The 288358-nt window shown below is 36.9% G+C and overlaps 1 protein-coding gene and 1 long non-coding RNA gene across 3 annotated transcripts; both read right to left on the bottom strand.

Annotated features, from left to right (window-relative positions):
* Positions 1 to 90523: 90523 nt before the first annotated feature.
* Positions 90524 to 95616, bottom strand: LOC132081912 (uncharacterized). Its single transcript, XR_009419756.1, has 3 exons — positions 95354 to 95616; positions 93718 to 93779; positions 90524 to 91652 (listed from the first exon to the last, which is right to left on the bottom strand). It is a non-coding gene; the product is annotated as an uncharacterized LOC132081912 (long non-coding RNA).
* Positions 95617 to 100415: 4799 nt separating this feature from the next.
* On the bottom strand, positions 100416 to 254260 carry CDH12 (cadherin 12). Of its 2 annotated transcripts, XM_059469163.1 has the most exons (11): positions 254023 to 254260; positions 222275 to 222569; positions 175560 to 175679; positions 169646 to 169813; positions 150767 to 150954; positions 140178 to 140431; positions 116919 to 117055; positions 110143 to 110264; positions 109404 to 109521; positions 104850 to 105101; positions 100416 to 101336 (listed from the first exon to the last, which is right to left on the bottom strand). In XM_059469163.1, the coding sequence occupies exons 1-11, from the start codon at positions 254251 to 254253 to the stop codon at positions 100840 to 100842; spliced, it is 2382 nt and encodes a 793-aa protein (XP_059325146.1). In that variant the 5' UTR covers positions 254254 to 254260; the 3' UTR covers positions 100416 to 100839. The 2 variants fall into 2 exon arrangements, with proteins under 2 accessions (XP_059325146.1, XP_059325154.1); XM_059469171.1 differs by lacking the exon at positions 175560 to 175679.
* Positions 254261 to 288358: the final 34098 nt, after the last annotated feature.

Raw genomic sequence — 288358 nt, 5'->3', positions numbered from 1 at the left:
TAAATACCAGCTTTAATACCATATAGGTTATTGATTTTTTTTTCCCTTTGAGTCTGTGAATAAGCATACAGATTTTATTTAACACACTTCTTGCTGATTGAAGTTCCTTTGGATGCTGATAATATCCTCAGGCTTTCCTGCTCTCTTTAGTCTAATTATAATTGTGACTTTGGACTTCATTTAGTGGGAAGATATTCTCATATGTTCAGTAGACATGTATTTGGAGAAGGTTAAAAAAAGGTATTTCACTGGCTTTTTAGAACTAAATCTCTATTTAACAAGTACCTTAGACTCTGCCCCATCTTTGTTTGTTACTTTTTACTTCTGTATTCCTAAATATCTGATGAATTCTCCTAGACATAACCACATTCAAAACATTGAAATAATCTGATTTCTAATCTCCTATTATTGTGTCCACACGTAGCTGATGGAATTAATGAAATACTGTTTTAATCAAGGTGTGCAACATGTCCCTAGCCTAAAGCTGGGTCAGTGGTACCTCCACAATAGAAATCCTTTGTTTCAGTGTAGGGCAGTGAGCTCATTTTGCAAAATATTTCCCCTTTGGGAATTTGAATACCTAGTACATTGAGAACAGTTTGTGGTTACATTAAAACACTTTATAAGGTTAGAACAGCCTTCATTCTCTTTCCCTTTTGCAATAATAAGTGGATATTACTGAGAGTTGTTTATTGTCTTATCTCTGCCAATATGGCAGTTTAGTATTTATTGTTCCCATATTTCAGAGTAAGAAAGAGAACAAGTATAAAACAGTTATGACAACCTTGTTTGCTTACCTAAGAGCCAAAATTTTATCGCTGCTCTAAGCAGTAGACATAACCTTTACACAGGCTAATTAGTTTAAATTCCTTCATCTTTTTTCTCCCACCTATACTTTTACACAGCAGAAATTTTTTATTGCTGTAGCTTGAGATAATTCTGGTTTTACACAAAGTAGCTGCAGTGAATTAGTTTTCCCTTAAGCTTTGACTGTATTTCTGCACAGAAAGTCAGTGGGAGGCTAATGACTTTAAGAGAGCCATTGTTGTGTACATGTTATTTAGCTGAATTAATCTTACTTAAATGTTGGGAAATGTTACTTACTTTAATGTGGTTCTATTTTTGTAGGCAGACTCTTACGGATCAGAGAAGATAACTTAAAATGATAATGATAGTTTCCAGAAGTAGTGCTTCCTTCTGCAGGATGTTTTCCCTATGTTAGGAACCTTGAAAAACAACCTTCTTATCATTAAGATTGCCAGTCCTTCCTTCAATAATTTTATAAATAAGAACATTCAGGGAAATCAAATCAATGTGAATTTAATTCTTACAAATTACTTAAACTGCATTAAACCAGCACATTGCTGTTTCTATTTAAAATATACTAAATTTACTTTAGACAGAAATGTAAATCCAGATGGGGTATTTTTATGCTTGAACTCCTATACAAGTATTTACCTGAATTAATAATTTGGATTTAAAATTTTACAAGAAGTTCATAATGTCTCTTTGTCCATAAGGATATCATCTACGCTTGCAATCAAGTATAGATGATCAGCTCATGACACTTTTTTAAGAAATTACCTTCCTATACTTAGTTCCTTCATAACAATTTTCTTCAGGGAATGTTTTCACAGTGGAAACAAAGTGAATATTAAATTTGTTTTTTTAATAACGCCTTTTTTTTTAATTGCTTCCATCCAGTGTTATGTTTCACAAACTAGAATAAGTTTGATATTAACACTATTCATGCACACGTCAACATGCATGTTAACAGCCTGATACATATACTAATATAAGAAAAGCATGACCTATTTTCTAGTGATATTTAAAAGAATGAAGATTGACTTGTACAATGGTTTGCCTCTGGAGAAAGTATAAAGGGAAATGTAATCAATCCCCATAAATCACTCCCATTTTACCCTTTTTAAGGCAATAGCACAATCCTTTCAGTCCCTGCTTTGTGGGATTTATTGAAGGATATAATGATTTGAACTGAAGCAACACTGATAATACTGATGATTTTCATTGACTTACTAGTAAATATGATATTTTAGTTGTTTTTTTTCTAGTGACTAGCAGGGATGAGAAAAAAACTGAAAACTGAGGCTGAGCACAGAAAAGGTAATAGTGGTACTTGGTGTAACCTAGGGCAGAGGGTAGGAAGACTCCTAAGAGGAATCTGGACAGGCTGGATAGATGGACCAAGGCCAAGGGTGTAAGGTTCAATGAGGCCACGGGCTGGGTCCTGCACCTGGGTGGCAACAACCCCACACAATACTACGGGCTGGGAACAGAGTGGTTGGAAAGGTACCTGTGGTATCAACCTTTGGGGCAAGCTGCCCAGGGAAGTGGTTGAGTCACCACCCACATGATATTTAAAGGATGGAACAGGTTTCAGTAGGGAACTTCGTAGTATTATTAGGCTTATGGCTGGACTTAAGGACCTTAAGTGTTTTTCTCCTCTAAATTACTCTATGATTCCATAGATAAGCAAAGGTGTTTTAATTTATGTAATGACTTTTAAGACTGTCAACTATCTTCATCATTAAAGATTAAAAAAGAATTGTGAGATTGTTTGTCCTCAGGGAGAGGTGGGGGTCAGGAATTTTTTATTACTTATATTTTTTCAAAAACCACAGACTTTCAAGATTTGTAAGTTTATGTTCTACATGCTGTATTACTTACAAAATAATTCAGTCTCACCAGTGTCTGTTACACTGAGAAATGTTGTGGCTCAGGACCTGATCTCTCTGAAAAAATTTGATTTCAAACATACATTTGACAGTGGTGGAATTCTTGGTAGTTCTCTTAATGACCCTTATTCTTAAATAAGAAAAAGTTCTGATTTTAAACCTATGAAAAATACATAAATATTAAGTAAAAACACATTTTTGAAAAATGTCACCATGCCCTTAAAAAATGTCAAATCTTTTTAAACAACTGCATGACATTTGGTTCCTCCCTGGGAGGGGTGAGGAGTAGGAGATCAAAATTATACAGGGAAGAATTTGGATGTACGACAGTGATCATATTCATGCGCTGTTTTTTACCTGCAGAAGTAGTTTTCACTTCCTGCTATTTTTTTTCTTATTGTTATTTACATATTCATAAAAAAAAAATCAGATTGAGCCAGAAACTGTATTCTGCCTGTTAAAATCTTTGACATTATCAAATTGCATAAATCTTTAGATATCCATATGTCAGGAGATAAAAAGTGATGATCTAGTTCTTTTTGTAAGAAACTTTAAAAAAACTTGAAATCAGTATGTCGTCAGTATGTGCAATACCTTTTAACTGTTAACAAAAACCAATCTGTCAAACTGTATTTTGTTAGTTTTCTGGGAAATGAGTTTTGATGATCTATAGCTTGAGGCTCCTAATTTTAAATGGAACAATAGATAGTATCATATACTGTATCAATTTTCTGAGCACACTAAAGTACAAAGTTTTACATAGTTTGGATTTTTTTTTTTTTTTTTCAGTTCTTCAACACAGGCTCTGCTATGCAGGCACTTTCTGTTCTGTATGAAAAACGGAGGAAACATATGGATCACTCAGAATAATTAAGAAGATTCACAGATTGATTGATTATATATTTTACAAATCTTGAAAATCAATAGTTAGAAAAAAAATGTTAAAATAGTTACACACAGTAATGGACTAGTTGTTTTCCATAGCCTTGTTCCTAGATTTCTCTAAGACAATGAATCAAGAAAATCATAGGCAAATTTGCTCATTCTTGTGTCAGTCAGTAACACAAAATTCCTTTTCCTAGTTCTCCTTTATTTTTCTTTTCTACATAAGAAATCTTATAAAGATGTCTGGGGGTTCTGCATAGCTCAGATTACATTAGTAAAAACTCAGTCCCTAAAATCCTTTTGTACATATTCTTTTTTAAGTGTAGATAATTCTAATCTGTGGAGAGAATGGAAATTCCTGTGCCCCACTTAAACAACAGCTTTTCTATTATGGAACATGTCATTATAGAGCTATAATTCTGATTAAAAAATTTATATAACTATCTACCACAAAGTTTGGCAGGCAAATACTGAAAATCTTGTATAAGATTTTTTAAGTCATGCTATCAGCATTCACTTATTTCAAGAAAAGCTTCCTGCGCGAGGGCGTACGTGGCCCTAAGTCTGGCTAGCTGAAAGGGAGACGGCCGACACCCTCACCGCATCTGAGGCCAGCCCCCCTTGGCGTCGCGGCCTTGGGCTGGGCTGGATCGCGGACTTGGATTACTTGCGCTGGACGAGACGAAATGAGGGAGCGACCACTCACTGGGGGTTAACGTCGGTTTATTGAAGGACGCTGGTAGCAGCAATGGCAACCAACAGGCGGAAAGGACCCCAGCAAATGGCCCCGAACTGGGGGAGAGGCAAGGTTTTAAAGGGAAGGGGTGGAGAAGGGAGGGAAGCCCAGCTAACCAATGGGGGAACATAAAGGGAGGTACTTAACATAACTGACACATGAACATATCCAATAAACACAAAGTAAAGGAGGAGCCCCGGGACACCAGCCAACCACAACCCCCAGAGAGAAGAAGGTTCTCGAAAGCTGGGAGGAGTGGGGGGTGATTGACTGGGCCCAGGGAGGAGGAAAAACTTACTTATAAGGCAGAATATGGGAGGGGAAGTTATATAACTTAAGCGATTGACAACTGAGGGAGAAGGGGTAACCATAGCAACATAACTGTAAGAGGAGCTGTGGCGGGAAAACTGGAGGGGGAAGAACCATTTTACAAAGAACAGGGGAGAACAATACACAAAATAGGGGAGTAAAACAAGAAATTTAAAAACACACTGCAACATCTCCCCGTTTCTTAACAAATAAAAGAAAAGGAACAGGAAGTCCATAAAACTTAATATTTGGAATCTCGCGGCTGGTCCAGCCAGGCCTCACCTTCTTCAAACTGGGATCAAGCTGCCCATGGACGGTCAAAGGGCGGTGTGACTGACCCCTCCACATCCGCAGCTTCTTCGGCCTCCGAGGAGGGGTCTTCTAGCTCGACAGGTTCTTCCGACGGGACTGCCGCACGATTAACCGTTGGCGAGGCAACTTTGGCCATCAGTCTCAGGACCAGAACGTGGATCAACATAATAAAAACTAAAAGTATTATTAAACTTAAAACAGCTTTACATATGGATTCAAATATGGAACTGGCCCACCCGCTAAGGCCCCAACCCTTAAAAATGTCCCCCAGCCAATCCAGGGTTGGGAGCCAGCAATGTCGCAGCAGGGGCCATGGGGGAGACGTAACTGAAACAAAAGAAAACAGTAAAAGTATAAAGAATTCACAAAGATGGCTCTTCCCCAAACAGCCACTTCAAAAGAAAGGTACGAGGAGAAGGAGCTGGATCTGGAGAGGAATGGGATGAAATGTGATCCAGCAGGTCTAGGGGTGGAGGAGAAGAAGGCGGAGAGGGCTCTTCAGCCACAGAAGGGAGACCTGGAGAGAGGGGTGGTGCTCGGTGGAAAGGCCTTCTCCGCCGCCGCCAACACGCCTGCCGGACCTGTGGTATCGCCTCCTGCTTTGTCCTCTGCTTCGAGACAAAGGGCCTGACCCACTTAGACGGAACCCACCGGGGGCCTGAAGGAGTGGACACACAAGCGTATCCCCTCCCCCAGGTCACCAGGTCAAAAGGGCCCTCTGTCCGCCAGGTCTCTGGATCCTTTACAAGAACCGGGGGCCTGGCTTTAGGCTGCAGCTGCTGGTGTTGGACCACTGGAGGATTTTTGCTTTCAAAAGAGCAATTTAAAAAGTTGAGGGTATACAATGCTCTTGACAGCCGGACGTGGGGGGTCTCCACCTTCATCGCCGGTTGTTGGCGGGACAGGATCTTCTTTAGGCTCTGGTGGGCCCTTTCCACCATGGCTTGACCTGTCGGGGAATAGGGGATGCCAGTCTTATGAACTATTCCCCATTGCTGCAGGAAGCTCCGCAGCTCCTTGGAAGTATACGCAGGGCCATTATCTGTTTTTAGGGCCCTAGGGATGCCCAAGACAGTGAATGCCTGAAGCAGATGCCTCTGAACATCCACTGCCTTTTCTCCCGTGTGGGCAGAAGTATAGATAGCCCCGGAGAAGGTATCCACTGAGACATGGACGTAACACAATCGACCAAAAGATGGGATATGTGTCACGTCCATCTGCCACACCTTGCTGCTCACCAGACCTCGGGGATTGGCTCCCGAGGCCACGGTGGGCATTTGATGTTGTTAGCACTGGGGACATGTGGCCACTATTGCCCTGGCCTGATCCTGTGTAAGATTGAATTGACGAACCAGGCCAGGCGCGTCCTGATGGAAGAGTTGGTGGCTGATCTTAGCCTGGCCGAACACGTCTGGGAGAGGGCCCTGCGTCACGGCAGCCGCGGCCAGGGAATCGGCACGACGGTTACCTTCCGCAATGAACCCAGGCAGGTCAGTATGTGATCTCACATGCATGACCAAAAAGGGATGCTCGCGGTGGGAGACCAATTCAACGAGCCTGTTAAGTAAATCAAACAACTTTTTGTTTGAGACCTCTTGAAGAACTGCAGATTCAGCTCTGGACACTACACCAGCGACATACGCAGAATCTGTTACCAAATTAAAAGGTCCTGGGAATCTCTGGAATGCCCTGACAACTGCGTGCAACTCAGCAACTTGTGGAGAACCCTCCACAACAGCAACATCAGTCTCCCACTGCTGAGTCTGAGGATCCTTCCAAGTCATTACTGACTTGTGAGATGCTCCAGACGCGTCTGTGAACACTGTCATGGCATCCAGTGGCTCCCTGCTTTAAACCTTTTTCAGAGATAATTTAAACTCCGAATTAAATAATTTGTGGGCTGGCCGATCTACTGCGATGCGCCCAGTGTAGCTGTCAAGTGCAAACTGAAGATATTCATTAGTTTGCAGCAGTTCCTCAAAGGTCCTTAATTACAATTGGCCGATTTTAATTTAATTGGAATATGGATTCATGCGAAATCACACCCTGCCATCTCCCTGATCCTCAATCTTGCTTTGAAGATCAGTTCGGCTACCAACTCTTGTGGCCGTGTCATTCTTTTGGACCGATGATGGCTGAGGAACAACCACTCTATAATTAAGAGGGGGTCACCCAGGCCTTGGTCCTTAAGACTGCTGTCCCATTGGTGTATTATGCCATGGAGGTGTGGCAACTTTCCCAGTATTATAAATTTGAAGGGCAGGCCCGGATGGTATCGGTAGGCCTGCCTGGCCGAAATAGCTTTTTGTATCTTCTCCAAGGCTACCCGTGCCTCTGGGGTGAGAGCCCTAGGGGAACTCAGCCCCTCTCCCCCTTTCAACAAATTGAAAAAGGGGGGCTAGGTCCTCAGTTGAAATGCCCAGCCAGGGTCTCACCCAATTTAAAGACCCACACAGTTGATGGACATCCGCTAGGGTCTGGACTTTCGTCCTAATAGCCAATTTTTGCGGAACAATGGTCCGCTTTGTGATTTCGAGGCCCAGGTATTTCCAAGGTGGCATCCGCTGAATCTTGCCCTGCTGGAGCTTGAACCCTGCAGCAACCAATGCATTGGTTGTCAGGTCAAGCTCATGGGCAAGTAGACCGTGGTCGGGTGCACACATGAGGATGTCGTCCATGTAATGGTGGATAATGACGGCATCCCCGAGGGCTGTACGTATGGGTGACAGCAGCGAAGCGACGTACCATTGGCAGATCACAGGGCTGTTCTTCATGCCCTGAGGAAGGACTCGCCAATGGTAGCGCTTGGCTGGGGACTCACGGTTGATGGATGGAACCGTGAATGCAAAGCGCGGGACATCGTCTGGGTGAAGGGGAATTTGGAAGAAGCAATCTTTAATATCTATTACAGTCAGATTCCAATTTTGGGGTTGCATTGCAGGGGAGGGCATCCCTGGCTGAAGAGACCCCATTTCAACAATTAAATCATTAATTTGCCTGAGGTCGGTCAGAAGCCGCCACTTATCCTTGTTGGGTTTCTTGATGACAAACACTGGGGAGTTCCAAGGTGACATGGTCTCCACCAGGTTGCCTTTTTGCAGCTGCTCCTGAACGAGCTCGTTGAGCGCCCTTAATTTTTGTTTGTTAAGTGGCCACTGCAAGACCTGTACTGGTTTATCTGACAGCCAATTCAGCTTCCAGGTCTGGTGCTCATCAGTGGCCACTGCCCGAAAAACCTGGGGAGCCTTTGGGAGGTCAATTCTGGCTCCCCACTGGGCTAGAAGATCTCTTCCCCAAAGAGGCTCGGTGTAACCTAAAACGAACGTGCGTATAGAAGCCAATTGCCCGTCGGGCCCCTGAATTTGTACGATGCTCTTAGATTGATTGGCCAATTGAAGGCCCCCAACACCCGAGATCATACCTGCAGCGCTTTGCAAGCCCCAATGTGATGGCCACTCCCGAGAGGGAATGATCGTCACATCTGCCCCCGTGTCCAGTAGACCCCTTACAATCCTCTTGTCCCCGCCCAACAAAAGTTGACATGTCAGGCGGGGTTTCTCCCTCCCTACCAGCTGCGCCCAGGCCACCGTTGGAGGTGATGACTTCTCTTCAGGTCCTTCCCAGTGATCTTCACCAGGAACTGGAATGGCCTGGGCGATGACCTGTACCTTAGGCAGGAAAAGTGGGGGTCGGACACAGTACAGCCCTACCGCGAAACGGTCCCGGTCGGTAGTTACCAAACCCAGTGTAAATGTCTCGCGGTGTGTGCTTAGTGTCCCCGACGACGGTCCACCTGCAACGTCCGAGTTTCCTCCAGCGACCTGGATGTTGCAAGTCGACAGACACCAGCTGAAGATCACTATTTGGGAGATGAATGTCCCTAGTGAGCTGCAGCCTGTAGGGGGAAGAAGAGGACATGGTGTTAAGCGCAGGTGTGGGCTGGATACCACAGGTAAAAGGCATCACATCTGATAAATAGGTCAAGTCCGGTAAGGCGTGCGACGGCTCTCCCTCTTCTCCTCCCTCCCCGCCGAATGTTGAAAGGCCCACCGCACTTCTGTCAGCACACAGGGAGGGGCTGCGCTCAGGGCCTAGTTTTTTGAGCCCTTACTTTCTTCCTTCTCCCGCTTCCTCCTATACTCGAGGTAATCGAGTCGCATAGGGCATTGGAGCATCCAATGCCCTATTTTGCCACATAGGTGGCAGGGGTGGGTGACCGCGGATCTTCTGCCGGACCCTGGTGTTGATGGTCTGGCGACGGGGGCAGCTTCAGCTTCATAAAATTCAGGCTCAGGGCATTCGGCAAAGGCTACTGATGCTCTTTTTGGACGCGATGGTAAAGGAACCCTACTAACAACGGCCTCTATCATCGCCTCCACCGCGGCCGGGGACTCCGAGGGAGAGTTTTGATGGCCTTCCTGCACTCAGAGTTGGCGTTGGTGTATGCCATCTTTCTGAGCATGCTCTCCCTCTCATTGTCCTCGGACACTTGTGCCTCCATGTAATGGTAGAGGCGCTCGATAAAGGCCATGTAGGGCTCCTGCGCCCCTTGCCGAATTTCGTCATCTTCCCACTGAGATGTCACGACAGCTAGCTTATAGAAAGCTCGCTCAGCCGCCCTGGCGGCCTCCACTAGCTGCTGTGGGAATAAAGCCTTGGCCTGAGCTGCCCCATTTGCCCACTGCCCCTCACCCACCAGATGGTCTTGAGAAATCACCAGACCATCCGCGTCGTGAGATGTTGAAGGACTCCCCCAAAGAACTGGGAGAACCTCCAAGATCTCCCTCCTCCATTCTGCCACCCAGACCCTAAACTCCATAGGTCCAGTGAGGCTGGAGAAGAGGACCCTCAGGTCAGCGGGCACCAGATCTCCCTGCGCAAGGGCATTACGGAGTAACCCCTGGAAGTACTCGGACTCCTGGGAGTAATCCTTCTGCGCCTTGCACAGTTCCTTGATCCGGGCCTGTGCAAACGGCACCCATTGGGCCTGGGAGCTCCCCTCTCCGCTCAGGTGGTATGTGACCGGAGCGGCTTCCAATATAGGTGCCTGCCCCGGCTTCCAGTCATCCACCCCCCCACCCCCCCACCCCCCCCCGGCACACAAAGCGTGGGAACCAGAAGGGGGAGCATGGGAACCGGAAAAGGAGGAGGTTGAGGCGGGGTCTGGCAGAGAGGTGGGACAAGGGCGTGGGCGCGGCACACCACCCCACTCCGCCCCCTGGGTGATGTTCGGAGGAGGAGCAATATACAAAGGAGGAGCAGGGGAGGAGTCAATAGGAGGCGGAACTGTAGGTGGGGTGAAAGGAGGAGTCTTGGGAAGAGCCAAGGGCGGAGAAAAGGGTGGGGAAGAGGGAGGAGCCGAGGGAGGGGCAACAGGAACCGCAGGAGGAGCAACAGGAGGAGGGGTTGGGTCAGGGGGAAAGAAGGGGTTGGCACTGGGCCGGAAAGGGTTGGGGGAAGGAGAAAGAACCCTGGCAGGTATGACCGCATGGTCGCCGCCATTTTGGGCTCCCTGGGAGCCATTTTGAGAACCGTCAATAAACCGTACAACCTTAGGATGCGCAACTGGGGACATGGGGGCTGGGACAGAGGGTGTGGAAAGAGAAGGAGCCTGGCCAGGGCTCCTCGAAGGGGGAGGCTGAGCAGGTCGAGGAGGAGCAGGGGCAAAATGGACCCCCTGCCTCTTGTCAGCCTTTAAAATCCCCCTCGAGGCCTCCTGCATGTGGGATAAACAAGAACTAGAACTGGAGGGGCTTTTCTTCGGCTCCCCTGATGGGCGGAGTGTGGCATGCACTCTGCCCGCCCAATATGCCACGGTGGCCAACTTAGTTTCCCCGGAGTTAATGGCTTCATTTAATTTGGCTACAACGGCTGCCCAAAACCGTGGCTGTTTTGCAAGTTCTGGGGAAACTTCGGGGAACTTCAAAAAGACCCATTTAACTAAAACTTTCAGCTCCTGCTTGGGGGCCTGATACCCACCCTGAAGCAGGGAGCCTTTAACAACATAGTAAACTTCCTTTTGGGATTTTCCCAAGCCTGCACCCATAGCGCCTTCTGTGGCAGGAACTGCTGCAAACAGAAGGGGGAAAATCCACAGATAGAAACAACCACCCGTCCAGAAATAAAGCAAACTAAAACACCAAACCGCACACCGCCAGCCCCTGCTCCCTTCCCTGTCCCCAAGTCTGGGGGTTCAGGCGGAAAGAAAGAGGAAAATTGGGAGGTGAGTACAGGCCCCAAGTCTGGGGAAACCGGCCCTCACAGGGAAGGAAAAAACAAAAAATGCAAGGGAGTGAGGACTGCATCCAAGTTGGGTGTGCAGCCCTCAAGGGAAAAAGGTAAGGAGTAGGTCCCCAGAACAGGGCATGTACTCTAAGGGAAAATTTAAGAAGGCAGGGGAGAAGCCCGGAGAGTCCCCAGGTCGGGGCCCGGACTTACCAATCCGACGATGGCAGCAACAAAAACTGGAAGGTGGCCTTCATCCCTGGAGTCTTCGTCCTGGGGTGCTGAGGTTGTGACTCCAATCCCCGGGGAGCGCTACCCCTATAACGGGGCCTGCTACCACCCGAGGTAGTGTAGCGTCCAAAGGAAACTGTAAATCCAAATCCGCGGGGTCCGGTCAGCAGTCAAATGTCCACTTCTCAGGCCCCACATTGGGCGCCACACGGCGTGAGGGCGTACGTGGCCCTAAGTCCGGCTAGCTGTAAGGGAGACGGCCAACACCCTCACCGCATCTGAGGCCAGCCCCCCTTGGCATCGCGGCCTTGGGCTGGGCTGGATCGCGGACTTGGATTACTTGCGCTGGATGAGATGAAATGAGGGAGTGACCACTCACTGGGGGTTAACGTCGGTTTATTGAAGGACGCTGCTAGCAGCAATAGCAACCAACAGGTGGAAAGGACCCCAGCAAATGGCCCCGAACTGGGGGAGAGGCAAGGTTTTAAAGGGAAGGGGTGGAGAAGGGAGGGAAGCCCAGCTAACCAATGGGGGAACATAAAGGGAGGTACTTAACATAACTGACACATGAACATATCCAATAAACACAAAGTAAAGGAGGGGCCCCGGGACCCCAGCCAACCACAACCCCCAGAGAGAAGAAGGTTCTCAAAAGCTGGGAGGAGTGGGGGGTGATTGACTGGGCCCGGGGAGGAGGAAAAACTTACTTATTAGGCAGAATATGGGAGGGGAAGTTATATAACTTAAGCGATTGACAACTGAGGGAGAAGGGGTAACCATAGCAACATAACTGTAAGAGGAGCTGTGGCGGGAAAACTGGAGGGGGAAGAACCATTTTACAAAGAACAGGGGGGAACAATACACAAAATAGGGGAGCGAAACAAGAAATTTAAAAACACACTGCAACAGCTTCCATTCAGGAAATACTCAGGAAATACCTTCTTATTCAGTATTTTTGTGACCTGCAGGAATGGATTTGAGCTGTAACCTTCTCAGACTAAAAATAGCATGATTTTTACCACGTCCTTTACTGCTGCTTAGTGCTGACCAGCAGCAAACTGATAAAACTAAAGTCAGTTTTTGACAGTGTCATCTTACAAGGAACAGATGTTTCTGCTTCTGTAGGGATTTTGATTCATAGAAAACATGAAAGTTTTTGTCTTTGACCTCATTGGTATGGAGTGCTTTTAAAATTTTGACCTATCTGAAAATGTAAGTAATTCGACTTGCTGCTAATAATAGCTAGTTCTTGTTTCAACTTAGTGCATTAGGAGCTTAACAGTGTTTCACAAAAATCTAACTCTTTTTTTCTTTCTAGGATGTGTTTTGGAAGCCTTGCTAGACCAATTACTTATGAGAGTGACTGTAATTACAGGAATGAACTAATATGTCCAAGTACAATCAATATTAATTCCATTGGAAATAATGTGGATTTATAACCTCCTTCAAAAAGTAAAAATCTGAATTGCAACTTTGGCAATCATATTTAGTCGGTAAGAAGTAGTTACCTACTAAGACTCTTATTATGTTAATTTATACTTTTAATTTAAAACCCTCAATATATTTTTAAAATACTGTGGGGGGTTTTGTGAATGAGAAAAAAAAGTCCGCAGTTTATGAGTCTCATTTGTGAAAAATATTATTTTCTTTTGGAATAGTTTTGACTAATTTATGTAGTCCTGAACATAATTTTTAGCAAGAACAAACATGTACCTTATTATCCAGTATAGAAATGCCCTGTCCATTGTGCGATGATAAATTATCATTTGCTGATCATTGTAAGAACGACAAATGTTTAATGACCCGGAGAGATGAACTGAGCTCTCAGTAAGTAATCATTCTCACTAAGTAGCAAATATAAGTGTGAAATGAATGATGAAAACACATAGACGAAGTGGTGACGTATTTCTTTGAAAGATTGGTTTAGACCTCTAGCACGGGCCAAATTAGGAATGACTTTTAGAACCACCACAAATGAGTAAAATTCTAATGGAATCAACTAAACAATCACTTAATAATATGAGATTTTGTTTTCAATCTTTCTAATAATGTGTCAAGTATTTAAATATTCATATAAAATATTAACTTTCCTTTGAAATTACTAAAACCTTCTACCATTATGCACTAATGCAGAAGGCCTAGCTGTATTTTACTGAGGGTTAGGTATCACATTTTATTGAGCCCTTAAAATTTTATTGGAACATATTCTTCAAGATCTATTAAAACTAGAATTTATTATTACTCTTTATTGCCAATCCCACACTGAAATGTCTTAGAGGGGTTACTACAACTTACCTTTGTGTAATAAGCTATTTAATGGTCTCACCTTTCAGTATGCATATTTGGAAGCAGTAATACATCTGAAAGGCAGTTTGATACAAATTAACTTTGCCAGTGGATCAAAGTAGGTAGGTACCTTGCTTGCTCACATATCACCTCTGTGCAATCAGTCCATAATTCACCAGTAGTTTTTCCTTACTTAGCAGCAACGGAAACGAAAAGGCTAAAAGTGCTGAGGTAAAGGAAAAGTTAGACTTACACAAACCATAAAATCTGAAATTCTTTCCAAATCCTTCCTGAAGGAGTATTTGTGCTTTCTGCAGTGAATTTTATTCCAAGGCTTGAGAAATCCACTATATTGTCAGTGGCTATAATATCTGCTCAGCAATCCACATAGTATAAATTAAATCTTTTAATCATCAGGCAGCTGATGTTCTTCCTATTTATAATTAAGTAGCCTTGAATGAAGCTATGGGAATTACAAACAAAGCAAAATAAACCAAACCCACAAGAGACTTGGCAGGTATTTTGAAAGTGGCTCCCAGCCAGACAGGCACCTACCTATATCCTTGCACAAGTGTCTCTTTTGCCTTGCCAAATTTCTCACATTTCCTGCTGACCTGTTCCTCCAGGTTGATTAGATATGTATGAACAGTACCTCTTCACTCTAGCGTCACTGACCAGCTTCCTTGCATTTGATGTCGTCTGTAATCTTTGAGAGTGAGCTCTGACAATTTCTCCAAGGGACTGACAAAAATGTTAATTAGGTGTGGTCCTGCAATATTGCTCTCATTAGCCAGTAAAAACATACTCTGAGAACTGAATGTGAGGTCTTAATTCCAGCACATCCACCCTAGCCATTTCCTTCTGCTGGTGCCACAATCTGGGTTCCACCAACAGGCCTTCCTTGCCCTGACCAGCCTCACTGGGGTCTCTTCCCAGGTGTCTTCTGCCAGGTCCAGGAGCTCTGTTTGGGCTCAGGCTTGTCAGGCTGGGACACCCCATCACACCTTGTGCGGAGTTGTTGTTGTCCCTGTGTTCAGTCTTAAATTCTGCTCTCTCTGAGCAAACCCTCTGGTTTGCTGAGCCCTGGTTTGATCAGCCCTGACTCATCCCCTCATCCTGCCTGGGATTGCCATCCAGGGGATTGCCAGCCCCAGCCCAGCCCTGCTTGGGTCCTGCTGGGCTGCACCCTGTTAGGGACAGCCTGGCTTGTGCTGTCAGCATCTGCTGCTCCTGCTCTACAGCCCTGGAGGAGCAGCCTCAGTGCTGATATTTGGTACATGGCTTGTTTAATCATTTCACAGTGCAAACATACCTGCCTGTCCAACCAGGCATTTGTTACAGAATACACAGGGTCTTGGTTCACTAAGCCTTCCATAGTTCCAACCAAATTCTCCTCCAGCCTCTGAAGGATGTCAGTGTAGGGAAGGGATAGGTACATGGAGAATTCTAGCCTTTTTATGGTAGAATAGGATAAGAATAAATAAGAATAAAAGGAAACTTCAGCCTTGCCATAATAAAAATTGCTTTCTCTTGGATAAAAGAAACATCTCTTACATAATAGTATTCTCATTTTCAGTTTACATCATATTAGTGTTTCTACTGATGCATTTACTGCTAACACTACAAAAAATCTAAGACTGATAGATTATTAAAAATTCAGAAATTATCTTTAAAATTTTTCATTTTCTGCCCTAAGATGTGTTTCATGCTCTTTCTTGTTTTGAGCAAACCTGTAGGAAGAAAAGAGAAGAAAACTAATCTACTTTTGCCCAAATTTTTCTGTACTGTCAACTCACTATCTTCTGAAAAAAATGCATAAATGGAAGTATAGAAAATTATTATTGTAAATGGGATCATTGCATTCACTTTTTCCAAGAGTTTTGATAGTTCTGCCACTTATAAAATGTTTATTTATATGTAGCATGGTCTGAATGAAATGGTTTCGTCTCCTGAAGCAAAGTAATTTTCTGCATGACCAGCAGTAATGTAATGTGGGAGATTTTAATAAGGGACAATTATTTTTAAAATTAAACTTTAAACAGAATGCACATTGTAATAATATAGCAGGGAAGTGCTCAAGATTACCGCACTGCTTTTAAAATTGTTAACACTGAAATGCACTCTTTTATGATTCAGAGCAGCACAGAGCTTCCAGAATTAAAAAGATATTTCCACTTTTCCCATCCTTGTTTCTTGCATCATCAAAACCTTTCTAAACCTTAAATACAAAAAGAACAAATTACAACATTCAAAGAGAGAAATCTAAACATTGTTGGATTTTTGTTTGTTTTTTTTTTTTTTGTTTTTGTCTTTGCTTTGAGGGGTTTTGGTAAAAAACATACAGTGTTAATAGAGTAAACATCAGGGAACAAAATGTTCAAGTTAGGAGCTGTCATGTTCCACTCAACTTTTTATTTAAGTACATTGATGACAATCTCCAAATATATGATCAAAGCCTCATTTTACACCCAGTAACAAGACAATGTTGACAACATATTCAAACATTCTGCTGAGATCTTAGTCTTGCCATACACACCTTCCCAAATGTTGGAAAATTTATGAGGTTTGTAGAATGTGAGAATGGCACAAATACACTACACTTAACGTTAGGACTCTAGTGATGATCTCTATCCATCTGTGGGTCTTCAACCAGTGCTATCAAAGTTTCTCTTATTTTGTATAGTCAGTAAGGCTAAAAATGTGCCCTGTGAGTTTTTATTAGAAGTGAGAAAACCTGAAAAATTTCATGTTTTCTGATTTAGTGAGCTTGTTCCAATGAATGAGTCTGCTGCAATGCAACCTTCTCTCTTTCAGTTATTTTATACTGGGTAACTTTTGACTTATAAAGGAAATTCTGTAAAGAGGACACATATAGCTAAAGAGAAGCAAGCAATTACACATTGGCTATTCATAGAGCAGATCATCATCGACTAATGAGTTCTTCAGCTCTGCCTGGTTAATATGCCCATTAGTATGCTCATGATGAGCCTTTGTTGGCCCATCAGTCTCAGATCAGGAAGAACTGGCCTGTGTTGCTTCCTGGAATGGACCAGTGTTCAATGTCAATCAATGCTTGGCTGTGTAGTTTCACTGTTTCAGTTTTTGTTTTACTAACTATTGTCTGCTCTTTCATACCTGTAGTTCTCCTCCTGAATCTCTCAGCTGTTACTCATCTCTGTTTTACTTTTCTTACATTCCATGACTCCAGGTTATGCAATTTCTTATATGTTATTTTTCAAAGCCTAAGAGTTTTGGCGGTAAACCTGACCCAAGGTTTTGCAACTTGCTATGTCAAACATACACACAGGATTGAAAATAGTTGAACTGCTGAGCTAATGGATGGAGATGCAGGGAGGAAAAACCCCAATAAAATAACATGTGTAACAATTTTTTTTTTGTTGTTCTATTCTCAAAAAGTAGCTAAAATGAAATGGTTACAAAAATTCAGCATATGGCAAAAAACTTGATGCAGGTCAAGCATTAATTTCTAGAAACCTAGCATGTAATTAACACCCCTGTCAGGCAGTCCTAATCGATGGTGCTAGAAATAATTAAGGTCTACTTTGGGATTCGCCTCATGATGCATGTTTCCATTTGATTCAGATCTGTGTGACAGCTGCCAGATTGGTCAGTACATTAGCAATTTGGCTGGGAGCATTGCCATGTGCAAGGTCCTACTGCGTTAGCAGAAGCTCCAGAGTTCTGGGGCCAGTGACAAGTTTTTTTTTGGTACAGATTTCATACTGGGAAGAAAGCTAAAAAATCCACTTCTCTAAGCACTGATTAACTTAAGGACAGTATTTTTTATTGATTCCATGCTACCTTGAGCTTGTAAATGTGGAACTTGTCCACCTTTTATAAGGGTGCTGATTATCCGTTCTAATATTCAGAGTAACTGAATATAAAATAATAAAACTTAACTTTGGATTTGTGAACAGTTATATTGGACAGAAAAATATTTTACAGAACAGAGAGAGTCAGATCCTGAAAAATTCTCTTAGAGCTCAAGGACACTGCCATGAGGAAACTCAGTTAAAATTTTGGAGATATGATTTTAAGATACAAGTTGATTGGCCAGATTTTAAAATAGGAAACTAATACTTTGTTAAGGCTCTATTAGTTTCTTAGGGATAACTATTTCTGTCTTAATAATTTTACATTATTTTCTTTTACTTTCAGTGGGGGAAAAAGGAATTTTAGGGAAAAATAAAATATCTGAGCCATATTTCAAATTTCAAAGCATACTTGACAAATAAGAATGTACTCAACAGGAATTTGTTGTACAAAAAGTAGAAAAAAACTTCCACATGATTTTGGTAACACTGATGTTAATTTGAGGTAGAGAAATTAGTCAGTGAATATGTTTTTACAGAAGACTTTGCAAAAACAAATAGAGTGAGTTACCCAACCAGGATATGAGAATGTCCAGGTCTTCAGACAGATGCAGATTGATTTAAAAAATAGTCTTGTATGTGTTAGGTTGGCAGTGTTTTCCAGAAAACTAATTTCTATGAAATGAACACATTTCTAAAGCCCAAGTAATCTTTTTCATTTGTTTTTTTTTTTTTTTGGTGTTGTTGTTTTTTAAGTAATTAGGTCATTAAATATCATGCAAGATCTTTAAAAATAATTTTTCAGAGTTTCCTCATTAAATTAGTTATTGACAAGGACGGATATATTACCTTGCGTAATTGTTTCTAAATCAGACCTTACACCATGGAAAATACTGTCAATTAATTGTCTCATGTTGTGTTGCAAATAGTTAAGAAAAAAAAAATACTTTCCCTGCCCCAAATTAATGCATTTTTTAATGAAGTTGTCAGCTTCAATTAGCTTTGAGAGAGACTCAAAGATAGAAATGCTGAAAAATTTGTAGAGTATATGTACTTATCTCTCAATAATTTTTTTTTTTAATAAAATTGAAAGATAAAATCTCTCAGTGTCTTTTACATCTGACATATGAAGCATGAAACCTGAACTGGATTTTATGCTTACAATGAGACTGCATTTGAAATATTATCAGGATTTTAAATTGAACTTTTATTCCCTGTTCTAGATTGAATGATGGCAATATGGATTAAAACTAGCATGTTTTTCTGACAAAAATCTATGCTAGCATGTAAAAGGAAGACTTAAAAAAAATATTTCTCTTATGGTTGCCAGATCATGTTAAGTAAAGTGAAAGAATTTCAGATTAGCAATCTTTTCTGACATAGAACATCTGGAATTTTCTGTTGAGGACTTCCAAAACATTTCAGAAAAGACCAAGAAAAATTGGAAGAGTGGAGAAGTGTTTGTTAGGAAACAATTTAAATTAAATTACAAAAGTGGAGGTTAGATCTCCTAAGATTAGACTTTTATGTTATTTAAAGAGTGCAGAGGTAAAGGATCCAAAGAATAACAGCTGTGGTACTATGAGGTGAGTAAGAAATTAAAGTAAGTATATCAGGTAAGAAATTAGAGAGATTGAAATTTAGACTAAGTTCAAGAAAAAAAGGTAGTTAATTTGCCAATAAAAAAATATGTGAGTGTCAAATATTTCTGGAACAAAGTAATGAAATTACCTGAAGGGAGACTTTAAACTGTAGTAATTTAGATACACATAAATGTCTTCTAGGAAAGCAAAGTGTGGCACTAGCAGAGGCAATAGCACATGATTTTTTTTTCTCTTTTTGGTGTGTCTAGAACAAAAGAATAATAGAGTTTTTTATATTGCTGAGGAAATACATCAATATTCAAAGTATTACAGCTTCACACCATTACTGTTTTACAATAAATTGTTAGCTATATTGGTAAAGAGAAAGTTGTTGAAAATCTTACATTTCATTGGAAAGAGTAAGATTTTTTTCACTTTATTTTTCCATGGGGTGCAGTCCTTCAAGTACAAGCAGCTGTGTCATGGGCTCCGTTTTCCATGGGCCTCCCACAGGGTGAGATGTCTTCTCTCAGGCATCCATCGGCTCTGGTCTAGGTATCCTCCAAGGGCTTCAGGTGCATCTCTGCTTCCCTCATGAAACTCCATGGGCTGCAGGGGCACAGCTGTTTCACTGTGGTCTGCACCATGGGCTGCAGGGGAATCTCAGTTCTGGCACCTGGAGCACCTCCTGCCCCTCCTTCTGCACTGACCTTGGTGTCTGCAGACCTGTCCTTCTCACATATTCTCACTGCTTTCTCTGGCTGTAATTGCAACTGTGAAACAATTCCTTGGGGTTTTTTTCTTCCTTCTTAAATATATTATTACAGAGTTACTAGATTTTCTAATTGGCCCAGCCTTGGCCAGTGGCATGCCCGTCGTTGGAGCTGCCAGGGTCTGGCTTTGCTGTGCATGGAGGAAGCTCCCAGCAGCTTCTTATAGAAGCCACCCCTGTAGTTCCCCCTCTGCTCTCAAAGCTTGCCCATGCAAACCCGATAGACAGACATAAGACATGTTATTTTTACATTTACTTGTTGGAGATTAAATTATAAAAACATGCTGTGCAAAGTCTAATAGCCTTTTGAGTGGCTTTGTCACCGAGATTTCTTATAAATTTTGTTATTATTCAGATAAATCTTTGTAAATACATTTTTTTTTTTACTCCTTTAGCAGTCTCATGATCACAGTGTTAGGGAAGAAGTATGTTGGATAAGTTCCTCTTCCAGAATTTAAAACACCAGCAAAAAACAGGGAACAGCACTTTCATGCAGCCATACTGAACAAAGAAACAGATAATTTATTTCATGTCCACAAGTTCTATACAGAGTAAAAGCCCATTTGAAATTGTAATGGAAGTATTAGTACCTAAATGATAACTTGCAGAAGAAATACATAGAAAGAAAATGGGGAAGTCACTTAGTAAGTGTCAAAACTATAATTTGCTCCTTCCTCTTGATACACTGCCCATAGTTTATCTACTCCACTGCTCTTATGCAGTAAAAAGAACAGAAGTTCATGGCGTAACAGATTAATGACATGTTTGTAGCAATATGAACGAGAAGGTTAGGAAATTTACATTACTGTGAGCTACAAGATGGATTAATGTAATTTCTGTTTACAGCCTCACATTTAATTCATCAGTTTTTCCAGGAGAAAATTCATTACTGGTATCATGCTTCGAGAGAGTTTTGGAGTACGGTTATATTAGTAGTGTATAACTAGAGACATTTGTTATAAATACAGAGTTTATATCCATAAAATGTTGAACAGTTTCCTAATGGAATATAACTTTTCTTTGATAACAGGGTGAAACAGTGTCAGTTTTTTGTCTAGGTCTTGGAATATAAATGAAACAAAAGCATGAAAGTAAAGGTGATAAAAATTGTAGAGCTCTAAAACTGCATTTTATTTACTTCATCATTTTATTATCTCTACCTTTATTGTTTTTCTGAAACTTTGTTTGAATTTTCTCTTTTTTAATCTTCCCAAAATATAAAATTAAATAAAATTAAAAATAGACAAAAATTGAAAAAATTTTTTTTTGCAGGGTACAACAGGATAGTCATGACGCACTGCTGATACTTAGCCATATTATAATACCTAATTTAGAAGAGGATTTAAGAAGAAATTTAAATACTATGTTGAATAGGAATGGATTTCATGTATGTGTGTCACTGTTATTTTTATCTTTTCTTTTTTTAGTGTATTAGACCTGATACCATTTCTTCAAGGATTTTTACAATCAGTATGATTATTTTCTCTTTTTTTGATGAAAAACACCTGGAATAAGGGAAAAGCTGCAGTTCTGTACTGTAAAAACTAATTTTTCTTAATATTCAAATCCAGTTAAAAATGCAGAGAAGAAGAATTTGCATTTCTGTAAAAGATAGGAAGCAAAGTAACCTACCTGTGATGAGAACTAGCTCTGTTCTTGGCTGCTTGCTTTCCATTTGTGTCTGCCTCCCAAGTCACCGCCCTGTGGCAAGCCCTGCTATAGTAGCTGGCTCTATAAACCAGCTCTGCCAGTTTAAGACATTTTATACAAATATATCATCTGCAGTCAGGAGTATTTGATAATTTTTATGCTGTTAGAAAATTGAATGGTTAAACAAATATAAAATATATAATACAAGACAGACAAGGCAAAAAGTTCAAAGATGGTATTTCACCAGAAATTAATAAATTGGTTATTGGAGCTTTTCTCCTTTGTTCCCAGGGGATTTTAAGACAACAGCAGAAGCCGGAATTTGTGATGGGTTTGGGAAAATGAAGACTCTAGGCAACATTTAATTCATTTTGTTATTTCTCCAAGCATTGAGCAGGCAAAAGAAAATACTTACACTGTATTGCCAAGATCTTGAGGTATTACAGCAATGTGTATTTCTTGTTTGTTAGTAAATTATTAGTACCTTATAATTTACTTACAGTTTGCTTATATATGGGTATAGGAAACCAGAGATCTGAATGCCACTGAGTGTAGCTCTCACGTACCCTTTCAAAGATGTGTATTTTGTGTCCCTTCCTCTCATTAAAATGATGGGTTCACATAGTTACTTTTGGTATGCAGAAGCATCTGGAAAGAACTGGAAAAAGGAACAGGAGTATTGTTATTAACAAAAAGCCTAAATGGACATTAATGTTGTAGTGTATTTTTTACTGGATAAAAATACTGAAGAATTTTCTTCTAAGATTATCTTAAATAAAAACTGTACAAAAATATTTTGGATGATTGTGTCTTATATGTTCACAATGCTTTTTTTCTCTTGTTCCCTTTCATGTGTTACTAAAATGAACAAGCTAACAAAACCACAAAACCACTGTAAGTATCCAGGTCTTTTAAAAATCTGATCTTTTATATAAACTAAGTCAAGAGTTTGATTTTGTTCACTTTTTATTGCATATTTCTGACAAAAATGGGAGTTGTACAATCTAATATATAAGACTGTTAAGTCTTGGCAGAGAGACTGCTTATAAGAATTTAATAAAAATGACAGCCTTGTATCATTGTAGAGGTTTTAGATATTTTCTTCCTGCCTATTTGCTTTCAAAAGGAAGACAGTAGGGTTCAACAAAGCTCCTGGCAAAGGTGTGGTACTTCTACATCACCTCTTCCTCTGAGAGAGTTACCAACAGTCAAAGAGGAAGCAAAGCACAAGGATCAGAGAGGTGGGGGCTGCGGGATTGGGTGAAGGGACAGAATTTTGTACCCTTTTTAAGTTATACATGGTTGACTATGCATTCTGGGATTGTGATTTTAGTACAGCAAAAGTAACACTGTGCATGTCTACAAAGGGAGCTGATATTGGTCATTGCCCATGTTGGAGAGCATTGTGGTGCTATCTTTGAGGTGAAGTCAGAAGGTAAGGAGCGATGATGTATCCCTATCCTTTGCTTTTTTAATCAGCCCATTTTGAAGAGACAGGAAGCACTGGGAAAGATCAGGGGATCCCTCTGGCACGACTATTGTAAACTCATTTTAAACTTCCTTCTGTCACTATATTTCAGTGTAGAGAACCTAAGGCTAATCATTGAACAAATGTCAACCTACCAGAGTAAATTTAGTATAGACAGCTTTGAAATCTTTCATGTGATTGTAGTAATCTACATCCTAAGGATACAAATTCTAAGACAACTTCCAGTTACTTGTCCTTATTCCTAATGTCAGCATGATTCTTCCACCCTCATTTGGGAACATTCTAGTAACAAAAATATCTAGGATTTGTAATACTTCCAGACAAGGATATACATTTTCCCTAGTTTCCTTTACAGAGGTAATTTCCATCCTTTTTGCATACTCTCTGGGCATTTTTTATTATTTTATCTCAGTGTTTTAATTTTAAGTTTCAAAGATAAGGGACTGGCAGCCACACAATAAAACAATTATACTCCAGTTTAAAACTATGCATACTCATTTAAGTCCTGCAATTTCTGCTATTGATCTGCTGTTGGGTTTCAGATGTTTATTCCCTCTGCTAGGGAATAAAATTTTCAAGATAATTTGTGACCACCTGGTATTAGTAAGCTCTGTTTAGAACATCAACATCACATGGCAGCATGCAAAACAAATATTTTGCCAACAGTTTCTGACCTTTAAATAGCAGCTTATCTCAATGTGGCCCTTTGTAGTTATCCAACAAGCTATTATCCGATTTATAGAATAGAATAAGATAGTGATTAGCTGAGAGTTTAGATTCTTGTATGAACCCTAATTAAGCATCTGGGTTTAGTCCTTCCATAAAATTATGGTGATGTAAGAAACATTGTATTGAGTTAATCCAATATGTTTCCTCACATTGTCACATAAGGGGGTCAGAGTGGAGACCCAGCAACTGCAAGAGTTTAGCATTCCATTGTTTGTTTTTTTTCTAACTTCCCAATTGGTGGTAGAATTTAAACACTGTACTTATTGCCAGGGATCTAGAAATTTTTGTAAAATCATCTGGCATTTGGCCACATCAAGATAGAATTTTGAGCAAGTTACTTCAGTGTGTATGGTGTTTATCTTGACTTAGAGTAGGCTAGAAAAACACAGCAAGAAACTGATCAACATGAAGTGGTATGAGCGGGCTATGGACAATTTTTGGTAGGTGGTCAGATACCCCATCAGTCATGTCTTTTCTTTATTCACAAGTATTCAGTAATCAAAAAAATCTTTTTTCTTACCTTCTTTTCAAGCTAAGGATCATAACTGCAATATTCAAAACATAGGACATTACTAATATGAATTTATGCACATTACAGTTTTGAATTTATACCTTTTCTAGTAACTTATATAATTCTAATTACGGTTTTTGACTGCAGTTGAACTTCATTTGATAATCTTAGTTCCTAATATATGGTAATATGGAAATGTTCTCTCTTGAATCTGTAGTTTCCTTCCTTGGATGTGGGAAAGGCTAAGGAATGTGAGCCCATTCAGTCTCCCTCCCCTTCTCCTCAGCCTTTTTGGACATCCTCTTGAGCACTGATGACAAGCAGTCTGATAATATTTTGAAGTTATTTGCAGTGATTTACATCTCTACCCCTTGAACAATGACAATTAACAAAAGTTAAAATACAGATAACCTTTTTCCCTTGATAGGAATCACCAAAATAAATAGTGCTGGAAGGAAGGAAGTGGCAGAAGGAAGGAAGTGGCGGAAGGAAGGAAGTGGCGGAAGGAAGTGGCGGAAGGAAGTGGCGGAAGGAAGTGGCGGAAGGAAGTGGCGGAAGGAAGGAAGGAAGTGGCGGAAGGAAGGAAGTGGCGGAAGGAAGTGGCGGAAGGAAGTGGCGGAAGGAAGTGGCTGAAGGAAGGAAGGAAGGAAGGAAGGAAGGAAGGAAGGAAGGAAGTGGCGGAAGGAAGTGGCGGAAGGAAGTGGCGGAAGGAAGTGGCGGAAGGAAGGAAGTGGCAGAAGGAAGGAAGGAAGGAAGTGGCGGAAGGAAGGAAGGAAGGAAGTGGCGGAAGGAAGGAAGTGGCGGAAGGAAGGAAGTGGCGGAAGGAAGGAAGGAAGTGGCGGAAGGAAGGAAGGAAGTGGCGGAAGGAAGGAAGGAAGTGGCGGAAGGAAGTGGCGGAAGGAAGTGGCGGAAGGAAGTGGCGGAAGGAAGTGGCGGAAGGAAGTGGCGGAAGGAAGGAAGTGGCGGAAGGAAGTGGCGGAAGGAAGTGGCGGAAGGAAGTGGCGGAAGGAAGGAAGGAAGGAAGGAAGGAAGGAAGGAAGGAAGGAATGAAGGAAGGAAGGAAGGAAGGAAGGAAGGAAGGAAGGAAGGAAGGAAGGAAGGAAGGAAGGAAGGAAGGAAGGAAGGAAGGAAGGAAGGAAGTGGCGGAAGGAAGGAAGTGGCGGAAGGAAGGAAGGAAGTGGCGGAAGGAAGGAAGTGGCGGAAGGAAGTGGCGGAAGGAAGTGGCGGAAGGAAGTGGCGGAAGGAAGGAAGGAAGGAAGGAAGGAAGTGGCGGAAGGAAGTGGCGGAAGGAAGTGGCGGAAGGAAGTGGCGGAAGGAAGTGGCGGAAGGAAGGAAGTGGCGGAAGGAAGGAAGTGGCGGAAGGAAGGAAGTGGCGGAAGGAAGGAAGGAAGTGGCGGAAGGAAGGAAGGAAGTGGCGGAAGGAAGTGGCGGAAGGAAGTGGCGGAAGGAAGTGGCGGAAGGAAGTGGCGGAAGGAAGTGGCGGAAGGAAGTGGCGGAAGGAAGGAAGGAAGTGGCGGAAGGAAGGAAGGAAGGAAGGAAGGAAGGAAGGAAGGAAGGAAGGAAGGAAGGAAGGAAGGAAGGAAGGAAGTGGCGGAAGGAAGGAAGTGGCGGAAGGAAGGAAGGAAGTGGCGGAAGGAAGGAAGTGGCGGAAGGAAGTGGCGGAAGGAAGTGGCGGAAGGAAGTGGCGGAAGGAAGGAAGGAAGGAAGGAAGGAAGTGGCGGAAGGAAGTGGCGGAAGGAAGTGGCGGAAGGAAGTGGCGGAAGGAAGTGGCGGAAGGAAGGAAGTGGCGGAAGGAAGGAAGTGGCGGAAGGAAGGAAGTGGCGGAAGGAAGGAAGGAAGTGGCGGAAGGAAGGAAGGAAGTGGCGGAAGGAAGTGGCGGAAGGAAGTGGCGGAAGGAAGTGGCGGAAGGAAGTGGCGGAAGGAAGTGGCGGAAGGAAGGAAGTGGCGGAAGGAAGTGGCGGAAGGAAGTGGCGGAAGGAAGTGGCGGAAGGAAGTGGCGGAAGGAAGTGGCGGAAGGAAGGAAGGAAGTGGCGGAAGGAAGGAAGGAAGGAAGGAAGGAAGGAAGGAAGGAAGGAAGGAAGGAAGGAAGGAAGGAAGGAAGGAAGGAAGGAAGGAAGGAAGGAAGGAAGGAAGGAAGGAAGGAAGGAAGGAAGGAAGGAAGGAAGGAAGGAAGGAAGGAAGGAAGGAAGGAGACAAAGATGAGCTAAATTTTAATTATAAGCTGCATAACAATCTGTAGATGGAGCATGATTTCTTGAATTTGTTTAAAAGGCCATAGTGTTGCTAGACTTCAAACATCATCTGCAGAGATTTTGTAAAAAGAGATGCCTTTTGGATGGATTGCTGTGTTGCTTATCTCTGTGTGTGCTGACTTCTCAAAAGAATTGGTAGATAGCTCAGACAGCCTTTCCCTTTATAAAGGCTCCTCTCATTATTCTCCCCCATATTTCCATTATACTTTATCTTTTATAACTTCTTAGAAATGAAAGTCATACTGCAGAGAAACTCAATCCTCTTTTTCATTTGCTAACCATTTACATAACAGAATCCACTTATTTTTCTTCATAGAGAGCTAATGTTATAGGCTTGTCTACATTAGGAAAATAGGTCATATTTTGAAAAAGCTAAATTATTAATGCTTCAAATAGCATGAAAATCAGAAGGAAATATGGTAATGAAATCTTGATATGTTTTAATACCAGGAGAAACTAAAGCAAACTCAGCTTAAAGGCATAATATCACTGGACTGAAAATTGTTATAAAACATGAGAACAAATTAAAAAAATAGTATTTGAGAAGTCAGGAGATGAAGACAAAAAAATTTCAATTGCAAGAAAATTCTGAAAAATAATAATGCAGGAAAATGTTAGTAATTTGAGCATTTGTGTTTGCAGGATTTGTGCATATTTCTCTCTTAAAAACATAGTAGCAGAGCAGCAAAAGTCCCCAGATTTGTGACCTCCCGGAGAAGGTGGTATGGGGATTCATTATAGCATAATACGCAAAGAACAGCAAAATCAGTGTGTTTATCAGTCTCTAAGCAAGCTCCATTGCTGCCTAGATTAATGCATGCCATGCCGCTGGATCCAGCTGCTCAGGCATGAACAGTCATGCTCATGGGAAAATAGCAATAGGAGAAACAGCCTTTCATAGAGTTTTCTTCCTATGAGGGTCACTTCATGACAGCAGCATAATCTGTTACAAGGCAGTTTTGAAAAGGGGAAATGAAAAAAAAAGAAAAAGAAAAAAGTAGGCAACTTAAAGTGTTGAATCTTTGCAATTGGACTGGAGTCTGGGATACTGTATGCAGTATCCCAGAGAAAGACAAAAACAGAAAGCAGGCACTTGGCACTGCTAATAGCTGGTGTTGGGGCTGTGACTCCACCAGGAGGCTGTAATAGGCAGCAATGGTAGATAGTTTTTATGCATGGAATGGACAGTAGATGATGATAAAATAAAAATGCAATTCAGAGGCTTATGGGTGTGGGCTGATAGAAAGAACATGTGGGCACATGGTGAAACTGCATGTAAAGATCTTTGAGAAAATAAATGATCAATTGTCAACTACTGGCCACTAAACACATGCAATGCTGAACTGGGAAAACTGGTTTCAGAACTAACAAAGGAAACACAGAATAGCTATTTAGCATATGTAAAACATGTCATATACATTAAGTTCAGATATAACACAGAATTGCAGACCAGTAGAACTAAAACCAGGCACAGTGCATGTTCCGGAGTACATAAAATTAGTCCATAGGATGCAGAGGGAATAATATTTGCTATCAATTTACCAAATTTGCCAATTATTACAAGGGGAAAACAGCTTCATTCACTTAGATTAGTCTTATACTAGAATCAAAGCTATTGATATATTTATTATGGATTTGTGTTAACCATCTCTCTTTGATTTATCCATTTGGGATTAATATATGTTGTACAACAGACAAGGTAGAATCCTAAGCATTTATAAATTGTTGATAATCATCTCTCTGCAACTGAATGCCCAAAATTATAAACATGCTTGGGCACAGTCTGAATACTAGCTGCTCATGGCTTCCTATGGGGAGGTCATCCTCTTTAGCAAGGGCAGAAGTTTATAGTGCCAGCAAGGATGGGCACTGCCGTTCCTATTCTAGGGTATCTACCTCTCTTTTGTTACAAAAATCTCGTTTCTTCTGTATTTCTTCGGTGAACTTTTCATTTATTTCCAAAATATGGTAGAATTTTCCTATTTACCATTTACACTGGCTGATGTTTTTCTTGCCATTAACACCTCCAGAATCACTTGGTTCCCAGCCATGATATTTAATGCGATCAGCTTTGGGCAGGCACGCTGCTGAGCTTCGTGTATTTGATCTGTATGCACATACTGTGTACACTTGTTCTAATCCTGGCCAGGTTGCTTTCAGTCTATTTGCCAACAGTGGGCTGTATGAGCATGCCCACACCAGTGAAGAATTCAGATTATTGACAATTGACCACAGTAATACCCACATCTGTTCTTGAGGAGTGTAAGGTTGGGGACCATAACAACAGGGAAAGTTGGATACAGTGAAATCCATATATAGGAGAATTCTAGTCTTGTTGTTGAGAAAAATAGTTTGAAAATTTGATTATTTTCTTGTAAAGTTAACAAGTATCTTTCTTAATATATTGATCATTTATTAGTTTAATATTTTAATTAGAGTATCAATACATTTACATGTAAAGTGTGTTTTTTATCCCACTTAGATTGCATGGAGGGTCTGATATGGTACTTCTACCTGTAGATTTAATTTACATGAATCACAAGGCCGACAGCTCTTTAAGATACATTGACCAATATATTTACAAAAAATACACACACAAAAAAAAAATTGAAACAATATTCTTGAACTGCTGCCTACAATATACATATCATCTCCCTTGAATGAATTCACTTCCAGAAGACTAGACAATAGAAAAAATTATACTGATTTTCATAGAAGACTTCAGGAGTGATGAGTTAAGCAGACAAAAAATTAATTGAAAAAGATATTGGTGCTGACATCGCGGGAATCAGAAACAGTTAGCAATTTGCCCAGGGACTTAGAGAGAATGACAAAGTGGATGTGAAAGAGGGTCACACCTGTCTAATGCAGGGGATACGTGCCATTTCATGGCCTCTGGAGTCTGGCAGTGAGAGATTGCAACCACTGACTCATGGATCACTGACTCAGGAAACCCACCAGCTCAAAAAGGAGAGAAAGATTGATCATCTGGCCTAATTAGTATGAGATGCAAAAAATTATTTAACAAATAGAGGGTGACATACTAATTTTAAGAGAACTAAGTAACTTGTAGCCAACAAACTGGTGTGGGGTTTTTTGGTTGTTTTTTTTTTTTTTTGGGGGGGGGTTTTGTGTTCTAAAATGTATCAATAGTGTTAACTTTTGAGAATCTGTGTGTTTAATTTCTGGAAAAGCTTCCACCTTTTACCCTGTTCAGAATCAACAATGTAGCCTATCTAAATTAGGCGCCCTGCCCATGTTTAGAGTCCCTAAATTGGCAACAGCGCCACACTAAACTCAAAGGTATTAAGCAGGCACAGAACATCTGTGAGTTTTGGGTGATGATGTGTAATTTCACTAAAAATGCTAGTTTGACAACAGTACGGTTATATAAATAACGGATTAGAATTTTTTTTTCATATTTTGGTTTTTTTCCTCAGTACAGGTACATGTTAACCTCTTAAGTGCTATTCTCTGATGAGTGTGTGTGTAAGGGGGAGGAGAAATCACTAAACATTTCATCCTATACTGGGGCTAAAATACATTCCTGACAATCATATACAACTCAAATCTCAAAACAGTAACTTGAGTTGCGTATTTTAGCAAGTTCGTTCTATTCTAAGTGTATTTCTTAACCCTAAGTCCATTGTCAGGGTAGAGGACCAAATGATCTTGAAAAGTTATTCAGAGGAGGAAAGAAAAACATCCTAATGATAATTTTATTTGGGCTCTCTAATTGCTATTTGGCAGCCTTTAATTGATTCTGCTTCTGCTTCATGGACAACCGACAGGGACTTTTGAGAGATTTCAGGGTGTCATAAAGCAGCCTATGCCTTATCCAAACAGTACCTATTGTGTGAGGAATTTGCAGATACACAACACCTCTCACTCTTGACATTTATCATCTCTGCCCTTCTTTGAGAGTTGTTGCATTGGCATATTTACATCTTTTTATTGGTACAGTATCCCTTTTCTAGTAGACATAATGAATCAAAGACCTTGCATTTGCAACCACACCTGTGTAGGTCTTTGTTAGCAGAAGAATGAACTCCATAGGCTTGGATTTTCCCTGCTCCCAGAAGGTTTTGTTTGTTTGCAGTGCAGCCCTGTCCAGCTTAGGAATTATGTTGTTGCCATTGCTGGTAAGAGGCTTGGTGCCAGTTATACTGATCACGTCAGCCTTCGGACCTGCCAGGCTTTACCTGGGATTGGCCTGTTCATGGACCTGTTTCAGCTTGTTTAGCTGTAACACCAGCTGTGCAATGGTCAGGCAACTACTGCCTCTCTTGGTGTGATATTTTGTTTAACCTTGTACTGCTGCGTGAAATAACAGTAATTGCTATTACACGTTGGCAACTACTAGGCCACAATAACAAGTAATTTTTCTGCATAAAATAATTAAAAATATATAGCCTAAGAACAAAATGCAGAGTATAGGTATACAGCTATGGGGTGACAGCAGAAGCCTACAATGTACAGGTGAGAGTGATAGGCACAGGGCTACAAAAAACTGGTAAATGCCCAGCAGTTGTTCAGCAGCAGAATGTTGCCTTGGAAGATGGGCAAAACCAGTTTTAGGGATAAAAAAGTGAAGAAAGGGCAAGTAAACAACATAAGCAACACAGACTTTAGTAAATCTGAGTGCATTGGGGAGTTGCAAACCATTGGGAGGAAAAACAGTAAGGTAGATCACATTAATATATTTAAAATGATGCAAAACATGACAAAGAAGAAACCCTTAGCTTTGTGTCTGTGCTGCAGAAGGACTTGCTCTTGAAAATGCTTTGAGTGTAACAAACTGATGTGAATTCATGCAAATCAGAAAGTAATTCAGATGCAACAAGTGAGTAACCATATTTGAGCTTTGCACATAAAGTAGGATGCTGTTTTGTACAGCAGACACTGAATTAAAAAGCCCCAATTTTATGCTACAGCATTAGTGGTCTTCTTTTATTATTATTATTTTCTTTTTATAGATTCTGACAGCACAAAGTATTCTATCAGAAGTTGGTAGCAGATTTAAAACAGACTGGATAGTAAAAATCACATGAGGAATGGAAAAAATTTGTTGCTTTTCCAAGTTTTATGTCTATCCTAACTTTTGCCTCCTTGAAATACTGGGAATAAATACCAGTTGAAGTCGACTATGCAGATTTTCACATTGTCATTCTGGTTTCAATCATGATTCCATGGTTAAGGGAGAAAAAATCCAGACATTTCACCCACAGATAGTACAAAAAGTAGTTCAATAAAACAAAATTGGTTTGAATAACAATAGAACACTTTATTTTTACATATGTAAATGTTTGGATTTGTAATGTTTAGAGTTTAAAGTACTTTCTTCAGCAAAATTTTCTGTGCAGGTTTTATTAATTTCATAGAATTAACCCTGAACTTTACAAATTTCATGGAGGCAGTTATTTCAAATTCCCCAGATGATTCAAATCCTAACAATTTCATAAAGGCTGTATGCACTTACTCCACTATGTGCTGTGTACAGCATGCATGTGTTAATTCAAGTTTACACATGGCTCACAGGAGTACTAGAAAAAACATTTTACAGGGATGTGTTTGGAAATTTCTATTTTCTGTGAACAGAGAATGCTATTCCTTAGAGCAGAGTCCATGGCATATGAATTTTCTGTATGAGAAATAGAAGCACTAAGGCTTCTGGTAGTTTAGATGGTCTCACAGGCCAGTACTTATGGGACCATGGGGTTTGAATTAATGTATTGAGATGAGCAAGATTGTTTACTATCACAAAGTCTTTACCATTATCTGTTCAGTCTTTTTGTATGATTTTAGTGACAGCTTCGAGAATTGCTTGTCTATGCTACAAAATTATTTTTTTAGATTTGTGTTTCAAAGTTGCAATTTGTTCTTTAGCAAGGCAGCTGAACTAGTCCTCTGTCCTTACATAGTTCTAGTACGAATGCTCAGTCTTCACTAAATTTTGCTTATATACTAAAGGATACAGTTTTTAGGCACAGCACTGTTAATTGAGAATTTGGATGAAGATACTTAATGCTAAATTATGTATTAAAACCGCTAAAATTGGAATGATTTCATAAGTGTTTGCCCAATGCTTCTTTAGATACAGACTCTTACTACAATGCACTAGACTCTCTTCTGCACCTAAATGGAGCTAGAGCTTTTTAAGAAGAATAAATAATAAAGGATAAAATTAAAAAGTCTAGAATAAAATTAGTGATTCAGGTCAGCAGAAAAAATCCCAAATGAACACTGTCATGTCCTAATAGACATATATGCTTATTTTGTTTCTGTAAAACCAGATATAGAAGATGGTCAGGGGAATATATAATTAGCCAACTGCATCCTGTTTGCTGTGTGTGGTAAGATTGGCAGTCACCAACCCTGGTGCTTCACACCAGCAGGGGATTTTTTTTCCTTTTTTTTTTTCATTTTGCCTAGGCTCCTAAATTGTAATCCTTGTCAAAATGAAAGCAAAAAAATGGTTTTTTTTTCTTTTATTTATTGTTTTGCATGTTTCCTTTTTTTAATGCTCTGGTCTTTTTAATAACTTTATTCTATTAAAAAGAAGAACTGAATGTCCCTTAAGGGAATCAAAGCCATGATTTTGGTATTATCAGCACCATGCTCTGACCAACTGGGCTAATTTCAGGGTCACACTATGAACTATGTTTAAAAATTCAAACCAAATTCTTTGCATTTTAGCAGGTGTATTCATTAATAAATTCTAGTCTTTTAAGATGAAAAATTCCAAAACAATTTTGCACAATGCTATGGCATATTGTTAATATATCATTAAGGTGTTATGTTTTGTAAACTTAAAGAATAAATAATTTTAAGATTAAATATTTGTACAGGGATCAAGATCTCAGCATTTTCACAGGAGAAAATCACAATTTTTCGTACAAAGGAATGAAATCTAGACCAATTTTGAGTAAGTCTTCACACACATTTTTTTCCCAATATGTTTTGGGGGATTGGAGTGGTTGGGATCACAATGTTTCTTGTGAAGTATTTTTAGCATATTGATGTGTTTTGAAGTTCTGTGATAGCATTTATAAGTATTAACTATGGAATAATCTTATATTTATTAAGAGATATTTGTTCCTAACATGTTCATGGCATTTCAGAATGGTGATCTACATATTCAAATGTATTCCTATGATAATATTGATAATATATTCAAATAATTTATATTTTCTTTTTCATATATCTCTTGAAACTTTTGCTAACCACAGTGGTATATGCTTACACAGTTGGTTATGGGAAGTTATGATTTTAAAAGGCATCAGCACAATGGTCCTCTTAGATGAATCTGGATGTAACCTTCTAGAAATAAAAATGCTTTTAAAATTAAATATTCACTGGCCTTGGTGTCTTGGGAACATTTCTCAGGTACTGGATGGGATCTGAGCAAGTGCTTTAATTGCAATTTAGGAGAGTTCCATGGAGCCTGAAGTTAAAAATTCAAGAGGAAACACTTAAAATAAATCTACATGTAGATTATATGCTTAATAGAGTCTTTATGTGATTGTGACTTTGTTTTTTATCTCAATTTTGTGTGACAAAATTGATTGGCCAGTTGCAGTTGACCAGCAGAACTGTGATATTACACTGTTGCTCCCTCTTAGAGCCCTTCTCAACAACAGTGGAGTAAGAGGTTGCTCTGCCTGGGACTCAGCAGCCAGTTTCTACCAATATTAGAAATGAGCACCTGAAAAGAGGACTGATTTCACTCCATTCCTTTGATGCACACATATTTTTGATTATTACACTGCTAGTCCCTAAACAGAAATATTTGCTCATATATATGGGATAAGGCATTTAGAAAAAAAGGAAGCTGATACCTGTTGAATCTGTGAATGGAAAACTCAACCATTTTTAAAGAAAATAGGGAGCACTAATGCTATAGTATGCATGGTCCACATTAAATAGGGTTGGATTTATTGTTTTTTATTCCTGGCTGAGTAGGAAATATCTCTGCCTTTCCTGTGTTCCAGCACAGTGTGCTATGATCTCCTGCAGACTGCAAAGCTTGCTACTTCAATGAAACGTTATTGTAAATTTTATTCTGTAAATTACCCTGAAAAAGTATAAAATTAATACAAGTGACACCTACGAGAGAAAAATCTAAGAAGTTTTAAAGCTTTAGCAGGAAAGGATAAAATATAACTTTGTTTTAAAGAACTGAGAAAAGTTTTTGAGAGGTTTTTTGTATGAGTAAAAATGTGAACTTTTTGGGAGAACCACATAGAATGCGCCTGGAGAAAATGGGTAAAGAAGGATATGTAATATTAATAGTTATCCAAGAGCACTTTGTGATGATTTCTTTTTGATAATTCATCGCAAGCACTGTGTCAATAGTGCTGTGTGCTCATCCATGAAGTACTAAAAGCTTTGTAGTTGTGGCAAGGATAAATTCCCATATGTAAAAATGATCAATGAAGGAAGAATTACTTTGCATTACTGAAAGAATGTTAAGATTCTGAACATAACATTTTAAAAGCATCTGTCTCAGCTTCAAATTGCAAGTTCTATCTCTGGTAGTCAAGGGTATTACAAGCACCAACTTGCTTTATAAACTTACTCTTGGATACCTATCCTCTATTTCTTTTTTCAGTCTGTAGTATCTGATAAAAAAACAAATCACTTTTTCTTGAAGAAGTATATTTAGTTCAGGGAATAATGGAATTTCTGGCTTAGCAATCTCTCAGAATTTTGGGTGAGTTTTCAACTTTCCCTAATTTGGAATACTGAGGAACTAGAGATTCAAGCACCTGAAGGCCAAGTCTTACAAGACATTACCTATTAAGTTATAGAACTAAATGATGCAGCTTAGTCTTCAGTGAAAACTATTAAACTATTCTTAGAGCAGCTTTGATCTGCCAGACTGTGGAAGCTCTTACCTAGTGGCAAATCCTGACACTTGAATATGTCACTGACTGTAGGCTGAATGCTTTGCAAGTGTGTGGCATTTAAAAGGAAAATCAAGAAGGTAGACTTCCAGTAAAAGATGTGTTAACGTAGTTAGTATTGCTACAGAAAACACTCTGGTTTTGAGACTCTACATTTTCTGCTGAAACCCTAAATATGACAATCCTGAATTGGTTCATCAGGAAAAATTCATGTAACCATATGAAACCTCAATATGTAAAATATTTGATTTTGGCTGAAAAAGCAATGAAACAACCAAACTCTCTATCATGACTGTATTACTGTAGATTTTTAAAATATTTCTTATTATCAAAGAATCTGGTTTTCACTGCATAGCCTGAGGTCCTGGTGCCCCACTCATCCTTACTGCATAAGGCACCTTAAATTACTCTTTTCCTTCATCCTCTAAATTTTGTGTTGAACAGTGTTAATAGTTCTCTGAAGGAAGCATGTCAGACTTATAAACCTCATTCCCAGAAATGACTGAGATCACTGAAAAGATGTTCCCTTAGCCACAGGTGGGCTAAATTGGCCTAGCAGTTACTTTGTAGAGCCTTTAAAGTGTATGTGGCATCTTTGTGGAGTAATAATTTTGTGCTGAAGTGTCCCCAAAATATTCTAATTTTTCCTATTTACTACAATGATATCTGTAAAATGTGAAATTGCAATCATCAGGGAATTACATCCTCTGTAACGACTGGAAGCAGCAAAATTTTTTCACTTCAGAAACCTTTCAGATCAGCAGAAAATCTAGATTACACAAAAGGTGTTAGAAGGCAACGGTGACCTTTTTGTATCATACAAAAGGCAAATAGAATATTTCAATGAGCACTCAAATAAATTTCTTGCAATGTTTCAGCTACAGTGAGCCAATAATGCAATACAGCAGAAAATGAGCTTATATATGTTGCTGTGAATATATGCTTTTATTATTCCCCTTATGTTATGCCCTTGGGGTTATTTTATGTTCAGGAGTTTTCAATGCAGACATTACTTAAAATTCATCTCTTAAATTATAATGTCACTTACCCTCTGTCCAATAAATCTGACTTAATCATGGGATAAAGCCTGCATCTCTTGCCTGGGATTACTAATAATAGCTCTTCCTTAAAGTAATGCTGGAGTGGTTAAAGAATCTATTTTGATTATTATGCACATGTGCTGTAAGAATAAAAGCTGCTGTTTTTCAAGCATTTGTGTTCCATAACAGATAATGAGATGGCTTCTTGAAGCTAGGGATTACAAGGCATAGAAGTGCCAGCAGTCATTAACTGGAAGAGAGTTCATTATCTCCAACTGAAGAAAATCAAAATGGTTAATATACATCTTATACATCATTAAATTGGCCTTTGGGGGTGTGTGGTGGATGGAGTGACACACTTCATTCTTAAGAGATAGCAATATGTTCATTGATAGAAACCAGCAATTTAACAAATTTTGATAGTAAATAGTACAGTGCTTGAGCAACATTTGATAACAAGGCACTCTTGACTATTTACTGCACAGAGAACCGGGTCAGACAAAACTGTCAAAGAAACCCTCCCACAGAGTTCTGAGTTTCAGAAAGGACATCCTTATGTTCTTAACTCTTCCTAAGAGTGGAGTTTAGGTGCAGCTGGATCCAGATTTAGTCCCAAACTTGGTCAGTGCTTTATGTGTAATGTATTATATACGCACAATAAATCATACTTGTCAGCAAAGATTTCAATATGAATTAAACGCCAAGGATCTGCTGTGTTAAGGAATATTTCATTCTAAAGAAGTAACCTTGAGAAGCTTCTCTACCCAAGGGGAGATCCTGGCACATAGCCCACTGCCATGCAGGAGACCTCAGCAGGCCCTGGGCTGTCCAGTATTTATAAGATAAAACAATTGACTTAAAGTCATATTTGCATACTGACTATAGATGTTAATTTCTTCCAAACTTAGCTTGAGTCAAATCATTGACCAGGGCTGCTGTTAGGTACTTGTGTTGCTGACATTAGCTCTTGGCTCTTGAGTTGTTATCTGTCTCCTCCAAATGCACAATGAGAGCTACAGCCAAAAGGATCAGACACATCCATGGTAGCCACTGGAACTGGTGGTTAACATTTAGGTAGACTTATCAGCAATAAAGCTCAGGTTGGGATCGTGGCATGTGGAGTGGAGAGCAAAGCATCACAGGATGTATGGCACCAGTGGATATTTCTGAAGTGCTTTTGTTATAAGAGAAACTTGTCCTAGCATGAGTATTACAGATCTTTATCTTTCTTTGCCTCTTATGACTTCCATTTTCTATGGATTTTAAGATTTATTAGAGAGGAGACAACAAAAGCAAGTTTGGTGAAGAGGAGCTCCTAACAAAATTAAGTCATAATCTTTAAAAGTTGTTCACTAACACGAACATAAAGAATTATATAAATGTTTTAATGTGTCAGCATTTTAATCTTGTGCTGCTTTAGTAGCTGGAAGTCATCCTGGTTTGCCTGGTTTAAGGAAAAGTTGAAGACAATTTCACTTTTATAGTCTTGCTCACTAACGTTTCTTCCACAAGCACAGTGAGTAGGAATGCTGAAAGAGGACTCAGAACTGAAAATAAAGAGGATAATATTTCCTTTAATAGCTCATATTCTTGAGAAAAGTATTTATTACTTCACTGTGAAATATGTTAGTGTGTGAAGAGAAATAATATGCTGGTGTTCTCAACTAAGCTGGCCTTGTTAGGATTTTTATGAGCAAGTTCTGCTAGTGTTCAGTCTGTAAGATTAACTTAAAATATATCATAATGCTAAAGGAAATTCAATTTACTAAATAGTGCATAATTTGCATTTTTGATGCTTACTAATAAATGGATGTATTATGCCAATTTTCTCTCTAACATTGAGGTTTACTGAGCTATTGTAACATCTGGTTTCTGGTAAACAAAGGAAATTTTCATTTGCTCTGTTTATCTCATTATGCCAGAAAGTTCCCACATAAAATTGTTATGGGTTGTTTTTTAGGATTTTTTATTGCATTCCTTTGTTGATATCCATAGATAACTTTTTCCTATAGTCCTTCAATACACCCTTAAATGTCTTATCCTTGCCAAACATATGTCCCTGTCACTATCTGTGTGCTCTTTAACTGAAGCATAATTTCATGCAAACTGATGTTGTGTTCTGTGTTGCCACTGGAACTTCAGTCCAGATAGAACCACAGAATTATGGAGGTTGGAAAAGACCCTGAAGATTGCCAAGTCCAACCATTAACCCAATACTGTCAAGTGCACCACTAAATCATGTCCTCCCTGAAATCTACATTTACCCATCTCATAAATACCTTCAGGAATGGTGACTCCTCCAGTTCCCTGGGCAAGACACTCTAATGTTTGGCAGCCCTTCCAGTAAAGTAGTTTTTTTCCCAATATCCAGTCCAAACCTTCCCTGGTAAAACGGGAGGCCTTTGCCTCTTGTCCTATCTCTTTTCATTTGGGAGACAAGACTGACCCTTACCGTGGTGGTCAATACTTTTCCTGCCTCAGAAAGGGATATGGTTGGGCACTTTTTCTTTGAGAGAGTGCTGCTCACTTATGTTCAGCTTAGAGTCCACCAGGATCCCCAAGTTCTGTTCTGCGCTTCAGCTTTCCAGACAACCAGCCTGTAGCTTATTCTGGCACAAGGGGTTACACCTTACCAGGTACAGGTCTTAGCTCTTTCCCTAGCTGAACTTCATGAGGTTCCTGTCACCCATTTTCTCCAGGTTCAAGATACCTCCTGGATAGCAGCACAACACTCATCCCAGACATCTGAAAACTTGCTGAGTGTTTGCTCTGTCCCATCAGGATCATAAATAAAGGTGTTCAACAGAATTGGACCCCATATTCTGGGGTACATCTCTAGTTTCTTGTGATTTATAAAACTGTGGTTCTGTCTGTTGTATGACAGCACTGTTATTCCGGAGTTTTACCCTTTTTAAGTCATAAGTCTTAGGAGCAAGTTGCTTAATATGAAATAGGTCCTCCTCTGCTTGGTGTCTGAAATTTTGGAAAAAATATGGCATGTGAAAAAAGGATGGGCTTTCAAGATTATTTTTTATAGCAGTTGTTGCTAACAGCTAATTGATCATTATGCATGCTTTTCAGTTGATTTTTTGACATCCCTTTAGAGAAATTATCAGAGATGACTATTGTCTGCATTTAGTATACTCCACCTGAAATGCAGGTCTTTAATATTCAAAACTGATGTAGGGATGTCTATTTCTGTGAATGATGAAATATGATAAATGTAAAACAATTCTGTGTGTAGGTAGAATATGTATACTTCACATATAACTAGAGAAAAAAATAGTATCACTTAGAAGACTTTGATATGCTACCACTTAAATACTTTGCACACCTTACAGAGAAAAACTCTGCTGTCTGAGAGGTATTCTGATAAAAAATCATGTTTCTACTGAAATGAATACACTTTGAAAAACATGTCAAGTTTTATTATATGTGGTTATCAACCCATGTACTTTAAATCTAAAACACAAATTCAAAATGGAATGTTGATTTGAATTTTGATATGAGAATATAAACCTTCAAAAGATGAGGAGGATTTTATTTAATCATAGTGAGTGTTCAAAATATGAGAAATCATAATTTTAAACTGTTAAAATAGGGATGAGCCCATAGAAATTCTTAAACTGTAAGATTTTGCTCTTATCTACCACTACTAAACAAGTTTCTTTTTTTACTGTTGGAACTCTGTATGCATGAAAACATGTCTTATGATTAGGTTTATTGCCTTAGAGAAAAAAAAATAGTATTGGGTTCAGCAGCTGTAATCAAATGCTTTCTTCAAATACTTTCAAATTTCTCACATGTGTACGCATGTGTGTATGGGTGTGTGTGTGTGTATGTGAGAGAGATAATGTTGCTTAGTATTTGGACCTAGAGAAAATTATTTGAGATTTTGTGAATTGCAACATTTCTTTCCTTTTAACTTCAACTCCCTTGAAATGTGCTGGAAAATGCTGCCACAAGACTTTCAAGTGAAAAAAATCTGAATTTTTTTCCAAAAAGTAGAAGTATTCTTATCCAGGTGTGGGTTACCAATTATGTAAATGACAAGGTACTAGATATTAAGTTAAGCAAGTAGCTTTTTCTCCAGAGCTTTGTAATAAGCACCTATTGCTCTTAAAATAAGTCTGAAACCAATATTTCACAAAATATTGTGCCTTGTTTTAATCTCTGAATACAATAAATAATGACATTCATAACGCAGAAGTACCTGATACTCTGAAGAAAGATTTAATCAAATTATATATACCCTTGAGTAATATCACAGCAATCCCTTCAATAAAGATAACCTCTGTTTTTGTATCAGAGTATAAGCTTCCATGGGGCTGTGTAATTCATTCACTAAACTGCATTTTGTATTGAGAGCAACCTGAGGGATCAAATGGATTATTCAGTTGTCTGAGGTTTTCTTTTTATTCTAGATAAATGCTAAGCCAATCTGCTTCCAAAATGTGAAGTAACTCCACACTGAGGGTAATTAGAAACTCTCTAGAAACTTGGAGAGGTGCCTTTTGCTGTTGGGCTGCTTGAGCCTATATTAATGATCCTGGGCTGGTGGAACTGTATAAGGTGTGTAAGATTATACAGAAATAATATATAATTTTTTTATGTAAACAGCCCATTTGCCTGCTTTTATTTCTGCCTTAGCTGATTTTGCATTGCAATTTCTTTAATAAGTCTAAGTGATAAATCTTCCTTTTGCCTGTAGGAAGGCAATAGGTAGCCTTAGCCATAGAAGTTCCGGTTAAAAGGTTTAGAAACTTCTGTTTCTGTTTTTCTGGCTCTTACAACAGTAGATTCTCCTAACTATTCACAAAAACAAACAAACAAACCCACCCCAGTAGTTATGAGTACATTTTCTTCCCATGGGAAGAAAGGGCACTTAGTTTATATGCCTAACGCCTTGCCAATGCAAGGAAAGGTGAACCAAAGTGCAGTTTTAACACACATCTGTTCTCTCGGTGTTTTCATATTGAGTACATCATTTTCACACTTTGCATTTTGTTTTCTATTTATCCCTTTAAAGGATGGGAGATTAGTTAATTCAGGAAGCTTAAGTTCAGCCACACACTGTTCACATTCTTAAATGTTGTTATTGTTGTTGTTAAGTACTTGACTTCTCTGTAAAAGCAGTAATGTGTTCTGCTTAAATTCTATTACAACTCCTAGAGCAAGCCCTTTTCTGTAAGTTCAGAAGCTCTTTTTTTCTTTTTGTAAATGGAGGTTTCTTCAGGGTATGCATTTTATAGACATGAAAGGAGACCCGTAGAGCACTGACTGTCAGCTTTATGAATATTTTTTCAGAACACTGGTTTCATTAAACTATTACCAAAGTAGGGAAGAGTTTTTTTTTGGTTTCCCCCTGTAGCTCTGAAATTAATTTTATAAATCCTAGATGAAATACATAGAATGCTCCTAATCTTCATTGTGAAGTTCTTCACAGGTACAGTAACAGCTTACCCTCTGGAGCATTTGCACAAGGCATGAAAGCCCAAAATCATGCCCTTGGTTTGCTTCATCTGCATCAAAGTTTAGCTTAGTCTTTTCACATTCCTAGCGGTTAGACAAACCTTCTGTGCATTGGTTCTTCTATACTGTATTGTGCGGGGAGGCCTTGAAAGATACTTTTTGAAGCTTATACTATTGCATTTGTAGGTGTCTGGCTACATCATAGTCCCTCCTCCCTGTTTATGTTTGTTACACTCATTGGATGGTGAATGAATTTTATATATTTTTCCACTGTCCTTGGAGAAACTTATTGGATGTGTCTCAATCTGTTTGTATCTAATTTAGATATGTGGCCTTTTAAACAACTAATATTTTCTTGTCAGCATGGTGAAAAGCTTCCATGCTATATGACATAAACTGATAGATCTTCTGCCCTACATGTTCTCCTCTAGTATGAATAATCTGTTTTCTGAGCATTTGAATGTGTTAGACATCATACAGAACATTTGGAAAAAAAGAACAAAGTGAAGTGTCATTACATTTTTTCCAAATGGCTCACTGTGCTTTCTGTCTTCTTGGAACAGTACGCTAACAAACTGATTTATGATTGTAGTTTATTGAAAATCCTAATTTCAATGAGTCATTTCAAAAGTCCTTGCAAAAGTCAGGAAGCCCGAGACATCAATCATTATAACTTTGTAAATCATTAAATTTCATTTTATTCAGGGAAATCAGGGATTTTCTGTACTGCAGATCTTTGCCCCACATTATGTTTAATAATATTCCTCTGCATATTTTCCTTCTCCTACAGATTTTATCATTTCAACAACTGCAAATCCTTAAGAGAAAAGGTTTTATTTATTGGAGACCAAAGAATTTAAATAATTTGCTTATAATTACAAAGTGTAAAAGAGATTTATTTTGAGTCTTCTTCTTGACTAACTGTCATTTTCCAATCACTGTCAGTACTTTCAGTAGAAATCAAAGGGCTTGGACTTTATAGCACATGAGAACATGGATTTTTAACATTAGTATTAATCGTGTGTCTAAAAGTTAAAGACAGAACAGATGACGCAAAAAAATAAACAAGGCAAGCAATTCTGGGATGTACAAAGTCCTGACATGACTTAAAAGGATGTCAGAGCAAACCAGATTTTTGTTCTGTCAATGGTGTTAAAGTTAATCCTAACTGTTCATTTCAAGCTGTCTGCTCACCCTATGACAGCTATTTTAACAGAAGATCTGGGAGTCTGAAATTATTCATGTGTTAGTGACTGTGGAACTTAATACCAAGATGTGAATAAAAAATACTTAATAGTTGGATCACAGTTCTTTTTCACTTTTACTTTGCCCATGTAGTAATACATGATCTATTAATAAACATGAATATATTCCAGTGTAATGATAATAACAAAGATATATGTGCTGATTAAATCAGTTTGTCTTCCTTAAGTAATACTGATATACGCTTTGTTTCCTACTGTAAATTTTAATTAAGGTGGAAGGAAGGCTGGATGAAGAAGATAAAATATTGGAGTTGAGAGCCAGAATTGAAGGAGAACTGGAATACGGTGATAAACAAAATGATGCGCACATGAGGCAGGAATATTTTAATAGATATTATGAAGTACACAGCACACAGATTGAGGTGATACAGTCAAATGATTTAGCATACCTGGCACATATATCTGGAAGAAAATGGCTCTAACAGGGAAGAGGTATGAAAAAAGAAGTAAAAATTGAGACATTTAGAAACATGGAGTCTGTCTTTGCTCTCTTGACTGAAGAGAGAGTCGTTTGAGTTTTACTCCTCAGAGACCTGATTTAGCTGTTTTATAGGCATGAAGTTATGAGTAGTTGCACCAACCAAGGATGTAAAAAAAGTACATTGGACTTCCTGAATTGACTAATTTTAAGTATAATTCTTGAAACTCTTGAAAGTGAACTCAGATTTCATTGTTTAGGTTTTTAAAAATTAATAAAATAAGGAATATCAAATTATACGATGTTGCAGAAGTGCTGGCTACAACAGGATGAAAATATTACTTTTCAAAGACCAAAATAAATAAAAGTGAATAGAAAGCTGATACAGATAGGATTTTTTTCTAGATGTCTCCCTGAAATAAGTACAAATTACCTGAAAGAAATAATTAAAACACTTAATTGAATACAAGAGGAAAATAAAAGGATATCTTGCCAAAAGTTTCTAAGGTCAGGAACCTTAGTTTCTAAGGTCAGGAATGTGGCTGCACGTGTCCAATTTCACTTGCTAGTCAAGATGCAAATAAATGAACATAGTTAAGTGCAACTTCTGTGGGTTTGACTAACTTGTGTGATGGTGCACTGCAACTGTAAGTGGAAATTACAATTTATTGATGAATGTTGTGTTTTCAGATTTTTTGTCTCTATTCTTCAGTGTTTCAATATCACATTCTAATGCTAATTAGATAAGGAAAAATGCATGGTACCCGAACGTACATTATTATGCACCAATGCTGGAAGAGGTCAATTGAAAGTAATTAATAAATACATAAATACCTTGTTTACAAAGAACCTAAATGTATGCTTAGCAGATTTCTGTAGAAACTATCTGGAAAGGCAGTTACTACACTAAGAATCAGAAACAATTTTTTTAGAAACTAGCAATCTGTTGCAGTTTTTTTGACTCATGTGGTCATGTCCCTTTGTATATCAGCTGGAGTACAACCAGTTTTACAAGTTTCAGTCTGTTGTTAAATGCTTTATGACCATTGAAACACCTTTGTGATGTGCCGAATGCATCCAACTGTAACACAAGTGTCATAATAAAGGGACTTGAACTCTTGACTCTTTCCCAGAAGACCAAACTGCCAGTGAAAAAAGTAAGCAGGGTTGTCTTTTTGTGTGTGTGGTGTGTGGATCTGTTTTGTTGGGTTTTTTTCTTGCACATTTATTGACTGGGTATGGTGTTGACCCTGGGAATACAATCAAAAATCGTTTAATCTTTCTAAAAATCTATTCTACAATGCATTTCAGCTCAGTTACACTTTCCTGAATGATAAATTAAAAACACTGTGGAGTTCTAAACAAGCTGAAAGCTCCCCCTGCTGTTTCAGAGCATTAGGAGATGACTCATCCCTTTGCATTTTTTATTTAAAAGAAAAGACGAGATCAAATGCTTAAAACGAGCTAATGGTCAAAAAATGTTTACTTCAGTGATGACATTTTCAGCTGATGAAAGGCAGAAGATAATATGTATGCATTAGTATTAAATTGCTAAGAAGAATCATTACAGATAGAAAGAAGCTCTTTTAGTTAAACTAAATGAGGAAAAATGTTAACTCCAAAATCCTTTTTTTTAATTGCACCACTACTTAATATAGGAAGAAATATTCAAGGTATTTGAAAAAATTATTGTTAAGGTTATGCATATGTTTTGGTTAAGGTCAATTAACAATCTCTGAAGATTACACTTTTGGGAATATTGGGTAGTTCATTGTAGCAATATTGTATTTTATAAATGGTGCTTGAATACAATCACAGTTATACCTGTCTTCACTAGTGCGTTGAAGAAAAACATCTACATATCTGGGATAGATGCCTTTCTACCATTCTGCATATGAACAGTGTGCTCCTATTAACCATAAAATCCAAAAATCAGTTGGTGGAGGGATAGGTAAAACTGAGGGATAGGTAAAACTCATGTTTTTGAGCATATTTTGATTTAAGGAGAGTACCAACAATATTTTGCAATACAATATGCAAAAAGTATGCTGTGCTTGGATAAGGTTGCAAATTACACTTGTGCAGTACAACATAAACCAGAGAGATTGCATTGATGAGAATGAGAGGAAACCACCTGAATTGCATGCAGACAGAAGAAACAAAGTGGATCTTTAATTCTTTTTCTAGTGGCTGTATTGTACTTCTGATGTCTTTCACAGGGGGAATAGCATCACAATTCTCACTTTTCCTGTTTTTTATTCTCCTTGAAATGCTGATCACACATCACTGTCTTGATATGTGTCAGCCAAACATGTAACAGGATATTCAGGTCTATTTTGTTCTCAGGTTGTGTCATCTACAGCAATCTGGGCTTGTCTTTCTGGTTGACCATGCCTGGTTGCCAGACATCCACACAGCCATGCTCTCATTCCCCATCCTCACTAGGAGAGAGGGAGTAAACAGGGTGGAAAATCTTCTGGGTCAAGACAAAGACAGGCAGATCCATTAGTGTCACAAACAGTGACAGCAAAACTGACTCCACTTGTGCAAGATCAATTTCATTTATTGCCCATTGAAAATAAGAATAAGATTGTGAGAAACAGAGACAAACCTCCCCACACAAATACTTTCCCTTTATCTGTCAATTTTACTTTCAAAGATCACCTTCACCTTGAACCTTCATTCCCAATTTCTCCACTTCCTTTCCTCCAAGGTGTTCCTGGGAATGGGGGTCTGTGGTCACAGCTTTCTGTTGCTCCTTTCTCCTCCCACTTTACCCAGCTCCAGTGGGATACCTTTCCAGAGGCTGCAATAGTTCAGGATAAACTTGCTCCAGTGCAGGTTTTCCCCAGTCTGCAGTCTTTCAGGAAATGTTCCCCATCTCTGGTGTTGAGCCTTCCCACGAACCGCAGGGCCGGCCCAGGCGGGCCGGGCTCTCTCGCAGGCCGCAGGGCCATCCCTGCCGGGTCTCTCCTGCCCCCGGCCCTGCTCCCGCTGTCCCCTCGGGGCTCGCAGGGCTGTTTCTCGCTCGCTTCCCCTGGCTCAGCCCCGGCTGCCGGGCGGCGTTTTGCCCTCCCTTGCCCAGGCTTTCCCCGGGGCTCAGGGGCTCAGCCGTGCCCTGCACTGGGGCCGGCCTGGGCAGAAGATGAGTTTCAGTGTGCACACCATGCCTCTGGTCAGCCACCCCAGTGATGTCCCCTTCCAACCTCCTGTGTATCCCCAGCTACTCACTTCGAGCAGGTGAGGAAGTGCAAGCACAGCTCAGCAATAGCTGGATATGTTACCTGCAGCCTATTGACAACAAATGCAGAGTGCAGAGATTGCTGCGAAGAAAGTCAGCCCCAGAATTCCATCCCTTCAGCCCAGTCATAGAATCATAGAATGATTTATGTTGGAAGGCGCCTTAAGGACCGTCCAGTTCCACCCCATCCTGCAATCAGCAGCCACATCTTCAATTACATCAGGTTGCTCAGAACTCCGTCCAACCCAGCCTTGTACATATCCAGGGATTGGGCATTGACCATCCCTCTGGAAAATCTGTTCCAGCATTTCAACATCCTCATCATAAAAAAATTTTCATTCTTATACCTTATCTACATCTATCTTCCCTCAGTTTCAAGCCATTACCTTCTGTCCTATTGCAACAAACCCTGCTCAGAAGTTTGTCCCCATCTTTTTTGTAGGGCTCCTTCAAGAACTGAAAGGCCACATTGAGGTCTCCCTGGAGCCTTTTCTTTCTCCAGGCTAAACAACCCCATCTCTCCCAGCCTGTGCTCAAATAAGAGGCGCTCCAGCCCTCTGATCATTTTTGTGGCCCTCATCTGAACCCTCTCCAGAAGTTTCATGTCTCCTTGTGTTAAGGGCCTCGTAACTGGGCACACTGCTCTACGTGGGATCTCACCAGAGTGGAGTGGAGGGGAGAATCACTTCCTTCCACCCTCTGGCCACTCTTCTGAGATGTGTATGGTTGGCTTTCTGGGAGCAAGAACACCTCAGGCTCATGTTCTGCCTTTCATTCACCAGCACCCCTAAGCCCTTCTCATCCAGTCCATTTTGTATTCAACCGTTTAAGTTCCAAGTATTCTGTTGCTTATAATTCCCTCTTGACCTAGGATTATAGAACATTACCTATTGTGACACTATCAGATTTCTCAAGGAAAGTGTGAAAAATTTAGAGTTTCTAATATCAGTTCTGGTTATACACATTTCCTATCTTTGGAATTTTTTTTTCCTTCAACGGTCCTGATCTGCTGTTTCTTCAAGTTTCTATTTAAATCACAGAAGAAATCTAGTTTAATTCTGTCAGGATTATTTTTAATAGCTCTTTGATTTTCAATTCCTTCTTTTTAACTTTCTCCTCTTACAAGGTTAAGGGGTTGTGAAGTTCTTACCTCCCTTTGTTTGAATTCTGAGTGTTCCCCTTGTCAGAGATACTGCACAGAATCTTTCATAACATTGAATAAAAATTAAGTGTCTTTAAAAATCTTATTGCTTTTACTCAAAATATTCTCTATTGTTTTAAGAAAGAATCTCAAATCTCTTCATAATCTTGCATACAAGAAAATTTCATTTGGCTTAATTGACTTAACTAATAAAACTGCTTCATATTTAAGCTTGTCTAATATTTGATGCAGGATTCACTGATGAATAATGTAGTCTAGCCCTCTCTGAGGTACGGTTCTTTCTCAAGAATATTGTGGTACTGTGGTTTTCTAATGTTTCTCTCATCTGAAGGGGTCAGTTAAAATATAAACTGATATAGAATTCCAAATTACTCTTTTTTCTCTGTTGTTTGAGATCTCTACTTGAGTTTCTTAACTGCAGTCTGTGAGTTTTCGTACACCAAGTCTATTATGAGGGGTTTTATTTCTGCTGTTATGTATAACAGTAGTAGATGAAAGGTCTGTTTTACATAAGAGTTTATAAAAATATGAATGGCTTATGTTGGCAAGTGTTCATTATCCCAAATAGAGGCTGTACAATAAATCCCCTTTATTTATGTTTTAACATTACCCTGATCATCACTGCATCTGACTACTTCATGCTTATTACATTAATTTATTCACCAAAACATACAAAGAGTGAAGCTATTACCATAAAATTAGAATCAGAAGATTCTTCAGTTTGGAAAATATCTTTAAGATCGCCCTTAAGTCCAACCATTGACTCAGCGCTGTCAGTCCAAAACTAAACTACGTCTTAAAGTGCTACATCCACATGTATTTTAAGTACCTGCAGGAATGGTGACTCAACCACTTCCCTTGACAACACTTTCAATGAAGGTGTGAAACTATTATAGACAGGAATGAAGTCAAGTATCAGGGAGAAGTTTAGAGGGAATAATTGAAAATATAGTCAGATGTAGACTGAGTAGAGCTAAGCAGCTCATTATTGTTTCAAAAGGTCAGGGTTGGATTTTCCTGTTTCCATATGAAGACTGACTTGTACGCTGCCCTTGCTCCCTTCTAAGAGCACCTTCTATTTTCTTCAAAGAAAAATCATACAAAAATGCTTAAAAAAGAAATATAAGCTAAAACTCAAGGTTCTGCGTTTAGATAGTTAGGAAGTGTTCTTAAAAGCTGACAGTGTGGGGGGTGCTAACTGGTTAAGAGAGAGCCCTCAGACTGTGGCTCGTGTGATTTAATAGGAAAACTGACTGAACCAAAGCTGAGATCTATCAGCCAGCTCAGGATAACGAAAACTAAGACCATGTTAGTATAGCTAAAAATCAAACTATTCAGATAGCAGACTGTTAGTAAATTTTGCCTGCAAGTGATTGATGTCATAAGTCTTGTAAATTCTCACTAAAAAATATAACATTTTATTTCCAGTAGGATTCCTGCAAGAACCTAGCAGAATATGTTATTCTTTTCTGTACAAACTAGAAGATGGATGGAAGGAAAAATTATTTCTAGATCTTATTTATTTTTCACAACATTTGAGGTTAAATTCATTTTGGCAGCTTTACCATTTACTTGGTATGGTCATCGGTTTCTGCCTCTTTTATTCTTGCAGCTTTTGCATTTATATATGAATATATATATTTATACATATTTATATATGTATTTTTATATGAACAGAGATGAAAAAAGGACAAATCAGAGTTAATCTTTTGATGGATTTGCAAGGAAAGAAGAATGAAACATTCTACCTTTCATCATAAAAAAATAAAGCTCCAGAAACATTGTGACATGACAAATACTTATTTAAAGCTATTAAAATATACCAGTTAAAGCTCCTGCTTCTGGCATGTTGATCAAAAGAGTGAAAGAGAAAAAATTGATCCATCATATCACCATTAGTTCTTTTACAGAAATAATCAGTGCAAGGTAAACACAGCAAATACTGCCTGATTGTTGCAGGGCTCTGCAAGTGTTCCTCAGGGGTGAAGAGATAGACGAGAATCTTGGCTTCATGATCAGAAGGCTGGATTTATTAATTTATGATATATAATACATTATGACTATACTAAAAGGAATAAAGAGAAAAGTTCACAAGCTGCTATGCCCAGAATAGAATAGGAATCCAAAAACAAGGGAGCTCTCTGTGAATCTGTCCCAGAGACCTTGGTCCTGTGATTGGCCCTTAATTGTAAACATGGAACATGGGCCAGTCACAGGGGCACCTGTTGCATTTCACAGCAGCAGATAACAATTGTTTACATTCTTCTTCTGGGGTCTCAGCTTCCCAGAAGAGGGAAAATCCTAAAGAAAGGATTTTTATGAAAATATGTCAGTGACACCTGATGGACTTCTAATAAAAAAAAAATCATGTCCATAAAGTTCCCAAAATCTATGAAGGATTGACAAGAAAATGATGCAAATATCTAAGATTTCAGCGGATGAAAACCAGCATTAAACCTAACTGACTATAAGTAGATATTTCCAGTTTCAGTGTTTTGGTATGAGTACTTACATAATTATTTATTGTTTGCCAAGGACTACTGAGTGTAATTTCAGACACAATAAATCAAATATTTTTCTTTTTTTCCCCCAAATATCTTATTCAGGATTTGTATAGTACATTATGATTTATGCATTAAGGCATTAAGTTTTGGAGGAAGGCCTGGCTCTTTTTGTAGTTGTGAATAAAAATGTGCAACTACATTGTTAGAGATGCAGCTTGGTCTGAAGGGAGATAAAATATTACATTATTTGAGAATCTGCCACTGAACTGCTTTGAATGATTTTTTTTTGCTATGAGTGTGGACAATGTCACTATGTCATTGTCATAATTGATATTACATCAGAAAAAGACTTGTTTCTTTTCTGTTTCAGAGTATTAAACTGCTATGCACCATTTCAACACATAGTGAGAATCAGTTCCTATTGCTAATGTATTATGTTGAAATTTGGGAGGCCTAGGTCTTATTGCTGACTGATCACGCTTTTATAAAATATAATTCATTTTTTTGTTTGTTTTCTGAGGTGTAGTAAACTTTATAAATAATAAAATATGACTATAATTCTGTTTCCACGGATTATAACCAAATTTATTTGTCAGTCATTGCTTTTCTTATTCCATCTATGCATGCTTAAAATGTGCCTGAACAAACTTTTATACTAATTCTTGAAAGTATACTGATCCTAAAAATTCTCCATACTGTAATATGGCCTTAGAAATAAAAAACGTAACTTTTTTTAGGGCTCCTGAACTCCCAGCATTAGCAAACTTTGCAATGGCTCCAGTGACTCTCATATTGCAGCATGTTTTCACCAACCTTATCTGTGTATACTGGAGGATGGAAAAAAACAAGACAAGCACCTCTATCTAAACAGATGTATTTTCAGTTTATATGTTTGGACAGGTGGTTGTGGCTATGACAGAGTGATTATTAAGTCAGTGCTTTTGTTCATAAAAGCAATATTTTCTCAGAAGAAGAGTATGTTTAATGACTGTATTTTCAAATTTCTTATTACTAAAGAAGGATTACTGATCTGATACTGCTAGAGGAATTTTGGCTGTCATCCACTGACATGAAACTGAGATATTTTCCAAGGCCTTAGGTGAGGTCCCCACCAACTCAGTGCATGTAAAAATGTTTCTTTATAGTGGCATTTGAAAGGTATCTTTCTCCTCTTCTGATGCCTGTGATATCAACTCATAATCTAGCTCACATTTATCATCTAAGGCCTGTATCTTCTACCCAATTAATTGCCCTTTAGACATGTTGAAATAGTGTGAGGAGGAGTATCTATGCTTCTTGAAGTTTTCAATGCCCATTACTTAGATGTTGACCTTTGCTGGACAAGTGGTGCTAACAAAGCTCTGCTATTGCTTCCCCTCCTCAACTGGACAGGCAAAGAACCATACTAAAAAAAAACTGCTTTGCTGGAAGACCTCTTTGATTATGTGAAAAATCTATACAAAACAAAAGTTTTCAGGAGATTAGAGTTGGTCAATTTTTCTTGCCAAGATTTAAACCAAAATATTATTTTGAGTAAAATAAAGTTTTTTAGAAATTTTAATCCTTTTTGAAAACATGGTTTTTTTTCTTTTTCCTTCTACTTTCTACTTCTATTTTTGAGTACTTCAAACTTTTTTATTCCACTGGAAAATTTTGGCATTGATCAAATTGCTGTTTACACGGTCAGCATTTGGGCAACTTTCTCTTAATATTGAAGCATTTTCAAATGAGATTTCCATCTGTTAGAACTCATTGGAAAAATACATAAGTGGGTAGATATAGAGTTTAAAATGTATGGTGTGGAGCTTGATCCTTCTCCATGCAAGTTTGAGTCTATGCCATCCTAGGACTGGCAGCAGACTGTGATGGTTATTTAGCTGAATGTTTTCATTAGATCTGACAGTCTCTTCAGATGTAACATGGTGTGTTCAGTTAAGTGCATATTTTGATAGGGATGAATGGTACTGCTAACCTGAATAGCTCTGCTGATTTTTCATGGTTTTGTTTTAGAGAGAGGTAATGAATAACAGTCTCCTAGCCGAGGAAAGCAATTGCTTTTGGACATTTATAAAAAATCACTTGGAGAGATGAGAGTTAGATTCCAGGGATGAGAGTACCAAAAAATAACTTCACTTATAGCTTATCAACATCTCACTATTGACTTGCTGCTTTTTCAAAAAAGCAGTGAAGTAAATCAGTCATTCAAAACTCCTCATAGTTTCTAGATATTTGTGTGAGGATGGAAAATTGTTTGAAGTATGTGCATATGCATTGGAGGACTGGACTGTTCTCAAGTGGATTCAGTAAATTTTAAAGGTTTGGTAGGAAGTGAGCAGAAAAAAAAAGGGTTATTGAGGCCCTAGAATTAAATACAGAAGGTTATATTTTAGCAGAAGTCAAAGATAGCTATGTTAATCACCAAAAATATTTAGAACATGAAACCTCTCTTTCCATCTTTCTTTCACCTTCCCAGCAAGTGACAATTGTTCATGATCTCCAGGTTATCCAAGCAGTTAGGCTTGTTTTATGCCAAACAAAAGCATTCTTAGCTCTTAGCAAGCACTTGTGAGGAGTTATGTAAAAAAAATCTGTGGTAGCTGTGAAAAAATCCCTCATTGCAACTGCAGCTGTGAAGCTGATAATGTACTTCTATAATACAGTACTTAATCTGTTTTACACATGGAGCTTTCAGGACAGTATTTATAAGACTTTGAATTAGTCACCTGAAGCTTCATCAGCTCTTCATGTCCTAAAGACAAATGCTATGCTGGTGGGCTCTTTTCTAAATGTTCTATTCTTGCACAACTCACTGTAGATGCAAAGCTGGGATATGTACCTTCATTTATATTTAAATAGCCTGTTATTGATTTCTTGTTCTTACCTTCCTTCTGGCTTCACAAGACAAGCAAAAAGTGAGATGACTTTGCTCTTTCAATGATCACATAGCTCCTCTGATGCAACATTTCCATTATGCTGAACTGGTGTCTGCGTTCTCACTTCTCGTGTTCTAGCAGGGGCATCACACTGTGTAGTGCAATGAAAACACCACACTTACACAATTTTAGTATTAAGATCTGTGGTTTTTAAAATGCAACAGAGAGTTTTTTTACTAGTCTAAATTTTGGATTTGTTTTTTTTGTTCTAGGAATAAATGAATATTGCCTAATGAAGGCAAGAACTGTTTCTTGCATGACATGACTATGATTCTGCATGATATAAACAAGCTTATTTCTGCAACACAGTTTGTTAAAGGGAAATGTGTAACTAAAAATTCTGAAAACTAGGGCACAGTAATGAAAAATCTTCACAGCTGCAAAATACTAGATTTGAATAAGCACACAAAAAATTCGAATATGTACAGTTTTACTCATTGTCATGTTTTCTTAAAATTTATCCTTTTGATTGTAAGGCTACACGTTTACATCTGATGTAATGTCTAGTGAACTGATTTTTGGTCAATCTTCAATCCTAATGCACAGTGTTGTAAAACCCTGAAGACTCAGTGATAAATGGAAATAATTTGGCACTGATAGCATTATCATAATTCAGAAATTGTTCAACAGAGAGATATTAATGTTCTGTATGTATAGGGGAAACAGTTCCCGTGGTTTTGTGCCACAGAGTGAATGTATGTACAGTGGCATTAAAACTGTTGCTTTTTAATAGGTTTTAATCATTGCCAATGAGTGTCCTAGGGTGACATTATGATGCTTGTATTCCCATTCGTGTGTTCTGTTTCTGCTGGATTATGTTCTGTGCCTTCAAGACTGGCTCTGAAGAGTGAAAGTTTTGTTTTGCTTTTGCTATCAGCCGCTCCCCCACAGCTGGCGGGACACAGAGATGGGGCCCTACATAACGATGCTTCTGCTTTTTGCTTGGCTTTTTGCTTTGCTCTTGCTCTTGCTTCTGCTTTGCTTCTGCTTTGCTCTTGATTTTTGCTTCTGCTCATTAGTTAGTTTAGCTAAGCAGTCCAAATGTTTCCTGGACTGTTTCTTCTTTCCCTTTTTTGGACCTACTTGAGCCTGCTCCGGACTGGGACCTGGGAGCACTGAGAGTTTGCACCTTGTGGCTGCAGCAGCTGCCCCAGTGCCAGAGAGATTGATAACAGAGCGGCCACCCCCAAGAAAGACTTTCTGAATTTGTCATCTTTTTCAGAGCAGTGAAAAGTGGTGTCATGCAGTATTGTTCATTCTGTGTGCTGGGGGGTGCTGTGCCTGTTAAATAAACAGGCTTTCTTTCCGCTCATCTCCGAGGAAAGCTTCCCAAACTGGTTGTGGGGAGAGGCTGTGTGGGTTTGCTTTCTGGAGGGGCCCCCCTTTGGAGGTTTTCTCCCAAATCTACCCTAAACCAGGACAATGAGTTATACAGCAATTGCTAATTCAAAATTGCTAATTGCTAGTTGACAAGAACAAAAAAACCCAACAAATACATTAACAGCAAAACCTCCCCTCCAAAAAAAAGAAAAGAAAAATGAAAAGTTGTGTAATATAAATAAAATTTAGCATCAGTTTTCAGTTTCCTTCACCATCTTTTATTTAAATTTATTTTCTATCTGTATGACTTGTTTTGTATTCTGTAAACTTTTAGTTTGTATCCCCTGGGCACCATTTTATCTTTTGTTTGTTGTCTGATTTTCCAGCAGATCTCATGCCAGGGTCATGCTTTGTCATTTGCATCTCATCTCTGTTGCACTGACACTTGTGTTACGCAGTTCATTTTAAAGTCCAGGTGTTGCAGTCATCCAGGTTGACTCTTTAGATAAATCTCACATAAAATGTCTTTTAACATTTGCAAAAAGAGATTTGTGTTTTTGCAGATGAACAAAAAGGTTTAGTTTTTCTGGTTGTCACTAAATCACACTATCTTGTTCTATCTTCAAGGATACAGTCTTCTAGAGAATCAAAACAGAAAGCAGGAGTATTTGTAACTATACTGTGAGCTCATAACTCTTTGTTAGTTAGCTGATCCTGCATTGTGCATAAATAAGTTCTGTGGAAGACAAAATCATCTTGTTAACATTTTAGATTAAGGTTCAAGGACCACATAAAATGGATCAAGGCAAGTCTATGCAGAAAATGATCATTTTGATGAGATGTTGATGGACTCTCTGGAAACAAATACAATATATGCTTAGTTATATTATTATCATAATCAAGATCACAAAAAAAATAAAATTCCCTTTACAATTGGGATACACAGACCGAGTAATTTTGCATATTTAAACATTTATTCATTTTTTTGGAATTATCCTACATATTAGACTTTATTGTTGTACAGATTTATTTCTGTTGGGATACAGAATACCCATGTATTTTCTATTAATAGAATTAATTTCATAATAAATTATATATCAAGTATAAATTTATGTAAGGTCTGAATTATTTTTTAGTTTTGTGATCTCAGTTTAAAAGAATCTAATGATTAAAATAGCACCTTTATTAATTACCACTCATATTCTATTGACTTAAAAGGAATTATAAGTCCACAAGCATTCTATTTACATAAGTAGTATTGTCTAGTATTTTTGAGTAATTTTCCTCAAAATAAAAACTAAAAATTCTTTTATAATTTTTCTAGTTATGAGGAGCATTTACTTAACATAGTATTCATGTCAACACTCACTATTTTTTTCTTAATATTTTCTTAAATGCTATATTTACTTATCTTAGCTTTCTTCTATAGGCATCCTTATGGCCTTGTGTGATTTTCAAACATACTATAAAACAGATTCTGTTCTTAACCTCAATAATCTTGTGTTCTAGAAAAGGAGGATGTAATACATAATTTGAACCACATTCATTTTATAGAAGCAACAAAAACTTGAAGGCTGCGTTAATTTACTGAAAAGAAAATTAAAGCTGTAGGCAAATAATTAACATTTATTTAGTTAGTAAAAATGTAGACAGTCATGCATTAAGGTCTATAACACTGACATATATTGAAAATAATTTTGCAAAGAAATCCTATGTCACATTCCCATAATGGCAACTAGTACCTATGGAGGACATTCTACATACTTCTGAAAGTGTGAAATTTAACTATTTTGAGTTTGATCCACCAAAAAAAGCAACTTTTTAACTTTAAGTATGCAAGTACTATTCTGAGGCATCCCTAGATCTGAAGAAAAGCCATTATTTTAAATGTTATTTTTGGTTCAAGATTAGAGAGATTACCTTGTGGATGCTTTCTTAAAAAAATAATAACAGCAGACAAAAAATACAAAACACACACACACACTTGCCTCCCAAACATTTCAAGACCTAGAATCTTCTTTTCCATAGTTATGTGAACTCCATTCTCAAGTAAGTTAGATACCAGTTTCAGTTAGTTGGGCTCAGAACGGCTTTTCACAAACTTAATCTGCTTTGAACAGAATTTAACCTGAGACATATTCCTGGGATTCCATGCAGAATCATAGAAAAAGATAAAATCAAAATCACAGATAACTGAAAAACCCTTTTGCAGAACAGTCAATTGATAGCTAAGTACTGAAGTCTATGCTTCAGGTACTTAGCATTTACAGCGTCCTTGCTGTGGTGTCACGTCATTACCTTACCGTCAGGCCCTTCAGCCACCCCTGTCATCTCTGCTGGATTCTGTGAATAATTTTAGCACAAAGTAGACACATATGGGGGAGAGACTACAGCAGTAATCTAGAAATCCAAGTGGGTTATGGGAGTAGCATGAGAACTTTCCTTTTAAAGCTTGGCTTTCTGTGTGACAGCATTTATGCAAGCTGATGAGTCTTTCATAACTTAGATGAGTATTCTAACTACAGGACTCCACATTTTGGAGTAAAAGAAAATGGTTTGGGCTTTTTTCTGCACAAAGTTGACAAACTTTTGTTCAAGTGTATGTTGATATCTCAGTTAGTTAGAGGAGGGGTAATCTTTTTCTAATCTAGCCTTAAAATATAAATAGGACAGTGGGGAGCGGAAGTAGAACACTGAAACAGCAAAAGGCCTAAAACATTGTTAAAGTGTAGTTTTCTGTAAAGCTTCAGTTCTCGATCATTCCGATGGGTGCTGCTCCACTGTTTGTGTTGCTACCTTCTTTTAGGGCTTTAAGTTCTTCATCACTTCTGTTGATATTTGCTGCTTGCTTTCACAACTTGACCAGTTCTTCTTCCTTTGGGATTATCCAGTTCAGAAGAGGATCTCCTGATTTTGGTTTATAGGTCACATATGTCAAGACATATGTTCAGAACATATTGTCAGGACACTCTACATATCTCCTGGATATATGTGCTCAACACTAATGTGCTTCCAGCAAACATTAGGATGACAGAAGTCCTGGTTGAACATCTGGGCTCGATGTGACTCATGAATAACATGATTTGTTTCAAAAAACTTTCATAGGAATAATTTAAGGTTTTCCACAATTATTACTTTCCAGGTATTACATATCTATTAGGCTATCAAAGCATATTTTTCAATTCTTTCTTTTTAATTCATACATAGTGTAGTAGCTGTGCCCTAAGTGACCTTCTGACCACAATTAATATCCTGAATAAAGGAAGTAATGATAGCTGTTTAATTATTCATTCAATTCAGTTTATTATGAATCATTCTAAAAATCTTAGCAAGACCTGCAAGATTTCAGCTGAAAGTATATTAACTGACTGTAACTGTTAGACTAGTGAGCTTAAACAATGAACATTATAAAAGATAACTAGTAATTATTTCATACTTTAGCTATTCTAAGTCTGAGTGATCTGCACTATTTTCAGTATAGATTTCTTTCTGCAAAGTTTTTTAAAAATAATTGTGGATCAAATGGCACAGAAAAATAATCTTATTTTTGGTTTATGTCAGATATTTGATTGTTTGGGTGGAATTTACTATGGCATTCTTCTGTACAACTTTCAAGATCAGAAGAAGCTACACTTATGTCCATTTTAATAACCCATGAGCAATGGTCTCAAATAAAGAAGTAATTTTGCATTGCATCTGATCCAAAAAGCATAATTTCAGTTTGGTAATAATTTAAAGTGATGCATACGCTACCAAAATATTTTAGTGATGAGCCCTTGCTTCAATTTGGCTAATTAGCTAATTATAAATAAGCTAATTTAAAGTTTTCCCTCCAATTCAGAATATCCAATGGTTCTGTGATATTTCTTCGTTTGCTCATACAAAGGGTTTGATTTCAGGTTAATTCTTTGTCAGATATATATCTGTTTGCCTGCATTCTGCTGCTTTCTACTTTGAGTGATGACTGTTTTTACTGAAATGATAATTCATACAGTGTTGCTTAACTTATTAAAAGTGAGAGGTAGTTGGGAATTTTCTCCTTTAGTTCTTTTGAAATTTAGCTCTTAGCCATACCAATTCTTAAGTAAACATACTTGAGTTGACTCCAAGTTACTCCGTTTGCACCTGCAGTGCAACAAAGTTGCTGGGTTATACCATATTATTGATTTCTGCTAAAGAGTCTCTCAGAGATTGGGAGGTCTGTTTCAGACTGCTGCCATTGCAATTTGGAAAAAAAAAAGATATTTTAATTTCTATTATAGCTTATTATGGTATGAAAAGATTACATAAGCTACATGAGAATTTTGTGAAATAATTTCTGTATGAGAGAGTACTGAATGACTTTGGATGAATCTATGAGTCAAAATATTCCTAGTATTTTTCAGGGTCATAATGATTTTAATTTACTCATAGTGTTACCTAAATGGAGGTCTCTCTGTTCTTCCAGTCAATCTCTATATCACATTCATATTCATAATTAGAGCCACTGTACAAGAGTAGTGCAAAGATTGATGAACCATCCCATAATCTGAAGGATGGAAGAAAAAAATTCAACTATCTGCTTCACAATTTCTGATCAGAGAAAACTTAATTACAGGTTATATTTATCCCCATTATTCACTAGATGAAAGGAACTATCAGTCACACACAGGAATATGCAAGTGTGAAATATTGTAAATCATATTGTCATTTACAAATAAATATTTTTGTGAAAAAGTACAATAACTGTAAATTTAGATACTTCAGTATTGAAATATTTCTTTTATCACAGAAAAAACCTGCAGAATCATAGAAAAAAGATAAAATCTTTTCCTTTTGATCTTTCTAAATCTGCCATTAAAATATTTTCTAATAGATATATATTTTGAATGATCATGCTTAAACCTATTAAGTTTTTCAAAATTCTTGAAACCCATACATTATTTAACATCAATAACATTGTCCTTTTCGTGCAGTAGAAAGAGAAGTACATGAGCAGCAGCTCATGATCTTCCATGTAATGCACCTTATCAGGGAGGCAGAGAAACCACACAAATTACCAAGAATAGTATGAGCAAACCCACAGCAGAGCTGGAAACATAGCTTTCGTCTCTGCAGGCTCAACTTGTGTGATTCTACAAATATATGGAGGATGTGCTGTTCATTCGTATAACTCCTCAGTCAGCAATACCACCTCTAACATCCCAGCCAAGTGTTGTAATAAAATGTGATTTCCTGCAGTAACGTGAGGATCCTGTTCTATACTCAGTACTCCTTTCATGTGGTGCATTTTATTTATACAACAAATATCTTTTAGAACTGTGGATAAGCAATATGCACTGACCTAGAGTATAATTATTCTAAACAAGATATGAAGGTTCTACACACACATCAGTGTAGGGATGCATGGCTGTATCATGCTGTCCTTCACTAATATATATTCAGTGGTTTTTTTCCTAGTTTATACTTTTCCCTGTCAGCTGAAAGGATACTCCAGGGTTTTTCACAATCCTTATTCTATACTATCACTACCAGGGGATTGAATCTGGCCTTATACCTTAGATGAGAAGGATGCTCATTTGCTACTTTGTTCACATAAAGCAGACTTCCTATAAACACAGTTATTCACAATAAAATGTCAAATCTGACTGATTCAGTCTCTCATAAGAAACAGAAAATATCTAAAGCAATTAGACACCTCCAAATGAAGTAAAAAATATTTTTTGCACAAATTCCTTTATTTGTCCAACATATAAATCTTAGCCTCTGGCCCTCTGTCGTGCTGCAATAGAACTAAGTCTGAGTGGGTTATCTGCTATGGTAAAATACACTGTTGCTATTGCTTTTATAACAGAGCTATGACTCTTACAGATCAGTACTACAGTATTAACAATTTACTGAAATGCATTAGTAACTTAGTGCAATCTGGACAGTAGATTTACTGTGCAATTGCAGTCGTGTAAATACAAAACTAACTCCCAAACTAATCACATGCTGAATGACACAAGGACTATCAATCCCTAGACAAAATATATCCAAAGTGCTGGTGTTACAAAGTTTTGTCTTAGTGACTAGTTTATCACTCCTGGAATATTTTTTTCCTAAACAAACAAGATTGATGCATCTACTTTAGTAGTATTTGAGACTAAAACTGTTGACGGTGCTGTACTACAGTGCAAGGACATTACCACCATTTATGCTATATTTGGAGTGGTACAAGTCTCTCTGGGTTCATCCTTTTGCTTTTAGGCTAGTAGGAGGAAGATTAACTGAGGCCAGACAAATCTAGACTCTTTTGGAGTATAATATACAGCTCACTTAAGGCAATGAATTAGAAAAAAATATCTTTGTCTTCTCCATTTTGAAGCAGATATGACTGAGATGTGAGGCTCTTTATCTAAAATTCAGCAGAAAGAAGACGATACTGTGAATTCATGAAAGTAGATTAAATACTGATAGTGATTGTAATGTAAAGCTGTATTTCTATTTTTGGGAGAAATAAAGCTATGTCCTCTGCATTTTTTTTTAACTGCTTTACAGAGATTTTGTCTAGATGCTGGTTATTATCTATAAAAAATGGAGATAGACTGGGGTTTTGTCATCTTCTAAATTGAAAGACTTCCATGAAAATTTAGATGTGATACCTTTCCCAGAAAACAGAAGCATGTGAGTTGAGTGATCTGCTCAAGGCATGAAAGTGCATCCATGTGTTTGATCCTGGAAAAGATGTTTCCGCAGCGTGTTGTATAACAGACTCTCTCCATCTTTGTGCCATAAAATTCAGTTTGCTGCTTTTGCAGAAAGAAGATATATACACCATTACACAAATTTATCAGTCTGCATTTTACAAATTCAGTCCTAGTCCTCATCCTATATTCCCTGAAGAGAATCTTTTGGAATCTCTCACTTTGGGTTGTTGAGCTATGTGTACATATTCAGATTTAGTCTGCTTTGTGCCTGTGTTACTGCTGTTTTGCTTGGTACTGTCATTTATGTACTCACAAAAGATGGACAAGCCTTCCAGAGAGAAGGAATGGCTTTTACTAGAGGCAACTAATGAGATGTTGGAATAAAAATTAGGAAAAATCTGTGTATGCATTCATTCTTCAGATTTTCAGAGGGTATATCTACTCTGTAAACAGGTACCTGGAAATTCTCTACACTTATTTATCCATTTCCAGGACACAGCTGAAATATGTTGTGGCATCTTTCTGGACTTATTTTTTTCTCCTCCTAAACATCTCATTTCTGAGACATACCAGTCTGCCAATGTTTATCAGTGTTCCAGTCCTTTTTTCATTATTGATGCTTCACAATTTTTTGGGGTCCTATTCAAGTGTCAGGATATTTGGGCTTTTTTTTTTATTAAGGCATTCTCTCATGTCAAATCATATGTGACCTGTGATTAGCAGGTCATACTGGTGCTCATGTAAGAACAGTTGGTTCACTTTGGTCTTTCATGTTTCACTGTTACTTTCTCTCTGATAAAAAGAGAAAAACTATTGTTCACACAGCATTCCAAAGAATCTGCGAGTACATGGTGCTGAGCCTGAGCTAATTTATCTTGAGACAGACTTACTAACTCCCCCTGCCCTGGCTAATGGAAATGTTCTGTATTCTGGGTTCAAAGCAGTGCTGTGAACTCTGTGCTCATCCCTGAGACATAGCTCGAAGTGTCTGTGATATTCTTTGGTGGCCCATATAGACATGGGTCCGTAGTCAATCTTCAGGAGACCTGATTTGGAAATAAATACAGAAATTATTCTAATTATCAAACAGTCTTAAAACATGTACCAGTATCATAAGATAAATGAAGCCACTTCCTGGCACCAGCATTCTTTGCATTTCTAGAAGCAGTACATCTGCAAACAGCCTGAGATTAAACTCAAGAGAAGCAAAGGCAACAGAGTGGTAAAAACAACACCTTTGACAAGCTGTCAGGTTATTTTCCTCTGTAAGAGTATGAAGTTTACATCAGTTTATGCCAGAAGGTGCAACCTTTTTGTCAGTGTTTTGCAGCATGAGTTTCATTTCATTGATACCAAGTTCATTTTTTTGGAAACAACTACATAGGTGTCAGTAGGATACTGGCTGTCAGAGATTTTTTGGCTTTGTTTTTGGTTTTTGGTTTTCCCCAGATTAAAGCAGCATGTTTTTAACCATACTCTCTTGATTATTCAAGCCTGTGTTCATGCCCACTATAAAATTAGGCCCTCTAAGTAATTCAGAATAATATGCTGATTATTATAATATACTTAAACTTATTATGCTGCACAAAGAAAGGACACTATCTCGGAATAACTTTGAAATGTCAGAGAACAAAATGTAATTAAAATTAAAACTTAGAAATGAAATGGAATATTGATCCACTTCATATTAGATCAATACAGTCAATGTTCATCAAAAATGCTTTTTCTTCACTTAAACACAGTGTTCTAAAACTCCTGCAGATGTTCCTGGTCTGAATAATTGCTAAAATATTCACTATATATTGTCTTTCAATTTTTTATAAAACCTAATTATCAAGAAACCATTTGGAAACCATTTTAATATTTTCCCCTAAGCAGAGAGGAAATAAGAGTTTTAAAATTTAGAGTTTTTTACTTTTTCTGAATGAGGGAGGTACTGTTGCACCTTTTATCAGGATTAGTCTTCCATGTTTTTTCTTCCTTTTAGCATTGGAGAAGTTTGGAAACAGAGTAGAAAAAAAATCAGCACAGAAAAAGAAAAGATTTTTTACTCTTTCTGGAAAACATGGGGAGGTTAATATGAAAAGAACAGCAAAAAGACCAAAAATAAAACAAAACACCAAGAGTTGATTTTGAGGCATTCAGAAATGGAGAGGAAAAAAGATGACAAAGATGACACACTGAATTCCATAACAAGCCTCTTTCTTTTAATTTTCCACCTGATTTTGGTCTAACCAGTTTCCCATTATAAGCACTATTTATGTGTCAATGTCATAAGTATAGCAGAAGCAAAATCTGAGGGAAAAACTAACAAAACCTTATCTGGCTTGGTTTTGTTTATGTCTGTTATTATGCAACTCTCTTTTGCTATGACCAGAAAGGATAAGATTAAAACATTTTCAAATTTTTAGCAAGAAATTAGGGACAGAAATATTAGAATGTAATATATTTTCTTATCTCTATTATGGTAGAGAGTTTGAATGAGTATGGCTCACCTTTTGCAGTACTTTATCCTTCCCACATTACAATAAGGACCAATTACTACCTGAGATGTGGTGTAAAGGGGTAAGATCCAATGAAACACAAAAGTGAACAGGGAAATCCCAGAGATCTGAAAAGCAGGAAAGTGACATGTCAGAAACTGAGATCTTGGTCTAAAAACTGACCATAACTCATTCACTATAGAAGTCAGATGACCTCCTCACGATCAATCAATTTTAAGGTCGTGCAGGGAATTTTTTCCAGTAGCAGGCACTGAGACCTGATCTGTCCCTATCCAACATACCCAAGAAAAGGTTTTTCCTATTTTGTTCTTTTCCTTCTCTCATTTTTCTACCAGCTCAAGCTGTCCAGTTCTCTTTTGCTTTGCAAAGCAGTTGTGAGCATTTATCTCTTGTTCTTCTTTCCATTATCTCCACATTTTCCTAAAGTTTTAACTGTAAATTAAGATTATGTAGTTGTGTCAGAAATTTCTTACAAGAGCTCTAATATACTGCATAAGATTTAAATGGACATAATAATGTTCAAAACATTAGTTATTTGCTGCTGGCAAATAACTCTTTCCTTCACAAAATAGGGGTGCCTCTTTTATAAGATTTGCATCTCCAGCTGCAGCAGGTTATACCCAGGAACACATAGTGCTACACTTTTACTTTTCAGGTCTGCTGAATTTATCACTGGCAAACTAAAAGAATTTATAATCCTTTTCTTCAGTAAATTGCACTATTTGTGAATTTGTAATTGTGAATGAGACCAGACTTACAGTGTAACCCACTATATTCACCTGGGGTCCTACTGAACACAACCAAAGTTGTAATTCCAAATTGGTTCCAATTGGAAATTAAGCCCAGCCACATTCAGCACATCTAATCTCTGAGGACCAGATGGAACACAAGGGGGGTTTATTTTCTTCTAAATTTCTAGAATCTTAATGCAACAATTTTCCACTTAACCGAATAATTTTTTTGAAAACCCACTAAAACAACAACACTGACAACAACAACAACAACAAAAGTTAAGAGAATTTTTTAAAATTTAAATTTAAATATTTTTCCATTGATGAAAGGAAACCAGAAGACAAGGATAGATGGAAAATTGTATTTATTACTTAAAAGAAGCATTGAGTTTAATATCCTATTAAGACTCCAATGTGATTTGCTCTTTGTAAAACTTAGAAGGGAAATAAAAAGTGGGAAAGATCTAATGCCCCTTTTGATGGGGGTAGTTAACCATTGAAGTGGTTTTAAAAGGTCATATTTTACTACGGTCACTAAAACATAGTATTTACGTTAAAGGCTCTTATTATTGAGATCCTCAGAGAGATAATTTTGGACACAAAAATAAAGATATTTAAGTTTCTCTAACACCTACAATCCTTTAATTTTATTCACAACAATTAAACTTGCAGTCTCTTTAAGTCTCACAGTTGAAGGATCATATTATTGATTTTTCTTTACTTTCTGTTCAGTGAGAAAGTCTTTGTAACTTGATTTATTGGTAAGATTTCCATGATTCCCAGGCTTGAAAGTAAGTAGCAATTAATTGTCTTCCCTTAGTGTCTCTCTAGAGGTGACACTAGAGTGGTAGTTTAGTCATTGACTTCCTCAGGATTTGGAGGTTAGGATTTTAAATCTTAGATTAACCTTGCTCAAAAGATAGGAATTTTCAAAGGTATAATCGGTGTGATCCTGAGATGTACTGCAGTTTTTCTTCAAGCATATTTTAATTCTGATTTTAGTTGCAAAGATAGCTTCTGATTGCTCTAGTATGATACTTAAATTATTGTTAACTCTCCAGTAATGCAGGCACAGGAACACTACAAACTACAGGCAAAATAAAGCCTTAAACTCATCCTGACATTAAAGAAAAACTTTGTGGAGTAGTGAAGAGAATAACTGAAAGCACTATGATTAAAAAAAAAGAATCCTCTGATTCATTGTCTGAACAACTTGATTAGCTAATAGCTTAGTAGCATCTTGTGAAGTTTATCTTTAATTGTTGGTTACAGATTAGCATGGCAATGGTATCTTCCAGACTTACAGATTTTTTGTATAAATTGCATCATTCTTTTCAATGTTGCTGCATACAGAGCAACAGTTCCCTGTAAAAAAGTAGCAGAAGTATCTGATAGACTAGCATAGTCGGGAGAATTATATTTAAATGCTACTCAGTATCCTTGGCGAATATCCATTAGTTGTTGAAACAAACCTCTACCAAAAAACCAAGCTATTGTATCATAGTATATCAAGGAATTGGTAACCAGTTTGACTAGTTGATATTCACAAGCAGGTTCTCTTGGAAACTGAGGAATTTTCTTGCTCTGAGTGTGAGGAATTTGATGAGGTTACTTAACACATTCTGGTATTGTACCCTGCATAAGCTTAATTACTATTTCTTTGAATTTTACAACGAAAGACAAATTTTTATAATGATGCATTATATTAAGGAAGGAAATGATTTGGAAAAGTAAGGTACTTTCTCACAAAACTTTTTGTCCTTACATTTTTGAGAGAACGCTACCCTCATCATTTGGAGAAAGTTCGTTAATGCTGACATTTCCTGTCAAGACTTTTTAAATCAGTTTGTAAATATTAATATCCTTTTAAATTAAAATGGAGGAAGAAATTTTAAATGTATAAAAGATATCCACATCAGTTTCAGACTTATCAGAATCTCTAAAAATAGGGCAGAAAGGTGTGTTCCTATGGGAGCAATGTAGAGCCTCAGCTGCCACTTGAGATGCCCACACAAATCATGACTTGACCTCTACAAATCAGATGCATGCCTTCCTTTTTATAACCATAATTGTCATTTTGTAGTTAACTTTACGCTTAACCTCTGGTATATCCTGTCACTTATTTTGCTGGGAAGGTGGAATGTAAATTTTGAAATGTGAATCAGCATAATGGAAAGTTGCTCAAAGTATTGCATTTATACTCTGCAATTGCATTCTTAGAGTTTTACTGACCTTGGGGAATGCAAGTAAAAATCATTTCCACAAAAATTGAACATGTATTTTCTAGGAACCTGTAGATAAACCTTATGAGCCTTTGAGAACTTATTAGATGGGCACAGCTTTCTCATTTTTGAGCTTTATCATCTAGCTAAAGCACTTTGAAGTAGTTTTACAGATTTGTGTAGCGGAAAAAAGTCAATTACAGCCTTGAATTTATTACCATTTAGAAACTGATACATTGCCAGACAAATTAGGAGACCACCAAATTAGTATTGCAAAGCCAGAAATGCTCAGCAAATACGTGTGTCTAAATTTATTCCATTGGTTTCCATTGCTTTTTACATGTTTTTTACAACTTATGAGGATTAAAAAATAGATAATAACTAATAGCTGCTGAAATTTACATTGTCATGGGGAAACTACTCAGTTTTCCATAAGTAGCAGAATATACTTTTAATATTTTGGTAAGCATATGTGGCAGAACTGATAAACTGATAAACAGAGTCATATGAGGGATTTGCCTGGTACACTGATGCTAAACTTATCCTCAGAAAAGGTGTTACATCTGCGAAAAACAGAGCATTGCAGTTCTGCACAGATCTAATACTTTGGGGTCCAGAGCCAAGGCCTAGTATTGCCCCGTAATTTCAATGGACCCATGTACTGGGTTTGTGTGGTCAGGTTTGAGTAGCAGAGGGGCTACAGGGGTGGCTCTGTGAGAAGGTGCTGGAAACTTCCTCTTGTCTGACAGGGCCAATACCAGCCTGCTCCAGGATGGACCCACCACTGGCCAAGGCCGAGCCCGTGGGAAGTAATGGTGGCGATGCTGGGATAGTATGTTTTAGAATAGGACAAAAACTGTGCAAGTGATGCCAGAGGAGTAAAAATATGTGGGATAAATAACTCCACAGATATCAATGGCAGTGGAAGAGGATGGGTAAGAGGTGCTTCAGGCAGCAGAGCTGAGATTCTCCTGCAGCCTTTGGAGGAAATGAGGCAGCTGTGCCCCTGCAGCTAATGGAGGTCCCTGGGAGCAGAGATCCACCTGCAGCCTGCGGAAGATGCCAAGCCAGAAAAGGTGGATGCTCAAAGAAAACTGTGACCATGTATGAATACCCATTAAATCAGGCTCCTGGCAGGATCTATGGACTCACGGAGACAGGAGCCCATGCTGAAGCAGGTTTTAAAGCAGGACTTGTGATCCGGTGGGGTGTCCATACGAGACTACACCATGCCTGAAGGTCTGTGTCCTTGGAAGGGACCAACACTGCTGTAGTTTGTGGAAAACTTTAGCACACAGGAAGAACTCACATGGGAGAAGTTCATGGAACACTCTCCCACTGTGGATACCCCAAGCTGGAACAGGGGAAGAGTTCTCTCCCTCTAAGCAGGAAAGAGTGGCAGAGACAATGTATGATGACCGGACCAAAACTTGCTGTGCCTCTGTGGGAGAGAAGGTAGAAAATCAGAGAATATAGTTAAATCTGGGAAGAAAGGACGTATGAGGAGAAGGCATTTTAAAATTTTGATTTTATTTTGCATTATCCTACTCTGATTTGATTGGTTATAAATTTCATTCATTTCCCCAAATCAAGTCTATGTTACCTATGGCAGTAATTGGTGAGTGATCTTGCCCTGTCCTTATCTCAGCCCATAGGTCTGTTGTTATACTTTTTCTTGTCTGTCTAGCTGATGAAGAGAGTAATAAAACACTTTTGGTGGACATCTGATGTCCAGCCAGGATCAGCAACCTTCACAAAACTGAAAATTGTATGGCACTGCTGCTTTTATTCCCAAAAGAGTATAAATTAAATTTTGAATTTGTACATATATGGAAATAATCCTAACGATAAGATAAAAAACCACCAAGTGTATCAACAAAACTGAACTTCTTTCATCAAGAGAATCCTCAGTTAATGGGTGGAAACAAGTTTGGTTTGATAATCGGCTTGTTCTCACTTGCTTTTGAAGTCTCAGGTTCCTAATTAGCAGCTCACAGCATGCTTCCCATGTGCAATGACTGAGAAAAACAAGGGCCTCCTCATCCACTGATGAGAATTTGTATTTTTTATTTCTTCTCTGTTACAGGTATTTACACTTTATTTCATGTTATTGAGCCTGAAAGATTAATTCCTTTAAAGATTTTTCTAAATGGTATTTTCCATTCTGATTCATTATCTTGCCTAGGAAATCAAAACCAAAAACAATTTCTACTCATTAATTTCTCAGAGTGAGAAAATGGTGGCTTCTTTGAAGTCAGGGAAATATTCTATTTAAGTTTGATAACTGAAGGGTTGTTCTAGTTCCAATGCAGGATGAATAATATGAAGTGGTTGTTTACAAGTGGAAAAGTACCATGAAGTTTAAAACAAACAGAACCCAGACTTAGGGTATATTATAGTGCCAGATGCTGCTGTGGAATGAGAAGGCATAACAGCAGAGTTACCTCCAGCTATTTGAACAGATAAATTCCAGATTTACTGGCAGTACTGTCAGCTGGATGTGACTTTGGGTTCCTGCTTTAATATGTGTCCTTGACAACAAGACCTTCTAAAGTACTCTGATAAGGGATTTTTGACTTAACATATATTTGCATGCTTGGGGAGCCTATAATAACATTACAAAACCCATCATCTTCACTTTTAAATTCTATGGTGTTTATATTTTCGGTAAAATTCACTTTGCAGTTTTCTGGCAAAAATGAAAAGTAGGATATCACAGTGGAGGTATAACTGAAAAGAACTTGATTCTGTATTGAAATAATATTTATAATATTATTAAATATAGTTTATTTTTTGAATAATAAAATTTTTTAATCCTTTTGCTTAAATAGTGGAATGAGTATTAACTACTTGAAATCTTTTCTACTCGTGTCTCATGACATGTCCTAGGAAGCCCTTAGAGAGTCACAAGTCTTGCTTGTGATCCACAGTTCATCCATCATGATTTCAAAAATGCTGCTCTTTACTAAAATATGAATTTTATGAAATTATCAGTGTTAAAACTGTAAAATTTATAAAACTTGTCTTCCTTTCACATTTTATTCTGCAGAACCACATTTGTACAAACATACCAGCAAGAATCAGAGATCTCAGAGAAAAATAACCAAAAAGTATACAGATACACTTCTTACCAATAGTCTACTTAGACCAACGGATGGGCGAGAGAGATCATAAGCCCTGAAACAAATGAAGATACATGGATGAGAGAAATGTGAGTTTAGTGCTGTAATGAAACGCATTCAAAGATTCTTGCTGTATTAGCCATGAGAAAACAGTGTGAAAAGTGGCTTAGTGGAACCCCTGGAAATGTCAGTTGTTAATAAAAGGGTCTGCAACATTAGCACTCTCTTTCAAAATATCAAAACCTGTAGCCCTTACATCAGCTGGTACCAAGCCTTGGTACCATTTTACTGCACCAGATAAGCCCATTCTCTTGAATTGAAAAGATTACCTAATTACATTGAAGTACTTATCTTTTATAATAAATGATTGAAAAAATTGCTTGCGTCATTTCTTCTTTCTGTGCCTTACAAAAAATGGCTGAGTTTTTCATAGCTTTTCTGAATGCCAGAAAAGTTTCTTCTTGTTCTTGTTTTTGTGTTCATCAGAGAACAAAAGAGATGCATGAGACTTTGGTTGCCTGTCAGCATATTATCCTCTTCCTGCCTCTTTTCTATTTTATTTCTTTCTTATGGAAGGTTGCCAAAGATGTTCAGTATTGTTTCCACTTATTCTTGTGTTTTCAGCAGATTTAAACAAAAGAAAACATAGAGTAAGTGGGAAATTACATATAATACCTGGATGAGAAAACTACAAGTGCCTTTATGCCATTTCATAAAAATTACCAGAGAGAACTTCAGTTGTAGTGCTCAGAAAGACTAGCTCAGACACTTAAAATTGTCACAATTGTTTGAAGATAACAATTATACAGCTGTTTACAGAATATACCTTGTGTACCAGTCTCTTATGATTCTATTGTGCTATTCTTCCATAGAATCTCCACAAATGATAAATGATAGTACAATAAAATAGAGTTCTGTTTAATGTAAGAAACAAAGGGTTGGAAGAGAAAAAAAGACATTTTTGTAGAGCCTTAAAAAGCAGGAGATAAATTTATTTTTAGGTTTCCCAAGATAGATTTGTATGTACAGAATTTCAGTGATGGCTAGATCTTGTTCTAATATACAGGCAAATATATTTCCATGAGTGAAATTAGAGTTCCAAGGTTTCCCACCCAATTTTCTGTGCTTTTTTACATATAGTGCAAAGAAGTACTGTAAAATACCTTTATACAGTTCAGTCATGATTTGCTCATAGTGAAGCTAGATTCTTTCAAACTGTGAATTTTTTTGCAGCATACATATAAAACAATGTAGACTAAAACCCTGTTAGTGATACTCATTGATGTTATAAACATTATATTGAGAGTAGAATAAAGTTACGTGAAGTTTGTCAGTTATATTGGGTCTGGGAAGGCAGCAAGAAAACAAGATGTACAAAGCTGTCAAGCTGTCAAGAGAATGAAGTCAGGCTCTTCTTGGTGGTGCCAAGCAATAAGACACAAGGCAATGGGCAGAAACTGATGCACAGAAATTTCCTCCTGGCGATGAGGAAGAATTTCTTTATTGTGTGTGTGAGCAAGCACTGGATCAGATTGCCCAGAGAGTTTGTGGACCCTCCTTCACCGGAGTTATTTAAGAACCATCTGGACAAAATCCTGTGCCATGTGCTCTAGGATCACCCTGGTGGAGCAGGTAGATTGGACCAGATGACCCACTGTGATTCCATTCAAACTGGCCCATACAGTGATTCTGATTTTGTGAGAAATAGATCAAAGTCTCAGGTAACAGTAGATCATGTTTGCCAGAATTTTTATGGCATCTCTGTCCTGGAGATACTGAAAACTTGCTTGGACAAAAAATTTGGAAAACCTGCTGTAGCTGACCCTGCTTGAGCAGCAGCATTTGACTAGGTTATCTCAAGAAGTCCCTTTCACCCTAAATTGTTCTGCAATTTTGTGTAAATAAATACCAACATATATTAATTATTTTTATAAATTTGTTATATCAAGTACAACATTGATTTGTACTGTCAGAACTGTGGACAACCCTTAAAAAAAAAAAAAATAGTCCTGCCAGGAACAATTAAGACAAAGTTGTGAAATCATATGACACAACTATGCGTCATACATTCTAAAAAATGTTTTTCCCTTTCTAATAGTGTGCCACTAGATTTTTGTTATTAGGAATTTGTAACCATTCATTTTGTTTCATTACAATGTTTGTAGTCTTTCATTATAATTTGCATTGTCTACTTCAGTGTGTTCTGTGGAACAAAACCTTTCCGTGTTGTAATCAAACAATTTGTGTCCACAGTTACAAATGATGGATCAGACTGATGTTTCCAAATATCATTTCTGATTGCATATTTTTCCTGCAGAATCTTATTGGTCTTTTTTCTCTTGACATTTGCATACTCTGCCTTTGGGAAGGCACACTTTTTTTTCTCTTCTCCATACAGTTGTTCCTACTAGGACAAATAAAGGTCAATGGATACTGGGAGATTAGGTTATTTATATTGCTTACTGCCTTCTGAGTTCTCTACCACAGAAAACAAGCTGAATCACTAATACAGTGTGTGCTGCAGAATGAGATTACACTTCTGCGTTTTTGTACTGTACTTTGAATATGGTAATTGTTTATTCATATTATAAATACATTTTTATTAAGATAAATCTCACAAAGGTTTTCTCCAGTTGCACAAGCTGAAAGTCCTAAGAGAAAGTTTTTCTACGCAATTTGCACTTGCTTCCAAGAAAATACAAACAGTGCATTTTTGGCAAAAAGTGAATTCCAGGTGCAGTTCCATAAAGTTAATTTGGGGCAAATTCATTTGAGAACAACAAATTTTGGATGCCTGGTGGATGACCAGTTTATGTTTATGTGATGACTGACAAGAGAAAGATGGAAAATTAATTTCTGGCAGGAACAAAATGCAGGTTGCAAACATTTAATAGAGCATCTTTTAATTATTAGAGTGAGGAGGATGTGTAGAAGTGAATTCCTGCCTAAGAAACTCTGTATGGCGCCAGGAAATTGTCCTGTTGGCAGAAGCAAACTAGAGCATTTATTATGTATGCTCTAGTTTGGATAGTATGGTCAAAGCTTTCATTTTGCATGAGAAAACAAAGTTAAAGACTCATAGTTGTGATTTTAAATACTCAAGGGGTTTTTGTTTTGCTTCTTTTTCAATACAAACTGACATTAGGTGAGAAAAGAAGGCAGAATCTGTGTAGTCTTAATTGTGATGTAAAACTAGTTTACAGATGTAAAATAACTTTGAAGCTGCATTCTTATTTCAAATAGCATCATGTTTTTATTGTGATAGGATAATTTGGCTTTACATAGTTAAGAGAGAAAGAGTATTTTTCACCCCATTACTAGTCTCCATTGCTTTTTTTTTTTTTTTCTGTTCTTAGGAGCTGTTTTCATGTGGAGTGCAACTACTGTTTTCATAAAACAACATTGTACTTTTAATAACAGTCATTTAGACAGATTCATACTTCTTGCTGTGCACAAATGGCTCCACAGTGTCACTTCAGGACAGCATATACTGCGGGCTGCGTGGAATCACATCCTCCTTTATGGAGCAGAAAAGGCTTTATGTCTGTAGGGATTTGTTTAGTCTCACCAGAATCATTAGTCAATTTACAGAAAAGAGGAAGAGCCTGGGCCCAGTATCCTGCTGGTACATCATTTTGGAATTACTGGGCAAACTAAGAAAAGAGTATCTGCGCAATGGTGTTATTTATTGAAACTAAGGCTGGAAGATACTTTTTTAGGTGAGCTTTGTGGATAAGTACAATTTAGCCTAAAGAAGGGGGTTTTGATCTCCTCCAGAGAGAAAAAAAATATTCTGAGCTGAAAATTTGTTGAGGTGATGAGGTCAATATTAAAGTATGCTCTCAAATCCTAAGTAGCCATGCATTTCACCCACATGTTTGGAAGGGCTAAGATAAGGATAACTATCCATTTAAATCAGAGGTTCAAATCCTGACACAGTGGGAGAGGCAGAAACTAGATTTCTCAACTATCAATATAAAAGTGAGAAATAAATTGAATAGAAAAATACAAATATATTTTAAACTTTTTCATAGGGAATTAGTAAATCCTTTGGTGAAAGGGAGAAATGTGGGGGTTTTTTGTTGTTTGTTTTCAAAGATGCATTATATTAAAAAAAAAAGCATTCACCTAAAAAACTCATTGCAACCATTCTCAAGATCAGATTGTATTATTACTTTTCGAAACAGAGTGTCTAGAAATGCATGGATGTTTGCCAAGTGGTCACCCACTTGGATTGCTTTCATACAGTGGAAGAGTAAAAGTAAATGTGTAAATTCCCTTGTTCTTCTGATAAAAATGCTGTCTTCTATTTTCAGCAGATGTAGCAACTCATGCACTGTGTTACAGGACAATGCTAAAATCTCTTTACTCAGGAATGGAAACATAAATAACACTTGAGGATAGTGTGCAGTATTGGATAACTTGGTGACAATTTTAAACATAGAAGAAGTGGTGAAGTATATTTGACAAAATTTGCTCGGATGGACTTTCTGCTTTTTTCTCTCACAGTATTCTTTCACTACTCTCTGGTTGAGTTTCTAATGATTTAATAAGTAGATTGATTTTAATCTTTCGCCTCCTGAAATAGGACAGTTCTTACCAGGTATTCTTCTTGAAAAGTCAATGGAATTAGACAAACTCATAGCAAGGCAAAACAAGCTCTTTTGTTTCTTCTTTCATTTAGAAATGAAATTTGCAAGGAACTTATAAATGTTCTAACAAGAAAGTCTTCTGGTATTTTCTGAGACCCCTGTCTGAGGGAGGAATGAATGAATCTGATTCCATGTTCTTAGAAGGCTAATTTATTATTTTATTATCTATATTATATAAAAGAATGCTATACTAAACTATACTAAAGAATAGAGAACGGATACAGACAAAAGACTAAAAAGATAATAATGAAAAACTCGTGACTCTCACCAGAGTCCCAGCACAGCTGGACGGTGATTGGTCATTAAGTGAAAGCAATTCACATGAAACCAATGAAACATGCACCTGTTGGTAAACAATGTCCAAACACATTCCAAAGCAGCAAAACACATGGGAAGCAAATGAGATAATATTGTTTTTCTTTTTCTCTGAGGCTTCTCAGCTTCCCAGGAGAAGAATTCTGGGCAAAGGGATTTTTCAGAATATGTGATGGTGACAAATTCTCTTCTTAGCTGAGAAATATTTATGAAAAGTCTTCTTCAGGCAATGAGCTCTCACTGCAATATGCACCAATGAGGATGAGGAAACGAAACTGAAGGTATATTTGGTTAAGCTCAATAGACAAACAATAGACAAATCATTGTATGCCCAGAAGGCTTGGGATGGAGAGTACTCAGAGGAAAAAAAACCAAAAACCCACTACTTATAGTGATTCAAAGCAGCACTAGTTTTAAAGCCACCACTGAATACATTGTTTGGCATGACCTAGACCTACCTATTGTGTTCTTTATTGCTTCTTGTGCAGGCAGATGTGGTAGTTACCTCCCCATTTGTCTGCTTTCAGTTTGAAAGGCCCACTGGTTTGTGGGGGATCATTGGTGGTGCTTTCCCTTGCTTTTCCTTGCTTCCTGGAAGAGCCAAGTGGAAGGGAAGTGCTAAGCACAAGAAGGGGGTCTACCCTTTCTAACTTACTGGATGAGACTTATGTAACACTTTAGAAGACAGCCCTGCAAATAGAACCCCTGCAAATACTGGTGAATGTTGTACAAGACAAAATGCTAGAACATTTCTTGCTGGGATGTGACTTCTACACTAACTTTTATATTATGCTTTAAACACAAATACCAAAAATTGACCTCGCTGTCATAGCCAATTATGTGAACAGGGTTCAGGATTCACCACAGGCCAGAGTACAAGTCTGTAGCTAGAGTACAAATGTATTATAGACTTTATAAAGTACAATCTTTGATTACTTTATAGAAAAGATCCTGTACAATGATCCTTCAGTTCTTCAGTTCTCAGAAAACTGTATAGTTCAGTTATGAGAATTTAAACGTTTCAAAGCCATTTTTTCCCTTTGATTTATACACTTTTTAGAAAACCTTTAATGGTGCAACATTTGCTAATGTTGCACACCTAGTGTGCAAAAAATATTAATGGCTATAAAAAATTCTTGTACTTAGAGCTCTTAAAGTGCTACACACTCAAATGTGGCTTGGGGAAAAAGAAGGGTTGAAAGCTGACGGGAGAAAAACAGAAAGTCATAAACCTGCTGAATTTGAGACAGAATATATTTATAACTTCACAAATTATTGTTCAGTGCATCTTTCTTCCCTCAGCTATTTTATGGATAGATTATCCCTTTTCTATTTATCTTCTTTTTCTTCCACAATACTTTTGTCTTTTGGACTTTGCATTCTTATATAGATCCTGCATACAGACCTGCTTCTTCATTCTATTTCTGGCTGCAGATTTGGTGCACTGATACAACAGCTGTTCAGAAAGCTGCCTTTAACAGGATGGTGGAAGAAGGGTGAGATGCTCTGACTGCATGCCTGTGCATGCAGTCATTCACTTGTGGCAACTTTAATGGGAATAATTATGGAGTACCATACTAAATAAACAAAAACAAAAATAAAAGAAAAACCCCGAAGGTTATGGAATTGATTTGCTTTACTTGCCTTTACATCCCAAGATTTGGATCTGGGATAAAGTTCACTCCTTGAGTTATGGCCTGGCTCACTGAGCAATCTGTGATGAGGACAGGGAGAAGAATGATGGGAAGAAGTAAAAGATCAGAGTGAGTTTCTGTATGTGTGTGAAACCCCAAAATGCTTCAATTTGATGTTTCAACTTCCTGTTTCAAGTCTCACCCCAAGATCTGGTTACATCAAAAATAAACAAACAAAACCCAATAACTGAAATAAGCAATGCTCCCCCCCACAAAAGGCCCAACAAGAAGAAAACAAAACAAAATTTTCTATTTTTAGCTCCAATGGACAGTGTTTACTTTGACTGAGAATTATGATTTGAGGGGATAAGATGAATATAAATAAGAAATCCTTTCTTTTTATGGGTCTTAAATACTAACATTTTTTCATTATTTTTGGTGACATATCCACACAATCAGACATATCCACACAATCAGTTATTTGCGCAGCTTTACCTTCCAAAATAATTTTATAATCTTAACGCTAGAGGCTCTTTCTTCCTTAATAGCCGTGTAGTTAAGAAAGTTGCATAATTTATTGTAGATATAAATCAACGTAGCTACATTGCTTAGTTTTGAAGGAATTAAAAGTATAATCTGATGAAACTGTCTTGAGTACTGCGGCCTTCAGATGAGATGCAGAGCATGTGAGGGAAAGGTTCTGGGTTTTGGTCAGAAGCAGTGTTTTATTACATTATGCTTAATGAGACCGTAAAACATAAAACTGGTTTTGGTAGCAATGATAAAATAAAAAGGTGGCATCTGGAATTTAACTTGCAAGTTCTTTATGTAATAAAGACACAGACTGGCTTGGTTATGAAGTACTGCACAAAGCTAGCCAGATAGTTGTATGTATCATTGTCTGGCAGCAAAGTGATATTTCAGAATGAGAGTGTGCCATATACTCTTTTCTGCTAAATAATCTATAAAAATATTAAAGGTGATTTTGTTTGTAATGTCAGAACAGTAGTTTTCATAGCAAATTGTGTCACATAAATGAAGTATTCAGATTGAAGTCAGTCATGAGGGAAAGACTTGTTTGGCTTCAGGCTGTCATTGCTATTATTGTTGAAACTATAAATTGTTATGAAACTACATAAATTTGTATGGACACAAAATCTTGGTATTTCAGTTGGCAGTTTTATCCACCTTAGAAATGGTATTGAAAATTGTTGCCTTAAGACAATTTCTGCATAGAGTCATCTCATCATGTAACTCTTACTGCTTTAACATTTTTGGATGGGAATAAAAAAAATAATAATTTTTCACAGAGGCAGTCTAGAAAACAGCTTATAGAGAACCAATGTGTCTCCATTGTCCACTTGTTGCATCATAACTTGGAGTGCAGTCTGGTGCTGAATTTGCACTAGTAAAGAGTAAGTGGCTCTGTTTTCCCCAATTCGTCTCCAGATGTATCCACATATCCAGAGGTGGCCTGCCTACTGTCTCGTCCCCATACATGATCTCTCAAGCAATTAGAATAATGCTCCAAAGTGACAGATACACTGATCTGACATTTTTACTTTCTCCTGTACTTTCTGTTGTGTCCCGGGAGAATGAGAAAAAGCAGTTTTCTTGCTTGTATTTTTCTAGTTTTAAATACCCCTTTCCAGACATCATCTATCTTCAGGACAAAATGATGACAGAAGCCTTAAGTTAACAAATGCCTCATTGGAGTATTGTCAGAATTGAGGGGTTTTTTGGTGGTTTTTAAAGGCAATAAAATAGAAACTGAGTAATTGTCATGAGGTGATTCATGAATGCTGTATTTAAGGAGAACATTTCCCTTAAATGGGTGCAGATCTTTGCCAAGATAGAGTGTATTTTCTGCATAATATCTCGTATGGGATTCTGTTTTGGATTTGTGCTGGAAACAGTGTGCTTCATGCCTGGCACAGGCATGTTCTCATTATTGCTGAGCAGGGATTACACAACACCAAGTCCTTTTCTGCCCATCACACCACCCCGCCAGCGAGGAGGCTGGGGGTGCACAAGGAGCTGAGAGGGCACACAGTGGGGACAGCTGATCTCATCTGACAAAAGGATATTTCAGGTCATATGGCATCCTTCTCAGCATATAAACATAGGGGAACAAAGAAGGAAAGAGAGGCCTTTGAAGTGATGGACTTTCTCTTCCCAAGTCACTGTTACACAGGATGGGGCCCTGCCCTCCTGAGGAGGGCTGAACACCTGCCTTCCCGTGGGAAACAGTGGATTAATTCCCTGTTTTTCTCTGTTTGTGTGTGCAGCTTTTGCTTTCCCTGTTAAAAGGCGAGAAAAAAACTCCTGAGAAAACCCAGGAGTTTTCTCTCTTTTACCTTTTCAGTTCGGTCTCCCATCCCACCAGGTCAGAGTGAGCAAACAGCAGTGTGAGGATTAGTTTCCAGCTGGGAGTGCACAAGGAGAGTAGGAAACAGAATGACCTTTTCCATCCATTACTGATATGTGTTTCTTTCATTTCCATGGTTTGTGAAAGGAAATGTATGCAGGGTTTCATTTCCCACTGTAGCTGGTGCAAACCCTGCTCCTCACCATAGGATGTCTGCAGGGACACTTGTTCTTCTCCACAATTCCCACAGTGTCTTGAAGGAGTAATCTGCTACTCAGTTAAGTTTCTAGTCTAAAATATTTCACATAACTTCAGCACATGTATTGTTTACTAACTCCTAGTTAGATCTGTTTGAGATACTGGGGGAAGGTCCCTTTGCCCTCCCCTGCCAGATTCCTTTACATGTTTTGGTTATCCTAGAATATATTTGCTGAAACCAAATTTTTGACAATTCTCAATTCAGTTTTCAGTTGGAAACCATTGTTTTCAAATAGTTTAAAAAGTTGACTTTGTCATTAAATTTATGTTTTACCTTCTCCCTAAATAAGAATTTTTGTTTAGAAAATGTAATTTATCTGTAATATATTGTTGAAAATTCAGTAACCTAAATGAAGCATATAAAAGTTTTCAGGTTTCTTTCCTGAATGAATTATTATTGATGTCAAACAACTCTTATAAAATTTTAAATTATTCCAACCAATTTAAGAGGAGAATAATTTTCAGAGCTGTCAGAGAACAGGGAAGTTTTCTTTCCTCTTGTTTTACTCGGTTAAAAATCTGTGCCAAATTCTGTCTTAAGAATTATGAAAACTAAAGCAGGCAGTAAGTGCCAAGATAACTATGTTTGAGCAGAATCATTACCTTTTTCAATTAATTGTTTAGATGAAGGTTCTGTAAATGTGAAAGTCGTGTTGAGTTTACATTTTTCTCCCTTCAGGTTTGCTGAATGTCTTGGTGTGACGTTCTTTGTTATTCATCACCTTATCAAGTGAAGTTTACCATATTATTGCTGGGACAAAGCTGATAAATCCCTAAAGGAATAACAGTGCATCCCACCTGTCAAATCAATAACTGCAGATGAAGGTTAGCTGGTAAATGGTATTAGGCCTTCTGTTATGGGGCTGTGTATCTACACACCTCTAAGATGTTATTTTTCTCAGCATCTTTCCCTCAGGAAGTCTGTTTATTCTGGCAGATGTGAATGACTCCTGCTTCTTCTATCAAAATAAATTGAGAATAACTGAGTGCTGCATTCTTCAGCTTAAATACATTGCCTTGGGTTATGAGTTGAACAAACATCCAATTACGTTTCTCTGATGTTTTAATAGTAAAATGAATAATTATTGGTTTAAATGTTGACTACAACAAAATGAAAACTTTCTTTGTGGATAGAACTTTACATCTACACATATCAGAATTTTTATCTTTTATTTTGTCAGATAACTGGAGTTCTTGCTTAAAGGTCAGTTCTCTGAAGTAATGGGATAGTTTACTTGGGACTACCACCTTTTACAGTGCTTTATTAGAAGCAGTATAAGACATTCACTAAGGACTTTGCATCCTTGTAAAATGCCCTTAGTGATATGTTTGAAAATTGCTAATAGGAGTCTGAGGACAAGGGAGAAAAAAGTACCTGTCATTCTTCAGGCTTGCCATCAAGTGGCATGGTCCCTGTCATAAGGTTGAATATCCCCAAAAGCTGGCTTTATCAGCTGTCAGATATCTCCACAGGCTCTTCAAACAGATTGTAAAAACGTGAGAAAGGCCTACATACGTACTCTTTATTTATAGTCCCCAAACACTTACCCTGGGGAAAGGTAAGACACTGCTTTGTAAAATTCTCCAAAAATGTAATTCAGAATGGGAGATCTTGAAAAGATTGTCCTGAACCTAGACTGGGAGCTGACTCATGAGGAAAGGTGGCATGAAGAGGAGAGAGTAGAAAGTAGCAGCTAAAGATGCTTTCGTTTAATTTTTTGCCTGTAGTTCTCAGATAAATAAATAATAAAGCACAACTTAGTAATGGTAGGAACACTCCAAAATCATATTTTTCCTTCAATAACCTAAAAAAAATATCAATGGAGCCACTTTAAATAATTTCTAAGCTGCTGCTGTAGGACAGAGTAAGCAAATGCCTGGATGCCTCTCCTTAAATCAAAGGTTCTACCTTGCTGATTTTTTTCCTTTTTTTCTTTTCTTCCTTTTTTTTTTTTTTAATTATAATGGTTATTTAGTTACATCATCAAAGACCTAATATTGCTAGTACTACCTACATGCCTCTCAGGCACCTCTACAAGCACTTAATGAAACTGTACCAGAGAATGTACATCGCCCAGTCTCCGTTACTTCACTATAAACCAAGAAATGGGTTTCTATCTAAAATATACAGGTAATTTCCATATGCAGATTAAACCAACAAATGAGCCTTAAACTCAGCTAAAGGAACATCTTACCTTCCACATTCATCTTACATTTCCTCTCAAATATATTGTGACTGTGATTAACTACTGCTGAATTGTTTCTGAAAGTTGAAACACTTTCACCTTTTCCTCTACTGATGTTCACATTTTAAATTCATAACACTTATTAAAAGTATGTTAAAGGAATTGAAAATAATGCAGATTTTTTTAATCTATTTCTCACTGCTAACATTTTTCTGGTAAAGATCTACATATTTAAGTGAGTAATTGTATAGACACGTGATTGAGTTAACACTTAATGAAGAGAAAAAAGGTTTATCTAATTAATGAGCTTAGACAAATGAAATACAAACTACAAGCAAAAGTATATCCTCTTTCCCATTCTTGTAAAAATGCTGAAAGCCGAAGCTCTCTTTCTTAGACAAACTGCAATGTAACTACATTTTGTAACTGTAGCCTTGTGTCTTTCTTCAGAAGAATATTTAAAATCGGTAGCTTTGTAATCTGCTTTTGAAAATGTTTGTTTTTTGGCAGTAGGTAGAAATATGAGATTATGAAAGCTTTCCTAGACTGGTATATTTTGTTATAACTGTGCAGTAAATATGCCAGCCTAGATTAAGCCCATCAGACATATGTTATATTCTTTCCTGGATTCATCAAAACAAGCATTTTATGTTTTTTCAATGTGTAAATACACATCTACTTTTTGCTTTCATGTAGAGCCAAATAGCCTGTTGATGTTGTAGGAATCCTGCTTTTAAAAATAAGTATTTCAGTTGATTGAAAATGTAAATTTTTGCTTGCTTGCCTTAAAAATTTATCTCAAAAATCTGGGGGAAAAAAGGCTGTTTATATGAATGTTGACTGCCTGCAGGAAAGGCAGAGAGTAATTAATTTGTGATTAACCATTCCAAAAAATAATTTTAATACAGATGCTATTTTTCTTAAATTGGACAATACTTATTTTCATTCCACATTTTTATTTGTCTAAAGAATTGATTTTATAACTTTTATTGAAAAATAGGGATGGATGATCAGGAAAAGGTAAGGAGAAATAGATTTCAAAAATATACTTCCACTAAAGAAGGGCAGTTTCTCTTTGTTTCATTTCAAAAGGTAAGCACTTCCTAAAAATTAATGCATTTTTCCTCCTTCCTCTGAAGTAGGATGGTGTTATTTTTCTCAGTTTGAAAGGAGAAAAAGTCTCTGAGAGATTTTCTTTATAGACTAGATTGTCTGTATTTCATGGTTACTGCTGTAGAACTGAGGCTGTCTGATGGGCTCTCATGGTGGTGGGCTCTGTGCATATTCATTCTAGTAAATGAAAAATAATTAAAAGTACTCTGAGCACTAGTGGGAATATTTCTATCACACATATGAGGAAATTGCAGCAGACAGAAAATTTAGGAGAGATTAAGGCAATTGACATTTCTTTTAGGTGTTGCTATTTTGGTACTAATAAATCTTTGAAAATATTCCCAGAAATGTAGAATTATTCCACTTAATTTAAAATAATGAACTGTGACACTTAAGATAACCACCTATTCACTTTCCCACCATAATCAATGAAAATAGCTGGACTAAAATGAAGTTGCATTAGTAACTGGAGTATTCCAACACTTCAGAATAGGAAAGAAGACCAAATCATCCTGAGAAGCAGAACATAGAGGAAAGCATTATGTGTAATTAAATACATCCCTTTACTCACACGTCCATTTTCTTTTCTATGCTTTTAAATCTACAGGTCATTATTCTTTATTCATCATTTGGACATACTGATGATCTCGTTTTCTACTGAGAAACACTTTTATTGCAGATTGACTAATTTCTGAGATAGGGAATGAAACTGTTCTTTAACAAGAAGGAGAAAAAGATAGAAATACTTAAATGAATGCAGTTTTATAACATATCTACCATAGTTCTTTTACAATTTTTAAGTACTTCCTACGGTGCAGCAAATAGAATATTCTCTTTCTTTCACACATAGTAGTTTCTGATGATGCAGAAGACATGGACCCATTGATAATTGCTTGCAGAATGATGAAAACTCCAGCTGGTTTGTTCAACTGGATTCTTTCTGCCTAGAGTGTTCAAAAAAAAAATCTTTGTGTTTCAATTCAGGCTGGTAATCCTTATAGTTCCATGTCCTTCATGTTAAAACAGGCAGCAGGAGAGATTTTCTAACACAGTGAAATCTGTCAAAAGCTCCTCTTCCACAGGGAGCTGCTGATTGCTGGTCTATTGTGCATAGTCTCACAGTAGTCAGTGGGACTTCTTAAATAGAACCAAACTTATCAGTAGGGTAAATGGAAAACAATTAAAATTTGTGAGAGTTGAGAAAGGTCATTTTGATCTATGTTTGCCATCCATTCATGGCCTCAGTCCAGTACAGACAAATTCCTGCCTTTAACAACAGGACTTTGTCTCGGAGAACTGAAGAGATTACTGATATGCCTAAGAAGTTTGTGTGAAAGCACTTTACAAAATCAAGCCAAAATGGAAGTTTTCAAAAGCTTTTTTTCTTTTCTCTTATAAATCATTATTGTTTCAGTAGGAGCAGCCAAAGGCAGCCATCTCTATCCTTCTCAGTACCAACTATTGACACATATTATTAGCAGCTACATAAAACGGCCCAGTTGGAAGTCAGAGGTGGAGAAGGTTATATCTGCATGGTAATTTGAGTTCCTGTTAGAAAGTACAAAAAACCTTGCATTGATACATGCATTGACTTTTCATTGCTTCCCAGATAAATTCTTACACAGCGTTCTTTAGCTCAAATCCATAATGAGTCAAAACAAATAACATTCTCATGGATTTTGGCCAGAGCAGAGGGTGCTCAAAGAAAGCTCATGAACATCTACAAAATCCCATATGGACAGCAGACACCATGTTGCTGCAAAGTTTTACATTTACAAAAATCTTTTGATTGTGATTTTAGGGATTTTTTAAAAATCCATCAAAAACTGCTTAGACTAGATGCTTTGTTTATTCACAATAGGAAAAATTACAGAGCAAGTAACATTGGATGGTTTTTCCTTGCTGCTTTTCAAGAAGCAGTGAGAAAATATTTGGCAGTGACTCACTGCTAGTTTAAGTTCTATTGTATATACAAATCTTTAAGGTGCAAGGTAAATAATATAAGGTTGTTTATTAAAAACTATCAATATTGCTAATGTAAATATTTTAATTCTTTCTCTTGTAATTTCTTCATATTCATATTTCTTTAGTAGGAGCTTTGATGTAATTCAATTTTCCAGTGCAAACATATACAGAATACACAGAATTTTAACTGTTTCTACGCCCATTTCACAGAACTTAATAAATGCTATTCTTTTCAGCATTACATAGTAATGATTTGAGGACATTTTGAATGTCTTCACATATTGATTCATTAAGCTTATACAATATTTTTTTAAACATCCAAAACCATTCATTTAAATAGCAAAAAAGTGAAAGAGGGGGCTAACTGGGAGAGACAGACTGTTTGAAATCACTTTATAGACAGTATCTCTGTAAAATAATTTCTTCCTATATTTTTTGTTTTCCTTCCCTTTCAAATCAAACATTTTGCCCTTTTCCAAATTAACAAAAGTTTCCCTTTGTATTTAGAAAACATAATATTGGAAAGTTCCTGCTATTCAGAACAAAGAATTAAGAGACCTGTCCATCAATTGCATTGTCATTTTTAAGTAGAAGTCTGTGGTCTCTATGTCTGTATAGAAAACCAGTTCTAACTCAAAGAACTGTGGTGGTTGTAACTCTAAACTGAATTGTGTGCTTTAAGTAATTGTGGTGATTTTAGCCTGGATGGACACCAAGAACCCTCAAAGCCATTCTATCACTCCCTTCCCTAGCTGGAAAGGGGAGAGAGAAGAATTGAGAGAGATTATTCACCAATTGCAGTAAGGGGCAAAAGAGACTCGATTTGAAGAGAGACTTGATTGGAAAATTATTTAGTTTATTATCAATCAAACCAGTGCAGGAATGAGAAATAAACCTAAAACTTAAAAAATTCCCCTCTCCCTTCTTCCCAGGGTTAACTTCATTCCTGAATTCTGTGCTTTGCCTCCCACAGAGGGGCAGGGGGACAGGGAATGATGACTGTGGTCAGTCCATCACATGTTCTCTCTGCTGCTGCTTCCTTCTCAGGGGGAGGGACTCCTCACTCTTCACCTGTTCCAGCCTGGGGTCCTTCCCAAGGCTGGAATTCAGAATGGGAGATCTTCCCAAGGGCTTCAGATCTTCATGAACTGCCCTAGCAGGGGTTCCTTTCCATGAGGTGCAGTTCTTCATGAACAGCCTGCTCCAGTGCACGTCCCCCACAGGGCCACAACTCCTGTCAGCAAATCTGCTGCACTACAGGCTCTCCTCTCCCCTGGGTCACAGCTCCTACCAGGAGCCTGCTCCAGCACAGGCTTCCCACCGCATCACTGCCTCCCTCAGACATCCATCTGCTCCGGCATGGGGTCCTCCATGGGCTGCAGATGGATCTCTGTTCCCCCATGGGCTGCAGAGGAATCTCTGCTTTAGTGCCCGGAGCAGGTCTTCCACCTCTGTCTTCACTGACCTTGTGTCTGCAAGGCTGTTCCTCTCAGGTGCTCTCACGCCTCCCTGGCTGCTGTTGCAGCTGTGCAGCAACACGTTCCCTTCTTGAATACACTTTCCCAGAGGTGCTGTCACCAATGCTCATGGGCTCAGCCCTGGCCATCAGTGGGTCTGCCTCAGACCCAGTGGCCATTGCCTCAGTCAGGAATGGGGATGTTTCTAGCGGCTTCTCATTGAAACTACAACTGGACCGCCCTCACTACCAAAACCTGTCCCTGCAAACCCACTAAGTGTTCAGTTAAATTTGGCTCATATGTAAGTCATCACAAGTCTTGCTGACTTGGAATGTTCAACGCTTTTTCTTAGCTGAATCCAGTTTATTGCTCTTAATAAATTTGCAAGCACTTAACAAGAGAAGCATTACACTAAATACAGGAACTGTGGAGAGCCATTGTTGGGTATTTGCTACTAATTTATGCTTTTGAGATGCACAAAGCCCTCTACTGTGTCAATATTCATCAGACTGTGTTGTTCTGGTGGATTCAAGCTTTTCCTCACAGTCAGTGGTACTCCTGAAAAGAGATCCAAGCTCATTGATTTCGGTTAGCTAGTATTTGATTGCCAGATCTTTTTATTCTTGTTTCTGTGAAGTTTTGGGCAAGCTGAAACAATTTATTATAGAAGGAGCTATTATCTCTGAAGCTAGTGTATAATAATCTATGTATATTTATATATATTTATATGTGTTATATCTATATATATATATATGCAGTGAGTGCCATTTTTATATCCATTTCTTAATGCACATAAGAAAATTTTGTTAGTAGCAATCAGCTTTACAACTTGAGATTTAATTGACAACATCCAATGCTATTTTTATGAAATAAAAAGCACATAAAAAAATGAAACGAAAACTCACTAAAAAATAAACATGCATGCTATACTATGGAAATAGGTCTTAACAAATATTAATAAGGACTCAAATAGGAATCTCCAATACTACCTGGGATAATTTGTTTCTTTATGTGCATATACTGTTTCTAAGTGCAGCTCCATCCCATCGGATGCTGCAGATTTTGGATGTACTGTAGCAAAGGTACACTTACCCGGTGTGAACACAGTGAGGCCCCTTTTCCTGCCTTGGGAGGACTCCTAAGGCTCGGAGCCACATGAGGGCAGCAAAGACCCAGACTCCAAGGGAGGGTTGTGTGAGCCATCGACAGAAGTGAAAATGCCGCAGTGGCTTCTTTATTCTCCTCCTTCCTTTTGCTTTTCCCAGATAAATTTTAAGAAGATCATAACAGTGATGGTAGAAAGTCCATCGCTGCAGTCCTTTAGAAATCACTGGCCAGAGTTGATGGCACTCTCCTGCCATGAGGAAAGTTCAACGGCTTTCAGTGGGAGCTCCCAGCATTACTTTGGAATCCCAAAGCAGATTTATGTAGCCTGTTTTCTTCACACTATGGATGAGAGGAACTGTGTCATAGTTCTGAGACAAAACTATTCTCCTTTGTTCCTAAGGTATGGAATATGGAAAGTTTTCCTCTGGTGCACTGCTTTAGTAATATTTTTTCTTTTGAGTACTCTTTCTTCTTTTGACCCACTTTGCTGTTCATTTTCACAGCTACTTTTTTTGTCACATAGATTGCAAAACATCTGAATACCCTGGTTCTTATAATTGTTTCAATGCTTTATAAATTCACACATTTATGGAAACTTTAGGTAATCTGAGCCAAGAGAATCCCCCACTATCTATTGCCTTGTCAGTACAATCTTAGCCGAAATTAGAGGAGTATACATTTCATATTTCTGTATTTTTACTTTCTATTGTTCTACTTAAAACAATTAACAAAGAATGAACTTTAACAGCAATAGAAATTCATAGAAATCAGATTAATAAGCATGTGTGGCCTGCAGTCCTATTAGTTTGAACTAAACAGAGTATTTCATAACTACACACAACGAAATGAGTCACAATTTCTGTCAAAATTGGAAAATGGAAAACTTTTGTTACAAATTAAGATAGTAAAACCTACCAGCTCTATGGTTTGATATGGCACTCAGCAGTTGTCAACCAGGATAGTTCCATTTTCTGAAATCTTAGTGCTGATCCTATTTCACATAGGCAAAGAAACAGATCAAGTGGTTACCCTCTTATTTAATGGTTACCCTGATAGATTACTATTCCATTTTTATGCTGATAGAGAAGTTGATCATTGCTTTTTTTATTTTTCTAAATGTTAGTATAAGTTACCAAATGACTGTGACACTGATGCTCAAAAGCGCAAGTAGAGCAGAATGACAGGCATTCTGCTGCAGTATCCTTCCCCTAACCATAAAATCCCAGCTCCCACTGATCAGAACCAGAATCCAGTCTTTCAGACAGAGAGCAGTTTGAGGTTTTGCTTACACTACTGTTTCCTTGCACATGCTGGGGTACTTTAGAAAGTTCTTCTCAGATGTTCTGTTGAGTGAAGGAATCAAGTCCTTGCAGCAAAGTACTCCTTTTGTGCTTACTGTAAGTATGTGTCATAAAACATCTCTAACTGCATCCCACCATTTTTCTGGGGAAAGGACTGCATATCTGCCACACTGCATTACAAGCACAGGCATACATCTACCTGTTCCAAGACAGAAAGGCTGCTGGATTATCAGCAGCTAGTGTTTTTCAGATGTGTATTTGTGTTCTGCTCCAGGGAAGTCCTCTTCAGCAGTTTTTCAGTACCACTGAAACACCTGTAAACATTCTTCCTCTAAGACAGAGCCTATCAAGCAAGGGGAGGGAGGCAAAGGCTAGAGCACAGCTGGAACAATTAGAGCAGAAGGGGATCTCAATGCATGTGAGTAGTTGTAGCATGGGTGGAGTACACCACAAAATGATGGTAAGAAGAATATTGATTGTACATCAAGATTCATAAGGGTTGCAGGACTATTGTGAGTGCTTCAGCAAATTGTTGCCAAAAATGTGAGTTAGTGGACAGGCAAGAAATAAATGACATGTTTTGGGCTCTGGAGGGTATATCTGAGAGAGCATGATTTTGTAATACCCTCTAAATGATCAGGAGTACCAGAAGAGAGGTAATCCTACTAACACTTCAGAACAGATCAATATAATAGTAATTCAGAAGAGATGTGGCCACCTCTTCTAGAACTGATGACATATCACTGTCCATAGATCACAAGAACTTTGGTATCCAAATGATTCATTGTCCAATTTTCTGTAAAAGTGGAAATAATTCTGGTAAGGAGACTTAGTGAAATAGGTTAGTGAAATAAGCTAGAGCTAAGGTCAGAACATGAAACTAACTCCAGCTGTATATTAATGCTGCACCTGTGTTTATTTTCCAACCTGTTTGTATGCCACTACCATAATTTCTTAGCCGTATAACATTCTTCAGTCAGTCATGCTGACTCAGCCAGTCAGGCATTGTAGGATGGAAAATGTTGTGCCTGACTCCGGTGAAAATATTTAGTGTCACATTCCTCTGTGGTGCTAACAGAGGCTGTAAACCAGAAAAGGCTATGAAGTCTACAAATTCCTTCTCAATATTTTTAACTTCATTTTCAGAGGTTTTTTCCAATACAGAACTGTTGATTGTGCAGCAAACTGAGTAATCTCAATCTGTGTCTCTATACTGGAATCATTCATCCTGTTAGAGTTGCCAGATTGATGATGAACTCATTTTCTTAAGTTCCTTCATATGCTTAGAAATCAATGTATTAAATATATTAATAATTTAAAAAATTACTTTCACTGTTTATAATACTTATTGAAAATGGTGAACATTTGGTTTTATACTTAGTAGTTTAGAATTAATTTGATAAAATATTATTTAAAATAACTTGATGACTGTGTAGAAGTAAAAGCATCAACAAAACATTCAAATACAACTTAAAAAATAAAATTAGATACAGCCACATCCAAATACATAAATTATTTCTTGTGTAGTAAAAGTATCAGCCTAGTGAACTGTAAAGTGCAAAAAAAAATTTTCAATGTAGGAAATCTGGGGTTAGAAAATGGGTGTTATTGTTTGGTTAAAAAATACTCTTTAAAATTTTCATCACACTTTTTTCTTTTTAATGGGATTTTTTGGAAAGAAGTAGACTGTTAAAAAAAAGTTACTGTCAATTTTGTTCCTATTTAGCTGTACCTCCTTTGTTTCAGTGTCTTCTCTACTATTTGTTCTGTGTATCATACTAAAACTTTCTGAAATGCTTTAAAGCCATAGTTGAGGAAGTTTCATGTATTAAACTCATTTCCTGTTGAAAATGTATTTCCTGTTCTAGTGCTTAGAGTTGCCAAACTAATCTATTACACTTCTATAAAATTTTTAAATGAAATTTAATGAATAAAAAATAATAACTAACATAATAAAATATACATGTTTTCAGTGAAAACTTGTTCCATACACCAGAACACACTTTTCAACTCATAATAGCCATTATTTTAATTTACAAGTCTTGTGTCACTGCAATTCAGGATTATTTCCATTAGAGTTCAAGGTGTTACAGTACTGTAAAAAAAACAAGACATCCAATCTCAAATATTCAAAACACGTTATCTGGCCAAAAATATATTAAAAAATCATTAAGTTTTATTGTTTAAAAATGTTTGAATCTTTAAGTAGTTATGTAGAATATCCATATGTCCCATCAGATAGAGTGAAAATAGTGTTCTAATATCTCATTAAAATTGCTTACTCTTTTTATGTAGATTTTTCATGGATATACCTTTTGTTCTAAATTTTACTTCTCAAGATCTTGGTATCTGAGCATAGCAGGAGAAAGGCAGGAGAGTTTCCTCTGCATATTTTTAACAATTATTATGTGCATTAGTCTCTTTTACAAGTTTTTTCTCGTTTCACAAGTAGAACAAAGCTCTTCAGTTACATTAAATATTGCAGATTCAGCAAGTGCAGAACAGACAAAAAGAAGAGCTGTTGCACACTCAGAAAAACTTTTCTACTTTCTATTAATGGATAGTTCCAGAAAGCAACTCTAAGCCAGAGAAAATTCAACTTGATACTTCAAGATTAGCTGTGTCTAGGTGAACCAGAGCAGCCAATGTATGAGACCAAAACTGAGCAGGAACGAGAATGTACCTGGCCAGATCTTTCTGTGATACAAAATCAGCCAGAAGCAACTTTATAACACCGTTTTGCATATTAGAAATTGAGCATGCCTTATTGCAGTTCATTTACCAGTCTGGGGATTCTTTCCCCAACTGAGTGCCCCAGCATCAGCTGAATGGAGTTTTTATCATGCACACCTGATTACATATTCATTATTCACGCCCTCTTACTTGATGTATATGTATTAATTTATTGTACATAGTCGCACTCCTTGTCAGAAGTCCTTGTGTGGTCTGCTGGAGTCTTCTTTGGTGATCTTTAGTGTCTGGCATCATAATATTTGAGGTGGTCATTCACTGACCCCAGTCCTTGAGTAAGATCAATGCTGTTGTTTTGTATGACTCCTGCTATGTCAGCCTTGCAGAGCTGAGCTGGCATCCTGTTTCCTTCAGTTTCATCCTTTATCTGCTTTCCCAAGCCTGTGCTGTTCTGTTTTACTGTCCTTATCAACTGGAGCATTTTCAGTCCCAGTCCTAAGAAACATCCAAAGGCCAGCCAGTACTTATTCATGGTTAATTGAGTCCAATCCTCTTATAGAAGAGACAGTTCAATCTTCATGATGAAGGAAGAAAATTCCTGGAAGAAATACTATGAATGAAATGTCATTATTTCTCCACACAGGGAAGAATAGTTTGCCAGGGATTTGAGATTTTACAGGGCAAGTATTAGCTGTGAGAGAAGAATCCAGAGGGAACAGTGCCTTGCTTGTGAGCCTAACTTTTCCTACGGAGGATGGAGGTTATGTTTTATGGGCTTGACCTGCTAAATTATCTACTCCTTTGCACACAAAGTTTATATTGTTTCAGCAGATAGTGACCTGAATACACTATGAGAGAAGCAAGATACTTTACTTGCTGCAATCTTTGTAGTGCTTTAAAATTGGGCTCTTCAATTTTGTGTGCATACTTTAACTGTTGAGCTACTGCATGGGAGAGAACGGAGTTTTTTGTCATTGGCAAGTTTAGTTTTTTCATCTGTTTTGATTGATTTCTGCAAGTGACTTTTGCAGCCTTGCCACACCAAGGCTGTGGCAAATAGGATTGCAACTGACAATTTAGAAAAGGGAGAGTTTCGTCCTGCCTTTCAGCAGAATGTAGATATGTTACCATTGTCACTGATTTTCTACCCTGCCTGAAAATTCTTCACAGAAAACTTACCCTGGTTATAAAGAAAGCCTATGGACAATTTCTCATCTGAGAACCTGGCACAATCTTAGAGGGAAAAATACTCTGCAGGGCATGTTTTCAATTGTGTATAAATGAAGTCATATATACTATGTAGGTGTCTGTGAGAAGTTTCAGATTAGTTGTTCTTCACCACCCCTTTGGAGGCTGTGCTGAGTCTAGCTGGGATGGAGTTAGCTTTCCTCATAGCAAGCCTTTGCACCTGAGAGCAAGGCAGCACTGATAAACACAAATCTTCTGGCTATTGCTGAACAGACAAGGTTTTACTTTCCCCACTTTGCACTGATAAACACAAATCTTCTGGCTATTGCTGAACAGACAAGGTTTTACTTTCCCCACTCTGCCACTCCAGTGAGGAGGCCTGGGGATGCACAAGATTTTGGGAGGAGACACAGACCAGATTACTCCAGCTGGCCAAAGGGATATTACATACCATATGGTGTTGTGCTCAGCAATAAAGCTGGAGGGAAGATATTTCTTGGAGGCAGTCCTTGTTTCTGCACTGCCTGAGCATTGGTGTCCATGTAGGGGGAGGAGATGTGTTCATTACTTGGTCTTGGTATGTGGGTTTTTTCATGCTTTTCTCTTTCCTTCACTTTTTAAACTGTCTTTAACTTGTTTCATGAGTTATCTGACTTTCTCTGCCTATTCTGTCCCCAAACCCATTGGGGAGGGGAGTGAGTGAGTGGCTATATGGTGCTTAGGTACTGACTGGGGCTAATCCTTCACAGGATTTTTGTGTAGAGAAAAAATAAGATGCATGATGGAGCCTGGTCAGCTCAGAGACTTCAAACAAAAGGGAGAGAACAATTTTGGTTTGCAACATCATTTTGATCCATGTTACGCTGTTTTATTTAATCCTGCGATGCTATGTGTAAATGCATGCATGGTCTCTGAACTACAGAAGAGCAGTGGAGGCCATTTTATAAGGAAAGTGTTGTGCCTTACAGTCCCTTGAAGATCATTTCAATGTGAAGAATAGTCCCACTTAGATTTTCCCACATATTTAAATTTTCTCTGCTGCTGAGTGTTTTAAATGGGGATCTCACTCTGCTCATGGCAACAGTTTTCTAGAGCAATTACCCAAAGGAGTTGTCAAGTCAAGACACTGTTTCATTAAATCTGAGCCATGAGAGACCATGCTCCTCTCCATAACCATCAAGAAAGAACTCAAGCACTGCTTTCAGCTTGGGTAACAAAGCACTATCTACAGATAGGCAGCAATTCAGACATCAGTATCTTGTCTTTTAACATCTCTGGTCAGCAAATTGCTTCATTAAATCGTTTTTCTGATGTTACTTACTGTAGTCCTTTGCTACATATCATATTAAGCAATTTCAATCATATCTTTTGGATCAAGCAAAAAATCCCTAATGTATGTGATATAAAATTTTAATTTAAATAAACAGAATTTCAATCATAAAAATTAGTCCTAGAAAGAAAAATGTAGCACTTACCAACTGTGGGACAGCATTCCTAGAAGCAATAATTATTCATTGGTGAGTTAAATTCTTCAAACCTGAAAAAGATGAACTGAATTTTTGTCCTCAAATTTCACCTTTTATGAAATGAAGATTAATATCTTGCTTTACTGTATTTGAAGCATTTCTGGTTCATTTGTCACTGACAAATTCTCCTTCATTTCATAGAATATATTTTTCTTAATTTAAGACTAAAAACACAATTGAGCTAAGAAATGTTAGCTTCTTATTTATAGATACAAAAGGACACTAAATAGAAATAGCCATAAAAAAAGGAGGACATAACAACTCTAGAGTCTTTCATCTCCTACTCTTTGTGTCTCCATCCCTTAACAGAGAGGATTTGTTTTTACATACTGAGGTAGAACAGGAGAAAATCCTCTACAGGTTTTGTTATTGCAGTTAGTTTTTTTCTTTTTCACACTCATTGTCTGATTTTTGTCTATGTAAGTTGGAAGAACATTATTTTGATGTTTGTTCATTCTGAAACATCTTATGCAAACCCAAACTACAGTTCTACACCTGTCCTCCTGCATCCTATACTTTTTCGTCAGATCCTTCTAGTGTGAAGCTTCAGCTGTAGTCATTTATGCAGCAAGACACACAACTGGGAACATAATGAATACACAGGGGGATAAAGATGCAATTTCAAAGTAACCCAACCAACCTAAAGCAGCAGGGGCTGAAGGCAATGGGAGCATTTGAATAATATTAAATGTATCCTCTGACCTCACTTACTGCTCTGACAAAATGAACTCCAAGGACAAAATTAAAAATATAACTATTTACTGCAGTCATATGACCAAATAATATAAGACAAGCTTTCAAGGCATATTTATTTGTGACCCCTCTTAATTTGATTACATTTCCTCACCATACACCTTTTTGTGTATGCTTCTTGAATTGTCCTTTTTTATGGAGGCATACAGTAGAAAAACATACATTTGAGTGTAAATGCAGAGTATTCAACATTTGAAATCAATAAATCACTTCTAACATTACAACACATAGCAGAAGAGCAGTAGTCTGCCTTCTAGAATAGTGGACTAATACTGGCTCCATTTCTAGTCAGTCACTTCATTTTCCTCTCTCTTTTTCTTGGAACACAGGGATGTATTCAAGACAGCTAACAAATGAAACACATGCAAAAGAGGACATGTATTGTAGAGGTTATCTTCTTTATGCAGCAATGTGGGGTTTTTTTGTGGTTTTTTTTTTTTTTTTTTTTTTTTAATATAGACTAAGCCAAACTGTGTCATCAGCCCTAACAGCAGTGTTAGTGTCCCTGTTAAAGACAGAAAAGGGTAAGGTCTATGTAAGGTGTGCAGTATTGAAGGAAATACATAAATTACAATGGTTAAAATCTGAGGGAAATAACAAAATATACATGCATATAAGCATATGGTATGTAATAAATAGAAAAAAACTTTTTATCTATGTGATCTGGAAAATTAGAACTGAAGGAATGTTGATATGAAGATCAAGTAAATTTACAATAAAATCATAATAGGAAAATAAGTTAGTCAAACTTGGGTAGTAAACTTTACCCAGCACTGGCAGAAGCTGAGATCCCCACAAAACACCAAGAAACCAACCATGTTATATGACTTACCAGATGCCATTCAAGAAGACACTCAGCCAGATATGATTCCTGTGTATTAAGTAACCCACAAACTATCAGTTTTTCAGGATTTTTGTCCAGCCTCTTTTTCAACCTGTCTAAACTCTGAGCCTCCATGACTCTCTCAGCTAGTCATTACATGAAGAATCACATCTGTTTTTTTTTTTAATTTCACCCTTACATCTACTTGTTTCATGTGGTACCCCTCACATCTTGTACTGGAAATTGCAGTAAGTAATTTATCCCTCTCCGCCCTATCCTCATTGCTAGTAACTGTACAGATTGCTACTCTATTTCTTCACTCCTGCCTCAGCTGTCTCACTGAAACAAATCATAGTTACTGTGGGTGGAGCTTTGAGAAACCTGATCTAGTGGGAGGTGTCCCTGCCCATGTCAGGGGGCTGGAACTAAGATCTTTATGGTCCCTTTCCAACACCAACCATTGTGTCATTCTATGTTCTACTCTGCTTATGTAGTTAGGCACCAAGTGCTATTGAGCTTACTCGAGCTGAGGAGTCCAAGTGTGATTTTATCACAAGTCACAAAATGGATGAGGCTGGAAGATACCTCTGGAGATTATCTAGTCCAGCCTTCCTGCCTATAGCAGGGTCAATTACAGCAGGTCTCTCAGGAAAAAATCCAGTTGGGTTTTGAAGAAGATCTCCAAGGCTGGATACCTGAAAACTTCTCTGAGCAACATGATCAACTGTTTAACCGCCTGACAATAAAAGCAACCTCTTTCTCGCATTTTAATGGAATTTCATGCATTTCAATTTAAGTTCATTAACACTTGTCCTGTCACTGGGCACCACTAGGAACACCTTGCTCCACCTTGTTTACTTCCATCCGTCAGGTATTTATACACATTGACAAGATTTCCCTGAGTCCTGGGAAGCAACTTAATTGGAAAAACAGGCATGAAAGTAAGATTAAAAAAAAAAAATTACCTGAGAATTTTAGTTGAAAAATAAAGTTGAATAAAAGAAGCCTATTAATTAAATAAATAGGTTAAAAAACATTCCAAAGTCCCACCAAAAAGCTCCAGGTAATTTTCTTAGTTTTGCTCAATATAGCAATGGCTGCTGGTCTTCTGACTACTTATCTGATACTTGATTTAAATAAGAACAGAAAAGGATTCAGGTTATTATAGATTTTCCATTACAAAAAGGTTGTGAATGAGTGTAATATAAAATTTGATTTTCATTCACACTTAAATGTCACCTCAGTAGGGTTGTTATTGGGGGTCATTTCATTATTTGCTTTCATTAACTTTTTCAAAGCTCAAATATGTTTTTATACACACAGGATTTGAATGTCTATGCTAACAGCATTCATAATAATAAAAGTAATAATATAACTGCAAAAACAGTACAACCCCAAATCTCAACAAGTAAAATACAGTCACTAATGTATTATTATATGCCTTTAACCCAGCAAATTATTACCTTTTATTCCCGTATTCACTCAGTAGAGATCTGTTATTCCATAGCAACACAGTCTTAACTCTCATATCAATAATGGAGGTAAACCTAGTATGAATATATCATCTGCAGAACCAAATTTTTAGCAGTATCAAATAAGGATATGGAAATCTTATTGTCAAGGCAAGAATATTTTGAAGGCAATCTCTAGAACAATATTATTAGTAAACTATTGAGTCATTTATTGGTCTTTGCTTTATAATGAATTCCTTTTCCAAAACCTAGAGTAAATCTGCACTATATGTGATTGTATTTCTAACAGTGAAATTTAACCAATATATAAGATAAGTAAAAATAATTAAAGCATAAAATATTCAACCATATCTTTGTGCAGGAGACATAATCTACTGCCATTGCTTTCCCAATCCTTGTTCTTTGACTCAGTCATTTCTGCAGATTTGTGTTACAAGAATAGCAGTAATTTCAGATTTGTGTGGTAGAGGTCTTAAACCCAAATATTAATAATCTTTTATATTCTGACTCCACAGAGAAATTGTATGAACTTCCCTAAGTATTGACATTTTCAGTTTTCTTGAGAGGGCAGGGAAGATTTTTTTTCCTTCTTCCCTGAAATTCCTTTCAGATGTTGTGTTACACATTTGTCTTCAATTTTGTACATCTATGATTTAAGTTTAATAGTTGGCTTTCCTTAGATACTTCCACTCTTAGCTGAATGCTTTATTTCAGCACCAATAGTGTATGTCATCAATATTTGACCTAAAAAATGGATTTTTTTTGTGCCAGTGAAGTATTTCAATTACTTCATATGCAGAAAGTGTTTTACAGAATGTTGTGATTTGCAGGGGATGCACTGTTGGGACATATGAGACGATGTTAAATGTTTATGCACTAGTACCCTATTTTTGGAAATTAAAACAAAAATATTCTCTGAATTCTGTGCCTTTTATACATTTTCTTAGCTTCTTGACACTCTGATAGTTTTTGCGGTTTTGACGGAAAGAGAGACATCCACTTCAACATCTTGACTCTGCAAGGTATGTTTTAAGACATAGTGTGTAAAACCAGAAGAAATTAACTAATACAATTTACACGTGCAGTGGGGCTCCCTAATTCTACTGACTTCATATCATCTCTGATGCCTTGACATATTTTAATTCCTGTAAATTTCATGTTTCTTTAATTATAATTAAAAAAATAAGATGTTAAAAACCTGACGAATATCTTCTAGAAAGGGAGTGAAAGAACATGGTATTAAACACAAATTTCCTCAATCCTAGGTTATGAATAAATGAAAAGCAATTAATTTAATTAGTTCTACAGAATTGCTTATGAAAAATACCCCTAGTATGCTAAAAGTGTTTGATCACTCTTCAAAAATGTTCTTCAAATATTTTAATTATTTATTTTAAAGGCACTCTTGTAAGTAATTACATTTTTTTTCTAAAATCTTCCTGGATGTGTATTAAGTATGTGATGGCAACATCTCAGCTACAAATAGCTAAATGTAAAAAATATTCACTTGATATTAAATTTTGGTATTGATTTAACATACAGCCACTCACTGTCACGTACAGATTGTGTGTAGCAGCATGTTGAAGATTATGTTTTCTGTCTACCCATTTTGGAAGTCAGGCTCACATATAGACTGTCCAACTTAGAGACAAATGCATGCCTATTCAAGATAACTAATGTTCAGCCAGTATGAGCTACAAATACAGAGAATTTCCTCACGACCGAACATGCCTCATGGTGTCAAAAAAGTCAAACACTGCCCTCACTTGTGGTGATTTTTCTAGTGAAAGGCATGCAAAGGACAAACACAGTTGCTAAGAGCAGGGCTTGGCTACAGTTTGGCTACAGATGTGCATTTTCAGACTGCACATCTGGAAATGATCAGAGTCAAAGGTATCTTTTAGTTGTGACAACAGGGTAGGAAGCATTGCCATGCACATGCTACATGAGGAAGCTTTGCTCATTAGTTGTGACTCTTGTATGAATCAAGTCTCAGTTGTGAGTAGTAGAAAATATAAATATTTCTTCTTTTATCCAGTGTTCTGTTTTAGGCCCATTGTGCAGTATCAAGTTGGTTTTGATATACTGTCAAGATGTGTGAAAATTTAAAACAATCTTCAACATGAAAACTTCTGTGCTGTCAAATGAGCTCCATCACTTCCTCTGCTTTCCTGACCCGTAAGGAGAGAGCTTTTATTGATTTAGTCTGTCTTTAGGAAATGCAGGATAACTTTCCTGAAACAATAAAACCCACGTTTCCTTGTTGCCACTGGCTGTGTCTCTTCCTCAGCACACTGCTGGTAGAAGCTATGCCAATTGTGCTTTTGATGCAGCCCTGTCCAATTGTACTGAATGATCCAAAACTCATCTATAATGTGTTTCCAAGTCTTATTGAGAGATTAAGTTATATAATGTTGAAATACATTTACTTTTCCCCCAGAGGGTAAAGGGAAACTTACGCACATTAATATCAGGTGTGTGAGCTAAGTATATCTGATAGTTATTAATTCTTTAGCTGTACAAGAGGTAAGCTATAGATCTGAGGTGAACAAAAGACTTCTGGTTCAAGAGAGACTCAGGCTGACCTTGGCAGTGCCATTAATCATGAGTAGAGCTCAAACAGATTGTATAGCACTGCAGAGAGTGCTTTTTTTGGGAGGAGAATAAAAGGATATATGCACTTTGGGAGCCATAAACCATTGTCTTACAAAAAGTCTATGCCTTAGATCATCAGAAAAAAGTTACATAAAATAGTTTTGCAAGACATTTTCCAGGACATAATGCCTTGTGCATATCTGAACTTCTGCCATCTGCACAGCTACATTTAGGCATGCGTATGTACATAAAGAGTAAACAAAAGTGCTGGTTTATATATTTATTCTGCTTCTGTTTAAATTTTGTCAAGAACAAAATTAAGAAAATGTCCAACCTCAAAAGTTTTTCTCAAATGTTTCCTGTGAGTGTGGCAGTGAAATATGGAAATATGCTGAACTGTAGCAGATCATCAATGGAAAAATAGCTATATTTATAATATATATGCTTATGGTGACTACAAAGTAACAATCTAAATGCAAAGAAGAGTGGTGTGGAGTTATTTACATGTATTTCTTTAGTGATACTTATAATGGAAGAGGTGTCTTTGTACTGAAAATACAGTAATAATCTTTAAAAACCCTCTCCATTTTTATGTTCTAATAATAGTCTCATTTCAAAAGAAGCGGGGAGACAAGGGAAATTTCCTTCACATCAAGGAATAGCTGCTTTCATCCTTTTATTATTTTGGAAAAATGTAGTATTCGTATGAACATTTTAAATATTCACCGATGTAAGTTAAGATCTTTTCCTTTTTAATTTGGGCTTTACATCTTCAAAGTGAGCAATAGCATTTTAAATTTAAATTCTCAGTGAAACTTTGGAAGAGGAAATATGATGTCTTAACATATTGTTTTTTTAAAAAAAAAAACAACAAACGTAACCCCCAAACACAATGTACACACCCCCCTCCTCCCCCACAGTTCTAGTCATTAGATACTCCAGGAAGTGATCTCCGTTTTTTTCTAAAAGAAGTCAGCATGTTGCTATTGCTTCTTGTCTTAAAGTTCATGTTTGATTTACCATTCAGTTTTGTAACACCATCACAGCAGACAGCTTACCACTTAAATGATAAAAGTTTCAATAGGCACTTTAGTGGAATTACGAAAAAGCTACCACTCTTCCACCATGATGCCAGAAAGCTACCTTCTTTCTAAGTCAGGTCAGTAAACTGCACCTTGTAGGCCTGAGCTTGTCTCAGTGTAATTCCAGAGTAACAAAATAACAACAACAAAAACCTGTGTATATTACAGGATTTATCATTCTTTCTCAAATCAAACCAAAGCTGACGGTATGATAAATGTAGTAACTTGCTGGAAACAATTTCTGTCTTTTATAATCAAAGTAATTGTGTCTTATATAAAGCTTAGGTTTATCTTCTAATTTTGCTGTTGGTTTGCTTTTCTTTTTGTTTCACTGTTGTAGTTGTACTTAAGTGACTTTGTCAGGGTTATAACTTTCTTCTCCAAACATATCTGCCAAGATCTTAAAGCGAGGTCCCCAATCACTCAGATAGTCATAATCCTGATCTGCCTCTGTTGTGAGTGAGTCTATAGAGCTGAGAGACTCTGCAACAGATCCATTTCCTTCATAAGCATACGTTGCCAAGGAGTCATAAGGGGGTGCAGATGGATCTACATCATTTTCCTGCAGCCTTTGATTAATGAAATCTCTTATGTCTGTGTTATCTTCTGCTGGTGGTCTGTGGCGCGTAAAACGCAAGGTGTCTGGTTTTATGTCCCTGCGCATTTTATTATCTTCAATCACTTTGGGATTCCTCAGGGCACCAATGTCAAAAGCCTGGGTGTCCTCTTCTCCACCTCCTTCATCATCATAATGGATAACATTATCTCTGATGTCTTCTTTAGAGGTCATCAGGGTGTCTTTCTTCTTCTGCCTCCGTAGTGCTACATACAGTACTACAATAACTGTAATGAGAGACAACTGAAGTTAAGACATGCAGAGAAATAATTTGATAGTCTGACGACACATCATTATATCTTTCTTTGAAAGCCACAAGCAATCAAAGGGACTTTTGTCCTTAGAAAAGAGCAGTGCTTAGCAGTGCTGTAGCCAATGAAAAATTATATGCTCTTTGACATACGAATCTAACTTTCCTAAGTGATTGCTGTACTGGAGGAATTGCTGGAGGAAGCATCAAATAAGTTTCCTGCTGGCCTGCTCTACAAACTAATTGAATTGAAAAGGACTTCAGGTTTTTAGTTCAGAGAGACATTTAAAAATATTTTAAAAAAATATTTTGCATAGAAAAATAAAGAAAAGAACCCTAAATTTACACTTTGAAGAAAAGAATAAAAAACTAAACCAAAACCCCAACCCAAAGAGTATTACAGAAAAAAGAAATTGAATTTTGAATAATAAATAATTTGAATAATTTCAAATTTTGAATTTTTGGAACACAGAAAAAAAATCCTACTGTATCTTTTTATACAGTACACTTCAGCTCTTCAGGGATCTGCTTCAAAAAATTACTTGTTATAACGTTCTGGGAAGAAGAAAGGTCTAGGACAGCTGGTTGGTTTTCAAGTATCATGTCCTCCAAACTCAATAATGATCCAAACTGAGGAGCAGAAGATCAAGAAAAGGCAGCAGAAAGCCTGCATTGATGAATAAGAAGCTCTTATTTAAACTCAGTGATAAAAAAGAGGCATCTAAGAGTTGAAAACAGCGACAGGTGAGCCAGGAGGAATATGCAGTGCTAGTCTGAACACACAGGAATGAGGTAAGGAAAGACAAAGCCCACATGGTGCTGTCTCAGGAGGGACACAAAAGGCAGCAAGAAGGGCTAGTACAAGTAAGACAGAAAGAAAGGGTAGAAAGGTAAAGGTGGGCCCATTGCTGAATGGGGCAGAGGAGCTGTTGCCAAATGACATGGAAAAGGCCAACCCAGCCAGAAACTTCTTTGACTGTCTTTTTTCTGTAAAGTTCTCCTTCAGTAATTTCATGTCTCTGAGACCAGAAGGAAGAAAGAAGACCTAATCCTTGGTGGAAGAGGATCAGGTCAGAAAATACTTGAACAAACTGGAAGCACAAGAGCATGGGATATGGTGAGATACAGATATGAATGATGAGGAAGGTGGCTGCTATCGTTGTGAGGCTATTTGTGATAATTTCTGAAAGGTCATGGTGACTGGGAAAGGTTTCTGACAACTGCAGCAAGTGTCACTCCTGTCTTCAAGTAGGGCAAGTAGAATGAGTTAAGGAACTAGAGCAGCCACTCTCACCTTGATTTTTAGGAAAATTATGGAGAAAATAATTCTGGAAACTAAGAAGGGGCATAAGAGTAACAGGGACGGATTTATGAAGATGAAATTGTGCTTAACTCACTTGATAGCCTTCTACAATAAGGTGACTGGTTGATGAAGGGAGAAAAGTGCAGTAATATTATCCTAACTCTAGCAAAGCTTTTGATATTGTCTTTCATAACAATCTTCTCAGAAAACCTGAAAGTGAGGACTATCCAAGCAGATGGTGAGGTGGATTGCAAAGCTGCCAAACTGCCAGACTGTAAAGGTTGTGAACAATATTTCAAAGACCAGATTGAGGCCAGTCTCTAGTAAAGTAGCACAAGATTTGGTACTGGGACTACTTTTGTTTGATACTTTCATAAATAGCCTGGATGGTGGGATTGAGTGCACCCTCAGCAAATTTTCAGGCAATAAAAAAGAGTAGTTTTGCCACTGTTCAAAGGGATCTCATCAGGCTGAGGGAGTGGGCCAAAAGGAACTCAATGATGTTCAACAAATAGAAATTCCAAGTCCCACACACAGAGAGGAGTAATTGCTTACTGAAGATGCTGTTGGCCAACTGACCAGAAAGCAGCTTGATGGATGAGGCCCTGCAATCCTGGTGGACAACAAGCTCACCATGAGCCATGAACATGCCCTTCTATCAAAGAAGATCAACAGCATTTGGGACTGCATTAGGAGAAACACTGCTAGCAGGTCTAGTGAGATGGTCATTGCCCTCTGCTCACCTCTGCTTATGCAGGGTTGGAGTTCCGGGCCCAGTTCTGGGCTCCTCACTAAAAGATGGACATGGACTCCCTGAAGTGAGGCCAATGTAGGCCCACAAAGATGACTAAGGGATGGGACCATCTGCCACACAAGCAGAGACTAAGAGAGCCAGGTCTGCTCCTTTTGGAGAAGGCACAGAGGGATCTTACCAATGTGCATAAATACCTGATGGATGGAAGTAAACAGAGCCGGGCTTTTCTGAGGGGTGTCCTGTCACAGGAGAAGAGGCAATGGGCACAAAATGAAATGTGGAAAAGTCCATTAAAATGTTAGAAATAAAAGGTTTCTTTATCACCAGGATGTCAAGCAGTAGAATATGTTGCACAGAGATGTTGTGGGGTATTCACCCTGCTCTAACTGGAATTGTGTCAAAGGAGACAGCATTCTTCTTGCTTCAAAATACTCACATAAGTTATTTGGTTTACTTAGTTTTTGGTTTTGTTTTAAATTCTTCAGAATGAGTATATTTCTGAATTTAATTGCTACTCCATGGGAAGAGTGACCATTGGCCATTCTTGTTCTGATTTGAAATAATATTTTTTCTCACAACATTACTTTTTGACACAGAGCAGAAATCCTGACTTATACCCACTATTACTCAGAAGCTATTTATGCAACCCTGAGTCTTTAGTAATTTACTTAAGTGGCACCTACATCATCCAAATGTAATGAGATATTCACATGTTATATATTCTGTGTCAGGATCTATTTTTGGGTATACATTAGACTATCATGTGACCTTGGAAGCCATTAGTATCAAAACAAGGCATAGGCCAACATCTGTAAGACTGAGTCTGATTTCTGAAGCCCACATGGTGCCTGTATAAGCTTTAAAGTTGATTTTATTTCATTAGCAGTTACTTCAGGCTATATTCCAAGTAAGATGCACTTTGGATAGGCTGTTTATAAGACAGTACGTAAATATAAGTTAGAACAAATAATAACGCCACCTTATGAAATCAATGCCTGCCTAAAATCAAAAAGCTTCCTGTGAAGCTTTAAATAGATGTGGCCAGTAACAGTCTGTTACAATTGCTTTCTCCTCTTCCATTTCTTCATTCTCTTTTTGCTTAAGTGAGCATGAAGAATTAAATAAAAGCTCTTACTATGTTCTTACTGCTGTTACTGTCAGTAGGACTTGTCTACCTCAGTAATAATCTAAAAAATGGATCTTTTAATAAAGATATTGAAAATAATTTCAGAGAAAAAATTATGATTTGGGTTCCTCTGAAAACTAATGTAATAAGTGATATAGCATGGATTAGCAGATTCATGGTCATGAGCAGTGTTTTGGGGTATTCTAGAAATAAACTGCTGCACATTTTCTATGGCTTTTGTTAAAAACTAGGGGAAGCTAGTGAATAATCATAGTAAAGCACTTTGCAGGGTTTCATGAGAACTAACCTAGAAGTATAACAATACACAACAAGATTGCAATCAAAGCTCCTGTGCTGAGGCCGACTGGTAAGAAGATTGCTTCCACATTGCAGGACTGGATGGTGCCATCAGAATCACATCTGCAAACACGGATGGTCAGAGTGTTTGTGCTGCTCTGGACAGGGTAACTGCTGTCTTCAATTACTATCGGAAGAAAGTACAGCTCTTGCTGCCTTCTGCTGTAGCCATTTCTCCTGGTTTCAATCCCAGCTGTGTTGTCTGTAAAACATGACAGTCATTAGCAGGGTTTTATTGTGTACTTCACTCCATATTTTAGCCTATATCACCTTCAGTAATAAGCTGGTATTTCATATTTGAACCTTGGTGAATTACAAGCATTACATAATTGCCTTGCTTTGCCATTACAGAAGGCATTGTATTCTGACCGGTACAGTTATTTTTTTCAGAGCCTGAAACAATTTTCCTTTTCTTGTAAACCTTTTAAGAGCTGAAATTTCAAAGAAGACAAAAATAATTTAAAAAACCCCAAACAAAACATTAAAAGCATGCTTCTGAAGACTTTTCAGTTTTTTCACCTGATCTCCTTATATTCTAAGCCTGTGGTCCAAAGGATTTTGATTTGGTATGAATTTAGAATCATGTCTGAGTCAACTTAATTTCCCTAAAAATACAAAAAAATACACCTGGACATTATGCAATCATTTTAGCCTTCCTTCCGCATTAAAAATAACTAGAGAAATTAACTGAGTACTAAAAATTCAGTACAGTTTCCATCAATTAATCCACTTCTAGACTTTGTTGTTGCTTCACAGTCAGTTATTGATGCTTTTCTGAATCAAAGTAGCAAGCAATTGATGTAAAGATGAATATATATACATTAAAAACAAAACTAAAATTAATTTGACAGGGAATTAATGAGATGACAGAACTAAATGAAAGTAAACTGCTGCAATTACCATTTTTCCATCTCACATATATTTTTAATTACATTTTTTACAAGATGTCACATGATGGTTTTCATGCCTCAGAGGTTTGATACAAGGTAAAAGGATTAAGGGTGCTGAATTTCACGCTCAAATACTGGTATGGAGTTCTAATTAAGGACAATTAGACGGAACCCTAAATGTCCAAAATTAGATATGTTATGATTAGATGCCATTGAGAAGGTGCATAGATTAAAAAAATACTTCAGACACCTCCTTTTCATCAAACTCAAACATGGACAGGTCAAGTTCAGTTACACTTAGTTTTGAAAAGGAAAAAATATCTCAGAATAGTTTGAATCAAACCAGCTTCCATCTTCAGCTTTTTATTTCTCTCTATAATCACTTGCACTGTATAAAAAGTTAAGGAACTAATTTGAAGACATTCAGTTAAATCTTATTTCTATTATTTTTTCCATATTTCTATGATTAGAATTATTCATATTCTTTTATTTTTTCTTCTAATTGAAACACTGAAGATCACTTTAAAAGCTTACAATGCAACTAAATTATTTTCCATCCTCCTTTGAGAAGAATCAATCAGATAAACCTCTTATCTCCTTGGTTTTGAACAGTTTTTGTTGCTCTTTTATGACCCCTTTCAATTGTTCATAGTTCTTTTGAAAATATGGACACAGGTAAGTGTTTGAACTCTACACAGGAGAGTCTAGAAAAGCTGAGATAGCTTCTGGTTCTTCAATCTGTTGGCAATAAATTAATTTATAGGCTATGTGTGAGAAAAGGAAATTCTGTCTGTCACATGAGCAATGGAGTGTACTCCACATGGAAGCTGCCCTCCAGAGAGCAGAGTGAGGCCAGCAAAGCAAAGCATTTGCACTCCCTTTGGAAGAGCTCCAGCTCTGCCAGGGCATCACTTCTATTAACAATTAACACAGTGGATTGGTCTCAGTGCTGCTGAAAGGCAACCTTGAGCTTCTGTCTCACTCCACAACTCATTTAGTTATATTCTGAAGTTCGGGGCCTGGCTTCTCTTGGGTGCAGCACAGGAATAGCTGCTGAAGCTACACCTGCTGAGGTATCAGAACACCCATGATTTTCAGTTGTATAGAATAACACAGGGATTAGTGCTTCTTGGTATATTTAAAAATTTTAAATTCCACCTTTACTTGTAAAAGCACTAATTGTACTACAGTGAACAACACTGTGTCCTCAAAAAATGGAAAAAAATTGCTTTCACAATGTACCTGCTTGTTACTAACATAATTTCTAACTTAAAAGAAAATGGAATTTGTCTTTAAAAGGTTTCTCCAGTGAAAATAAGGTTGTGTTACTACACCTCTAAATTGTGCACAGAACAGACCATTCTCCACCTTTTTTGGCCAACAAAAGGCAGATGAAATTGCAAGACAGGACTTTTGTTTGGACAGATTTTTTCCTAATATCTTTGCTAATCATCAATAATGAAAAAAAAAGGTTTTTATGGCTTTTTTTTTTGTTCCTTACATTGTAACAAATTGCATACTTCTTTTTTATTTTTCTTTTTGTTTTTAAGTGTTAAGAAATGCTTTTAAAATTTTATATCTTGTGGTTTCCACTTTATCAGAATATTGCATTTGATTTTATACAGTAATGAAACTTCATTAACAGATTACTGAGATCCAAATCATTTCAGTGTCAACATTACTGGTTTAAACAGGGAAATTTAATTATCTAATAATATTTGAACAATTTCCTCACCAACCTCACACACTTTTTACAAAAGCTCTAATTATCGTATAGACTTACTAAGTTTAAAAATTATTTTGATGAATTAAATCTGTTAAAATTACCTGAGAAGACTTCTTTTTAAAGCAGAAGTTCGTAATTATTATTTTAAAAAACAAAAAAAAAAAAACCATAATCCTTGTTGAAGTTAAAGGATATTTGAAGAAACAGAGATGAAAAAAAAATAAGTTAAAGCTCTTACTTTAAAGAAATATTTATAAAAAAAATAAATTAAAGGTATTTAGAAATACATAGTATTTATGTTCTAAGACTATATAATTGTGAAGATTCTACCCATATGGGCCTTAAAATATGTTCCAGAGCAAAGTAATGCCCTAATCTTCCAAGAACAGAAGTAAGGGAACCTGGATCTGTTGTAAAGTCCTCCTTCATATTCATTGAGCTCTCTGTCTCAAGAAAACTGTTTGAATGCCATTTGATAAAATGCGTTAGATCTACATAGTTTTGGTTTTATAAGATACTATTATTCATGTCTACAATATTATGAATGGTTTCACTATATTCTCTATTTAAGAAACCTTAAGGGAAGTTCTTGGCTCACCAGTTCAGTCTTTTTAACTACCTATGACACGCAAAGATAAAAGTCACTATTTAGTTTCAGAATAAACCATTTTCATTGTATCAGCCTCATAGGAGAGCTATACATAAAGAGAAAAGAGGCACAGTTTGTTTTTTCAAATTTATTTTTTCCTGAAGTTTCTTCAGGGTTAATAGTGGTTACCTTATGTAGTTGGCTTTAGTTTTCTATTACATAACAATGTCAATAATGCATGGCTTCAAAAGTTATGTGGACCATATACATAATTTAAATACATTTTTAAAAGGTTGAAAAAAAGGCCTTCATAATTATTTCAATTGGTGTATTATTCATTTCTAGCACTTTTAAGGGCTTGGGTCACTTAATTCACAAGAAAGGAACCTTTACCTTATGACCTATGTAACCTCAAATTTAAATTGAAAACAGCAATTAAAAAATTAAGAATTATGTAATTTTTTAGATAGTGATATTTATAACCTGCACAGTCAAATGTTTTTGAACTTTGTTGAATAACTTTAGATGTTCTTTTTTTGAAGTGCAATTTAAATTTAAAGATCATCTAATAGCTTAAATACTTCTTTTTTTCTTATTTGATTAAATTAGTTAGTGATGAAAATTTGCTACAATTTTGGTTTAGCTGTGTCTGTTCACAAGACTACATCCTTGAAGATCCTTACAGTAGAAAGAAAAAAATTGTGGTTTTTTTTTTTTTTTTTGTCATCTAACAAAAGAGTTCAAGTTAAAAAGTAGGAAAAAGGATATTCAGTTATGACAAAAATTTGAAGAAAAATCAGGGATGTCAGTCGTACAAATTTACAAGTTTTTAAGGATGGTGTACCTCAGCAGCTCTGTAGATATTTAGAACTCACTCTTCTGCGGGATTACATATCCTCAAGAAAGCACAATATCTGGGTACTTTGAAAATGGTTAGCAAAATCATAGTATTTAAACAAGACAGCAATAGTGCCTTGTTTAAAGGTATACCTTCATTGGCATATGGATTCTTCCTGAGATACTGAATGATAAAAGGAAGAAACTAAAACAGGTAGCAGTGTTTTTGAAGGCCTGTAGGGAAATCTCAGCCTTTGGTGTTCTGACAATTCCTGCCCCTAAAAATAAGAAAAGGTGCAAGACCTGAATTTATATTAATATAAATCCCAGATAGTTTAGCAATTAGAAATGTCAAAGAAAAATGTTAGGTTCTGCAGACACAACTGTAATTGAAAGTAAACATATTTGTCATTGTAACTACAGTCTGCTGCTCTGAAAGAGAGTTATGGGTAACCAACTTACTTCTGTAGTCATGGACTGTGAAGTTTGGTTTGTTGGAAGCCTCAGATGACAGTTTGAAGGAAAACCTTTGCCCAGCTGGTGACAAATCTTTATCTGCTGCAGTGATGGTCTGTATCACCTGAAACCAGATTAATTCAGAATCAGTTCACTCTTCTAAAAGAAGCAGTTTTGTAGAAGTGCAAAGTGAAAATCAAACAAAAGTGTTGAAAGTGAGATCTTGTTGGATTACTGTCATTCCTTTAAAACACTGCACAATGGAGGCAAGAAGTCTGAATTCTATAACCACCAGAGAACTCAGAAGGTCTTGCTTTGACATATCTGATAAAAATCAGAAACATTTACTGTATATTCACAGTATTTATTATTTATTGTTTATAATAAAATGCTGGTGATGGCTTTTGGTAGAATGGTTATGCTTCACTTCATCTGCTACTACTCCTGTCACAGTTACAACCCTTTAAAATCCCTTTGGAAAAGGGATTCTTTCTCCTCTCATAGCTATTAAATGCACAATAAAGGGAGGCTCAGGCCCATACAATTGGAGAAATTTAAAAAAAAAATAGACTGCAAATTGACCATAAAAGTCAAGAAACAGAATTCCAATATGTATTTCCAACACAGACATTTTGTTTGTAGAAGAATTCTGCCCATGATATAATTTTTAAACCCAGAAATTTCTACTTCTATAAATAATAAGGAAAGGAAAAGCAAAAGAGTAAGCATCACAAATTTGAAATACCTGTCCTGGCTTGGCATTTTCACATACAGATGTCTCATAGGGAACTGAAATTTCAGGAGGAAACTCGTTGACATCCAAAACATTTATTATAACATTGACTTTGCTGGTTAATAGTGGGTTACCTATAAATAATTTTAGAAGAAAAACATTACATTTGTTGTCATCACCAGTCTCATAAACTGACATAAACTTGTGATCTCAGTACTCTGGCTCCCAAAAGCCCTTGACTTCCATTTATTTCTGATTTGAACTAAGAAAACAGAACCAAACTTCTTATCAATTTGTACCAGAATTTGATCCATTACTCTTCATGGGTTAAGGAATCAGTTAGGGTGATTATGTTTAGAGCATAAATGGAAAAAAAGTGAAGTTGTACCTGTTATTAAGCATGCAAATTTTTCTCAGATCACTTTTCATTAAGCCTGTGGAAAACACTTCCAATGATTAAAGCTGAATTCTGTTTTCCACAACTAAATGCAGAAAATCACTATTTATTGCCTAGCCATTTTTCAACTCTTCAAGATATTAAGGAGGAAAGCAGAGCATACCAATTTAAAAGACAAATAAGAGAGAAAGATATGAAAAAAGAAAATCTTGCTGCCAGCCAGAGTCAGTGTTAAATTTAGCAGTGGAACACTCACAGCTAGCATTCAAATATTTGGACATGTCATGAAAGGTATTTCTTTAACTGCAAAAGTGTTTGCAGGCAGCAAATACTTTTGTGCAAAAGAAATGTTAAACAAAAGTACACACCACATTTCTTTCCACTGTCCTTCCTCTATAGATAATTTTCATCAGTCACTCGATGCATTTTATAAACAAGTTTACTTGCAAGTGCAATGTCTGGCAAAACAGAGACCCTAGTACAATACAAAGCACATCATGTTCTCTTTTAATTTATGCTGAGACCTCCTGCAAAATAGCAAATATGTGAAAAATAGTATAACTGGTGAGTCAAAAGTATGATTATTTTATCCTTTTCCACTTAAGATGAGTGGCAGAAACAGTTAACTATGGAAAAAATCTATGCTATAAATGAGGTTGTTGTAGGACTGACAACGTGAGATCATGTTCTAGTACAAGAGGAGCTGTCTTGAATCTTCAGGAATAATTCATAGAATCATAGAATGGCTTGGGTGGGAAGGAACTTTAAAGATCATCTAGTTCCAAGCCCCCTGCCACAAGCAGAGACACCTTCCGCTAGACCAGATTGCTCAAGCTCTCTTCCAACTTAGTCTTGAACACTTCCAGGGAAGGGGCACCCACAACTTATTCCTCAACCCATGTGCCAGTGGCTCAGCACCCTCACTGTAGCAAATTTCTACCTCATATCCAATCCAAATCCACTCTCTTTCAGTTTGAAGCCATTTCCCCTCGTCCTGTCACTACATGCTGCTGTCAAAACTCCAGCTTTCTTGTAGGCTCCCTTCAGGTACTGGAAGGACACAATTAGGTCACCCCAGAGTGTGCTCTTCTCCAGGATGTAAAAGCTCAATTGTCTCAGCCTGTATTCATAGGAGACGTGCTCCAACCCTCTGATCATCTTTATGGCTCTCAATGGACCTTTCAAACTATTTGTATTGGGCACTTGCTTTGCAACTTGTATCATCCTTGGCATTTCATTTGTTTATCACTAACACAGCAAAGGGCAAAGTCTCTTCACATTGTCACTGTAAAAAACAAAAAAAATTGCATGCTTTCTTCCTTATTCTTAGGAACTACTAAATGCAGTAGTAGTTTCAGGGGGCCTCGGTTAAAACCAAAGGTATTCCCCAGTTATTTCCTAGTTACACAGGACTAGCTGCAAGATGAACTTTTTTTTTACCTATTTAGAAGAAGTAGTTAAACCCACCAATCTATAAACACATCTTGGAACCTAGAAGATGACAAAAATGCACTACCCAGATCACACATTTGTAGTCCCTATTTAATAGAGAAATATTTAATATTTATTAGAGAAAATATATAATGACCTCTCTTTGAATTCTTGTTCATTTTCAATTCAGCATCATCCCTCCGTGCAGAATGTCTCTGTGGAGGAGTGAATTGTGCAGTACATTTAAAGACAGAGTTTGGTCTAGCAACTAGGAATTGTGCACTCATTTTTTAGGTGCCTGAAGAACTGGAAGAAATCTAGATCACTTGTTCACATTTGAATTGATTCCTTTGTATAATGGGAAATTTTAAAAAAAATTAAGAAGTTATTTTATTCAGTAGAGGGCAAGACCTCTATAGAGAGATCAGAAAACCCCTGAACAGGTCAAATTCACACAGCTACTGAGAGAAACAATTTGACCTAAAACTTCCCTCCTAGCAGTGCTCACTGAAAAGGACTCAGCAACCCACATGGAGTAACTCAGGCTTTGCTTTAGATGTTTTTGTGTGTCTGTGTTCATTTTAAGGTGCAACACTGATAAAAGGGGGTTCAGGACATATTCTTCAAACAGATTAGAGATCATACATTGCCACCAAAATACAGGCATAGGTATCCATTTCCTTTTATAAATATGTTCACTGTGCCTTTCCAATAAAATTTTTGAATGTATTTAAAATTTATGCATCATGTACATGAAAATATCAGATGGTTTTGATAATTTCTGTTAGATATGTCAGTTTCTTTAGGAAGTTTTTAGGTCATATTTTTGTAAAGTAGCTTGTATAAATTACTTTTTTCTACCTTTTGCAACAATTTAGGTAGTATGTGACCTATATTTTTCAAATTAACAAAAGGATTTGATGTTTTTCCCCCCTCAAAATCACAACAGGATAGCATGCTCTGGAAATATACGTGAATATGAGTATACTTTTTACATTTATTTCTCACTGATGGTATCTGATTTATTCTCTCTCGTTCCTTGAAGGATATATTGGAGGCAAAAATCTTCTAAGTATTCCAGTAAACTAGAATTTTACCTTGCACAAATGGTGTGGAAAAGGCAGATAGGAGAGTAAACAGAATTACCAGAGCCTAAGATGAACCTATTTCAAGTTTTCATTCTGTTTACATGATTTTTTCTCTGGTTTGCACTGTCATCACTTTAACTACTTGTATATATAAATGAAGACTGCAAGAAGATTGTGTACAGCTTTGAATTCATATGCAATACCAAAGACCTGTAATACTTGATGTGAGCAAGCATGAAGAATTGCATTTAAAATACTACTTTGCAGACTTGACCTCCATTTTCTCTGCTTTTTGGTTGATGTTTCGCTCAAATTCAAGTCTTCATGAACCCTGTGAACACAATTGTGACGTACATACTGGTATCACTGAGTCACTAAAAACATCTGCTTATGCCTTTTAAACCCAGATTGCACAGATGAAAAGAGAAAATGGGTAAAACATGAACCTAGAAATTAAGAAACTGATTTCATGTTTCAATTCTTCCTGTAAGATACAGGAAAATTTATTAGCTTCATTAATTTCTTTTAGCAACTTAATTAATTAGTTGACTTTATTTTCCCTTATTTTTCCTGTCTGTAAAACAATGACCATCCTGCTTCCTTTTTTTGCTTGATTACCATCATTTGTCAGCATCTTAATGGTTCAAAGCCATTACAGCAGTAGAAAACATGTAACATTCTTTGAATAATGAACTTGTGAAAATCCAAAGTATCTGAGAAAATAGATACTGACTATTGAGGAGAAGTTCAGATTCTTTAATCCCAGTTATGGTACGCAGGAGAAGATCAACTCCATCTTGTGATTTAGGGTGAGATTTCTTTAACATTCTAAAAATTTGGAACTAGGCATAGCTGAGTTAGGAAGATGGTTTGGACAGGAAGGATTATTACTTCATTTTTATCCTTACATTATGCCTTGAGGATAGGAAAGCAGAAGTAAGTTCTTATGCATTTTATCCATCTCCTCTTTTGTAAAATGGAGAAAAAACACTTCTATACTAGGTAATTAGGCAGCATATGGAGGAATTTTGAAAACTGGACTGTGGTTTTTTATGCCAGTATGCTCTTATGGCAGCTCTTGGTACAGTTTTGGCCCACAGCAACCAGTGATCTTGTGGACAATTCACATGTATGTGCTGAGAATTAGTAAGGGCAGGGAGTGCTCTTAAAGGATCCCTTTACATGTGGGGACTCTGGAAGGTAAGAAGGCGTAGAAATAAGCTACTTCATGCCAGCTGGCCTTTGTCCTTGAAATGAATGACAGTCATGTTTAATTTCTTAGTTTGGATAAGTTCTGTGGCATCAAAAAATGTTCAGAAACAGCAACCATGCAGACTACTAGGGTATTGATTTTTTCAAATTATTAAGAAACAAAACAACAAGCTAAAATGAAATATAGTCATGTAATGAAAAAAAGCACAAAGGAATTGGGAAGTGAAATGGGGGAAAAAAATGTGAGTCTGAAACATCCTCCACCTGCTCAACCACTTTGTCCTATACAAAACCTGAACTTTGTATCTATGAACGGGTTAGGGATGTTCTACATTCAGCTGCCTTCTCAGCATGCCTGCAGAACTATCATCCATCTTCTAGTTAAAAACATTTCCATTTAGGGACAATTCAAGAAAAGTTAGTTTACAGAATGACCATTAGGATGTGCCTAAAAAGTGTGGGAGGTGTTGTTGTTGCTATTCTCTCACAATGAGAAAACAAAATTTTAGCAATTACATTTTTAAAATAACTTAATCTGTTACTAGCTATGAGTCTACTTATTTATTCTTATTTTATAAAGACATATTTTATATATATATATATATATATATATATACACATATATATGCACACATATGTCCTTATACAGAGATAAAGAGATAAAGTCACCAGGAAAATACGAAAATACTTCAATAACAATACTGTCTGTTCTTTTCTGAAGAAAGTTTATGCAGCTAATTTCAATACTGGGCTACTTTTTAAAATAGTCATGTATGTATCAAGGCACTTCTCAGTGTGTTTTTCCTGTGATAAGGGATGACAGTTTTAGTTTCTATGTCAGCACTGGACAACAAATTTTATATCAATATTTCTTCAAATATAGCAATTTTCCTTCAATCTTTTTCATTTTTTTTCTCTCTAACAATTATATTTTGCTTTTGTGCAGTGTGTCATCCCTCAATCCTCCACCCTTATTTCTACGCTCTTAGTCAGACAATTGCACATAATGTTTTGACAGTTACTATAGCCTGAATCCTCCCAAATTTTGCCAGTTACTAGTATAGTAGAGATATGGCAATTGTTACCATTATAGATAATGGTCAATATATAAAGATTTTGGGATATGCTGCAATAAAGCACAGATATGTTTTAGTGGCAGATTCTTAGTATAGCAATTGATAAAACTTGGGATATCAAAATATATACTATTTGCTACAGCTCTGCATAAATGTCATAGTATTATATATATGTGTCCATGGACAAATAAATTTCAGGGTTTTAGACATCTTTAGTTACTATTGGGAATAATAAACAGATTTAAATTAAGTTTATGAAAACTGTTTCCCTTGCTGCAGGAAAAAAAATTTATAAATCTCAAATGTCCTTTGCCCACTACTAAGCCTAAATAGTTGAGCTTTACTGAAACATAGACAATGATGAGACCTTCTTTCTGCATCTGCCTGCCTTTCAGTTTCTCTGGAAACAAATTACAGTTTTGCTGGTTTTTCTGTGAGCATATACCTGCACGTATATCTCCATGGACTCAACCACTTCTGACAGCTTAGGCTTCTCTGTTAGTGTCTTTTCCATCTAGGGATAAAATTCAATCGTTCATTTGACCGGTGCTCTCTTTATATTTTCAGGTTCCCAGGAGTGAGCCCATCGTTCTTTTTGAGATAACTACAACTGAGATTTCAGGGGGTTTTTTATCTGAAATAATATTTACCATCTCTGCTTCCCAAATCTCCTGTCCTACTTCTAGTTAGTAGCATGTATTAACTTTTGAAGACTCAGCCAAACAATACATTGAGGAAAACATGCTATTTTCTACAGAAACTTGCCTTTTCTGACACATAAACAACATAGAATGAATAAGAAATACAGCATGACCCTCTTCTACAGCATATTGATGTCAACAGAAAGAATTCTGTGTCCTTTGCACAACTGCTAAGTGACCAAAAGATTTGTATTCAAAGCATGAGATACACCCATGAGAGTTAGAGTTTGACAAGAAAATGAATGAGAAATGCCACACACATGGATAGCAATGAAGAAAGTTGCAGGCACATAATATAGTGGAAGAAATGACTTAGTAAAAAAAAGGCTATGGAGAAGACATAAAGACAAGAAATGAAATTATCCCACCGAAATCACACAGGAAAAGAAAAGAAGGGGTTAGGCATAAAATTTTGGGCAGAGAGAAGAGATAAGAGCAGAGATGCAGCACACAGATTTAGGGCATTAAATCTTGATTTAATTTTAGTGTACTTTTTATCTGAGTATAAAATGACTCTTTAAATTTTTCTGCCTTCAAAAAACACATTGACAGACCTGTTATTTGACTAACTTAATTTCATATGAAGTGACTGAGAAAATCAAAAATCAGAACTGGAAGGCACCCATACAGCTCCATGATGACAAAATATTTTTCAGCTTCTAAGGGAACTGTGGTTACCTGAGATCTGCTAGCAAAACCTTACTAAACAGGGCTGATTGAACTTCACAATTATCCTAATGTGTCTGGGAAAATGATATTCATTGAACCTTCTTAAATAAACACTTAGCAAATCAAGTAGTCTTCACTTTATATTTATACCTGAGCATTATATTCTGAGAAAAATACCATATTAGCATATTAATTCAGTTTGTGTCATACTTACTAACTTTACTTGCAATTATAGACAAATTGTATTGTGCTGTGCTTTCTCTGTCCAGTAATTCATTAGTAGCAATGGTTCCTTCAGTGGCATCTATTGTAAAGTAGCTGTCCACATCATTCTTCCAATCCATGAAGTATCTGTATGTGAAAAATATTAAAGAAAGTAGATGCAAATGTGCAAAGATTACTCATTTATCATAGCAGCAGTGCACCTGCCTCAAGTTTTGTTATTTTTCTCTTCGCAGCTATTACCATCCTTGCAGGAAGAAGACAATAAAGAATGATTTGTTTATTTCTTTTTTTGCTGGGTTCGAATGCTCAAGGGGAAATGGGATATAATAAAAGGTTTAGTACTCCTGGTGTTCAGATTATTTGAAAACCTTGAAGTCCCAAGAAGTTGATGCGCATCTTCTGTGACCCTGACTACTTATATCAGCCACTTTGGAAGCACTATACAGGCTAAGAGGGAAAAAGAGAAAAACTATGTGACATAGGGCTTGAGGTGATGAATGGTGATGAAGACTGTGCCAGATCTGGTCTCTTTGCATCCATTTTTAGCTGCAGTGGGCTGGACATAGCCTCACAAAGAGGTGTCCCAAAGGATTTTGTCAGAGTAACAGCAAGGGAGATGGAGAAGAGTATGTTTATTCCCCCACATATATAGGATCAATAAATAGCACTTTGCCTTTGTGAAGAATAGGCACATTTCACTGGACCTGTGTGGAACAGGGAAATACCATTGTTTTGCTTTATTTTGTTTTGTTTTCCTGTGCCCTTATTTGTCAAGAAGTAGGAACATAGAACAGATTTAAAACTAGAAATGTTTACTTATTTCTTATTTTCTCTAGTGAGGAATAAAAAGCAGAGATCTACCTGGTAATACAGCTGCTTAAAAGCAATGTGATAACTATCCCAAACCCATTTCCCTTAGATGCTAATTAATTTGAAAGTCTATTTTAACATTTGATGCTACTGTTTGTAGTCATAACAGAATAATATTTTTTCTGATGCAATTGCCTCCAGCTACTAATTTCCTTTCCATTGTTAGTCTCTTCATACCTTTATAGTGTTTCTCAAAAACTAGGCATGATTAAATTGAGAAAGCCATTTGTGAGCAGTAGGCAATAAGAACAAAATGGCACTCAACAAGTACATTCAGAAGATTATAAAGCCTAGAGAACCACTCCTATGGCACATAATTTCATGTAAACCAGTGAGAATAGGAATAAATCTGCTTTTTCCATCTCTAATTAGAGTTATTTATGTATTTAATATAAAGGGAACGGAATAAGCACTATATTTACTTCTGTAGAAGGAACTAATGGTAGAAAGGCATATATGTCATATTCACAAAGAAAATATTTCCACTTGATACTAAGAATGCCAATAACTCTGGAAGACTTGAAGAGTAAAAAAGCCACAAAGAAGGTGATATGCTCATTTGGAGACATTTTGTTCAAAATCACAATAAAATTCCTATCTGTCGATGAAAAAGGTTATTTCATCAATTGACAGGCATAATTACCAGTTTACAGCTTTAATTAAAAAGCCTCAGAAATGGTTTGCTAAAGGCAGCATGTATCCTTTAACACAGTTGAACAGTCACGTTTTCTTGAATAGGATATTATTATCTACAAATATTGCAATTTCAATCTCTTTGTTCAAAATTTGCTTGACATTAAAATTATGAAAAATATATAAACCATTTATTAGAAATATCATTATCCTAAGATGCTCTCTCAGGAACAGCAAAATAACTCTGTCAGGCTTTGCATGTTTAATAAATTATAATTTCTTCCAAAATTAAATATGCAGCAACACACAAATAAATGAGTTAAAAGCATGAGAAAGTAACTTTTCCTTTATTTCCCCTTACGAAGATTAACATTGTCTGAGTACCCTGCACATTGCAGCATGAGCCAGGGGAAAAAATACAGCCTTAATTCAAAGCACCATGTAGGGGATGGCCTCCTTCACTGGGGGCTTTGAAAGTACAGAGAACATACTAGGTATGAACACAGTTGTGTTTGAAGGGAAGTTCAGGCATGAATATTTGCAGGATCAGAGTCTGATACTCTGTCTGGAAGCATTCACACAGGTGGTAACTTCATGCACAGGCCCAGTGTGCCTATTCCTGAGCATAGGTACCAACAGCATCAAACCCACAGTAGGCACTGCAGGGATAGCATTACTCCTGCTGGTACTTCTGGCAGAATTCCTCATGGCTTCCATGGAAGTGGGAATTGAATTAAATCAGGCTGTTGTTTCAGCTGCTCTCATTTTAATAGTCTACATATCCAATTAGACTACCAAAGGGAGAGGTATAGGAAGAATTGTTGGAGATATACTGTCTAAAAGAGATAAATAAACAGGAAAACCCGCAAACAAGCATCCATTCTTCCTCCTTTTATTCATTCTCCATGTATAGTACCCAAAAAAACGTACCTAGCAGAAAATCCTCTCACAAGCAGATCTTCTGGACATAGAACTTCTCCCAGGTATATCAGTAAGTCTATAAAGTTTAAGAAAAGTGGGATGGGACCCCACCTATCTGGTCTGAAATGGAAATTTTTTGGGACACTCCAAGGGGAGGTTACTTTTGACAAAAACGTAGTTTTGAAGAAAATGTAGTTTCCTTTTATAGGCAGAAATTTCTCTTTCACACACTGATGCTCAGCATGTGATGTTTTTCTAAACAGGACAGCAACACCTAATCTCTTCCTAAGGCCAACTGCATAGCCTGAGCTCTGTCCTTAACATGGAAGAGATGTTTTGAAGAAGAGAAGAAATGGAAAAAATATCTCCAACCAGAAAATCAGTAACTTTCCAGAGATGAACCCAGATATCTAGGACATAAAGCCTGAAATTTCTTGTGAGATTGGGATACGCAGAGGAACACTGTTGAAATACTGCTATTAGGACAGCTGTCTAGATCTTCCAGTCATGGTCTAGCAGTTTGAAGCAACTGAGGTTGGTTTATTTGACTGCTCAGAGTCCCTGCAAGACAGACCATGGATAAATGCACTAATCCTAAAAGGCATTTCCTTCCTTGAAAAGTTAGGGAGAACTTGTTGATATAGGACAAAGCAGAATTATTTTTCAGATGTCCCTGTACAGCCCTGCCTGGCAGCTCTCAGTACCAGACATTGATATCATTCATATTCACTGTCAGTGAAGAAATTTTGACATATATGTTTCGCTGAATACTCTTTCCAGCAGAGAAGTATATTCCAGATTATATTGTTGAAGGGAATGTGTGGACAGGTATATCTTTGCTAACACTGTCTGGGTTTTCTCAAGAATAGCTGCATTTGGACATCATGTAGGACAGAAGAGATAGAATGAAAATATTCAGTTTATAAACTTACAAGATTCAAGCCTAAAAAACTCACCCAGATTCCACGAAACCTTCTTAGGACCACCAATCACCCTGGCTAGACAGTGATGCTGCATGTCCCTTAGGAGCTCCCACAGAACACTCCCATGGAAGAGGGCTCACCTCCATTCAAAGAGAGGAGACAACAAGGAAGGCTGAATTGATTTCTCCTGCAGCACAGAAGGTGGTAGTGCTTGATGGAGTGCTATTGAATAGATGAGTGACAGCAGGTCATCCTTGTGAGGATAACAGCGACTCTGAGCCATCAAGCAGACAACTGCAGTGCCTTCAGACTGTTATGCCATGAATAAAAGAACTGGACAGCTGTCCTGGGCTGCTGGAGAAACCCATGTGACAACTTGCTCTGAAGGGATGGGAGGTGGCAGGATGCCAAGGAGGCTGTGAAGCTTAGGACTCGGGATGTAATTTTTGGTCTTAAAAACGTGGAGGGGAAGATTTCTCCTGCCTATCATGGAAAATGTTCTTGATATTATGGTCATGTAATTTAAACCAGGAAATGAGCAAGGTCAGACATCTAAAAGTGTGTGTGCTTTAGAGGAAAAGAAAACTGCTTTAAAGCTATGCTGGGAGGATTAAAGCCAAATGCCAGAGGTAAAACTCAAGGATTGACCTTAAAGAGTGCTTGAAGCACAGACAATAGATAAAGTGGAAGATAAAAATATAAGATCAGCACAACCAAATTTAGGCATTTGAGGGTTATAGGCTTCTGATCAGTGTGCCTTTGTGCTCAATAAACATTTCCTTAAAAAAATCCTTTTTTTTTTTTTTTTTTTTTTTTTTTTTAGTTTGAGAGGGAGAAATAACCAGGTGATAGAAGAGCTTTGCAAAAATAACTTTAATTTGTCTCAACTCACCCTTTGCTGATGTGGACCACATTGCATACTCTAGTACCTAGTGACTTAGACTGCAAGCTATTTTTAAGAAAAATATTGCAAAGACAGGTATGGGGTGAAATAAAAATTTACTGTAATGTGATAGATTACTATTTGTGTATATGACCTTAAATTGTTTAAAAGGCATTCACTTTAAGTTTGACTTCAAGTCAAGCCTGAAAGAATTTAAAAAGCTAGAGAATGAAATGTGTTGAAGGATACAAGCTATGTGACCTCCAAAATCCCATCTTGCCACTAAAATTTACTTCCTGCAATTCTAAATCCATTCACTGAGTTATCATTGTGTAAAACTCAAACAAATCTTGTTATCATATTTACATGCATAAATATGAGAAACTCTAAAAGAACTTTATTGCTCTTCTCAAATGTAAGTGCTAAACTCTTCAGCAGATTACTGGAAGTATCTTCCAGTCCAGGTAACACAAAGGAGGGATTTCAATGATTTTGCTAGAAGTGCAATCAAGAATTTTCAAAATGAGTCCCCAGCGTAAAAATATTGAATCAAATACTCCAGCATAAGCTTTTCCAATTGCTGAGCACCTTTTTTTTATTGGAAAAAAAAAGGTACAAAAGTCCATCAGTCCCTGCTCTCAGAGTCCCAGCCACCCATTGAGCAAAGGTTGCTGGAGGAGTCAGATATTCTGTGTGAGCTCCTGCATCACAAGGGCACAGACGCTCATCAGCTGCAAGAATTCATCAGCACGGTCTGCCAAGCATTCGTCTGCTCTGGAAACTCTCAACAACGACAGATTTCTGCTTGTTGCTGTAACCCATGCATGCCTAAGGAAGTCATTGCGTTCAAACAGGTCTAAATATATTTAACAAAACATTTTATTTTCTTATGCTAAATGATACAGTCATCTGAGTATTTATGACTAAATAGGATTGTGAAATTACCAGTCTTTCTCAGGGCTACAGCACTTGACTCAGAATTATATTAATTTAGTTTCTTTTCCATATTTCCTTTTGACTTTAAATTACCCTAGACTTAGTTTCTTGTGGTTTTCTATTAACTTGAAAATGTTGTTTCACACAGTGTTACAGGAGCAGAAATGCTAAAGAATCTTTTTTCTCCTCTGTAATATGGTAGTATGAAGTAAAATGTCATGTACTGCTTGCTCGACAGTAGCAGGCAGGTTTGCATATTATTCATGTTGTCCTGCACTAATACAATTGCAATACAATTGCAATAATTTACACTGCCCTTTACACTATACAACCCAATAGCTGTTTTGTTGTAGGCATGCATACTATTATATATGTAAAATATTAGATATTTTAAAAAAGTGCTTGTTATAAAAAAGTACTTGTTATATAAAACTAGTTATATACTTACTTGCTATATACTTACAAAGACCCTGTTAATATAAAATATTCTAAGAAATAAATTTCTTAGTATAATGAAAATAGATAGGACTTCTCTTTTGCAGAACTCCCAGTTTTAATACTCTGGGTTTAATATTGTGATATTCTGCTTGAAGGAAGTAAATGCAATCAAATTTACTTATTTTCACATAAAACCATCATCTGATATATTCACACCTGTCTTGAGTTGGTTCTTACGTAGCAGATGCTGTTCCACTAGGTTGTGGGGTATTATTTTTGTTTATATGTTTTAAATAATTTATTAAGCCATCTCCCTTAATGGCAGCAGAAATTTTCTGTACCTTTGCAGAATATCTTCAGAACACTGTTGAGGCATTAGAGATCAAAGCAAAGGAAAATTTGACTGGTCTGCTGTCAGATCATATCCCTTCATCATTTCCCTTCAGTAATCTTATGGATACCAAGTAGATCACAGAAGAAATCCCATACCCATGCCAATACATAACAGTGTCAAATACGTTGGTTTTGTTTTTTTTTCTTTTTAGAAGGAATACTAGAAATGGAGGATAAAAGGATAAATAATAATAAACAAGCAAACAAACAAACAAAAAGTCATCAATGGAGAAAACCCAGTTCTATCTGAAGTGTGGAATCAGCAGTCACAAAAGGCTTCTGCTGCTGTTCCAGGTTAAGTAGCTATGTCCTATCCTGACCTCCCTTCCTGCTTTGAATCAGCATTATCCTGGTGTTCTCTCAAATGCAATTTCCTTTTCAAACAAAAAGGGAGAGTTCGTAAAAATGTATTTTGGTTTCAGCTGCTTTGTGACCTAACTAGTGTCACAAATGGGTCCTTGCTCAGCTGTGCTTGCAGAACTTATGTAAAAAACCACCTGAGGTGTGATGCTAAGTTTGCATAATAAAATGCAACCAAAAAATAAGCAGCCAATGTAGTTGGTTGACTTTACTGTCATATAATAACACAAAACCAACAAGGGGAGCATACACTGAACATTTTCAGAGGCATTACTTTGTTCCAGGGTTTCAAAAACTAGAGATGCCTGTGTGTTTGATGCTGTAGAAGTGGCAGAATTGTCTTTATAGAACATCACACTTGACACACCTAAAAAAATGCACCCTCAAGTTTACTGACATACTAAAATATTTCTGTCAGTTTAACTATGTTTTTCATTCAGCATTTCACACAAAAAGCCATAATCCTACATGATTTTGCAGAGATTTTCAAATGTACAATACACTGAGGGAAAGCTTTTGTGATAGTCCAGGCTGAGTGCTTTTGAAGATGCCGGTGCAGTAATGTATCTAGTCTTTTAGGAAGGATAGTTTGCATTAGTTAAAATATTTTGGCTTAAAAACCAGAGAATTCTGGAATTAGTTTGACAGAAGCCTAAATAAGTTCTGTCTTTGTATCCCCTTCCAAAGGAGTTCAGCAGTGTAATTTCTCAGAATGCTGTCCTGTGATCTGTACTTCAGCCTTCCCACAATGAGTGTTGTCTACAGCCCATGAGGTGGTGGTGATGTTAAGAGAAGGACAAAGAGATTGTTACACCCTGGGTAAAGGTATGAAAGCTTCCTGTCATTGTTCCATGCTTATCATTTGCATGTCTTTCATGTAACACTTGATCTCCCACAAGAAAAAAAAAAACAGTTTGAGTCTTTGGAATATTACTTGACTGGGTTCACAGTCCTTATACATGGCTCCCTACTTCTGTGATTTTAATCAGGAGGTAGAAGGTTTAGTGATGTTAGGAGTCATTATCTTACTTAGTCTGGAATGAGTAGCATCACCGCAAATAAATTACATTTTTCTCCTTTGGAGAAGATTAACCATTATGCCAAATTAATTGACAGGAAAGCAGTGGCTGCAGACAGCCAAACTAATGATGGGTCAGAGTGAAGCGAAGGAAGCTGTTAAACTTTTCATAAGCCTTATAAATCTTACATAGGAATTTTAGTAAAACATGGTAGGTAATATAGGAATTAAAATGTGCAGCAGTTCTGTTATCAACCCTTTCAAACTGGCAATTCTGCCTGTCTACAACTTCCTGTGATTTCTCTTCCTTCTGCCTTTAAAAGGTTTTGTTCATTTGCTTATCTGACCCTCCAGTCAGCTCCACTGTCTGCTCTGCATTTCTCATTACCAGCTGAGTATCTTATCAAAAGCTGTTGTCATTGGGAAAATGCATTGTTTTCATTCAGTCTCAACATCATTTTTCCTGCTTCATTGAGCAGGCAGAACTGCAAGACAGCCAGGCAGAGGGAAAGCTTTGTCCTGCAATTTAATTAAGTCTCAGTTTTTGGACTGTGAGCAGCAGTAGAAGGCATGTTGGACTTAACACCCTCACTCTTGGCTTAGCAGTCAATCCTGCTACTGTGGGAAAGCAGTAGAGCACTTTCTATACCAGTACCACACATTATAGACCCTGAACACCATTTCACCCCGATTTTGAAAGGTGTGCATTTGCCCTTTGCCCTGCTGCCCATGGTCTGTTCTGTCCCCTTTCATCCAGCCCATAGCAGGAGAACCCACACCCTGCATCCACCAAGGGACCCAGGCACCAGGGGGCACATCTCATGCTTGGTGAAGAAGACAAGGGCTCTTGCTTGGCTGGTTTTAGGTGTGGAAAGAGCATGCTGGAATGAGCGTCTGGATGCATATGAGTATCTCTACTAATGGACAGAGTGAGTATAGAAAGATGGAGCAAGTAAACCTGAATGAATACCTCCAACCCTTAAGAAAGTTGAGAGGGTTAAAGCAGATGCTGTGACTCCATCAGATAGTCAGCCTCAGTAGACACCTAAGCTTTATTTTGCACTTGGGTGCATCTGACATAAACCCAAAAGGATAAGACAGAGGTGATTCCCAGGCTGCTGTTCCCATGCCTGGCCTGGAATGCTTTGTCTTCTGATAAAGTGCTAAGGCATTAAATATCATAAATACAATAAAGGAGAGCTGGCCCACTGGCATATATCCAATATAAATAATCTTTGATTGTTTTCTTTTGCATCATGTAAATACATAAACATTAGCTCTGTTCTATATCTTTGGGAGCCAAAAACTGAACAAATATCTTATATTTTTATCCATTTAAAAAGCTGAAGTAAAATGCTGATGCTGAGATAATAAAAGGAAAAGCAAATAAAATAACCATGCTGACTCTAGAGAAAACTGCAGCACACAGTAAAAGATTTATTGCTTGCTTAGATCATCACTTGGGACTCAGATTTTCAGCTGGATCTGCAAGGGGAAACAGTGAAATCAAGAACTGGAGGCTTCTTTGTGCTTCTTTGAAGCCGATTTGGTGAAGTGCTTATAAAATAAGAGATTATTCAGAACAGCTCTGATGCTGCAGAGCTGCTGCATTTTCCTCTTTCATTTCTCCTCCCCAAGCTTCTGATGTATCAAGGAATGCAGAATCTACAGAGGTCAGTATAAGTATGAAGTAACCTTTTCAAAGGTTTTATAAATTTCATGAGGACGCCAGGCAAAAGTTGCTGGATAAGCATCTCCTCCTTGTTCCCATTTGCATGCTGATGGTCTGACCTGAGCAACATCAGGTTTCATCATTTACTTCTAAAATTGGTTCCTCTCTCCTCCTATTGGGGCTCAATTTCTGTACTGTGTTTCCTTCACAATATTTTCCGATTTATTTTCTAAAATAATCTGTTGCTATAGCTCTGTATTCTTACTATTTCAATGAATGCTGACAGCAGTTTTTTAGCCATCATAGATGATTCTCTGCCTTTATTTTCCACAGATTCTATTCCAGCTTATTAAAGATGGATGTCGCAGCATCAGAGAAGGGTGGAGGTTGGACCTTTAGAGGTCATCTGGTCCAAGCCATCTGTTCAAGCAGGGACACCAAGAGCCATTCACCCAGGACCAACTCCAACAGTTTTTGGGTATTTTTTTAATATTTCCACAGACACTCCACCACCTTCTTGAGGAATCTGTGTCAGTGCTTGGTCAACCTCACAGCAAGAAGTGTTTCCTGTTCCTGATATTCAGAGGAAACCTGTGCTTCACTTTGTGCCCACTGCCTCTTTTCCTGCCCCTGGACACCACTGAGAAGTTGCCTCCATCCTCTTTTCACCCTCCTTTCAGATGCTCCTATGTGCACTATGTGTTTTTATAACTGTTAAGACCCTCTCGAGACTTCTCTTCCCTGAATTGAACACTCCCAGCTCTCTCAGCCTTTCCTCACAGAAAGAATAGTCCAGTTCCTTCATCACCTTCTTTTGCTGGATTCCCTGCAGTATGTCCCTGTCTTTCTTGCACTGAGAAGCCCAGAATTAGGAGACAGTAAAAGTAGAAATATCTGAGATCTGTTTGTATCTACAGTCAGAATATGACTGAAACTTCAAAACACAGAGATCTCAAGAAGTCTAAAACTCTCAAACACCCCGTTGTTTAAGCTTTATTACTTAAACTGCAAACAATATATAAAGTGCAAAATATATAAGAAACTCTCTATGCAATAACTATTTAAACATAATAATAAACCTTAAGTATTTTAGGAGAGGAAAGTATAGTCAATGCTTACAAACAGACCTAAAGGAAAAATTCAGAAGGAAAAGACTTGGAATCTGACCAGGCTTCAGTTATCCTTGTAGATGAAAGCCCTTAAATGAAAAATACTGGGAAGCTTATTTCTTATTCTATACTAATGAGGTAGCTTCATGGTCGACTTGGTGTACCAAAGTGCAGATTACCAACTAACACACTTCCCTGTAGCACATAGGTTTTTCTTAGACATAGTTTTTATTCCTTAGCCCTCATAATTCTCTTTCAAGCCCTGAGAGGTTCACCAATTGAGGTGATTTGATAATGGCTGTAGCCATTAAAGCTCTGTTTTATTCTCACAATTGCTTTCTAGAATCCTTGAGAAATCTGTTCCTGAAGAAATTTGAAATAACAGTTCTTGATGAAAAACCAGGAAGACTATTATTTGAGGTAAAATTACAGTTTGTGCCTCTGGGATAAGAACTGGCTTTTCAAAATCACATCACCAGGTGGTACAAGTGCTGTGAAAGAAATCAGAAACTATTATGAACTATTATGATCATATTGTTCCTTTCCCTTCACTTTGGCTACTTAGCTGTTCTCAATTAATTGAAAAGCTTTCCTTGCTAAGTTGTTCTTTCCCTTGAATCTGAATGCATACTTCTTTATTTTCAGCATCCACTTCTTTCACAAACAGGCCATTGAGAGCTGTAGTCCATAAACTTCTTGGGTCTACACATCTATTTCAGTTCAGTCTCCTGAGTGACATTTTATAGCGTAATATGACTGCATATGCCAACAGAAGATCACTTGCTGTTTTTCACAAGTTTCAGTAAGTTGATGAATGACTGCCTGTAAATAAAGGTTACTGGCCTCTCTCAATTTTAGACTTTGTTTTCAGTTGCTTTTGACTTGCTGGACTTAGGAAGTAATATTTCACACTTCAAGTGCATCCAGGAGTTGATCTATGAAAATTTATACAAGTCAAATGAATCCAACCAGTCCTTTATGCGGCAAAGTCTGATTTTTCACAAGCACAGTCTTTCTGACTTGTGCCAAAAAGTACTTACCTTTGCTCCGTGTTCCTGCCAGTCTCGAGAAAATCCACACAGATCAAAATGTCAGTCTGCATGTGTCCCAAAATTGCAAAGAAGGATTTTTAACGCACAACTCCATCTGCTTCCAGTGAACCTGCTGCAGCATCACAGAGGGCTAATGAGTGACTACATTTACCTTCCCTACTGATCATGTGTGATCACTGCAGCCTTGAGTAGATAGACTTAAGATTAAGGTTAAGACAAATTCACACCTTTTTGGTAGTTTCTTCTCGTAGTAGCTCCAAGCCAATCACTGAATCAAGGTACCACAGACCCTGAATTGATACAACTGAGCCACATACAACTGATACCAGTTGAGCTGTGATAATTGTCTGCATGCACCTAATACGTCGCAAATGTAAAATAAAATGTAATAATTTAAACTACCATGAAGAGGATTGACACAATAATTTGTTATTCACACTTTGTTTCAGGTGTAGAGACTGTGCTGCTAGAAATCAGTTCCTTTTGATGAACAATTTTTACACAGAAGATAAAGACTTTTTCTGCCTTCTGTTTCAAGAGAAGTCACTTTTTTGTGCAGTTCCTTAAAACAACCCTGTTGCTGGGGAGGAAGACAGGTCATTCAAACCTAGAGAATGACAGAGCAGTACATGGAACCATAGGGGAAAATCTTACAGGAAAAGGGCGGTGGAGCAAAGGATGTGATTGCTTGAGTTCATGAAGTTTGGGATCTAGAAAACAGAACAAAGGAAGAGTCAGAAAGTGGGGAGCAGTGGGATCCAGAAGTAGGAGTTAATTGCCCTATATCATACCCAGCATTGCTGGAAGGTAGGTAGATGGAGATCTTGTTGATTTATGGTAGCTTGGTGTTCAGTGAGCCAAATGAGAATGGGAAGGAGAGAATAGTGAGGAAAGAGCAGATTTGTCTGCTAAATGTGGCATTGGAGCCCCTGGGTGAGCAAGGATAGGTTGGATTCCATCTACACAGGGACTCTCAGCCAATGTTATCCAGATCTAAATGCAGATGTAGCACTGGCCAGAGAGCTGGATGGGGCTAAGGCCACCACCAATCACAGCTCCTATAAAAGGAGCTGGAGGAATAAGCTGGAGGCTGTTTGTCACATGGAACTTTGGTGTGTGTGTGAGTATTGTTTCTGTCTCCAACAACTGACCTCATGGAACACATGGATAATAAACACAGTATGTGTTGGTATACCACACAGGTGTGGGGGGGTGGTAAGGAGGGGCTGGGGTCCCTCCCTTTTGCCAAGAAAACTGGGGTAAAACCCCTACAAGAGAATGGTAGGGAGACGTGTGTGGTAGCGTAGTGCTGTGGGAGTGGTACCAGTTGAACCTTCCAGTTGAACCTTGTGGTGCCAGCCACATGGCACAGCCAACTCACAGCAGCAAAAGGCAGGCCACTCTCTCAGTGGGTTCAGCAAGACACCAGCAGCCCCAGCGCCAGCATCCCAAACAGTGACCCAAAAGCTCCAGAGCCCAACACAGCACTCTGAAGAAACCCCAACTGTGCTGAAAATTGCCACTCCGGGGGGGAAAGGAGGTACTCCTGGGAAACCTTCTCCTACACTGCTCAGGGCATGGGAAAAGCCCCTGCAGGGGGCCCAACAGGCCTGTGGCCATCTGGAGCAGCCCACCCCTCTCATCACCATGGAAATGCCAGGTCTGCCCCCTCCTGAGACCTAGTGAGCTTGCTCCAAAGAAACACATGGAAATGCCAGGTCTGCTCCCTCCAGAGACCTAATGAGCTTGCTCCAAAGAAACACCTTTGCTGAGTATAGCCATGTCTCCAGGAAGTATGGTTCCATCCCGATTCAGCCTCTGATGGCTGTGACAGTGTTCACAGGGGTCCAAGGAAGGGGGAAGAGATGAGGATCTGACTCCATGCTTCAGAAGGCTTGATTTATTATTTTATTATATATATTACATTAAAACTATACTAAAAGAATAGAAGAAAGGATTTCATTAGAAGGCTAGCTAAGAATGAAGAACAAAGGCTTGTGCCTTGGACAGAGAGTCTGAGCCAGCTGGGCTGTGATTGGCCATTAATTTGAAACAACCCTTATGAGACCAGTCACAGACCCACCTGTTGCATTCCACAGCAGCAGATAATGATTGTTTACATTTTGTTCCTGAGGCCTCTCAGCTTCTCAGGAGGAAAAATCCTAAGGAAAGGATTTTTTAGAAAATATCATGGCCACAGATGGCCGTGCCTGCTTGCTGTTGCCCTACAGGGGAGAGCCCTAATGAAACACCACTAGCACAAAGGTGCCAGGTCCTAGACCCTGCTACAGCCTCTCTGAACCTTTCTCTGCAGAGGTGTGGCAGCAAAAGTAGTGAGGGAGAGACACAAAAATCTGCAAAAGACGCCTACCAAGGTCTTTCATACTACATACTTTCTACATACTCTAATAAGCTGATAATAAAAGAGAAGGTCGAGCTAGTTTAATAGCTCCTTGCTCAAAAGGGAAGACTGCAACATCTACATATGTTAAGGTTAAACTGATGCATAAAACATATGGCAAAGTGATTTCACTTTTGCTATTTCTGTTTTGTAATACTAAAGATTATGTGTGTTTATAGTTTTAAATGGGTTTGTTTGTAACGAGAGGGCAAATAGTGACATTTGTCTGTGTGTGTATTAGTTATAATTGTTTATAAGTTTTAAAGACATTTGTTTATATAAGCACTTAATTATAGTTCTTTATAGTTTTTTTATAATATCATAATTTAGCTAGAGTTAAACAACAAAGCCAACTATTCTGTGGGATATAACTGAGAGATTACTTTTAAAGATGTGATGGGGAAGCCCATCCAGTCTAGTCACAGCTCTGGCCAAGCTGTGGCCTTAACTGGCGAGAAAGGTGTTCCATCAGACCCTTCCAGGCTAAGTCATAGCCCTGGCCAGGCTATGGCTTTGTCTGGCAGGGAAAGTTATCAAAACCAGGTATTTCTGTGCAAGCTAAATTGGCTTTGCAAAAGCTTTACTTTGAGATAAATATGGAGGCTTCTGGAAGAAGCCCTCCAAGTCCTCATTGGGAGAAAGAGACCCCTCAGCAATGGCAGACCCTGGGTGATGGTAAAGCACGTAAGCAATTGTAAGTTTCACCTTATTGATTTTGTTCTAAGGTATATGCTGTACTCCTATTATGGTTATTAGAACTAAGAAAAGGGGAAAAGAGGGGTGGATATACACTCGTCTCAAAGGTCTTAAGTATTCTCATATTCTCATGTTTTTCTCATGTTTTTCAATAAAAATCATAGCATGACCTGGCAAGCCAGGGGCTCATCAGAGGAAAGAGATTGTCAATAGGGAGGCAGTCAGTCCATCAACTTACTCAAGCTCCAGGAGGCAAATATTTAGAGAACATCAGTGGCAGAAATATGTATGGTTATCATTGAAATGGTTTTGAGTTGAATTATTATTGTTTGTAGTGTTAAGTTGTAATTTTGTAACTTTTAGGCATTAAGCTTGTGGCATGCTAACCTAAAAAGATTGCAATGCTAATAGTTTTAGTTGACAGCTTCCGGATGGGAGCATCACAGCTCAAATGATACACAAGGTACTCCACTGCCTGTTGAGTGAAAAAGCCTTATTCAAGTAGGCTCATTAATTACATTTTTTACTATAACTGAAAGGGTGAGTTGTGCCATTGGAGTCCCTGGGTGAGCAAGGATAGGTTGGATTCAATCTACACAGCGGCTCTCTGCCAATGTCATCCAGTTCTAAATGCAGATGTGTCACTGGCCAGAGAGCTGGATGGGCTAAGCCTTCAACCAATCACATGTGTAATTGAGCTCCTATAAAAGGAGCTGGAGGAATAAACTGGAGGCTCTTTGTCACATGGAGCTTTGGTGCGTTGTCCCTGTCTCCAACCACTGACCCCATGAAGCATGTTGATAACATATTTGCTAAAGACATTCCTTGGGATTCAGAGAAAATGTTGGAGGGAAATGGTTTCCGTAGTTTTCAAAAGAAGATAAAGTAGCTGAACAAAGTTAAATAAACACATCAAGACACTGAGATCAAAAAAGGTATCTGTCCTCAGCAGAAGAAAAGAAGAGGATAGAGCAGCACTCCCATGAAGCTGATGGGAGATGGTTCAGCAGTAAAAATACAGAAACCAGCCATGGGAGAAAGAAAGACTGTGGAGTAGGAGACTACTATTAGAGCATAAGAGATATAAGAAAACACTGGGCTAGTAGGAGGACAGAAAACCATATCAAGACATCTGCAGCAGAAAATGAGAAGTTGTTCTGCAGGATTTTAATTAAATAGTTTGGATAAATTAGAACTTGGACTAGAGGTTTTGAAAGTGGGGTGTGCAAAAGATGGAATATAGCTAAAATTGCAACAGAAACTGACAGGAGGCAACAGAGCAAGAAGTGTGCAGAACAACCAGAGCGGCTGAAAAGGAACCAAAATTCATGAGTGTCAACATCTATCTGTACAAAACTGACTTGCTTCTCTCCAGCATGATACCATACGCAGAAAAATGGCTGTCACTTAATCTGTTAATAAATGAAGACACTTGAGGTGCTGGAACTAGATATCCCAGATTTTCTATATATGTATGAAACTGTAAGATACATTTTAATGTCACACGGTAGGACTTTTCTTTTTGAAGAATAAGTAAATTCAAAAAATGCAAGCACAAAAAGGTTGGAAGAATTATGGGACTGAAAATTCAAACTCTTACATACTTTATTTCATCTTGTTGGTGCTTGTACATTAAGGTATGGTGTTCTAGGATTCTGGAAGAAATCTTTATTTTCTTGATCTTAACATGACAAAGTATTTTTTCTGGGAAAGCAGAAACTATTCATAAAAGTGTATGGATTATTGTGAACTAGTTCAGAAAAAAAAAAAAAAAAGGGTTTTCCTTTGAAAGCAAATGCAGGGAATACAGTCTTATCCCTGAGATACTGAGGACAAGATTGACCTATGGATAGTACACATGACTTCTTACTTTAAAATTGCAGTTTCATGACTCTGGACTTGGTCAAGAAAACGCACAGTCCCCATAGCTTTCCTGCTTTGAGTGGTTCTTTTGGTTCATAAGGCAAAACTCCTGAGTCAAGCAGAGAAGACCTGAAGGACAGTGTTTTGGCACAGAATATGAAACCCATTGTTAATTAGAGTTGTCTGGGATTCACATCAGGGACAATAATCCTCTTATACTTCATGCTGGATGATCATCTTCATGGAAATCTGACAACTTCAGACGTGTCAGTGCAAAGTTGTTGAACTTCTCACACGCTGTTAGACAGAGCTCACTAGGAGGTACTGCACGTAATTCAGTCTTGCCCTCCATTTCTGCTTTCTTGTTATTTTGACAGCTTTGTCTATAACATTCATGCAGTATGGACACATAAAACAGCGACTTTTAGGAAGTCCTAAAACCCCTTGTTCCAGAAGTACAAGGATCTTTACCAAAAGCTTGTATAGTTACAAATTACACACCTTGCAAAATATTACAGCACAGCAGCATTTTTTCCTCCCAGTCATCTTCAAACTGTCATAAACTAGAGGAGTCTGAGAAGAAAATGAGATCAGAGTTGTTTTTGCAAGTGTTTTGGGATTTTTAATGGCCAAAATGTACATAGGTCTTCATATTAACATGTTTCTTGAAGCACTATGGATGAAATGGGAATAGACAAACAGATCACTTGAGACACATAAGCTCCAGATTTAACACAGTTTGAAAATTAGGTGCACTGGGGTAATGTTCCAAAACAGCTGCAAAGCCAGTCACCCTTGCAGGTGTTGAATACCTGCAGCTCTTTTTCTCCTTGTGCTGAATTTCCTGTTCATTTCTAAGTGTATGCTCTGTGCCCTTGCACTCCAACATCTCTAGCAAATACCTTTCTACAAAACAAATCTTTTAAGTTTTCTTACTTGTCTAAAATTTTGATACCAGTAACAGAAGAAAAGAGAAAAATAATATAACCTTCGCCATTTTCAATGTCCTCCAGCAAAATATTTTCTTTAACAGCTGAATCCGGTTTTCATCCTTAGTCGTTATCTCCCCCTTCCTGATGTGTCTAACATAGCAGATATAAAATTTTTGTCTGATAACATGGATTTAGTTGCTGGAACAAATATTGTTTCTTTTCATGTGAGCTGCTCTAGCTTGCATTGCTCTCTGGAGTTTTGCCTTCTGTTGCATGCAGTGCAGATTTTATCCCAGTCTTTATTGTTTGACAGAATGTTGACTATTTCTTTTTTCTGTTACGGACTTCTTAATGGGCAAACAATTCCAGTAAAACATTTCACTGAAAATGAATGAATCTGTGGAGAAACTACAACTAGTAGTTGTAGTACTACCAGTACTATCTGGTACTTTCTATGGCTGTGTCTTCAAAGAGCATGACTTGCTTTTCCCCATTTGTTTAGAGTGCATATTTACTCAGAAGTTTCTGGGACTTTTTTGCAATATGATGAAATTTATGAAGTCGTTCTTTAGATCTATGATTTCATCTAGATTTTAAGCAGCTTACAGAGGTTAAGATAAAAAAGGATACAATAAGATACAATAAGGTTATTGGTTAAGATACAACAAGGACTTGCAAACACATTTAGCACCTTCAAACTCACACTTTTCTAAATTATGATCTTGTTTTGTTGTTGTTTGTTTTCTTGTTTTTCATTTACAGCATATAAAACTTACAGAATATTGAATACTTATACATTGTTGTATTGGGTCTGGTTGAGATGGAATTCATTTTCCAATAGCAGACTTCACAGCGTTGTGCTCTGCATTGGTACCTGGAAAGGTGTTGATAACACACCAGTGTTTTGTCTGCTGTTGAACAGCTCTGGTACACCATCCACTCAGTGTCTCCAACATTTCCCAAGATCCTGGGAGGGGACACAACTACGCCACCTAAATTAACAAAAGGGATAGACCACACCATATGACATCAGCCCAGATATAAAAGCTAAGGAAAGGAGGAGCAAAGGAGGGCATTTGTCATTGTAAATATGTTTGCCTTCCAGAGAAACTACTATGTGCGTTGAAATCCTGTGTCCTGGGAAGTGGCTTAACATCCCTTGCTGATGGGAAGTAAAGAATAAACCTTTCTTTTTTCTCTTCACTTATGCATGCACAAAGCTCCATTCTTACTTTAGTAAATTGCCTTATTGAGTTGTTTTCCATCCTATTTTCTCTCCCCGTCCAGCTGGAAGGGGAGTGATAAAGTGGCTTGGTGGGCATGTGGCATGTCTCCAAGGTCAACCCACCACAGTCCTTTTTAGTGCCCACGGAGAGACACAAAGGCAGTTCTATCTCTCTCTCTCTCTGACTGTCTGATTGTCTGTCTGTCTATCTATCTGTCTATCTATCTGTCTATCTATCTATCTATCTATCTATCTATCTATCTATCTATCCATATTGCATGCTATAGTAAGAGGAGCTATCTAGTAGCAAGCTCCTTTGTGGGACATGGGGTTTGTCAGCTGTGCTCCTTATCTCTCTGTTTTGCTGAGTTTGCTGGGAATGTGTTAACACAAGCAATAGCTCTGTGCTTTGCCCTGACATGGTAGCCTGGTTATGCAGGGGGAGCTATCTTCTGTGGATGATGAGGAAATACATCTCCCTCTCCCTGCCCAAAATTGATGTGAATGACTTTATAATACAGGCTCCCATGGACATTGCTCATCCTTATTTAAGCTGCTTAATACTGTTAATAGTATTAAGGAATACTACTGGCGCACTATGGGATTTGTGGAATCTGATGTCATCCTGGTGTTAGAGAAAACAAACTTTAAGTATGGAGACATTGAAATGTGCCCTGAGGCATCCAGTTCCTGGGTGGTAGGGTGTGTGGAAGAATTTGGGCAGGTTCCTAGGGTGGTTATTACCTCCAGTTGCCTGTGACTTTCCACCTGAACATGTGCCCAGCCCTGGCAAACTGACCCATCAGTGATGGAAGGGTGCCTTGCCCACCCCAGTGAAAGCCAGCAGCTGCCTGCCCTGTGCTGGGGCTGGACCTGTGCGTGCCGTGCCACTGTTCAGTCCTCACAGAGGTCTGTAGTTGAGGCAGGAACCCAAACTGCATTTGAGGACACTGTGGCTGACACAGGCCCTCAAACCACAGCAACTACAGTACCTGCACCAGTAGTGAAAACAAAATAACAGATGAGGGAAGCTACAGGTCCATATAACTGATAAGAAAGGTAGGAAGAGGAAAAGAAGGAGGAGGAGAAGGAGGACAATCAGGAGAGGAGAGGTCAGATGAAAAAGCTGGTCATTCAAGAAAAAAATTTGAACGAGTGAGGCAGATCAAATAGGAACCTGAAGTTACCTGTTCCTTGACCTCATCAGAACTTTGAGACTTGTGGAAAGACTACAGTCGCCAGCCAGGTGATGCTGGGATAACAAGGCTGACAGTCAACAATTAGAAGGTCATGAGGCCACAACAGCAAAAATCCCTTGCTAGAGATGGGGAAATTGAAGGAGGAATTGGAAAAGAAGGAGCAATTTGCAGTGTCTAGAGATGGCCTCTCGAAAGCATGAGGGCATGAAGTCCATTTAAGGAAGACCTTGTGAATTCGCCAGGAAGGTGGATCACTGCAGATGAAGGTATCCAGTACTTGAGAGAATTAGAAGTCCTGGAAGTGCTTTGTAGTACAGTAAAAAGTGATAATGTCCTTGTCTAGGTTTAGGGACAAAATTTAGGATAAAATGCCCCGGAATGAGCATTTTCTCTAAAGAAAAGGACTTTGATAATCCTGCTTGCCAATGAGAGAAATAAATCCTAGTGGGTCAAAGTGAAAAAAAATCCAAAACAGTTTATTAACAAAGGAAAAAACCAAAAGAGTGCCTGCAAGGCACAGAAAAGGACTGAATAAATGCTAGATACTGAAATTTCAAAAACTTGACCCCAACCCCCCACCAGAGAGCATAGTCATGAAGCCAAGATGGTATCAGGGAAAGGGAGGAACAGGAATTAGCGTATCTACTCGGGTAGAATAGACTGGAATCTTTCTGATGTTATTCTCTTTCTTGCAGAAGGAGAAGCTGGTGAGTTTAAGTGTCCTTTCTGCTGTTAGTTTAGCTGCTTTGAGGTCTCAAGTCTGGGGAGGCCTCCCCACCAGCTCCCCACGTGGGCCAGAAAAAAAAGAAAAAAAAAGGAAAAAAGAGGGAAAAAAAGCAGAAAGAGTTCAAGGAAAAAAAAAAAAGCAAATTAAGAAAAACCCCAGCTGTTACTGGGCATAAGCAGACAATTATGAAATAAAGAATCACCACAAGACAGTCCCTAAAGATCCAGAGGATGCCCTTTGCACAATGACTATATGGAGGAAGGTGGCTCAAAGTGCCCAAGAAGCACCATCATATAACAAGTTGTCCCAAAACAAAAGAGGCCATGCTCTATTTACTGCTGGATCTTTCTGCATGGTAGGAAACCACTGGAGGTGGAAAGCTGCTGTGTGGAGTCCTACACAATGACTGCTGTGGGAAGAGAGCCTCTTTGCAGAAGTGAAAGCCATCCAACTAGCCCTAGAGATTTCTGAATAAGAAACAAGGCCTGTATTCTATCTCTGCACTGACTCCTGGATGGTGTTCAATGTCCTGAGGTGGTGGCTGCAGCAATGGAAGAAGACTAACTGGCAACACAGGGGCAAACCCATCTGGGCTGCTGTATTGGGGCAGGAAATTGCTGCACAGGTAGAAGATATGACCCTGAACGTAAGTCACATAGATGCACAGGTGCCCAAAAGTCACACCACTCAACAACACCAGAACATTCTGGGACATAGTTCATGTTTTTCTGTGGGCATGAACCAGCTGAATCCACTCAAAAACCTGACCCTGGGAAGACTTACGCAGCTTGTTGGTGTAAGGGGTCACCAGGAAGAGCATAAAATGTAGGGGTATTAACTTAATGTATCAATGTAGATGGGCATTTGGACACTTAAGTAGTGAGTTCAGGGCTAAACAACATAAGTGTGGATGTTATAAAATGGCTTAGGATTCAATATTCCAGTGAACACAGCACATGGACAAACCATCGAGAGACAATTATTTTTCTTGTGTTGTTGCAAATACAGAATGAGTAAAAAGCACTTGAGTCTCCTAGGAGCATTTGTGAGACAAAAAAATCTCACTGAAGAGTGGTTATACATCCAAATGATTCCACTGTCATATGAAAAACTGCTCAACAATGTGATAAAAAGCTTTCTATCTGGTTGCAAGAGAGTATGGTTTTCAACAGAATTTTGACATCACTGGGGCTATTTTCATAGGCTACCACCAGGGAAAAAGGTTCAGATTTGAGTCTTTGTTAGTAAAGGTTTTGATCCTTTGTCAGAGAAGGAATGTGTCACAGAATTATAGACAAATGCATTTCTATATTTTTAAAAAATGAAGATTATATTAAAAAAGTGAAAAAAACAACAATAGTAATAGTTTTAGGCAAAAATTAACAGTGACTTGACAAAGCAGGAGCTAAACAGTCACTGTTATATGTTAAATTTTTGCATATGATTACAACTAACATGCTTATTGTATGTTTTGAGAATATAAGTACTGCGCCAAAATACACATAATTATTAAACATGGATTTAAAAAGTCCAAATTCAATTTGTAATCAAATATGCATGAAAATGCATGCACTCGGTAGACACTAGTGGCATTTCCTGTTCTGTCAAAGTCCCATTTGATAAACATTAATATTTAAAGACTGATGACATGCACTATGTCTTTAATATTTCTCATGAAAATCTTGGGATAAAAATGTTTCCTGCAGTCAGGTAGGCCCAGCACAAATTGGTACTGGAAGTATGTGTTAACAACTGCCTACATCTTAGACTGTGTCTAAGCTTTAAGGAGCTTCCTTATGACTCTGGTTCACTTTAATCTTTTTAATGTGGCTGTAAATAGGCTCTCAAAATCAATATATTACATTTGTATACCAGATTCCCCCTCCTTTTTATATCATTGAAATAAACTATAGCAATAAATGAGAGGCTTGCCTGGCAGGGGTTCCTTGTGCTGAACACAGCCATGCTGGTCACAATCATGTCCCCATAGCCTCAGCCAAGACACGTGATGATTGTATATGAGAACATTTGTTCTTTGCAAGAGGTAGGGAGTAAGTGGTGAAAGGGGCAGTTCTGTCACCCATTGGGCTCTAACTCATACAGACATAGCAAGTAAAACAAACTTTCTCATTACTGTACTTTGGAGATATATTTGTGGAAGACCCAGTGTAGAGGACCAGACCTAAGCACATTTGGTCTCAAACTTTCTGAGCTTTGCTACAGGAAAGGTGTGATCAGAGGAGAGGATCCTGCAGAGGTGGGGCTGAGCTGTTCTCACCCAACTTCCTGCTGCACCTTGAGGCTCATTCACAGCTTCCACCTGCCAACTCATTCCGTGCAGAAATGCTGGCTGTGCATGTGCCAACAAAACAGTGTGAAAAATCTCCTTTACATAAGAGGTGTGGACCAGGTTAACTATAAAAGTCAGGGATTGGACCCCCTCAGTCTCTCTGGAGGTGTGTTGTGGCATCCTCCAGCACAGTTTAAGGAGCTTGTTGTGGGAGTTGAGAACATATTGAATTGTATTGTTCAAAATTAAGGGTCACCACTCTTGTGGAAGAACATTTAAGAATTTAAGGGCTTGTTAGACAACACCTTGTGAATCAAAGTGATGGTACAATAATAGCATGAGAGTTCCCTGACATGTGTTTTTGTTCAGACTGAAAGAGAATTTACAGCAAATATCACATCCTCTACCAGTGGGTTGTGACACCCAGGCACCATGCTGTTCCTTAGTCTTAGCACAGCATCTCTAAAGTCATGTTAGTGTGTGGTAACTTACATGATCAGTATGATAAGAAGCTGTGAGCACTTTATGATAATTCACCCAAACGAGCGCCTCCTTCCAATATTTTGTTCAGAGCATCAGTTACCTGTTACAGTGACAGACTAGGTATATTTTATAACTTCATACTAAATTCTTTGCCAGTGCATGCACCCAACTGTCAGCAACACTTTGGGTTGTCAGAGTTACTAAAAGAGGAAAAGCTCTCTTACCTAACTGAGCTGCTGCCAGCATCAAGGTCTTGTGCTGTCACTGCACCTATAATGGTCCCCACGGGTGTATCCTCATAGACTTCCATCGTGTACATGGGCTTGCTGAACACTGGAGGCTCATCCATGTCCAACACATTTATCTTCACAGTGGCAGTATCTTTGAATGGACCCACTGAGTGAAATCGATGGTCAAGATGGAGATTGGAGGCCTCCACCTTAAAGGTGTATGCCTTCTTTGTTTCAAAGTCTAATGGCTGTAGAAAGAACAGAAGCAAAACATTAGATTTGACTAAAAATTAGGCATTGCAAAATCACTTTGGTTGGATTAATCTGACAAAACTTAAGATGCCTTTTGTGTAAAATTCATCTCCTGAGCTAATCAATCATTAAAGTTTGTTTTGCAGTTCATCTTATGCTAAGGTGAATTTTGAAATAGGCCAGATGAATCACAGTCAGGAAATTACTGCTTCTCTACTTCAAAAAAATCAGGATGACTGGCGTGGATGTAAACAGTTACGGTGTAGATGTCTGAAGTTAAATGAGTGAGATTCATCTCTTGCAAATGAGCTGAGTGAAGGTTAGTCAGAGATTTGCATTTGCAGCTCCCATGCACCGGCAATCAGCTGTCTCTAGTGGATCCAGCTCCTTAAGTAGAAGATTTCCTGTTTTTTTTTAGCAGGAAAGGCTTTCAGAAGACCATGACAGTGATGAAGATGAGCCCAAATGAAAACTCTGATATATACTAATGAGTCAAACCAAATTTCAGGTACAACTTGGAATGTAAATTCTAATTTGATCTGAAAGAAGTTTTCTTGTAAAATGTCGATCATAGCAGTGAACTGCTATTCATGTCATATGTTTGATCTGCATGTACTTTGCTGTCTCTAGTGGATCCAGCTCCTTAAGTAGAAGATTTCCTGGGTTTTTTAGCAGGAAAGGCTTTCAGAAACCATGACAGTGATGAAGATGAGCTCAAATGAAAACTCTGATATATACTAATGAGTCAAACCAAACTTCAGGTACAACTTGGAATGTGAATTCTAATTTGATCTGAAAGAAGTTTTCTTGTAAAATGTCGATCGTAGCAGTGAACTGCTATTCATGCCATATGTTTGATCTGCATGTACTTTGCAAAATGCAGACTTTGGCTCTGTCTTATGATCCTAGGTGTAATTCATAAGGTCTTGAAGATGACACAGCAGATTTTGTGTAGTTATGTGGGGTTTTGACAGAATGCATCCTGCAAAATAAGGTTGTTTTGATGTGGGTTTCTGTCAAGGCATATCAATTTAGTGCCTTTGCTTCTAGAAAAGTAATCATCTCAAAACCCTCAATACAATCTTATTTAGTTGAAAAGATGCAGAAGCTTCATTTTCATTTAAAGGGTTTATCTGCATTGGCTTTCATGTTGTTTTTAAGCTTTCTAACAAAGCCTTTTCCTGATGTCTGGGTAACACTGGCACCTAGTGGTTTCTGTCTATAATTGTTAAGCTGGAAATTTGCTATCAGGAATGAACAAAAAAAGAATACGTTCACATGTGTATGAACAAGAATATTTCAATGTCTGGTTTTTTTTCCCCCAGTGTTTTCAGACAGTTGTCACAGCCAGGATAGATTTAAATTCTTCAGTTTTCTGTCCTTGTCACAACAGGACATAATTGGCAAGATGACTTGTGTAAATTGAAATAGCTCCACTAAAATCAATTGAGTTACCTTGACTTGCATTAGCTGAGACATAGTGATTATAAATCCTTATAAAAGACTTTGTCATTTAAATAGACTAGATGCTAAGTCTTTTTTTTTTTTTTCTTTGAGCTGGGGACTTAAAATTATCCATATAAATTTTAATGCCATAGAAATAATCACACTTGAAAGTAATTCACTACCAAACACAACCATCCTCCTACAGACAAAATTACCAAAAAAGCCAGTATGTGCTGTACCTTTGTGTCTGGACTGACAGAAAGAAGAAGAAACTGATCCTGAGAAGAAACAGACAAAATTAAGTCTGGTAGATCTCATGTCCCAGTTGTGAAATCCTAAGATGTTGCCTTCACTAAAAACAGACAAGTTGGTCCATTATCCAAATTGCTGCCACAAATATTTTCATTTTCTATACTACTCGTACACACCTGTTATGCATTGCCAAAATAATTTTACCCAAAAAAACCAAAAAAAACCAAGACAACTCTTCTGCAAATATTTATATCAATTGGTAACACATTTTAAAAAAACATAATAAAAGAAGAAATATGAAGTTTAAGGACTTAGTCTGGCGAAGAAAAAGTCAGGGGTTAAAGTAGAGATAAATGATTAAGACAAAGAAACTAAGAAATATAAGCTCCCACATAGGTAGTAATTCTGGGTAATACCTTGTAGGTATCTTTCATACCACCAAAATTGCATTAAAACTTTTCAGATTGGCTCCTGTAGTGCATCAGTATATTTGCAAAGAGAATTATTAATGGAAAGAGCCATAATTCATGCAGTCTTTGCAGGCTGTCTTTCACCAAATTACTTTTCAAACACTTATACCAGATCATGGTGCATGGCCAGTGCCCAGTCACAGCATTTCATGATGCAAGGGGAGCAGAAAGCAGGAAGATTTCAAACAGTTCTGTCCATTGGTATGTTCAGACTGGCATATTCCACTGCACAGATACCCAGGGAGCAGGAAAAGGCTGCATTATTTTTCTACCCCCAGCATTATGGGGAAATAGTAATGTATATTTTGAAAAAGACAGTGTGGTCCCACAGTGTGATCCCAAGAAGGGTAATGTTTTTCCACTGTAATCTCAGAGGAACTCATCCTCTCTTTCGGTCTTTTTATGGGTCTGATGATAAATATAGTTAGAGTTTATGCAGCCAGTGCAAAGCACAGATGGCAGTCAAAATAAGAAGAGACAGGCTGGAAGTGATGAGCCATCATGAGAGAAGGAAATCAGTGACAGACTCCCACAAAATAGCAGAAATTGACCTTTTGCCTAAGTGAGGCTAAACCACAGCTGAAATATATGGAGAATTGGGAAATGCTGCAAGTGGTAAACCTAGAACTTAAATAGAAAAATACTTTATACGACACATACCACGTAACAAGAGTACAGATTTATTGTCTTGTGTGTATGGGGATTGCATGCTACAATCTCCTGATCAGTTCTGGTTTTCCCATATTTGAACAGTTAAGTCATATAGATAGCATTGACAGTTTAAGATTTCGGCATTTCTCTGAATTGTCAAGAGTCTGCCTGAAAACAGTAGAATGGAATGTCTGCTTAGGTCTCAGGCAAAACTTTTTGGATTTTTTTGATTTTTGGTTTAAAAAACATTTTATATTATTTTTAATTTTTAGTAGATATCACTAAAATCTGTCAAGTTAATGAGTGGTCCACACAATATTGTACCAGTTTTTGTTACTAAACCAAAAAACAAAGACCAAACAAACCCAACAAACAAACAAAAAACCAACCCCATCACTGTGTCTTGCTGTTATATAATAGCTGTCTCAGAGCGCTCAGTTCCACTTTTATTTTCAATCTGGAATGCTGCTAAGGAAACAAACACAGTAGAATGCTTGCATTATACAAAAAACTCCAAACCAGTCCTATAAGGTTCCTTAAATGTTTTTTTAATTAATCAGATTTTAATGAAATTACTTCATAGATTTTTTTTAATAAGCAAAAGAAATATTTATTCCATCTATAAAAGTAATTACATGCAGAAGGTAAATTTGAATAAGGATTTTATTTTGCAATTTTTTTTTTTGGTGCAGTAAACAGTATTTTTGCCAACAGTAAGGTGATGCCTTATTAACTGTGAACTATTAAAGAACTGCAGTATTTCTAATTGATATCCTATGTACCACTGACAGAACAGATGTATTGGGCCCCCTCAACTTGTCCTCATCTGCTTTTTCCTATGTTGAGGTTACAAGCTGCTCTATATAGTTGCCTAGTAAAGTGCTATCAGCATATACACACCTGTGTACAGCAAAGCCATTCTACAAATCCCCAAATCAAATACATACTGACAAATCACTTTACCTTGCAACTCTGTAAGCACCATGAATGGACTTATTTAGTATGACTAGGACAGTACAAAAACAGGTCTGTTTTAGAAATAAACATATTTTGAAATATTGCTGTTTTCAACATTCAAGGCAGAAGTTAAGAAATGCTGCTATAGTGGGAAAGAGAGAGATAATTAAAGAACTGAAAGGAAAAAAATGGTCCAAAAGATATAATGAATTCTAATGATAAGCACAACAAAGGGGGAAAAAAGAATTACCCTGTCAGTTTGTTCTGCTTCACAAAGCGACAGGACTGGAAACTCCAGAAATTTCTGCTTTTTATCCATAGATATCCACACATAAGAAATACTCTCTCACATAAGAGAGTATTATTTCTGATAGATACTTTCACCTAAAATGATGTAAAAGCTGTATTTTTGGATGAGATTTTAAATCCCTGGACATATGGATAGTTACGGATAGTAGGACTGGGTTGACAGGAAGCACATAATAACTTAGGCTTGACTTCATACTAGCATTGTGCAATTGCAGAATACCTCTGGGTCATATGTGCTGCCCTCAAAAGCTGGAAACAATTTCCCCTTCGAATGGGTTGAGCACCTATGCATTTTGTTAAATATTGGCATAAGGCAATTTGTTGTGCATTGACACAACTTCCGGATGAGCAGTTAAATTTCAGTAACTGGATTTCTACACTGGATTCTAAATAGCATAAGGAAACAAGTGGTATTACAGAGCAGGCTTTGTAAAGTAGGCTCTAGATCAACCAGGAGTATTCATTAGTTAGAGTTGAGAAAGCACAATAAAAACTGAGATCTGTAGTGAGTATTTTGAGATTTGATGGCAAGTGGCCAAAATATATGTCTGATTTGTATCTGGAGAAGGGGAGAAGCTGACCAGTGTCAGGGGTTCAGTTGTTTGCTGCTTTCAATTGTCTCACGCATTTTTGAAGGTGTTGTTTTTCCAGGGGAAACCAAACCAACCAGCTCTATCCACAAACCACGAAGACCGAAGGTCTCCTCTTCCTTACTTTTCCTGTTGTTCTTTGTGACTGTATCTGCACACAGCTCACTAATTTCTGCCTGTACTGAAGGACTTAATACCACTTGCTCTTCGTCCTCAAAATGTACAACCACTATTTGCACTCCCACAAACCCACGAGTTATGATTACGGGCAGACAGTACCTGTGCTCACACTTGCAGAATTAATTCCTTGCCTTTGGAGAAAGAATGGGTGGGGTGGCTCATGATGAGAAATCTGTACAGTTTTGGTAGTAAAACAAGGAGTGGCTTGAACACAGTTCTCACTGAAGGACATTGGGAGTATGCCTTATGCTCACTCTTGTGTGGCACAGGTGTTCTCAGACTGCTCTTACATTACAGCAACATCCCAGAGCTATGTACTTGGGCTGTCCCATGGGCAACACAACTGAACTTAGCCCACAGTCAAAGCACTATTTACTAACTGCATTAAAGGCTTCTAAAAAGTGCCTTCTGAGGTTAAAAGCAAGCACACACTCCTAATACTTTCCTGCAGCTTCTGGTTCTGTTCATTGTCTCACAATTTCTTCTATTTTATCATCACTAAAGTTACTGTTTCTCACTGCGCAATGCTATGGCATGCTGAGATTTCATGGCCACAGCTTTGCCATCTGATCAGTGAGTTTTAGTCATGGTCCACAACTTACAGAAAACAAGATGTGTTTGTCCCCTGAATTTCCACTGAACCATGTGGAGAAGTTGACCGAGTGTAATGGAGCAGTGTTGGATCACAGCAGGTGGAGCTTAGAAAGAGTTGTTTTCCAAGGTTTCAATGAAACACTGCACAAATTAGTAAAGCAATGTCTTCAAGCAGAACAAGTTCAGTGCCTGAACCTTACTCAGTTTCTGGATTAGCACATGCTGAGCTAATTAGAAGTCTTCTGCACAAAAATGGGGTTATTGTATAAACTCATCCTTGGTTTAATAAATTTAGTGACAACTTTTCAGAGAAGGTTGGAACCTTCTATTTTCCTTTACTGTTGTGCATGTTCAATAAAGATTTCAAAATCAGTCCCTTGCCTGGAACTCATGCATCTGAGGCCAATATACTCTGGCATGAAGGAGATGGCCCCTTCTGTCACCATGTTTCTTATAGCTTATACCCACTGTAGTTTGCTGAAGATTCAGGTACAATAGAAGATTCTATCTAAATACCAAATTTAGTATTTTATATATAGTATACTTTATAGTATACTTTATTAAATAGTATATATAGTATAAATATAGTATACTTTATTAAACAATACTAGACAAGGGAGGGAATGATAATTCTATTCCTAATATAGCAATATTTCTGACTGTCTACAGAGACCTGCATATAGCACTACCCTTAAGCCAAGTTTCCCTCCCCTTTTTTCAAGTGATATTATTTTCCTTTATTTTTTATTTTGGGAGAAAAAAAAATTACAGTACTAACCACACGTTGGTGCTAGATGGCATTTGGATGGTTTATTTAGCAGAACATAAGAAAAGCCATTTCATTTTTAATACATGTAATTAGCACAAGAGTAGCAGCAATCAGACTTATATATGATCATGGCACAAAAAAAACCCCAAATAAACAAGCAACCAAAACAGATTATCCAAGATCTGCAACTTGTCTAGCTGTAGCTGTTCTTACCAATTTCCAAAGCAGAGAATGGCACCCCTGAAGCAGAGAATGGCCTTCTGCATCTGTCAACACACTTAGTGTGCTAAAAGGAACAGTTTACTCTGTGCAATTTTTTTCTCATCAAATGTATTTTCCACCAAAAATAAAGGTAGTCCAGGAAGGCTCCATTTTTTATCAATTTTGATATAGAAATCTCTCAATGTTTTTCTGCATAATAACAGAGCAAAAAGCATCTGTGCAGTGATGGACAGTTTCTGCCTGCAAGAAATTTTTCAGGGAAAATAAAAGCAAATTTTATAAATGGTTTTGAAGTGGCTCAGAACTGAATTACTGCAGCACTTACAGCACATGCTTACAGAATATGCTATAATAGAGAAGAAATTGTGAACCTGTTTTTAAAGCATATAGCACTTTTTATTAGCAGCTTTCACTGTTTATTATTTATAATTCTTAATTGAATGTGTTGACCTTATTCATTTACCCACTTTCATTTTTAAAAAAAACTTCAATACATACTTAAATATTTGCATAATTTCACAAGGTCAAATCAGGTTGTGTCAATTTTATTTTTTATTTCATCTCTCTAATTTTCTTTCTGCATGCCCTAATAACATCCTTAAACATTTCCTGAGTTGCTTGCCCACTTTTCCAAAGATTATATAGCCTCTTTTTTCTCCTTAGTTTCTTCAAAAGTCCCTGTCCAGACAGGTCATTTTGTTGGGTCTTTTTTTTCCTGTAGCTTGTCTTTTGACTCACAGGGATGGCCTGCTCCTGCACCTTCAAGATTTTTTTCTTGAGGCATATCTTTCCTTCCTGGACCCCTTTGTTTTTAAGGGCTGTTTCCCAAGGTACTATCTGATCAGCATCCTGAAGAGGAAGAAGCTTGCCTTCCAGAAATCCAGTGTGGAGCTTTGTTGACACCCCTCCTTGTTTCATCAAACATTGAAAACTCTGTGATCACTGTACCCCAGACAGCCTCTGACCACCACATCTCCCACCAACCCATCTCTATCTGTAAGCAGAAGAGCTAGCAGAGCCCCACCCCTGCCTGGTGATCTTCAAACATCCTCCAGCTGCTCACAGAATAATTTATCCACCACTTCATCCTGGCTGGGCGGCCTATAACAGACTCCCACCAGGATGTGTGCCTTGTTGGCTTTCCCCCAGATGCTTACCCTTAGGCACTCAACCTCATCACCATTGATCTCAAATTCTATCTTGTCAAGAGACTCCCCAATGCACAGTCATCCCACCACCTCTCCTTCCTCTCCCATCCCTTTGAAAAGCCTGTGACCATCCATTGCAGCGCCCCAGTTGCGTGAGTCATTCCATCATGTTTCTGTGATGGTGACTATGGCATAGCTTTCCTTCTGTGTCATGGCTTCCAGCTCCTTGCCTATCCAACATTAGTGTACATGCACTTCAGCTGGACTGATTTCACCCTCGACTCAGACTTACCACCCTTAGGCTTATCTCTGAAGAGCCTGGTTTCATCCCCTTCCCCCTTCACACCTAGTTTAAAGGCTTCTCAATCAGTCAACCCATGGGCTAAAATCCTTTTGGCCTTGTTAGATAGATGGAGCCCTGGGATGGTGGTCACAGGGGTTTTCAGGTGAAGGGAGAGACGAGAATGTTGACTCCATGATCAGAAGACTTGATTTATTATTTTATGATATATATATCTATTACATTAAAACTATACTAAAAAGAATTAGAAGGAAAGGTTTCCTCAGAAGGCTAGCTAAGAATAGAATAGAAAAGAAAATAATTATAACAAAGGTAGCTCTCTCAGACTCTGTCCAAGATAGCTCTGTCCTTGATTGGCCATTAATTATAAACATCCAAGACGGGCCAATCACAGGTGGACCTGTTGCATTCCACAGCAGCAGACAACCATTGTTTACATTTTGTTGCTGAAACTGCAGCTTCTCAGAAGGAAAAATCCCAAGAAAGGGTTTTTCATAAAAGATGTCTGCAACATGAGTCCATCTGACTTTAGCAGTCCTGGTGCTTTAAAAGTTACGCTATGATCAAAATCTCAAAATTGTGTGGATGTCATGAGCCCTTAAACCACTTATTGGTAGCATGGATTTTCCTGTTCCTTTCATCATTCATCTCTGCTACTGAAGGAACTGAGCAGAGCGCTGCCTGCACTGCTGCAGTGTTCATCAGGAGTTCAGGCAGTGCTCTGCTCAGTTCCTTCAGTAAGAAGGAATTGAGCAGATTTTCACCAACCAATTGACCCAGAGCCTTGAATTTCCTTTTTAATTACCCTGGCACCCTTCTTATAATCATCACTGCCAACCTGGATAACCAGCAGTGGGTAATAAATACACTTAACCACAAGTATGGAATATTCTATTGTTGTGTATGAAAAAAAAAAGGAAGCACAGAGGAGGCTTAGGACAAGGAGAACTGAATTCTGTTCAAAAACCTGCTCTTGATGATGAAATAATAATTTTTTAATGGTTCCTACTTACTGCATTTTCCAACTGGCAGTGCATATGGAGGGGTATGCAGCTGCTCAGCCTGACAGCTCCAGATGGACCCATTTTTGAGTCATCTCCATGGAGGGAAAAAGGTGACCAGAAGGGTGTTTTTAAATGAAACTAAGTCTACAAATTCCCATTAGGAGGAAACAGAACACTCAAACCTTTAGTCAGAGAAGAAGGGGGGTGTTAGGATGTCAAAGAGTTTGTGTCTCATAGACAAATTACTTCCTGTGAGTATAGTGGCTTCCATTTTATGTCATTAAAAGTAGAAGAAGATTCAGTGACTTGACATCATCTTGTTCTTTAATGCATCCATGGATAATTTACTATTTCCCAGGTCAGGAGGTTGAAGCCAGGACTTCCATTATTAGAATGGATATAATGCAAGTATAGATCAGTAGTCAGAGGCAAGGAAAGTTAAGCAGCAACATTCTAAATTTTCTTAGAATTAAAGCTTCACTTTTCCTAAAGCTTATCCTAATATACATGTCCAGAACTCTTTCCTTCCCAGACCCTTGTAAAGTGTTCAGCTAATAATTTGGTTTTTTTACAAAATTTACACCCACAAGCCTGAGCTGTGTATAAAACATAACTGTGCCTTCCAAAATGACCCATGGTTCAGACTTCTTTCTACTGAACAAGTTGATCATTGGTGTATATGTAAATGCCTGGCTCAGAAAATAATAACTGGTAAAATGTGAAACTCCCTGTGTCGATTTCTCCTACTGAGTGCTTTAATCACTAAATTCTAAATTAAAAGTGCCCTTCCCATCTTTGAAATTCCATGAATTCAGTAATTGTGAACTCGTTCTAGTGTACTAAAGCAACATCAGTGACTGAGATGTAGTGTGTTTTCCTGCAAGAGTATCTTATAACGAGCTACTTGGAACACTATCACAAGTTTGGAAGTAGTACATGGCTATTTGCCATTTGGGACTCTTCTACCCTGAATAAAAACTGTGTTCACTTTAGTACTTAACAATATTCATTATCAAAATAGCAAACACAAAGTCAAAATTTTCAAAATAAAATGCCTCTAAGTCAAAATATATTACATTCCATGTAACATAAAATATAACTCTTTCATTCTATGATCTGAACAAAAATGTTTTTTCATGGTTTTAGGTAGAAAACTTCCCAAGCAAGAGAAATTGTACTTTCTGGACAGAGATTAGAATAACTTCTTCACCATGACATTATTTATGAAACATCACACCTAATTGTATGTGAAATGAAAGTCTAAACTGCAATGCCTTTTAAAATGAAGATCACAACCGTGGATTCAAATGGACATATAAACTACTTATGTAGCACTACTACTGTGAGCTATTTATGGCATGAAAGTACAAAATGTTTCATTCCCTTACCTGGTTTACCACTTGAGTCATAGGCACATCCACCCATTGGTGCCACATACCTTTTTCAGTTTAATGACTCCTTCCTGGGTGTACTCATCTGTCGTGATGTCAAACAAGTTTCCTCCATCTCCTGGAACTATGTTGTACTCAATTTCTGCGTTTTTCCCAAAATCAGGGTCCACAGCTCTGATCCGTCCAATAGCAGAACCAACGTGAGAGGTCTCAGGTACTTTCAAATGGAAGATACCTGTGACAAAGTGGTAGACAGTCATTCTTGGGATTTCTTGGTAATTAAAACAGATATTTCTGATTAAAATCATAGAGCCTGAGAAAAAAAAAAAAGATCTAAGTAATCTAATTAAAATTAGAAGATGAAAACACCAAAGGTTTTGAAAAATATATTCCTGTTTTATCTATTGACTTCCCCTAGATTCTAGATTTTGTCCATTGTAACTGTAAATTAGCATTTATATATCTTGAGATAGATATCTATATTTCTATCTCTAACTTTTCACATGTGATTGACTCTCTTGAATTAAATTGAACTTATAGACAATAGTACAATTAGATAGTACATGTTTTTAAACACTTTCCTCCGTTTGTTTTATTTCTTGTTTTGATTTTAATTTGATTTTGCTTGTTTTTATTTTGTTTTGTGGTTTTTTTTTTTAAATATATTTATGACTTTCACATTGATTGAAAGGAAGAATTCAGTGGAAAAAGTTTTCACCCATTTCTTTAAAATTCAATACTATAAATAAGTGTGCAACTCCTTTCGGAAGGAGATATAGAGTATTGTTCAGGCATGAACCACCAGAGGGTGCTCTTACAAAAATTTCAGAGCTAAACAATTTTTAGCTTAGAACACTCTTGCTTTCAGATTATTTACTACAAGCTATAATAAAAAAATGAAAACAAACCACAAAAAATATCACACACTTTTAAAATAAGTATTGCTGCTGACATGTAAGGAGAAAATGGTTTCATTTAGGTGAACAACCATGTTGGAAAATGCTAGACATAATAGAGCTAAATGTAAAAGTCCAAAGTGCTTTGTGGCAGCCTTGATTTTAGCAACAGCAGTAGCAGCAGGCCTGGGCTTGTAACATGGTGCCCTGACCTATTTCACTGCTCCTGAAGTGTCTGTATTCCTTGTTTAGCTGCGCCTCTCACAGGAGTTTGTGAGAAACAACTGCTCACTTTGAAAATTTAAAAAAGGTTTATTAAACCTTAACAAAAAATACAGTGAAGGACTACATCAGGAAAAAGCTGCAGCACTGGGAACTGCCCCTTGTGCATACCACATGGCCAGTTCATCTTCAAGATGGATGCTCAGTCTTTTATACCCATGGGGGGTTGCATGCAGGGTTGCAGCCCTGGCCCTTCCTAAGGTCTGTCAGTCAGCTCTTCTTTGCCATTTATGGGTGGAGAATGCTTTCTTGTAACTTGATTGGAGGTCAGGTGTTGCCATGCTGCACCCCCTAAGCAACACCCTAAGCTTTTCCATTCCCAGCTGCCCCATGCAAGGGACACATGTGCACACCTTCTTTCTACCTGTCCTAGACAACCCCGGCTGTCTGATGGTCACAACACAGGGGGTGAAAAGGGAACTATGGGGAGAACAGAGGGCATCTAAACTACAACTACATAACTATACATCCATAAAGCTTTTATTAATATTCACACCATAGTTATCCTTTAATTGTGAGAGCCAACCATCTCATTATCCATCTATAACAAGTTGTTACTTTGCTCAGCTGCCAGTGAGCACCTCCATGATCAGTGTTTACAGTGGGCAGGCAGAGCTCACCTTTCTTCATGCAGCAGTCTCTGCTGTCAAAACTGCTGGCTACATTTGGAGCTGGTTTTGAGCCCAGGATGTTTGTTTCACTTCATCCTGTCTCTCAACAAAGCTAGCCCCATCATTTTATTTCCCTCGGTCCATCTTGTTTTCCCGGGTCAATGTTCCACAGCTCTCACAGAGCAGCCCCTTCAGAAAACATCGGCAGTGGCCGCTCGGTTCTGCTACGTGTGACATGTGGGCAGAAATTTGCACCTCTTTTTCAACAGCATAGCAGGACAGTCTCCTGTGACTCTTGGGAGGCACATTAGGGGGATCTCTCAGAGATTTCCACCCAGCAGTGGTTCAGCCACACATCACAAAATGAGGCTTTGAAAAGCTGTATATTATGTGACAGCAGGACAGATGACTTTCACATTCAGCTGCTGAATTAAACAGCAGACAATGTTCCCTGTCGTTAGCTCCTTACAGTGCATGCTGTGCCAGCTTTTCAGCTTCACAATATTTTCAGGTGAGGAACAAAATTACATTAGCACTGCTGGATTAGGAGCGGGCTTACTGTTTTGTGAGCTAGTAATTTGAGCTATGGTACCTCTATAATTGTCCTGTTTGATTGCCTCTGAAAAAATCCCTTCTGTTTGCTTCCGCCCTCTGGCCAACAATATGCAAAGTATACCAGAAGGCAAAATTTGCCTTTTTTCTTAGAGAAAATCCCCATGAGTAAAGTCAGCTTGTGCCAGCATTTACTTCTGGACATCACAGTGTATAGGTTTGTACTACCCATTGACTGAACTATTAAAGACTGAGCAATTATCATTTCACTATTTTTCTTTCCAAAGGAACATACTAAAGGAAGTGTTCTTAGTGTCTTTCTAACAGCAGGAAAGGATTATTATGACATAAAATGGTGTCATGACAAGATATTCTCAGCTATGTCTCAGATGTACTTCAGTGATTCTGACTGAAGAATAAAATTTTGACATGCTATTCATGATACAGTCAGAAATCCTCCTATTATTTAAAGCCATTTACAAACACGTGTATTAATGGGTTTCTGCTATGCAAATTATGAAGAAAAGAGACCAAAAGGCCTTTATCTGCACTTGAATCCTATATTAAGTTTCCACAACATAGTCCTAGCCCTGATGTCCCAGTCCTTTACAGGCTCTTATATCGGATTACAGAAATCATTGCTGCAGCCATTGCTGTTTACAGACGCAATTTTAGTGAAAATGAAATGGAAGAGTGTATGATCATAGATTTTTCCATCTTTGACAGCTTGATCTCTTTTTAGTGATCTGAAGATCACTCAGATTCATTAAAAGAGACATTTCCCTATAAAATACTGCACCTGGCTGAAATGCATATGGGACTTAGATGGAGTGAAAGAAAGACTAAATTACTAATTTCTCATTGTTTAGGTTTTTATCAGTTATTTTCAATGACTTGGCATTTCATCATTTCCAGAAATCCAACAACAATAAAGATGGGGTCATCCAGACTAATTTGAAACTCTGAAGCAGTCTTCAACCTTGCAAGAGTCATATTTCTGAAGACATAGTATGTAATTACAGTGCCCTTGTCCTCCTGTGATATTATCTTCACAGCACATGGAAGCTGTTAACTGTTCTACTGTGACAACTTCCTTTCAGAATAAAATAAATGAAAACAAATCATGTATATTGCTCCCAGCTTGCAGAAAAACTTTGACAGAATATAATATATAGCATGAAAGCCTCATTCCTTTCCTCCCCACCCTCAAATAAGAGAATCCTGGAATCACCAAATATGTTGAGCTGGAAGATACCCAACAGGAGCCCTGACTGCAACGCCTGACCCTGCACAGGACTCCCTGAGAGCCACACACCATGTGCCTGAGAGTGTTGTCCAAATGCTTCTTGAACTCAGAAAGGCGCAGTCTTTGTAGGGAGGACATTTGAAATGATCAATATATGCTATCCATCAAATGAGATAGAAAGACAGCTTTGTAGATTTTCATTTTTCTGTTTCCAGCAGACATTACTTCTTGCTGTGGACTTGCTGTGACAGTTTAGCATTATTCACTTTTTATTGTCCATTTTGCCTGTATACACTAGTGCCTCCATTTGCTATAGAGATATATTGAAACAGGCCTGAGTAATAGCCTTTTACTCCGAAAGGTCCTGAAAACCTTGTTCTCTTCAGCTTCCAGGAATGATGGAACAAGCACTTCAGGCAAACTTATGCAGCAGCTGGTTACGCTGCTCAAACAGTTCTGTCAAATTTTGTTGATGTGACTTCTCTGCCAACAAAAATCTTTCTTCTACTTGCATAAATCTCTTTTAAATGGGTTTTCTGAGTTTGTTTCTGTCTTTTGGGATGTACTAAAGGAGAAAGCCCTGATTTTCCTCATACTGCAGTATAAACTGGACTCTGAAACTAGCTCCCCACTTTGCTGATTTTAGTCACATATATTGCATGCAAGTCAGGATATTTTCATGTATAGGAAAGCTGGTAGCAATAAATATTGTTTTATTGCTTGGTTAGGAATTTTTCTTCTATGTTGAGTGGCATCAGTGAGGATGATAAAAATAAATGAGTGATGATGCTGTTGAAGCTTTTAAGCTGAAATAACTGACAGGGCTAATTGCATAGTCCCAAAATCATTCAGGAAAATGAGGCAGAGGTTAGCTAACAATTCATACACACTGCCTCTGAGTTTCTAAAACAAAGATGGTTCCAAAGCACACAGTGGGAAGAAATAAGAGCTGAGTAAGTGACAGGTAATCAGTCATATTGACTGAAATGCAGCACACATTTACAGTTCCTCTGACGTGATTAGATTAGTTTTAGTTTTTAAGGCTCAAAAGCTGTTTGATTTTTACTTACGAAGATGTTAGGTGCTTTTTTGTTTGTTTTTCACTTAAAAAGAGTTTTTTTTGTTGTTGTTTCTCCACTCTTGAAGTTTACACCATCATTTACCAGAAAGCTTTTCAGGTCTGATAGGAATAGCACATAAAAGCCATCATTACTTCTTATCAGCAAAACAACCATTAAGAAATAACCCATGTTGGTATCCAAGGACTTAAGCTAAATGAATAATGGCCTTCAATCAAACAGCTGTAAATGATATTCTAATATTTTTTCCTTATCTGTCACCATACTTGTACTGTGCAAGATTATCCTCTCCTGATTTTTCTTTGTCTCTAGTTCTTTCAGCCTTCTGGCAGTTGCCAAATTATTGCATTGCAGTGGAGCACAATAGCATGATTCTTAAAGGCAAAAAGACTGAAGTAAAATAATTAATCTCTCTTTCTTCTAAATCTTTAACGTTTCTTCAGGAGAAAAGCAAAACACCAAAACAAACAAAATAGAAATACACAAACAAAACCACAAAATAAAAAAAAAAAAAATCAGACCAGCAAAAAAAACCCCAAAAAAACAAAAAAACAAGCCAAAAAACCCCAAAACCAACAAAAACAAAAAAGAAAACAGCAACACAAAAACCAAACAACAAAACCCAAACCCACCAGACAGTGTATTGTAATACTATTTTTTAAATTAAATTATCAAGGCATTTTAATTTTTATCCCTATCCAGGCTGTAAAGAGACTGATTTATGTCTGTTTAGGAAAAATCATAAGGCAACAGTTCATATTTTCTCACTGGTGTTTTAGCTACAATATAATAGGCAAAGGAAAGTCTAACATAAATACATACACTCAATATATAAAACCTTCTACATCAGCTACAGCTAATCCTAATAAATAGCAGCATCTGATGCATATGCTCCTAAAACCAGGGAGATGTGATTTAGCACAGCAGTGAGATGCATTAATTCCTTTCCTGGATGTGGCTCTGTGCCCTGCAGAGGGTCTGGGACATTGTGTGGGGAAAAAAAGCCAGGCTGTGTCACTGTGTGTCTGATGCAGGTCACACATGATCTGGGATGGGCTTGTAAAACTTCACTTATGGAAAGAATCCTTCCAGTCTATGACCCACTTCTCTGAGTAAGGGTTTATGGCCTCATTAGATATAACATAACCATGCTTAAAATTTTCTGGTTCTCTTCTGTGGATTCCAAAGTCCACACCTAGAAAAATGCACCTTCCCATGCTGCAGAGATTGTGTATGTTCAAGGGTCACCAGTACTTCAAGGGAAAATGAGCAGAAACAAAAACCATTTTGAGTTTGATCCTACCCTAGTTTAGGATTATCCACATGATGGTTCTTCCCCAGAGCTGGCAGCTCCTGAGCCAGCCCTATCTGGCTCCTGAGCCAACCCTCAATCACCCCCTGAGGTGAGTTAGCGGACTGTGCTTTTGAAGCCATCCTCCTTCCACCTTCCCAAAGGAAAAAAATACTTTAATTATACTGGTATAATTTTTATATACTGAAATATTCAGTATAATAATTTGCCTTTTTTTTCCTACTGATAAGGTGTTACTGTCATATAGCTTTCTAAAAATAGACCTACCCACTCCAGAGAATAATTCCACAGACATGAACATCCCCTTTGTTGGAGCAAGGGTTCAGGAAATGGGATATTCCAGTTCATTTTTATTATCTCAAGATAATCAAGCCCACAGCTTTTGCCTTCAAAGTGTGCTGGTTGTTGCATAAAGAATACTTTTTCCAACACAGAGTACTCTATTTAACAACATAATGTATAAATAATTATAGAAGCAGTTCTTTTGAGCCATGCACACTCACATGTGTGCGGCAAGGATACTTAATCTATGAAGATCTTAAAATCATCGTTGTATGGTTTATAGTTTTACCAAGAGGGGAAGAAAATACTAGGTTCTGTAAATTCCTCAAGTTTATAAAGAGTTTCTTCTAGACAATATGGAGTTTCCATGTTCCAGCAGGCTGAGGAGAAATAATCAATTCCTCAGTAACTGCTTTAATCCTGATGTTATTGTTGTATACGAAAGATGCCACCTTTATCACTTCCTCTTTTTGTGAAAAATTTGACTTTGCCAATGCATTCACATGTTAGTGTAGCTTTCTGTAACTCTGAAGGCTTATGTGGAAAACCAGTTCCACATGATCAGCTTCATTATGTATCATAACCAATGAAGAACTGTTCTGCTAATATCCAGTCTACTAATTAGAAATTATTACCAAACAAAATAATCCAATGAGAGAAGTAGTTTTTGGAGGGTATAGTCTAAAAGCTTGAATCAATTATTTTGTAAGTAAATTATATAGTATTTATAAAGAATTATCAAGGTGTAACTTGTCTTATAAATAGAAAAAAGTTTTCAGGAGAAGATGTCTTTCTATTTTCAGAATTCCAGGCAGCATGTAATTGGCATTTATCAGGTAGGTTGGTTGGTAATATTCCAGTGATCATACCGTCACCATGAAGTAAATCAATACACTTGTTGCCTCTATAAAATTTAAATTGAAGGATACATGTGAAACATTAACTTGATAAAAAGTACATTTTCAAGGATGGGACAAAGAGTTTGTAATGCTCTGCTTAACATCCCTGCTTCTTAAATATCTTGCCAGGGCCTTTTCATATTGTCTTTATCACTCTTGCAAAAGATATAATAACACAACTTTTACTACAATTCATTCTCTCTTAAGAATATGGTCAAACCATTTACTTTAGGATCTAAGCCAGGTGCTCTAAATCATCTGTATTGGAAGAATAATTTTTCTCTCCATTGACTAAGGAAATTAGGTTCTATTCTTAAGTCCTCCACATCAAACCTCAGTTGTATACCTAAAATCACCTAAACAAAGCACGCTCAACATCTGTGTTACTCATAAAACTCCTTGTGAAGACTTGATTTTTACACACTCATTAAGTATATTTCATGCATTTTTTTCCCCTGAACTCCATATTACTTTTCTTCCCCATGAGGACACAGGATGAGGCCAAAAATTATTACTTCTAAAGATGAAATTGTGAAATGATCAAGTACATGTTTATTATAGTTTACTATACTTTGTTTCAAGTTTTGGTTTACTCTCTGAAGTTTCCTTAATTGCTTGTGATTTAGTGTGTGATATAGATAGGAAAATAATAATATAATGGGATAGCCATTGTGTATTTTGCATTTGTCTTCTCTTATACTTTTATAGCAAGTACACTCAGCTTATCACAAGTGATGCTTATGTTTTACAATTTAAGTCTTTCAAGTAAGCTCTCCTTATAAATACTGCTCATTTTGCAAAAAAATGCAAAAGTCATGAATGCTTAATTACAGGCCTTTCTCTTGTGAGCACTGGACAATCACATTTATAAATTCAACAGATTTTCCATAGAAGACACCAAGAATAAAATAATTGTCATGAATTCAAGACAAAACTTTAAAAATATACTCTAGAATATTTCTATTACTTTCTTTTTATTTTGCAGCTTTCTCTCTGCAAATATACTGAAGACATATTTTGGATTCACGGAAGACAGTTACAAACTGCTTGGTATCTTCAGCTCAGCTCCTACTGCTGTCATTAGGAACGTGTGGATTGTTGCAAGCACTTGGGCATCCCATTTAATGCTTTTACAAGGAGTGGAGCACTGCTGAAATTCTGCATACAACTGCAGTTCTTTGATATTCTTGAAAATTATGAGCCTAAACTGTTGTGATTATAATTAGATAATTACATATGGTCTGCTTCACTTTATGTTGCCCTGTGGTCTCTAAATTTTCAGAAAGTAAGCTCACCACGGTTGGAAGCAGAAAGGATATGTTGATTTCTTACTTAGATGGAAGACCTCAGGGAAAAAGGCAGATGCTGCCAGAACTGACAGTGACACAGCAAGTGGCACTGTTGTCAGTGAGTCACTTTGGAACCAATTCTCAAAGCATTGCAAGGCAACCCCATGCTGTTAAATCTGTAGCCTTAGCTCCTTTTCAATATCAGAGTAGGTGGAGATGCATGGGGCTTTCAAGACATACCAAGGTTACTGAGAGTAATTTCATGCATCCAATCTAAATATTCTCTGTGTTTTGAATGAATAATTTCTTCATCACTGCTCACAGAAAACACATGGTAGTGGAATGAATGACATGATTCCTGCCAAAGGTTGTTGAATTTCTATGAACTGTATTTATTTTTGCCTTCTCTACATAAGGTAGCAGATGTAAAATACCATTATTAATGATAATAATCTACTATGATGATAATTATAGTGTTTAAAACAATTTACCTAATCTTTCCATTAATGATCAATTACTGCGTAGAGATGATGATATGAGGGAAATGAATTAACAACAGAATGTTATGACAAATAGATAATATTTAACTTCTAATCACTATTGTGCTCATTTGTATTTCTTGAACTATTGTTTACAGTGCAATCAGAGCATGGTGCTTCAGCCAGTGAGAAATTACCTATATTTTTCATTGGCTATGGGGTAGTTTAAAGAAACAGCTATATTTGGGCTTATGCTCTGCTTTGGAGCTAAGGGTTCAGTCTCTATCAGCTTAGACCTTTAAAGAGGTTTTTTGTTTCATTCAATGTGTACTCCAAACAGTCCTCAGATAACCTTTGCTACTTATGCATTCTAGAGAAAGTTAAAAAACAATATAAGTGCAGCAGACAAAGAATTTGCTAAACACTTAGTGTTTCGAGAATCTGTGGTAATTGAATATCTCCCCCTCCAGTTTATTTCTCAGTTTTCTTCCAATTAGCATGCTTTGGCTGGGATTCAGTTATTCAGTCTGAATAAAATGATTCACTCTTCAAGATGCTTTATAATTAAGAACTTGCAACAATGACAGCTACAAAAAAGAGAAGAAGTTTCCAGGGAGTTTTTACTAAGGTTACATGCACCTTGGGGGGAAAACCAGCTCTTACTAAAAGTGCATGAAGAATTTTGATATGAACATAAATAAGAAAAAAATTAAGAAAAAGTTGGCGTAAGTGTAAATAGAAATTTTTATAGAGGTTAAATTTTAACTCCTTTATGTTGGACTCACACAAATAATGATAGAAGGCTACTTAACTGTGGGGTACTGCGACCCAAAGAGGGCTGCATGGCCTTCATTACAAAGCATAGGCTCAAAACTGTTACAAATATCCAAAGAAATTTTATGTACCAGTCATACTCTGTGGCCCAGAAGCCAGCCAATATAAATGGCCTAATTCCATGTTATTAAATTCTTTTACCCACACCAAAATAGGTCAATTTCATGGAAAGTGACTGTAGAAAATAGTTCCTGACCTGTACTAATTTCTCCAAATGCCCTAAATTTCTCTGAGAAAGCTTTACTTGGTGTTGGTCAAAATTGTGCCCTGGACTGTTCAAAGACTAACAGTACAGACAACGTAAAACTTCAGGAACTTTCCCAGATAGTCTCATGTCCATCTTTTGCTTTTAAAAGCAAAATGCAATAAGCCATTGTATGTCTTCTTTTAGTCTATGTAAAAATGCCCATAATTTCACTGATTAAATGGTGGTGAAGGGAAAAGAAAAATACAGAGGCTTTTTTATGACTACCTGTCAAGTATGTAAGTCAAGTGAGTGAAATAGAAACAGCAGGCCAGGGTCACTGAGATGTGTGATAGGGTGGTGGCCAAAACAAGTAACATGAAGATGTAAAGAGTTTATCTGGGATGGTGAAGACTCATGATTTCAGTATAGCAAATATAGAGAAATGCAGAGCTGGGAGTGACTCAGCAAAGTATAAATTCTTTTTGCAGTGCTACCATTGGGAAAGAAAAGAAAACCTACTTGTGGAGTTGAAGGAGGACATGGCCACAATCTAGTTATACAATGAAAATGAGATCAAGGATAAATATATGTCTCTCACACAGGACAGTGGAGACAAGGGTGTGTGTTGAAAATAAAGATATACAGGATGAGGAGGAAAGAGAGGCCAAAGAAGGATGAAACAGGTGAGGAACAAATGCAAATAGTACAGAGGTGTGAGACTTAGAAGGAGCCTGGATTAAAGAGGAGCTACCTTTGGTTCTCGTCTGATTCCTGTAAGAGCCCTGTGAAAATACTGGTCAGCTGGTATTTAATATGGTACTGATTTGACTGTAGTTTTACTGATGCTGAAGCAGCAGTGAGTCAAAGGTATTGCAATCCAAAATGGGTGCTGTTTTCCTGATTGGCTTGTGATTGTATGAACCCATTTCTGGAGCCTTTGCATTCCTATCTTCCATCACTCTTTGAAATGATTGGTTAAAGCACATGCTTAACTCAAAAATGATGCTTTAATTTATTCAAAACTCACAGGTAAGTGAAAATCAGATTGCATAAAATTTTCTGACATTAAACAATGTAAGCTTGATTAACAGGATCAAGCTGGTGGTTTTTTCCTTTTATGTCTTATGGCATAGACATTAGAAAATTAAAGATAGAGAAAACCAGGATTTGACCTTCCCTTCTCTTCTGAATCAAAGCAGGTTCTGGCTCAGTCTCACAACTAATCTCTGCCTGCAGGCTAGTCTGCAATGAATCTGTCCACCTGTCCTGTGCAGGTATCTCCCAATTGGTATAACGTAAGTAATTAGTTGCTGGAACTGAATTAGAACATCTTGTCTGCCAGGCAAATTCTTTAATCAATGAAAGATGGACTCATTTTCATTCTCAGATGCAAGTGCTGTATATAAAGCATAACTTTTACAGAAATACTGAGAGAAGCCATGTTTCCATATCTAAATTACAGGGAGTAGAACAACTTCCCAGAAACTCATGCAAACTTGTTAAAATGTTTAATTAGGCAGATCTGAACCTTAATCCTGAGTAAATTTTCTAGCTAAAGAAAAGTAACTAAGTTTGCTAGTTCTATATTGTCCAAGAAGGATGGAATAAATCTCCCTCACTTATTTTTAAATCAAATCTATGCTTTCATTATTTAATTTTTTTAGATTAGTGAACAGAATAATTTATTAATCACATGATCTTTTTCTATAAATTTCTAAAGCGTTACTGGTTGGATTTGTGTTGCATTCTTCTGAAATCTTTAAAAGTAGATACCATTGTCTTTCATATCCCACTCATCCAAAGCACTGGATTCAAATATTTTCCTTTTTATCTCTTGTGGACCAGAAGACCTCTTCCTTGCACTCTGCTTCTAAACCAGTTTTTCAATGTAATCTGAGCTAGACTTGTTCAAAGTCACTTGAATGGAATGAGACACATTTAGTTTACTGAGTTAAAAACTGACCAGCTTTAATGTAGTAAAACTTGGGACAATTAATGCATGTGCAATTTCTGTGATGCACTAAGCTTCCAATAACATATAAATAAGTAACTATGATAAGTATTTTCAATCAAAAAAGTGTGTATGCATATGTTCATATATGCAGGCTATTTCTGGTTCAGTGCTTGGTTGTTCTTTCTTTTTAAATATTTCTATAGATTGTAGTATTTGACAGTAAGCCTATTAAAATAAACTACAAACCAATAAATAATCACAGAAAAAAAGATGCAATCTAAAGGGTAATATTATGCAAAGCCTATTCCTAATATATAATACATACTGTGTCTATATAATAGGTCGTCCAGTTAATAGATCATTCAAGGGCCATGCCAAAGTTAAATAACTAAGGGAATAAAGGGCTTGTTTATGTTTGCAAAAGTCCTTTTCACTTACGCTGAAATTCCTGGAATTGCATAAATGAAAGGTGTTTTTCTGTTTGCTTCTGAATTGTCTATTTTATGAACTTTTTTCTCTAAGATTACTGTTTCCTCTGCTGTGTCCAATAGAGGATTTAATATATTCTATGGAATACACTGTACTGGCCATTGGTGAAATCCAAATCCAATTACCTGCAAACTCCTACAGTATGGAATGATACACAAGGTTGTAGGAATGAGCCTTCAAGCTTGTTTAATTTTAGGTGTCACCCACCAGAAAGATGAATAGTCGTGTTTCTGTTTCCAAACATGTTAGCATTTCTGCAAATTTGCCGTGTTCTTTTATGAAAACTATCTTGATGAATTTCACTGAGTTGCTCTTGGAAAGACCAATGACAGCAAAAAAAAAAATGTCCCTTGTGATGTCTAGGCCTTGCTCTACAGCTGTCTGAATATTTTAAATGTGGTTGCACACCCTCCCTGAGATATTGGTTTCTGGCCATCAGAGATGCATTTTTTTTTAAAGCAAAGACATGCACAAGTAGACAAAATTCAAATATTGGGTTCAAACCTTAATTTCTCTTCCATTAGAAAAAGCTTTTAAACAGTCTCTCACAAAATTGACTTCTGTTAGCTGTAAATGATATGATAAAATATAACTTTAGCTAAATAGTTCTTTTGAGTTGCAGAAAAGCAAATTCGGGAGGTGACACATTAAAAAATACACACCCTAAAAAGAAACAAACTTATTACTGACTTCAAAAGACACTTGAAATATTTTATGTGCTAATATCAGTATAAATAGTGTATAAACTTTAAAATTCAACTGCATTTTTTTGTCAGGCCTTATTCTCTAATAGCATATTTTTGTCATATTAAAATAAAAAGACATATTATTCCTTTGACTAAAATGATTCTCATGTGCTTTTATTGCTCAACATATAAGAGTTTATATCTCTAAATTGTTTTCACACTCACACTGTCAGCAGTGAACAAAAGAAAGAGACTGGGAAACTGAAGCACTATAAATTTACAAAGTATGAATCCACCACTTCACTTAATTAGTTTGATTCCATAAAGCATAATTTATAGCAACTTATTATGCAGCTTTTTGTCATTTAAATGTTGAAAGAAATATAACCCATCCATTTTTTCTTGAAGCTTATTTTAAGAATTGGAAACAAGCCACTGCTGTCCTGGCAGCTGTCTCAGACTGGTCCTCTGCTTGATGAGTTAAGGGTTAGCCCATTAGCTTTCAGGAATTATGTGCTTAAATATGTTTTTACTCAGCCAGCTATCATGTACATAAGTAGCTGAGAGAGAAGAGCCATCAGTTCCCTTGTGGACCAGGATGCATGCCTACACGTACACAGCTTTTGTCCACTCCTCTCTGCTCAAAGGCACTGCTGTGTTATACCAAATGTTTTTCAATTACTCAAACATTTTGTTATGATAAGAAAAGTACTTACCTTTTCAGCCATTGCCTTATTTTTTTCCTCTTGTTTTGGTAAAAATAAAACTTTGATATGAAATATGTATTTTAATATTTACAAAAACGGTCTATCTTTAACAATGAGAAATGCACAGCAATGCAGAAAGCTGCTGTACTAATGAAGAGCCAGGGAAGAAAGAAAATACTTCTGGAAATAAATTTTTACTAATAAAATAATTCAGATTAACTTTTTTCTACTAGTTTTAAAGAAAATATCAGTTTATTGAAGTGTCAGTTTTCTGAAATGTGGGCCAACAGATACCTGCAGGTCAAACAACTCTGACAGAAATCTATGTTTAGCGGTTTCCTCTCTGTTACACTCCTCATTACTAGGAGACATGCAAGGTGGGAGTTCCCCACTGAATATGTTCAAAAGCACAGGTTCTAAATAAAAAATTCTGTGTTCAGCAGGATAGTGAGTGGTTTTTCATCACTGGATGCTGATAACCCATCCAAACCTGCCTGTCTCCTTAAAGGACCCTCAATAAGATGAAGGTGTTTCTTGATACTTTTTTTTTGCAAGCTTGTAATGTATTATTTATCAATGTAGCTCCTTCCAAATATTAATAATATATGTTCTCCTACTTCTGCTCTTCTGCTGTGAAATATTTTTTTTTCCCTCCAGCTTTACTAAGTTCAGAAAATAAATTTAAACTTTATCCTGTGAAATGTTAGGTGATCTACAGCATGACTTATTTGGCATAAGTTCTTTGCAAAACTGTGGTCCTGATTATGTGACACAAAAACATTAACCCTGCAGCAGTTTGTGTCCCTTTTTCCAGTCTGCACCTCCTGGCTTTGTTGACCAACGAGGAGCAATGGAATATTGGAGATCTCAGTCCCAGCAGCACCCAGGGGTCCTGACTCTTGCCAGGACTGAACTTGGCACCTACACTGACTGGATTTTAAAGGCTTATTTTTCACAAAACTAAAATTCCTCCCAAGTGTCCTTTTAGCTATGGTAGTCAAGCAAATGGCACCCCCATTTCCTGGCAGGTAATTACTCCAAATCATTGCAATGCTTTCAAGGAAAAAAAAATGAAAAACACAGTTGTTGTTTTTGAAATATGATTAATACTCCACTTTTTCTCACTTTTTTATTTTGTTTAGCTGTAATTAGCCTGGCATCTCTGTGATTTTCAGGCACACTACACAGGCTTATCCACACTATCTCATGCTGGATAAGCAAACAGGGCTGGCTAAGTAAATCCCCATCGATCAAGACTGTTGCCTGAAACACATGCAAAAAAAACCCAATAGGCTTGACCAATACGCTGGAGTCTCCACACTGACATTTTAGCTTGTAAGTAATTTTAAGTGTTTGTAATTTTTGATATCAACACAAACTTCCAATCTTATTCTCATTTGTTTTGTTGAGCATCACTGCTGTAATTTGTCTTTTTTGACGTTTGATATAATAGAAAGAAAAGGTTTTCAACCTTACTAGCATGCAAAGTACAGGACAAGTTTGGTTTTGGTCTCTTGTGAGTGATTTATTTTGCTTCTTCATAGCAACAACTGGGCAAAGATGTCATAACTGCAATTCATGCATTAAATGAGACCTGGAGGCTATTTTCTTCAAACAGGATGATATATTCCATGTTTTCCCTGTGTCATGAAAACCATCTGACATTATGCAAAAAATGTGCTTTTTTGCACAACACAGTAGATGAAATCATACAACAAAATATAAAATACTAAGGCCCCTAACAACAAAGGAAGTAAAATATACAACTAAAAACGAGAATGGGCGTGAGCATTGGGCACATGAAGCTTGTCAATAAACTGAGTTTTCAGTCCCCAGACAGTTTCATTGTTTTCTGTTGCACCCATGGCACCCTTCAAACAACAGAGGTTCCAGCTGAAAGGAAGGAGCAAACTGCAATTGTGAGCAGTTTAACAAGCACTGAGGATGAAAGCAGAAAGAATGATGGTACAAAGAGGCCCTCTGGGATGATTTGTTTATTGATCAGGTTTGGAGCATCCCACAGGTGCTTAGACAGCATGTCATGAAACTAAAGGAGATATCATGTGAGGTCTGATAAAATAAAAAAAAGTCTTAGGATTGAAGTTCAGGCTAGCAAACGAAACCTGAAGATAAGGACGTTCATAGTAGCATAGTTTGAACTAGTCTCACCATGTACAATCAGGAGAAAAAGATTGAAAGGTAGAGCTTTAAACAAATGCCTGGCTGAGAGAAAGGGGTGAGGAGAAGTGAGTCACAATATTAGAATGTTGGAGCACTTGTTAAAGAATAGGAGAAATTGTGAAATTCATTTTGGCCATGAGAAAAATAGCCTTATGAAAGCTTAAAAACTTTTCTATCACCATTGTGATACCTAGTGAAAGGTTCAGGAGAATTTTAAGGTGTTGGAAAGCAAAACATTAGGAAAAAAAATGCACAAGTATGCAGTTCAGACAAAGGGTGAAGTAATGAGAATTCTGCATTCTTCACTGGAGAATGCTACAAAAGAAGATGACAGCCCAGTAAGAAATGCAGAAGTGGTAGTTCATGCAGAATCAAACTAGGGACCATTAAGGGGGAAAAGAAAACCATAATATAAAGCCAAGGGTTAAAATGGGACCTAGTTACCTAGTATAGGCAACTTTGATGCTTAATGCTAAGGAAGAATATCAACATTATACCTGTGTTCAATATCTGTGGGAAAGAAGAAAATCAGTAAGGCAGCATAGTAACAAGGAGCAAAGTACGCAGGAAAGTCACTGCAGACTTTGTCCACGGAGGAATAATAATGGTTGTGAAAGGAATCTTTGTCAACTAAGACTTAGAAAAGAGGACAGTATTAACATTAGCTATTCAGGAAAAGTTCCCTAGTTATTCTACACTTTACAACAACTATAATTAGTTTAAATGCAAAACTTGTGCAGGAGCAATAAAAACTAGAATTACAAGATGGTTGTATTCAGTTAAATAAATAATAAGAAGAAAGTGGAAATAAATAAAACTGAGGCATACTACTATAGAAATTCTGAATGAGATAGCTGAGATTGTTAAATCACTACGGGTGGTGTGGATGCTATCTAGGGATATCATTTAGAAGACCCACAGCAAATGCCATTAAAAGGAAAATCTGTAAGGGCAAACAACATAGCTAATAAAAGAAAGAACACATCTTTCAAAAAAGTGAAGTTGTGTCTCAGAGAGGACAATAGAAAGAACCATAAACCTGCTTTATCTATAAAACCTCAATAAAGAAGTTGAAAAATGAGTTTGAATAAATCTCAGCAAACAAGCTAATAATAATTGTCTTTTAAGATATCCGGAGGCAAAAGCCTGAGAGGAACTGTGTAAAGCCAGCCCAAAACTGAGATACAGAAGTGCTCAGAAAAGAAAATATCACAAATGTAAAACCTACTATATTTTTTTCTTTATTGTTAGTGTAGGAAAACTTGGGATATTTTTTCTACCCTAGAACTTTATAGGGGACTCAGGAGAAGGTTAAATTAGCTATAGAAGCAGTTGAGGAACAAACAGACACAACAGTAACAAATCATTTGGATTAGCTGTTACATGCCCAAGAGCCTGAAGAATGAAAGAAGGGAACTATTATGATGTGCAATATTTTGCTTCAAACCACTGTGGCACAAGAACACTTGGAGGTATAAAATAACACTGATTTTTTCCCCCAAAAGTTCTCCAGGGAGTCCAGGGGAGATAAGGATGGATATGACTGACATGTACAGGCAAAACAGTAGGCAAATCAGTAGGAACAGATTTACTCAATTCAGAGAAAATTTCCCATTCTGAAAAAAGAGAAATCAACACAGCTTCTCTAAATAAAGCTGATATTTTGTGTTGCTTTCTGAATTCTTTGAAGAGGTTAACATGCAGGCAATTATATAAAGATGGATTAAAAACAAAAAAGGGGGAGCTCTTAGTTATATATTATATATATATATATATATATATATATATATATATATATATATATATATATATACACACACATGCTCTGACAGAGCATGTGGACTCTGAAATTTAACATAAATTTCAAAGCAATGGGGCAAATTGCTGCAAGAAAAATACATCAAGTGTTGTAAATACAAAGACACCATTAGAACTAAATACAATTAGATAGTAAGGAAGTCTTAGGAAGTAGTGCTTGGCCTGTTTTGTGGATACCATCTAGACACAAGTGTAAGAGACAGAAGGAATGACCAAATGGATTCTTCTCATAACATGATTTTTCTTACATGCCTGCAAAAGCACAATTTATTTTCAGACTGAGTAAAAGAAGTAGAATTTTTATGAGCGAAAACTTCACAGTTGCAGATGTGGTTTTCTACCTATGGAGTATTCATGATACATATAGTGGGATTTCAATTCATAGGGAAGAAAGAGATGCAAAGTAAAAAGCTGCCATGATCTTACTGCAGATTCATGCAATATATTCTAATATGAATTAGCCTTACTAACAAATTTTTAGCAGCTAATAATTATAGTTGTCAAGATATATGCTTGATTGGTTTCTGCATTTTGAAGGTACAGAATATACTAAACTTCAGTAAATTTATGGAGACAAGGATATGACAATCCTCCTAATCATACACAGACTATAAAACTCTTTAAATTAGCATACTTCTGAAAAGCTTCATTTAAACTAACTGATGTGAAACATAAATTATCAGTAAATGATCACTGTTTGGAGGCTGTAAGTGTTTTCAGGGACAGATATAACCTTCTGAGCCAAGACATATAAAAATCTGTTCCTGAATATAACAGTAATGCTTAGCATGAGCTAGCTCTGCCTTTGGTACCTGGAAGTCTCAGGTTATAACTTTTTGTAATTTGAAGGAGTTCATTCAGTTTCTCTTGACAAAATAGTATTTCCCAAATAAATTTTATAGTGCAAATGAAATTAACTCAGGCTCAGATGGGTTTTGTGGAATGATGGTGTATATACTCTTAAACGTTTAACTCAAACTTTCAAAGTCACCTTTATATTATTTTTAGAAAACAGGATGTCTGATTTTTTTCATCATATACTGTTCTTTTTCCAGGATCTCAGCTTCTTATCTACAGGGCTTTTCCAGATTAATACTTTTAGTCATACTAATTTGAAAATCAGTGCTTTGGAATATTACATACTCTTAGGAAATCTGGGTGGGTTGTCGTTGACATCCGTGAGAGTAATGTTTACAGTGGTAGTACCAGCTAGTCCTCCCAGCTGTCCTCCCATGTCCTTGGCTTGGATTAGAACTTGGTATTGCTCTTTCACTTCTCTGTCCATGTTTGGCAAAGCTGTTCTTATTATACCTATGAGAAGAATGAAAAAGAAAAGGAGCAAATAAACAAAGGGCTGTGATTGTCTACTCTTACAAATTAATATTGGATTTCTTGCACCAGGTATAGAATTCTTCTGAATGGTTTGATGAGAGGAGGTCACATGAAAACACAAAAATCACTCAGGCTTTTTGAAAGTGTGTTTGTCAGCTAATCAGCCACTCTAAATGACTGTTTTACCTTTTCAATCAGATATGAATGGATGAAAGAGAACGATGCATTTTCACTAGGGATGTGAATGCTGTGATCATAGGTTGGCCATATCAGGGTTGAGGAGCACTGCCTTGTACAGAGTAAGGCAATGTAGAAAGAGGCGGCATTGCATTGCAGAGCCTGCATCTTCAGTTGTTTCCAACCATTCACTTGACAATAAATGCAATTTACTGTAGGCCAAGACAATGTTCCTCTATACAAAAGGAGGTCTTTATTAGAAGACTCTTCCTTTCCTAGAGAAAGTTTTCTTGATATAGCACAAATATGCAGTGAAAATTTGAGGAATTTCCTTTTAAAAAAGGAATTAAATATCACTTTAAGACATGACTTTTAGTCTTCAGTGATTTTGGATAGCTGCTATCTAAGCAGATATGCCATAATCTCCCTTCAGATATGCTAAGAATATATAGAATTAAAGGAAGACTTGGAGAGAGAAAGAGAGAGAAAGGGTGAGGTCCCTTTATACAATCTCATTGGTTAATTTGAACACACAGATTAACCAATGAGATTGTATAAAGCTAAAAAGTTTGGGGTACTAAAGGCTTTTTCTTGAAATCAAATGTGTAGGAGGAAATACATGTCTTCCTCAAAATTTTACAAATATAACAAGCATTGCAAAATGCTATTTATTCATCAACAATTATCAAAAAATGTCTAGGTGCACATTGGTGCAGATAACATGCAAAATTGAAAAACAAACCAACTGGAAGTATGGCCTTCCTGGTTATTATTGGTTTAGAAAGTATTATTTTCTAGTATTAAACAATTTGATGTTAAAAGCAGGTTTTACCAGGTATTAAAATGGGTATGGAATGGCAAGAAACTAACTTTAGGACCATTCTTATCTTTATAGCAGCTAACCACTGCTGCCTTAACAAGCCAGCATATGAACCATTAGCTTATAATACTTTTTCAGAGTCTAGAAATAACATTGACCTAAATCTGCTATTTCTGGAACCTATTAACAATTCCCATTGAATTGAACACTGTAACAGTTTCTTTCCACCTGTAACATGATGATAATGACAATATTAGAAATCACCATTTTCCTGCCTCAGGATGGCATACTGCATGCAGTTTTCTCCAAACTGAAATCTTTAATTATAAAACTGCAAAAATTTGTTAATATTCATGAGATTCAGAAAATGAATATTTTTGCAAATAGGATGAACTTTACAGGTTTCCTCTTGAATCTCTTAATCTTAATTATTGCTTAATTTGGCATTGTGGAGGCTATATGTTCCGCAGCATTTTACAACATCCTTGGTATGTTCATTCCAAGGGGAAAAGACCTATGGGAATGAAAGGCCTCCTGTGTCATACTAACAAAATGAAATATAAGGATTACAAAATGAGAGTATGCTAAATTGGAAGCCACCCATCAGGATCATTGAGTGCAACTCCTGTCTCTGTGCAGGACACACCAAGTCATAACATGTTCCTCAGAGTGTTTCTATAAATGCTCAATGAACTCTGTCATGCTGAAGCTGTGACCACTTCCCTGGGAAGCTGTTCCAGTGCCCAACCACCCTCTGGGTGAAAAACCTTTCTCTGATATCCAACGTAAACCTTCCCTGACTCAGCTTTATGACATTTCCTCAAGTCCTGCCACTGGTCATGAGAGAGATCTGTACCTGCCCCTCCTCTTCCACTCATGAGAATGTTCAAGACCACAATGAGACTTCCAATCAGCCTCCTCCAGGCTGAACAGACCAAGTGACCTCAGCTGCTCTTCATATGGCTTCCCCTCAAGGCCCTTCTCTCTGAGAGCTCACATGGGTCTTTTTTATATTATGGCACCCAAAACTGCCCCCAGCACTCGAGGTGAGGCTGCCCCAGTGTAGAGCAGAGAGGGACAATCCCCTCCCTTGCCCAGATGTCGATGCTGTGCCTGATTCCCTCAGGAGATGGTTGGCCCTCCTGGCTGACAGGACACAATGACTCAGATTCAATTGGCCATTGTCCAGGACATCCAGGTTCCTTCCCACAGTGCTGCTTTCCAGCCCCTCATTCCTCAGTCTATACACAACCATGGTATAGACTGCAGAATCTGGTACTTTGTTAAGCTTCATATGTTCAGTGACTGCCCAGCTCTCTGTTTTGTCAAAAATCTGCAGGACCTCCCTGCCCCCAAGCGAGTCGACAGCTCCTGCCAATTTAGTGTTATCAGCAAACTTACATAGTGTTCCTTGCAGTCCTGTGTCCAAATAATTTATGAAGATGTTGAAGAATGCTGTGGTGAGGATGTATCCGTGCAGAGCCCCACTAGTGCCAGGTCACCACTCTGGTCACCCCATCACTCAGGGCACCCCATTCACTGCAACCCTTTGTGCCTGACCTGTGAGCCAGCTGCTCACCCATGACATGATGTGGTGTTTACCCAGCTGTGTGCTGCACATTTTGTCCAGAAGGATCCTGTGAGATATGGTATCAAAAGCTTTGCTGAAGTTCAAAAAGGTGACAGAAAAACATGACAGAAAAAACTGAGCATGGGCACACAGCAGGTTGTGAAGAGAGAAATGCAGTTTATCTGGTTGATACAGGTGTTCTGGGCACAACTAAGTGACTTTCTCAGAAATGCTGCAGGGTTTTTTCATAAAATGAAGAATGGGCAATCACTCCACTAGTAAAGGTCCAAATCACCCACTATTTATTCCTGTCTGGATGTGTAAGGTCATTCTATATATTTTTCTGGAAAAAAAACCTTTAGAAAAGAAAAAAATCTATGAAAATATTTTTTTATGTCTTGCAGTTCATGGGCAATTTTCTTTTTTCTGCCTACTCTATTTCAAAGGCTTAGACAAAATACTGAGAAACATTATTTCTTCCAAAATCAGTTCATATGGACAGGAAAAATGTGAATTAGAGTTATCTTACCAGCAAAATAGAAGAATAAAGTAGAGCTAAGGATCCATGGGAAGGAAAGGGCTACAAATGCTGGTATTTCAACTGCAGCATTACGAAGAATATCTAAATTTAAATCAAAGGGTTAATAATCACAAGGCCTTATGTGCTTGTGATTATGTTCTGAGTTTTTGTAAATCTTTTTACCTTAAGATTTTACAATATTGTTCAACTGCAGAACTGAATAACTTTGATTTTCTTTTTTGTCTTTTCAGATGTCATCAATATCAAATGCGTAGAAAAATATGGTCTCCATGAGATTGTTGAAAACTCCAAATAGTATGTATGGGACTTGGGACAGAAGATTTGCTTTCCAAAGTTATTGACCTGTAATTCAGCAGATCATCCACTTTTGTGTAAGAGAAAACATAGGTTCCAAGAAAAACTTCCTGCATAAATATTAACATCAATACTCCTGCTGATACCACTTTGGATTTCAATAATATTACTGAAGTCAGAAGATGGACTAGAATGCAAAGTCTAACAAAACTTGGTAACATCTAGCCATAAATAAGAATGTTGACCTAAAAAACATATCAGAAAGCAGGGTGAAAATGGACACTTTTGTAAGAAAGGGAATGTACCGAGACAGTGGGTATGCAGGTACTGTACTCCTGGACATGTCAAATCTACTGGGAAGTGGAAAAGTTGTGAAGGAGAAATACTTTCAGACTTTCAGTTACTTTGACCCTGCTAGTCACCCAGGAACTTTTCAAGGACAAGTTCTTTCAAAGCTTGAAGAGTATTCCAGGGGTACATCACTAAACACTTACTCTTCATCCCTCACTAGAACTAAGCAGGCTATCACTTTGGGAAACATGACACAGGGCAGAAACTTAGTATAGATGTTCTTGGGTTCTTTAAATAACTACAAGATTATGTCTCCAAATTGTTTCTGGAATGCAAGAGATGGCAAAACAAGCCAACAAACAACACAAAAAATGCTTATTCATCTGCTGGCAGCTCTGGGTTTGTCATTGTACTGAAATGGCTTTCTTCCCCTTTCCTGCCAAAAGCACTCAGGACAGATTTTTGGCAGTAAAACTCTCCAATGAAAAACTACCGTATAAACTCCTCAGTTATAAAATAAAGACTATGAAAGATCAGATCTGTAGTACTGTCCTTGACTTCTTGATTTTAGAACAAATCGTTAAGCATCATCCTGTGCAGTGTTAATCACACACTGCTTACCTCTAAAGTCACTGCTAGACCCATGAGTAATTCTCATAATGCGAACTTCCTAATGTAAGGCATGTTACAGCATATTATTGATGCTTGTAGAACCATGAATCTATATGTTTTTTTTCTGGTATAGGATTTTAAACTACGCTGGGCTACTGTTTCACCAATCTTCCTCTGCAGCTGTGTCCGTTCTTTTAGCACATGAGTAATTCATTTAAGGTAATAGCCAGGTTTGTATGATGTTCCAGGGCTTGTAAGGTGCAGACCATCACCCATGGTTGTCTCACTATTGAGTAACAGATGAGAACATATGATACAGTCATTCAAAGTGCCATGAGAAAAATAGTTCTTCTTCCACGTACCACTAACTACTCTTTTTTTTTTCTTGTGAAACTTGTACTAAAACTCCAATTTTGGCTCCAGTGAAGCTTTTTCTTGCCACTGAATTTACACTGATTCTTTACAAAACTGAAATGAAAAATTAAAGGCAACTACTTTTTTTTCCCCAGACACCCGAAGAAGTCCTATTTCAGTTTGAAAAGTAAAATTGCTCACTGCAAATTGCAGTATGATCTCCTGCTAAATGGAGCATGGAACAAAGGAATGTGTACAATGGAGATGCTGCGCTCACAGCCTTACAAAGCTCCACCGTCAGGGCTAAAGGCCCTGAATCTGACAGTCTACATTGGAAGGTGGAACTATTTGCTGAAAGGAGCATATGGATAGCTTTCCCTATAGCACACTCAGGATGCCACAATGTGTGTCATTCACCATGTACGCTATCGCTTCCTCAACCGAATTACTAAATATAGAATCAAGAATGACATTTAGAAATATAGGACAAGATGCCCAATTAACATGTCCACCAACCTCCCAAATACTTCAGTCTCTTTAAACATATTATGTTTTTCTGCTCACACATCCAGTAACCCCAAAGATAATATGCCCCAGGAAAAGTGGAGGGAAGGAGACAATTAGCTGTTCCACAGTCTCAAATTAGTTCAATATAACAAAACAGTAATTGCTGGAGAATTTCTGTCTGTATGTTCAGAAAGTAAAAATGCTGAGAAGACCCAAGTAAAAATACTCAATCATCAGGGAAAAAAAAAAAAGGATACATGTAGAAGACAAAGCTTGATCTTAGGGAAATGAGGAAATAGTAAAGCATTGAAAAAATAATCATTCAATGTAGACATATTTTAGATATTCCAGTACTGGTTGGATGAGCATGTTTCTTTTCTTTCTACAACACATTGTAATTCATGAAAAGCTAGTCAATACTCAAAAATGAATCATGTGGGAAATTGCTCTTCTGGATTTTGGCCATATCAACCAGATCCATATTTATTCATTGATACTGCCCACATGAATCAAAAAATCCAAAGCTTAAATCTCCCACTGTTGTTGATAAACTATTTACCTGTCTTGGGATCAATGGAGAAATATGGTTGCCCCTGAAGAATGCTGTAAACCACTCTAGCACTGTTTCCATAAGTGGGATCATCAGCATCTGTCGCCTTTACTTGAAGCACATATGCTCCTGCAAGGAAACAAAGGTAATCACATTTTTGTAATATATCAACGATCAGGGATATTTCAGACATATTAGTCTAGTTGCTAGTGGATTCTGTTACAATTCTTGTTCCATTGAAAAAAAGGTGAGAATAAAACTGTTAATTCTTCAGCTCCACGCTAGCAGCCATCTAGGTAATAGCTGAGGCATAAAGGGGAAGAAAGAGAAAGAAGATATTTATAAAGATACTGACATCAGAAGATACTTATAAATAGTTTATGATTTTTTGCAAAAACCTTTTACATAACACATACAGAATGGAGGTTTGGGAAAACTCAATATTAAATTTTGAAAAAGGATTATACCCCACAACTTTGAGAAAAAGTAGACAACCATGAAAGTAAAACATGGGAGTTGCCTTTAAAACAAGTGTTTGGTCAATCAACTCCTGAATCTTCAGTAAGATCAAACGAACCAAGCTCTAAGTACATTAAAGAACTGCACTGCAGTCTCCTAAAGTTGGAATTCATATTCTTCAGAGTATGAAATTAGGTGTTTAGTTCAGGTAGTTGTCTTTAAAATCCAGATATGACTACCCTTGCCCTTCCAATACAGCTCAGTAAGAATTAGAAAAAATGTGGAGGAAGCATTTTTGTCACTTTGTCTTCAGCCATAACTGTAGACCAGACCTAATGCAGTTTTCTTTACATTGCAACCTAAAATGGACCAATGGAGCAAAAATGAAATGCACATTAAATCAGAAAATTTTCTGCAAATAACAAAAGTCCACAGAAATTTCTTTTTCCTCCTGCTGTTTGCTAATCTATTTACTTGCATCTCCTCCTTGCCCCATAATTAAAATAGTTTTCAAACTATAAACTGCAGCAAAAAAAACGGCCACATTGCTAGGCTTTTCCATCAGCTTTGAATCATTGTTTCCTATGATCTTCTGTGCAATTCAGTGTTGGAATTTTGAGTGCTGATTTCGAGTGAGGATTGCCTTCACAAGGAACAGCACAGTGATGTGCATTATCTCCATCATTCCTGTTTTAAGCAGCATTGAGCATTTGGAGCTCATTTGATATTTTTTCAAAAATATCCATGGAATACTGTAAGAGCTTAAAGATTGCTACTTTTTTGCAATGGAAAATGACAAGTTTTAAAAAACGTTCAGAGTTGGAAATGGACCTCAATGGATTTGTCGAAGTTTTGTTCTGGGAGTACCTCACTGAGAGATGTTCCTTGTGAAAGGTCCTGTGACTTCGGGAGGAAAGTAAAAGTGAAGGTTAACTGTTTGAAGGACAATTTTTTTCAGTGTCCAGCCAATGTAATCTCTCATATGACAGCGATGACTGACAGTAGTGCTGAGAGGTTTGGTACTAGCATTGTAAAAACACTTGTGGCATGATGGCAGCATCAGACTTCTCCTGTTATGGTTTTTGAGTAATAGAGAATGAAAAGTGATTCCAAGAGTAATATTCCAAGAGGAATATCTATCTCCTGAGGAAAACACAAAAATATAAGTGTTCTTTGATTAGCAATCATTTTTTAAAGTTAATTGGTGCATCATGTTCTTAAGCTGACAGCAAGATTCATTAAGATTAACTTCTAAAACAAAGAAAATGTTAGCAAATAAGTGAATAAATGAAAATAAACACCACAGCTGAATCCAAATCTATATCTTCTCACTCAAAAATGTGATGATGCAATCTGAAGAAAGTAGACACTGGACATCAAAGTGCCTGAAAATTCTGTCACCGATTGAGGTGCTTGATGATTCCTGCACATACTGATTATTCGTGTAGATATTCCTAGGTACATGATCCAGGCAGTCAAACATTCTTACACAAAAGAAGGAAAAAAAGTTAATTTACAAGTATTATTTAGGGAAACATACAGAGTCTGATAAATACCTGGCACTGAATATGAAAAACATTCCATTTTGAATTAACAGCATTTTCACCTGTATTAACCCACCTGTCAGATCTTTTAACCTAACAGATAATATGTAAAGTTTATATATTTTATGAAAGAATTGGCATGTTGGTTTGTATTTTTCTAATATGCCTCCAGTCATTTACTTATTTAAATGCATACTTAATGTTCTAAATGGATTTTCTGAAATTCGTTTCTCATCTTTTCAGTATTATCAAGCATTTCTCTTTGTATCTGACAAGTTATCTATTTTCTTGCAAAGCATGAAACCAACGTATTTTTAAAAGTAGATTTTAAAATCAAATTATGTTTTTCCAGGCAATAATAGAGGGCACTACAGCTGTAAATCTTTAATGCACAAATGTAGTGATGAAGGATCACATTAACTGTACTTCATGACATTTCAATTAAAATATATACTTACATTACTACATGGAGTAATGTAATGAGCAAAAAAGATACAATGCTGCTTTTTAGGAAAATATTTTATATTTAAATATTATTAAATATTATATTTATATTTTAAATTTTTCATGTGCAAGCAACACATATTTGATGTAAGGTATTATAAAATGCAGAAAAAAATTAATTATGTGCTTTAGTTATTTATGTTTTAGAAAGAGGAAAAAAATAATGTTAAACCATTCACACAGCTCAAGAAATGGTATGGAATTTTAAAGATTGTGTTTTCTTTGAAAAATGATAAGCGGTATTGAAAACTAACATACTGTAAATCACATCAAGCATGCTCACCTGAATTTTACTCTAGCTAAAAATAAAGAAGACTCATCAATAAGCGCTAATAGAATGGACCCTAAGATCTATAACTTGTTGGCAAAACTGACAGAAATAGCACTAATAAAAAAGCCTTGTTGTTTATGTCAGAATAACATTAAGGAACTGTAAGACATCTGAGTTTTTACCATAACAGAAATGTTTATGAAATATTGATTTGACTTCTAGAACAATTACCTTCTTTTTTTTCTGACAGTCTCTCATTGGTAAAAATGTTATTTTGCAAAAACAAAAAGAATCTTTGAAAGAAGACCAATATTTATGGAATCTCTTTTCATCCAAACTGTACTACAAAGAAATTTCAAAATATTCTAATGCAAATTGCTTATGAATGGCAACATTTGTTTAAAGAATTATTTTAAAGTTTAGACCCTCCCAAATTTTGAAACAAAGTATTTGATTCATTGATTATCTTGTATGGTTTGGGTTTTTTTTCCCATTATAAAAGACTAAAATATCGATCCTTTTTATTATTTCAACATGGAAACAAATTCTATCTTTTCCAAAGTATAGTTGGGGTGGGATATCTTGCTCTCTGTGGAGCTATTTTTTTCTGTCATTCAAAGTAATGAAGCATGAAATCTGAGGTTTTTTTTATGTTTAGTTTGTTGACCTGAAGAGCATGACAAAGAATACACAAAACTCGACTGGGACTAGTTAAAATGGTTATTTCATTATAAAGGAAAATGAGATGATTCAATGCTATGAGAATAATGTAGCAGACTTATTTAGACATGATTCCCACCCCCCCCCCCCCAAAAAAAAAAAAAAGCTCATTCAATAGAATTGAAAAGACAAACTGGAAAGGAGATGGTGATATGTTATGCATTTTCCTGTTAAGAACAGCTTACACTATGCCTGCAAATCCCATTAAGTTTGGTTACAAATGCCAAAATTCAGTTAGGTGGTAGCAGTGTGTTGTTTTACACAGGAAATGAGGGTGGCCTGCTTCGAGGCTTTGAAGAGGCAAGAGAAGGCTGGATGGGAGCAGTAAGTTTTAAAGATTAATTGAGAAAGGAAGTGATGCTGAAAATATTACATCACAGGACTTCAAATGTCCCTTAGGCTCTGTCTGGAGTCTCTCTCCACTCCACAGTGATCAGAGGTTCGGTCAAAGCACGTGACTCAGGCCCTCATCCTGCCTGGTTTTGTAATTTCATCAATACAAAGATATCACTGCTTTGGTGACACTGTCATGAAGATTCGTACCTCAACTCTCCTCCTTTGTAATTCAGGGCTCTGATTTTGCCATTTTTCTTGTTCACCTTTTTCCTGTCTCTTTTTAGTAGGAAATGAATATGTGACACTGTATGTGAATTTTCATGGAATTACTTTTTGTAATGGAGTACCAAAGGTAGTTGCATCTACTTCATGGTGAGTAAAGATATGATTTGCTTGTACAGTCAAAAGAACTGTCATCATCTTGCTGCACAACCTCTCCTCTTCCACATGCATTATGTAGTACTTTTGAAATAAATTAGATGATTGTGAAAATATTTTTTTGGGAAGGGTGAAGGAAGAGCGCAGCTGCTGGCATAGAAACTAACTACTTTGTGCAATATCATTTCTAAACAATTTCAAAAATAGCACCATGGCAACCCAAACAACACCCATCTTCTTATCAGAATTCAAGTAAAAACCTAATCAACAGATTTCATAGTTATGGGCTTGGGGTTTTTTTTAAGTTTAGGAAGAAAAAGAAGTGAATTTATGGCTCACTGCAGCACTACATTGCAATTCAGATCAGGAGATTTCGTGCCTCAATAAATATTCCCCTGACCTGCCACCAGTAGTTTCAGCAAAACTCCAGTGCTCAGAAGACACGGGCATTTGTAAAAAGAGATGCTGACATTGCCCTTTTGGGCCTTATCTCCTATAGAAAAATTACCAGTAATAAGTTTTGAATATATACTCTGGACGCTGACTCCCACAAAAGTAATGTGAAGAAGACATATTTTACTTGGAAAAGTCAGTTTCCAGTTTATGTATTCATGGCTGTGCAGCCCCGATAATAACACAAGCTTGCTGGCTCCATCAATATCTTGAACACTAGACACAATCAGGGAAGCACACTTTATTCCTGGTTTGCATTCCAGACATCCCCCTGAACATATATATTTCTCTCAGATGTCAGAAACGGCCATGGCCACAAAAGCAATACTGCCATTCCCTTTTGTAATTGATGAAGAATGGCAAGCCTTTTGCTAATAGTTCTGCTGTGCTGGTAGCTAAAAGCAGCTGCTGCAAATCTCAGCATTTAGTGCATAATCAAGCATATTCTTGTATGTCTAGAATAACATTTAACTTTTATTGGCAACAATCCAGGGAGTATGGAAGCTGGCTTTTTAATTTTTTTTCCTGCTGGTCATCCCTCATGGATGATGAGGGAAAACAGGGGAAACCTACTGTGATAGTTTTAGCTAATTGTTTAGCTGAGAAATAAGAAATGCAATTATTTCTTTCACCTTTTTTTTATCTCTTGATACCATCATCTGTTGGGGTCAGCAAGAGTTAAGCAACTCAGTGTGGCTAAGCTAATAGTGCCTGTTATTCACTGAATATTTATTTAATTTATATTTTTTTATTATCATTTATTTATAAAGACATTTGGTGGCTTACACAGTCTCAAGGCTGTGATAATGTTTACAGAGGTTACAATTCTGAAGAAAATTAGGAGCTTGCAATTGCAACTAATAGTCTAAACCCAATATGAACATAAAGGAGTGGCCTGGTAAAGTAACTCCTGGAAATTATGCATAAGGAGAATGGCAGAGGAACCAATTAGCAAACACTAAGCTTAACATCTATCTGTTTGAGAAATGCACCTCTGGAGAGTGATTTTTCCTTTCTGTTTTAAAGATTGTTTTCCTCTTACCAATATGACAGAAGTTCTCATATATATATGAAATTTAGCAAATAGAAAAAATTAGCTTTGACTTCTGCTTTTATCATCTTGACAACTTGATTAGTTTTCAGGCTATGACTCAACAGGGACTTGAGTGTGCCAGTATACCTTTATGGCTATGTTAGGTGAGACAAAAATAACCAGTACACTTTCTATCATGATAGCTGTGCTGGCAAATCTCCCACTGTAGATGTTTCTGTGCTGATAAAAGCACGGTTTTGCTGCCTTAGTTTATGTTTTTCAGAGAGGTAGTTTAAGTTGTATTAGAACCTTTATGATAACAAATGCTATGTCTTAACCAGACAGCTTTTTCAAAAGCACCATTGGAAATCGGACATGTTGTGGGAAATACCTTCTTCAATGGAATTGCAAAATAATGAATTTTAGCCTTACTCAATGCACTGATATCTCAAAGGCTTTAAGAAAAAAGAGTTAACCCTAACAGCATAAAGAGTTCCTATTCATTTATTAATCTGCAAAGTCGTTTCTGTGTGATTAAAATATTTTTTCAGACATAAATGTTCAAATAAAATACTAACTATTAAGTTCAATTTGAGCAAGGAAAGCAATACACTGATGGAAGTGATCCAAGCTGATGCGCCCTGCTGGTTGTTATGATATTTACCTGGACAGGAATTGTTAATATCAGCTGCCTGCCCTTTCAACAACATAGATTCTTCTCATGCCAGATAAAAAGTAATAGATAAAGAATTTTTAAGCATTCACTTGTCTCATGGAAGAGATTCCTGGAGATTCTTAATGTGTGACAAAGAACATAAAATTGTGACACTCCTCCTGACAGCCTTCAAGCCCTCTTGCCCCAAAATAAAGTATGCCAAAAATGGTGGCCATCACATAAAGAACTCAGGAGAAAGCAAGTCACGGTGTTCCTTCCAGTATTTCATGATTTGAAGTTTTCATGAGCTGGATTTTCACACATCAGTTCTTCAAATGTCAAATGATTTATTCAGAATGTAGTAATAAGAAAACTTGAGCTTTACAGGGGATACAAGATAAAAGTTACTGTGAAATAAATGTCATTCACAGTGAATGTCAGTTAAAGAGACCTGGTTTTGAATCTCAGTAAATGTTCTAATGCTATATGGAGGCTGGATTGTTTCAATATTTTTTGCTAGATATTGGACTTGTTTAGAAATAATTTAATTATATGTTCACCCAGGTATCTTTAGCTAAGCAAAGTTAATTTCTAAACCAGTATTTGGTGAAAAAATATTTTAAATTTTGAATGGAATAAAGAAGTTTATCAAGGCAATTTCCCCAGTTATATTTAGGCTCATGCACTTAGGCTCAACAATTTGCAACAGAATTACATACTTATGTGGTAACATTTCAAGGAAAAGACATTTGGAGATGTTGATGATTGAGCACTTCTAAAGTTCTAAAGTTTGTATTGCCTGTATCAAATTTCTTCCTTCTTCCTACTTACTTAAAATAATGTTGTTAAATCTCTCAGTAAGGATGCAGAGTCATCTTCATGAACATTTTTTCCTTCTTTTTTTTTTTTTTTTTTTTATTTATCCCTTTTTCCTACTCAAAATCTACAAATATGCCGAGGGCAATTTTGGATTAGGCAGAGTCACGATAACAAGCAAAAAGAACTTCAGAATACATCAGTGACTTCTACACAACCAAGTATGCAATGAGATTCACTGTGAAAGTTGCTGACTTTGATTATTTAATCAGAATATTGCTTTGAAGACTCTCCTGCTACTTGAAGATCAAAGTACTGAAGAATTCATAGAATTTTACCCTATACATTTGCATTAAAATTTAAAGTGCAATCTGATCCATTCGGTGACTTAATTCATAATGTCAATACTATTCTATGCAGCTTTCTACATCAGTATCCAGCTACACTAACCTTCTGTGGTGAGATGAGAGTGTAACCCCACATACCCACCATGGGGGTACAGCTATAGAGGCTTCAGGACATGGAACAACATGGATATCTTCAGGCTCGATGAGAGGTTCCCCTCATGCAAACTCCTTTGCAAGAATAAGAGAAATGGCAAAAGAGGGATTGTTACTTTAGGTGATATCAGGCACATCCTCCATCAAAAATGGTATTTAGGAAAAAAAAAAAAAAGGAGGGAAGAATTTCAGCATCTGAAAACACTGAGGATAATAAGCCACTGTGTAAGCCCTGGTTTGATTCCTACCCATGACCAACTTACACCATGAAACATACAATTTCCAAGTGCCTCTTACTTTCACCACAAGAACTGGACAAATTATTCCTTAAACAAAGTTAATGATCTAATTTCCTTTCCTACAAGAACAGTACAAGGAACTGAAGGGCGTCAGAGGTTGGTGATGGATGAATAGAGAGAGCTTGAATAGAGCTGACTGTAGTGACTCCTCATCTGAGCTTTGAGTTCCCTCTCAGAAATCCCATCCCTGCTGTAGGAATGACCCAGTGACTTATAAAGACACAAACTCAGGTCAGCTTCATATTGCCTTAATAATCTGCAGCAGTTGGTGGACTTTGAACATGGAACTGAATCATCCATGCAGCAGAGACTCTTGAGAGAGAGTAGGAACAAACAACTGGCAACAGAAAATCATGCAGGCATTAAGCTTACGAGTGGAAAGATTTTAAATAGAGCCCTCATGTTAATGGTAAGCACATAATTAGTTCCCCTTTGTTCTTTCACTAGAGGAATTGTAGCATCACTATCTTTGGAAGTTCTCGGGAGCAGATGCATTAGGAACGACATAGATGTGGTGATCCTCATGGAAATGCATTAAGTGAACCTGAAATTCCTTCTGCCCTAGCTTTTTGATGACTTGTACTGCATGAAGATTTCCCTCCCCTCAGAGAACTGTTGTATCCTTATTCTTATGGCTATGATAGAAGGCTTTATTTTGGTTCAGGAGAGCACTATTGAAGCAGATCTTTCCCTTGCCCTCAGTACGCACTTTCAGCGTGTAAACTGGATTATTTTGGGTTAAAACTAAGATGGAAGGTACATGTGCACTTGATTCAATGCTACTGTTAATAGGTAGTTGATAAGACCTTTTTGGAAACCATGAGGGTTTGAAATGCTCTGGATGCCAAATTCTCATCACACACTGTTCCATCACACAGCCCTGTTTCTATTGCATCATGCTGCTGCCTAGTATGACATCACATTCTTTTCAGAGCCTTTAGACACTATAGCATTAACTAAGTATCATTATTATTTCACATCAGGAACAGTTGCAACTTAACTAGCAAAAATCTAAAAAGTTTTACCTGAAGATATAAAAGGCTATCATAGTACAACTACACATATTTGGCTAATTTTATGGCACTGAAAAGAGAACTTTCATGATTAGGAGAGAGAAGGAATTGAAACCCCAAGGTCATATTACACATATGGAAGTTTTAAATATACACACTTAAAGCTGAGCACGACTCTCCTGTCTCAAATATCTTATATTAGTGTGAAAACTCCCTCCTTTTTATGTGCTTGCATTAGGTTTTGATATTTTTTCCATAAAATCATTTTAAAACCTTCTAGTGTACCAGTCTGATTTTTTGTTTTCCTGAACATTAAAACAAATGTTGCATTTACTTCATTGTTTGGATCAATATAATGCTTTGATAATACAGTCCTAGTAAACAAAACCTCAAGCATCCTTCTCAGTAGGCAAGTTTCTGGACTGTGTGCTGCCAGAGTGGGGATTTACATCCAGTTTTGTTAGGAAAAGTCCACTGAGCCAAAGCAGATGTCAGTGTTTCACCGGAGGAATGCACTTCTCAGGCATAACTGGGAAGATGTTCTTTGCCAAAAGGTCACAGAAACATGCTTTTCCTTTTTTTCTGCCTTACTAAGCACGACTCAATTTCAGGATGCTGCATGCAGAGTTTTTCTCAGCATGAGGAAAGACTGAAGCAGAAGATGGTAACAGAGATCTGGTCCTGTTCTTAATTCAATACCAGACTGTTACTCGACAAAATATCTTACTGGTTCTTAGTTTCTCCATGATAAAATGAAAACAGGAACCTTCAGACCCTCAGTGGTAGATACTGTTCTAAAACAGTTTAATGTGCAGTGAGTTCTGGTGCTCTGTAGTGGGATGGTAATAGAGATGTCTTCTGTTGCATCATTGATCATGACATAATAATATACATAATTTGGAAATGTAGCAATATGCAGAATACCACACCATTCCAAAGTAAGGCATGAAGCAGCACATCCTATTTTTCAAATCCCTCAAATTCACATCTTTGAAAGAATTATGTACTACAGTCAAGAAGCAGTCAAAAAACGATCTCAAGAACTGACAGAATTACAATATTGCTTATTTTGAACAATATTTTATGAGACAAGATATTTTATGATAGAAGAAAACATCTTGCAACCTGTGGCTGTGCAAATACCCAATATTCTTTTTGGTCAATTTGTTAAAAACTGAAAGACAGTGTGATTTTTGGAACAAAAAAAAAAAAAACTGAAGAAAAAAATGTGAGTTTAAGTTAGCATAATGCTAGTCACTACATGAAAAGCATTTCAGTTTTGAGCATGGTAAACAGGCAAGAATAAGAAAGCTTTTGTTTCCAGGCTTGCATTAGGAGTGGAAGACACTCGGGTATGCTGTGGAAGTTCTCAGTTCAGATGATTTTTTTTTGCCTGAGGAAGTTCAAATTTGTACTGCCCATCTTTCTGGAAAATTTTGTACATGCAACTGCTCATATACTTTAATGTTTCATTTAATCATTCACAAGGGTATACACCTGTTTTCTAAAACAGTTTCCTGACTCATGCAATGTTACTCTTTCTTTCATTTTGTTCCATCTCAGTTTCTTCTGTATGAGCACTCCTGATCAATGGAAATCTGTGTTTTCAGAAATATGAAAAAGTATTATCAAGTGAGCTTGAAAGATATACATTTATCTATGATAGGTAGAAAAAGACCCCTGCTGGTAGAGAAACAAAAAGAAATTGAGTCTTCTACATAAATTGGACTACTGCATTAAAATTTTTCCCTGACACATTTTTATGTATGCATAATTGGCTAACTGGCAAATTGGCAATCTTGAATTGAATTTTCACTGAGTGAACTCTTCATTGACACAAAATTGACTTCAGTATCATTCCTGCCTTTTGTGACTCAGTTTTTACCTCCTAAGAGAGATTCAAGGAAATGTTGCAGCAAGAAATATGGTGGAGAATATGGTGAAGAAGAAGGTTTGAAGTATGGGACAAAATCACCACCTCCTCTGTTGAGAGAAGACAATAACTCTAAGATTGCTCTATTTTAAAATTAATATTGTTTTCATCAGTGTATCCTAATTGTGGGTACTGAAGTTCTACTGTTGAACTTCAGGCACCTGAAACTCAATATCAACACTCTAAAAGTTAATGTACCTGCCCATCCCAAAATATGAGCAGTTACCAATTAAATTTTAATTAATCTGTTATCTAAAAAGAGGCCTGAACCCTCGTGGGATAGTCTGTGTCATACAGTGTGGGTTGTGGCTGCAAAGCTTCTAACTGGAATGATGCCAGATCAGATGAAGAGCCAGCCAGTGGTTCTGGGGTTATTGCAGATGACATTAAAGGCTCTATTCATGTCTGTGCCACTCTTCCCTGTGTGCCAGAGGTAAGCTCACACCTCCACCTACAACAGTTCTTGTTTAGCCATGGATGACAAAAAAACTGTTCTCAAAGCTAGTCAAAAAGTGTGTCTTCTGGCAAAGTGTAATTGTTACCCCCATCTTGTAGCCAATTAAGACTATTTCAGCTCATTTTATGCAGAACTTCTCATTTTAAAATTCTGTTTCAGAAGGCTGAGATGCTATTCATCCTAAAATAAACAACATACTTGTCTTTACCTTAGATAGCAAAGGACCACGTGTTTAGATACTCCTGGTGTTTTGAAATTCAAAATCTATCCAGCTCTATCAGTCTATATCAAACCAGATGTTTCCCATCAGGTTGATAATTATCCAGAGAAAATGGATAGAAATTAAATTTTCATAATTGGCTTTGTGAGCTATCAGTTGGTTTTGAGCAGCCTTTCTGTTGGAAATACTGACTCAAAGCATTGCCTGAATAAGTCTTCAAGCACTCCTTTCTTCAAATCACTAGCTGAGAATGCATTCTGTATCCACAGTATGTGATTGAACTCTGTAGGAACTCTTAAAATACAAAACCTTGTGTCAACTATCTCAGACAAATACAAGAAATCCGAAATATTTTTCTCCCCCTTGCAAAGAGACATTAACATTTTCAAAAAAAGAGGCGTTTAGATTCCAAATAATTTATAATCTTATGTTTCTTATTATATTTCTCTAACTTGCTAGAACAGTTTGAAGATGTTAGCACTTATGAAAACATGGCAGCCAAGATTCTTTTACTTAATTCATTTGAAAATTTTAGCTAATTCACTTGAAACCTAATGCACAGAAAAATTTCAAAAGTTTTTAGAAATGTACTTCAACCTATGTGTTACAGATACTAGAGGAGACAAAACCCCCCAGCTTTTAATAAATTATCATTTATTTCCCAAATATAAACATTTTTGACATAATTTTCTTCCCCAAGAGCCACAATCACATTTGTCAACTTAACTGATCCCAGAAATGAGATCCAAATTATTCAACAGGGATAAAATTAGTAGCAAGCCTCAGGCATAAGACAGCAGTTGTCTTTAGCATTCATTTTTGGTTTATTAACTGCTAAAGATCTACAGCAAATAAAATAATGATACTGCAGTCCAGTTGAATAATCTCCTATTCCTGCTGCAAAATAACTTTTTGTTTGTTTGTGGGTTTTTTGTGGTTTTCTTGGGTTTTTTTGGTTGTTTTTTTGGTTTTTTTTTTTGGTTTTTTTTTTTTTTTTTTTTTGTTGGTTGGTTGGGTTTTTTTGTTTTTAATTGGTTTAATTGTTTGGTTTTGTTTGGTTTTGATGGGGTTTTCTGTTTCTTTTAGCTTGGTTGGTTGGTCAGTTCTGTACTGTAATTTTTCTACAACTCTGAAACCATTTGGATGAAGTGGAGCAGAGGTATCTGCAAAGGCACATTGAGGTGCTCCAAATTCCAGCATCTGAAAGTAGTAAGTTCTCAAATTTCCTCTCAAATTTATTAAGATTTCTAGTCATAGGACAAGTTATCATCTAAAAGCAAAATCAATAAAAATGCCAAGTCATCCACTGAGCTGCTAGAACTAATATTACTTTAGAGAACAGTGATGCTCTTCCTGGACTGACAGCAGCTCTTCTCCTTGGCTGCTGAGAAGACTCATACCTTTTGCAATTTCCAGCCATGTTCCTCTTTCCATTCCCATAGCCTCCATCTAGTGAGCTGTACAGAGGAAATTCATCCAGTCTAAACTGCGGTTTCCCATAGTTACTTACTACATTTTCTTACCCTCCCCATTTTTCCTGACAGGTACCCTATTGTGCCTGTTATGCAACCATCTCCCTTGTGCCCCTGCTTCTTTCTCCTCTGGGTCTTTCACTCTTGAACCTTGCCCAAGTCTAGCTTGATAAAATGTTCCTGAGGCAGCTTCTGTTTTCCCTAGATTTGTCTATACAGAAAAAAAAAAAAAAAAAACAAAAAACAAAAAAAAAAAAACCAAAAAAACCCTCAAAAACCTATGCTTCTGGATGCAGCACATTCAGTAATTTTTCATTCCTCCACACTAACCAGCCTACTTCTCTTGTTTTCATATTCTTTTCCATTTTATTTTATTTTATAAAATAAAATTATATTCAAAATAACTATTTTTGACAAATTTCAATCTTTTAAATCAACTATGGGATGAATAAATGTGACATTGTATTTTCTGGGAATGTATTGCAAGGGAAATATTTCACACTGCATCACAACAAGTTTTTTCCTGGCCCCATTGTATCTACTACCAACAAGAGACTTCATGTTAAAAAACTGAAAAAAATATAATAATTAAACAATATGGATACCTTAATGAGAAATCTAAGCAGTATCAGGCCATTTATGATTTTCTGGGTTTTAATGTATTCATTTTTCTTACTCTGAAGACTGCTGTGATTTTTTTTAATCATCAAAAGTTAAAAAAAAAAGAAAATTAATAGTAATTAATGTTAATGGAGACTAGTTGAGGATAAATGTATAGGAAGATAGTGGAGAAAACATTCATTCATTTCTTTTTTATTGCAGCTAAATATAATGCAGAATACAGTCTTATTTTCTTAAAATTCAGTAGGCATGTGAAGGCCACACTGAATAAAGGAATGCACTCTTTGACCGTTTTGTAAAAATGTCTAATTAATTTTTCTTTGTCACTTTCAATATGTTTCTATTACATGCTTGGGACTACTAGGGTTCCCAATGGTAACTGAATTTTGCAGCTTAAAATTATTGTCCTTAAGTAATTCTAAGAATTTCTCACTGAAAACTCTTAAACACACATCAGATGGTGGTTGAGGCCACACAAAGAAGGACTCTGCTTGGTTATACTTATTATTTTACATTGCCTTGTGTATTATTTGTTTATTTAGGATAATTGCAAATTTGTTTGAAAAGTCACCTGCAATATTTTCCTCTTCACTATAAATGAAGATTATATGTTTCTTAAATATTCTTCTCATGGACAGCCATGCATGAGCAGGAGATCCAATAGACTGCATAATCTTTGGCAGAAATGAAATCTGGGATTGTATCCAGTTCATCCAGTTACCTGAAAAGTTACAAGTAGTGCAATGCAGCAGGGCAAATACCTTGGGCAGAAGGTGCCAGCACATGCTGTAGTCAAAGATTCCCACAGATAAAGGTTACCTGTGTTGCCTGCATGGGAACATCTGACTGGATAATTGAGATTTCCAGTGCTCTGGTAACGAACAGAATGCCTTTATCAGTGACTGTGATTGTATTCGAAAAGCAAGAACTACTGCTACAAAAATCCTCAAATCAACTGAGTTGAAATGTAATGAAAGAGTAAATGAGGCCATTTGTGTCCCCCCAAAAACTCCCCAAATCTATATATTATTTGAATTTCCTGTACTCCATTACCATGTTCAGAAAACTATTTCACAGATTTATATAATAGGTTCTTTAATAGGTGCTCATAGCTTTGAACAGAGAGTTCAAGTAAACAATAAATTGGTTTTGACTCATTTTCTTTGTTCTCTTTATTACTCACATGGCATTTATTGTGCAAAATATAATGGTAATTTTCCAAAATGAACAATGGTGAAAATTATGTTTTTAATAACTGTTACATTTCTTCGCATCTTATTTAACTTTTAGCACTTCTTGCAATATATTCTGTTTTGAGAGTAGAAGAACAGCATCTAAGTTATGACTTCATTTTCCAGGAAATATTTTCCAAAATATAGATCCACCAGATGGTGCCATTCACCTAGCCAGATGAGGAATTTGGTCCAAGAAAACTTTCAATTTCTTATTCATAGATAATGTTTAATAATCAATATATCCTTTTTCACCATTTGATCATTTTCCTATGCATTTATGAGTGTTATGCTGATTTTTATTTAAAGACCTAAACTTGTCATAGCACCTGTTTCTCAAGAAAGGCTAGGTGGGTAGAGATGACCCAATGTTTTATTCAGTAGCAGAGTGTTCAGTTTTGGTTTTGGGTTTGTTTTTTTACTGAGAAGAATAAAGCAGAAAGCTGGGAGGAGTGGCCAATACTGCAGAGTGCTCTGCAGCCCTTCAGAAGGACTGTGACAGGCCGGAGAGATGGGTAGATAAGAACCTTCTAAAATTCAACACCTGGGAAGGATTAAACCAATGGACTAGAACAGGCTGAGGGCTGGGAAGCAGCACTGCAGAGAGGGACCTGGGCGTCCTGTTTGACAACAAGCTGTCCATGAGCCAGCAAGCTGTTCTTGTGGCCAAGAAGGCCAATGGGATCCTGGGGTACCCTAGGAGGAGCAGAGCCTGCAGGTCGAGGGAGGCTATGCTCTTCCTAGTGTACCCCAGGATCCTGCCCCTCTGCTCAGCCCTGGTGAGGCCACATATGGAGCGCTGTCCCATTCTGGGTTCCTCAGTATGACAAAGACATGGAGCTCCTGAGCAGGTCCAGCAGAGGGTGACAAAAATGATTCAGGGATTGGGGAACCTCAGGAAAGGCTGAGAGAGCTGAACTTGTTTAGTCTGGAGAAAGACAACTGAGGGGGGAATCATTAATATCTAAGAGTATCTGGAGGAAGGGTGTCTACAGGACGGAGCCAACACAAGAGGAAACAGGCAGAAACAGATACACAGAAAGTTCCACCTGAACATGAGGTGACCAAGCACCAGAGCAGATTTCCCAGAGAGGTTGTGGAGTCTCCCTCACTGGAGATATTCCAGAACTCTCTGAATGTAATCCTGTGCCACGTACTCTAGGATGACCCTGCTTGAGCTGGGAGGTTGGACCAGATGGCCCACTGTGGTCTCCTCCAACCTCACCCACTCTTGTGATCCTGCAGCTGATGTAAAACTTGCATGCTGTCACAGAAAATAAAAAAAGTAAAAGGAAAAGCAAAACTTTCTACCTCACTCCCCTGCTTTTTCCCTCAGTAGGAAGCAACCCATATCTGTCTTCCAAAACTGCTCAGAATGCTTTACCATTGGCTAATATATTTAATTATTCTTCTAGTAATTTTGATCTCTAGATTTGAAATGAGCTGGAGCTGAGTCTATCCATTAAATAAATGCACAGTTTTTTCTGATTTATTTTAAATGGCCATTTCAAATAAATAGCATTTCTTCTCAGAGAATAAATATATTTACATCTATTGTTCTATTATCAATCTTGGGCCTTAAATAGCAAATACAATTCCAAATTTTCATTTTAACAAGAATCTTACCCTCTTTCTATCTTCATACCATATCTTAGGTAGTATTTAGTTTTGCCTGATACTTCTTTTAAGTACAACAGTGGACCATTGCACAGGGTCCTACACCCTTACCTGGTCGACCCTTAATGAAAATACATTATTTTTTTCATCAGGCTTAATGAAGCATTTGTCAGAGAGGGGGTCTTTTCTGTCTCCATTCCCCAGAAGTGACTCCCTCTACCCATTCCACAGGCTGCCTGTCATTACTGTTCTCAGCACAGAAATGACAGTAGACCAAACATATCTGGATGAATCAGCAAGAAATTTTGAGGTGCCTGAGAAACAAGGCACTTATCTAGATATTAACACTGTACTTACTGATAAAGCACAAGCTAAAAAGCGATCAGACATAGACTAAATGGTTTGGTGCTAATTCTGGACACTTTCCCACATGGCTGGGTGCCAACACAGGGCTAAAAGCCACACAGGCATAACAATGTTCATCCATTCACCTGAGATACAGGACATGTCAGTCTCTGCACAGACATGTGCTAATGAGCTCAGGCAGCCCTGGGAGCAAAGCTGCTTCTCACAGTGCATGCCCAGGGATTTTGCACCAATGCATACAAACTCTAAGTGAATCCAACACAAATGTTTCTCTATTTAATGCAATAAATTCATGTATTGAGCCAAAAAGAAAAAGCATCTATGATGTCCAGTTTCATTTTCATCACAACTCTGGAAAGCCCTGAAAGCAGACTCCTCTGAGGAATCAAAGTGCCTTCTTGCTCAAAATTACTTTCCCATTTAAACTTGAAGTCTCTCAAACTTTACTCAGGACAACACTAATCGATTTTGGCAGAACTCTTACCTTTATGAGCATGTTCTTTGCCTGATTCATTCACAGGACACCTTTCACTTTCTTTTGATTGGTTCTCTGTTTATTTAGTTTTCTATGTATCTTTCATTGAACTAAATGTATTTAAAGTTATCTCCAGACTTTGACATCTTAATTTTGCATATATAAATGCTTACAAATTGGATCTGTGGCCATAATAGAGCAAATACATTTGCTTCTCCGTGTGTGTGTGTGTGTGTGTGTGTGTGTGTGTACACAGGTATTTGTTACTGACCTGATAAAGTTAAAACTTTTCACATATATAATTAGCAGAATTCCATATTCCATCAAGTCCTCCTTTCTTGGGTTTTGGGTTTGCTTGGCTTTCATAAACTGATGATGGTAATAACAGGCTTGCATGTAAAACTACACAGTGCCAAGACTTTTAATAGTGAATCATACAATTGCTAGAAAAAGCATTCTGTAACAGTTTCTTAGCTTTTTTTAGGGTAATAATTCCCTAGTCAGGAAAAGGAAGATTGATTATCACTTCAAATTTTATTTCCTAAAAGAAATATGTTTAATGAGAAAGGTAAGCCATGCTAGTTCCTAGGTATCTGGGGATCTAGCCAAATCTGCTGAACTTGACTAATTTTTAAAGTCCAGTGCTAGTTTCCACAATGGATTGCATTAGTACACTCCTAGAACAACTCATCTCGTGAAATCGAACTAAAATGACACAGGAGCTCAGTGGTGTTAAAAATTTGATATAGGTGCTATGACACTAATCCAAATTCAACAGAATCTGACTTCTACCTCTAGCATGCTTGTTCTTATTGACTGTGGTTCTTTTCCATGTCTCACAGTGTAAGAATGCATTCAAAGAATATATATATATATTTATACACATACACACATATATATACATATATATATATACAGATGAATATTTATTATTTTTATTTGCCTTCTCTGAAATTAGTTACTGCCCCTAGACTCTGTTGCAAAGGCTGACTTATGTTTTCATTATTCCTTATTTTCAGTGGGGGAATTATTCTAACTGAAGAACAGCGGCAGTGCAAGAAAGGTTAAGCAGAAGCAGCCTTGCAGTAAGCCCTTTGTCAACAAAGAAGAAATGAAAGATGTCAGATAGTTTGACTCAAGATATTAACTTCAGTGTGATATTCTGAGCCAGACTCTGTAACTGTGGGACATACTTTGTTTCAGGTACACCAGTGCCCTTGTGTCAAGATAAGCAGGTCTTCATCCTAAGTTCCTTAAATACACAAAAATTCAGGGGTTTAAGCCAAAATAAAGCAATAAAAGAAAACTATTTCTGCCATTTTTAGACTTTATGATGTTATTGGCAGTGACTAATGAATTATGTTTATAGACTGTTGCACAAATCACCAAGGAATTTTTCTGACAGCAAACCCCACAGAATAATGACTCCATACACCCTCTACTAATGGTGTGGGGCAGGACTCAGTTTAACAGGTAAGTCTTTCAATGTCATTGCAAGTGTGTCTGAAATTATATGTTTATTTGAACTCTTCTCTCTCCAGGGTTTATACACTTTATGTTCTTAACTGAATTTAACAATATATGACCATTAGAAAGACATCATCCTAATGGTATCTCATTTTTCATCTCTTTCATTTCTTGATTAGAATGCACTAAAAGATGCATTAGTATTCCAATCATTACAAGGTAATATTGAAACAAACATAATAATTTAGCCTTTTTTCTGCCCTCATCCCCTGGTAATAAAATATTTGTGCACTTCTCTATAAGAAACTATGTAATAGCTTTTTACTTTAAGCTATGTTACAGTGAGGCAGATTTCCTTATAGAATGATAGAATGGTTTGAGTTGGAAGGGACCTGAAAGACCATCTAGTTCCAACAGCCCTGCTGCAGGCATGGACACCTTTCACTAGACCAAATTGCTCAAAGTCCCATCAAACCCTGAAACTTCCAGGGATGAGGCATCCACAACTCCTCTTGGCAACCTGTTCCAGTGTCTTACCAGCCTCACAGTAAAGAATTTCTTCTGCATTTCTTAATATCCAATCCAATTCTACCCTCTTTAAGTCTAAAGCCGTTAGCTCTTGTCCTGTGACTTCATGCCCTTTTGAAAAGTCCCTCTCCAGCTTTCTTGCAGGCTCCTTTTAGGTACTGGAAGGTTCTCTATGGTCTCCCCAGAGTCTTCTCTTCTCTGGACTGAACAACTCAAACTCTCTCCGCCTGTCTTTATAGGAGAGGTGATCCAGCCCTCTGATCATCTTCATGGCCCTCCCTGGACGTGCTCCAGTAGGTCCATGTCCTGTCTGTGCTGGGACCCCAGAGCTGGATGCAACACTGCAGGTGGGATCTCACCAGAGCAGAGGAGAGGGGCAGAATCCTATCCCTTGCCCTGCTTTGGATGCAGCCCAAGACATGGTTGGCCTTCTGGGCTGGAAGTGCACATTTCTAGGCCGTGTGGAAGCTCACAAAAGGAAAGAACTGAAAATGGCAGGTGTGTTGCTGTAATTAGTATGTAACCCACACAGTATGTAGAAAAACATTTCTGATCAGAACTGAGCTTAGCTAGAAAACAGAAGCATGCAAATGATGAGATTTCAAATCCTTTGTTCCGTACATATGAAATGTAGGAATTGAACATACTTTATTAATCCACATAAGGCCTTTAACCATGAGTTTTTCCTAAGATAAAAATTACAAATACCACTGTTTAGAGGCAGCAGCACTAGAAATCAACTCTTGCTCCAACAAATTTTGTAAAGTATGCTCCCACATTTGTGAATGCAGTGTGATTTGTCCTTATTTGCACAAAACTAATTTAATTGAATGATAATACAATAAGAAACTTAAAGACTTTTTTCCTTTGATAAAATTTTGGTTTTTTCTACAGAAGCAATACCTCTTTTCCAAACAAAAAGTCATAAGTTCTACTCTACATAATTTCTTGCAGTTTCTCTGGACTCATGGTTTGATAAAGCCAAAGCTCATGCAGTTATTTCCACAACTGACTGCTAGCATGTTTGCTGTATTTTGCTTGGTGTAAAGGATACAAAGCTAGTGATTTCTCTTTGGCAAGTTATAGGTATGTCACCATATAGTGTACAAGAAAGACTTACCAAATCACACCTTCATGTAATTATATTTAACAACAAACTTCCATCCTTTTTTACCCTAAGAAAAAGAAAAGCCTCTCTAAGAGATATCAAGACCACAGAAAGGCTGGGAAGACCTTTGTCCTACTTTTCAGTATGTATCTACCTAGATGCAATTCCCCACTACTCCCATTCACTTTCCAGGGATAAACCTCTGGGACTGCTGACGGATGGTTATCAGCACCTTATTACAGAGCCACTCTGGGACAGAAAATCAGACAGCTCGTCAGGGCCACAGAGAATGAGGAGTGCTACAGCCATGGCTGAAACCTGGTGCACCCACTGCTCTGGTTTACCCAGATTCTGTCCTCTGCTCTTTCTCTGTGTGCTTTGTCAGGTGCCACCTGCAATGGCCCCCCAAGCAACACAGGAATGCAACTTTCAGGCAGCTGGCTACCTGTCAAAGAGCTAACTAAATAAAGATGTCTTTCCAAATGTCTTTTCAGAACCCAGGCAGGTCATTTCTCTTATCCTAGCCCTCTGCAGTCACTTAAAATGATAAGAATCATGCTACTTAAATATTGCAGTAAAATAATTATATGATGAATATGCTGTAAGGTTTAATTGAAAAAGAGAAAAGCAATTAGAGGAATCTGAGTTTAATTTTACATTAAATTTAAAGATGTACTTCTGCACTTGAATTTATTTTTACTTGCTCTTTAATATGTACATATCTGATTTTTATCAAATTTAAATTAAATATGGAAGGACAACTTACCAAACATGATATGTGCTGTGTCCTTTCCTTCCCTTACTTCACATGCTAAGAAAAGATTTTTTTTCTTTTTCTTCTTTTTCTTCAGAAAGCTTGCTGTCAATTACTTGGATTTTTAGGTCATCATATTAAAAACCATTCACCACTTCACTTTCCTTTAATTATTACATATTTGATTTTAAAAATTCTTTAGGCAAAATTCTATTCTCAGTTACACACATGCAGCCCCACTGAAGTCACTAATTACTGTTTAATCAGATATATAACTTACTCTCAGGGAAAGCAGATAAGAATGAAAGGAAAGGCAGGAAGAGAAAGGACTCAGAGCACAAAATAATAGGCTGACTAGCAAAGATAATTTAATAACATAGACATAACTAAGGCTTATGGTGAATATTCTCTTTTCCTCTGATTTTGTGAGCTAACAGTCATTTAAGATCAATGACTATGTACATTTCGCCAGTTTCATTTAAAAGACAAAGGGAAAATTATGTTTAGTTATAATTACATTTATAAGGACCATGCTGGCTTTTAAGTTTTCACTATTGCTATTTTTGGAAGGTACTAAGTACTCAAAGAGCAGAGAGACAGAAGGTCAGCTAAAACACAAAAAGGAGTATCACACCAACAGTAGAAATAACAGTAGAAGCAGTGATGCAGAGAAATTACATGCATTGCATCACAACCTCCTCTACCCCTGAACTAAGCTATCTAAAATTACCTAGTTAGGTCTTCTTATTTAATGTCTTGCTGCACTGAGATGAAAAAGAGCTTGATTAGTTTGAAAAAGCAAAAATTTTACAATGACAAGATAAACTATCCCAGGAAGAGAGCATACTGGTTTTTTTTGTTACTTTTAATGTCCATACTAGTTTCTTGAGATTGTCTTATACCAAAGCCAAACAACTACTGCACCATGTTGCTGCCACTTGCTGACAAGGTTAACAGCATGTACAACATGAATAGTATGAGCAGCAGAGGTCTTTGTCTGCTCTTGTGCCCTGCAATCAGGAGATGTGGCATCCTTAGGCGCTCACTGACATGTACTGCCATACCTGCACTCACCATCTTGTCTAGGTCAGATTTTGTGCAGCCAAGTTGCTCAGGTGGCTGTGAGCTCTCCGCACCTGAACCCAGTGCAGTGTTCTCCAGCTTGGCTTGAGCAGCCTGCAGTAAATGTCCAAGCCAAGACAGATGTTTTGCCCCTAAACCAGATAAGGACTTAATATGCCATTATTTCTGCTTGCTCAAATATGGGGATGGTACTTTTGAGACACAGCAACATTCTCAATTAATGTAATTATTTTTTGCAGCAATTGCCTGATAATGGCGTTTAACACACATTTCAAAAAATGCTATCAGAAGACAATTGCATTGGCTCTCCAGAATATTTTGAACTATTGCCAGCTATCCATGTTTATTAATTTCATTAAACTGTATTTTCAGTGGTTAGCATCACTGACCTGGCTTCAGTGGATGTCAAGATTAAAAGCTTTTCACTGTATATATCGTAACTGTGTATAATAATACATTTTCACTAGTCATGGGTGCAATTCAAGAATTTTGGAGTTCTAATTTCAGTTGGGTAAAGGCTTGGGAGTCTGAAAGTTATTCGTATTTTTTTTCTAGATGTGTTTAGTCTCTAAAATTGAATTTGAAAGCCTGTTAGGGAAGACTCTTTCAAGAAGGCTTCCAAAAGTCTGCATTTGGCCAGGAAAACCTGCAAAAAACTTCTCCTTATGATTTCTCAGAAAGACTGGAAAATAAAGATGTTCTGCAAAGATGCAGAACATCTTTGATGAATTGCTTCTAGAAGTGTTTTGAAGAATATTTATTTTTCAATGAATTGGTTTGTCTTTACCTAAATTTAAAGTATAACTAAACACAACATAGTTAGTTGCATTAAACATAGTTAGTTGCAGCTTTTAAAATGGCTGTATGCAAGAACATGGATTGTGAAAATAGAATATTATGCAAATATCCCCAAAATAATGATGAAAACACAATTTAGTTGTGCTTCTTGACAGGGAAGTTTTTAAAGCTGTTTTCAAAACCTCCTCAAGAAAAGCATTCTGATTCACAAAGGCAGCCTTCCATGCTTCAAATTTATCTTCAGTTCTGTGCTGGTTTTGGCTGGGGTAGATTTAATTTTTGTCCCAGTGGCTTGTATGAGGCTATGTTTTGGCTTTGTGCTGTGCACAGGGTTGACAATACAGAGAAAGATTTTTGTTATTGTCCAAAATGGACTGTTGTGGCTTAACCCCAGTCAGCCACCAAATCCTACACAGCCACACCCTCAATCCCCTACCAGGAGAACTGGCGAGAGAATCATAAGAACAAAAGGTAGAAAAGTCATGGGCTGAGATAAAGACAGTTTAATAGGGCAAGCAAAAGCCATGCACACAAGCAAAGATAAACAAGGAATTAATTCACTGTTCCCCAAGGACAGACAGGTGTTCAGCCATCTCCAGGAGAGCAGGGAGATGACACAATGACTCCATGACACAGAACGGTGATTTTAGAAGACAAACACCATCACTGCAGATGTTTACCCACTACCTCCTTCTTCCCTGAAATTTATATACTGAGCATGATTTCCTATGGTTTGGTACATCCTTTTGGTCAGTTTGGCTTACCTGTCATGGCTGTGTCTTCTCCCAGCCTCCCAAGCACCCCCAGCTCCCTCAGCAGTGTGGCAGTGTAAAAAGCAGAAAAAGACTTAGCTCTGTGTAAGTCCTGCTCAGCCATAATAAAAAAATCTTTTGCTCTTGCTCATCAATAAAAAAAACCAAAAAATTCTCAGAAACTATTATCAACCCTATGTTCAGCACAAATCCAAAGCACAACCCCATACTAGTCCCTGTGAATAAAATTAATTCTACCCCAGCCAAAACCAGCACAAGTTCCTAAGTTATGTATTTTACAAACTTTTCTATCATATTGTCAGATGCACAGGCATTTTGTGATAATTGCTTTTTAATAAATTAAATACTTGTATTTATAAAAAAAAGACCATATGATAGAGAGGGGATATCTGAAGATTGATTTGTTAAATCTCTTGAAACATAAATGATTACAGAACACTATTGCAAATCCACTTGAGTTTTTATTTATTTATTTTTTTTTTTTAGTTGTTCTGTATGTGATAGCATTTAGAAAGGTGAAGGAATAATGCGGGAACTTTTTAATTAAAATTGTCATTGCCCCAGATACTGTGAAAAACACGTCAACATTTATGGCAAATGGAGCATGAAACACAGCACTGTGAACATGATGGTCAAATTGCTGGGTAAGTAAATATTCTGCCTCAAAACCTTTTCAATGTCAGAGATGGCTAAACATTTAAAGTACAGTTCTACTGTGAAAAAAGCTGTCAGAAAATAACTGTTTTGTACTTTGGAGATCGGCTTCTTATGTGACTCATGTGACTGAAAATATCAGACTCTATTCCAGCTAGCTGAATTCATTTCATCTGCAAGGCTGGCTACACAGACATGATTGAGAGTGCTTATTTATGTCTCTGGCAGTATTAACATAATTGTTAATTAGTTTCCAAGAATAAAATCTTAATTGCTGATAAACATTGTGTATCAAAGCACCAGCGAGCAGTTTCGCTCATGACAGCGTGTGGGTAACATGACTTCAATATGTCTAGGCTTCAGCCTACACCAAACACCGTGAACGTTTAGTACCTTAGATTACTGTGCCTACGTTTTCTTCATATGTTAGAAACGGTGAGCAAACATTTCAAATGCTCACTGTGAGGAAAAATTGAGGAGAAAGAAAAATGAGAAAGACAAACTACGGGGAGCCAAGAGAAAACTTTCTTCCATATCCACCCCAAGCTGGCAGGACATCTGCTTGGTGCCCACCATCTGGGTGTGTCTAATTACAGCCTACCTGGAATAGGCTCTCAGAGAGCTATTACAGAAACAGCTCCACAGCAGATGCAGCTTCAGTCCCTGAGGGCTGAAAGATAAGGCTGCAAGAAAAAGGGGACCACTGAGCAATGGGAATATTGTATCACTTTGTGCAGTAGTTTTGTAGAGTGAAATGCTTCCAGAAGTAATAAGTATTGCTTGCACTTGGAATTTACATGGAATCCAACAGGGAGCGATGATTACACAGAGTAGCAAGTACAAAGACATTGCAACAGCACACTGAGATGTAGTAAATACATGCCATCCCATACTGATGCTTCTGATGCATCACAGTTTAGACTGATGCGATATGAATTTTTTGCTCCTTTTTTTTTTTTTTTCCCTTTTCCTTGAAGCAGCATTTTTTCCCCCCATTTTTTAAAATATTCTTTTTAGGTTTTAATATCACTTCAATTTCAAATCATCTTCAGCTGAAATTTAACACAGATCTTCTCTGTTTAGTTTCCCACACTCTAGCCAAAAAGTCTTAAAGATATCTTTCAGGGGTTAAAGAAATTGCAGTATAACATCAGGAGAAGCAAAGTTAATTTCCCCTTTCTCTAGTTTTTTTTTCCCTGCAAAAGCATCACACTTGCCTAGCAATAGTACTCTGCAAACTGAAACACAGACTCAGAATCTTTAGATACCTCAAGATAACTCTGGATAACTGAAGCAACTTCCCTTGTACTGGAGATGCATTTATGTAAAATTGCTGTTTGTCAGAGAGCTTCTTTTGATATCGCTACTGATCCTAATGGTTCACTATGTAGAACATGCAACAGGGAAGAAAGACCTGGGTTCTGGTGGAGCCTCACTTGATACAACCGTGTACATGTCATGACTTGGCTCATGGCTCAGGGCACAGGGCCAGCTACAGAGCTCTCTGGACCCCTTCTGTGCTGTCCTCAGAAGAGCCACCATCAGCTCTGCCATCTTGTTAAAATAAAGCCATGCTTTAGAAAACACAAACAATAACAGGCATATTATACCATAAAGGTTATGCCTTCTCTATGAGCCATTTCAGCTATGTTGCATAAGAAATTCCTGTCCTTTCCTGGGTTTTTCAGGCGAAGTTGTGTGTCTTGCAGTCTTCACTCCAGATCACCTCCACTTTGCACAGCAGCAGGAGCAGTTTCAGGGAGGTACCTGACTGTGAGACCCTCCAAAGCCTAGCAGCTCTCAAACACTCCTGATCTTTGGCCTCTGCTTTTCTAGTGCCTGGAGCCAGATGTGAATAGACACCTCTAGATACTCACCTTTGGGGCTTACACCACATGTGGACAAATGAATAAGGTCCTCTGTAAATGGGCATCTTCCATTTCCTTGGCCAGACAATCACTCACTTGATCTTACTTAAATCTTCTGCATTCTATGATTATAATTTTCCCAGAGCTCATCAGAATAGTGTAAAAAAATCCACATGGGACTGCAAACATTAAGGATGTTTTCACTTACAGCAATAGCAATATAAATTGTATTCTTAGGCACAAAAATATATTCCTCCTTCTATTCTAATTTTTGTTAGAATTTAATACAGTTTCTCAGCTTTATCACCTAGCTTTTAAAGGCTCAGCGGGGTTTCCAAGCATAGAAAGATGATTTATCAAGTTCTTCCTGTTAGCTTAATAAAAATGCACATGAGTGAAAGCCACTGTAGTAAATTTGAGGATGATTAGAGATCAGTAGCCCCAGGTCTGACTGTGCAGTGTACCCATCCAGTGTCATCAGGGTGCTCAGAGCTCAACAGTCTAATGACAAGCACAAGAATGGATTAGGCCAGCTGGGATCAGAGGTGGAAAGATGGAATAGGAAGTGACCTGAACATGACCTAGTTCTGCTTATTCTTTTGAAATACTCAAGGTGTGTGTTGTAAAGAATGTAGTGTTAAACCTCTTCTAGAAGAAAATAAACCTATGCTGATATTTGTCACATGAGAGAAGATAAAAGTACTAGGAGATGTCTACGCAAAACCCTCAAAATCTGGAAACATTTAATATTTATGAAAATTTTAAATATGTTGAAAGATCTGCAATTACATCCCTCTTGCATGCTGACATGATGGGACCTCTACTGTTAAAATCATCTTGATATGCACAAGACAATCATGCAGTCCCCAAGCTGATCTCAGTTCCCTTTGTTAGTGCCCAACTGAATCCACACAGAAGTTTGCAATAGCCATGTTGCAAAAGATAATAGATCTTCAGAGAAAACTTTAGTTATAAACATTTCATATTTTAAAAAAATCTTTTCAGTGTTTTTCAATGGTTCCCCCCTCCCCCCAGGAACATAATACTAAACGCTGTTTTAATTTTGGATATAGAAAAATAATTAAATAACTGAGGCTCATCTTAATCAAAGATATGTCTATATTTGTGCTGAACAACTTTACCACAATTATCTCTGAAATAATATCATGAAAGGTCAAATTATTTGGGTTTCAAAATTTTAATCTTTGATTGTAATTTTTTTAGGTGGTCCTAATTTTTCAGGTTCTTGAACTAAGAAGAAGCACCTACCAGTACAGACTACTTGTATGTCAAAACTCTTAATTTGCATGCCACTAAAAATAATATTAAAATAAATATTAAAATAAAGGCAAATAGTTTTTCCATACATCTCTGACTCCCCAATAAAATTAGATCCTGATGATTCTCCAGGTCAACAGCAACTGTACTTCAAAACATAAGCATGGATTTGTGAAGCAAGAAAATTCTATGTCAGTGTGGTTCCACAGACGAAAAATGGACAAGAATGGAAAGTGAAATTTCTGCTCACAAGTTGAAGATCTGCTTAATGAAAGGGACCAGTGGCAAAAGCAAATAGATTGGACATTTCCAAGGTGTGACATGATGTTTCCTCTTGTACAAATGTAAAAGAATGGCACAGTGAGCATGTTCTTAAAAAAGAACCCAATAAGTGTATGAAAAAAAAAAAAAAATCTTTAAAAGTCATTAGTTTTTCCTATGGCCTCTGGCCAAAAAAAAAAAAAAACCAAAAAAAAACCAAACCAGCACTGAATGTTGTATATCACCACTGTACTAAAGTACAGGTGAGAAAATGTGCCTTAAGATAAAACTCTCATCCAATGCCTGACATTCTTATATTTTTTCCTGGTATCTTAAATTCTTCTAGCAGAATTTTCTTCTGTATTCTTCTTTTAGTGAGCGTGTAGCAGCGTAGATCATCTGCTAGTCTACATACACAATAGACTCACTACACAAAAGTAGTTTAAAAGCTGCATGCTTTATACCTAAAGTATTTCAATATGCTTAAAATTAAGTTTAAGATTAAATGATACACTGTTTTGCAGATTTGGGGCATAAAATCTGTAGGAATGCTTGTGAATTTACTCAAAAGTAGAACTATTTTACTAATACAGTGGAAAAATAGAACTGATGTGAACATCTGTAGAAATAAAAGATCATGGGAATTCATCAGCCTAGTGAAAGATACAATTTTCATAACTTCTTCAATTGTATTTTCAGAATATACCACTTTATTGAGTACTCCTCTTGATTTTAAATGTGCTAGTCTCACAAAATTCTCTGTATTGGAAGATTCCTATTCCTTCTAAAACAAAGGTGAGATATTTCAGAAAAGGGAAATTTTTTTCCACTCATAGGTAAATAACAGAAACAATGTATTTGCTAATATGTCTCATGTTGAACTGGAAAAACAAAATATGAAATAGCAAACAAAATAAATAAACAGGATTAATATGGGCCTGGGAGTTCTGGCTTGCCTCCATTTCTCATATTGCAGTACTACATCATTGCCAGAAGGGAGTCCCTAAATAGAGATGGGAGATTAGGGGGGAAAAAACACTGAGGAGAAAAATGAGGTTCTGAGATGCTCAGATACATAAATCTACCTAAGAACTTGAGTTACCTATTTTTGCATGTGGGAATAGGTTGCAGATCTTCAACTCTGAGATTGTTTTACCTTGAAACCTAAATTCTGTCCATTTTTCTTTTGAATGAAAATACCTGAAATTTTTCATGGACAATATTAACTAATCCCACTACATCTTCAGTGTACAATATTTGTTGTTCTGCAGATTGGAATGCAGTGTTAACTGTGTGTAGTTCAGGAATCTATGGGAAAAAAAAAATCAAACAAGCAGGGACCCCATTTTTTCCCCCACATTAGAGAAATAATTCAATATGGCACTTTATTTGTCCAGTTTGGAGAAGAGAGAGTACAGTATGGGTGAGCACTCAGTACAGATCAGATTTTAAAGGTGTTTATCTTCCTGACAATAAATATTAAGGTATTTCTAACAGTGAAGACTGTATTTTTTAATTTTTTATCAGATAAACTTTATGGCAGGGATTAAGTATTTGTTAGCACAATGTGTGAAGAGAAAAACAAGTGTGTGTGAGCTGTGAAGCTGACCCCAGTCAGCAAGGATGGCTGCCATGGTCCTGTACCTACATCTGACCGTCACCACCTGAGGGAGCAGAAATGTGCTGGAGACAGATGTGTGCACAATATCAGAAATACAGGGGCTCATTAACTCCGGGCTATGTCAAAGAAAACACCCAAAACTCTTAATTTCTGCCTCATTATTTGAGTATTTAGAAGGCAGCACTGAAAATCACCACTCAGAAAGGCTTCAAGAGAGTCTCACTCCACATCTACACAATCCTCACCAACGCCGTATCCCCATCCTAGCACAGAAATAGGGCATGCTCAAAACATCTCACTTTCCCAGATGTTTCATCAGAGGACTTCTGTCAGCAGGAGCTGAGCCCTGAAACCCACCTGCAGGAAGGCTTCAAGATGTCTTTTTCTGGGATTTCTCCTGGCTTCATCCTCACTGTCCTGAGTTCTCCCTGCCACCCAGGGTAGCTTATCCTTCTCCCCTTCCCTGTCGTTTGAGTACTGTAAAAAGCTTACACTGATCAAACAGTAGCAGTAGAAGTTATTCTTTCTTCATTGAGGGTTATCCCTGGGTAAAATGACAAATACCAGGCCAAGTCAGGACTTCCACTCATGAATCCTATTGCATTGCTCCATGGCCCAAATATCTTTGGTAAGCACAGCCTTGTATAATCTAAAATGTGAATGAACGCCTGACTGCAAGCTTTAAGAATGCAACTACTCAGCACACCACTTTCATTTAAAGAAAACTTTACAAGGTACTGAAGCCAGTGGGATTCAATAATTATATTTTATAGTAAGTAATTCGGATTTATTATGGAATAATTGAAGGATATATGGTAACACAATACACAGTTTCATTTCCTTTCTCCATGCTCATTCCTTCATCATGTACTGTTCCTTATTGATAACTCAAAATTCAGGTGCATAACTGGTAATCAGAGAGCTCTGAGGAAAAATCTAATCCCAAACATTCTTTATTTGCCTTATTTCCTAATTGCTGTAAAATGTTAGCAGAAAATATTTGTTTGCCTTCCTCTGCTGTCACTGCATTATGGACTGACAAATTTTTTTACAAGTCTTACAACAATTCTTCTTTGAGAAGACTTTCTCTTATTTGGGAGTACTGAGCCATCACCTCTACAACATATCCTTCTCCTGATGTGATTCAAGTATATATATACTTTGCAATTATTTCAATGGTAGTCTCTTAGTGTTATAAATAAATGTGTTGAGAAACGATGACTTCTTAATTAAAATACCTGGACTTTGGAAAAAGGAGTAAAATCAAACAATGATGCTTAGCTGTCTCTGTAGCAAGGGTGCAGCAAGCATTCTTTTATAATTTTAATTCTTATTTCCTATTTGATGGCTTCTTTAATGCCTCGATTTTATTTCAATGCATTATGTTGATTAAATAAGACACAAGACAAAAAAGACCAGAACAACACTCAAATATATTGTGGCCATACCTAAATGCATAAATGCAAATATTCCAATATTTGTATACCAGAGCTAGGATACAGAAAATTCTAGTTAAGGGTGATACAAACAGGCCTGACTCTGTATTTCACACAGTTAAAATTATTAAGGTAGAAACTCTACAATTCTTACCAGATAAGAGTTTAAATCATTTACTCATTAGAGTTATTCTGAGCCTACTCTGGGATTTTTCCCCTCGATTTGCATTTCTCTCTCTATTTTGATGATCCAAATCACTTGTCTCTGGAGAACAGATAAAAAGCAATGCTTAAGTTGGTACCATTGGCCAAAAAAAAAAATAAAAAAAGGAAGAAAAAAAGAAAAAATCAAACAATTAAAGATAATTAAAATGTTAAAATAGTAAAGGCAGAGCATATCTGACTGTTGTGCTGTCTGGGCTGATGTGTAATTTGATGCTTCTTAGGTGAGGACTCTATTCTAGAAATTTGCCTTTTTATTCAACTCCCCAATATTTTTATGTTTATTCATGAATTCTAAAACCTGTGAGGTAAGCAAGCCTTGATATTCATAAAATTTTGAACTTATGAAATACCAGAGCTAAAATTAAATGCACCTAAATATGGCCTAGATATCAATAAAAACAGAATTCTACATTTCAGAGGAAAATATTTACTCAATGTTTGTTGTGTTAAGATATTAGAGATGAATCTACAACTGTTAAAAATCAAATCTAGGTCTACATATTGACTATATAAAATTTTATTGTATTCAGTGTTCAAGGAATCTTGTGTTCTCCTTAAAATTTCTAAATAAAATACAATCCAAGTTATTGATTTTTTCCAAAGATCGAGAGTAGTAAAAATTGCAAAGGAAAATTCTATCCTAATCCCAAATAAATCAAAATAACTTAAGAACAAAAACAAGACCAAAACAAACAAAAAAATAGACAAAACCAAAACCCAGAAAAAACAAGCAACCAATAAAAAACAAACAAAAAAACCCAGATCCTAATTTTAAATAGTTCGTGCACAGTCCTTGCTCCATACATAAAAACAGACATCATGGTTATCAACTCCCTAAAGTAATCCTGCTCACATTCTTTTAATGAGCATTAATATTTTGTCCTATTATTCACCTGCTTTACTAACTTTTTCCTGCTGTTTTCTTTTGTATTCATCAACATTTTTTTTTTCCTTACACCTTCCCAAACTTATTTTAAAAGACATACTGTTTTTAAGGTAATTTCCCCCAGTTCCCTTGCACACACCTCCTGTCTGTTTTTTCACTTTTGGTACCAAATAAGCATTAAGAGTCAAGCTCTGCAATGAATATTTCTTCACAGTTTTCACCAACTTCAAGACTACATCTATAAAGCAGAGCTGTGACATTACATGGTGCTTTTATGCACAACAATACTGAGGGCATGAATAATAAAAACGAGCCACTGCAAAATGCAATAAGTTCAGATGCAGTTTTTTCTCTTTGGTGTTATTTAGATGCCTAACAAAGAGATCCATACAAGCAAGCTTATTAGTGAAAAGGTGCTGCAAGAAATACCAATGAGAAAATCTGTATCCTAGATATCTTCTTTCTCAGAAATTATTTACTGGGGATAAAAATTTTAACCCTTTTCTGTGTCAAGAGTTTAAAGAAAGCTTATTGTGATAAAATGAAGAAGCAGATGATGTTGCCCCCCTGACTGCTCAGTGGATACATAAGCTACAGATTTTTTTAAGTCATTCTCCTGTTATATGTTGGTTGAATGCTTATTTTCTACCTTCTAAGTGAAAGGTTTCCCAAGAGCATCACTCAAAAAATTTAAAAAAAAAGGAGGAAGCTGATCTGTTTTATGTAGGATCATTAAATATTTATCAGGCCCAAAAAAAGGGAGAAGGAAGAAAAAGACTCTGGTGGTTAAAACATAGGGAGGGGTATTCAAAAAAAGGAAAGTATTAAATCTGTATCTGCAGCATCTTGTGTGAGTTTTCTACCTACCTCACTGAGAAATGAAAAACATATAACCTCTCCTGCAGCCACATTTTGCATGGGATATAACTCTGAACTCTGAAAATGTCACCAACTGGCTTCCGAAAGAGAATTAGGTATATCTACTTTATGATTTCTGACAGTGCTTAGGCTTTAATTGGCTTCTAGCTGCTCAGCAGTGTAAAGTTCAGATGCTTCTATGTGCAAGCAGATTGGGGACAGTCTAAGATGACATTTTAGGTACCCACAGAAAAAAAATCATGGAATCTTACTTTTTTTACAGATTCAGGCAGGTTCCAAGATATTTCATGTGGAATCAGACAAATAAATGCATGTGGGTGTCTAAGCCTCAATGGCATGCCCTCACTTACTGTAGTAGTGCTGCATTTGATTTGTGTCTGATCTAAATGGGCCCCAGAGACATTGCTCCAAGTACCAATCCAAATTTTGAGGACATGTTGACTCATATTTACAATGCAGGTCAGCAAAAGTTAGATGTCTATAGATAAGGATTCTCAGTATGGCTTGAGGAACTTAGTGGTACAGCTCAAGCTATTAAAAGATATTTGGGAATCTAAAGACTGACTAAGGTTTTCAAAACCATTTATATGCCCTACACTTAGTCATATCAAGGAAAAAAAAATACCCACAAGATGCATGTAAAACTCTCCAAGTTACCAAGTTACCTTTAAAAATCTGTCCTGAGAATGTGCTGATGAAAATCTTCCATGAACAAGACCCTACAAAAGAGTCTAAAATCTCTCCTGTGATAAAAGCAGTACCAACATGATACACACTGTGTCCACAAGAAGGTCAATACTCAAATCACAGAAACGTATTTGCAGTGTGAGAGGTGCAGCCTCATGTTGTCTTTAATATAGGCAGTCTGAGCAACAGCAGCGCTGGAAATGAACCATCAGGACATTCCTGCAAGGAAGCTGGTGAGTTAGTATCCCAAAGTCTCTTGTACTATGCTGCCATAAAACCTGTCCTGTCATCACTGTTACTGTCCCCCTGTGCTAACCAAAGTAAATCGATCACAGTGGCTAAAATATAAAGCATCCAGATTGCAGTAGAGGTATTACTGAGCTGCCACAACCCCATCTCTACAGTAAATCAGTAGGATGTGCTGGTGCAGTTCTCATCCCTTATCTTTCCTTTAAATCAGCCTTTCAAAGATCTCTTATTGCTGTGCAGTGGCCCAAAGAGAGGATTCCTTCTTTACAGCTTGCCAGTTCAATTACTAGCTCCATATGGATTTTGGAATTTAAGGAGCTGATGCCTTGCTACGATCTTTTGATTCAGGCAGATAGTCTGACATCTTGGCACCTCTCAGGTCATTTACGTAAGATTTTCTTCAGAAGGAAAAGCTAGAATTTGCTTTTGCTTATTTCTTATAAAGAAAAGCTGATGTGGGAACTGATTATCCAACACTTTATGTAGCAACAATTCCTAGTACAGCAGCGTCAGAATCTGGGTTGTGTGAAATAAAAACATCCATTTACATTTGTTCACTCACTGCCTCTCTCTCCACAAATGCTGAGTCCTCCCTCCCTTATTCCCTCACCAGTACTGCAAACAAAACTATCAAAAACAGTGCTTTAATACATCATAATAAATCTATTTTTACTACTCAACCAAAAAAGATTTCTCCCTCTCCCCCCAGCTATATTAGCAACTGCATGATCTTTGGAAGGCACACAGGATCATCCACTGTTTGAACAACAAGGTGCTATGCCTCACTGAATTATGCTCAGTGATTAATATTGATTTAGGACTTAAAACTTGTGAACAAAGGATTCATTCAGAATCACGTGGAAAAAATCATGAAAGAATCCCAGGACTATCAAGCATCTGTTGAAAACTGTCTGAAAGTGGTTTGTGTTCAGGCAAAGGTGATATGGAGTGAAAGCAACAAGAAAAAGTGGATGAATTTGGAGCTACTGAAGCAGAGAAGTAGCAAGTAGGGCTGATAATTTGAGCATCTGTGTCTGTATCATCTCCTGCAAGACCATAAATTGTAGGCTTGAGCACTTGAACCTGCCCTTCAGGCATCTTTCTCATCTGAATTCTCTCAAGGCTGTTGAAAATATTGATTACTGCTGCCTTATCGCTAAAAGGACAGCAAAACTAACGCGGCTCAGAGGCAAGCAGTAAGTGATTGAGACATGAAAAGTTTTCCACATAGAACTTTAAAGATTTTATCTCTTTCATTTAGAAGGGAGACAAAAAGATGTGGTTTGATAGAGATGCATTCAATAGGTAGGACTATACCTACATCATCTGTTATTATACAATTTTTATCTTCCAGACTGAAAGTCACAAATGTGAAAAATAGGAAAAGAAAATGTTTTGTAGAATGACATGAGCAATTTAGGCAATGCACAGTCACTACACCTAACAAGATCAGGATCAGAAAAATATTTGACATGTATGTGAACCCAATCAATAATCCTTTTTAAGAGATAGAGAAGTAGTAAATTGTGCTAGGGTAAAACTTAGTCTCAAATAGGCTGTGACATTATAATCTCCCTAAATGTGTATTTAACCTTCTCCCAGGCTCTAGTTCTGGAAATTTACAGATATTAGAGGACAGATAGGTTTCTAAGGTGATGTTTCTACAAAATGGGAATCTTAGCTGCATAATTATCTTACGTTTCAGATAAGCTGGGATACTCTTTTAGATCACAACAAATGAAAAAATTGATGCTTGCTGTACTAACAGCAATAAACACAGATGGAAAATGAAAGATATTATTGAAGAAATGATCTCCAGCTGTAGGTTTCTTGACCAGATTTTTATTGGATTTTCTGTTAGGATTCACATTATCCCTCACCAAATATCTAGAATATCTATTCCCAAAGCATCATGCCAGCCTCAGTGGGATGACAAGCAGTCAACAAACTGTTTCAAGAGAAAATCATCTGTTGTTCACAATATGTACCAAGATGTGAATGGTTCACTGCAATTACACCTCTGAGAGTTCCAGCAGCAACATTCTCCATCAATCCTGGTGCAGAATGGTGCATCATGTAATCCTTTGGTTGGAGGTCCTCTTGCCTATTCCTTGCTGTTTCCTTGTTCCTTCAAGAGCTCCGTAGGTGTTACTGTACAAGCTGGCTTGTACTGATAAGTAAGAAGAATACTGATACCTTGAGTGCCTATGCATTAACACCCTTAAAGCTTTTTATGAAAATAAAAGAACCGCTCTGAGGTTTTGTTAACAGAAATAATAGCTGTCTTTTTAGCAGTGTCAACCTAAATCAAGTCAAAGGCAGTATTAAAGGTGTTGATTTCTCTCCAGAAACTCTTGAAATGAAAGTTGAACAGTCTATAAAGATTTTTCCTCTTTCTCTGCTGTCATTCTTTACTTTCACACCTGCCTGAAGTCAACTCCCCTTCTATTTCCAGTCTTTGCCTCTCTAATCCTCAATGATCTCACATTTACTGCTGGCTTCTGCACAAAAGGTGCTCAGACATAACTGGCAAGTAAGATGTCTAGACAGTGAAATTTTACTTTACTGTGATATTTCAGATAGTTTTGGATTTTCACTTCATCCTGCATCATTCCAGGAAAAAAAAATTAAAATCACACTCCAGAAAACAATACTGGCACTGCCGAGTGTTTAGCAAGAGATCAGTTTCTTTCATTTCCACTGGTCTTATTCCTACTTAGTTATGACCTGTTTAGCTTGCAAGCTTGTCTAGAAAGCATGACAGCCTGTCTTGTCATCTACTACATGGAAGAGAAGTCAGGGAACAGGGAAATGTACCATGTTCCAAGCTTCAGAAAATGCTGCCTTATCTAGGGGTTCCAAGCCAGCCAGTGCTTGGCTTGTCCGGGTGATATAAAAATGTTCCTTTACTAATACAGCAACCACCTGTTTAATCTTCTAGTCACCACCTAACCTGTGGAATGGCTCACTAGGCAGACATCTGGTTTTTCATAAAAAGTTTTAAGATAATTACATGTTTTCACCTTTCAGTTGTACAGAAACTTAGTAAAATATTTCTTGAGGAAAGGTTTCAGTCAGCTCTATCAGGGTCCTTGTTGAGAAAAGGCTGGAGGGATGGCAGATTCCTGTTCCCACAAGATCTGTAAAGGTTCCTTAGCTAGGAAAAACCTACAGTGTGCATGACAGATATTGGACTGAATTGCCAATTTGTGCTGTTCCTTACTACAAACAAGGAGAGCTGTTAAGTACCTAGCACTCATTAAATCCAAGGTTGGCAGACAGATACACCTACTAATTGGCTGACATTCCATTTAAAGATACTTTTGTATATGCTGTTCCTCGTCTGCAGATATTTTTAGACCTCTGGTTTATGTAGATTTTCTTTTCCTAAGGTATAATTTTTATCTGCAGTGTCTTTGCTGTAGACTTTAGGCCTTATGGGATTCTCTAAACAGAGAATAATTTGTCCTTAACAATATGTTTTTGATCAGTGATTTTTCTCTTAGTTCTTGTTAAGCCAAATTCTTGTGAACACTTCGCTTATCACTCGAGGCCTTCCTAGGATTACATCTAATTTGCCACACAGAATTTCTGCACACAGAATTAAAGCCTTTAATCATATTTGGTTTAGTGACTCCCATTTGCTTAGTAATCCTGAGAATATTTTGCATTCCCTTTTGCCCTCCTCTAGGGCTGATGATGACTTGATTGATTCGCACAATCCATCAGTGACTGATTTCTTAGACTTCTAAGATTTTTTAGTACAGAATATCAGTTATGTCTGTTTTTATTATTTTGTTTTGCTGCAGAGTAAAACACAAATATGGGTGACTACAACACTGGATATGCACTCACTTTTCATGCAAAATATCCATTAAAATCCTTTTAAAATTTGGCTTGTTATTATTACCTGCAGTGTTTTTATGAGAAGATGGGTAGGACATGATTACTTGTCATAAACGAAGAGCTGCCTTGTCCCAGTGAAACCTTGCACTTGTTTTTCCTCTGAAAAGTTATAAATAGACCTGAGTGCATGACAAAAAAAAAATAGTTCAGTGGCTAAAAGCAACTTTAAACAAAATTTATATTCATAGCCATGCAGGCAGTAGCTTGAAAAGCAGCTTTTATAAAACGTATTTAATGTTTACAGTCGCTCAGTGGCTGAGAAGAGTAATACTTCTAAAATATGTTTAATGTTTAAATCCACTTGGTGGCCAAAACAACGTCTCTTAGCGAAAAGCTATTTAATGTCCAGAGTAATTTTGTGGTAAGAGAAAAGCAACTTCTTGCAAATTTTTATCATTTACAGCTGATCTGTGGCTACTAAAGCAACTATTAGTACAACGGGTTTTATGTTTACAGATATTAGGTGCCCACATAAAAACAATTTCTACATTTTTCAATACTGCCCTTAAATATGTCAATTTCTTTTCCTCATCAGCTGTGTAATTAACAAAAAAAATTAACCCATAATCCCAACAATTTCAATACAATATATCTTGAACCTAAAGGTGTTTATGCAAACAGCAAGACTGCATGAATAATTATTAAGCTTCTCCTTATATACTACTAAAAGAACTAATACTCAATACCACTGAAACTACCAACAAAATTTAGAATGTAGATTTAAAAATAACCCAATTGCCTAATTTTAATAATTAAATTATTGCTCAGACACCTAAAAAAGGTTAGGTTGTATCAAAAGATGTGTACGATAAAATATATTATTTGATTTATACTTCTGAACTTCAGTAAAGTCAGGTGTGTGGAAACAGAGTGGTTTTAACTGCTGTGACACAGGTTCTTAGCTTTGCCCACATGCATTTAAAAACAATCACATAGAGAATCAAAGAATGGGTAAGGTTGGAGAAGACCACCGTGAGCCATTTGGTCCAAGCTCCCTGCTCGAGCAGGGTCATCCTAGAGCACATTTCACACGACTGTGTCCAGACGGTTCTTGAGTAAGGGAGACTCCACAACCTCTCTGGACAATCTGTTGCAGTGCTTGGTCACCTCATGTTTGGGTGGGACTTTCTGTGCATTCATTTCTGCCTGTTGCCTCTTGCCCTACTACCTGGCCCCAACAGGAAGAGGCTGGCTCCATGCTCATGACACACTGCTTACCAACATTGATCAGGTCCCTTCTCTGCTCTTTCTTCTCAAGGCTGAACAGGAAGAGCTCCCTCAGCCTTCCCTCATAACAGAGATGCTCGGGTCCCATAATCCTCTATTTTACTCTATACTGGACCTGCTCCATGTCTCTGTTGAACTGAGGAGCCCAGATCTGGAGACAGCACTCCAGCTGTGCCTCCCCAGGAACAGAAACACCTCCCTCAATCTGCAGGCTACGCTCTTCCTAATGCACCCCAGGATACCTCTGGCCTTTTTGGCCACAAGGACACACTTCTGGCTCTTGGAGAGCTTGTTGTCCACCAGGGCTCCCAGGTCCTTCTCCACAGAGCTGCTTTCCAGCAGTTCATCCCCCAGCCTGTGCTGGTGCATGAGGGGTTTTTGTTTCCCCAATTGCAGGACCCTGCACTTGCCTTTGTTGAATCTCAGGAAGTTCTCTGCCCATCTCTCCACCCTGCCAGGGTACCTCTGAGGGGCTGCACAGCCCTCTGGGGTATTGGCCACTCCTCACAGCTTTTTGCCATCAGTGAACTTGCTGAGGAGGCCCCTGCCCCTTCGTCTAAGTCCCTAAGAAGTTAAACAGTATTGGACCCAGTACTGAACCTTGGTGGACACCACTAATTACAGGCCTCCAACTAGAACCTGTGCCACTGATTGTAGCCCTCTGGAATATGCCTTTCAGCCAGTTCTCAATCCACTTCACTGTACGCTTAACAAATTCCCATCTCCTGAGTTTGCCTTTGAGGATATCATGAGAGACAGTGTTGATAGCCTCGCTGAAGTTGTGGTAGAAAATATCCAGTGTAGGCTTAGATATATGTGAGGAAAGAATCAAATGCTTTTAAATGGTTTCAGCACTAATACTGACATTTTGGGACTGTAAAAACAGCTAGCGGAAAATAGGTATCCAGTGTCTCTTTTTAACATCCAAAACTTCTTAGCTTTGCTGAGAATTTTGCTGTTCATGTTTGCATAGTCCTGTGTTTTGCAGCTTTCATTTTACATAGAGTGTCCCACCTCACAGCATTTGCCAAATGTCTTAAGTTTCACTGACAATATCCAACAGCCAGGGTAAATGAAACTCACAGTATGGCAGAACCCATTATCCTTTAACTAATCCAGACTTGATTTTCTGCCCTTTCTCACTCTCTTTTGATCTAATTTTTTTTCTGGCTCCTCCCTGCCCCATAATTGAAGCTGCCTAGTTGCCCAGCGGTCTATCATAAAGAAACACTTTTGTTTCAAAAACTTTCACTGACAACTTGTAATATCCTCACAATATCTCAGTGTTGGTTTGTTTTTTGGTTTTTTTTTAATACGTTTTTTTTTATGCAATGTCCTGTAAAAAGGGAAAAACACTCTTTGAGAAAAAGCTAAGCAGCCCTAACCTGCCTTCGCCTCTGCTCCTTCCTTAAAACTCACTTTCCTACACAGTGGCAAAAAAAGTTATGCTGATGATAAGTGCAGAAGGTGCATCTTTTCAAAATTAAAACAAAAAGAGAATCAGAAAGAAAAGAGCTGTAATTAAAAAAAAAGTTGTTCTTAGTGAGAAACCACTGAACCATCAATTGCAATGAGTCATCTGCCACCTGACATAGCCCCAGGAAAGAGTGTGGAAAAATAATGATGGAACATGAACTTTTTGAAATATAGTTCAAATGACCCAGGGCACCAGCTCTGACCCAAGTGATGGACAAAATTTGTACACTTTAATAAAGTATCAAATTAGAGGACATATGGATATCATCCTGTAAGCTCAAATTCAGTACAGTTTTGTGAAGTTGTTCTTCACTAAACCTATTAAAACTGTTGGGTGCACCAGTGAAAATTTAGCTCAAGATTACTGGCATATATTAAGAATATCTAAATTTCAAAAAAGTTTTCAGCAAGGTTCCAAAGCTGAGACTCTTAAAAAAAAAAAAGAAAAAAAATGAAGTTTTAGATACAACAGCTTTTCCTTATATAATCCAAATAAAAAAAGATCTGAAACAGTGGGAATAAATTGCCAGTCTTTATGTGAGAGAGGGGTTGCCACTGGCATCTCTCTTGGATCTGAACTCATAGGTTGCCAGTAAAAGAGAATATATGAACAGGTGACAGCTTGACAAAATGAAAGCTTTGCTGCAAAGTGCTACAGGGGAATCTTAACATAGCATGAAACTGAGAAAACGGAACTTCACATGGAGAAACACAAAGAAGCTTCAGAAAAAGTAACTTATCAGTACTCCTGCAGAGGTGGGTTGTAGCTCCATCACCTATTAACTCTTGATCTTGGGATCACTATGGTAAGTCCTCCAAAGTTTTCTTCTCAATGACCAACAGCAGACAAGAAAAAGGAAAATAATCAATAGGAATAATTCAACAAGGAAACTGGATAAAAATAAAACATATTCAAGATGTTTGTATCTTGAATATGACATCCAATTCCCATAATTTTCTCTAAGGACTTTATAACACAAGAAAAACCACCTGGAGATCAGGCTGGAGCTGGAGGGCTGCAGACAATGACTGCAGACAGATTATGCTGTCAGTTGTCTGTTCATGAGCATGCATAATGCCACTCAAAAGTACTTCTAGTCTCAATGGATTCCCAAAGTAATATCTTCCGCACCAGCCTGGGTAAGCTTTTGGAAACCCTTAAAAATATATCGCCAACAGCTAGGAATCTATATCAAAGGCAGGCTCATTCAGCCTTTGCTCCTGTGCCTTATAGTCCTTCCTTCCCCAGCCCCTGCTCACTGTAAGCTTCAGGCCAAACTCAGGCACACAGTGCTAAGCTTAGCCAAACCAGAGTGCAGGTTCACCAGGGTAGTTTTCTACATACTGCAATTCTTGCACATGTAACTGCATAGATGGATATATTAAACATATGCTCCATTATATAAGCCAGTGTTTAAATAAAAGCCAATTAAGTATTCACTCCAGAAGGAAAACTGCTAGAAAATTTATAGAGATTATTTTCACACTGACAGTACCATGGGAAGCAAATCCATAAGACTCTTCAGGAAGCTGCTTTGCACCACTGAGGAACACAATAAAAATGACCTGATATCAACTTTCTAGTATCATTGACCATTTTAGTCTGCTATGGTCATCTGGAGTTTGTAGAGTCTAATCAATAAAGAGTTAATGTAGTGGAAAAGTATGAAGTGAAATTGTGTAGGAAAGAACATATGGTATCTGTATATTATGGAATTGAGGGGTTTAGTACAGCCCTAGCTGGTCTATGTATAAGCCTAGAAGAATAATGCAAAGACCTTAGAAAACAAATAGGAGACTGTGACAGTAGAGGTTATAAATTTGCTGTTAAAATCAGCATATTCAGTGAAAGAAATGCATAGGGAAGCAAATGCATTTCTGTGCACGTTTTTATGTATAAATATATAAAATATATATATAATAATATCTTTCCTTGAATGTGTGCTTAATGCTGCTTTGTCCCCATTCTCAGTCATCTGGACTGATAGCTTTAATAAGGGGATAACCTTGGTTTAAACTCAGCTATATTTGCATGCTTACGTCAACTATATTGCAACAGAAGCTGGCACAGCTGCCAGAAGCAACAACACAGTTGATTAAACTATACTTAAGGAGAACATGTTTTGCTATTACAAACTTACAAATGGAGATATTAGGGCACCCTTTTCAGTTCTCATAAATAAATCCAAATTTCTGTTTCATTCTACGTTTTGGAGCCAACGTTAAACCAAGAAAATATTTTCCAATAAAGATATTGATAAAACCAATTCAATGTCAGAAAATAAAATAAAAAAAGACCAAAATAAAACCCCACAACCGATATTAGGAGTTCAGCTCTTAAGCTTTTATAAGTCTCTTACTGAGCATAAGATAACAGCATAGCAATCTATGTTCTTAAAATATTAGTTCTGCATTGTAATTTGACTCCATCTGCTGAGTTTTTCTGCAGGGAATTTAAAATAGTTTGTAAAATATTTTTTTAAAATAATAAACAATAAAAAAAATCAAATAGTCCTTTAAAAATAAAATCTTCACCATACAGTATTATGCACCCCATTTATCATGTGAGCAATACAATGCCAACTTTGGAGGCACTGATATCCTTCCACTACAGTGTGGAAGCTGTGCCCACTTTGGAACTATCAGAAGCACTGGAAATCACAGATGGGTACAGCAGCCTGCGTGCTACAACAGTTGGTAACCCAAGGGGCTTTTCAAGAGAAGATCTTTCTTGTTTCTGGCTGTGATTGACTTTCCTCTTCATCATACAAGAACAGATTACAGTGCATGTATGGAAAGAGCAAGGTTGGCTGTCCAGTAAAGCTTTGGCATGAAAGACGTTTGCATCCCAACTTGTATTGGGTAAATGTTCTTCTAACTTTTTTCCGTAAGAGCGTATGAAGGAATTTGGCTCCTGGTAAGGAAGGCACCACTAACTAAAAATAGCAGTCCTAAAACTATATTTTCAGAAAATAATGAAAAGATCTTCACTACCATTATCTCCTTTAATGAGTGATATTGATTAAAAGGAAAAACAAACCAACACTAGAGTACAGAAACTGCAGAAGAAAATTCAATCTGCCCTCAATGTAGATTTGAAGTGCAAAAGAAAACTTCCACCTTCAACATGCATGGAAAGTAACAAAATTTCTAAAATCTACTGACAAAAACAAGGCTATGACAGGTATATCTAAGTAATACCTCTGTGCAGAAAAACAGAACTTGAGAATGTCACCTGTTTTCTTTTTCTTTTGCACTTTTTCCAGTTAAATATTACTAAGGTCTAGTTGATGTACAATTTTATTATAACACTGTAACTGCAACACTGATTCTAGAGGTGAGTGCTATGGCATTATTTCAACCATCCCAGGTTCAGCAATAGCAATTATTAGGAAGTCTAGAGACATTATAAAACCCAGAACCATGTAGCCATGGCAATTTCTAGAAAGTACCATTACTAATAATATTACCAATAACGTTGGGATAAAGTACCAAACTGTGTAAACCTTTGCATGCAAATGTCATGAAACAATAAAAGACTGCATGTCACTATTCACAAAAACTTGTCAGGCTCACATAAGAGACTAGTAAGGGTAAAAAATGTAGTATTTCAGTGAATTTCCCACAATTTCCCAAGAAATATGTGCATGAGTGCAGTTTATAATCAATAGTGTTGTAAAACTATAGTAAGTGAAAATTGGAACATTTGGTATTTAAAAAGTAGCAACTAGAAAATGAAAATGTTAAAAAAAAAAAAAAGAGAGTAAGAGTTTATCTGGGATCTGGGTTTTTTCCTAAGCCAAGACAACCATATGCTGCACCAGCTGAAAAATCAAAGTGATTTTCAGTGTCAGCCTCAGGCACTGGTAGGTCTAAGCATTTCCAAAGGTGCAACTAAATGGTACTGATGATAGAAAGGAGTAGTTTTAGATCCTCTGAGAAATCAGTGCTTGCATAAGGAAGGAAAAACATATAAAGAGAACAAGAGAATAGCAAGACCTACATCAGAGAAGGCACAATCTCCTGACACACTACAGAGGACAAGGCATTTCTGGATATTTTTGCTGCAAGACAACCTAACAGCAAAAATTCTTATCTGCTTTAGTAGCCACCAATTGAAGTTTAGACTTCAATTTAGGGAACTCTTTCCTTGTCTTGCCTTTTCTGATCAATTTTCATCCATCTTTTATTTTTTTTATAGAGGAATATACGTAGTGAACGTGACCGAATAAAGAGAAGACCAAGGAGATCTATTTTTTGCCATGGCATCTACTTCTGTTTTTCTAAAGAAGAATAAATTGAAAGGCATTTCTTTTAAAATGCTGCATGCATGCCACAGCATGCTCAGTTGTATCTCATTTAGTCATGCAACTCCTCATCCATGTAAAAGCTGCCAATATATGGCACACCTTGAAGAGTATTTCATATGAAGTAAAAGCTCTGTTAGCATTCAATCTTCTGCTTCACACACATATTTACATAAATAACAAAGAAAGATGGGGTAGAACAACAGAGTAATGAATGAAGGCACTGTGTTCTGCTGTACTAACACCATCACTGATTTTCATTTTTTCTTTCTGATAAGGTTTTAAACACAATTTCACTAAGCATACGCTCACTGGTGAGAAATGTTATTCTGAATTTGCCACAGACACAGGTGTCAAAATGTAACAAATGGTTTTCATCTATACATGATACAACTGTAAGTAATATTGTTATGCATCTCATTAGGGGAAACAATAGTGCACTAGATTGTGAATCTACAGAGTCCTGTAGGTGACTATAGTGAATGCTTCTCAACACTTCTATGAGAATAACACGATCATGTCTACTCACATCACATTTTATCACATTCTATAGCATTTTACTGCTCCTTACCACAAAATTTAAAATAATATCTCATTAATTCTGTGTAGCACACAATGCTTGTGTAGACAGCTAGTCGCCTCCCAGATTGTCGTTAAAAGTATCAACATCTGAGGTGCATAGCTGAAGGGGAACAGTATCCCTCTGCCACTTCAAAGTCAGAAAACTTCCAAAAGTGTTAACAACTGCCAGGAGTACTAAATGGCTGGTACTGGCTTGTGAAGTACTGGGAAAATGCAGTTTAGGAGAGAGAAGGGCAATAGGCTGGAACTAGCACTGGGAAGTTAAATTACTCCCAGCCCAGAACAAATTAATTTCTGGTGCCTGCAGGGAAACCCAAAATGCCATCTGGCAGCAGGACACAAGCACTGCGCTTGTGTTACAAACACACTGCTCAGGACCACTGGAGAATCAGCCATCAGGAAGAGACCAAAAGGGCCCATTTAGCCTATTCTCCTGCCCCAAAGCAGGATCCATGCTCTTTATGTCATTCCTGGCAAATATCTATCGTGTTGTGAAAATTCTTCAAGCAAAAACCTATTCCAGTACTTCACTATCATTACTTCAGTCCACCTTTCTCTGAAAAGAAAATTACTCTGTCCTCTGTACACTAGGTTTTTGAAAACTTACCATGTTCCCAGGCAATCTTCTTCTTTTTTTTTTTTTTTTTAAACTTAGGAGTCTGATGCACTAAAGATTTTTTTGGACATTAGGCTTCTGACAACTTGAGCCACTCTTGCAGACTCTCATTCTTGCATTGTGACCAAGGCAAGGGCAATAGTTACTCTGAGCATGTAGAGTAAAACAGGACTTGAATAAAGAATTGCCCTCTATTGCATAATTAGGAGATCATGCTAGTGCTGTAGGAGTTTAAGAGCCACAAAGACAAAACCGTTTAAATGACAAGATACTTTGCAGCAAACGGGCAATATAATTTTTTCCAGCAAACAACAAATGTAAACTAGGAAGAGAGGGGAATGCATCACATCATGTTACATAACAGGTTTGGGGTTAGAGACCCTCTGGACCTTACCATACCTTCCTTGAATATCTTTTGTTTTTTTGACTCTTTCTACCCTCAGAAACTTAACATCACAGGTACTCATATTGCAGAAGAATAAGTTTCTAAATAAGCAAACAAAGCTAAAACAAAATTGTAATCTGTGTACATCTAGGCACAGAATATTAGAAACATTTCTAATACTAAGTTTTAGAAGTTGTGGGTTTTTTTCATTTCCTCCCTCTCTCAGCAAGAAAAGTACACTGAGGCAATTAAGTAATACACAATTAGTTATCAGGAATTTGCAGCTTCTTACTCACCCACTGGAGACATTTCTGGGACGCTGGCAACATAAGGTCCATCCAGAAACTTTGGCTCATTGTCATTAATGTCCTGCACTTTGATGATGAACTCTGATTCAGGCTCTAGTGGTTTCTTGGTGTCAACATCCACAGCCTGAGCCCGGAGTGTGTAGAAAGGTTTTTCTTCTCGATCTAGGCTCCTTATGGCATGAATGTCTCCCGTGGTCTCATCAATGGTGAAAACTGTGCCAGCACCATCTCCTGAAAGGGTATATTTAACACTGCCCACTCCCTTGTCCAAGTCAGAATGAAGCTGGAGAAGAAAAAGAGCAAAATAGAGGACAAAAATATTAATGGCTATTCCTAGGCTACACAGCAATTCTTTTTTTTAATGTGATAAAAGACTTTGGAAGAACCAATTTCTTAAGCCTTTAACTGCCACTAATTGCATGGAAAACTTGTGGGTAGTATGTTATGCAAGACTTTTACTCCTATCTAGTACAGCACAGATTTGCTGCAGTTCAGTACCTAAAACTGCAATGAAGCAGGGCTTCACATTTGTTATAACTGAAATTTAAGACCAAGTATGTAAAATCACCTGTAGCCACATCAAACAAATGCGAGATGACATGAGAGAGTGTCAAAAGCTTTCACAGGCATTTGGTTTTCAGAGAAGAAAAAGGGAAGTATCTAATTATTTCAAGAGCAAGAGTTTGATGGCATCTGAAAAGCAAACTTGGTTAAAAAAAAGAAAATATACACCTCATGATTATAGTAAATGCTAAACAGAACTAAAAATACTGCCTTTTACACAAATACTTGATCCCTTACTTTTGTCTTTTCTGAGATAATCAGACTGCAGACTGTGAATATAGAAGTTTCTTGCTCATTTTGAAAGAGAACAGAACTCAATATTTTCTGCCTTAAACACTAATATACACTTTTTTCTGGCTATTACTGTGATTAATCTCAAGATGTAATTTAAAAATAAAATAAAAAACTTGAATTTAACTTCTTGGGTGGTTTTGTCCCTTTAATCAGTGTCTATCCTACAATAAAGTGGCCTTAAACATTATTTTAAATACAGGATTCTTTTAAATCCAAATACAGTATGATGAACTTCTTTCCAGATCCTTTACCTGCTCCATACCCATCCTTTAAATACATCTAAAAGCTTTGAAAAGATACACAAGGTTATATCACTGATGCTGAAATAGCTTTTAAAATATTCGTAGACGTTTCCCATCTAATGAGGACTAAAAACATCTTCTATAATGGCCACTGGTTAGAATGGAGTTTTCAAGAGCGAATTCTCTTAAGCTGAATTGTAAAGGGATTATGGATATAGACTTTATTTACATGATGTACTGCCCAAGGTGAAACACAATAGAGGAAACATGGGATATGAAAGGAGTTTATGTAGAAAATGAATTACTGAGAAACTAAATGGTTTCTGGTAATGGGGCAAGAAGCTAAGCTACAGAAAGGAGTTAAAGGCAATTACTAACATTTATAGCTATTGACTTGAAATTGAAAATAGGTCCTTGTGACTGTGGAAGAGGTCGTGGTTTGTGGCAAAGAGCGAACACAAGCTTAGTCTCCTCTTTGTCTACTTTTTCATCTCATCACTCTTGCTCAGCGAATATATTAATTTCTGATCTTTCATCTAGCTGCCCCCCACATGTGATTTTAAATTGTCTCTCCAGTACAAACTAAAGTATTTTGCTTCCAAGGTGTTAAATATTTCCTTGCTTGCAAAATGAAAAGATAATGTAGTCTGAGATAATTAATGTCAATTTTCTTCCTCCTTATTTTAAATTAAATGGCTCAAAACTTCCTGCTGTTTCATTACACTCTGCTTAGTAAAAACTTGGTATTTTCCTTCCATTATCATTTAGAGGCTTACAGACACACATCAAGAGAAAAAAAGAATCAAAATGATGATGAGAAAGGTTGAAGAAAAAAACATGCCAGAAATTTTAAGGGAACCAGAAAATTGTTTTAGCAGTATCCCTATATTAAATAAAATTTTTGGGCTTCATTGTGAAGACTACTTTGATGCATACTCCTGGAAGTCATAATATCACAGAGGAAAATAATGCAATTATGAGACAGGAATTTGTAAACAGGGAAGCATGACAAGATTACTCCCAATCTCCTGTCATTGGATTTGGCACTAAAGCTGAGATGGTTGAGTGTGTTTCTGATTGCCAGCTGTAAGTTTTGTGTTCAGCTACTAACAAATCAGGCTGTATTGCATGTCTTATCTGAGCCCTTGGATTATATTAGAGAGAATCAATTATAGTTGCTTCTCCTAGCTGGAGACAAAGCAGGAAAAGCAAGGGCTCCCAAAACAAAGGAAGACTGAAATACAAAGACTAGACTAAACACAGGCTTTTTTTCCAAAATGTATTGGAGAAAAAAAGGTTTACAACTGGTAGGAATAGCAATTCTAACAGCTCTGCAGTAGCTGGGATATGTCACGTTGTATTTGTTCACCAAATTTGCTGATTTTGACATAAGTTTCCTAGATGCCACTGCAGGGCAATGTGCAAATGCATGCTTATTTGTAACCCACACCAAGCTATGCAATTTGTGGGTCAATTCAACATTGCACAGTGGCAAATTACTGCAGAGGAATAGCTGATTGATTAATTTAAAATTAACTAAATTCTCCAACAATAAAGGGAATGCAAAACTTATATTCAGATGCAAAGATGAAGAGTAAGAAGCTAGCATTAGCTGTACTTACACAACACTAGGAAATAATCCTGACTTTCAATGCCTGAAATTTTCCAGAAAGCAGTTTAGGCTAAAGATAAGTGCTTGCTACTGTGTCTTGATTTATGTGCTACAAGCTGTATTGCATGGGAAGAAAAGACATTTATTTTTTGTGCTGAAAAACAGAAGATTTGTGAGAGACTAGTTTTTCTGACACTGTGTCCACAGCAATTTTGGGTTTCTATCCCATTTCACCTTCTTGCTCGCACTTATTTTCTAATTCTTGGTCTTCCATTATTTCAGTAAAATTAAAGGGCAAGAGAACAAGTTCTCAGATATTACCTACTTCCCCCTCTACAAGGTGTTTACATTCCAGAATCACCTGAATTTACTGCAACAAGGTTGTACAAATGATTGTATTCATACGGGCTGTCTTAATTTTATGCTTTCTCTATAAATCTTGAATATTAAAAATGTAGCAGAGGCTTGGAAATATGAGGGATTCATTTCTGTCTTTGTTGAAATCTACACTTGTATTCTACACACAGTTTAGTGTCAGATCTTTGGGCAAATCTACACCAAGTGTAAAACTAATAATTTCTTGCAGCAGAATTCTGTTAGTGCAGAAATTCATGAATGTTTTTCCATGATGGCAGAAAAAGACATATCATTCGATAATTCTTGCTAGTGTGTACAAACAATAACACATATGGCAAAGGAAATGACTGATTTAAAAAAAGTATGAATAATAAGATGGAGACTATTGTAAGATACATTGCATAAATCTATGCAGAAATTATGGCAGCGTTTTTGAATCATATCCAGTACCAGATGCCAGACTGAATCAGTCTACAAATCCATGTGATCTAGCAATCTGCTTCAGCCTGTAATAAGCTGAATGCTAGTTTCCTTCAAAGAGCATGAAAAGTTGATAACAACTCTCCACTGGCACATCTGGGAGAAATTATTTATTCAATTCTTCTGACAGTTTCTAGCGAGAAGTATGATTGTTTCTATTTTAGCAATAAATTAAGATCTTACTGCTTCAATAACTCAATGTTATCATCTCTGTGTCACTTCAAGACTTCATACACCTGCACAAATAATTTCAAACCACATAAAAGACCAGTAAATGCATAAGGTAATGTACATCAAGAATGGGTCTACACTCCTAAGTAAATTGAGCATTGCAGGAGTATGGATCAGATGTATTTGTTCTTCAGTGTCCTGTGGTGCTGATTTTCTCTTCTGTGTCCTATTCATCTGATGCTCCACTATTCACCTTCTCTTTCCTTAAATACTTCTATGACTTCTCTTAATACAATAATTTTGAAAGTTAATTATCTAAATTCACATACTTAAGTAAAGAAATTGGAAGCAAAAGATGCTTAAAAACTTGCAAAATAGTCTACTTTAGAATGAAGCAATCACTATATCCTCACAAATCATGGCAGAACAAGGGCTATGACATCTGCCAGGATTGCTGTGATCTTAATTTCAGAGCAATGCAGACATTGAAAAGTTGTTGTATGAGTTGACAACTTCCCTTTCTGCATTTCCCAAATGTCCAGGAATGTTTAAAACCCCTAAACTGATATATTTACCCTGTGATACACTCTGAGATTCTACATCTTATTCCACTGCCAATTTCACAGGCTGGAAAAAAAAATCACTGTCCCATTTATTTGTTACTAGTAAACCAGTTTAAATGCTATATTGCGTGCTTATTTGGTCTAAAAAAATGGTAAATGTTCCAGGCTATTAACCATTCCTTGCCTGCACAACAGTGTTAATTATACATCCCACATCTGTATCTTTACATAATTTTTCTTTATAAAGTCCTATATTTTAGGACTTTACTCCATTATATTCTCTTCCTGCACCTACTCCCAGGTATCACCATTCATTCTGTAGCCACGAGATCCTGTAATGTCTTGGATAAGATGTGCAAAGAAAACTGTTTGAGAAACTAGAACATCCATTCAGCTCCAATAATACCTAAAACTGAAAATATAGAATGATGGCCTGAACTGAGGAAAGGAAAAAAGGCCATTTTTGTGCAGTTAACATAGACCCAAGCAGAGCCATTTTGGCAGATCTCTACTGAAGAGGTGTTTGTTGGGACAAGGATAGCCACTACAAGAGAGGAGGGTGTAAATGAGTCTGGAGACTTTCTATTTGGAAGGCTGCCCTTTTAAATTATAATTATTCTACACATATTTTCTCTTGGCAAGAGCTCTATGGTCTACACAGATTGCAAAGCTTCTTTTAAAACCTGATAATTAGAATCTAATGTAATGCTTTCACACAAATATACTTATTCCTTCCATCTAAAAATACATAAATCTTGAAAATTTTCCTAAGATTCAAAGGGGTAGGGGGGTGCCAGAGACTTTAATTCAGAACATGGAGAAACAAAAAAGAAAAAAAAAAACTCAAAACAAACCAGTGTTTTGTTGCTAATCAAATCCAATAAAATAGCTTTTATTTCTTTCCCTCTCCATCACACACACACACACACACACACACACACACACACACCACTGCAGAGGACATTTAGGGACGAGGTCAAATCTGCTCTCAACACAATCAGAGCAAATGTTTCCTGATCCTAAAAGTTTGGATTACCTAGGGCATCTTCTAAATAATAAGTTAACATGAATTAGTCATGCAGACTAAAGCTGGTGCTGAGAAGGGTTAGGACACTACTGCAAATGGGTCAGATGAATGACAGTAGGTATCTGGAAACAAGGAGCAACTAAAATCACAGAATAAGAGAATCCTTGAGGATAAAAAAGACCTTTAAGATAGCTGAGCCCAACTGCAAAATGATGAGGTAAAAGAAAGGTGAACAAAAGGAGAAAAGAATGTTTTTTTTAAAGGTTATTTGGAAAAGAACAATTTTCAAAGCTGAAAATTATTTGAACTAGGAAGAGGTGTGTTTTTTACTAGCTTTGTAGAAGTCTTTTATAAGAGGCTTCTATCTGTGAGCTGGCTTTCTGAGCACTATGAGAATTTCAAACAATAACTAATATTAATAAAATTAAATAATTAAAAAAGTCAATTAAAGGGCGTGTATGTGTGTGTGTGTACACATTTATGCAAAAAATTTAAACATTTTATTTGAATTAGTAAGCTGTGCATCTCATCATCATGATTAATTTTCTTTGTGCTCTATTTCTTTGTCTTCTTTTTATGTTTAGCAAAATATCTGCTTCCAAGAATTGACACTTCTATAGTCACAGTGAAAAAACTCAAAATATTCCTTTGATGGAATGCCACATATATAAAAATATTGGTCAATGAAAAATGCTATGCACTAGTAAAACACTAAAAGAATAAAAATTTCTCAACAATGTCTTAATATCATTTAATTATACAAGTAATTATACACATAAGTTACAAGTTGCATAGTTTTCTGACGATTATTTCTGCATCACCATTTCAACTGGAGCTGATGCATATAGAAACACAGTGTTTTGTTCTGCCCTCTTCAACTTTAATGCAAGAATCAACATAAAAAGTAAGCTTTAAAATAAAATTATTCTTACTGATCTCATATAACTCCATGTTACAATGTGCTCTGTGTGCACATGTTGATAGGTTTCAGTTCAGTTAGGTTGATTGTCATTTTAGAGAAATGTTCTGCAGAATGGTGACAGCTGATATGAGCTTCAATCTGTTGAGGTCTCAGCATATAGTCATTGTCAAGTAACAGCATAATCACAGGTTCCAACAACAAATTCCAGTATTGGCCGTTAGAAAGCAACAGGAGTCACGTTTGAGGAAATTTATTAACTTCCAATTTTTTTTTATCCAGCTCAATTTCATATATCCTTCCGAAGGATTATAAGCTACATTGTAGTGTGCAGCTTCTGATGACAGCTCGGTGTAAAAGATTCTACCATATTATTAAATTTTTCTAATTTTAGAATTTTTCAAAGTATTTTACAGGAACTGAGGAGGGGATTTAAAGTTGAACCCTCACAATCCAAAACCCTTAATGCATCACATGGGAAAAGTGAAGCCGTGCCATGTATTCTCACACATAGATGTAGAATTTCTTTCCACTACTGTGCACCCAAAATTGGGGGTAAATAATCTTCTGGGTTGAAGGAAGACATCTCCTGTTACTAATGGATGCATTTGAGTTGGCACCAGTAGGCCTGGTTTGATCTACACCTGTGAAAGCACTGCTACTCCCTCATGTGTACCCATGCCTGGCTGGAGTCCCTGGGGTTAAATCAGAGGATAATATTGATGTCCAAAACTCAGAAATGAGGGAAGGGAATTTGCCACAAACAGGGCTCTGGGGAAAAAAATCATCCCAGCCTTAGGTAGGAGATCCTATTCCTCTTCAAGACAACACATTCACTGATTTCAAAAACTAAATGAAGAAAAAACAGCATGGCAATTGAATTCTAACTCTTGCTATTTAATTGTGAAAGATCAGCAAAATGTCCAATAGCATCGCTGTAATCAATTAAAATTGTAATTATGAAGCAGTGGTGATCTTTTGAGGTAGTGATTGTAGTATCTTTTTTGAAAGAGGAATCACTATCAGAATATCAAAAAGAGCTGCATGTCTCTAGATAATACATACTGACAGTAAAACATTATTTTGCACTGTGTTGCCTGCTGTATCTCTTCTACAACTCATATAAAAGACCAGTGCATGAAAATATTAATTATTCTGTATGAATAAATACAATAAAAATAGACACTAGAAACTTAAGAAATCTTTATGTGAATTTTTTTAAAATCTAACTCAAAATTTCGAAGACACCTATTAAAGGAAAGTTTATAATTTCTAATGACTGTCTACTTATGTTTATGAAGATAGTCTCTCTGCAGATTGCCAGATAACCACTGTTCAGAAAGTTAAGAATAAGCAGAAAGTTTATACTGCACTGTCACTGAAATGAAGCTGTTGTCAAGGTTAGAAATTTTCAGTTTAGAATAAGTTGTTTATGCTCCTGAAATTACAAAATCTGTTTTCTTTCTAGCGTGTGTGAACGTGATCCGGTTTCTGTAGAATTATAGTCAATAGATCTTTTAAGCTGCAAGGTATGAAATCCTGGTTAGTTACTTGGACTTTTCTACACATAATAAATACCATTATCATCAGAGGACACATGATTTATTCCTCATCTCACCTAACAGTTGTGACATTATGGACTTGGTGTTTTTTTTTGAGATTTAATTTATGATGGAAGCTCTAGCTACAGCCAGTCAGTTGCATGCGATTTTTTTTCTCTCACAGGAGTTGCCCTACCAGTGCTAGCAGGAATATCTTGTGTGATAGAGTAGAAAGTGTGGGGTGTGCCATTCAGTTTCTGAAGTGACAGACAAAAAGACAGCTGCCTGTTGACAACTGCCATGCTGCCGGAAGAGATCTTGACTCTGAGCAGCTTCCCACTACTTTTCTTGGTGGTATTCACTTCTCCACCCTAAACATCTGGAGTTAATTGAATTCTCCTAAAATTCTTTATATCAGACTGTCCCATTAGTTAGAGGAATTGAATAGCTGACTTTTGTAAGCCTGGTTCTTTCAAATTAATTATGGAAAACTCAAATTTCCTGCTGGAGTTGCTCTTCTGAGGAGGGAACAACCTGTATGAGGGATGGTAGCTGTGAGGCAGCATACATTTCCATACCACAGCTGCAGCTAGGAGAAGAAATACATCTCCAACTATGCAGTCATAAATATCTAAAGTAGTCACAAAGTAGTTATCTCCTACTGTTCATCAATCCCTAACACAGAAAACCCTAGTTAGGGGTTAGCTGACCTCCACAGTCACATAAATGGTGCATGTGACCACACAGAGTGAATCCCAAGCCTGACTGCCTTCTTGAATCAGCTGTGCAAAATATCCAGGGATAGCTTCTCTGCAAAGCCAAGGGCTCAGTATCATTCCTAGAAGTCCAATTAGGCTTCCTAAACTAGGTTTATTCTACTTCAGGAAGTCACAATTTTATGATATGCAGAGGCACGGAAGGACACATTATTATACACACTCTCATTGGCTTGCCCATTAGTCTAAATAAGCTGAATTTTTGAATTTTTTCTGTGCCCAAGATAATAATAGAAATAATAATAAAAACAATACTGATAAATACACAACTTTTAAGTACTTCAAAAAGTCACTTTGTCATAAACAAAAATAGGTTCTTGAAATTAGAACATAAAAAGAAAGACTAAAACTGTAGCAAACACATGCCTAGAAATGTGTGTTGAATGAGAATCAGTTTAAATCCATTGCATTTGTAAAGTTAAAAGATTATAAACTGATTATAAAAGCTTATGCTTAGTTTTATACTGATTGGAACCTTATTTAGCTTCTACACCTTCTGCTATTTTCTGATTTATACCAGTGTGCCCTTTAACTCTAGATGGAACTTGGAAGGGTTTAGAGTAAAGGTCTACTAAATTCTGCTGGCGCTGATGAAGCTTTCTTCATTTTTATCCTTCCTTTAATTCATTTTTCTTTGGTTTTTTTTCAAATATTTTTCTTTATTTACCACCTAGCAAATGAATGTTAAAATCTTCCTTCCTCATGTATTTAAATTTCATGTTAAGTTAAATACAAAAAAATTGTTCCAGAAATCACACCTGCTGTAAAGCTCTGTCAGTTAAGGTGTCTCTTTTTGTTTGATAATGATATACTAGAAGAGGTAGGGAATAACAGAGTAGAAAGATGTTACCTCAGCCTGTCTATCACTGTGACAAGGCATACTATCATAAACTGTTTGACCAGTTCTCTTTCATAAACAGGAAAAAAAGAGTTCCATCATAGAGGTGAAAAAAAAAAAACCCCACGTATATTAGAGAGATAATTGTAAGGAATTTACAGGGACAGAATTTTATGAGTGAAATATGACATATTTTGAATTTTTAATCTTTTTGTCTTAAGCTGGCCCAAAAAAATTCAGGCAAGCATTCACATTACAAGACACACAAAAATATTGCAAAATAATCCAGCAAGCATGAACAAATAATTCTTAATGTGCACGGAATATGAGGTACAGCAAAGAAACTGAAAGGGCTCTTCTGTGCCCTATGCATCAATTCCAAGAAAGCACACCCCCTGAATAATGTTCCGGCATCAAGATTTCCTCAGAACAATATTTTAAAGGCTGTGTTATCACACAGCAGTGTTGACTTTCCTCAGGTTCCAGAAGTAGCATAGGAAAGCTTATGACACAGGTTTTATTGGCTTTTTTTTAAGGTTTGAGGTTATGCAAAAATAGGTAAATATTTTATTTTAGTGAGTTCTTTTAACTAATCAACATTTGCATGGGAGAAAAGTAGGTTCTTAAGACACAGGTAAAGCGTCAGATAGAGTTTGTTCTTCAGGCTTGGATTACTTAAAACAAGCAGCATTTATGTGGAGCTATACAGAAGTGAATCAAATCCCAGAAATCTTGTATATATTCTAAGTTATGGATATATTAATATTTCAGATATCATTAAGTTACAATGTGTAAGAACATTGGTATGCCTTCTTTTTAATAAAAATGTCACACCTTTGTACTAACAAGCAAAATAAAATTATCTTTCACAGCTCAAGGTTACATCATTTCTGCTTAAATAGAGCAGTTTAATTATAAATCTGAATATGATTGTCTCTGCTGGATTTTCTCAATTCAATTTTAAGAAAAACATGTTGAGTTTACATACAGTTACATGCTAGCTACAGCAATCACTTTCAAGATTTATTCATGTATTTAATGGATAAAGTCAAATATTCCTAAGAATCCATTGAGAGTACAATACAATAGATTAAAAAAACTAGAAAGCTTTATAATTTGGAACAAAAATTACTGTATGGCTGATGTAAGATATCTGTTTTCTATATCTGTGGCTGTACTTGTGTTTTATACTGATGAGATGGAAGAACAACCATGTCTGCTGCTGCTATTGGGAGTGGAGAAGGAAGAAAAGAGCATAGACTCATTTTACCCCAAAGACAAGAGGGTGGGAAGGTTATTCCTACAGACTACTTGGAAGAAGCAGGAAGTGAAGTAGAAAAATTGTTTCTGGATGAGTTTATATTCCATTTTTCAGACAAAACTGCTCATTGAAAGAACCGGGATGTTAATTTGTTCCTATCTTGTATTTAATTCTTCTAGAAGTCCTGGGAAAATCAGTTAACAAGAACAAAATCTCTCCAGGGTCCAGGGAAGTGTAACTGTGTCCATAAAGCCTAAATCTTGGACTTAAGAAAGCCAATGGAAAACTCCTGTTGTCTCCAATTTTATCCAGTAATAATTAAGGCCTTCTTACAACTAGCAGAGAAGTCTCCTGCAGAGTATTGGCAGGGTTCTCTCCTGCAGACTGAGAGTAAACATTTTCTATTGTTTAAGTTCATGCACTTAGGGAAATTTTTTTTTCACCTTTATCATACTAAAGATCTCAAAATGGAAACAACAAAAGTTTTTTTTTTTTCTCGTGTAGAAATCATTCATCTCTCTCCCTATCCCTCTCAGGCCTCCTTTTTCATTTTCCAGAATTTCAAATACCTCAAATAGTAATATGTGATTGTTTCAAGATTCAGGAGTAGGATAAACTTTATTAAAAAAATGCTTTTGCAATTTAACACTAACCTTTGTTAGAGGGAAATTACTGTGAAATCCTTTCAGTGGTGTGGGAGTTAGTTGTGATGTGGCAGGGCTTTTATACATTCATAAATGTTTGCAGCAGTCAGGCTCCTTTCACTGACAAACATTGCAGCTATTGGTAGCTAAATTCACCTGCATTTGAAGCAGCTGTTAATTATGATCAAGGAAGTGATATTCACAAAGGGAACCAATTTTAGCAATTTTCCTAAAAATATTCCTGTGATAAATGACACATGCCCTTTTTGAACATAAGAATAGACTTATCTATTAAATAATAATATATTCACTGGCTGTAGACCTTCTGAGCATCAAACATCATCTTTCTTTTGTTGTCTGCCTTTAAGTTTTTACAGATTTCATCATCGTATGACACTTCCCAAATGTAGAAGCCAGGACTGTGGAAAGTGTTTGTGCCTCTTCAAAGAGACTGTAAATATTTTACTTACTGAATAATAGAAAATCTCTATTGTGAATAAGGCACTTCAAGAAAATATATAACCTAGTGATGTTAATTTTTGACTATGCCTAAAAGACGTATGTATAGAATGAACAGGTAATTGCAGTTATTTACCAATGAATTTGTCAAAATTGAGTAAACCAGGAATCAGTAGTTATTTCTGTTGCTTCCACATTTTCAGGGAAAAATACTCTAGATATTAAAATTACCAAATCTGTTGAAAGCTAGCATTTTTAATTCTATTAAAAATTGAATAATAAAATATTTATTTTCAGTGAAAAGTTGTTTTTCAGAAAATCTCATTTCTTTCAAGGATATCTGATGATGATTTGTCTTCTGCAGTATTGATTTAATGAATCAGAATAGATGCAAGGTGAAAACTACCTTATGAGCATATTCTCTTGTAAGTATTGTTTAAAGTAATCGAATAGTAATTCACTCTAGTATTGAGGCAAGTTGTATTTCCCTATCTCATTCAGGAGCAAGCTCTAACTACCAAACTATGATCATAGTGTGTGACTGACTGTAGGAACATAGCAGGTACAAGCCCTAAACAGACAGTCTGCAAGCCATCCTTGGAAAGCCATGCAAGGATGTATTCTGTATAACTGCCCTTTATTTATTTAGTGGGAATAACATGTAACTGCCAAAGCCCATATCCACAGTAGGGCACAGGTCTATTTACAGCAGCCACGCGCCCCACAGAGCTGATTGTATTAAAGGAATAAGGTTTTTAAGTAATAGAGTCTTATTTGACTCAATAAGAAGAAAGAAAGGCTTTGTGCACAGAGCTTCCAACCTTCCCACCCTGACCTTCCAATCTGCGCAGGGAAATAGCATCCTTGAGCTGCTGTGAGATCCAGCTTAGAGCCGCATCCTTTAAGCATTTTGAGAGGCTGGCTTAGCAGAATGAGAATAATACAGCATTCACCTGTAGTGAGCCTTTTTAAGCTTTCAGAATAGATTCATCTCTTGTTGGCATCCAGCTGGCCTTGTTTTGAGTGCTGCAAAATTTTCTTTGAAAAAATCATATAGCACAGACAGAAAAAAAAATTAAGCAAGACCAAGCTTTTGATTTACTATATGTGTGCCTTAAATGTACATATTTTTCATTTCAATGATACATTTTCTGGAAACACAAATTGGTGTTTTGGGATGCCAAACACCTGTCACAACGAAATTTCATGCTATAAAATCATGAATAATCTATGTCCCAGCACACTTACAACCATATCAGGATAATGTTGTTCTCTAAGAATTCAATTGAATACCAAATTTACTATAAATATCATTTTAAAATACACAAATGTAGTAAGAAACACCAATGAATATTTTAAAATTCATAAATACATCAAGATTTCTTTGCTAATCATTAACTTAATAGCCTGGTTAGACTGAGCTTAGCTTGATTACAAGACATTTTAGTACCAATATCACATAAAATGAAAATATTGTTAAAATTAGTTTATTTTAAGTAATACTACCAAGTAGTGGTGTTTCCACTAATGGAACAGCTGGTACCTGGAGCATAAGTTAGATACTTTCTTCATATTTTGATATACCAGCTACACTGTACCACTAGTAGCAGTGTAGCATTTCTGATTTCCTGAAGCATCTATTTTGTGGTCTGGGTTAGTACTGTGGACCCCTAGAAATAATTTTGGGTCTTGAATGACTCCTTCGTTACCAGCACCATATGGCCAACTGTGGAATATGGGATCCTTTGGATTTTTTATTTTTTTTGTAAGAACTCAAATTTTGTCCCTGTGAGATAAACATATACAAATTCTTTCTTAAGTGTGAAATTAATGTGAAATTGAAGCTGTATTTTAGAAGAAAAAAGGATGGGACAATCTGAAGGTGTCTCTTCAGTACATAAATAAATCTGATTTGATGCTGATTAGCTTGTTCGCAAAAATTCTTCTGTTTAAGAATTTAAGCAAGTTTGCACTCAACAGGCACTGTTTTCAATTTTAAGAAGGAGCAGCAAGAAATATTTTTGGAAGACAGAAAAAAAATACATTCAGAGTAGTTCTCCAACTTGCCTGTGATCTGTGAATGTCATGCCTTTGATAGGCAGATGAATAGGTGCTTCAGCCAGGCTGGGCTGTACAAAGCACAGCTAAGAACAGATACGTGCTTGTCCATAAAGAGGTTATAAAAGAGAGGCCTCAGGTGAAGGATATTGCTCCCCATGAGTGCAGTGCAACTTTCTAACATCCCTCCTCAGCACAGCAACATAAATGCACCAGAATCATTAATGGAAGGTTGTAAGGTGCTTCCAAATGACTTCCCAAAAGGGCAAGACTTCCCAAAGGAAAAGTAAACCACGGTTTTCCCAGCATTACTGACTACATTTTGTAGGCTGATCCTGCTGTTACACCTACCTGTGTCCCACAGGAAAGGTATTTGTCCCAATGCCATTCCAGGGCAGCAGATACCAGCTCTTTCTCTACTTAGCCCACAAGAACTCCTACATTGCCTGGCTGAGCAGTACTGCCAGCTGTGAAAAGAATGGAAAAGCACTTTTCCCTGTGAACTGGCAAAATAATAAACTAGTCATGGCAACAGCAAATTAGCAGCACATATCAGCACTGCAGGGTGTATATAGGATTTGTGTAGCGACACGCTGAGCCCCAGCGGTATTACAGACTTTGACAAAGGAAAGTTAATGATGTTCAGGTTCTACAAAACCATGTTCATGTAAGAGCTACAGATGATAACTTTACATCAATTTTCAGAGAGCATTATCAGCCCTACTTAGAGGAAGGGAAACAGACAAAGGAATAGAATGGTACAAAGAAGCCCAATGGTACAACTTTTAAACAGAATTCAGGGAAAGTATACTGACTTTAATGGCAGTACTCAATCGTTCAGCTGCCTTCTAGCACAATAGTTGTAGATGAGTGTGAAGTTTGCTTTTCATTCAAACCATAAAACCTCAGAAGTCAGAGAAATGAAGAAGAATAGTCTAATTTTATAGAACTTCTGCTAGGAGCACCTAAGAAGTTATTGATCTTAGTAACTCCAGCTGAGTGAGTGAGAGAGACAGAGACAGAGATAGAGGGAGAGAGAATAGAGAAACATCAGCTCTACAGAGAACACCAACTACAGCAACTTGTTCTCCTTCCATATAAACCTGGGTCAGTTTGATGAAGGTTTAAGGCCAAAACCACTAAAGGTCAAGACTGCAAAACCAGAGGACCCATGAGAACAAAATTTGGATCATTTACTAGCTCAAAAGTAAATAATTAAATTAAGCTTCCCCAAGTGCAGGTTTTACACACACAAACAGAAACCCACAGATTGTCCATATGCTTGTTTTAGAGCAGTTCTTTTCCTGGTTAACATGGAAGAGAAAAATGAAAAAAAAAAAAAAAAAGAGAAAGGAAGAAAAAAAGAGAAGACTGTGATCAAAGGTGTAAACTGCATGCATTACTAATGGATGTTGCAAAACAGTTAACAAATGTTTCCAAAAGAAAGGGCAAATGAATTTTACATAGCCAAGTATTTTAAAAATACACATTTCATGAGAACCTTAAAGGAAAAAAACAGATGGCATTTTAGACTGTGTTCTACATACAAGATTTCTCTATCATGGATTGTGAATTATGTATATATCCTTCTCATATATTTTATATATAAAAAAATGTTTTTAAATATTAATTTTCCTAGTTTAGAAAATATTACCGTGAATATTTTCAGGAGCACATATTCAGCAGTACTAGCCTTCAGAGAAATAAAAATAATGATAAGAGTATAAACAAGTATTTAAAAATTACTTCTTCATAACACCTTGTATCATTTTTACAAGAAAATCTTTATCTTGAAAAATACAGATTTCAGTTGGACTATTCTACTTATCTTTCAATTTAATTAAAATAATTGAAATATATTTCATTTTATCTTTCATTATTGCAGTAAAAAAATCTGTTCACATACAACATGTATTATAAACTAAATATATCAATAATTTTTCATTTTTCTGGCACAATTCTTCTAACTTTGCATTGCCTGTTTCATTCTTTGTCTTAAAATCATTTAGAGCAAGTAAAAATTTATTCAAATTGAAATATCTTGGTGACTTCAACATAAATTTGACCTATCTCATCATTCTTATTGCTCTTGATATGTTTTTTTGCAACATGAATAGTAATGGGTGAACATGTTCCAACACAGATAAGAACTAATCATAAAAGATAACTTGGATAAATGTAACTTTTACTTACAGATGACACACAGACACATAGACACACAGACATGCAGCAGCAAACTTAGAAGTTAATTTCTTCTAAATCAATAGCATTTTACACAAACAATGTAAAGACTTATTTGTAGTACTCAGATTTTCCAAGGATTGTAAGTCATGAAAGATATACACTAAAAACTTGAATTTTTTACGTATTCTAGCATGTAAGGACCATAAATATAAATATCACTAAAAGTGACTCCAAAATTGAGATTATATGTTCATGCATTATACTATTATTTTGCTTACTTTCTTCCCCACCTTAGTACATTAGCAGTATAAATCTCTTCTGCTCAGTAGGTCATCCTAAAAATACTGGAAAATTTAACCAAAATTTAGGGAAAGATGGCTGACTAAATATGCCAGGACTCTCGTAGCCCTGGGTAGTGTCTCTGTATCTACTTTTTATTAGACACAGGCTGTACCTGTGTTAGCAGGTAACGTGAACCAGTGAGAGTGTTCTGTAGAACGGAGCAGCTGATGGAGAGGAATGATGCAGGCAATAAACGCACCTCACGGTTTTCTGCTGCGAACAAAATCTCATCTGGTTCAGTGGACTAAGTGCCAATTCATGTAGTGCATCCTCTCAGCTTTTTTTACCAAGAAGTGATCTTGTTTGTACTCTCCAAGACCTCTCTTGATGTGAACAAAACTACAGTAAGTCTGAATGATCAAAAAATTTGCCTCAAAAGTGCCCTTTATTTCAGAATGAAAACACTCATGGAGATCTGCCAGCAATCTGGTAATGATTCTGAAACACAGCTATGCTTCAGAATTTAGGAAGTATAGTATTTTAATTTTGAAATAATCAAAAAGAATTTTTAAAGAAAGGTCCCATTTATTTTTTGGACAGAGCCCAAAATGGAAGTGAACTTTATGTCTGCATGGTATCTTTAAGTAAAGATATAGATCTCTCATTAGCTGATCATAAAATTTGTGGTGGTATAAAGTGGACTGGAATTTAACAGGATAAAATGAAAATTTACTTAAAAATCCCTGAATCTGAAAAACAATTTCTGAAAATGTTTTTTTCTTAATAAATTTAGTCAAAATGTGTGGGGTATTGACAACATTTAGAAAAACTGTCTTTATTTTCTTTGTAGGCATTGTTTTATGCTCACCTTCTCCTTTAGTGTATAACATTAATGAACATTAAGACTAAGAATGACTTTCAAAGTGTTTTGAGACATTGTCATGAAACAATATCAATGGCTTTGAAAAGTCCTTGAATAAATTTACTCATATTTATCTTTGTAATTTACTTTTTTCCTATAGTTTGAGTTACATTATTGGAAAGTAATACTGGAGATAAATTAGTGGAGCAAATAATTTCTACCTACTTTTTTAACTCATCATATGGACTTGTACACCACTAACAAACATGAGAGTAGACTCTCCACAAACGCACAGAATAAAAGAACTTTTGGTTCCTGTCCTAGATATTAGGAAGAAGGATTTCACATGCTTTTTTTCTCTCAAAAAATATCATTTTATATTTTTACCAATAATAAAAAATTATCTGTACCATGCATAAAATGTGATCAAATTCAGAACCTATTACCTTGTATAGCCTATAGGAAAAGTAATGCCAATAGGCTAATTACTTATACCATTACTTTTTACAAGTTTTTAACCACCAATACTTGGAGATAATTAAAGAAAATGAGCAGCCTGTCAGAATTATTTAATACACCAAGGAAGCCATTACTTCAGAATCAGTCTCTGGGGCTGGGCTCCCCAAAGAAACATGTTAACAATCTATTGCAAGGAACACAAGTGAATACCCATAAAGCACAAGGCAGACAGACTGTTAGAAACACAAGACTCTTAGCTGCCTGTTTTGCCAGTTATTTTCATAATTTTGTCATCTATTCTGATGATCCACGAATACTGTGGGCTCATGAGGACTTAACAGCACTGACCTTTAATCCCCTTCCCTCTTCCCCTTGAGCTTACTTTACCTCACTTTCTACCTTGCAGTTACAAATTTGACATTATTAATGTCAAGGCTGGGAATGGACTTGGAAGCTAACTATTTAATCTAAAGAGCACTGCAGTGCTGGATGTAGGAAAATTTAATCAGTAATCCTTTATTTAATTTCCAGGTAGGCAGATCTGCCCAGCTCCCTGTAGCTGTGTCCTTCAACAGAGACACAACAGCCTACTTATCAATCCAGACAATATCAAACTATAAAGCATTATTTATATAAAAAGCCCCACATTTAACAAAAATTAGAAGAACCAGAAGGATTGACTTTCTAGTTTTTAAGGTATCAATTTCATTTGTAAATTATTCAAGCAGATAATTCAGTCTTCCTGTGCTTCGACTCCCTACTTAGGGAAGAGAGCTGCTACTTTCTTGCCTCACAGAGCCACTACAAGGATAGCGACTAAAATGTTCAGATGCCTAAGTGATGAGGCCCATAAAAGCATGTCTTTCAATCACTCTACTTTATAGACAGGTTAATCAGCAAAGAGGACAGAGAAATTTTTTTTTTGTAGGATCAATTAAAATTTCTTTCTAAAATGTGTTGCTCCAAAACAAAATGATAGATTAGACATTAATTTATTTTTTAGTTTTCAGCATATCTAGTTTTACTACCCTGGGTAATAAAATTATGCTATATTTGTTACCAGACTCACCTGGCAGGAGACTCAGCTTGCTGAAAAAGGAATGATCAAGTGCACTTCTGAGCCAGGCCTTACAATAGCTTTCAGATATGACAATGCAATAAACATGTCAAAATGGTGAATAGAGTAAATAAAATAGTACATAAACAGAACCAAACCCAATCTTGTTTGCATCCAAATGAAAGAATGACTTATTTTTGACTCTGTATTTTGCTATACAAAAAAACCCAACTCAAGTTACTGTTTCTAATATGAATTACACACTTGTTATTGCCTTTTAACTTCGTGATAATATCAAATTAGTTTATTAGCATCTAAATTACTCAATATAAGAAAATATTTTACTTTTTAAAAATACTACAGCAACTGAAAAAAAAAATTTCAGTTGTACTGGTCAGATTCTGAAGTTTTATATAATGATTCCTAATCTGCACAAATGCTGTCTGCCAGAATTCATTTGGCTTGCGTAGGAATCTCCTGATTCTGCAAACACTCATTGATTATTTTCTTGGACTCTAATACTGGCATCAATTAAACTAGAAGCAGTTACCTGCTGTTGGGCTGATACAGCTGGATTTGACAAGCAAGAGCTATTAGCTGGCTTATATGACAGTGCTGAAGTACTTTTAATTTCTAGAAAATATATACTGCACTAATAATGTCAAGGAGGCTTTTTTCCTTAGCTTTCTTCTTGAAGTTTATGCTTCAATTCTCATAGTAAAAAAAACCAACATTGTCACACCAATTAAATTGTCCTATCTCACTCTTTCATTATAATCCTTAATTCACATCAGCAATAATACATACATATTTATAGGCTGATGGGTTTTGACACAATACCTCTTGTTGACTATCCAAATCTACAACACGACACACTCAAGAAAATACCTTTGGATCCTGCATTATGAAACACTAAAAACTGTACTCTCTTCAAAGTAGTAATTTTACACTGACACCAAGGTACAAGAAAACATAAAAAATTCAGAATCAGCTGTGATCAACATCTTACTCAGACATCACTCCTGAAAACCAGTGCTATGAGAAAAAAATTAAATAGAACAACCTCTGCTGAATGGTATAGAATAATCATCGGGGTCTACAATTTACCTACTGCCACAGTGACATAGAAAAGGATTTGCTAATTAAAACTCATTTATTTACATTATCCTCTAGGACATTAGAACAGAAAATTCTCTCATCTTGTCTCACCTTAATCTTATTTAAAGGACAACTTGAACTGAAAACCAAAAAAGGGTTTTTGAAGACCCAAAAATTAAATAAAACCCAAAAGGCTGGTGTACAACTTCCTGACAGACCTAAATTCTTATTCAACCAGCACATAAAACACTTGCTCTCCCTCAGTCTATGTGGAATTTTGTATATGAAGACTATATGCAAACATATACAGAACTCTGAAGGTTTTTAAGCTTGCAAGATGAACAAGGAATTTTTCCACAGAAGTAATGAAGAAGGTGTAATAAAAAAAGTCCTTTCATTACTTCTTGATTTTCAGCTTATCAGGCAGTCGGAATAACAAGACATGATCACAACTCTCATCCCTTTAAAGAGGTCATTTTATTTTCATGAAGCAGATTGTAAAGTATAATTTAAATCACCTACTGTCTTTTATAAGAATGCCATAAGATTTGCATAAGAGGGTAATAATATCCCAGCAAGAAGACATACAGGAATATTTGTGCTTTGTATCTGTCTGTCTTTTGCAAGCATGTTTGAGTTTGAGTGTGGGTACCACTGTGGTTCAAGGGTTGTCACATTGATGCTGGATGTGGGTGATGAGCTTGCCTGGGAGGTTTCACTGCACCTGATCAAGTCCCCCCACATTCCCAAGCTGACCTGAGCATAGGCTGAGCTAGTTTCCTTTGAGACTCAGAGAGGAAACCAAATCACCAACTGAGTGTGTGGGCTGCATCCTCAGCATAACAAATGTGTTTTGTGCTTAGCTCAGCTTCAGATGGAATAAATCCTCAGGGAGATTTGTAAGGGGTCTGAAGAGGCTCAGCTTTTTTTAAGGGTGTTTTAAGGACAATCCTCTAGCCAGTGACATGGACTAGAAAACTAAAGAAGCAGTTTGGGTGGAATGGCTGGCAGTATGAGATACTGAAAGAGACGAGGATTTGCAACAATATCCCAAGCCTCTTGCTAACCAGACATTTTTCTTGGCATTACGTTTGTAATAGTGACCTAGACTACTGTCTTATGTTTTATGAACCTAACATTTTTACTAATACATCCAAATCAAGAAAAAAAATCAGTAAATTGCTACATGAAATACTGCAGATGTTTGCATTTTACATATAAAGACAAATGTTTATATTTTTCACTAGAAGAAATGCTATTTAATAAAATGTCTTTTTTCTGTTTAGAACTGATTTCTTACTTGATGAAATTCCCTGCCCATTAAACTCTCCAAACCGCATGCAACAAAGTTAAATTAGTCAGTTTTGGAAACTAATGACTAATACAAACACTTATTGCTATTTTATTCTAGGTGAAGGAGCACGTCTGTTACTACCCTTGGACCCCAAAGCATGCTTGGCCCCAGCATGCTGCACTGGGTGCACGTGGCCTCCAACCCAGAACTCTGCCTCTGGCAAAGGTGAGGGTCACAGATCACCACATAATTGCCAGGTATCCAGTGGTTCATGGATATTGGTGGTGACTACAGTTACTAGCCTTGGGAAATTGATTTTTTAATAATTTCTTCATTCTTTTATCATTAACATGAAAAAATCTGTTATCTCTAGAGCAGCCTGTGGCATGGAGCTACCTAATTTGGATTGATTCATTTTGTGAAGAATCACTTCCTTTTCTTTGCTCTGAATGGGCAAACTGTTGGCTTCATTTGTGCCCCACACATCTTGTATTGGTGAAGGCAGGAATCTCCTCCCTTTAGTCTCACCCCTATGTTCTAGACGTTTTTGAGACCTTTCCTATCTCCTTCTCTTTGTTTCTTTTCCAGGCTAAGTGAACTTATCTTACTCAGTTATTCCTCACTGATGAGTCAATCCAAAAGTCCTGATAAACCTTTTGTCCTTGTCTGTACTTTTCCAAGTTCTTTGGGACACATGCTCTCTGAGACTACAGGCTCACCAGAAATTTAGATACAAAGCTATATTAACGACATCTATTTCCTTCAGCTGCTGCTAAGAATTTCTAACATCCCATTTGCTTTTTTTGGCACTCAACGCACACTACACAAATGTGCATGCAGCTATTATGAAACAAGATCCCATTTGAGAGAGATTATCATTTCCACAGAGAACAACAATTTATTAATGAAACTGGAATTATTCCCCTCCTCCCACAGAATGTACTGCTTTCCATCAGATTTCATGTCTTATTTTAGTTCTGTTTCATAATGTTTTTCCCATTTTTTTCCATCTAGCTTTTGTTTTTAGTAGCTTAATTTGAAAAGCAAACACTTCCCTGGATACTCTCACACTTTCCAAGATAATTTATGATGATATTAAACAACATAGGCCCCAGCCAAATCCTTACTGATGCTGAATCATAGTGTGGAGGATGAAACATAGTAATGTTTTTTCAGTGGTCAATTTAAGACTTTTCACAAAAATAGGAGTGAATGATTCATCTATTACTGGAAATCTATTTTTTTAGCAAGGAGTAGCAAGGTTTTAATGGCATAACACTATCAATCATTGATAACAGAATCAATAACAACTCTAACTTACATGTTCAGGGACTGACAGCTAAAATAAATACAATGCACACAAGATAATAATTTTTATAATTACAACTGATGCTAGAAGACAGGAATTCTTTTGCAAGTTTGCTTTGTTCTTTACACACCTTTTTCCCTTATTATAAATACAAGAATAACTACTGCACACAGCTATTTAGACAAAAGCCATTGTATTTATGTATTTATGCATTTATGAAACACAGTCTTCTCCAGGGGAAAATTAAATTTATCTAGTTATTTAAAATTAAAACTAATGTAGTTTTAATTTTAGTATGTGTCAATGTTAGTGGACATTGTGTTCTCTCATTAGTATATCTTTCAGCTTTTCTCCTCCCTTTTTCGCTTTTTGTGAGACCAGCCCCTGGGCTGGGAGGGCGAGGGACATGTCACCCAGCAGTGTGGATATAATCACCTTTCTCCTTAGTCACCCTCTCCTGCCCATAGGGCACATGTATCACTGCCATGCAGCAGTCATAGAACACATGCATCTGGTACTGCACAGTGCACTACATCAAGGAAATCATCTTAGAGTTATTTTGGAGTTTTTAAAAAAAATACTGGAAGGAAAAGGGTAATTTTGCACCAGAATGTTTTTATGCTTTATATCATCTTCCTCCCTTAGAAACAGCATCATCTGTTTCTAAGAGTCTGCAAATGCCTCTACAAGGCATTTGGATTATTTGGGATTTTATAATCTCCATTTAGATTGGCTAAATGATAAGTAAGTGATAACAGGGAGAAAACTATACCAGAGTGTTCTTGTTACAAAATTATTAACCACTACGGGACATCTAATAAATATTTGGTTATTTTTATGTATTAAGTCCTCAGTTTTAATCTTGTCTCATTCCACTTTCTTTGTTAAGACCTTTTATGACTTTTCATGTTGAGTTTTCTGCACTTTTTCCTGGCTAGAAAAATATGTAATCTATTCTGTTTTATGAAATAATTATTATGTAATAAAGGTTAGGCTCATTTATGAAAGACAATTCATTTCACTAACTTGTGTAAAAAATATAAGCAAGATTTTGGGTACACAAGGTCTTTTTGAATCAGGAAGAGAAGCTGTGGAGTTCTAAGCTGTTGTTAACTCTGTTAATTCCTCAGAATTTAATAGGATATATAACAGATCCTATGCAAGAAATAAGTTGATTGTAACTTTTGCACCACAGTGGATATCAGATACAGGGAGACAGAAAGGAGGATTAGGGAATGTCTGTCTCTAGAGGGGGAAGAGAGACAGGTCATGTAGAGCCTGTGGGACATGAGGCATTGCTGGGAGGGAGGGAAACAGTCATTGCCATAAAGCCAATATTTGCTCCAAGTCCACTGCTTTCTATGCCATATAGCAGAAATTGTGGTTTGATATATCACCATCAGAAGAGCAGGGGGTTTTTCACTTTAGGACATCTGCTGTTAAAACATTTTCAGGCCCCTAAATCACAAACTATTTTATGTAATGGCAGCACTTGACAGGACTGCCAATCCCAATCATTTCTGTTTATGACTTGCACACAAGGATGTTAACTGCAGTGACTGAAGATGAGATAACCTTTTAATTTGCTAGCTTCTCCTATATGGTGGTGCTGGACAGCTCATGGGAAATTATTCTTTCTTTTTCTTATTAAGCATGTTTTATTAATAATTGATTCTAGCGGTGGGGTTTTGAGTTTGTTTTATGGAGGTTTTTTTTTTGGTTTTTGTTTGCTTGCTTCTTTATGGGTTTCTTTGGGTTTTATTGGTTAGTTTTTTTGGGGGGGGTTGTTTCAGGATATTTTTAATTTTGTTTGAAAAAATGAATTTAGGTTTTAATTTTGTTGCATTCTGTTTCATGCTCATACTTTGGCTTTGAATTTCGATTTTTCATGGTGATTTTTCATGTTATGTTTTCAAACATGCATTTTATAGAGAAAAATTAATCACAGAATCACAGCATATTCTGAATTGGAAGGGACCCACAAAGAACTTTGAGTCCTTTCCTGCACAGAACAGCTTCAAGGGTCACACCATGTGCCTGACAGCACTGTCCAAATCCTCCTTGAACTCTGTCAGGCTGATGCTGTGACCACTTCCCTGGGCAGCCTGTTCAAGTGCCTAAACACCCTCTGGGTGAAGAACGCTTTCCTGATTTACAGCCTAAAGCTCTCCTGACACAACCTCAGGCCGTTCCCTTGGGCCCTGTCACTGGTCACCAGAGAGAAGAGATCAGTGCCTGCCCCTCCTCTTCCCCTCACGAGGAAGGTGTAACTGCAATGGGGTCTCCCCTCAGTCTCCTCCTGTCCAGGAGGAGGCTGAAAAGACCCAGTGTCCTTAGCTGCTCCTTGTACTTCTACTCAAGGTCTTCACCTTCCTCGTGGCCTTTCCTTGGATACTCCCTAATAATTTAATGTCTTTCTTACCTTGTGGCACCCAAAACTGCCCCAACACTGGAGGTGAGGCTGCCCCAGCTCAGAGCAGAGCAGGACAATCCCCTCCCTTGCCAGGCTGGCCATGCTGTGCCTGATGCCCCAAGGACAGGGTTGGCCCTCCTGGTTGCCAGGGCACTGCTGGCTCATGTTCAACTTGACATTGACCAGGACACCCAGGTCCATTTCCACAGTTCTGCTTCTCATTGAAAACTGTATAAATATCCAAATTTTCACAATTATTTAAGTAGAATTATAAATTATTTATATTTCTAAAATTTGCAGTTTAATTTTCTTTCCCAATTATTGTTTTAATGCCAAATCTGCATCCCACTAAAATGAGCAAAGGAAATAAAAAAGTCCCTATTGTGAAAAAAGTTATCCATCTCATAGATATGAAATCCTGAGCTTTAATCTAGTGTCCTGTCACTTAGCAGTTCCTTAATATTTCTATATTTCTTGTTTTCCTGCTGAAAATTTATACTTTTGTAGCACATTTGAGGCATTATAGTATCTCATTTTTTTTAAACATCTTGTATGTCGCAGTAATCACAAATTTTATTCAATTTCTCAACCATCTTGTTATTTCAGTTTACACATAATTAGCCAGATACAGGAATGGCTCCAGGTATTTAATACTTTCCCACATTTTGCTGTTTGGCAAATTCTATTTAATTTATTACTTGGCATTCTGACGATTTTCCAGAAAGAAGGTCTCATGATCCCAGCTGAGTTTTAATTGATGGTCTAATGTTTCACTAATTATAAATTCAGCTTGCATTGCTGACATACAGAATACATGCCCATGTCTGATCTGACTATCAACAACAATATGTCTACCAGGTGAATCAGAAATTCTCAGCCAAACTCCATATTTAGGTCAAAAAGAAAAAAAAATCTTCAAATTTTCTTGGATTAAAGGAGGACAAAATGTTTTGATTTGTCAGTTCTCCTCAAGTCCTTTGAAGAATTTAGAAATATTTTTTAAAGTATCTTTTCCCGTATTTTCCTGTTTAAATAAACTTTCTGCCCAAGTGAAGCCATTTATACAGAAGCATTCCAAATAAAACTAGAATATGTGTAAGATTTTTCTTTAGCAGTTTAATTTCTACAATCTCATTTGGGTTTCTCCACCTATGTTGGCAACAAAATTTCAGACACGCAAGCACCATTAGCACCCTACACTCAGCTGTGTTGGGAGGTCTTGTGAGACTCAGTCATTCATTCTAACAGGACCATTTCCACAGGCTCTGGATCTTCTACAGGGATCACTGAATCCTTGCATAGCAGAGCCTGTTAAATTTTAGAGTTTGAAATATTTCACTCTGTGACCTCCTTAGCTGTTCAGAACAATAACCTCAACATTTTACATCCTCTAAAATGTGGGTGACAGCTCAAGAAGTTGATCCTTCCCTTTTATTTTGCTCTTGCCTTGCCCTGATCTCACTCTTTTTCCTCTCTCACGCAATCAGTGAAAACCTAGTCCTTCCTTTTTTTTTTTCCTAGCTTCAAATACCTCATATAATTTTCATCAATGTAAGGACCACAGGCAAGAGATCTTACCACTACTACGCTCCTAATTTACCTGCTATGAGCTACTGAAGCAAATCAATAAACAAAGTGAAGCCACTAGATCAATAATAAACATTCTGTTGCAAGTTGTTCATCTCTGCTGCATGTCTTTGTACACCTTGTAAAAAGGTTAGTTTCCAGGAGTAAACATTAAATGCAAGTCTGGCTCGCTCATGGGGGTTTTGTGTTTCCATGGTTCCATTTCCTTCTCACACTTTCATGTTCAAGTGTCAAAATTACTTTGTGTCTCACATACTCTATGCAATATACAGGATGCAAAGCTTTTAAAGTCATCACGTTTTTCACCAGACAGACATAAGTGGGAGAGACAAAGGTCTCAGCTCAACAGAGCAAGAAAAGTAATACAGAATTCTGATACCAGTTCTGATTCCTCTTACACCTTTTTTACCATTTATTTTCTCCTCATCAGTTTCCTTGTCTGTTATAAATTGTGACAGTGCTTTTTCTTGAGTATGTGCACGGCATAAACTCCATAAGCCAATTTAGTAAGCCAGGTTAATATGATCATGCCTGATTGCTCTTTAAATTACTATCTAAAGACCATTAGGGCCCAACAAGATTTCACTTTGATGTCAGCAGACAGAGCTGAGTATATGTTCGATGTACGGAACAAGCTCATTCTTATACATAGCATATCTTTCATATTAAAATCACACAGAATGAGTAACTCTGATGTCCTGCATCATGGGAGTCAATTAATACATTACTAGCAGCATTCCCTGAAACAATTTTCATCTCCTTGATGATGGCACTGTGCAAATGTCTAATGGAAATAATACACAGCTATCTCTAATATTGTTAGTTCTGTTTTGGGAATGGAATCTGATAAATTACAAAAAAACATTTTGACAACTTTAAATGAAATATTATTGTGATCATATTACTAGAAATCTAGTGGAAATACAATTTTAAAAGGTGAGTTTAATCTGGGTACATTTATGAATAGATTTAAGTGGTTTTTTCCCTTCAAAGGGCAGCAGTTTTCAAATTCACTGCACGTATTTCTTTTCCTTAAATTTTAGTTTTTCTTTCAAGTTAACTCAGTGCTTATGAATAATGCCAAAATGACAGCCACTGCTCTGTAAAATTGTTTGTCTGAACAGATTCAAATAAAGCAGTGCATAATTTCCTTTACAGACTGCCCTGTCATGCAGACACTCACCCAAGAGGGAAAATAACTGTAAAAAGAGAACATGTATTCAGAAGTACCTGTTGATTTAAGCCTAATGGAAGGTGGTCAACATTAATTCCATCATATTAAAAATTATCCACTAAAAAGTGCCTAAATAAATTCTATGCTTATATTTCAGATGCAGAAGATAAATGATAAGGTTTTGAAAAAGCATGCTGTTCTACTCATAGATGTAGAGCTCTGCTTCCTCCAAATCAGCACTCTTTCTGCCTTGATATATGGGCAAACCTTTGAAGATGATGAGGCTTTCTCAGGACAGAGTCAGATGAAAAATACCATATTGTTACATTACCCTGCACTGCCATAGAACAGTCATGAGTATTAAATTTTTCAGCATCCTTTTCTTAACAAACAAGATCTGTAGTTGTTTGTGTGTGAGCATGCATTAATTTGACAGAGGTTTAAACAACAAACTTGTAAAACATAGGTTATTAATTGGCAGAAAAATATCTGGTAAGCTGAGGTTCTGGGATTTTTGTTGGACTTTTTTGTTGGTTGGTTGGGGGCTTTTGGGGTTTTTTGTGGTTTTTATTTTTGTTATTCTTTTGTTGTTTTTTTTTTTTAATTTATTTTCTTTGGTTTTTTGTTTGTTTTTTTTCTATTTTTGCTACACTGGAAAATAGAAGAGAAATGTCCACTACACTGAAAAGGACTGTGCAATCTTTTCCTATGCACTCAGTACAGTCTGCATCCAGTACAAATACCATATGCCTGTCTCTGCAAACTTGAGGACATACGGCAAAAAAATTCTCACTGAAAGCAAATGTGCAGGTGTGCAACACAAGAAAGATAAGATGCATTTACACACTAGGAATGCAAAGACATATAAAGGGAAAATGCCTCATGCAGCACAACCAAAACCTTTGCTAGTATTGTCTTGACCATGTTGTTCTCTTGAACTTTCATTTTATTTTGCTGCCTCTGTATGTCACTGCTGAAACACAGCAATAAAGAAAGGTGATGGACATATTTGTGGTGCTGGTGGGGCTGCACCCCCTTCAGCTATCCTTGCATAAGGGCAATTAAAACTTCTGCCTTGTTTGTGGGTGTAAACTGTGCTGGAACTTTTTTATGCTCAAGGACTTGATCTTCTGGTGATTTCTGTCACCATTCACTGACATGTGTGTTTTTGCACAAAAAAATAAGCATAAAATTTTTGTCTTCATCCACACCTGCTGTTTTTGCCTGGTTTCTGGAGTTTCCAAGTACCAGGAAAACAAGTAAAGCACTGCAGAGTAAATGAGCAAGCCTTATTTTACTCCCAGCACCCTGTCCATTTTCATGGGTTGCATGGTAATATCATACATTAATTTTAGTTTTTAGACTAGATCTGCTTAATGAACGTTGAGCAAAGAAGGTTATCCTTTGTTATTAATCTAATGGATTTTTATTCTTCTTCCAGATTATGCGAGCAGATTCCCAAACTTTAATAAACAAGTTAAATGCTTTTAATGTGTAAGCTTCAGCCACTATTTCAAAATCACCACCTGTAAGCTAAACTAATCCCCATCAGTTTGTAAACTGTATTTTGATTTGCAACCTGACATTCCTTGAGATTGTCATTTAAAAACAGACATGAAAGGAATTACATGCCCTGGCTGTAACAGAATACAATATTTCTGTAAATCGGTGTTCTCTTACAAAAGGGATGCAAAATTAGCTAGTCACCCTCAACTGTCAGCTGATTTAATAGATACATTAAAATCCTATTTATAAATTACTGGACATTATTAGTGCAATAGTTCTATAACAAGTAATATAAATGTCGATGCACAGGTGTCCTGATAGCAAGGTTAGAAGAAGATAAAACCCTTGTGATTTCAGGTCACATGAAACATCCTACACTTTATAATATACTTATTACTACTTTAAAATATATAACAGAAACATTATAAAAATAATTAAATTGAAAATAAATGCTATTGGAATAAAGATGTAATTTTGCTGAGTCGTTTGATTCTGCAGATTTATTTCTGCAATCAATCCAGAACTCAACTGCATTTAACATCTTAAAAATGTTATGTGATTTTAAAAAATTGCATGTGATCTAAAGATACTCATTAGTGACTGTTGGATATATTTTAGTATGCTGACAATGGTTTGAATTTATATGAAGTTTTACTTTTGCTATTTAAAAGCATAATTTCTAGAAGGAACTTCTCTCTCTCAGTGTTATACCTGCATTGAGAGTTTTGTGGAAAATAAGGGGAAAACACCAACATCTCCATCTTGGTTTTGTTTATTTGTTTATGTTTTTTTTTTTGTAGGAGATTTGGCAATTATGACATAGAAAAACTGGCAGGGTTTGTTGGGTTTTTCAGATAAAGGAAATAGTTAATATAGATAAAACAAATTGTGATAAACATCAAAATAAACATTGTTGAGGAAAGTTGTTACCTAGATTTAATTGCTCTCCTCTAGAAGCAGATGTTTTGACATATAAAAAGGGGTTTGACTTTTTGGCTTTCCTCATACTTGAAAAGTGTTGCACGATTTGTAACTGTTCCAAAAAGTCTTAAGAGGTAAAAATATTCCAGATGAATCTGTAATAAGTGTTAGCCTTAATGAAAATATTCCATTTGTTTTAAAGTTGCTTATAAGGTTAATGTCAGTGGAGCAAAAACAGGACAAAGGAAGAAGTTGACTCATTAGTACCTTGACAATAGTCAATTTTGTGCAAAAGTTACATTTTTTTGGCAGTTTAGAACTGACCCTAAATGACTACCAAAAAAAACTTACACAAAGGAATAAAGACTAATGAAAATATAGTGATGCATCAGTAAAATCTGTCTTTTGACATTAAAGGCACAGCAGTCACATTGATTGTGCTACAGCACCAAATGTGATGAGAGTCCTTGCTGGCATCTTCAGCGAGGTGCCAGAACAAAGGTCTGTCTTAGAGAAAGTGTAACTTGTGCCCACTGGACATCACAAATATGATTTTTTTCCATTATATGGTCCCCCTTTCTTCAGACTTACTCACTGTATTAACTTTGTGATACAAACACACTGCTTTGCAAATTGCTTTGACCAATACATTTTAGGGCTTAACACAAATGTCTTCACGTGCAATATCCAAGTACATTTTTGGCTGCTGTGCTAAAAAATATTGTGTTTTATTTATACATCCTCAGAATATATTTCTGGAAGAGTAGGAGGAAAAATTAATTTTCTGTTGATTTATTTATATTTAGGGAAAAAAAAAAGATTTTCCACTTGTACACTGAAATAAAAAAGTTCACAATAATATTAAAGTAAAAACTGAAACATGATGACTCATTTTTACAGTAGGTGAATTTGAAACCTTGCTGTCTAGGGAAGTGGTATTTAGGGACTCAGGAAAGAAATTCCTGACTTGTTATTTTCACTGAGTAAAGTCCTTTACTTAAAATTATACACAGCATCCAATTATACACTCTGCTAAGATTTTCTTCAGGTGTCCTTTGCAGCTTTCCTATCTGAAAACTCTAAATTCACCACCCCCACAACCATCAAAAAGTTTTATGTCAATTACTTACCCCCTCTTACAGAAACAGTGGACATACAATGAGAGAGGGAATTGCAAAAATTCTCTGCAGGTATGATTGTGCATGTCTACACACAGTATAAAAGCTGTAGTGCAGGACTTTGAATTATGAAGCAATAAAACATATTAGAAACACTTGAAAACAATCTGAAAAATCAGAAATAAAAGTAAATGGTTCTGAGACATGAGACAAGAGACCAAAAATGATGTGTCTTCATTAGCTGAAAATGGACTTGGAATAATCATATCAATCACAGGAATAATTGCTCATTATGGGCATAAGATTTAAAATTTATATCTTATCGCTTGATATCAGTACAATGTTGCTAAAACTCAAATATGCTATCACAGTCATTTCAATTAAAATTAGTGGTGAAATACAGATTTATATCAGAACTCTCTTATTTTGTTTTTTCTTATATTATTGTTGTTTCTGTTGTATTTGTTTAATATGAAAAGCAAGAATAGGGAAATAAGCATACAAAGACAGAAAGTATATAGTGGCTACAGGACAGGCTGGATGGTAAAAGCAATGAGCAAAGGGAACTACTGTCGGTAGATTTGTCCCACCAGAAACAGGTACGCATTTATAATACATTATATTCTCTGTATCATTTGAACTTTCAAAGAAATAGTAAAAAATTACCTTTCCCACATACTGAGGTTCAGAGCCCATGTACTCCTCCAGCACAAAAAATTGATTCCACACCCAGCCTCGTTTGACTCGCTGGGCAGATGATCTCCTCCCTGGCACTGGGACAACATTTTCTCTTGGCTGTGCTTCCAAAATCTCTTGTGCTTGTGGGTGCAGTGGTGTTAGGAGACCTCCATCGAACAGGACCCAGAGAAGGAGGGATAAGCAGTTCCTTGTGAGCATTGGCAATGGCTTCCCTACCGCAAGTAATAAAAACTCCAGCGCTTAATGCCGAGCACAGGAATCCAGGTTTGAGGTGTCTGTGGCCTTCACCACTTAGCTTCTGATTTTATTGCAGAAATGCTAATGCAGGCATTAATCCTCCTGATGACAAGGTATTTGCCGCAATAAATTCCATCTATAGGGACCTATAAAAGAGATTTACATGCAACATCAAATTACATAGGATTACACTGAAGCATTCATCAAAATTCTCACACCTAGTTAGTTTCTAGAGACAGAGAAAAATATTAAGAATCACAGTTTAAAAGAGATTTCTATTTTCATTGTAGCACTGAGCTGCTCTAGAACATTGTTTAGTTATTACCTCATTCTTCCTCTGCTTAGCATTACCTTTGTGTCTGTCTGAGACAGGGCTGTAGCCTTTGTTTTAGAATCAGTTATGAAACAGTTTCCCATCAGTGATATCAAAAATGTTTACTCATTTTTTTTTTAGCTTTACTCAAATTTTACTCAAAAATATTTTACTCAAAAAAGATTTACAAACAAAATACTGGAGAACAGGGGATCCACTCTTTCACCCTGTGAAAGAGCAAGAACTTTTGCTCATTTTCTCTGCCACAAAAGCCTCTTCAAGTCTTCTCTGCAGTGTTCTTGTTGCCAGGTATAAAAAAAAAATAACTGCCTGTAGGACTTAAGATAGATGCATTTTACATTTTAAAAGCAAAATACAATTTATAGCACTATGGACATCACCAATTTGTTAGAGTCATATTGTGTCATTGATTTTTAAGCATAGGTTTCTAGGAAATCAATAGAGTTCTGCTTAAAAAGCAATGACATTATATGGACCTCAAAAAAGAAGAATAATAAATTACTTAACCATATATATTTTTCCTTTTCACATACTGCCAAAGGTTATATTTCCCTTATGAATAATATTATTACTATCCATAACAATAAATAGCATACAAATTCCTATTTGTTGGGTGCATGCTGATATATTTAAATAGAAAGGATTTATAACCAGGAACCTGGAAGTCTTAAAAAAGAAAAAAACAAAAACACCCTAGAAGAATAACTGCACTTCCTATGCTAAATTTAGGGTGAAATTTTCTGTTCTGATTTTAAAGGCTATGTTTGAGGTCTTAGTAAAAAAGTAAAAAACCTGGTGAAAGGTATCTACTGAGTGTTTTAATTCTAACTTCAGAAAGGATAAAAGATGAGGAAAGAACTCCTGTCTGCTCAGAATGCTTTAAATAAAAGTTTTTCTAAGTTATGTTCATGACATTTCAATGTTTATCATCTACAGCAGGATAATATTTTGTGCAATGAGTACAAACTTCTTACTTGCACAATCATTTGCAATCTATGAATTTTATTCCAGCAAAGGAACCTTAAGACATGAGCCAACCACAACAGAGATCTGCATTCAATATATTTGGTATGAATTTATTTTTTACTGAACAGTTCAGATGTGGTTTTCTGCTTCTGCTTTCAATGTATTCAGTGGTATATAACATCACATTCAGACTGTGTTCATCCATAATTCTGTTCCAAGATTTCAAACGTTTTTGCCTCTCCTGATCCATGGTTGCTTGTGCATGCCTTGTTTTTATGGCAAAATCATAATAATCATGAAACATAGCAAAAATTAAAACCAATCAACTCAACATATCCTTTTGAATTGCCCAGATGTAGATGGGAGGTGGAAAAAAATCTTAAAAAAAAAGGGGTGGGATAGTCTGCAGTGCTTCAGAAATGCCAAAATCTTGTTGTAGTCAATTTAATTGCCATACCACTTCTCTTTGTTCAGAAGATTCTGTACATTGCAGTTCTCCCAGCAGAGCTCTGCCTCCGGCCATGCCTGTCAGTCAGGGAGCTTTTAAAATGTTATACAGCACCAAAAGTAATGCAAAGAGATTGAAAGGCTTCAATGAAAGGAGAGCAATTCCCCCTCGGCTGGAAGGTTAGTGACCAAGTGCAAGACACAGAGCACTTTAACCTCTTCTCCATTGGTATCCCAGACAGCCTCCCAGAATGCCTACTGCACAGTCAGGAAAGAGCAATGCCAGTGCTTGCTTCATTTCCTACAGCTTCAAAAAGATGATGAATGGGAGGGTCAGAGAAAAAATGGGAGGCTAATGGATGTTGCAGTACAGGATTGTAGCGCAGGTGCCCTCATCAGCTGCGAAAGAGTTCAACGTGAAGAATTTCTTTCAATTTTTCATTTTTTAATCTTTTATTTTTTCTTCTATTTTTTAATTTAAACCTCAGCAAGGCAAATAATTGAAACTCTCATACTTTGGCCCTTGAAAGAATCACTCCAGCTTGCTGTTCTGTGACATTTGTGCCGTAGGAAACTGAGGCTGAAGGTAGCTTCTTCTTCCCCATAATTCATTGCTGGCTTTGCAGGAGGCTTTGTCTGATAGAATATACTTTAGAGCACCATTGGAACTTGTACAGGTATTCAAAGGCTAATATATATGTCTTATTCTTTAAGTCTGTTCTTATTGTTTTGCATTTTCTTTTTAAACTTTGTCAAAACCTGTCTTAGTGCTTTTATATTGTCAAATACTCATTGGTCCCTTATGTACCTTTGATCAGAAAACTCCTAAGACAAGTAGGAGAAAAGGATTTAGAAATCCACTCAGAACAATTAACCATAAGGAAGGCACTATATTTCCTAAAAATTTAGGGTATTATTTCCAGTGATGCTCATAAAGGAATACTTATCCAGTGAGATAGTTGTGAACAGACATGCACCCTCGTTGCATCTCTTTCCTATATATTACAGAAGTACAGATGGTCAGATTTTTCTTAGATCTTGGGGTTTTTTCAATATTAGCTCTTGCTACTCATTTCTTCAAACAATCTTGTAAGGATTTAAGTAGCATTATGCATGATCTAATTAACCCATAGAGATACAAAGGGATACCCTGTATGAATTTAGTCCCACATATGCTTTTATAACCTGTGATTATGTTTATTCATTTCCCCAGTTTGATAAAGGGAAGTAAAAGACCCAAAAGCAAGCACGGTCAGTCTGTTAATACACAATTATTAAGAAATCTTGATCATATTTACTGTGTCCCCCAAACTGCAGGCTTAGAAACTCATGAAATGCAAATGATGAATAAAATATCACTACTAAAATTATTTATTGGGAATAACAAAATACAGTATAAATGGTGCTCCTGCAAGAATTTTCATTCTGACCCGGGCTATACTGCCATTAATCTAAACAGCCTGAGCAAAGAAATGCTTTTGGAATACAAAACTGATGCATGCCATTGCTGCTGCAACAACCCTTTATCACTGGTACTGCAGACACAAATCACCTCACCACGCTTGGCAAAGGTTATCCCTTGTAGAGAGAACAGTCATAGATCCTCTGCAATCACTCATATGCACGTAAGGCCTCACGTAGAGAAGTATTTGAAAAGAAACTTTAAATGATCTTTGATCTTGTCATGGTTTAATGCCAGCCAGCAACTCAGCCCCACCCAGCTGCTCACTCACTCATGCCCAGTGAAGAAGAGAATCAAAAAGATAAAAGTGAGGATACTCATGGGTTGAACTAAAGAGAGTTTGATAGATAAAGCAAAAGCTGCAAATGCAAGGAAAGGAAATAAGTTCATTTTCTCCCTTCCCATTGGCAGGCAGATTTTCCGTCATCCTCAGAAAACCAGAGCTCCAAAATACATAGTGGTGTCTTGGGAAGGAAAATGCCATCACTTCAAGCATTCCAACTTTTCTTCTTCTTCTCCCCTGCCGGCCAGCTCTATATGCTGTCCGTGATGCCATATGGTCTGGAATATTCCTTTAGTTAGCTTGGATCAGCTGTCCTGGCTGTCTCCCCTCCCAGCTTCTTGTGCACACACAGCCTCTTCACTGGTGAACTGGGATGAACTGCAGAAAAGGTTGTGACTAGGTAAGCAGTGCTCAACAACAGCTAAAACATCCCCACGCTATCTACACTGTTTTCAGGGAAATTCACAGCACAGCCTCATGCTTGGCTATTGTGAAGAAAATTAATTCTATCCCAGCCAAAACCAGTGCAGGCCTGCATGATGTGTCTACTTGCATCAGACCACAGATGCATTGCTGTCACACACAGACAAGCAGGAAACACTAAAGCTCCATGATGCACTCAAAATTGTCCTCAGTCCAGCAAGGCTGGTAATTGAACCTCCATGAATGGAGGCAAATTGCCTACTGACAAAGCATCCATTATGCACTGATGGTGGGAACATTTCTGCAGCCACCTTTACCATAAATCTATCAGCACAGAGAATGCTTTAGCTGTGAAATAAGAGCTAATGTAGAGCAACCATCTTCCTATGCATAAAGAGGTTTGAAAAATCTTGGCAAAGCTGTAAAATGGTTGATCATGCCAGCAGGAAAGTCAGATAACATCTGCAACTATGGATATGCTGTAACAGCTGACCATGTAATGTTGTTTCTCTGCAATACCTTGCAATAAGAAAATAAAGCAGCAGGAAAAACAAGTCCATGGTTTTTGTATATATTACAATTAACTCCTTAAGTATTTGAGATGACATATCTTCTGGTTAAAGAACAAGTAAAAGGATATGATAAATCTTTCTCTGAGTTTAGACAAATCAGTTGGGTGGATATCCTCAAAGTTATTTAATTAAACAAATCCCATTAGATTAGACTGTAAAATACCATATTTCTTTTTGAGTTTGACTTTCCTGAGCTTCACAACCTATCTAGATACTTTGTAAATAAAGCAATTCTTCCTTTTTTGCCTGGTCTTTTTAGTTAGTGTGGGAACAACTTGGTAATATCAAAAGAGACATTAGGAGAGAGATTACAAGTAAACAGATTACAAGTCACAAACTAGAAAAGACTTTAATTCTCAATCTGCACATCCCACAAGTCAAAAAATTTTTAACAGATTAAGCAGGTCCCACCTCTGCAGCTACTATAACAACTTGGCAAGAATAACATCTGGAATCCATGCCAGGTAACTGTCATGGGGAAAAAATAATATCAGTGTTTCTACCTGCTGGAATCTTAACATCATCCAAACCACTTATTCCTTTACCTCCCTTTGTGTGAGATTCAATAAACTGTATAAACAGTCCTAGTTTAACATCTGTCAGCAACCAAGCACCACACAGCTGCTCACTCACTCCCTCAGCCAGGAGGATGGGGGCAAGAGAACTGGAAGAATAAAAGTGGAAAAACTTGTGGGTTCAGATAAGAACAGTTTAAAATCTGAAATATCATTAAAATATTAAAAATATTAATAACAATAATAATCATATTGCTATGAAAAGTAAAATAATTGAGTGAGAGAAGTAAACTCCAATAAATACAAATGAAAATAATTGGGCACCAGCAGTGAATCGATGCCCAGCCAGTCCCCAAGCAGCAGCTCCCAACTTTCCCCCTAAGTTATGTGTGCATAACTCCATATGGTATGGAACATTTCTTTGGTCCTTTGCGGTCAGCTCTCCTGGCTGTGTCCCCTCCCAGATTCTTGTGCATCCCCACATGTGTGCTGGTATACAGTAAATGTCTTTTACTCTGTGTGAGCACAGATCAGTGATCAATAAAATATCCCTGTGTTATCAATGCTGTTTCCAGCACAAAGCCAAAACCACTGCCCCATACCAGCAACTGGGAAGAGAATTAACTCTGTCCCAGTCAAAAACAGGACAGAAGCCTAGGCTGGCTCTCTGGCTGTTTGGATTGAATCCTCACAAGGCTGAAAATTTGAATCTCAGTCCCATTACTTCAGAGGTTGTTTATATGAAATTGCTGATCGAGAGAGGGAACAGAAACCAAAATCACCTAAGCTATTCCCAAATATTCTGTAGATAAGTGATAAGAGCATTCTGATTGAATGTGAGAAATATATGAAGAAAATACACATATGGAATCTAAATCTTGGTATTTCTGGAAGATGTATGTCATCATACAGACAAGAATTATACTCTGTAGACTACTACACAACAAATAGATCGAAGCATTTCTCCTGCAATAAAGTGATTTTAGCTCGCTTTTATTAAATTCTATTAAAAAGCCCCAAAGTCCTACTATTTATTGTTTAATATTTTGCTTATTATAAACTTGCTAATAATTCAACTTGACAAGAATAATATCAGTTTGGTTAAGGCTCTGATTTTTGGATTTGACTGCCAAAGCCACTTCCTCTCCCTATTTGATTATCCTGTGCAGAGATATATTTTGTATACTAGTTAAGAGATCAATTCTGATGATAGTTGTGCCTACAGAGTAACATCATCTATGAATCTGGACTACTCTATTGAGTTTTAACTGGCATGAAACCAAAGTGAGATGAGAATGATGTCCTCCACCTTTGAGTGCAATTGTCCTTGTAAGCACATTCACGGGAAGGCTGCCACAAAGATATATTACAGCACAAAAAAATGTGTGATATATTCTATCAATACCCAGTAAACACATTTATAAAATGTCTAACATTGGAGAAGAGTCTAATTATGTCTGGCATTTCTAAGCCTTGCAATAATAAAATTATTATAGCTTCACAGATATGAGTTAATAATTGGCTTTCTAGTGTATAAAAAAGTGATGACTTTAGGGAGTTTGGTAAAATAACAAAATCAAATGCTACAAACTTCCAAAAATGGTATAGTTTTACAATGCTGAAGCTTATAGAAAAACTAATGAAGAAGTGCAATGTAAAAACATTCTGAGTGCAAAATAATTAAGTGGTTCTGCATGCAACTATTTACACATATTGTGTCAATTTTGTCATCATTAGTAATATTTACAGGACATCATTTATGACTGAGCCATCATCCTCAACCAGGGAAATTATCACTTTTAAATTCACAAACATGCGTAAGAATATGAGGGAAATAATTGTTAAAAAAAAAAGAAAGGATTGGAACTTTCATTATAAAGTGTAAGTACATCAGTAAACGCACAAGTCTCCATGGCTCATTGAACTATTCAAAGTTAACTCAGGTAAAAAGAAATTTCACTTTCACTCTAGGTTAATAATGTATATTTTGCTGAGATTCAAATTCAGGCCAGTACTACTCTGTAAATGCTTAATGCAACTCTAGAGTTTAGTCATCAGCTAAAAGAAAGAAACAAACTGGCTCCAAAAAGAACAAAGTTTCCTTTACAGACATGGTCAGATGATGAAGCAGTGTCATCAATTTAATTTTTATTCTGTCTTGTGGCATGTTTGACTCAGAAAAGTCCTGTGGTCAATCTATACCTACTTTGTCAATGATTTAGAATCTTTATTTTTGATAAATTACAAACATTTTCATTTCTGCTAGGAATCTGTCAATGCCAATGCTAAAGCATGGACAATCAGGACACAATCCTTCATTCTACTGTCGTTCCACACTTTTTGAATAAATATATGAGATGGGGGAAAGGAGGGAAAGGGAAATAAATCAAAACATTTCAACACATTAGCAATATATGTAAAGAAATAATTGACAAATGTGAGGCTGCAGCTCAAATATATTTATAATTTTATATGTAACATGAGATATTGAAATAGATGAGAGCATATTTTAGTGTACTCTTTAACGTTATTTTCTTAATCCTGGGATATTTCTGTTTTTCTGAACCTGCCAAAAATTCTATCAGATTGCAAACATACTTTAGTGAAGATGTCATCATAAAAAATTTTCTGCTATTGGTCAGAACCTGATTATAAGAAATTTGAAACTATTTATTATAGTTTCTGGTGTCAGAAGGACTAAAAAATTATACTAAGTTACAAAACTAACCCAAAGATAGAAATTTTGAAATGAGATCTTGCAGGCATTTGTTTGGGTGTTGTGTATATGGTGGTGCAATTCTTGCTTAATACCAACTTGATGTATAACCTTAGACATTTAATATTGAAAAATGGATCTCCTCTTGCCCATTATTGCAATTTCTATAAAGTAGATTTAAATGTCCTTGTCTCCATCAACATAGAATCAAAAGGTATTTCATTCCCAATATTCCTTTCTGTAGTAGATATGGAAATCCATAGTCCCACTTTTAGACTTTCAGTCTTCTGAAGGGTTAATAGAATTGCTCTAACAGTACTGAATTATACAATTTCAGAGGATGATACCATCCTCGGGAAAACATGACAGACAGCAGTTGTGCCCAACAGGTTTGTAGCCATTAATCTTGTGAATTTTAACAGGCAGTCCCAGACACAACAGGAGTGAGAGATAACCCATCAGTTTTCTGACCTATGAGAATATCAGCTCAGATCTCTCAGCACTCTGGAGTCACCCACTTTATTCTGGACTTTCTTCAATGCTAAACAAAAAATAACTCTTATGCTTGGTAATTTATCTCTTCACAACTTATTTTGGCTTTTTTTCACCCTAGCTATATTTACTGGTAAGACTATGATTCTTTTCTGATCATCGAGGAATGAGAAAAAAAAAAAGAACTAAAACCAAAACTTTCATGGATTTTAAAATATCAGAAATAGTAATGTTAGGGCTTCTATTTTGATTCTTTAAAAGTTTTGTTTGTTTTGCCCAGCATTACTGCATAGGAATATAAGGTCATTAGAGCAACTAAGGCAGGCTCTACTTAGATGAGCAACTGCTACTCTAACTAGAGAATAAAGCCATCTACAAATAACTTCAGCCAAAGTAATCCTCATTTGTATTTTATTTTTCAAAACTGGATTTGTTTCATGAAGACTTGCCAAGTATCAAAGTTGTGTGTGAATAGCTGTGTCTATCTTCAAGAAACCTTTCACTCAAGTAAAACCCTCTACTTACCAGTCAATGTGGAAGTGCTCCCAAACTAAGTCAGTGATTAAACTCAGAGATGCTAACTAAAAGCAGCCAGGAGACATTTTGTGTACAATTTCTAAAAGAAGATTAGATAATATTTGTGCCTCACGTTCATCTGAATAGATCCTCATGTCTCTTGTGTACGATTGCTCATTTCCCAAATTCAAGAGTAATGAATTGAGTAATTCTGTAACAGGTGCCTGCTGTGAATTTCAGCAATTACGGCAAGCACAGACAATAGATGAGGTGGTGCACAAGGAAATAAAGTGACACTCACTACTGCAGCTCTGTCTGTCTTGTCTAGAGAAATAAATGCAAATCTTACTAATGAAAATAATTTTCCTTTTAGATTCTTCCCTGCCTTTCTAAATTTCAAATTAAAAGGACAAGAAAATAGTGTATAGAAAAGAAACATGTCATCTGTGTAACACTCACACTCAACAACATAAATTACTGGTACTTTTTTTTCCCATTTGGTACACGTCTTGGATCTTTATTAACTGGTGTGAATATATTTTCATAGTGTCATTTACAAACGTATCTGCTACAATTAAAGAAATTAAAGGCAAATATTATTTTCGGTCTTTTTCATTGTTCATACATACATACATGCCCAATCCCACAGATTCAAAGAAAACACAGGAAATAGACAAATTTAAATATGAAATGCAAAATCTCATCAATTCTTGTAAGCTTACAATTTCAAAAGCACTTTTTTTTAAAACAAATTTCCATAAAGAGTCATAAACCATTTTCAGTTAGCACTGATTTAACTTAGAATAGAAACCATTTCATCTTACTTTGTTTCACCCTTAACACCCTGCTTTGAATGGCTTCAATAATTAAATGAGTATTAATTAAAACAAAGCACATATTTTCATAAACTATTACAGTCAACATCCTCATTCTTTAGGAAAGGTAGTGGTTACTTTTTCTTTTTGTTTGCAACTTAAGCAAGGTTTTTCCTTTATTTTGGTCTGAGCTTCTTCCATGCTACAGTAAAAATGCAACTGTATAGTGGCTAGATGGTTTATGATTTATGTAACTTACCTCAAGACATGTAATGAGCAGCTTGTTTATTGCATATATTGCATATTTTATTTTTTATAATAAACATAAATTTGTCTAGTTATTTCAGTCTGCAAAACTGTGGTTTAGATAGGAAATCAATAGTGTCTTTTTAAGGTTAAGCTCAGTGAAATGAAGTGCTGAAATAGTCCTGATGAAATTGCACCTCAGCTGAACCCAGAAAGATCAGCATTATGGCAAGAGGATAATGTCATACCTGCAGTATTATAGATTGAGCAAATCAATCAGACATATTGTAATCACTAAGGGCACTGTCCTGTAGTACTAAAAAAATGCCTTCAGGTCTCAAGGTAGAAAGATTGACACATTTAGTCTGGAGTAACCTAAATCAAATATTTCCCTAAGACTAGTGAATTAACCTTACTAGAGGACACAGCCCAGAGACACACGTTTTGTCCTGGTATAAACGGAGTACTGGGCCTAAGACTAAGCCGCAAGGAAGGCTTAGGAAGGCTTTTTCACCAAGGAATTTGGTGGGAAAAAAAAGGTATTTCCCTCCATGCAACCTCTGATCTGTGGTCAAGTGTGACCCACTGTGTGGGTCCTCTAACTGCAGAATCACAGAAACACAGAAAGGCTGAGATTTAATGAGACTTCTGGAGTTCATCTGGTCCAAATCCCCAGCTCAGTCTGGGTCAGCTACAAGACGCAGCTGTAGCTACATAGGCAAGACAAGTTTTTCTACAGATGGCGACTACACAACCCCACTGGGTGACCTGTTTCAGTGGCCTGGCCATTCTTCAAATTTTTGATCCCCTTCACTGTCCACCTAACTTCACCAGTTTCTCTATGAGATTGTTTTGCAGCCAATGTGAAAAGCTGTTTTAAAGACTACATTCACTACACTCCCTTCACCCACCAAGCCAATTGCCTCATTAGAGAAAGGTAGCAGGTTGGTTAAGCATGATTTCTCCTTTGTAAATCTTCTCTCAGCTGCCTTCTTGTCCTTCATGTATTTTGAAATTGCTTCCAGGCATTAAAGGGCTTGATTATTTTCCTGAGGACCTAGGTGAAGTTGATGCCTTAGGATTTGTGTATGTCCTGATTGCTTAAGTGCTCTTAACCTGGTCCTCCATCACTGAGAGCAAATCTTCTTTGGTCTATACATTAACAGCAGGTACGTCCTGTTTTCCTGGAATTTCAAAGCCTCAACCACAAGCACTATGAACAAGTCTCTTCATGAAGATAGCTTTTGTTGTTTACACTAAGACAATAAGTGAGCCAAAATAAGCCCAATTATTTTTCAAACCCTCTTCACTTCCCTCTAGGAAAGGAACCTTTGAAAGTCCCAAGGACATTTAGAGAAGATTATTGTTAATTTTTCAATTAAATTCCCAATTTCTTCCTTATAAATGATGGAGTCTCTTATTATTTTTATTAGTTACTACATTTGTTAACATGGAAACCCAAAATATAGGTATGTATTGTGTGTTCCTAAATAAAGTACTCTGATTTTTCAGAAACAGTGTGGAATTGAAATGCCCGTTGAAACCCTTAAAACCCTTTCAAGAAACAAGTCATATTCTGTACTCTAAAGAATTGCAAGCAAATAGCAATACACATGTTGATACTCAACTCATTAAATACACTAAATAAAAGTTGTTTGAAAGACAACATTTTAATGTAGTGGACAAAAAGAGGAGCTCACCTATGACATCTAAAATATTTATACTGATCTTTTTTTGCATGAAGATCTAAATTTTAATGGTAAGGGGTCACACTTTACCATAAACATAATGAACAAAATTTTTGGCTTTTTAATGAAAAAAATCTTGTTCAGTGAAAACTTTTACCTGGAAAATTTTCATATATAAGTAAAGACAACTCAGTTTGCACAGAAAGCTTTAAAAAATACATCTTTAAATTAATTTCTTTCTATCTCTAACACTTTAAAAATTTACTGCTTCCTATATTTCTTTAATAGAAATAATAAAAACAATTCTCATCATATTATGACAGATCATTCAGATATATAAAGAGAATAATTAATTAACCATAAGATCAAGTATTTGCTTTGAAGAGTTTTATAAGATATTAAAAGCAATTGATGATATAAAAGACAGTAAGATCTTATTGGTTGTAAAAATTCCAACTGAAATGCTTTTATAACTTTACCTCACTTTAGGTAAAACTCTCTCTGATGTTAGAGCTTTTGCAATTCCTGGGAGAGTTTTATTCCCAGAAAGAGTGCTATCTTCCATTTCAAAAAGAACAAAACCAATTCTTTGGTTTTATCCCTTTTTGATACACATACATATTTTTATATGGTTTGTGGCAATAAATAGCATTTAAACCCAAACCCTGCAACTTGGAAATGGAATAAAGTTGTACTTTATAGATTATATAAAAAGTCACTATTGGCTTTACTACTCCTTTGTTTTTTCAGACAAACCATAATGCAGCAAACTCCTGTGACTGAGAATTTTCCATTGATTCACCACTTGCAACTCTTCCGTTTCTCATTATCTGCTAAACCACCACATGTGTTTCCACCTATTCACCTGCCAGTTCAGACCAAGAGACAGAATTTCAGGTGAGGACCAAAGGAAGAGAGAAACCAGACAGGAGCCCATCAGACACACCTCTCACCTGATGTGTGTGAAATAGAATCTCTTTTTAGCAGTCCAAAACCTGGACTGGCACTAAGATCACAAACTTGAGACCCTTAACTATGTTTTGATATTGCTGAAGAAGGGAGCTATCCTTCTACTTTTGTTTGAGGTTTCTACAGAATTTATTTGCATAATAATGGAAGGTGCAGAAACAAATCTAATGTCCCCAAAGGAAACAAGAAGGAATAACAAGTTTCCAAGATTCAGATTTGTCATTAGTACAGAATGAGCTACTCATTCTCTAGGATACATAACCCCCAAAACCATAAAGTACTATGCCTTCTGAAGGCTCTTCCTAGCTCAGTAAAAAAGGCTGTAATTCTCTGTTACCTGTGATAGCCATCATTATGGTATTCAAGCATCACTAATTATAATTAAATATTTAACTAGTTAGCATCTGCAGCAATAGTTGGCAGCCTGGCTGGGCAGCAGCACACAATCAGAGCAGAAAGAATTGTTCTGATTATTTCTTAATAAGGTAGCTGAAATGGCTCTCAGCTAATCAATGAAAAAGACTGATTTACTCAGCCCTTGTTCAGAAACAAGCTGAATAATAGTTTTGCAAATGAGAGTTTTCAGACAGGTTACAAAGACTTTAATATTTTACTATTACTGAGAAATAATCACACTACAGTTACGTAAGAAAACCTGCAGATGAGGTGCAGGGAATTTCTAATTGCCCCTAAATCCACAGATGAGTGTCAGCAACTGTGCAACATCCCAGTTGTCATACTGGCTCAAGTTACAAAAATTAGGAACAAGATACTGCAGCAGCATTCCAGCATGTCAACACATCAATCAAGTCACCCCTTTATTGCTCACTAATTAATCACCTTCCCCAAACAGTATTTAGAAGAGAGAAAAGGGAAGAGAGAGGAGATGAGACTTTGTCATTAAAATGCAACAGCATGTTAAAACAAGACATTGAGTTTTTAGTTAGACACACGAATTAAAGAGGTGTGCTTCAGAGGTCATGTGTGCTGAGTACTCTGAAAACCAGGGCAAGCTTTGGATACATATTAGCATAGGGCACCATATATCCTTTCATGATCAGCTTGTATAGGCAGTTGGATTACATGCCAAGTTAAAACTCAGAATTTATTTCCTTGTGGGAGTAATGGAAAAAATTACAGCATCCTCGACGATTTAGTTCACATGTCTCCTATTTGATGTGATCTCTGAAACAGAGAGACCAAACTGTTACCAATCTGATTTTGAAGAGCACTCATTTTTTCAAGAGTTTGCAGCAAATCTAGGATTTTAACTGTCTTTCCACTTATGACAGGCAACAAAGTTTCATCTCCCACACATCTCTTTTGTTTTGCAAAGATTAAGCATTTAAACACCTAAAAAACAAATAAAAAGAAGTAAATTTTTCTCAGAGCAAAGCCAAAACCAACTATTGCAATGTCTCCTATTGATTTTTTTCTTCTCCTAGGAAACCAAGGTAAAACTCTCAGGTCTCTAAGTTTCTTCAACTTATTTCAAAAGTAATATAATTTTCAGTCATTCTTATGATACCAAAACAAAGCTTTCATGACAACTACATTTGCTTTGGTCTGTAGGCCAAAAGATCAGGACAGCAAATAGCCCTTTATTTTATATTCTATTCATGTATTCTATGTGTATACATGCATAAATAGTAAGACACACAGAGATATGCTAATATACCAAAGAAAAATGAAAGTTTATTCATTACAGGCATGCCTAAGATTGGTAAATTTGCAGAAAAACACCAAATATATTTTCTGCTGAATAACATTAATTAATCTTCCAATACAATGCAAAAAATCCTTTCCACACCTAGTTTTCCTAAAGAAAAAGCATTCCTGAAGGACACTGCCACTAATATGTCTTCCTCAAATGTTTTTAAGGGGCTGTTACCCTTCCCATATTGTATGGGCTCCAAGAAAGTTGCTGTTTGCCAGTAAAAAAAGAAAAAAAAGTAGGCATTTGGTATATCTTCCATTTTCTACAAAGGGCAGTGGTCCAGTGCTTAGAAGTGAAAAAAAGCAAATTAAATATATTCTTCTGCTGAAAAAAAAATTCCAAATATAATGCATTATCCCAAAGAGTATAACCTCCCTTCACAAAATTCAAATGCATTTTCTAATTTTGACTGTGTACCAGTGACATTTATTTTTCAAATTAAAAGCACTTAGTGCAGCACTTTTGCACTTTTACATTCCACACTATATTTATAAATTTTCTCTAGTCAAAACTGAAATTATAGATTTAAATTTGACAAAGGAAATGAAATGAATCCTATTTGTGTCCCAAAAGCTTCTTGAGGTTACAGAGGGCAATGCAGCAGAAATAGCATAATGAGAACGTGAGACTAAATGGATAAATTGCAAACACAAGAGATGCTGGAACATATTTTGCTTTCTTTCAAAGTAAGGATTTAATAAGAGAAATAGTCCTTGTTTACCAAATCTCACTGCATCACTCAAAAAGTACAGCACAACTAAGAAGGCCAGAAAACTTTCAAGCTGTGAAAAATAGAATCGGACACTTACTGAGACTTTAAGAAGATGAGAAAATGCAAAAGAAAACATGACAGAAGCTGAAAAGACAAACAACCATTTAAAATGTCTAATCTTTTCATACACCCTTCCGTGACATTTTCTCGTCTGATACTGCTTTAGTTTTCTTTTTTAGATTATAGGAAACAGACAAAAAAAAAGAGGCATGCACAGACTCAAAAAATAAGGGTATTAGATTTAGATTAGGATTATATGAAGTAGGAAACCTTGCAAGATGGGAAGCTCTTTCTTTTTTAAACTTTTATATCTAAATTGCATTTCCATTGTTTAATAAAAGGTGAATATGACTGATAGTTTATGTGAAAAACTAGTATCAGAAATACTATAGTTGGCTAAACTAAGTCAAATCAGGTGAAACTAAAGAAAAATATTTTAGAAATGAGGAAACATTTTTGAAAACTTCTTTTCATTTCAGACTTTTTCAAAGTATTTTCAGACATAAAATATCACTTAGAATTAGAAAAAATTGAAATTAAAATATTCAATAATTAACAATGTCTATTGGCTTCAAAATTTAAAAAATATTAAAAATACAATTTCATTTAATTTCATATGCTATTTTGAAATGTCATCTATTTGTAAATTGCACTTTATTGGTAATTAAAGGAAAAAAATTGAAACGCAGATTCCTTCCCTTTTGGAATTGTCAGTTTTTTAGATCAATCCTAATTTAAAATCAAGAACAATTGTAAAACAAAGTTTGTTAAAAAAAGGTTTCCTAAATAGAAAAGGAAAAAAAAAAAAAAGCCTGTTTTCCATTCAATAAAGCATTCTAAGGTAAGGCTTCTCATAAAAAGAGTATGTTGTAGAGTTGGATAGCAATTGTTTTCCACTGCCCTTTAATAAAAGAAGCTCTGCAAATCTTTTTGAACAAAAAACATCAACTAAAAAAAAAAAAGGAAATAAACCTAAGTACAGCAATATCCCTGTATCCTGAAACCACTGCTGTCATAAATTAAATGGAATACATTCCAATTCGAGATATCAGTTTTTGGAGGTATAAACAGAAGAGAAAAAGAGAAGATTAAAAGGGTCCATCCTGTAAAGCAGACACAGGAAACTATAAAAGTAATTTTCAACATAAAACACAAGCCAGAAGTCTGCCCAGGTGGTTTAACATTTCATATTAGCAGAGAGGCAAAATCTATGTCCCTATGATGGGCAATGACCTTATAAGTTGGAGACTACAGAAATCCGGCAGTTATAAGCAGGGAAAATTGAGGCACAGTAAGATTTATGCAAAGGAGGCCACAGTGTTCCTGCAAACCAGCAGGAAGAGCAAGGACTCAGAGGTAAAGATTTTAAAGTCACTTTACTTATGTACATATGATCAAATTTTATAACCCAGCAGTTCTAAATAATTCTCTCCATAAAATGACAGTTTAATTCTACAAAATCAGCATAATTTTCATCTATCAAATGCTAAGCCATGACAAGAAAGACTTATTTGCATGAATTTCCATCCTTCTGTCGACACAAAGTTTCCTAGCAGGCCCATGCTCCTGCCCCTGCTCAAGCTCTCAGTGCGTGCAAACCAACCTCCATGGGATCTGTAAGATTGGCTTCCCTTTCTTCCGCCACTTTTGCCACTTGTGTTCTCCTCCCACCTTTCCCCATTACAGAAAGGAACAGAAAGTCCTTGCTTTGAGTCAAAGGCCGCAAAATCAATTAAGACTTCTCTCTTACCAAACCACTGCTCCCAATACTCTGGTGCTTTTGACTCAGGAAAGGGAAGTAACAGAGATAATTACGTTAAACCAATTACATTTCATTCTGTAAAAAAAAAAAAACCACTCTGTCTTAAGACTGATATTCTTTTATATCTTCATCAATGACATAGACAGTGAGATCAAACACACCCTCAGCAAGCTGGCAGATGAAACCAAGCTGAGTGATGCAGTTGACACAGCTGAAGAATGGGATGCCATCCAGAGGGAATTGACCAAATTAGAGAACTTTGATGATGAGAAACTCACAAGGTTCAACAAGGCCAAGTGCAAGGTGCCACAGCTGGGTCAGGGCAGTCCCAGAAATGACTGAAAAATAACTAATTGAAAGCAGGCCTTCAGAGAAGGACTTAGAGGTTCTTGTGGACAAAAAGGTGGACATGAGCCGACAGTGTGTGCTTGCAGCCCAGAAAGCCCAGAAATCCTGCAGTGTGGCCAGCAAGGCAAAGGAACTCATTCTGGCCCTCTGCTCTGCTCTGCTGAGACCATCCCTGGAGTGCTGCATCCAGATGTGGGGTCCCCAGCACAAAGAGGGCACAGATAGACCTGCTGGAGAGAGTCCAGAGGAAGCCATGAAGATGATCAGAAGGCTGGAGCCTTCTGATCTCTCCTATGAATACAGGCTGAGAGAGCTGGAGTTGTTCAGACTGGAGGAGAGAAGGCTCCAGAGACACCTTATTAGTAGCACTCCATTATTTAAAGGGACCTTATAGGAAAGATATAGAACAACTTTTTACATTGGCAGACAGGACAAGGGGGAAAGATTTTAAATAAAAAGAGGTGAAAATTAGATAGGTTGTCAGGAAGAATTTCTTTATTCAAAGGCATTAGCAGAGGTTTCCGAGAGACATTGTGGATGCCCCATTCCTGGAATTGTTCAAGGCCAGGTTGGACAGGTCAGTCTAGTGGCACATGGCAAGCAGTATGAATTGGATAATTTTTAGTCTCCCAACCCAAAACATTTTGTGACTCTGATGCTATGAGACTGTGGATAGTTTTGAAATAAGAAGGGGAAGAAAGATTTTGTATTTATTTATATAAGAAAACAGATTTTATGTTTAAATGTTCAAATCAAATATCTGAAAATATTTTAAAGTTCACTATACCTATTCATATACATATTTTAATTTTTCTTTAGAATAAGGTGATGCAGTCAAATTTTAAATGAGTTAGCAGATTGCTTTCTGTTCTCATCAAGAGACAATCCACAATTTCACAGATCCCATGACACCCCTGTATTTTCCCATTTATTCAATTAAGCATTATCTTCTTGCAGATATGATATCTGTTAAGATAAGGATTTGGTTGTCTATTTCAACCTGAAAGATTTTACATAGGGATGAATAAAGGAGACTTTTGCAGAGCAGAATACATCCTAAGATATTTTCCACTCCTGACATACTTACATGATCAAATAATTTTGGTGAAAGGTTGGAGTCTTTGGTTGGTTTTTGGTGGGTTTTGGTTTTGTTGTTTTTTTTTGTTTTGTTTTGTTTTTTTTTTTGTTGTTTTAATCATAGAAGCAGTAACATCCCGCTAAGAATGTTTAGCATTTCAGGGCTGGATAAATTACAGGTTCCTTATCGAGGTCTGTTCTTGGCCTCATTTAGTTTTCACAAACTGAAGCTTGGCAGGATACTTGCACATCATCTTTATACAATAGACAAAGGCTTCTTGAGCACGATCTGGGATGAAAAGCATGATCACTTAGCCTGACGTGCTTACACTTGCTCATTCTCATTGCAACAATAGAGCAGATTTGTCCTCTTGAATAGAAACAGCTTAAACAAGTTCTTCACCCTATTTCAGCTTCACTCATCCTATAGAGTCTAAGGTTAAAACTGTGATTTGACCTTATTATATTGACACCAAGGGGTTTTTTGCTGCCTACAAAAACATGCATGAAAATTATAGTAACTACACACCTTCAAGTACTCATACCTAAACCTTTTGACAAATTATTGCAAAATAATTATTGCTCTATAATACTGTTGGTATACTGAATTGTTTAAGTCAGTCAGAAAATAATTAAAAAGTAATTTCTTCACAGTATGTCTTCCATGGTTTGTTTAATTCTGAGGACATCCTTTGGCATCTTTAAGCCTACTGGGATTCTGAAATCTTCTGTAAGATCACTGCACTACAAAAAAGACTCGCTTGGATACAAACAACCTGCCACCAAGCTGACAGCAGACTTGGTCAGTCACAATTCTCTCTACATCTACCTCCAACTTTTTCAGAAGGGAAAAATCAACTCTTTAATGATTTGTGTGAGAACAATGACTATTTTGATACCCTGTATGAGATAATCAGCTCTTTTCCTTAGGAGGAGGGGTACTTGTGATTACCACATGTCACCCCAGAGAGCTGGTCTGAAAGGGCTGACCTTGTGTGGCTTTCCATTCCAGGAGCAGAGGCCTGACAGGACACTCACCCATCACCATTAATAATCTGAGAAAGCCAGGCTCCTGGATGGAGAACAAGATTAAAGATGGTGACAGAGTTCCACATGAGTTATTAGCTGTTAGTCTGATGTAAACATGACTAACGGATAATGGGATTAGCTTGGCTGAGCAGAAATCACCCGGAGGATCTAAACACTTTCTCTTCCACCCTAAAATACTTCAGAGAGGAAGAAAAAGGGTGAGGAAAGTCTTGTGTGTCACTTTAACAGCCTGGGTGGGTTATGACATTGCTTGAAACAGAATCCTTTCAAGGAGGCTTTTTGCACAGACAATTTGGAACTTGAAAGAAAATAAAATTAATGTGGGGAATGAGACAAACAGATAGTAAATGTTTATTTTGCTTTTTTTTCTGGTGTATTGTTGCCTTTTTTTTGTACCACCATTTAACTTTATAAACAGCAATAGACTTGACACTTCATTGTTAGGCAAGCACAAAACAAAAAATTTGGGATGCAGCAAACCTTCCTGCAGGGTTTAACAAGCCATTTTCTCCTAATCATTTATCAGATCTTAAAATTTAAAAAAAAAAAAGATTCTGTATTTCAGATACACAGATAGACACCTAGACAAGCACTAAAGACAAGCAAGTCACGGTTGCAGATTTATATCAATGTAATTGACACAAAAATCTGCTTATTAAAGCAAGTCTAGGTTTATTAAAGAGCCCAGAAACACACAGCTGAAAAGTGCAGCATTCACACAGCCTGCAGAAGCATCCCTCCCCTCACCAAAAAAACCAACCAAACAAAAAAAAAAAAAAAAAAAACCAGAACAACAACAACAGCAACAACAAAAACGACCAAAACCAAACCAAGAGACAAAAAGAAAAAGGAAAACAAAACATAAAAAAAAAAAAGAGGGCTGGGTGTTAGTGAAAAGTCTAAATTTTTTTGCATCTGCATAAGGTATGAAATGAACAACATGTCAATGTATAAGTAATTTCTCTGAGTCTTCTGGCTCCCTTTTATTTTGCTAAAGCTGATCAGGTGAAAAAAATAGAAGAGAGGCTAAAGATGTGTGAAAATAATGTTTGAAAAAGTTCAAAAAATACTTTTCACTTTTCTTTCCACTTTTCTGGAATGTATTTTAGAGCAATGATATGGATGGAAAAACAAACCTTTGTGCTCACAGGACCTGCAGGCATTACAAAATGGCATTTCAGAAGAAGAAAATGTGGCTTGCAGGGAAGCTTAAAAAAAAAAAGAATCAGTATACATCAGTTCCACCTGAAATGAACTCAAATCCCTAATGTCCGGAAAAACTGATACTTGACTTTCCTCATTCTTATACTACAAAGATTCAAAAAGCATTATACACACTCAGTGGGGCAAATTTCAATAATTTAATCAAGAAATTGGGGAAAATTTTCTTCTAGGATATACTGTAGTTGCAATTCTGGGAGCACTTCTTACAAAGTCTAAATTTTCTGTGACTCCTTTGCTGCATATGGTCACTGTAGATAACATATTTTAGGACAGTCACAGTGTTTCTTCTATTCAGAGCAGCTGCAAAGCACAGTGGGATATGAGCACACATTGCCCTGGGTAAACAGCATGACATTCAATGGTCATTATGGACCATTTTTCCTGGTGGTGCTTTTGGTTCTGTTCATTTGTCTGTTCAAAAGCATGTGCTCACTCACTCCACAAAATTATTTTTCAGTGCAGAAACTGAAACACTGGAAACCATCTTTTCTGAGCTTTAGAGTCAACCAGGGAAAAGACAAGAAAAAAATGAAGAAGGGAAGGGAAGAAGTAAGTCAGAAAAGGTAAAAATGTTCCTCTTCTAAAAACCCTTGTCAGTAACAAGGCAACTTCATTCTTTGACCTTAATACTATGGCCTTCTGCATCCACTACAAGTATAATAAAGGAGAATTTTTCTGCTATCTGTTTACAGCTGCGGAAAAAAAACTTGATAACACTCCATTCAGTTTTGCATTGGAAGGAGATGTATGTAACACTTTTCAATGTTTCAGAAGTTGAGTTTGCTAACATTTCTTTTCTGTATGGTATAATGTCCTTTCATGCGTCTCCTCAAAATGCTGTTCTTTAAAAACAGGTCAACAACATTTGTCATATATTATTTTTTGGCAGAGCTTCCATTGTGAAGGAAACACTTTCCTTTATAATCCTAATTTCATTTATACGTCCCCAGCATCTAACACACTTAGCATACAACTTCAGAAAATACTGACACAAGTGAAATTCTACTTAAAGATTTACAGCTACAATGTTAATATATATTTTCCTACCATTTTCCTTAACTTTAATCCTGAATGCTAAAAAAATACCAAAAAACAAAAAACAAACCCAAAAACTGACAAACTGACACAGTTCTTGCAACCTTTGTTGCAAGAAAACCAAGAGAAATATACATTACAATGCAATAAAAATTGGTTTTCAATTTTTTTTCCATCTTGTTTGGGGAAAAAAATAACCTCACAAAAAAATCCTTACTCTTGCAGAACTAAGAAGGAATAAAGTGTTTTAATGTAGCAGTATGTTTATTTATAGCACTATTTGATGGTGGTGAACAAAAAGCACATAAAACCTTTTAAACATTAAAGTGTATTTACTAGGTAAAACATTGATTTCATAATCTTCTAAAGACCGAAAAAAAGACTAAATAGTGATCCAAGTAATAATGAGTAGTGTATATACTAGGACTGTTCATTTATACATCCACATTTATCATATAAATAAACTCTTCAGAGTGTAACACATGACTTTCTAGGCACTAATGAATATAACATCTTGATAGATTCTCACAGAATATGAATAACAGCAACTGTATTTCACAAAGAGGGAAATGAATATAGAGCAAAGGAATCTGAAAAAATCCACTGAAGCAAACAGAGCTAGGGTTTGAACTGAATCCAACCATGTCTTCAACATTGGCTCAGTCCTTCTTGGCTATAAGTGATAGACTGAAATGCCAAATGGCTCTTATCTAAAAGGTTATGTCACTTTTAAAAACTGCATTCTGAGAATACAAATCTCATTTAATAGATTTCTATGTTACTTAAAAGCTACATGACCTGGCATAGCAAGTGGTCTCCTCAGCTTCCAAGATTACTCTTTTAAGACTGGCTTGTCGATGCCTTCATGTTGCAGCGAGTCACACTCACAGAGTGTGCAACATGCATTTGTCTTCATGATCTATCACACATGTAAACTTGAATGCCCTTAGTTAATCAAAAAGAGAGCATCCAAAACACAATCAGTTTCAGTGTGCTCCATGAGAGCCCAAAACAATGAGGTTTTAATGAAGGAAAGCCATCAAGGGGAAAGAAAAAAAAAAAAAAAAAAAAGAAAAAGAAAAGAAAAAAGAAAAAAGAAAAAAGAAAAAAGAAAAAAGAAAAAAGAAAAAAGAAAAAAAGAAAAGAAAATTAAAAGGAATAAAAAAAAAAAGAAAAGAAAAGCTATATGCCATTACAATTTTTCAGGTTGATTTCAATCTTTGGAAAACATACACCAATTTATTTGCTGACTTATAATTTGTGGCTGATCTAAATTGTGTAGTGCTCAAAGGGAAGTTATTCTGTGTAAAAAAGAATAAGAAATTTGATTACTCAAGTGCACTGTCTCATGAATACTATTGATCTCTCTCCTACAGAGAATGGTGAATATTCTCTGTAAAACCTTTGTTTATAACAATTACATCTTAATAGCACTGCATGCAATTTTCTGCTTTTGCTCAATATATGCTGCTCTTTTGCTCTACACTGCCTTGCTGAAATGTACAATTATTTTCAAGATAAATTGATCATATTTTTTAGTGTTACTTATCCATGATAGCGAGCATCAATTTGAATTTGTCTTCTACATATTAACCAAAATTTGGTTTTCTTTTTCAATTTACAAACTGTCTGCACTTAAGCTGACCTTTTACTCTGCGTATTCCTACTACCAATAACACGATAATCATTAGGACGTATATACAGCTGAAAGAAAAATCAAAATGATTTGTAGGCACCATAGGAGGCTTCTTCGTTTTCACACATGTTTTTCTGCTCTTTATGGTGCATAATCTATGGAGATGAAATGAAAACTCATATTTTTGGTTGCTCCAAACACTGCTGGAGATATAACATTTAGGTTTCTCCTATTCTTATGTTCATAATATCTAAGTGTCAATCAAGTTATCAATGCATTTAAAAATAATCTTAACTGAATTCAAGTTAAAGTAAATGCATATTTCCCCCTCTATCCTTTTTTTTTTCTCTCTTCAACTCTAATACTTTTAATGTGCTCACAAGAGGAACTTGAGCTATTTAGCTAAGGTTAAAGAAGAATGTTCTTTCTCCTCCTCTCAAAACCAGATATAGCTGGTATGCTCTTGCAGGTAAGATGGCAGAAGCATTTATAAACTTTTCCCTACTTTATATCCCAGACAGTACCCTTGTAGAGAACCTCTGCTTTACTGCCTCCACCAAAAATCGTTACATTTTTGCAAAATGTTAAATTCCTGTAGCCATGTTCCCCCATCAAATCTCCCAATGCACCCAGGCAGCATCATCGCTTTTCTTAGAAAAATTAACATATTGAGTACATACAGAGAAAATCTGCTGACTCTGCTTTTTGTGTAAAATAAGTACTTTTCTGCTTCCTTAGATATGTTTGTTTGTTATATCCTGTGCTTGACTGACCAATTAACATTATTTTACTCAGTCAGAGAGAACAGCCATCTCCTCTCTTCCCTTGGTGAACCACTGATACATTTTATTGTTATATACAATCAATAAACACTACTAATTTTGTACTTTTTTCTCTATATTAAAAACACAATTAAAAAACATTTTGATGTAGCTCATTGCTACTATTAAGATAAAACATAGCGGTAATTAGTCATTCTCTGGTGACTGATCTTCAGTGTCTTTTTCTAAGCCATTGACAGCATCTCCTAATGACTAAAACTGTACAAAACCTGTACAATGATAAGCAGATCAGGATCTTTTGCCTCCATTTGTGCATGCTGCAGATCACTGTCACTTTATTTTTTGCCTGAATTATGCTGATTGCTCATTCCCACAGAAGCCTGCTGACAATTTTTAATCTTTTATACAAGCCCTTCAATACTTCACTGCATCAAACCTTAAACTGAAGTGTCAAAATAGATTTTCATCCCTAAATTACTAAAAGGAAAATATCACAGTAATAGTTTTGATTGGGCTGAAGTAATTTTTCTCCATAATAGCTAGTATGGGACTATGGCTTGGATTTGTGCTGGAAACAGTGTTGATAACTCAGAGATGTCTTGGTGGCCGCTGATCAGAGCTCAGAGCCAAGGCCTTTTCTGCTTCTCACACCATCCCAACAGCAGATAGGCGGGGGTGCACAAGAATTTGAGAGTGGAAACAGCCAGGACAACTGATTCAAACGGACCAAAAGCATATTCCAGACCATATAGTATCATGATCAGAAATATATGAAGGGGAAGGTGTCCCATAGGGCTGCTACTCAGGGACAGGGTGAGCATTGGTCAGTTTGTGGTGAGCAAATGTTTTCATTTTCATCACTTGTCTTTCTTGGGCTTTATTTGCCTCTTTTTATTACTTTTAAAATGGAAATTAAAGGTTTTGGGGTTTTTTGTTATTATTATTGTTGCAATTATTAAGTTGTTCTAATCCAAACCCAGGAATTTCTTGCATTTACCCTTCCAACTCCCCTCTCGCCCTCCTGCTGTGGGGAGTGTGGCAGCTCTGTGGTGCTTGGTTTCTGCCTGGAGTTCAACCAACACAGAGAATGAGAGAAATTTTTTCATATTAAGAAGGTGGTGAATAATTTTGAGCATTCATTTCCTGTCTTCTTTTCATCAGCCTTTCAAAGCAATGAGATTTTTATAACACATTGTTATCTAACTGGGCATGCCCAGAACAGATGTTAAATTAAGGTCATATTATATTAAATATTAGATAAAATATAACAAGTTAATGCTTTTTTTTTTTCTTTTGTAAATTAGGAGTCAGCCAGCAACACACTTTCCATTACCAGCAGAAGACAGAGTCCAACAAATGCAGTACATCTTTCCTCATATTGCTTATGCTGTCCTAGAATGCAATTATTTCAGTTTTATTGGCAATATGTTATTTTGCTAATTCAGTATATGACAGGACAGCAGCTGAAAACTCTGCAAGGCTCTCCTTTGCAGATTGCCAGATTTCTTTTTACACTTTGATTCTCTGCTTGTAAGATAAAGAAAAGTCTGAACCTGGTCTTTTATGAGTTACATTTCAGAATGATTCTTCTGAATCATGAATGGACATGAAAAGGTTTCCAGTACGTTGAAAATGAATATTTTTTTTTACAAATTTAAGACAGTCACTATTATTTTGGAAGGAAGGATTGTTACTTGCTGAGGGAGAGGCATTATTTGATTTACTAACACTTTAGGCTCTGTAATCTATAGCTTACACTGTTGGCCTATGCAATGGGCTTTTACAGCTTGTTATATTTCCTTGTGCAGCTGAGGTTCATATAAATAGGTCAAACTTTTTTTTCCCAAAGTCAAGTAACCTTTATGCAACCTTAGAAAGTATGTTTTTATGACAGAGTCACAAGTCTGCTGCCTTTGTTTAAAATCTTAGTTTGCAGTAATAGTGACATATAGGGTAACTTGAAATGTATATAAATTAGCAGGCTCTAATGACTTAACTGCACCCTGCAGTGTCTCATGCCCAGTGGATGCTGGATTGCACTATACTGAATAACAGGTCTATCATCAATCTCCTGTCTTTCCTCCATGAACATCTAAAGTGTTGGAAAGAGTGGTCGCTATGATTTGTGCAAAATCTCATACTCTGAAAGATCTTTTCACCAAGCTACTAGTGGAAAGGTCAATAACAGTCAATTTCAGCAATACTTAATATCCTTTTATAAAATAATATTTCTATACATTCTCGCGATCATTGCTGAAACACCTTTCTTTTTCACCTTTCTTGCTTTGAAAATGTTTCTTTTCAGCTTTTGCTCACATTTTAGTTACCAAAGCAGAAGTTTTCTTCAATGCTGTAACTCCAAAGTAACAGGCAAAATATGTATACCAATATCCTAGCTGGAAGAATCAGTAGACAAATCTAGAGGTTTGCTTCCTATAAAAGTATTTTAGGGCCTCACTGCTCTAATAGAAACTCCTTCATTTTCTCTAAGAAATGGAAGTTACATTTTTTGTATCTTAAATAGTAAAAAAAAAAAAAAAAAAAAAAGGGAGAAGGGAAGGGAGGTATTTTCCTTGTATATGCCAAACTGGGGATGTGTTGTACCCCTACACTGCTAAAAAACATATTCTCAAGATGGGCAAGATGGACTTAGAGATCTTTACATACATTTTTACATTTGTTTTAGTTACTATTTCCATTATTATTTTCTCCTCCATTCTCCCTAGTTAATATTTTCCTATTTATTATTTTCCCTTTTTGTGTTTCTTATGGTCTAAATTTTTAGCTCTTCCCAGTGCTGCTCAGAATTTCTAGTCATTGTCCTTCATTTGTCTCTTTCCCTCAGAATAAATGTCCAATTTGCTCTTTTTATATCACACATCCATGTAAATGTTCAAGGTCAGGTTGATGAGGCTCTGCACAACCTGGTCTAGTAGAAAGTGTCCCTGTGCATGACAAGGGGTTTGGAACAAGATGATCTTCCAGACCCCTTTTAATCCAAGCCATTCTATGATTCTATGATATCAAAATAATCTTTCCCAGAAAATATACCAGATGCCAAAGACAAGCCAAGATATAATCAGAGATTATTTTTTGCTTTAATAAAAGCATTGTAAAAGTGTTTCTACTACAATTTCATTCTTACCAAAAAAGTTCCTCCTTATTCTCATTCCTTTAATTACTTTTCTCTCTATATATGGAAAGAATTTGATCATAATTTTGTTTTGGGGGTACAGTTAATTTAGTGGTTGATTTTGTACTTAATTTATGTCTTCTGGTCATATTAAAATTAAAAAAGTATGGAATATCAATTTTCCTGAGGAAAAGAGGAACCTTGTAGTTACATAAGTTTTAGGTAAGGTTGGAGTCTTTCTCTGACTCTGAGCTATGGAGTGCCTGATATCTCCTAAAATGTAATAAGAACAGTCTTTTCACAGCCCAGGTATTTTACCATGACAATATTACAAGCCATCACTCTTTCTCCACTTAATTGACCTACACATGTAGTTCAAATACTTAAATAATATGGGTAAAATTGCCACTACACATGATTAATTTTACCTTATTGTTCCCTTGTCACCTGCTTGGTAACTATTTCATTGTTTCTGATGTAGAAGTGCCCAGTCTAAAATTAATAAGTGCTGTCCTTATGTAGATAATCTGTTCCTTTTTAGATGTAATATTCATCATGAGTTGCAGCTCAACAGAACTTATATCTTGTCAATGTATTTCCTTTTTTCCAGACCCTAAATACCATTAACCTTTACAAAGCAGCAAGGTATTACAGTGCTTACTTTGTTTTCCAGAGAGGCTTGCATTTTACTCATATCCGTAGACCAAATGCTAGAGATTTATTATTTCCAGTTTTGAACGATGTTCATACTTATGCCTCACGTATCTTGTTTTGGCTTGTTGGCAGTGTCCTGAATTCTGTTTTCTGGTTTCAGAATTTTCACCTTTTTAAAAAAATATAACAGATCTTATGGCAAGGGGCATATAGCCAGACCACATGCAAAACAGCTGTAGGAACGAACAAGGAACAAGTGATAGGAATATTTTCAAGTCCAAGCAGAGCATTCTGGCACATGTAGCTAATAAGTTTAGATAGCCAATCAAAGACCTTGGTTTATTTTTTTTTTTGTGCCTGTCCATCTAGTTATGGATTCATTTAAATTGTCATTAATCCATCCCAGCCCCTTTGGGCCTTGAAGTCATATATTTAAGAACAGAACCAAATATCTCATATTAAAAGTTCTGCAGTAGATCTGCTCACATCAGACTGACTCAAGGACGTTCAAAAGCAACTTCATATAAGAGTTGTCTTCTACCTCAGAAAAGGTCAGGCTAAGAGTGTTTTTGCAATAATACCTTTAGTCTATTGAGATGCAACAGTAACACACATTCAAATAATTTATCATAAGTAGTTTCTACTTTTCATTATTTTTCACATTTCTAGTTTAAGTGGCCTGTGCAAAATCAGATGCAAATGGAGAAGAACACAGATTTCCACATGTTCATGTTTTATCTAATTTTTCTGTGGTTGGAATCTCTGTGTTTTAAGCAGTCAATATCATAGCATGGTATCTCTCTCAAACATTATTCCACCATAATATTACACATCTTGAAAAGTGACCTAGTTTTGTATCAGTCCATAAATTACAGATCATAAATCAGATGATCTATGACTAGCTAGACCATATCTGAAAATGTTTGTGAGTACACATTGATAGGAGGGTGTTTTTTGTTTGTTTTTTTTAAACAAAAAAGCTGCAACTCTGGATGCAATTACACATTAATTTAATAAGAAGTTTAAAATTTCAAATTGAGTTTTTTGATTTCTTTGATATACACTACTGAATTATACAATCATGAGCTGAATTATTCTTTCAGATTTTTTTTTAAACTTTTATTTTTAAAATTTTCCAGTGTTTTCTTCTTCATCCATGTTAGATTCAGCTCCAAAAGTTCTCATATACAAACCATTATATGGTTTGGCAAGCCACATAGCCTCTTGTGCTAACGTTCAGAGAAATAATTCCCGATCTTTTACTTGATGAAAAAAACAACTTTATAAGACAAAAAAAATCAAGTTTACATGTCCCTCACATATGGATATACAGATGATGTATCTGCTTATGTGACTGCATGCCCAAAAATTGAACAAAATGACACAGTGTAATTAAATATACACAATGCCACTCAGCAACCAAAACTGAACCTGCCACATGACAGATGTGACGCTGCCATAGGAGAGGCAAGAAACAAAGGAAGATATAGAAGAAAAGGCCATAAGGAACAAAAGACCATGGCAAAGCAGTCAACACTCCTAATGGCTAAGGGGCCACTGAGTAAAGAGGGTCATGGACAACACCTTTTGGACATGTCTGTGCATACAGGGGGAATTATTGCTTTGCTTTATAGCCTTAACAAATATAGGGGACTTCCCATTATATACAATAATGTAGAGAAATGCTGTTGAGGAGATGAAGTGAGCATAAAGCACAAACGCCTCAGAATCCATTGGGTTAAAAAAATAAATGTTATGTCATTACTTACATTTTGTAGAGCATGTTAATGGTAAGGACATTAAAATATACACGTGGATGTGAATGCTAATTTCAGAAGTTATTAGGAAGTTGACTATATGTTTTTATATTTATGAGATATTTAATTAAATTTTGAAGGTAACATAATGTTTAAGCAAAACAATTGGGGCTGTAGGCTGTAAATTCTAAGTTGTGCCCATACCAAGAGAAAGCTTTGCAAACAGCCAGGATACAACATCAGTTTTCACTATTACCTCTCATGCTCAGAAACTAATACAAATTCTGTTCTAAGAGATGATCTCTTTTGACAGCAATGTTAAACAAAAGCATCTATGCATGTGCAGCACAGTTGTCCTATTAAGACATTAAGGTAAAGCTCTAGCTGATATCAAATCAGTGGGTAGCTAATTTCTAGTTAATTAGATATGCAGCAACTAGCTAATACAGTGTGTAAAACTCTTACCCTCTTTGAACTCCTTAAGACCCAAATTTTCTTCCAAAGTGAATACAACAAAAAATAGACATTGAAAAGGGATGAGAAGGACAGAAACAGAGCTCATTACATTTAATCTAAAAATGAGCAGCACTTCATTTAGTCGCCATTACATTTCCAGTGCTCTTAATCAGCCTTCAAAGTGCTATGCATCTCCAGACTTCTATAGTTTGGGTTCTGGCTGTGTGATGGAAACTGAGCTCAGATTTAAAAACAAAACAAAACAAAACAAAAAGTTTGTGAATCTACCTTTATATAACAAGATTTCATAAAACACAGCAGTTTAATGAAAATCATCACATTTCAGAATGTTTTGCTTACTCAGCTGTAATTGCCAGAATCATGTCTTATTTCACTTCTGTCAGAAAGGAATATAAGTGGCTTCTGATATTCTCTCACACTCTTGGCTGATAAATGAAATAGACTATAGGGAAAAAAACAAATTATGAGACTGAAACTTTCAGTTAGTAAAAGGGACTCAAAATTCACACACAAGTTGTTTCACCTCTCCTACAAGAAGCTCCAAAAATTTACTTTCAGCCCTTGAAATACAGTATGTTTCCATCAATCTCACTGTATTTTGGAGGGACAGAAGATAGGGGGCACATTAGGAGGACTTCAAAAATCCTGGATCTCCTGCACTCTAACTGTTCTGCTTCACATTTATAGGAAGCCTTATTTTGTAGCACTTTCTAGGTCACCAAAACCACAATCTAAACATCACTTTGAAGACTGTGCATATATTTAATACTGTATTTATATATGACACATGTATCCCTATGTCATAGAAATAGTTTGAGAATAATGAGAATCAAATGCACCTAACACATATAACCCAATGGTTAGCTTCACTCAGGTGAGACCTCTAACTTTAAAAGAAATAGAGAAAATGTCCTGGTAGGGTTGAATTGTTGACAGCAGTGGCTTTAATTAGGCTTCACATTGTTATCACTACTGCTCTTTCTGGCTGTACACAGCTCTCTCAGAAGAGAGAGCTCTAGAGAACTGTCTAGCCAGTCCTAAAACTGAAAGTCAACTGTCATTCATTCTTCCCAGGGCTGTGGATCTCTGGCTTGCATCTGACACGAATTCCTGTATGGAGGTTGTCATTATTGATGTGAATAGTGCTGATAACTATTTCTTTCACAAGAAAATGCTGCTCTGGTGGAACACCCACTCTTCAACATAAAAATGAAACTTCTGAGAAAGAGCAAAAAACCTTTATCAGAGACAGAAAGCACACAGAATAGTTCATGCAGCACTAACCAATGGAGCAAAACGGAAATTAGTATTAAGAATTCAAATTAAAGCTGTTAACATCATTAAAAACTATTTAAACTCATCAGACTGACTATTCCCCTTCAAATTATACATATTACAACTGTCTCTTCCTGAAAAAGTGAAGCACAAAAGCATTTTGATAATTTCTGGGGTTTTTTGCCCTATGGTGTTGATTTTTTACAGCTGATTTTCTTTTTACATTCTTGTATCAAACAAATTTCAGACCCTCCTGTAATTATGTTTCAGAACTACTGCTAACTTGATATTTTCATTATATTTCAACTTTTAAGTTTATTTTTATTGTGTACATTGAAGTAGTCTAACACCATTACCTAAGTCTTATTAGTTACCAAGGCTCAGGAAACTGGGATTTTTCTTTTTTTGTTCTGTTGGATAATGTACCATTTAAATTCCCTACCTTCCCTTGTTACTAGGCTTTGTTGGTGAAACAGACTTTGCCTTCAACCAAAAGATAGTGTTGCTTTTTCAGTTGGTTCATTACAAAATGAAATAAAAGCCTTTTGTCTTAAACTTCTGACATCTAAATGAATTAAAAAATAAAATCACATAACAACAAAAATCTTTTCTAGAGATTAAATTTGTGCTCTTGTATTTTGCAATCATTTGACTGCATGAATGCTGGAAGAGATTAATTTGAAATCCTTCTTGAGTATTTGGAGTTGAAAACAGAGCAATAAGTCATTGAAAATTTAATTTCCCTTAGATTTACAGTGAAAGCTCAGCTTTGATCTATGACATCTATGTCCCAAGAAACTGGCCATTCTTAACGTTATCACTCTTCAGACACATACTTCCATCACTGAAATATAAAGTATAACAGATATTTGGAAGAGGACTATAGTAATGAATTAACAAACTGAAAGTGACAGAGGAAGTTTTGTACAATGCAGTTATGATGAAGTGACATCCATCAGCATGCTAAGCCTCTGATTCAGCAATGTGCTTCTATGTCAGCTCCCTCTTCAAGCCAGGAGCTTGATTTGAGCCAGTCCCAGCACAGAAAGGTGCACTCGAGGAGCAGAATGATGCTCCAAAAGCAAAAACCTGCCACAGCTCTGCTCCCATCTGGAACAAGTCAGACTCCTGTGGTGGCAGGAGCAGCAGCTGATGACAAGGGCACAGCAGGCCTGGAGAGTGGGGGCTTTCAGACCCTTCCAAACCAACAGAGAAACATCCAGAGGGGCTGTATGGCCACCCTCCTACTCAAATCTCTCTGGGTTTGGTTTATTGGTTTGATAGACACTGTTGCTGTTGTTGATTGTGGCCCTATAAACAGCAGTCCTAAGTGAGCCCCTCTGAGCTCTCCTGGACCACAGCGGGCTGTGACCAGAAATCTCCCTCTGAGCGGGATGACTCTCAGCACCAGCCAAGTCTCAAGGTTGCTGTAACTAGAGGATCACCCAGCAATGATGACAGAGCCTTGGCTGATATCCCCCCTCCTCAAGACTCAACTCTTTGACCACTGGGAATATGCAAAGGCACCCAACACAAGTACCTTACTGAATTCAATGGGAATTTTTCACAGGTATATGCCTTGTACATACTCCTTTAGCTCTGTGTGTCTATGAGTGTGAAAATGGCTTACCAACTGTGAATGTTGCTCTCTTAGATTCTTAAATATATTAGATACATAAGTAAGGCCTAGAAGTGAGTTATTAATATGCTACAGTAAATTTGATAGAATCTTTGGTGAAATTGTTTAAATTAGGCTATCAATTAAGTGCTGTAGAGTTTATGTGTTCTTAAAACCTCCAGGCCTGAACCATTTGTTAAGTCTGGGGCTAAATTTGACAAGGAGATCAGCTCTCATCATAGTTACTCAACAGGAGAGTTTCTCTTATTTTTTTTTATCCTCATAATTTTGTATTCTTCCGCTTTTTCCATTCCAAGCCTCCACACAGATTATTTTTGGTTGATTTTAGATTTTACTGATTTTGCTCTGTGTGCTTTAACAATCTAGGAAGTAGTAGAGTGAACCTTGCCAGCAAATTTTGCCACACTTTCCGCTTTTGCCACTATACTTGTGTGATCTGAAACCCTCACTTGTGGAACATCACTTCAAATAAGTCATTACATCTATAAAATCAAACAGTAACAAGAAATATAAAAAAAAATTGCAAATTTTTTTGCATTTTCTAAGAAACCAACACAATTCAAGACAATAGCTGATGAAAACTGAAAATTTTATCTCCTTTTCTCTCTTTCTGGAACCAGGGAAAAGAAAATTCCTATGTAAGTAGAAATTTTCCTGCTGGTTGCTTAATTTTTCTGACCACCAATCAATGTAAGTTAAAGCTAGAATTTAGCTATTTGAACCAATGAGTCAATTATGAATCTATGAAATTGTTCATAATGTTATTGTGAAGATTCTGCATTATCTCTTTCAAAAATTTATGTTCATTATAACATAATATAGCTTTGAACTTCCAATGAAGATTTCACATTCCCTTTAAAACTTCATAAAACATTCCAGTACACTAAAGTTGTCTTGTCCACCTTTTCCAAATGCAACATTAAAGAACAAAATTATTGACTACCTCATTTATAAATACTTAAGTAACGAAATGTACACAGTCCAAATTGTATTACTTAAAAAGAACTGGGTATGACAAATGACATCCTTACAATAGAGGACCTTTTATACTAAGGAGAAGAAAGATATATTGGCTTCTAGACTGTGTGCCAATCACAAGCTGAATTATTCTGCTCAGTGGTATTTTTGTGGGATTTTTTTTTTTTATAAGGAACTAAGGGAATAGTACTGAATGAAAAATAACCTTACCATTTAAAAAGCTCATCCTATTACCATCAGTGAAGCAGCAGGAAATTCAGCTGCTAATGAAAACCTCTAACCTTAACCACATCTATGAAAAAACTT

Source organism: Ammospiza nelsoni, chromosome 1 (genome assembly GCF_027579445.1).
Source record: "Ammospiza nelsoni isolate bAmmNel1 chromosome 1, bAmmNel1.pri, whole genome shotgun sequence".
Classification (NCBI taxonomy): Eukaryota; Metazoa; Chordata; class Aves; order Passeriformes; family Passerellidae; genus Ammospiza; species Ammospiza nelsoni.
This window is presented reverse-complemented; position numbering and strand designations above follow the sequence as displayed.

Coding starts and splice junctions, on each gene's coding strand:
- CDH12 (XM_059469163.1), bottom strand. CDS start 254,253: ATGCTCACAAGGAACTGCTTATCCCTCCTTCTCTGGGTCCTGTTCGAT. Junction 169,814..175,559: donor CTCCATTGATCCCAAGACAG/GTAAATAGTTTA, acceptor TTCTTCTCATAG/GTATAATAAGAACAGCTTTG. Junction 110,265..116,918: donor TATAATTGCAAGTAAAGTTA/GTAAGTATGACA, acceptor AATTATTTATAG/GTAACCCACTATTAACCAGC.